The 285,370-nt window shown below is 39.9% G+C and overlaps 2 protein-coding genes across 13 annotated transcripts; one reads left to right on the top strand and one right to left on the bottom strand.

Moving 5' to 3' along the window:
* The first annotated feature begins 14,164 nt into the window (after positions 1-14,164).
* Positions 14,165-15,385, top strand: LOC124307283 (uncharacterized). Its single transcript, XM_046768803.1, has one exon. The coding sequence runs from the start codon at positions 14,165-14,167 to the stop codon at positions 15,383-15,385; it is 1,221 nt and encodes a 406-aa protein (XP_046624759.1).
* A 62,914-nt stretch (positions 15,386-78,299) lies between these two features.
* Positions 78,300-246,104, bottom strand: LOC124306819 (ephrin type-A receptor 4). 12 transcript variants are annotated; one of them, XM_046767856.1, is made up of 17 exons: positions 245,058-246,103; positions 191,689-192,408; positions 151,074-151,153; positions 117,043-117,328; positions 115,823-116,359; positions 113,879-114,039; positions 111,541-111,805; positions 106,955-107,143; positions 104,922-105,033; positions 103,903-103,973; positions 103,272-103,289; positions 102,641-102,703; positions 100,873-101,052; positions 97,563-98,032; positions 95,945-96,282; positions 89,857-89,919; positions 78,300-87,894 (listed from the first exon to the last, which is right to left on the bottom strand). In XM_046767856.1, exons 2-17 carry the CDS (start codon positions 191,780-191,782, stop codon positions 87,630-87,632), a joined length of 3,192 nt encoding a protein of 1,063 aa, XP_046623812.1. In that variant the 5' UTR covers positions 191,783-192,408; positions 245,058-246,103; the 3' UTR covers positions 78,300-87,629. The 12 variants fall into 12 exon arrangements, with proteins under 12 accessions (XP_046623812.1, XP_046623817.1, XP_046623813.1 ...); XM_046767861.1 differs by lacking the exon at positions 102,641-102,703; XM_046767857.1 differs by lacking the exon at positions 103,272-103,289.
* Between the last annotated feature and the right edge of the window lie 39,266 nt (positions 246,105-285,370).

The raw sequence follows: 285,370 nt of genomic DNA, 5'->3' as shown, positions 1-285,370 counted from the left end.
CGATAGATACTGAGACACTAGTAGACCTTATAGCGGTCGGCTTACCAAACCACGTGTCCGACAAAATTGACAGAGAAACTTTGCATGGAACGGAAGATCTCTACAACGAAATTGGTAAATTAGAACATCTTGTGGACAGAATTAAAATGGAAAAAAAAGAAAAATACGCTGATAGAAAATTCAAAAAAGTTGAAGAAAAGAAACCATGCCAAATCTGTGAAGATGAGAAAAGAGGTAAACGTTATCATCCTGAATCAACTTGCTAGTTTAGGGAAAAAAATGAAAAGAATAAAAGGACGGAACTAATAAAAAATGTCAATAATTCAGAGTTAGAAATAGAACTAAATGAAAAAAGTCCAAAAAACTCGAAGTAACACCATTAATAAAAATCGAGTTACTATTGAATGATTCTCTAGTAGTTTCTGGAATTTATGATTCAGGCTCAAATGTGTCATTAATTAATGCAAAATTATTGAAGATAAAACAAAAAAATTCAGAAAACATGGGAATGGTAAAATTGAAAACTATTAATGGTGTAAAGAAAACAAAAGGTATGGTAACTTTAAAAATAAAAATTTACAATATTGAAAAAACTATGGATATCTTTATTGTGGATAATGAAAATTTTAATTATGATTTTCTAATCGGTCTGGATTGCATCAAGAATTTCAATTTAATCCAAAATGAAGATCTAAGGATCATACAACGTAACAATAAAGAAATAAACAAAAATGCCTCGAATAAAGAAGATATAGAGAATAAAAATGTCGAGATTCCTGATGTACTAGGTGACAAACATGAAAAAAAAAAAAATATTTAGACTCGGAAGTATCAAAACAAGAAAACAAATACATGAACAAATGGGAAGTAAATTTCAACGAGCATATAAATACTAATGAATTTGAAATTTCAGTAAATCATTTAAGTTTACATCAACAACGAGAAATTGATAAATTGATAGATAAACACAGATCAGTATTTGCTAAAGACAAATATGACGTCGGCACTGTAAAGGATTATGAGGCCCATATCGACCTAATGGTAGATAAATATTGTTACAAACGCCCATACAGATGCACGATTGAAGATAGAAAAGAAATAAAGAATCAAATAGCAAAACTATTGGAAAAAAAACTGATCGAAGAATCATACAGCCCGTTTGCTGCCCCAGTTACTCTGGCATATAAAAAAGAAGATGAAAGAAAATCAAGATTATGTATAAACTTCAGAGAATTGAATAAAGTCGTTGTCCCTCAATCACAACCCTTCCCACTGATTGAAGATTTGATGGTGAAAACAGTAAACAGCAAATATTTCACAACGTTGGACATTAATTCTGCATTTTGGTCAATTCCTCTGAAAATTCAAGATAGACACAAAACTGCATTCATAACATAGGAGGGCCATTTCCAATGGACTTGCCTCCCATTTGGACTCAAAACAGCTCCAGCAATTTTTCAGAGAATATTGGGAAACATCATAAGAAAATACAAGCTCTCTGATTTTGCAGTAAATTTTATAGATGACATCATAGTCTTTTCAAGAACTTTTGAGGAACATATAACACACTTATCAAAATTGCTGGAGGCAATATTAACTGAAGGGTTCCGGCTAAAATTTTCAAAATGCACCTTTGCAAATAATCATGCGAATTATTTAGGTCACAGAATAGAAAATAATTCAGTAAAACCTCTGAAAGATTATTTAACGGCTGTCAAAAATTTTCCAGTCCCAGAAACAAGAAAAAATATACGTCAATTTCTGGGAAAAATAAATTTTCACCACAAGTTTATACCACATATTGCAATCATTCTGGACCCATTACACAACCTATTGAGAAAGGACGTACAGTTCAACTGGTCAGAAGAGTGTCAAGAATCGTTTGATAGAATAAAATCACTAATGTGCTCGGAACCAGTCTTGAAAATTTTTGATCCGGAGGTTCCAATTGATATTTACACAGATGCAAGCATCAAAGGAGTGGGAGCTGTGCTAAAACAAAGAGATGAAAATGGAGATAGTAAGCCAGTGGCTTATTTCTCAAGAAAATTAACTGAGGCCCAAAAGAAAAAGAAACCGATATACCTTGAATGCTTGGCAATAAAAGAAGCCGTAAAGTACTGGCAGCACTGGCTTATGGGAAAAACATTCATAATCTACACCGACCATAAACCCTTGGAACACATGAACATAAAGGCTAGAACGGATGAAGAACTAGGGGATTTGACATACTATTTATCCCAATATGATTTAAAAATAAAATATAACCCAGGAAAATCAAACCAAGAAGCAGACTGCTTAAGTAGGAATCCAGTTCTAGACCCTTATGAAGACACAGAAGATTTCCTGAAAGTGATAAATTTAATAAATCTAGAGGATATAAAAAGTGACCAAAATAAAAATCTAAATATACAACGTGATAAAAACAAACTGACAAAAAAAAATGAAATTTACTACAAAAAGACAAAAAAAAAGAGAAAAAATCGTATTATCAGAAGATTTAAGTAAAAACCTGACAGAAAATGTACACAAAACTTACTGCCATATTGGAAGAACTCAAATGCTGAATAAAATAACACCATTTTATACAGCGAAAAATCTCATTGAGAACATAAAAAAAATCTGTGATACTTGTGAAACTTGCAAAAAAAACAAATCAAGAAAAAAATCTAAATATGGTTTGATGTCACACTTGGGGCCAGCGTCATATCCTTTTGAAATTATATCTATCGACACCATTGGAGGTTTTGGTGGATCTCGTTCAACAAAAAAATACCTACATCTTCTCGTTGACCATTTTACGAGATACGCTTATATTCTAACATCAAGAAATCAAAACTCCAATTACTTTATAAAATTAACCAAGAATGTGACACAAAGTTACAACATCAACATGATATTAACAGATCAATATCCTGGCATAAATTCGAAAGAATTTAAGGAATTTCTAAAAGAGAAGAGCATCAAAATGGTCTTCACTGCTGTTGATGCACCATTTTCTAATGGTCTCAATGAAAGATTAAACCAAACCCTGATTAATAAAATACGATGCAAAATAAACGAAAGTGAGAAAAAATCGCGTGGACAACCATCGCACAAAAGTGTGTAGAGGCATATAACAAAACAGAACACACAATCACAAAATTCGCTCCAAAATACCTACTGGAAGGCGAAAATGTAAATATTCTACCACAGGAATTAAAATCAAAGTGTACAGATGATGATCTGAAAAGAGATAGAAAACTAGCCTTAAACAACACGATGAAGTCTCACAACTATAATAAAGAAAATTTTGATCTGCATCGAAAAGAATTGAAGTTAAACGTGGGAGACCGAGTTTACGTGGAAAATGGAAATCGACTAAATAGGAAGAAACTAGATGAATTGAGGATTGGACCATATAAAATACAAAAAAGGATTTCCAATTCAATTTATGAAGTCGACACCGGACACAGAAAAACAGAATCAAACCTCTTTCATGTTACAAAACTAATACCGGTGTTGGATGAGCACTGAACAATTACTTTAAGTATTACGCATAATTGTTCTTATCCCAGGGGGGGAGATGTAAAGAAAATCACGACACTCGTGTACTTGTGTCGTTGCTTCTCTCAAGTTTTGAATCTGCCGCGTTACCGACGAAGGCCACCGACCGATGGCGCGGTAGAGCACCGGCTTAGGGAGACGACGAGTAATTTTTGAGAGAGTAAAATTCAAAAAGAAAATATTCAACAACGTTGAACGAATAAGATCACGGTTATTACAAAACCTTTATGTAGAAATAAAATACTGGAATTAAAAGCTTTAAATGTTGTTTCTCTTACTTTTACAGGTAAGAACTGAGGTTATTAGTGAATTTTGTACATAGTGTAAATAAATCTCTTACTTTTACAGAAACGCAATTGAGTTTTTATTCTAACCTGAAACTGGATGCGGTAAGACTTATGACATATATTATTAATATATCGAGCAATTATTCATATTTATTAGTGTACCACGAGAAAAGTTCTCAGAGAATGAAAAAAAGTTTTCGGAAAATGAAAAAGAGTTTTCTGAAAACTTTTTTCCCATTTGATTGTTACGTCCTCCAGACTTCATATTCCTTTCCCACACTCTTAGTTACCTTACGCTCTGTAGTCTACTCTTATCGTTCGCGAGTCAGCAGATTCTTCCGTAACTCGCGGCTAGCTTGCCTCCTACATCCCGCAAAACTAGGCAGATCCATCCTAGCGCTTAAGCAAGACACCTATCCCTCTAAACCAAGACCATACCTTTTTCCCTCGACCGACTCCGTTGCATTGACTACTAATAAACAATCATATACTTTAAATCGATTACCTTCCCTTAATACCGATCCCTTTCTATTCCATTCACTTCCTGCATTGGGAGTAGTAGCACGCGAGTGCATAGTCGACGTGAACGGACCCTATTATAGCCAAATAACACCTTGGCTGGGCGTGGAGTAAGCTCCGATTGCCGCTCATCGGAGCCTACGCATTCTACCCCGTAACATTTTGGTGGCAGCGGACAGGATCGTCGACCTACCCCTCAGTGCAGTGCTGCATGATTTCTACGGAAGCGTTCAGTGCTCAAAATTTCTAACGCCGTACCAATCAGTGATAGCCGTGTTACGAACGAACTCCGGCCCACAAAGTACTTTGACAGGCATCCTGAATATATTCAACTCGCTACGGACATAGGCTCTGCAAAGAGTCCCCAATTTCAATAACTCCGTCATATTTTGGTACTATTGAAATTCATCGTTACGTACGACGTCGAATCACTGTGTAGCGAGTGGAAATTCAGTGCGATAGCCAAGTTAAGCTACACACCGCATCTGAACACATCACCATTCGAACCGACAAATATTGAATGGACCCTTCCCGCTCGTTCGGACTCCTGCAACCCTGTTGAGACGAGGATCTGGACCCGAGAGTGGCATCGCCCTAAGACCTGGATTACCACACTTATTTATCAACACGCCACGGAGTACCTTATCTATACCCTCCTCGTGCCGACGCATGACGTGTATCGCCTCCTCAAGTTTCACCTGCGTCCAGCTGCCTACAACCATGCTGCACTCTGTTTTTGCGTTTGCCTTCGCCCTGTAAGTCTACTCTATGTCTTAGTGTTGAGTTGATATTTTTATTCCTGTACTTGCAATACCCTGCTTGAATCGACATGGCACCAACTAACCAAACCGGTTCAAACTTTTGGTCAGTAAAAGATGTCTTGCCGACAATCCCCCCTTTCGACGGCCACAACATGCCCTTCGACTCATTTGTAGAACAATTACGTCACGTAGAGACTTTTATAAAAGCTTCGGATAAAATGACATTCGCCAAATTTGCGCAATCAAAGGTTACAGGCCCCGCTTCTCAATATTTAATAGACATTAACTCTAATGACGTCGAGGATCTCATAACTGCCCTTAGCAGAGCATACCGACCGGATATCCCCCTACGCCAGTTATCTGCTCAATTAGATAGAATGACACAACAACCATATGAGCGCATCATAGATTACTCGTGCAGAATAAGAGCAATATCAAAAGAAATAAGCACAGCGATCATAGCCAAGCACCCACCAGACTTAGCAACGCTTCTAATGAATGATCTAAAGAAGGATACCTCTAGACCGTTTGTTAGAGGGCTTCGTCCAGAATTGGAGTGGAGAATCGCTACTATCAGACCATTACCAACCTTCGAAACTGCCGTCAGCATCGCCGAAGGTGTAGAAGCCGAGCTAATTAACCGTCAGATGCAATTCTCTGCACAATATTTTACCCCCGCTACACCCATGTGCCTGCCGTTACCCCCCCCCCCCCCCCCATACTGCTCCTCCGTTTCAGGTGCCCACCACGACCTCCTTCACCCCCCCCCCCCCCCCCCTGATGTCATTGCCCACAGCTGGTTACGTTTATCAACCAGCGTCCCGTACCGAACCCGGAACCTACGCCCAAGCGCTCGATCCGAACACCAGTTCTGCTGACCACGTTAATGCTCTGCCCAGAACTTGTCAATTTTGTAACCACCAGGGTCACTCCATCACGGAATGTCACCGTTTGCAAAGTAAAAGATATTGTACTAAATGTCGCAGAATGGGCCACTTCCACAATGAATGCAACCGGACCAACAGAAACCAAGAACTATACTGCGACAATTGTAATCGCAGAGGCCACACAGTAGACCGATGTAGATCCTTTCCGCGTAATAACCAAGGCAATGCAGGTCCAAATGAACATTTAGACGGGAACATCGCCCGCGGGGAGAACGCGCCCGCGAGCAATGCAAACAACTAGCGTTCCGATCTTCACGTCATATCCTCATAACAACTTCAGCTGACCCTACACTAATTTCGATCGACACCCCCGAGCAAATAAAAATATCTACATTTGTTATTGACACCGGTGCAGACGTCAACTTGGTTGAAGAAAGTTCCGTTAGGCCCCTCGTACGACGAACAACCGACGAACGTTTGCCGCTAACTGGTATAACAGACAAAAAGACGCAAACTATCGCAAAAACTGAAATACGTTTTAATAATAAATCCCATACCTTTCACCTGGTCCCTGACTTGTTTTCGATTCCGCACGACGGTATCTTAGGCCAGCCCTTCTTACGAAAAGAGAAAGCAACTATTTCTTTCAACTCAAACTCGGTGATGCTTGGATCCTCATTGCCAATCCACTTTGATGAATTCGATGAACCCTCGTCCACGCTCGAAAAAACGCGCGTAATTACAATACAGGCCCGTACCGTGAAAGCCATCCCACTAATAGTTGCGAACCCAGACACTGAAGTAGGCTACCTAAAACGCGTCGATTTAGGCAACAATGTTCTATGTGGTGAAGCGTTAGTTGAAAACCAGAACGGCATCGCTTACTCGTACGCGTTCAATTGTAACGAATCTGCTGTAGAGATAAGACTCTCAACAGTAACCCTAGACGACTTCGACGAGCCACTGAGTACAGTCATGCCCAACGCTACCCCCACTGCACCGAGTAACCACCACAGCGAAGCCCGCGCCAAAACCCTCGTTTCGCACCCAAGCCCTCTCCTCAGTAATTCATTAATCCTTTCTACCGCCAAGCGTACATCGCGACCGACTACTAATCCCCCTCCCCCTGCCCCGTCCAGTCCACTGACCTCGCGCAACTGCAATCCGATCCTCCTATCGCCGACGACAGTACACCTTGTCCCTGTGCCGCAACAGTGCTCTTGACCGACGGTAGGTTAGAAAGATTGGATGTCCTAAGGAGCAGCTTACATCTTGATCATTTAAATGACACCGAAAAACAATCTATATTCAACCTCGTAACAGAATTTAACCATCTCTTTTATCTCCCAGGTGATAAATTAGGCCACACCAATTTATCTCATCACACTATCCCCACGACGGACAATACGCCTATTCGTACCAAACAATACCGTTTTCCCAAGATTCACAAAGACGAAATCGAATCCCAAGTTGATAAACTACTCAAGCAAAATCTTATTAAACATTCCTCATCTCCGTATAATTCCCCGGTGTGGATCGTTCCAAAAAAACCGGATAGTAACGGCAATAAACGATGGCGTATGGTAATCGACTGCAGAAAACTTAATGAAAAAACAGTCGGCGACGCATACACCATGCCCGATATCACGGAAATCCTTGACCAGCTTGGCTCAGCTAAATACTTTCCATATTCGACCTTGCTGCCGGGTTCCACTAAATTCCCATGCATCCGGATCACAGCACGAAAACCGCATTTTCGACACCTAGAGGCCATTATGAATTCTCTCGTATGCCCTTCGGACTAAAGAACGCCCCCGCCACGTTTCAAAGGCTCATGGACCAAGTCCTCCTAGGCCTACAAGGCAACGAGATGTTCGTATATTTAGATGACATAGTTATTTACGCTCGAAACTTGCAAGAACATAAAATTAAATTCCGGAAATTAATGAAGCGACTAACCGCTGCTGGTTTAACTCTACAGCCAGACAGGTGCGAATTCCTGCGCAAGGAAGTCGTTTACCTCGGACACCTTATAACTGAGTCAGGAGTAAAACCTGACCCTGGTGAACTAATAGCTGTAAAAGAGTATCCCGTCCCCAGTAGTCCCAAAAATGTTAGACAGTTCCTTGGCCTTTTAGATTACTACCGATGATTTGTTCCAAATTCTGGAAAAATTGCTAAATGCCTTAACAATTCAACGAAGAAGGATACCCCTTTCGTCTGGACGTCCGAACACCAGTCTGCCTTCGAAACCTTACGCGATTGTTTATGCAAAGAACCAATTCTACAACACCCGGACTTCAACAAACCATTTGCGCTCACTACAGACGCGTCAACATTCGCGATAGGTGCAGTTCTCGGCCAAGATAAAGACGGTGCCGACCTACCGGTAGCATACGCGTCCCGAGCCCTCAAGCCCGCTGAATTGAACTACTTACTACCTGGTAAAGAATTCTCAGCCGCCTACTGGAGTATGAAACACTTCCGCCCCTACATCTATGGTCAGAAGTTCACTTTAATAACAGACCACGAGCCACTCAAATGGGTAAAATGCGTCAAGAAGCCTAATTTCCGTTTATTACGGTTGAGCTTAGAACTAGCAGAGTACGACTTCGATACGAAATACAAGTCCGGAAAATCTAATACCAACGCTGATACTCTGTCCAGGAACGCACCGCCCGACACCGCTCAAATTCTTCCTATAGATACAAAACGCCCCCGTCCAACGACTGATGCCTCTAGCGATAAATCAAATGAACGCAGTAAAAAGACTCAGCAGTACGCCAGACGCCCTTGACATACCACAGACGAGTCCACGAACCCAACTCCGCTGAAACACCCTAAAATCTCACAACCCTGTTAAATGATATACTCCTCTGATTCCTCTGATTCCTCTGATCCCTCCGACGATGAGTTCAGCGATAAAGAAACCCCGTTGCTCCTCAAACCCTGCCGCTTTGCCCCGGCGCTGATCCCTGTAGATCGCTAACCTAAACGCCACCGCGAAACAAATTCTTCAACAAATCCTGGGCCTCATAAAAGACCATACCTGAGCTATTTTTCAGATTCTTCCCTTAGCTCGGATGACTTACAGACCCCAGAAACTGAATCAGGAACTGATGACTTTGGTCCATCCCCCGATTTACCAGGCCCTTCTTATAGCGATTTCCTCATAGGAAGCGAAACTTTTTTTTTTGTGCGTAATAGACGTATCAAGGAAATAAAAGCTGACCTATCACAGCAAAAGGATAACTTGGCTCATTGCATATACGCTGACTGCCAAATGTCAAAAAGAATTGCTTCAGAACTGACAGAACGTAAATTCATAAACCGCGAACAACTTAGAGAATTCGACCCGACTGTGACTGACGTTATTTCTGTAGTCCATGAAAACCGAGAAATTTATAACCTAGTTACAAAGCCCAAATACAGTGACAAACCTTTGCCACACGTTTTTTTTTTTGACACCTTGGTTAACTTTAGGAAAACCTTGCAAGAAGATGGACTAACATCTGTCTCGATACCATTGATAGGTTGCGGACTCGATGCTCAAAACCAACTATGCGCACTTCATATCGACAGACTGCGCTTGTATCAAGGGTATACTAGCCCAACTTGCTGACGAGAATGTGGGTATATTCGAGAACACGGAGAAGAGAGAGAAAGGACGACGAAGGATGAGAAAGAGAGAAGAGGAGGGAATAAGCGACGGATAGTCAGTCGGCCTAGAACACCTGGCCAGAGAGGATCGTATCTCACAATCGTCAACAATTACCCATCAGAAACACCTCAATAATTATTACGAATATTGTTATAACAATCAATCGGGCTATAGCCAACAGTGGAAAAAGGGATCAGAGGGGGACGCCTGGATAAGAACATTGGACAGAGCGTCCAATACCCACGACGCTGGAGCCGCGATTCGATCTGACCATTTCTCTTTCGTACCATCGATCTCACACGGAACTCGGCCTTATGTACGACACATCATCCCGGGGAATATCTCCAGGAACGAGGAAGACGCTAAGCCCACGGGAATTAGACGAACACCGAGTTACAAATTAAGAACAGTTTGTCGATTTATTGTTGAGGTCGTATGATAAAACAAGAATTGGTAACAACCCTTCAAGGTTTCGGTCACCCATCTCTTCATTTTGTGTTTTTTCTTCCCTAAATAGTTAATAAATAAAAGATATTCTTACAAGAATATCGTTGACCCAAGAATAGTAATGAGGCCTCGGCCGTGAAAATTTGATATCATTGAATCCAAGCACAATAGTCGACGTATTTTCACCCTAGTATTGAAAACAAAAGGCACAGATAAAAGCAACCTATACGATATCTTCAAGCTATTGTTCAAACTGACAACGGCTTCAGCTGATTCAAACCGAAAGTCTCTTGCCCTCCCGATAACCGATGACAGTTTAGACGCTCTACATCCTCGCATTATCCGAAAACTTCTATCCTATATTTTCGCAGACTTAGAAATTCAAATCATGCTTTGTCGCGAAACACGACTGTCATCCCAGACAAACGTTTACGAAAAGAAATAATCAGAGAATGCCACGAATCGTTGGTCGGCGGTTATCAAGGTGTCACTAAAATATATAACCGCATTAGACAAAAATATTTTTGGCCCCGTACGAAAGAACAAATCGAAGATTCCATAAGAATTTGCGAGAGTTGCCAAAGAAAAAAATTGGTCAGAGTAAAAACCAAATTGCCAATGATAACGGACACGCCTGCCGATGCATTCGACAAAGTGGCATTAGATATTGTTGGACCTCTACCCTTTACTAAATCAAACAAAAAATATCTCTTGACGATACAATGCAATTTGACAAAATTCCTGGACGCCATCCCTTTACCTGATGGCACCGCCAAAACGATAGGCGCAGCATTCGCAAAAGAATACATTACACGTTACGGTGCTCCTCGAGCAATACTTACAGACCAAGGATAGAATTTTATGAGCAAGATCATCAAACAATTTTGTAAACTTTTCAAAATCAAGCAAATACGAACCACAGCATACCGCCCACAGTCTAACGGATCTCTAGAACGCAGTCACCTTGTTCTCACTGAGCACATCAAACACTACACGGGTGCTGGTAAAGACTGGGACGATTACATCCGCTTTGCAATTTTCTGTTATAACACCGCAGAGCACGAAGGTACTAACTTCACACCCCAACAACTAATTTTTGGCTCTCAAGCCAGACTTCCGACAGACGCGAACCCTGCCAGCGCGTATACCCATTCCTACGATTCCTTCCTTCTAGATTTAATCGCTAATCTATCCAGCATACGAAAACACGCCGCGTCCAACCTACAACAAGCAAAGCATCGTTCCAAGACGTATTACGACCGTAATGTCAACAGCCGAAATTTCGAAGCAGCTCAAAAGGTCTATCTACTAAATGAAACCCGATCCAAATTCGACGACCATTATAAAGGAGTGTATACGATCAAGCATATTCTTACGAAGCGGAAAATTAAGAGAGGAAAAGGATTTATTTAGTGACGAAGCTCTCCTGTCAAAGTCTCGAGATAGACTGTTTTTACAATAATGTAGGTTGACGCAGCAACCTTATTCTTTTGGAAGATATAAGAGATTTATAAACGTCTTTTATCTATGATGACTACTAGATCATTTAAAAGGGGACAAAACGGGTGATTTCACCCTTTGTAACAATATAATTGACAATATCAACGCTGAAATTTGAATTACCCCCCGAAAAACTAAAATCGTCCATTTCAACAAATTGAAATTGGCACAAGAAGAAAGCAACTAAAATTAAGAAAAAAATCAACAGCCATATGCTATCAAACTGCCTGCGATCGCGTTACATTACGTCTCATACTCTTGCATATGGTTGCAGGTGCAGTGCTCTCGACAGCAAGACAGACGATTCGACTAGCGTCGCGATTAAGCAACTGAATCAGAACCCGGGAATTTTCTTCGAACAATTGCAAGATCTACGTACATATAACAAAGAATGGACTTTGCTGAACTACATAGACCTCCAATATTTATTCGACCGACTTGACCAAACATCAGAATTCTTAACCAACCGAAGGAAAATGCTCTGTCGCAAAAAACTACCGTTACACTGGCGACCATATTCAAATGTTGGCTGATAGAATAAAAACCATGAAACTATACCAAAACCGAATAGAATATTCAGTTGGCCATCGCACAGGTGTTACGCCCCGACGTACCGCCTTGGCGTACCTCTTTCAAAATTCCATTTCATTCCATTTCTTTAATTTCTTCAATGCACAGATATTATTTCATCAAAATCTCATATTCTAATAACGGCGAGTTCCACCCCTCCCGGCAAAAGTCACGTAGAGACCAACAATGATTCCTAGTATAAGGTTCAACTTTCTTCTATTCAACTGGTACCAAGAACGGAGATAAAAGACTGCTGAATTAGCATCAGTAGCGCTCAGTCTGGAAATATCCCTCTTTTCAAGTTAAAACTATAATCAATAACTAGGATAAACCACTACCTTTGGAACCACCAAATTAAAATAGATTACTTATTAGGATGTATGAATGAATGTGTGAACATTGCATGTAAATATCTTTTGTTCATATTTTCAATGTGTCACCGACGAGATTGAGAATCGTCGGAACACCGTCGAAGAGCGTGAACTAACGCTGACCATGTGGATTTGGGCACCAGGAGGTCGCCCTCACACCTCATTGGCTAATTACTGTTGTAACTTATTACAACTACAGCTCCTTGGACCCTCGGGCCCAAGAAGCCGCGTCTTTCGTCTGTCAAGTCGCGAGGTGCGTGGACGTCAACCCGTATTAGCCCTTCTTGAGCAATAGTAGCGTTCGGAAAATCTTAGTTGTGACCGGCCTAAAGTCTCGCGCTAATTCGTCAAATTCGAGCATTCAGTTATTCTGTTAGCTGCAAGAGACTCACTATCTTCTACGTTTCCATCTTTTCTGTGCTTTACTAAATCTCATCATTTCGAGAATAGACATTTTTATGCCTTCCATTTTCCATAATGAAATTGAGTTCGGCCCTGATTCAACCGAATCAGGTAATTTTAAGTGATAATAATAATAATTACACTATCATTTTTAATGAATAATCGTTGGAATCATTTTTAACATACATCAAAATCAGAAAATTGACACTTTCAACTATATCTTTCGATCGCAAGATATCATTCTAAATCTACAAAGACCAAGTGACCGACGTTCAACATCGTTCGATTGATCAACTCTTCCGAACTTGAGGTGAGGCCCTGGTCCAGAATTCTACTGACGCAGACCGACACGATCAGACGGCTCTCAATCTCGTCGACCGATTCACCTAAAGATAAGTCAATCCGAGTGTTAATCTTCGAAATTGAACGAATTCTTGTTTCACCTTTATAATCAAAATTTACTTCAGTAATAGCAAGTCAAGAATTGGTGGCTAGCTTCACTACCCCCAATTAAATCATACTTATTGTTTCCAAGAATTAACCAACAAGACTTAACAATAGGATATATAATTGATTTAAGATAATCTAACAAGAGAGATACAATATCGAATAATCACGACAAGCTAGTTATAACCATCGTTCAGAGTAGATGTTCCTGGTACCAAATAATAATATCCTTTAGAATAGAACAACACACGATTTGTATAAACTCGAACACTTTATAAATTGTTACTTTCGGCTCTTATGTCATTATCACCATTGATTGTTACCAGACATTTCAAATCAAAACAGAATATACTTCATCTTTTACCAGTTAAATCATATTAAACCATTTATTTTGAACGACCTTTTTCCCATTTTTATTATTATAAAATTGCCTCAACAATTCAAACAAACCTCACAGACCTGTACAGGACTATAGCAACACGATCCTACAAATTACCGGCTTATCGAAAGGTAGGTCTTTTCTTAGTTTTAATAATTATTCATTATCGTTACGTGGGAGCTTGATTATTCAATTAATCATTAACTACCACCGCTCAGTACACTCTCACCCCCACGTAACACCGGTCTCCGGAAGGGAGGCAAGAATCAACCCATCGCTCAGAAAACAATCTTCGGATGGATTCTATCAGGCACCACCAATGCGTCAAACGCATCCACCAACACCACAGTGAGTCACCACTGCTCAACAAGTGACTCACTATCATCCATGGTTCAACAGTTCTGGCAACAGGAGGATCTACCCAACGCTCCTCCTATCTTGACATCCGACGAGCAAATTTGTGAGAACACATACGCTACCGGACACTCACGAACGCCCGAAGGTCGCTACATCGTGCGACTACCAACGTCATCAAGAACAATGGACTTGTCGGACACCCGGAGAGCAGCCGAAAGAAGTCTCAATTACACCTTCAAACGCTTTAGACACAACAAGGGGCTTGAGCAACATTACCACGAGTTCATGTCCACCTACGAAGCCATGAAACACATGGAAGTGGCCGAACGACCCAAGCCAACTAGCAACGTCTGCTACCTTCCTCATCACGGAGTGTGGCGAGAGTCCAGCACCACTACACCACTTCGAGTAGTATTCAACGGATCCTGCCTCACTCACCAAGGAATCTCTCTCAACCATTTCCTGTTAAAGGGGGAGAATTTGCTGCCAGCTCTATCTGACGTCCTGCTCAGATGGAGAACCCATCGCTTCGTCATCGCTGCTGACATCGAGAAGATGTACAGGCAGATTCTCGTACATCTAGACGACAGAGACCTCCAAAGAATACTGTGGAAAACCGAGCAAGATCAAGACCCACGCGAATACCGACTCAACACCGTGACGTACGGTCTCGCTTGTGCTCCCTTCCTAGCCATCAGGACCATCCGACAGCTGGCTCATGATGAGCAGACAAATTTTCCACTTGGAGCATCTACTCTGCAACGAGACATCTACGTTGATGACATCCTCACTGGGGCAGACAATCAAACGCAACTCCTCAGTCTTCAAAAGGAACTTCGGGAGATATGCATGGCGGGCGGATTCCCACTTAAGAAATGGATGTCAAACAACTCCACTCTGCTCGCACACATTCCAGAGTCAGATCGTTTAGTAAAAGGCAACATGTCGTGGTCTCCAACAGAGGAAACTCACTCCACACTGGGGCTTCAATGGAGCCAGCTATCGGACACCTTCCTATTCACCGTTCGACCTACCACCACCAAAGCTAATACGAAGCGATCAATTCTGTCACAGGCAGCTCAACTCTTCGATCCATTAGGATGGCTCACACTCGTAACAACTCGAGCAAAGATCACCATCCAGTTAACACGGTTGATTAACGCCAAGTGGGACGATCCTCTTCCTCAACACATCTTACAAGACTGGAGGGAGTTTCACAGTCAATGGACAACTTCGGTCTCACCGGATTGACCCGTAATACGACCTGCACTGCTACGCTACGCTACGCCACGCTACGCTACAGTCACAGACCATCACGCAGACTTTTAGAGAACTGCATGACGGACTCTTTTCAACTGGCAACAGCCAGCCCAACAAAAAGGGCGAGTTTCCTCAACCCACCAAGGACCACACCGATTCGTCACCTAACCTCATCGCTGAAGCCTCCACCTCGGTGCAATACAACCCAGGCAATTCCTTCAATAGCGTGGCAACCGAAATACTAACTACCTTGTACATCAGTAAATAAAAACTATGAATAAATAAGGTGTAAATACAACATAAACAAATAACTCATCTTTGAAACTACAGCGATCTACTCCTTCCACGTGACTCGGTCGAACAGCTAACAACAAATAGCGAACACATTTATTCAATGTTACATGTCCGAGTCGTTTATCCAACTGTTGTGTGTATTGTCAAACCTAACCATTTAACATATATTTTTCTTCCACGCTACTTGAGCACCTTCTCCACCAGATAGATATCCGGATGTTCAACCTTGAGGAATTCTTGTTCGTAGAAACCACCAGCGATGGGTTGATCTCGGTAGTCACTGAGCTTGTACGTCACAGGATGAGTATTTTCCACTCGACTTATAGTGAATATCTCCGTCGTCCAATTAGGAGTGTAAACTTTCTCGAAGGCATTTTTGAATTTGCTGATTCGAACTTTGTCGCCGGATTTGAACTTTGCCGATTTGGTAGGTTTCGCTCGAAGCTCTCCGTACGCCTATATATCATACATATGATATATCGGCTATTTCGATGAAGAGCAAGTCTGGAGATGATGTTGCGAAGGCAATGGAGTCTGTGCTTGTCCAAGGACGGGTACCGAAAAAATTACACGTCGACAGAGGAACGGAATTTCACAACTCGAATTTTGAACCTTTTATGCACGCTATGGAATCAAACTTTTCAACACGTACAGTAATTTGAAGGCTTCGATCTGCGAACGCTTCAATCGCACGCTCAAAAGTCAAATGTGGAAACGGTTCAGCACGCAAGGAAGCTACAAGTGGCTCGATATCTTATCTGATTTGGTTTCGGCTTACAACAACACGAAACATCGAACCATACGAATGAAACCGTCGGATGTCACCGTTGCAAACGAAAGGCGGTTATTACGTCAGGCGTACGGAGAGCTTCGAGCGAAACCTACCAAATCGGCAAAGTTCAAATCCGGCGACAAAGTTCGAATCAGCAAATTCAAAAATGCCTTCGAGAAAGTTTACACTCCTAATTGGACGACGGAGATATTCACGATAAGTCGAGTGGAAAATACTCATCCTGTGACGTACAAGCTCAGTGACTACCGAGATCAACCCATCGCTGGTGGTTTCTACGAACAAGAATTCCTCAAGGTTGAACATCCGGATATCTATCTGGTGGAGAAGGTGCTCAAGTAGCGTGGAAGAAAAATATATGTTAAATGGTTAGGTTTGACAATACACACAACAGTTGGATAAACGAATCGGACATGTAACATTGAATAAATGAATTTTTGTAAAAACGTATGTGCCTCTTTATTTTATACCCGATACATAACAAGTATGCATCTTTATTTTTTAGACAATCGACAGACGTATGCATCGTTGTATAATTTTTATATTTCGAAGCGTTCTTATTCACTATCCTACATAATAATATTTTATACATCATGGCACAGGTATAAATTAAATCCTACATATATTACGATACGGTAATTACAAAGCTGAGGTACAGGCTTGTAGTCCCACGGAAGCGTGTCTGTTGTGTTTTGAAACACGATCCGCTTGTCGTCATTCCAGCTCAGTGCCACTTTCTGCTGTTCTACAGTGTATACCTCGTGTTTTCAATTTAATATCAAATGCTGATTTCTAGAGAAATTTTTACGTTTCAGAGCACATTCCAAATAATCGTTGAAAGTTATTTTTCTCAACGCTGATCCTTTGACACCTTTGGCACGTTTATAGTCTTTCTCGTCTCCCAAGACTCGGAATGCGTACAATTTTGCTCTTAATCCTACAAATTCCAACATTATTTTCCCGTTATTCTCATCTTCCATTAGGCCGAGAACTTTGTTGTTCGCTAGAGGCATTCCACAAGGGTTATCAAGCGGATAATTAGACGTATCGAATTTATGCAAGTCTTCCTTCATATGTTCGTATATGTTGGGGACGGTAAAGTTGTAAATCAAACTGTCGGTATCCGTATACATTAATTTTGCTCGGTTACCAAATTTCCGTTTAATATAATTATAATGAAAATCGTAGATATATGTTTTAGACAGATCCAGGATGGAGAAACCTGCATACAATGGTTTATTCATCTTGACTTTCGTTTTACTCATTTCGACGATAATTATATCTTTGTCGTAAACGGTGCAGCTGTGAAAATTAGGTTTGGCTATGGTAGCTCTAGCACCGTACCGTCCATCCCATTCGGTGACCAATCGAACATCTCTGTACTTTCGCACGTTTTCCATTGCTTTGCCAAAAACTGCGTTGTTCATCAGTTTGTGGAAATTTTTCTCGAATTCGTTGTGAGATTTTTTCCGCAAATCGGTATTCAAATCTATGTAATTTTTGAGCCACGGGGTTTGCCTGAATTTGAGAACTTTGTGAATTTTGAGTAATTCTAAGCCCAATTCCAAACATTGTTTCAAAACGCGATAGTGAACAACGTAGTTTTTCTTGGAAAGTAGCGTGGTCGTCAGTTTCGGCTGTTTATTGTTCGAAACCGAAGGTATATAGTGCTCCGGACACAACGGTAAATCTTTATGAGTTTCATGCAACTCCTCAGGATATTCCAAATCTACCTCCAGTATGTAACCAAACTCCGTTTCGTTCGGGATGGCAAGAACGTCGCACTCTCTGAAACCTGACACTCATTCGAAGGAATTACACAGCAGAGCAAAGCTCATAGCAGCACCGTACAAATTATCAACGTCAAAGTACATGAGATAAGATTCTTCGACCTCAGGATCGAATGCCTCCCCCATGTACCTGTTGTTAGCCTTTGCGTATCTGTTCGAGCACTGAGACACACCACCTCGAATACCTTTTTCGATAAACATAACCATATGTATGTCGGTGAGAAGCTCGAGCTCGGTGCCTGTACATTTTAACATTGCATCAAACGACAGACCGGGCGCTGTGTAGTAATGTAACGGGTCCAGTTTGTACGTCGTCCAACAATTCTGTCGAAAATTTTGAAAAACGTCAGCCAGTAAAAACACGTCCGTCTGTAAATACAAGTCCGAATACTCTCCCAAAGTTTGAACATTAAAAGTTTGCCAAACTTCACATGCATGTGCACAGTCGTCGTCTGATATATCCCGATCATTTAATTTTGAGTAAAATTGTTGTTTGGATGGTAGACGTCTGTCCTCGAGCTTCTCCCAATTATCTATATACTCGTACGGGAACACTCCTTTTCTGGTCAATAACTGAAATTTATCTGAGCTACGATAAAATTTTCGTGTGATTGATTTTTGATCATGACCGAGATACGTTGCTAATTTCTCAAGACTACTGGGCATAAAGCGGAACGAATCTATGAATCTAAACTTGATATCTGTCCCCTTGAGATATTTTGTAAAAGAAATGTACTTTTATTTGTTTACGGGTAGAAGCTCAATTGTACCCTCGAACGATGTAGCCAGTGCTTTGATCAGAAAATGTGAATCGTAACCCGACAAATTGTGGAATATCACTGGGATAGTGTGCGAAATTTGGTAATTTTGATTGCAACCTCGATCAGCAGCACCACGGTACTTTCCTGTGAAATGGCAATGATCACGATGCTTCACGTCTGTGAGTGTAAACGGTTTTTCACAAATGTGACACACTGTTGTTGAATGAAATTCGTAGATTTGATTGAAATTGAGCGGTTCCATCGGTACAACAGTTTTAAAATAAGCTTCTAACGAATGTGCCAAGTCCTCTAACTCATTCACAAACCATTGAATGCAAGTCTCTCCACGATTAATTTTGAATTTTGAAATTGAATCGTCGAACGCACAATGTAGATAGTAAGCTATACTATACGGAAGATGCTTCTGATAAATTGTTCTATTTTCCCCAAAACTTCTAAGAGTGGGCTGCAGCAAACATTCTAGACCTGCGTAAATGCAGAATGGAACGGTTTCTTTGTGCTTGAAATTTGAAAATTTGAAAATTCTGTCCTCTTCTGCTGGTAAGGCAACTTTGGTTTTATTCAAATTTGTGCAATCTACATTGTGCTTTGTTAAAAATCTTTCAGATTGAAAGTGAGTCAAACATCTATCACATAACCAAGTACGACATTTATGTTTAGAAAATTGAGAACTTGTTAGTCGAGACAGAATTCGAAAACAAGTAAAATGAAAGATTCTGTTTTTTTCATAATTTTCCATATCAACACCATCGTCATCGTCAGTGATTTCAGTTTTTGTCGCTAAAAGATGAATTACAGGTTTATCAGATGTTCAGTGCGTGAGCGTCGTTTGTGCCCGTGCCATTGCGATCTCCATGCGAGCCGCGCTCGAACGACTCGTCTCCGCAGGGATGCCAAATCTCGCGTAGACGAGGAGGCGAGCGCGCATTACGCATTTTTGAAAACAGTCGAGTTCAATCGTCCGTCTAGTGACGATCGTCAGTGATGTCGTGCGCGAGAGAGTCCGTGCGTTCTCTCGTACCACGACCATAAACGAGAGGCCCAAATATACTCTCGTATACGTTCGCTCTACGGAGTAAGGTAGATGAGTACGGCCCGAGTGTCTCTCATTCTACACGGGACCGAGTGCCCATACACACATACCAAGGGTCTTGCACCCTTTCATCATAAAACGAGCCCAAGCGCTCTTGGTATACTACCAACACGAGAGGACCAAATATACTCTCATATACGTTCGCTCCTCGGAGTAAGGCAAATGCAAATCATACGAAATTCGATCGAATCGAATAAAACAAAAATCGCAATACGAAACGCACTCGAGATCGCGGTGGCATTAGCCAAACGGGTTGTAACAGGCATATACACATTCATATACACAATCGACACATTCATGTGCGCGACACACCCTTTTATACGTTTACAAATAAACGTTCATACGTCGTGGGTTTTTATGCCGTAAGGCTTTTCCCACAAGAGCCAATAAACATTCATAATTCGATGGCTCAAACGCGAGAGTTTTTTATTCAAGAAAACCTCAACCTCTATCCTTCATACTAATAAAAAAGGTTCAATACAAAACTACGAGGCAACTTTGCCTATGAAGAAGCTTTGACAATACATCAGACTCATTCTGACTCAGGTGAATCGGTACTACTTCACTTTTCTTCCGACAACCGTGGTCTATACCACAAACGCTAATGGAAAGTCCATTAAGTTTCTCAAATTTTGGGATGGTGTTTTTGTTCAGAGACTGTAACGTGGCATTTTCGATGCGCGTCCCAAACGGCTCCCCGAACCCTAGATGGAGCTCGAAATTCGGGCACTTGCGGATCAGACCGCGAATCATTCCGAAAAGGAGCGCCAGAACAAAAGTCACGCATCCGATACTCCGAGGGGGGACAATTTTCGGTTTCGCAAAGACGATTTTTCAGGATTTTTCTTTGTTTTTTCTTTGGTTTTGAGTACATGCGGCATCATACACGGGATCGGCGGCAAATTCGGACGACGTTACAGAATTGCAGTCGCGACGGGTCGCGACGACAGGAGGGCCTCGCGCAAGGCTACGGAGAGAGCGACAACGTAGAGCTCTGACGCGAGGGAACCCAAGCGGGACGAGATTCCCGTTGGTGGCCGGCGAACCATAGCCTCCCCCTCGCCACGCTGACGTCAGGCAACCTCGCGAAGTCGTCACGACGCCACTGTCGAACTGAGGGATACCGGAGACTGGACAACCAATCAACACCCCGCGACAGCGGGAGTCAACGATAGCGATAAGTTAGGCTATAAGAATGTCGTAACGAAAACGCCAACGCGGGAGAATTTTGGACAACGGATAGCGCCTATGTTCGAGGCATGTTTGTGACGATTCTTCTTCGGCTTAAATTCCGTGATTCTCGCCACAATTTGTTAACATTTGAATAATTGAGATGAATGTGGATATTCGGATTGGGTGAGGAGGCCAAACAGAATATTCGCAAAATTATGACGAGAGGTATCTGATTTATGTTGAAATTACGGAATATGTATATAACTTTCGGAGTGCAACACGCACTGTGGGAGCTTACAATGGCTCGAGATAAAAAAAAAAAAAGCATTCACACCTCATTCATTCAAACACGTAAAATAAAAATGACCCTGCATGGAGGTTACGTTCTGGAGATGACTGAGAAACTGGTAATTGATTTTACTCAGATTCACTATCAAGAAACTCAAAACGAAAATCATGTGACATAAAAAGAAATTTTTGGTAAATCTATCAGGTGCTATTCAAGCTTCGCAGAAACATCGAATGTGGCACAGTACGCCTACGATTCGATGTCGGGTTAACTTAGCTCGCAGTCCTTTTGTTGATTGTGGGTGGCTCAGCGGCTCCGGAGATGATTTCCTGGATTTTGGCGGCGGGTCCCCGGCAATGAGTCGTCGCTGAATTTCACCGGGATGCAACTCCTGATTTTCAATGGCCCACAGGCTCCGAGATGAAGTTGGTGAAGTCGATGATTCGTAACAATCAACGAAGTTTTTTGAACGAAACGGATTTTGTCTGAGTTATGTGAAATTGGAAATTGAATCTGAGTTAGTATGTAAGTGTCCGAGACGACCTCACGTCGTGACGTCCTCTAGCAGAGAGAGATTCGTCCGTCGTTTGCCGGAACGTCTGGTCAATATCGTTCCATAAATACTGTTTACTTTTGCCTTTGTGATTTACGTATTCCTTCGCTAGGGCGCGTATTTTTGAATATATGTATGGACCCACGTATCGTTACATGTTCGAATTGCGGCTCCGACTTGTGGAGCTCGATACTTGAGTCCTGGCGACAGTTCGCGGTAATCAGAATTTGCCAAGAAAGAACAAGCTAATTAATTGTGTGTGTCATGGCCGAGATCAGGGTAGGCGATTTCTTAGTGTGGCTGCGAAGCGGTAAGCGCTATTAATTCTTTGCGAACGCATTTCGAGTGCAATTTAGATCAGCGCACCGGTAAACGGTTGGCCAATTCCTTGTCGAGTTAGAGTCGCACTCAAAATTTGTTTGCTGATCTCCTTGTTGATGGCCGTAGCCTGAGTTTTCGCGAGAACGCGTAGAGTCAATTTGATTCCTGTAAAGTCTCGCGTAGAGTCACGGTTTCGAGTGGAGTCAATTTCGGTTTGAAATTGAGTGTATCCAAATTCCGCTGCACAGGGTCTCGTTGAGTCTGCGTATGAAAAAAGTGTCACCTCTCGTGTAGGTCGCGCATCATCGTGCGTAGACGCTCGGTTTAGCGGGACGGTTTGCGAACTTTTTGGGAATGGCGACTACGACTGGAGCTCGGATGTGTAATACTACGCTATAAATAAGCACGAATAAAAAGCTTCCTAGATTTCTTAATTTGGTCGCGGTTAGCGCGTCGAGTCCATTCTTTTGTTCTAGTTTATGAATTATTGTTTATTAGTAAGGTGGCGATTAGCGCACGTAGGCTTAAGAAATTTTCTAGATTTATTAACGATCGCGGTTAGCGCGTCGATTAAGATTTCGGTTTAGTTTTTGTCTAGCGGTTTATTGTTAAGTGGCGATTAGCGCCGTAGTCAGTAGAGGACGGACGCGGTTAGCGCGTCGAGTAAAATTCTGTTTTTTTTTTTGGTTTTGAAGATAGTGTTTATTATTAAGGCAGCGACTAGCGCAAGTAGGACTAAGAAGTCGTCCAGATTTATTCAATTTTCTTTCTTCTTTTCTGTTATATATTTTTTTTTTTTTTGTTTGTTAAATCTAAGCATTTGAGTAGGAATCGTGAATAGCGAATTAAGAATTATTATTTCCCGTTTGTATTTGGAGTCGCGAGGAGCGACGTTTGAATTTTTAACTTTTTGTTATTAGATTTTTTTTTTGTATCATCGTTGGAAGAAAATATGTTAGTTGATTCTATCATTGCTCTGTAAAATAACGTGTTGGTGTTGCGTATCTCACTCTCTCCCGTTACCTAAAAATTACCCCTCCCCTCTCCGCGGTACTGAGCTACCGAGCATATCGTCGCGGCATAGCGCATAAACGATTTCGAGGCGTGTTCATCACGCCAGGCGTCCAACAAATCTTCGCGATATTGTTTTTAGATCGAGGGTACATCGTGGACGCCAAATTATTGTACACGCGGTAAGTTCTCGGTCATTTTCTCCGAGTGACCGAGAAACGGGAAAAATCCAAGTCACAAGACATAGGAAACTTTATACCATCATACCGTAGCACTGAGCTGAAATGCGGGTACGAGCTGGTCGCGTTGGGATGGTTGTTGTCGGCTGGGAACAGAGCTGCGGTGACCGACCAAGGAAAGCAGTAAGAGTCGTTGTTTCTGATGTTTACCACAGCCTTCTTATCACTGATATGCTTAGGTAACGGGGTGTGGGTATACAGACCACCTTGTAGTGGTGTATACTTGTTAATGTTGACGGCAAGATTTATAATTTCAAGTAACGACCAGCCTGAATCCTTTTCCTGGAAATCTTCCACCTTTTTCAACAAATGCTCTGTCGCGTTTTCGATAAACCATTCGTTAATATCCGTTGTTTGGAGGATGATTTCATTTCGCGTATTAAAAAATTTGATCTCTTCCACCGTGTGAATCATCTTTTCTAACTTCAAATTTACAAGCCAGGATAACGTTGGCTTTCAAGCTCCTGTCTTTCTTCAAAGCGTTTTTTAGTCTTGTCACAGCTAGTAACTTTGCGTCTTCTAGAAATGTTTCCACATCTTTATGCTTCAAATTGACGATGGATCCAGTTCGAATTCTCCCTTCGAAAGCTGATTCCAAATCTTCCCAGTGAACTCGATTGTTGCTTCTTTTTTTCCGCGTACCTCCACCCGTTTTCTGAAGACGGTTGAATTTTTCCGCGAGCGCTTTCAAGAGTCCGATCGTCGTGACAATTTTCATCTTTTCTCCAATCGATGAAGCCTTTCGCAAAATTTTGTTCAGAAGCCGAATATTTTGACTTCCGAATTTCATCCATTTCTGAATCTCTGCTGTTGATGATGATTTGTCCAAGACTTTGTATGCCGATTCCATAATATCGATCAATCTCAGACCCTTCTTGGATTCCATCTTGAGCTTTTTCCTCACGTATACTTGACAAGTTAAGACTGAATGATCGTTTGCAGCGATGAGCGTCCTTTTTATAGGGCAGCTGTACGTATGTTTGTGTGTGCGCGCGCTGTGTTTTGCATTCTTAGAGCGATAGTAACCCAACACCGCAGATCCTTGGCTCTGAATGTATACTACCGCAGCTATCGGTCGACCTTGCACTCTGGCCTTGACTGAACCCGTTCAAAATTCATCGTAAAGTTCACATGACAGTTACAAGCCAAAAAGAACGTCACGTTGATGATAAAGTATCGACATCCACGTTGGTAAAAAACAATTCTCAGAACCATTAATTTTGGAAGGTCGCGTGGTTGATAACGTGGGAAAAGAATGTTAGGTGGTCGACGTTACACATCAGCAGTCCTACCGTGGAAAAAGAATGCGGGAGGGTAACCGACATCCAGGTCGGTAAAAAAGTTCACGCCCGGGCTGGGCCCTCTAGCGTTGGCAGGCGAGCACTATATAGAGACTTTGACTTTCGTGAGGTAATATTGTCGGTAAGGCAGCACGATTTTGACCTTCAACCGATAAGAATTGTCGGTAAAGCAGTGCGATTTTTACCGGCGACCGATACAACTGTCGGTAAGGTTGTACGTTTTTTGACCTCAAGTCGGTACGGCAGACTGTGACGTCATCGCGGAAAAGGGTTTGAGTCTTGGGAGGATGTTGATAAGTGTCCGTAAGAGGAATCTGCGTGTAGAAACCCCCTTTTTATACTACTATTTGTAAAAAGAGTAGCGAAGACCACAGATATTCCTCTTATTTGGTGAAATTCGTATTGTGAATAATTGAAATAGGTATTGAAGTTAAGAGAAGACTGAAATTTTGACTGCTGCAGAGTATTTCATCGGAGGACTATTAAGGTTCGCTTATTTCCGCAGAGTCTCTCAAATACTCAGCCGTTTCACCCGCCTGACGCCGAAATCGTGATGGCTGTGCTAGATAAATTTTCGCGGGCACTTTTGAAATTAAAATATCGTCACATTTACCCCCCTTCCTTCATGAGATGGGATATTACTCGTGAAGAACACTCACTTTCGTCACAATAATTCTTACAAACTAGGCCATTCACACTGCATACAACATACCATAAAATTATTTACAAATTTCTTAATCTATATTCATCTTACATTTCGTCAGGTTCTCTTATATCTCAATCTTCTACAGCAATGAAGAAACAATCAAACAATACGTTGGCTCGCATCCACCCCATTGTAGAACAATTTGTCATTTGTTAGGTAGATTGATAATATCGACGTAACCCAGTTCGATTGTATTTACCCTTCACCTTATTTTCATCTTCAGTGTCGACTAGAATATATGCATTCACACCTATAATTTTTAATATTTTATAAGGACCTTGAAAAAGATGGAAAAACTTCTGCGTAACTTTATCGATTGCACTAGATTGCATCGGAACTCTAATAAGTACTAAATCATTTATGTTAAGTTCTACTTTCGATTTATTTTTCTGATGTGAACGACGTCTATGAAAATTCTTTACTAATCTTTCTTCAGCTATTTCTAATTGTAAATTTGCGTTAGTTGGTTGGGATTCGGGAAATTTAACCAATTGTTGGATTTTGTCAGTATGGCTTTTATTAAACTGGAGTTGATATGAGGTAAATCCAGTACTTTGGTGAATAGTTGTATTTAAAATTCTTTCAATCGTCAGTATATATGTAGGCCAATAATTATATTGTTAGGAAGGAATGAAGATTAGGGTGATAATCTACACATGTAAGATGCAGTTAACAACTGAAATATTAAAAATATGTACAAATTAGTGAAATACAGAGATATTACCATTTACTAATAATCTTATAGCTAACCTGAATCTATACAATTGCCGATAGCAAACCCTTGTATACATCAATATAATAACATTGATGCTAACAGCTCGGAGTCTTGTTACATACTGACTCTCACACGCGTGTCAATAAGCGACGCAGCCAAGCTTGATTACGCACAAGCTTACATCCCCCCTTTTTAAGACCGAGGGTATGTTCCGTCGGTGTAAGGAACCAACTTACTAGCATGAAAAATATTTGATTCCCTTTTTCTCAATCTACTGTCTAACAAGAACATTACATCAGAAATTTTCCCTTTAATTTTAAACGGACCTACTCTAATTGGATCTATTTTATTTTTATTTAATTTATTTACATTTTGTACATAAGCTAAGTCTCCTACATTGTAATTTATTTGCTTTACATTCTTATCATAGTATTCTTTATTTTTGTTGTGAATTTCTTTTGATTTCATAAAAGCTATTTCTCTATTGTTGACTAAGTTTGTTAAATTATTGTCGTTCACTTCTTTGGGTAAAAATGAATCGTTTAATCCTGTCAGCAAATAATTAGGAGTGAATCCGGTCGAACTGTGAATTGTGTTGTTGTAATCCTTTACACATTCTTCCGCCACCTGAGGCCATGATTTATTTTTATCATCATAAATTTTACATCTTATTCTGTTTACCAAAGTCTGATTTGTCCTTTCATTTAATCCATTAGAGAATGCGCAATCCACTGCTGTAAAAACTAATGTTATTTTCTGTTTATTTAAATACTGCTTAAACTGTGCTGAATTTATACCAGGATACTGATCTGATAAAACTAATTTAATGCTTCCATTTTTTTCTACTTTCTTGATTAGATTTATAAAATCTTTTGCAACTTGAGTCTTTGAGGTTATTATGTATGCAAATCTTGTGAAATGGTCCACCGCCAAATGTAAATATTTTTTTTTTTTTTTTATTGCCTTTGAAACCTCCTACTGTGTCTATAGACACTATTTCGAAAGGTTCTTTTGCTGGTCCAAGTTGAGATAAAGGGGCTTTAAAGATGCCTATTCTCGATTTGTTTTTAATACATGTTTCACAGGCTCTACAAGTTAATTTTATGTGTTTATACATATTTTTGAAATAAAACTTTTGGCCAAAAGTTAAAATTAACTGTTTTGTGCCTATATGACCTTGATCAACATGTACCTTGATGATAAGAGACTTTCCAAATTCTTCAGTGATCCATATTTTTTCTCTATTATTTAGAATTTTATAAATTATTCCCCTTTTAATAACACATTTATCATCAGTTTTTAACTTTTTTTGATTTTCTTTGATATCCTCCAATTTTAGTAAGTTTGTAGTTTTTATCACAGAATCACTTATTGTATCCTCGTGTGATTCCAAAACCGGATTTCTAGACAAGCAATCGGCTTCAATGTTTTCTTTACCTGGATTATACACAATTTCAAAATCAAAATGTGAAATGTAATTCAAAATCTGAACTAGTTCCATATCATTACTTTTTTTTATATTGAATTTTTCCAATGGTCTATGATCAGTAAATACAACGAACTTCTTGCCTATCAAATGAAATTGCCAGTATAAAATGGCTTCTTTAATAGCTAAACATTCTATAAAGATAGCTTTCTTCTTTTTCTGAGCTTCTGTCAACTTTCTAGAAAAGAAAAACACCGACTTTAACGAGTTATCTTCCTGAGGCTGCTTCAATATTGCCCCAACTCCTTCGATACTTGCATCAGTGAAAATAAAAATTGGAGCCTCTGGATCAAAAATTGCCAAAGCGGGAACTGTGCACAAATATTCTTTTGTTGAATTAAAACTGTTCCTACACTCTGCAGACCATTCTAAGGATACATTTTTCCTTAACAAGTTTCTTAAAGGATCTAGTAAGCCAACATGATTTGGTATAAACTCCAGATAAAAATTTATCTTGCCTAGAAACTGTCTAATTTGTTTTTTTGTCGTAGGAATTGGAAACTTCTTAATAGCCACTAATTTATGGTTTATTGGTTTAATCATATTCTTTCCAATTTCGTGTCCCAAATAAGTTATTTTTTCTTGGGCGAACTGACATTTATTTTTATTCAATTTGAAACCTTGTTCATACAATGCTTGCAGTACTCGCTCCACATGATATAAATGTTCTTCGGAGGTTTTGGAGAACACCAATATATCATCTATGTAGTTCACTGTGAAAGCATCTAATTTATTTTTCCTTATTACGCTTGCTAAGACTCTTTGAAATATAGCAGAAGCCGATTTCAGACCAAAAGGTAAACATCTCCATTGCCAGTGTCCATGATGGGTTACAAAAGCCAATTTATATCTATCTTTTGCACGCACCGGAATCGACCAAAACGCCGAGTTTACATCAAATTTTGAGAAAAATTTACAATTTCTGGCTCGTATTGTGAGATCATCTATCCTTGGAAAAGGTTGTCTTTCTGGCACTACAATTTTGTTTAGCTCTTTAAAATCGATACACAAGCGTGATCTTTTTCCTTCTTCTCTCTTAAAAACCATGGTTACAGGAGCTGCATAAGGACTGCTTGACTCCTCTATTAAACCTGCATTCAACAAATCCTCTATTTGTCTCTCAATCTCTAATTTATCTTGGAAAGAGCATCTGTAAGGTTTCTTTGAAATATATCTATTTTCTGTCAATTTCACTGTGGCTTTATAATCTTTTACTATTCCTATATCAAACTTTGATTTGGCAAATATTATTTCATGTTTCTTTATCATATCCTCTATTTTATTAGTACTTATTTCATTATTGTTACTTTTCTTATCTAAGTTTTTATTTTTCTGTTGTTTCTGTGATATACACAAATTTTCGCTCTGACAGAGTTTGAATTTTTTTATTGAATCCAATCCCAGTAGAAAATCACAATCAATACCTTCCTTAACTATGAAAAACGGAAAATCTTCTTCTAAGTTACCAATTTTAGTACGTATTATTGCAATCCCTTCTGTTTTCGCCGTTCCAGCTACACCTTTAATAGTATCTCTCCCACCTATTATTTGTTTAAAATTTCTTTTATCATTCAAAAAAAAACCGTTAACCATAGAAATGTTGGATCCAGAATCATATAAACCAATTGCTGGGCAACCATTTGCAAAAAGCTTAATTTTAATAAGTGGGAGAACTATTCGTTTTTTTGCTTCCTCATAACTTGCTACTACTTCCTGTAATTCATTATTATTTGTAACTTTTATATTTTCATTTTTAAAATTTTTAACTTGCCTATCTTTATTACGGCATATATTTTCTGGATGTAATCTATTTTTGAAACCTAACTTCTCACAAATAGTGCATGGTTTTTTTTCACTTTGCATTCTCTTGTTTATGTTATCATTTTTCGGATCGTTGATTTTACCTAGTTGTTTTAATTTTGACATTAAATTTTCTATATTTGCGATAGATTTCCTATCTAACTTATTTTGAATGAATTTTGGTAAACTGATTACAATCATATTAATTTGTGTGTTTGTAGATAAGCTATCATCCGCTTCCAACAACAATCTCCTTTTTTTTAACGCATATTCTAATAACGAGCCGTTATAGAATTTAAAATTATAGGCATACGCTATATCCGTCCAGGATTGTACAGAGAAGGTATCAATGAAGGCGTTATTCCATGCCTCCCAATTTAAGAAAGAGTTCTGCCTAAGAAATACATTATACCAATCTAAAGCGGATTTCTCTAAAAACAATCGTAATACTTCAGCGTATTTATTTTTTACAATCCCTACTCTGTCACATTCCTGCACAAATAAATTAATCCACACACTAGCATTTATATTTTCCGTGTCGAACTTTTCAATCACTATATCTTTTATCAAATCGCTAGTTTTTCTTTCAAATGTGATCGTTGACCGTTCGTTTACCTCTGACTCTTGCTCTGTTGTGATTTCTTCTAAGTATTCATCAAACAACACGACGTTTCCTTCTGTATCCAAGTAAATATTCTCAAGGTCTTCAGATAAGGTCAATACCACATTGCGAAATTTATTGCGGATCTTCAAACTTTTAACAACATTCTTCACTATTGGATTTTCAAAAAGCTCTTTATGTTGAGCACTAGTCTGCTTATCTGCCGGAAACGAAAAAATTTCCTCTTGGCCGAGCAGCTGTATTCTTTTCACTTTAACTACGGTGCTTTTTGAATCTACACCAGCCTCCGAGACAAAATAAAACTTTGTTTTACTCTCCATTGTATAGATTTGTAGGCCAATAATTATATTGTTAGGAAGGAATGAAGATTAGGGTGATAATCTACACATGTAAGATGCAGTTAACAACTGAAATATTAAAAATATGTACAAATTAGTGAAATACAGAGATATTACCATTTACTAATAATCTTATAGCTAACCTGAATCTATACAATTGCCGATAGCAAACCCTTGTATACATCAATATAATAACATTGATGCTAACAGCTCGGAGTCTTGTTACATACTGACTCTCACACGCGTGTCAATAAGCGACGCAGCCAAGCTTGATTAGGCACAAGCTTACATATATTTTGCCCATTTAGTGTGTTGTTCTGCACAATAAACTCTTAAAAACTTTCCAAGTTCACGCATAACTCGTTCGGTAGGATTCAACTGAGGATGTCGTATCGACGAATAACACGCTTTGATACTTAGTTGTTCCAATCCATTTTTCCACTTTCCAGATGTAAATTGTGTTCCGTTGTCCGAGACTATACGGTTTGGTTTTCCAAATTTCGGAATATCACAATCAATAATTTTCTTCAGGCTCATTTGTGCAGTGGCTTTTTTCATCGGATATAATATGACATATTTTGAAAAAGCATCAAGGGTGTAGAGTTTTGGAAGTTGTGGAGTGATTAGCGAAATGATTGATGCCGATAATTATGGTTAACGATAACAAGAAATTAATAGATGCTTTACTGAAACAGAGAACAAGCGAGGTACTGCATTTACACGATTGATTGATGAGGGTACAGAAAGCAAAAGAATGAAGCTAGCTACTTGATGCGTATGTTACGAGAGCGCAACGAAGACTAGGGTAAAGAAAGAGTGCAGGCTCGCCCCCGAGTCGAGGCCAAGGGTCGCGTCGCGCCAAAAATGCCACATGTAGGGAAATTTCCGGCGCGGTCAAACCCTTAGCCCTCGGCTAGCGAGGCGAGGCCTGGACACTCGAAGGCTAGTCGGACATGAAAATATTTCAACGGTTTTTCTCGCCAGTGGCGGGTGTCCGCCACATCACCCCCCTGCCAGTGATGGAGTCACGCAAAGCCGCCTTGCAGGCGATCGGGAAATCGGACGCGTCTGCCCGATCGCGTGGTGTTCCGTGGGTTGGGGTTGTCTCTGGCTGGCTCGTCCCGAGCCAGGTCGATGTCATCGTCCTCGGCTGTTCCCTCTGTTGGCCTCTCCTCCGGGGAGATCACGTACGCCGGTTTTACCCGGTCGATTGAAACCGTGACGTGCCTCCCCCGGACTTCAACCACGCAGGTCTTGTGTCCGGCGCCCCTGCTGACCACTCGGAAACGCCCCTCGTACGGTTGCTGCAGGGAACCTTTTTGCGTGTCCACTTGTACGAACACATGGCTGGCCGTCGCTAGGTCCTTCGAAACGAAGGTTCGCCTCTCGCCATGCCGTGTTCCCGGTATGGGGCGCAGCTCCGCGAAGTGTTGCCTGAGCTCCTTGATGTACTCGGCAGCGTCCTCGCAGCTCGAAGAACGACGTGATACGAGGAATTCGCCGGGTAAACGCAATGGTTCGCCGTACACCAATTCCGCTGCTGTTGCCCCAAGGTCCTCGCGCCATGCAGACCTGATTCCTAACAAGATCGTAGGCAAGATCTCCGTCCATCGCTCTGTCGTGTGGCATCGAATTGCTGCTTTCAGCTGGCGGTGGAAACGTTCCACGAGTCCATTGGCTGCTGGATGATACGCGGTTGTCCTCAGGTGGGTCGCGCCTGCCAAAACTGCTAGTTGTTTGAACAGCTGCGACTCGAATTGCCGTCCTTGATCAGTCGTCACCCTCAGCGGGGTGCCAAACCGCGCGATCCAACCCGCGAAAAGGGTACGAGCGACGGTGGCAGCATCGATGTCTTCGACCGGAAATACCTCAGGCCAGCGCGTAAAACGGTCCACGCAGGTGAGACAGTACCTGAACCCTTGCGACACCGGCAGAGGACCTACCAGATCGATGTGGATATGCTCGAATCTCGTAGATGGTGGAGAAAATTTCCCGATCGGAGCGGACGTGTGTCGCGAAACCTTTGCTCGTTGGCATTCTACGCAGCCGCGTGCCCAGTGCCGGCAATCCGCCTTAATCGACGGCCAGACGTAGCGTTGCGTCCCGAGCTTGACCGTCGCTTTGATTCCAGGGTGCGAGAGGTGATGTACGGCGTTGAAAGCTGCTCTTCGGAAGGGCGTTGTCACAAATGGACGCGCCGTTTGAGTGGAAACGTCACAGTAGACGGCTACGTCTGTTCCCGGAATCTGCACCTGCCTGAGCTGCAAGGCAGACTCTCCACGTAGGTACGTCCGCAGTTCGTCGTCTCCTTCCTGCGATCGCGCTAACGCGTTATAGTCGATCGGTGTTGTTACTTCGTCGATCCTCGACAAAGCGTCGGCTACAACGTTGTCCTGCCCCGAAATATGTCGGATGTCCGTGGTAAACTGCCCAATGAAATCCAGGTGTCTGAATTGGCGTGGTGAGCACTTGTCGGACTTTTGTCGGAACGCGAATGTAATCGGCTTATGGTCGGTGAAAATCACAAATTCTCTGCCTTCGACCATATGCCGGAAGTTCTTCACAGCTAAATAGATGGCTAATAACTCTCGGTCGTACGCTCCGTACTTCTGCTCGGCTGTGCTGAGCTTCTTCGAAAAGAAACCCAATGGTTGCCAATCTCCCTCGACGCGTTGCTGTAGTGCTGCTCCCACGGTGAAATCTGAAGCGTCGCAGACGATTGCAAGTTCGGCGTCGCTTGCGGGATGAGTTAGCAACGTGGCTAGCGCTAGGCTTTCCTTTGACGCTTCAAAAGCCTGTTCAGCCTCCGTGGTCCACTTTACCGGGGTTCGTCCCGTAGCGTTTCCCTGGAGAAGGTCGTTCAGGGGTGCCTGCAGGTATGCAGCCTTGGGTATGAAACGACGATAGAAGTTTACCATACCCAAGAATTGTCGTAGCTGTTTTGTAGTTACGGGCTTTGGGTAGGTGCGGATGGTTTCAACCTTTTCTGCCAGCGGCCGAGTGCCCTCGCCGGACACGCTATAGCCCAGGAATCTTACTTCTACTGCCCCGAAAATGCATTTTGCTGGATTTACCAGCACTCCGTAGCTTTTCAACCGCCTGAAGAGTTCCCCCAGATGTTGCAGATGCTCCTCTTCTGTCCGTGAGGCTACGAGGATATCGTCGATGTACACGTAGCAAAATTCCAAGCCGCGGAGTACCTCGTCCATGAAACGTTGAAACGTCTGTGCTGCGTAGCGTAGGCCGAAAGACATGAATGGGAATTCGTACAGGCCAAATGGAGTCGTGATAGCCGTTTTCGGAACGTCTTCTTGTGCTACGGGGATTTGGTTATACGCTCTCACCAGATCTATTGTGGAGAATATGTTGTTCCCCTGGAGGCTCTGGGAGAAATCCTCGATGTGCGGAACCGGGTAGCGATCCGGAACGGTCCGATCGTTGAGAGCACGGTAATCTCCGCAAGGTCGCCACTCGTCTCCTTTCTTGGATACCATGTGCAGCGGTGATGCCCAACTGCTCTCCGAAGGGCGAGCGACTCCCAGTTGCAGGAGATTTCTAAATTCTCTCTTCGCGAGCTGTAGTTTTTCGGGTGCCAAACGGCGTGGTCTACTGGTCACTGGAGGTCCGGGCGTCGTGCGGATGTGGTGGCAGGTTGAGTGCATAGGCTCAACGTGTGCCCCCGCTGGCCGCGTAATCTCCGGAAACGTAGCGAAGAGTGCATGGTATTGCGATTCTCCGGAAATGACTTTAATACTAGGGCCGTCCTCCGCGATCTTGCCGGGTGTCTTAAAAGAAGTGACCCCGTCTACGAGCCGTTGATTGCGGATGTCGACGAGTAGCCCGAAATGGCTGAGAAAATCCGCGCCGATAATCGGCTTCGTAACGTCAGCGACGACGAAACGCCAAGTGAGCTCCCGACGGAGTCCGAAGTTCAGGTTGAGCGTGACGAATCCGTATGTTGCGATCGTTGTATCGTTTGCCGCGTAAAGTTCGTAGGACGTTTTGGCGCGCGGGCCGCGTACCTGAGTTCGCGGAAACACGCACAAATCGGCCCCGGTATCTACAAGAAATCGCGTCTTCGTTGCCCGATCCAATACGTATAAGCGGCGCGATTTTGGGCAGGGGTTGTTTACCGCTTCTAACGCCCCCCCGTCGCGTTTTCCGACCGGTAGGTGCACGGTGTTGAGCACTTTGTAGCGTTGGCTCCGAATCGCGCGTGGTACCAACACTCACCGTTGCGGTTTCGGTCCCGCTGACGATCCCTGGTCTGCGAACGCTGCCGCGAACGTGTGCGTGATCGGCTCGGCTGGTCGTCCACCTTCCGCTGGATTGCCGCGATGTCCCGCTGGTGCTGTTCCTGCATGGCCACGACGGTAGCCAGGCTTGCCGTTAGTTGCTCGACCAAGGCTTCGAGCCTACTCGCACTCCCCGCGTACTCGGCGACCTGGTGGCGCGGAGTTGCGTCGGCGATGGCAACGGCTAACTCGGCAACCGTATCGAGGTTCGCGGTCGTTTGCGTAGCAAGGATAGCCTGCATCGACGAGGGTAGCCTGCCGAGCCACAACGAGCGCACGAGGCTCTCCGGTACAACGACGCCTGCTAGCGCCTGAAGATGCCGCAGAAATTGCGAGGGCTTGCGGTCACCCATCTCCTCGTGCTCGAGTAATCGCCGCGTCTTCTGTTCCTGCGACGCGCTGAGACGACGGATTAGTTCCGTTTTTAATTTCTCATACTTGCCGCTCGCGGGCGGCCGCGTAAGAATGTCCCGCACTTCCGCGGCGTATTTCGCGTCTAAATTGCATGCGACGTAGCTAAATTTTGTTTCGTCTGCGACCACCCCCGTTAAGGTGAACTGACTCTCGACTTGTGTGAACCACATCTCCGGGTCTGCGGGCCAAAACGGCGGAATACGCACAGCGACTCGGTCTAGCGCAGCTCGTACGTCGGTTACAGCGTCTGCCGGCATCTTACACGATCTGGGGTCTATATACGGTCACCAATACCACTCAAATTTCACAGCTAAAATATGAGTTCACTAACACTAGCACTCACAATAAAAATTTAACACAGCCTGACACGAGAAAGAGTACGGATCGCGCCAGATCACGTCGGGGTCACCAATTTGTAGAGTTTTGGAAGTTGTGGAGTGATTAGCGAAATGATTGATGCCGATAATTATGGTTAACGATAACAAGAAATTAATAGATGCTTTATTGAAACAGAGAACAAGCGAGGTACTGCATTTACACGATTGATTGATGAGGGTACAGAAAGCAAAAGAATGAAGCTAGCTTCTTGATGCGTATGTTACGAGAGCGCAACGAAGACTAGGGTAAAGAAAAAGTGCAGGCTCGCCCCCGAGTCGAGGCCAAGGGTCGCGTCGCGCCAAAAATGCCACATGTAGGGAAATTTCCGGCGCGGTCAAACCCTTAGCCCTCGGCTAGCGAGGCGAGGCCTGGACACTCGAAGGCTAGTCGGACATGAAAATATTTCAACGGTTTTTCTCGCCAGTGGCGGGTGTCCGCCACAAAGGGCAACTAAAATATATTGTACTCCACCAATTGATCGGGGTAAGGGAACATAAAAATCAACAGTAACTAAGTCTCCAGGTTTTTCGTTTTTTTTCAAATTGATATTCTCCTTCCATAGCAAAGTTTAAATGTTTTGTACGCTGACATAAATCACAAGTCATCACGAATTTTTTTTACCTCTTTTGACATCTTTTTCCAATAATCAAATTCTTTTAAATAATAAAGCGTCTCATATACACCAATTTGCCTAATTTATTAGTTACCAGACTAACCAATTCTTTGCTCAAAATATAAGGAATACAGATTCTCCATTTGGTATCATTCTTATTGTTAATAAACAACACTTCATTAAAAATTTCATAAGCAGTATTAGTGTTACTTTGATCGCTCGAGTTAAACTTATTTTTTAAAAATGGATCCTCCCGCTGTAATTTTCCAATTTGTCTAAACTGCTTTGGTAATCCAATATCTGTCGTTACTGATTGTATTAGTGGATTTAAAGACTGGTCATTATTTAAAAGTTCTGGGGATAAAAATAAAGTTGAAGCTGCGGTTATCTTGTCATTAGATGTCTCTTCATAAAATTTACAATCTGGGTTACGACTAAAGAAATCAGCGACTATATTGTGCTTTCCGTTGCAATATTTCACCTTAAAACAATATTGTTGAAGTAAGAGACTCCATCTAATCAATCTGGCATTTAGAAAAGGTGTTTGCTTCAAAAATGTGAGTCCTTTATAATGAGTCATTATTTCAAATTCTCCACCAATTAGATAATATCTAAATTTAATAACTGAATAAACGATAGCCTACAATTCTTTTTCGGTAGTAGTATAGTGGATTTCATAACTAGTTAAACATCTGCTAACCAAACCTATCAAATTTTGTTCATCGCGATCATTCGTTTGGTAAAGAATGCCTGAAATTCTTTTATCGCTAGCATCGGTTTCTAATATTATCGGATTATTAGGATTAAAACGTTTTAGGATAACGGTATTGATAAAGTTATTTTTAAGTTCGGTATAAGCTCGGGAATGTTCTTCAGTCCAATTCCATACGGTATCATCTCTCAATAAGTTTCTCAATATTTCCACATAAGTTGCATATCGAACAGCAAATTGTCAGTAGTAGTTGCATACGCCAAAAAATTTTTGCAGTTGTTTTTTGTTTTCAGGTTGTGCAAAGTCTCTAATAATTTTAAGTTTTTCGGGATCAGGAGTTACGCCTTCGGTTGATAAAATAAATCTAAGAAACGGTAGGGTTGTACTAAAGAATGTCGATTTTCGTAATCGAAGAGTGAAATTATATTGTTTGAGTCGAGTGAATATTAAATCTAAGTGTTTTAAATGTTGTTTGAAATTATTCGAAACTACCAGTAAATCATCTACGTATGATGTTAAAAATGTAGTAAAATCATTATTAAATGCTATATTCAACGTTCGAATAAAGCCTGAACCAGCAGTTTTTAAACCGAAAGGTATTCTACAGAATTGATAAAGAGTTGATTCATGCAAGAATGCGGTAAAAGGTCTTGATTCTCTTTCTAGTGGAATTTGCCAATATCCATGTGTTAAATCGACACTAGAGAAATATTCAACTGCAAAATATTTTTGGAAAATTTCTGCAATCAAAGGTGGTGATTCGTCGTGAGATTCTATTATATCATTTAAATAACGTGCATCTAAACAGATACGTACACGATTGTCTTTCTTCTGTACGATACGAAGGGGATTACAAAATGGGCTTATCGATCGCTCGATAATTCCAGATCTCAACATATCTCGTATTTCCAAATCAACGGCGAATTTTAATGCTACTGGTATGGGATATGACCTACGAATAAATGGCTTATCATTAATCAGTCTTATGTTATGCTCATATATGTATATTGGTGCATCATAGCTTTTCAGAAAAAAGTTCTCTATGGTGTAAAATTAAATTGATTACGGCTTCTTATTGACAATCATCTCGTAACGTTAGTTGTAACGCGATCACTCGTAAATCCTCATAGAAATTACGGTCTTCCGGACTTACAATTGTCACGAACGCCGCATGTATGCGGGTCATTCCATGCCAAATCGACCACTTTTCAACCCAACCCCTTTCGATATCGCTGAAAATTTTTCATCATTTTCTACCTCGCGAAAGACGTCTCTCAGAATTTTTTCAAATTTTTTTACCACAAAAAAAAATCATAAATTTTTGAAAAAAAATGTTTTTTTTTTTTAATCGCCATAACTTTTTCAAAAATTGACGTATCAGGACGTTTTTTTTTTTTTAATTTTTGTATTTTAATATACTTTTTAGAAAAAAATAGATTAGAATTATCAACATCCATCTTCGATGTTTATTTTTAGATTTTTGGAAAAAATTGCGAATTTTTTGATGATTGTCTTTTTTAATTTTTTTCATTCAATTTTTATAAAAAACTTCATCATTTTTTATGGATTCTCAAATTTTTTCAGAGTGTGATTCTTTAATTTTCTATTTTTTTTTTATTATTCCGAAAAAATTTTTTTTTTCAAATTTGGCTCATTCAAATAATCCCACCCTGAAATTTTTTACAAATGTTTGTGATGTTACGGGGTAGATTGCGTAGGCTCCGATGAGCGGTAATCGGAGCTTACTCCACGCACAGCCAAGGTGTTATTTGGCTATTGTAGGGTCCGTTCACGTCGACTATGCACTCGCGTGCTACTACTCCCAATGCAGGAAGTGAATGGAATAGAAAGGGATCGGTGTTAAGGGAAGGTAAACGATTTAAAGTATATGATTGTTGATTAGTGGTCAATGCAACGGAGTCGGTCAAGGGAAAAAGGTATGGTCTTGGTTTAGAGGGATAGGTGTCTTGCTTGAGCGCTGGGATAGATCTGCCTGGTTTTACGGGATGTAGCAGGCAAGCTAGCCACGAGTTACAGGAGAACCTGCTGACTCGCGAACGATAAGAGTAGATTACAGAGCGTAAGGTAACTAAGAGCGTGGGAAAGGAATATGAAGTCTGGAGGACGTAACACGCCCCCCCTTGGGAAAGAACATTCAGTGAGGGTACGAAATAGGATGTTCGGAAGGAAGCGGAATGCCATGAAACGTAGTGACTCACTCACAGAATATTACAAAGAAAGGTCTTAAAATCTAGCGCCTAGATGTTAGTGCGCGTTTAAGTGGGTTAGTATACATTTGAATAAAAAAAAAAATTTTATAAATGACATCTTATCGTACTGAATCACTTACAGAATATTACAAAGAGGAGTCTTAAAATATAGCGCTTAGATGTGAGTGCGCGTTTAAGTGGGTTGGTATACATTTGAACAAGATTTTCTAAATGGCATCTTATAAATGTGGTGGCATATACGATAGATATTGTATCTATGATAGATATTGTGTATATTATAAACGAAACTTATGCAACGTGCTGATGATTATATTATGGCTGCAGATTATTACGGGCAGAATAAGGCAATGAAAGAATATGATTGCTAATACCGGAGGGCTTAGTGCCAGACTTCGAGTGGTTCGGAGCTATCGTTAAGGCTTTGCTCGGGGAGCAATTTACGCGGCTTAGATATGCCTAGTTCCGTCATTTCAATTGCCGATTGGGTCCGGAGCAGCGACGAAGAGCGGGGAGGCAGGTCATCGGGAAATGGTATTATTTCTAGGTGCGGGTGGTGGATGGCATGGCGCGTAGGAATTTGGGGTTTTGTACGACGCGGGTGAGCGATATGTTTAAGGCTGGAAATAATTTGTTCTGGTGATAGAATTTTAGGCTGGACGATACCTTTTTGGGCGAAGGGGATAGCGTCTACTAAGTTAAACAGGTCAAGTTCGTATTCGTTCAAGCGTCGGTCCAGGTCAATCAGTCGGTTAAGTGTGCCAATTTCAATTTATTGAAATGGACGATTTTAGTTTTTCGGGGGGTAATCCAAATTTCAGCGTTAATATTGTCAATTATACGTTTAATCGTATACACTCCTTCATAGTGGTCGTCGAATTTGGATCGGGTTTCATTCAGTAGGTAGACCTTTTGACCTGCTTCGAAATTTTGGCTGTTGACATTACGGTCGTAATACGTTTTGGAACGATGCTTTGCTTGTTGTAGGTTGGACGCGGCGTGTTTTCGTATGCTGGATAGATTAGCGATTAAGTCTAGAAGGAAGGAATCGTAGGAACGAGTATACGCGCTGGCAGGGTTCGCGTCTGTTGGGAGTCTGGCTTGAGAGCCAAAAATTAGTTGGTGGGGGGTGAAGTTAGTACCTTCGTGCTTCGCGGTGTTATAACAAAAAATTGCAAAGCGGATGTAATCGTCCCAGTCTTTACCAGCATCCGTGTAGTGTTTGATGTGCTCAGTGAGAACAAGGTGACTGCGTTCTAGCGATCCGTTAGACCGTGGGCGGTAAGCTGTGGTTCGTATTTGCTTAATTTTGAAAAGTTTACAAAGTTGTTTGATGACTGTGCTCATAAAATTCTGTCCTTGGTCTGTAAGTATTGCTCGAGGAGCACCGTAACGTGTAATGTATTCTTTTGCGAATGCTGCGCCTATAGTTTTGGCGGTGGCATCAGGTAAAGGGATGGCGTCCAGGAATTTTGTCAAATTGCATTGTATCGTCAAGAGATATTTGTTGTTCGATTTAATAAGGGGTAGAGGTCAAACAATATCTAATGCCACTTCGTCGAATGCATCGGCAGGCGTGTCCGTTATCATCATTGGCAATTTGGTTTTTACTCTGACCAATTTTTTTCTTTGGCAACTCTCGCAAGTTCTTATGGAATCTTGGATTTGTTCTTTCATACGGGGCCAAAAATACTTTTGTCTAATGCGGTTATATATTTTAGTGACACCTTGATGACCGCCGATCAACGATTCGTGGCATTCTCTGATTATTTCTTTTCGTAAACATTCGTCTGGGATGACAGTCGTGTTTCGACAAAGCATGATTTGAATTTCTAAGTCTGCGAAAATGTAGGATAGAAGTTTTCGGATAACGCGAGGATCGAGAGCGTCTAACGACTGAAATACAGCCTGTTTAAAATCACCAAAAAATTTCGAAAATTTTGTTGTTCCCTTAATTTTTGCGAGAAGTGTATTTTTGGGTCAACGATATTCTCGCCGGCAAGTTGGGCTGGTATACCCTTGATCCAAGCGCAGTCTGTCGATATGAAGTGCGCATAGTTGGTTTTGAGCATCAAAAGTCCATCATTGGTATCTTTGACATTGTCCGATACTGGTATATCGTCCAAGTTGTCAATAAAATATGCGAAACCGTGAGGGTCATTAATTTGATTATCGTTAGTGTTGAGAGCATTGTCGTGGTTATGGTTAGTGATTTCTATATGGGAGTCGAATTGTTGAGTGCACGTATAGTATTCAGTGTCCGTGAGCAAGTCGGAACTGTCGTCGTTATCAGCGGTGGGCGGGAGAGGCGAGGGAGGAGGGGAACAGGAGTGTAAGGAAGGGTTCGTCGGCCTGGAAGTAGCGGGGGGGTATCTCCTAGCGGGACGCGGAGGCCCGACAGTGGGGGGCATGATGACGTCAGTGGGTGGGGGTGGAGGTGGAATCGGACGAGGTGCTGCAGGTTTAGTCGGACGTTCCGATTCCTTTCGCAGATGGCGGCGGGGGGTAATCCAGATGTGGAAGGGACAGGGTCAGGGGGGTTAGTATAAACGGGTGGGGGTGTCATGTAGGGGTGCGCAGTGGCAGGAAGCGGAGGGTCGAGGCGGCAAACGGTGATACTTATTTTCGAATTCTTAAAAACGTAATGGATCATTCTGTGTACCGCGGTCCATTCTAATTTGTCGAGTCCGCAATCTATCAATGGTATCGAGACGGATGTTACGCCATCTTCTTGCAAGGTTTTCCTAAAGTTAACCAAGGTGTCAAAAAAAACGTGGGGCAAAGGTTTGTCACTGTATTTGGGCTTTGTAACTAGGTTATAGATTTTCCGGTTTCCATGTACCACAGAAATAACGTCAGTCACAGTCGGGTCGAATTCTCTAAGTTGTTCGCGGTTTATGAATTTACGTTCTGTCAGTTCTGAAGCTATTCCTTTTGACATTTGGCAGTCAGCCGATATGCAATGAGCTTAGTTATCCTTTTGCTGTAAAAGGTCAGCTTTTATTTCTTTGATACGTCTATTACGCATGAGAGGAAAAGTTTCGCTTTCTATGAGGAAATCGCTATAAGAAGGTCCCGGTAAATCGGTGGCTGGACAAAAGTCATCGGTTCCTGATTCAGTTTCTGGGGTCTGTAAGTCATCCGAGCTAAGGGAAGAATCTGAAAAATAGCTCAGGTATGGTCTTTTATGAGGCCCAGAATTTGTCGAAAAATCTGTTTCGCGATGGCGTTTAGGTTGGCGATGTACTGGGATCGGTGCCGGGGTAACGAGGGGGGGTTTGAGCAACGGAGTTTCTGTATCGCTGAACTCATCGTCGGAGAGATCAGAGGAATCAGAGGAATCAGAGGAGTATATCATCTTACAGGGTTGTGAGATTTTAGGGTGTTTCAGCGGAGCTGGGTTGGTGGACTCGTCTGTGGTCTGTCAAGGGCGTCTGGGGTACTGATGAGTCTTTTTAGTGCGTTTTTTTGGTTTATCGCTAGAGGCTTCAGTCGTTGGACGGGGGCGTTTTGCATCTATAGGAAGAATTTGAGCGGTGTCGGGCGGTGCGTTCCTGGACAGAGTATCAGCGTTGGTATTAGATTTTCCGGACTTGTATTTCGTATCGAAGTCGTACTCTGCCAGTTCTAAGCTCCATCGTAATAAACGGGAATTAGGTTTCTTGACGCTTTTTACCCATTTGAGTGGCTCGTGGTCTGTTATTAAAGTGAATTTCTGACCATAGATGTAGGGGCGGAAGTGATTCATACTCCAGTGTGCGGCTAAGAATTCTTTATCAGGTACCGAGTAGTTCTTGGTTTATGTTGCATTCATTGTGGAAGTGGCCCATTCTGCGACATTTGGTACAATATCTTTTACTTTGCAAACGGTGACATTCCGTGATAGAGTGACCCTGGTGGTTACAAAATTGACAAGTTCTGGGCAGAGCATTAACGTGGTCAGCAGAACTGGTGTTCGGATCGAGCGCTTGGGCGTAGGTTCCGGGTTCGGTACGGGACGCTGGTTGATAAACGTAACCAGCTGTGGGCAATGACATCAGGGGGGGGGGGGGGGGGGGGGAATGAAGGAGGTCGTGGTGGGCACCTGAAACGGAGGAGCAGTATGGGGGGGGGGGGGGGGGTAACGGCAGGCACATGGGTGTAGCGGGGGTAAAATATTGTGCAGAGAATTGCATCTGACGGTTAATTAGCTCGGCTTCTACACCTTCGGCGATGCTGACGGCAGTTTCGAAGGTTGGTAATGGTCTGATAGTAGCGATTCTCCACTCCAATTCTGGACGAAGCCCTCTAACAAACGGTCTAGAGGTATCCTTCTTTAGATCATTCATTAGAAGCGTTGCTAAGTCTGGTGGGTGCTTGACTATGATCGCTGTGCTTATTTCTTTTGATATTGCTCTTATTCTGCACGAGTAATCTATGATGCGCTCATATGGTTGTTGTGTCATTCTATCTAATTGAGCAGATAACTGGCGTAGGGGGATATCCGGGCGGTATGCTCTGCTAAGGGCAGTTATGAGATCCTCGACGTCATTAGAGTTAATGTCTATTAAATATTGAGAAGCGGGGCCTGTAACCTTTGATTGCGCAAATTTGGCGAATGTCATTTTATCCGAAGCTTTTATAAAAGTCTCTACGTGACGTAATTGTTCTACAAATGAGTCGAAGGGCATGTTGTGGCCGTCGAAAGGGGGGATTGTCGGCAAGACATCTTTTACTGACCAAAAGTTTGAACCGGTTTGGTTAGTTGGTGCCATGTCGATTCAAGCAGGGTATTGCAAGTACAGGAATAAAAATATCAACTCAACACTAAGACATAGAGTAGACTTACAGGGCGAAGGCAAACGCAAAAACAGAGTGCAGCATGGTTGTAGGCAGCTGGACGCAGGTGAAACTTGAGGAGGCGATACACGTCATGCGTCGGCACGAGGAGGGTATAGATAAGGTACTCCGTGGCGTGTTGATAAATAAGTGTGGTAATCCAGGTCTTAGGGCGATGCCACTCTCGGGTCCAGATCCTCGTCTCAACAGGGTTGCAGGAGTCCGAACGAGCGGGAAGGGTCCATTCAATATTTGTCGGTTCGAATGGTGATGTGTTCAGATGCGGTGTGTAGCTTAACTTGGCTATCGCACTGAATTTCCACTCGCTACACAGTGATTCGACGTCGTACGTAACGATGAATTTCAATAGTACCAAAATATGACGGAGTTATTGAAATTGGGGACTCTTTGCAGAGCCTATGTCCGTAGCGAGTTGAATATATTCAGGATGCCTGTCAAAGTACTTTGTGGGCCGGAGTTCGTTCGTAACACGGCTATCACTGATTGGTACGGCGTTAGAAATTTTGAGCACTGAACGCTTCCGTAGAAATCATGCAGCACTGCACTGAGGGGTAGGTCGACGATCCTGTCCGCTGCCACCAAAATGTTACGGGGTAGAATGCGTAGGCTCCGATGAGCGGCAATCGGAGCTTACTCCACGCCCAGCCAAGGTGTTATTTGGCTATAATAGGGTCCGTTCACGTCGACTATGCACTCGCGTGCTACTACTCCCAATGCAGGAAGTGAATGGAATAGAAAGGGATCGGTATTAAGGGAAGGTAATCGATTTAAAGTATATGATTGTTTATTAGTAGTCAATGCAACGGAGTCGGTCGAGGGAAAAAGGTATGGTCTTGGTTTAGAGGGATAGGTGTCTTGCTTAAGCGCTAGGATGGATCTGCCTAGTTTTGCGGGATGTAGGAGGCAAGCTAGCCGCGAGTTACGGAAGAATCTGCTGACTCGCGAACGATAAGAGTAGACTACAGAGCGTAAGGTAACTAAGAGTGTGGGAAAGGAAGATGAAGTCTGGAGGACGTAATGAATTCATGATTTTTTTTTTGGTTGGTAAAAAAATTTGAAAAAATTCTAAGAGACGTCTTTCATGAGGTAGAAAATGATAAAAAAATTTGCAGCGAAATCGAAAGGGGTCGGGTTCAAAAGTGGTCGAGTTGGCATGGCATGACTCATGTGTACCAATGTCATTAATTATTAATATCGCTTTCAGAAGGGACAAGGAAGCGTAGTCTTAGATTCATTATTATATTCATATAATTTAACCATTATATAAAACAGTTCGTGGTACGACCAAAGCGCAACGGCGTAGTTGACCTTCAGCAACGTCAGCGTCTCCACGCCCGCCAGATCCCGGGTGTAATCAACATGAGGCGAGCTCGAGATCACGCGCTTCAGGAATGATTGTCGCGAAGCAAGCCTTTGTTCTAAATTATGAAATCAGCAAAAACCTTGCTCGCTGTCCGACGCTCCAAGGGGTGTCGGACGAGCGAGCGAAGTTAGTCTCGTTAGACAGCTGAGAACGACCTCAACGGAACCCGGCTCCTTCGAAGCAGCCGCGAATAGAGGTAGTAAGTCCTTTTCCGCCGCGGACGATTAGAGGATAACACTCCAATCTATACGCGGTCGGGAAGGCGTCTCGCGTCGCGGCGTCAGTCTCTCGAAGATCAGTAATAAGTGCTTGAAGTCCTGCCACGAACTTAATCAAGTTGTGTATTAATAAGAATAGTGATAATTGAGAGTGAGTGAGAATTCAGAAGCCACCAAAGAGTGAGTAGGGGTACATTAACATAAGAAAAACCATTGTGAGCTTCCTCGTCCTGCATTTCTCTCGATTACTATTTCATTGCATTCCCAGGCAGCACACTTGCTTCGTTTATGTAGCTGCTAGATCACAATGAAAACGTCAATGATATACCTGGTTAGGTACATAACTGATATGTTGTATGTGCCCTTTAAGGTACGTTGACGTTAGTGTAATGTGACCGATACATGAAAATGCTATGTTAAATTAACAGAACAGATGTAACGTAATATTTGTGTCTCAAAGCATTCGTCTTTGTGTGGTCCAAAGAATTGATATATCTGTTACATAATAACGTATACATAAATAAAATATATGGTCGTTAACGTCACAGATATGGGTCAAGGGATTCATTCTAGTGTGTTTCAAAGTATTTGTATCTTCGTTACATAATTATTTTTATGTAACGATTACAGACCATTGCTAACGTACTTCATATATTCGAAGGGTTCTTTTTTTGTGTGTTTCAAGGAATCGATAGTCTTATTACATAATTATGTTCACGTGAGAAAAATCTTCAACCTAACTGATACATATATGTATATACAAGAAAAAAAATATTAGTCTTTCAAACGAACTCTAAAAAAAGTTTTTTAAAGCTCAAATTTTTGTAGAGTTACTTTTTTGACAAGTACTTACAGCCATCAAACCCAATCGAAAAAAGAATTATCAATTTTATTTGCATCACCCGCTCAGGCTCCGCAACGTTGAGGGTTCGCGGCCGCGTGGCGGCGGTTGCTGTATTTAGTGGAGGTATAGCGTGAGTTAGTTAAGATCGAGCGCTCGGATAGGTAGGACGTGTTGTGAAGCTTTTCTTTCTGTTCGTGCGTCGCGATTGCATCATCTTATTCGTTCCGCGTAGTTTCAAGGTTCGCGCGTGCCTAGTTTTGGTTTGTGGGGACGCGGTCCATCCTCCGGTAATCGGAGGTGCCCGTTCCCGGGGCGAGCGTCGACGCGGCGACAGATCTGTTGCTCGAGCATCTCAACGTTGGATCCCCGAGACGTCGGGGCCGCTGTTTGCACGGCTGTGGGCCATTTTGGACGCTCCCCGTTACCCCGCTTCCACGTGACCGTCGGAAGTTGCGGCGTTTTATTTATTTAAATCCGTACTTGGTAAGCTAGTTTAATATTATTGAATGATCATTCAATTTAGTTAAGAAAAAACGTGTCAGCGAATTTATTGCCTTGTATTCTGTCAATTCGATTTGTGCTGAATAAATATTTGACTTGCTTCGGCTTTTCCCTCTGTCTCGTGAGGGAAATTATGCCGCAGCAAGCATCCTTTCCTTGTCTCGCAAATTAAGGTTTTATTCATTCGCCCTCTCACTCACTCATCCCATCCCGATTAGCGTTAGAAGAGAACTCTTGATAAGTGATTAAACACTCGAAGAACCATGTTAAGTAGCGTGTACTTATTTCTCGCTGTAACACGTTGAATTTTGATATGCTCTTACCTGTATATTAAGCAAAATGCGTGTAACGGCAATATATACCCGTTTCCCACATTGTTACTTGTATGACACTACATGTTGAATTTCTATATTCTAGTATCTTTGTTATGCTTTGACATTTCAAGCTGGTTTCGTTTATGACACATTCTATTTCAATGTTTTGGGTGGTAATAAACAATCCTTTCTATATATATATTCTGGTATTTGTGTACTTTTTTTAAGTAGCGTGCACATGTGCAAGTGCGCATAAAATGAATCGCAGGATGGTACGCGGGGTAGCAGATATGTATTAAGTACGTTATCTTCATGACTCTGATTTGGATATATTACGTAGCAGTTATAAATCTGATCTGTCACTATAAAATATTACTGAGTTGGATGCAACAAATAAGAACATAAATGATACATAACGGACTTGGAAGGATATGTATCTCATCTACATATCTGTGATATCATTGATACGTATCTCTGTTCTGTGCCTGTTACATAGCTGCCACAATGGTTTGTGGCAGACATAATAGAGTACATGTACGGTACATGTAGAGCACATGTGATGTAGCTGTGATTTAGGAAAGAACACGATTCAAGTATTTGTTACGTACTGGCCATATGATTGCGCTACCTGGGTTGAGTGAGTGAGTATGAGAGTGAATCAAAATACGATGTCGTTCAAGAATCTGTTCTATTTATTGTTCGTTGAGATTCTTGTGAATATAAAAATAGTAACACAAAAGGCGCCTGCAAAATTAAAGAAACATGAGATTATACACTCATGTTGCATGACAGTCGTTTACACGTGAAAGTACAAAATATCGGATCACAACGATGGATTGTATTCTATCGTGATTATTACGATAGATTATTTTACAGACTCCCTTGCTGACTGACAAATTTTTCTTTTCTTGTTCTGCGCATGTCGTTGCACGCTGCGTGGATACTCGTATGCTTAAGGCGCATTCACATCTGCACGTTTATAAATCCTTAAATCTAATTTACATGAATCGTTTTTAAAGTAATTAATCTTAACACTCCTCCTTAATTACTTTACCTTGCAATTGTTTAAAGATCGTACAAGACAAAGGTTTTGTTAAGATATCGGCTATCTGTTCAGCGTTTTAGAACGTAATATAGCACGATGCGCACAGTTTGAATTTTGAGATTACAGTTGTACATAGAATTCGTAATGCTGATATACGAGTGCAATTAAATATTTTTCACTCAACGGTATTGTGATCATGCTTCGAACAAGAGGAATGTAGAACTGTTCGATTAGACACCGATTAGCTTTTGTGTTTCAGCAGAAGATTTCGCAGTAACAATACGGTTTGAGCTGCACAATTTGGATGTAATATAGCACGATGCGCACAGTTTGAATTAGTATCTGACATTTTGTTCAATTTCCGCAACGATGGACAACCCAAATCCATCAAATCAACGACTTCAACTTTTTCACTCAGAATTTTCTTTTCCAAACTTTTTACGTTAACTGTTGAACCATCACGCAGCGACACACGTTCGATGGCGATTTTTTTTTTCAAAAACCCTGTTTATTCTACTACTATGAAATTATTCGTATATTACTATATGATACACTACTATTAATACTACCACTATTAAACTGTCTGCCTTTGGTTGACGATTAAAGAGATCTGAAACAAAGAAAACATATATATAATGTAATTTCTAAAAATTTAAGATACCTAAAATTATGAAGATTTACAAATTGCAGATTTACATGCTCTCATGGATGCGAGTTACGCAAGACGCCATCTTGGTAATAGCTGATCTCTTCCATATGGCAGTACAACACCAGAAGGCGTCTGCGGGAGCCACACCAATGTGATTGCAGTTCTCCTTGTACACGACGACATCGCACGCAGGACGGTAGACTATCGATGCGAGAGAACGGTGTTCTTTCATAACTCGAAAACATTGCTCTCTCATCGAGACCCTCCTCCCGCGCACAGTTTATGCAATACACACCCAGTGGCCCCCTCGAATACATGACCCTACGGCAGACAGTGGTGGTATAGAACTGCTGGTGAATATCGCGTTCTCGATCCACCCAGCGGATCCGTAGCGGAACAACCGATCCAGCAATCCGTATGATGTCAACAATTACTGGATCGGTGTTATTGAAGTAACAAGCCATGCGAGCTGAAAAAAAATAATTACTTTCTGAGCTATGTGATCTGATATACAGTTTTTTCATAAAATAATCAATCTTACTTTCGTCCAATTGTTCCGCCATTACGATGATAATGATGACTCTGTGTTTTGTAGTTTCTAGTTGGTTCTGCTGATGAAAAAACGAAAAACACACAGACACGCAGACAGGTTAGACAATTTTTCGAACCATGAAAATATAATTTATAAGTTGTGTGATAAAACTGAAGAACTTTTCAATTGCACTGATTTTTCATCACCCACCTGCACTCCTCGCTGGATTAAGAACAACTGATTTTTCTCGGTACCACTTTTCGATAAGCATCTTCCTATGTTTAGGCTACTTGAACTCAACACCGTAGGCAAAGTAAACCATCCCCCCTAACACTCTTAGAGACCGATATCCACTCCAGTTTTGTGTATCACTCTAGCGATTAGCTCACTACCGCAGTTCTATCGTACGTGAGACATGTGAAAATTCTTCTTCAAGAACTGTCTTACCGTCTTACATGCGCTGCACGTTCGTTCGTCGAATATCTAGAAATTTTCATCAAAGAATATTGCATACGGTTGTCCGCGAATTTTCGACAATCCGTGAGTCAGGCTGTTGTTGCTTGCCCATAAAGGGACCGTGCCAGCGTAGAGCAGTCCTTCTAAAGCAATTCTTGCAACGATAGCTTTGTCAAGTATATGCGATTGAAAGAAGAAAAAACAAACATGGATTCTGAAAAATGCTTGAAATTAATAAAAATCATGGAGACGGCGCCTAAGATTTTATCAAAGAAATCTTCACCGACAGAAATTCAAAAAAAAATTCGATTTGGAACCACTTTTGAATAAAATTTTCACGAAACAACGTCTCAACGATCGGACAGAAGACACGTATTTTGGCCAAAAAATTCAATTTTTTATTACCAACAATCAAGTCATCCTCCAACGGACATGCATGGGGTGGTTTAAAGAGAACGTGAAGCAAAAAGTGTTGACCAAAGTGGTGAATTTCCAAGAAAAAGACTCTGGCTGGCCGTTGATCGAAATAATCAATTTGACTGTGAATATTAACAAGTACATACCAGTATGAGGACGTGTGTTCACATACGTACCATTATCTAAGGATATTCAAGATAAAAAGGCTGTCGTCAACATTCGTAAAAGCGACTCATATTGCTTTCTTTGGTCGGTCACCGCAGCTCTGTTCCCAGCCAACAACAACAATCCCAACACGGCCAGCTCGTACCCGCATTTCAGCTCAGTGCTACGATATGATGGTATAAAGTTTCCTATGTCTTTAGATCAAAAACACGATTTCAAATTTTGAGAAACTTAACAAACTTTCGATTAACCTCGATGGTATAGACCGTACTGAAAGAAAACAAAAGCACAATAAAATTGTACTCGTTTACTTGAGCCGAAACAAGTCTGATAAACCTGTAATTCATCTATTAGTAGTAGAGACTGAGATTCTGAGAATGAAAATTATACGTTAAGGGCGTTGCCTATGCCTCGACGAGCGCGCGCGAACAGAGACTCACGATTTTCCTTCTCATTTCCTCATTTTTGAAGATAATTAGGTTCTGAGGGGGTCATTTTGAAGATAAAGAATAGATCTGTGTCGCCTTTTTTGCCGAATTTTCGATTTCGCTTTCAGATTTGCGAAAAACGTACTTGAAAGTACGTTATCTTTGAAGTGAAACACAGCGGACAGTGAATTTCTTTTAGAAATTCGGCGAAAGAGGCGACACAGATCCATTCTTTATCTTCAAAATGACTCCCTAAGAACCTAATTATCTTCAAAAATGAAGAAATGAGAAGGAAAATCACAAAGCATAAAACGGCAAATTTTTCGCGCCAAAGGCGGGCGGCTGCTAGCGCCACGACCGCGTTGGCCGGCGACCATGCGAATTACAGGCGAGGAGAGTAGACCCAAACCCCCCACTACAATTCCCCTCGTTCGAATCCTCGTCGCTCGGCACGTGGATAGTGTTCCGCGCTTTTATTTTTGCTTGTGTTTTTCTACCGTGTTTTTTATTATTTCGAGTCAGTATTTATTCCCGCGATGGCTAAGAAGAGAAGGTATCTGTCTTTGAAGAAGAAGAAAGCACCCGGCATAAAGATTTTGGTTAAATTTCGGAAAAAAATGAGGTAAATCGAATTATTTATATGATTGATGTCGCACCCTCTCTGACTTCGAGATTCAATCACATGAGTACGAACAATCGCAGGGCTTTGATCTAAGAAAGTACTTTCAAGAGCCGATATTGCTGTTCATAATAGCAGTACAAATTCATTCTCAAGTTTTTTTATACGTATGAAAATATAAACTAGAATGCGTTGTGACGTGTGGTACTAGCCCGGTTTGCATTAGTCGCTAAAATGTGTCATCAATTTGTTACGTGTTCAGGTTAAATGATCGAAATCACTATTCGGCTATTTGCATTAGTGTTTACACTTTGTCGATCATGAGGAATATTCTGATCACTTATTGTGACTACCCAAGTATCCAAGATAAAATTACAATAAATAGAAAGTTTTCGTCTCTTGAGCACCCGATGTAAGAATGTATGAAGATGAATGTTTACATGTTGGAATCTTACGCTTCCGATGGGAAGCACACGCAAGACGGTCAAAGCGGTTAAATAAATGATATGCGAATGTGCAGTATCATTAGTTACGAGAAAATGCATTGTTGGGAGATATGAATTTGAAAAACTGGTGATTTCGAAAAATTAACGACGGAGCCAGGAATCGAACCTGGTATCTAGAGATGTAAAATTACAATGTATCTGGCAGAATTTTCCATACAAAGTAAATACGGCGCGTACGTATTAGGCCACTAAAATACGCGCGTTTTGTTTTTAGAAATAAATTTGACGTACTTCTGGGGTAATCATACATGCATACATTACCTACAAAACGGCCACCCCACAAAACTGTTATCAAATCAGATACTACTGCCAAGTATAATTTATTTAGACACCAATGATGATTTTGATATACTATAACTAATGATGACAAAAAAAAAATTGAAATCAAAATTGAAATTGAGAAGAAAAAAAAATTGGAGTACGTGGTACTTGGCGGGCCCATTTCGATTTGCCATTACAACATTGATATAGCTCGACTTGTATTTTCTTGTGCTTGTTTTAAAAAGACCCGACAAGTGCCACTAAATGAAAAAAAAAAAAAAATGACAAGACGATAAGATTTACTATACATATATTATATAACAGTGATACTGTGAAAGTATTCCTGATCTGCTATTCCCTCATTATCGTTGCGCGGCAAATTTGGACATTCTTCGATCCGCCGTCTCCTGGGACCTGGTCATTTTGGTTACTGATTATATTTGTGGTCATTATAATTTATTGCTAAAATTTTTTTCTCGTGTCCATGCATTTCCAAATTTTTTTACGTGTAAAATTGCTGCGAGCCAACAAAACGACGGAGAAATGATTCGCGAAGTAATGACTTCGGCGGAAGATGTTGCTCCGTTTAACGAGGCCGTACTTGCCGACGAATTTCAGGATACCGATTTGTTTTGCTCGGAGACAATGCCTGAATCTCCAATACAGTACGCGAGAAACGACGACGAGACGACTGAATACAACACCGCGGAGGATTTCGTGAGTATCCAGCCTGCGACCGAAAGTAATGTTGTCGAAGACATGAATTCAAATTTTCTTGTAGTCGGTAATGCCCAAGGCCGAACCAAGTCCCCCATTGGAGTTGACTGGGAGAAGAATAGTAGACATTATGCATTTTTTAGATAGCATTACAAAAATTGGTCGTCACTCCCCTTTTGATTGTACTTTTGCAGACATGTGTCCAATATCCGAAAGCCGGACAGGATTCATTACCACCATCACCTTCAAATGTAGTATGTGTAATTTAGTCAAATCAATAACGTCAGAGAATTCTAGTTCAGGTTCCTCAAGCGTCAATGCAGCTATAGTATCCGGTGTAGTGTCCACAGGTGGTGGTTTTTCTCAACTCGCAGAGATTAGTGCATCGGTAGATATGCCATGTATGGCTAAAGAGACTTGGAAGAAATTTCATAGGATATTTAGCGATACGTATCACGACATTTCACGGGAGCAAATGCTAGAGGCAGGTAGGGAAGAAGCTACGTTGGCCCGTGAGGCGGGTGACGTTGACGAGGACGGGTACCCTTGCATAGCGGTTGTCGCCGATGGGTCTTGGGCAAAAAGATCGTATAGGACAAAATATGACTCTCTATCAGGTGTAGCAGTAATAGTGGGATTCAAAACCAGAAAAGTTTTATTCATTGGGGTAAGAAATAAATATTGTTCAACGTGTGATAGGAAGCGGGGTGACACCGAGGCATCTGTAGGCGAACATAAATGTGTGAAAAATTGGACGGGTTCTAGTACCGCGATGGAGTCAGACATTATCGTCGAGGGTTTTAAGTGTAGCGTAGAAATGCACGGTATTAAATACGATAAATTAATTGGGGATGGGGATAGTAGTGTTCACCGAAAACTTATCGATGTGCTTCCGTATGGACCGGAAGCACTTGTCAAAAAAATTGAATGCCGCAACCATGTTCTCCGCGTCTATGAAACTCGACTTCGGGATCTCTGTACCAACCGCAAGGTTGATACTGTGATCCTACGTAATGATTTGCGCAAAAACTTGAGGCGACTACGATATGCCGTAACTTCCGCAATTCGCTACAGGAAAAGACAAGTTGATCAGCCACTTTACGTTCGAGTCGAGGATTTGCGCAAAGATATTAAAAACGGTCCGAACCATGTTTTCGGGGAACATGGATCATGTGCGGAGAGAGGTTACTTCTGTGACGGTAACCCCAAACCAGGGGAAGTTAACCTGGTCGAGGACATGAAATTGACTGGTGTCTTCCAAGAGATTCAATCGGCAATGTATCGACTCATTGAGCATGCATCGAGCCTCATATGGGACGTGGATAACAACGTAGCTGAGTTATACAACTCACACGTTGCCAAGGCTATAGGTGGCAAAAGAGTCAACTTTGCCCTGCGCGATTTGTATGGAGCTCGGTGCGATTCTGCCGTAATGAGAATCAATGCCGGTGGACAATTTCATCTATTAGTACAGGAAAAATTGACAGGAAGGGTGGGTAAATTCACGAAAAAATATTGCGAAAATAAGACGGGGTCAACAAAAATTAGAAAAAAGGGTTTTAAGGGTAGCAAAAAAACTTTCGTGACCCAGATCGCTGACGCCGACTATGGCCCAGATGCTGCTTGTCCACGGCAATCAGACATGTCGGTGGATGAATTGGCGTCTGCTCAAAGGACATTCGTGCAGAGCTTGTATTCGGAGGACCTATTGGAAACCGAGCGACAAACAATGGGGCAGAGTTCGTCAATCGCATGGTACGAACAGAGAAGAAAGCGTTTGACTGCCTCAATTTTCGGTGAAATTTGTAAGCGAAGGCCACGAACATCTTGTGTTAAATTAGTAGAACGCATCCGCTACGGAGATTTCCATGGAGATTCAAATACAAGGTGGGGCACAGAAAAAGAGCCCATAGCAATAGGTCAGTTCGCTGCCGAACATTCTGTTACTGTTGATAGCAGTGGTCTAGTGGTGGACAAGGCGTTACCCTTCCTTGCGGCATCGCCGGATGGACTTGTAGGTAAAGACGCGGTCGTAGAAGTCAAGTGCCCAGCATCGGCAAAAGAGTTGACTCCAATGGAGGGCATAGAGTCAAAGAAAATTAAATTCATGAAAATAATCGATGGAAAAGCAAAGTTAGATCTTTCTCATAATTACATATATCAGGTCCAAGGTCTTCTACACATTACAAATAGGAAGTGGTGCTATTTTATAGTTTGGACGCCAAAGGGATTGATTTTTGATAAAATAAAACGTGATGATGAATTCTGGACCGAAAAAATGGAGAATAAATTAGCAGATTTCTTTCACTTTTGTTTGTTACCCGAGATCGTAGATTCTAGACACGCCCGACAACTCTCAATCCGCGAACCCCCTCAAATCATCGAAGCCCAGAAGGCCGCGCGTAAGAAAAAGTAAATTCACGACCGACAGACGACAAAAAACTGTGATATAAATATATGTACATATGTTCATAAATATAATAGCTTTGTATATACCTTACGTGCAATATTTCTGTGATTTATGTTTAGTTAGTTATGTGTATTACTGTGCCAAAAATTTGCTAGTCATATCGTTATAATTATATATCTGATTATTCATTCCAGGAATACTTTCTGCGGTCTGACCAAACTGCGTATATACCTATATATCATGTAAATATTCTGTAGCTTATTTTTTCATTACTATCTGTGACCTGCACTCGTGACGTACTACTTTCCATAGGTTGCGCTTTCTATAGAATTTATTTAGCCATATAATGTATACAATGCTCGATGCCTTGTGATGATATCAATTTTCTCTATCAAGATTACTGTCATGTTTCAGTTATACTGTTTCAATTTAATTTCTATGAGATACTTTTCATAAAGATTTCGTGATTATGTTCATTAAGTTTAAACGAGTTTAATTTCACTTTCATCATTTTATATTATTTTTTATCATTTTGTATTTGTTTGGTGCAAACCCGATCCTGGTTGGGAGGTAGGGACGGGTTAGGTGGGTCTCTGTTTGATAGCGACCATGAATTTGCTAACGGCTATTCGTTGCAATTTTCAATTTAAAATTACCTGTGACGACGTCTGGTCGGTATTCATAAATAGTTCCGTATTATTTTCGAAACTGTATTAGGAACAGCTCTCAGCCGATCAAGCTTATGCTTTGAGCTGACTCAAGACAGTCCGACAAATCGAACCTGACTATGAATACCGGCTATTAGATTATTACCAGTCCCGTGATCGCATTGCGTAGAAATACGGATGCCGATGAATATAATTTTTGTTGAAATATTAAGAATGTATATCTATATCATCATACGTACGGGGAATTCTACGTCACGTCAATCAAAAAATGACCTCGTATTTTTTCAATCTATTCATACTTCTTTTCACGTGAAATAAAGATGAAAAGAATCGATACGCATTTTGGTGTTCGTCCGAATTATGTTTGTTTTCGAAAGTTACCAGACAATCATTCAATTTTGATGCAAAACGAGCGCGCATATATCCGGTTCTATTCGACGTAAAGACATCATTTACAGTGCATTCGGAAGGTGAACGAATAAGCTTTCATAAAAAAAATGTAATGTTGAACATTATTGCAAATCCCAATTTTTATAAACAATTCAAATGTTCGACGATTTTTACCTCATTAATGACAAGTTTTTGAATTATAAAAAAATAGTTTTGGGTTCCTTATTAAATTCTGTATTACTAGTAAATTTTTCAAGTGGAATCTGAAAGGAGTCTCTTTTTTTTCTATTATTCATCAGGTACTGCGTCGTGCCGAGCGCGGCACACTGGGCTGTTTAAAAGTATTTGAATCCGAATGCCCGTGAGGGGTGGAAGAGGCTAGCCGCGTCACCCGCCCCACTCCGGCGACAGCTCGGTTGCTCCTTCTCACTTGTTTCTTACTCTCTCTCTCGCCACGGTTAACGCGGGAAACGGAGTAGCCCGCGCTTTCTAGCTAGGCAACGCCCAGTGGTTAGGTTTTGACAATACACACAACAGTGGGATAAATGAATCTGATATGTAACATTGAATAAACGAGATTATTTGTTGAATATGTGTCTTTATTTTTACACCTTAAAGATACTATTCACACCAATACGCAGTCTAACTGCAGGTCTTGTAGCCCCACGGCAGCGTATCGGTCGTGTTTGGAAATACGATCCGCTTATCGTCGTCAGTCCTACCTTCCTGTGTTCTATGGTATAGACCTGATGCTTCTGACTCTGTATCAGACTCTGATGACCGACTTAATTTTTTTGTTCTAAAGTACACTTCAAATAATCATGAAAGTTATAGTTTTTAATAGCGATCCTTTCACACCCTTAGCTCGTTGAAGGCATTCCGTAAACATCGTCAGGTGGATAATCGGAAGTATCAAATTTGTTCAAGTCCTGTTTCATGCTTTCGTAAATATCGCGGACGATGAAGTGGTATATTAAACTATCCATGTCGGTATAAATTAATTTTGCCTGATGTCCAAATTTCGTTTTAACATAATTATGATGGAAATCGTAAATAAAGGATTTTGAAAGATGTAAAATGGAGAAGCCTGCATACATTGTTTTTTTGAGTTTGATTCTCGTTTTACGCATTTCAACTGTTATCATATTTTCATAGAAGACGGTACAGCTGTGGAAATTTGGTTTGGCTATAGTGGCTCTGGCACCATACCTTTCACCCCATTTCGTAATCAATCTAACATTTCTGTATTTCCGAACGTTCTCCATTGTCTTACCGAAAACAGCGTTATTTATTAATTTATAAAAATGTTTCTCGAATTCATTCTTTGAATTTTTTCTCAAATCTGTATTTAAATCTATGTATTTTTTGAGCCACGCTGTTTTTCTGAACTTGAGAACTCGATGAATTTTGACTAATTTTAAAACGCGATGTGAAATATGCTTGTCAGGAATGTGCCAATTTCTCCAACTCATTCACAAACCGTTGGATGGTCTCTCCACGGTTAATTTTGAACGTTGAAATGGAATTGTCGAAGGCGCAATGGAGGTAATAGTCTAGGAGCCGACCGCACCATATCCTCCCTCATCGAACATACGGCCAAAATGCATATGAATCGATGGGGAATATAGTGATCAATAGGGTGCCAGACTTTATAGACAATGGATCCTGTCCGGAGTGTCACAAAAAAATGTCACTTCCGGTCAGTTTTTTCGAGGTTATCTTCCAGGGGGGCGGCTGCCACCCCTAAGTGTAGGCTTTTTTGGTCCTTAACTTCCCTCATCGAACATACATTTTTTTTTTTTTTTAATTGAAGGTTGAACCTCCCCGAACCTGAAAAAACCGGGGTGCCACCCCCCACCCTGTCCGGAAAGGCGGCAGCCACCCCCTAAAGTCGTTCGACTTTTGGGCCTCAATTTCGAAGGCAGCTGTACTTCCTTCATCGAACGTACAATTTTTATTTTTGTTTTATTTTTTTTATTGTAGCTTGAACCTTCCTGAGCATAAAAGAACATGGCTGCCACCCCTGGCCTTGGCTGGAAATTTTTCTGCCACCGAATAGACCAAGCAATTAGAGTAGATAATATGTGATTCTGTGACAAAAAAGTAACGGGATACTGACTGTGCCATCACATGAAAACCCGTCCGTAGTTATATTCTGTTATGTTTCCGACTCGCAAGTATTATTTATTAATTTTTTATAAACATTTAAAAGCAAGAACCCTGTTTTTTTCTTTCGTTTTTCACTTGTAAAATCAAAACTATCAATTCAAACTTAAATAATTTTGAGGGGAGACGAAGCAGTTTGCGGAAAAAAATGTAAAGAAACGCTGGTTCAGCGGTAAACTATAAAAAAGTATTTTGCAATAAACAACCTGCGAACAGCTGCCAGAGGCGTGGATTAAAAAAGGCGAGTTTGTATGGCATCGACGTTTGTGTAGCTTCATTATTTATTTATTTGCGATCTTAAAATTATGATACAGAATATAATAATATAACATTTTCGCAATAACTATTTCCGAAAAAAAAAACTTGGATGAAAATAAATGTTAAAAAAATGTAGCTTAAGGCTGGCGAATTGCCAAAAAACTAAGTTGCGAAGAAAAATAAGTTAAATTTCAGACAATATTCGCTGCTCTTGATGACCCTATAAAAATTTATGACGATGAGACTATAGAGGGTATTCAACACTTGTCTTATGTACGACGTTAAAAATTGCGTTAGTATCGACTCCGCGAGGTTTCAGATGTTCCAAAAGTTTTACCTGCGACATGTTGATAAAGAGCACTTTCTTACGAAAGTTAATGGTTTCGATTCAAAATTAACTCCTCCATGTTGGAAAACATTAAAACAAAAAATCATGACGACAAGTTTTGTTAACACGACATGGTTGAATGTCATAAATGAGAATTGTATCGAATTGAAACCAGAAGCGTGTGGGTGGATTCTTAATGGAACACTTGAGCCTCTGTGGTTTCAAGGAGATCCAACCCCATTAAGAGTGGAAGATATTCTGCACGCAGAGCAGACAAACAGCGGCGAAAATGAAGATTTCATTGTCGATAGTTCCGACTCCGAGACGGAGTAGAATAAGTTATTATTTTTTTTTGTATTATTTTTCTTCGAAACTTGGTTTTTTGGCAATTCGCCAACCTTAAGCTACATGTTATTAACATTTATTTTTATCCAAGTTTTTTTTTCGGAAATAGTTATTGCGGAAATGTTATATTATTACATTTTGTATCATAATTTTAAGATCGCAAATAAATAAATAATGAAGCTACACAAACGTCGATGCCATACAAACTCGCCTTTTTTAACTCACGCCTCTAGCAGCTGTTCGTAGCTTGTTTATTGCAAAATACTTTTTTATAGTTTACCGCTGAACCAGCGTTTTTTTTACATTTTTTTCCACAAACTGCTTCGTCTCCCCTCAAAATAATTTAAGTATGAATTGATAGTTTTGATTTTACAAGTGAAAAACTAAAGAAAAAAAACAGGGTTTTTGCTTTTAAATGTTTATAAAAAATTAATAAATAATACTTGCGAGTCGAAAACATAACAGAATATAACTACGGACGGGTTTTCGTGTGATGGCACAGTATCCTGTTACTGTTTTTGTCATAGAATTACATATTATCTACTCTAATTGCTTGGTCTATTCAGGGGCAGAAAAATTTCCAGCCAAGGCCAGGGGTGGCAGCCATGTTCTTCTATGCTCAGGAAGGTTCGAGCTACAATAAAAAAAATTTAAAAAAAAAATAAAAAATCGTACGTTTGATGAAGGAAGTACAGCTGCCTTCGAAATTGAGGCCCAAAAGCCGAACGACTTTAGGGGGTGGCTGCCGCCCTTCCGGACAGGGTGGGGGGTGGCACCCCAGTCTTTTCTTCAAGTACTCGATCGGTTGGTACTAGTTTCAATCGTATGTTCGATGAGGGAAGATAGACTCGAAAAAACTGACCTGAAGTGACATTTTTTTTGACACCCCGGACAGGATCCATTGTCTATAAAGTCTGGCACCCTACTGAACACTATATTCCCCATCGATTCATATGCATTTTGGCCGTATGTTTGATGAGGAAAGATATGGTGTGGTCGGCTCCCCGACTGTAATATGCTACGCTGTACGGAACATGGTTCTGGTAAATTGTTGTTTTCTGACACTTGAATATGAGTAGGTTGCAGCAAACATTCAAGATCCGCGTAAATGCAGAATGGAACGGTTTCGTTGTGCTTGAAATTTTTGAATTTCAGTATCTTTTCCTCCCCTGTGGGTAATTCAACTTTGGTCTCGTTCAAACTGTTGGTAACAATGTAATAGGTGTATGTTCTTTTCATTTTTATTTTTCTATGCTGGTAACCCTGCGAGTACTGCTCTTATAAAAGTGGTGTGCGTTGCCTGTGTAGGCCTATTAAAATACTTATCTTTAATAAAAGTCTTCGTGCAATTAACCATTGTTTTTACTTATAATCCAAAAGGTTATGGGCCCAGGCATATAAACCTAAGAAAAAGTAAAAAGCAACTGTTTCGTCAAGGAAATTTTTTTTCGCCGAGTGCGTGGCATTGAGGTTAGAAAACGAAAATACTTGCGAGCGAGTAAGCAACAAGCAAGGTCGGGACGAACAGGAAGATGGAAGACGACAATAGTTTTAGACTCCAGACGAACACAAGGCTCGAAGGAGCATCTAACTGGAATATTTGGAAGTTTCAAACCGTCGTTTTACTACGGGGTCAAGGTTTGCTAGAGGTCGCAGACGGGAGAAGTGTGAAACCAGCGGCGGCGGGTGAGAAAGCTGCATGGGAAAAGAAAGACGCGAAGGCTCAATCATGGCTTGTTACAAGGATGTCGGAAAGCGTGATGATGCATATCATAACTTGTACTACGTCAGCGGAAATGTGGCGAAAACTTGCGAGTGTGTATGAGCAAAAATCTGAAACAAGTATCCATATAGTTCAACAACGTTTCTTTCAATATAAGTACGAGGAGGGCACCGCGATGTCTACATTCTTATCTAAAATAGAAGAATTAAGAAACCAGCTCAAACAGATGGGAGAAGACATTTCAGAAAGGTTCGTCATAACAAAAGTGCTAATGTCACTTCCAGATGCGTATAAGCATTTTGTGTCGGCGTGGGAGTCCGCGCCGGACGAGAAACAAACGCTAGATAATCTCGTCGCGAGATTATTGATAGAAGAGGAACGAATAAACGAAAAGGAGCCTCAAAACTCATCAGCGTCGGCGTTTGTAGCGAAGAAAAACATTAAGTGTTATAAATGCAATAAGCTGGGACATTATCAAAGTGAGTGTAATCAAAACAAGGGTTCGGGACACGACAATAGACCGGTAAAAAGGTGTTATTACTGCAATAAAGTGGGACATACTAAAAGTGAGTGCTATTTCAAGAAGAATCGGGAAAAAGACAGTAAAAGTAACGCATTTATGGTGATGAATGTAAATAGACACGTCCAACAATCTCAGTGGTTAGTGGACTCGGGCGCTAGTCAACATATGTGCCGTGATCGCAACTTATTTACAATATATTCATCGTCGAACAATAAAACAGTGATCATTGGAAATGGCGAGGAAATTAGTGCACTCGGATTCGGACAGGTGGCGCTAGAGGTATTTAATGGCCGCGAATGGGTGAACACAACCATAGACAATGTACTCTTCGTTCCGGAATTAAAAACAAACCTGTTTTCTGTCAAATGCGCGACAGAAAGAGGTTATGTTGTGAAAGTGGACAATAACTTGTGTAAATTTTACAAGAAAAATACTGTGTGTGCCGTAGCGTGTCGTAACGGAGATATGTACTATATGGACGTGCGTTATAAGTGTGAGATAGCAAATGCGACTGAAGTGAAATCGGGACTTAAAGAGTGGCACGAAAAACTTGCTCATCAAAACCTGCAGTATGTGAGAACAGTGCTTAAAAACAACAACATTAAAGTAAAAGACGCGGACTTTAAGTGTGAAGATTGCTTGGAGGGCAAAATACATCGTTTGCCTTTCAGTGCCAGTGAAAATAAAACGAGTAAGCCATGTGAGTTGATACATGCAGACACTTGCGGACCCATGGAGGTACCATCCGTGGGAGGCTCCAGATATTTTGTTATCCTTAAAGATGACTACTCAAACTACAGATCAGTGTACTTTGTAAAAGGCAAAGATGAAGTGAGAAAGTGTATTGAGAATTTTTTGTACAAGGCCGAAAATGTAACCAAAAACAAAGTACTGTGCTTTAGAAGCGATAATGGATTAGAGTTTGTGAACAAAGAACTGCAAAACCTGTTCGAGAAACGCGGAATAACTCATCAAACCACAGTGCCATATACACCTGAACAAAATGGCAAGGCAGAGAGAGAGAATCGAACTCTAATAGAATCAGCACGTACAATGTTGTGTGCAGCAGGTTTGCCCAAGAAGCTGTGGGCAGAAGCTGTCCATACTGCAGCATATGTGATAAATAGAACAAGTAAAAGCAACGAAACAGGAAAAACCCCATATGAAACGTGGACAGGCAAACAATTTGATATAACGGGTCTTAAAATTTTCGGAAATCCTGTGTATGTCCATGTTCCAAAGGAGAAGAGGAGAAAATGGGACCCTAAAGGAGAGAAAGGAGTCATGGTTGGGTATGGCGAAGATGTCAAGGGCTACAGAATATTCTTCTCGGAAAAGAATAGCGTTGAAGTAAAAAGAGACATTGTATTTCTGGAAAAAGGGATGAAACAGAAGGAGCAATTAGTCATGCTGGATAATACTGTGGAGAAGAAGGAAGAGACAAGTCAAAGGCATACTAAAGAAAGAGAAGAGAAGAATGAAGATGAAGAAAAAAGGATGGAAAATGAGAATGAAGTACCGCCTGTACTGGAAGAGGAAACCTTCAACGTATCTAGTGAAGGTGACTGTGTCTATGTACCATGTTCCAGTGATGAAGAATCCAGCTATGATGATAATGAAGAAAGACCGACCCGTGAGAACAGTACTAGAATAAGGAAACAGACGTCATTTTACAAATGTCATCACGTCTATGTCGAAGGAAATGAACCAAAGACTTACCAAGATGCCATGCAACGAAGAGACGCAAATAAGTGGCAAGAAGCAGTTCAAAGAGAATTAAAAACTTTGAAAGAAAACAACACTTGGGCTGTTTGTGAAGAACCTGTTACTGAAAGGACAGTAGGTGGTAAGTGGGTATTTAAAATCAAAAACTCGAATAATAATGTAGAGTATAAAGCTAGATTAGTGGCGAGAGGTTTTGAGCAGTGTGATACAATGGACTTATGTGATATATATGCACCAGTAGCTAAATTGTCAACTTTCAGATTATTCGTTTGTATAGCAGCAAAGCTAAATTTACCGATTAGTCAAATGGATGTTACAGGAGCCTTCCTATATGGAGATATTGATGAAAAAGTGTATTTAGAATTACCAGAAGGTGCATATTGCGACAATAAAAGGATTGTTAAGTTAAATAAATCTCTGTATGGGTTAAAAAAATCACCAAAATACTGGAATGATAAATTTAATTCAGTAATTATGAAACAAGGTTTTATAAAATCAAAAAGTGATCCTTGTCTGTACACAAAATGTGAAGGTAATGCAAAAATATATGTTTTACTGTATGTAGATGATTTACTAATGTTTGGTAATAATGAAAAACAAATATGTAATCTTAAGTCACTATTGAATAATGAATTTAAAATGAAGGATTTAGGGTTAGTTTCAAACTTCTTAGGTATTCATGTAAAACAAGATTTAGATACAGGAATTACTGAATTAAATCAAAAGGAATATTTGGAAAATGTATTGCAAAAATTTGATATGCAAAATTGTAAAGAAATATGTACACCAATGGATTTGAACTTTAACACTAAAATATTAGAAGAAAGAAACGAGTCTGTAATTGATAAAAACATTGAAAAAAAATGTAGACAAATTATAGGTTGCTTGTCTTATGCAGTGTCAGGGACAAGGCCTGATTTGTGTGTTGTTATGTCAATGTTAAGCAGGTACCAAAATAATGCAAATAATGCATTATTAACTGCATTAAAGAGAGTATTAAGATATGTAAAATATACTACTAATTACAAACTTGTTTACCAATGTAATAGCGACTCATTAGTGGGATATTGTGATGCAAATTGGGGAGGAGATTTGAAGGATAGAAGGTCGACAACTGGCTATTGTTTCATGTTTGCAGATTGTCTAATTTCTTGGTCTTCAAAAAAACAGGCCAGTGTCAGTCTGTCTTCTACCGAGTCAGAATACATAGCCATCAGTATGGCTGCTAGTGAGGCGTGCTGGCTAATTAACTTGCTTAAAGATTTCAATATTGTAAAAGTGTGTCCTGTCACAATGTTTTGTGACAATCAGAGTGCGATAATGGTAGCGAACACTGAGAGTGTTAAAAGATTAAAACATATTGATATAAGATTTCATTTTGTAAAGGAGTTGATCAAAAGCGGAAAAATAATTTTAAAATATATTAAAACTGAAAATCAAACCGCAGATATGTTCACAAAAGCGTTAAATAAAAATTTACTAACAAGGTTTATTAAAAACTGTGGTCTGTATGAATAAGTTTATAAATAAATATCTATTGTAAGGGTATATTACATTGAGGGGGGGTGTTGGTAACAATGTAATAGGTGTATGTTCTTTTCATTTTTATTTTTCTATGCTGGTAACCCTGCGAGTACTGCTCTTATAAAAGTGGTGTGCGTTGCCTGTGTAGGCCTATTAAAATACTTATCTTTAATAAAAGTCTTCGTGCAATTAACCATTGTTTTTACTTATAATCCAAAACAAACTCATACAATAAACTTTGTGCTTTGTTAAACATCTTTCAGATTGAAAGTGAGTCAATCATCTATCACATAACCAAGTACGACCATTACGGAAAATTTTGTTGAGTAGCCGAATATTTTGACTTCCGACTTTTATCCATTTTTGAATTTCTGCTGTTCATGATGATTTGCGCAAGATTTTGTACGCCGATTCCATAATATCAATCAATCTCAAATACTTCATGGATTCCATCTTTAGCTTTTTTCTCACGTATACTTGTCAATTTGATACTGAATAATCATCTGCAGTGACGAGCGTCCTCTTTGTAGGGCAGCTGTACGCAGCGTTGCCAACCTATCAGACGAATATTTCTTTAGATGGCGCCACAATAATTCTTTAGATTTCTTATTAGATGGCACCACAATAATTCTTTAGATTTCTTAATGGCGCCACAATAATTCTTCAGATTTCTTATTTTCAGGAGTGATATTTGACAGTATTGAAACTCAATAAACATAGGAATACATAATATATTTTTTCGCTTTATAATATCAACATTTTTTTCTAGAAATATGTAATAATAATTATCGAACGAGGTAACACAGACAGATTTATATCCTACATTCTGAATTGTAGGTATAAAGATATTAGAAACTTCTACTTGTATATTTGCTATCTATCACATTTTGTAGCACAGTCTTAATTTCTTATCAATAACTTAATGTAAGTATCTCAATAGCTGACACTCCAACACCCAATAGCTGTTATTTATAGTTTCCAAAATTAAGATTACTGATCAAAATTGTCTACGCACCAAAGATGCAAATCAATAACTGAAAGCCTATGGAATGAAAACTAATTATTTATCAACTTTTACCTGAATAATTCAATGAGTATAGTCGAAATATGTCAGCTATCCAGACAGTAAACAGTTTCCTTAAATTTATGATGACTTAGGTTTTGTTATCTTAGTACAAATTATAAGTATTGATTTTTAGTTGTACATTTGCAATGAGTGCTTATCTATGACGTTTGGATTGACTACAAAATCGAAGCACTGATCATTGCCAATCAAAGTTTTAGTGTGCAGTATGCCGGACAAAGTTTCGGCTTCCAGACGATTTCTAACTTTGGTCTTATTAAGCTGGATTTGGGAAAATATTCGTTCCACCGCAGCACTAGAGTGTGGCAGGCAGTGCAAGTTCCTTACGAAGTCGGACAAGTGATGAAATTTAACTGATCCATCACCTAGTTTAAGTTTTGAGACTGTCTCCCAATAATCAATACTGGGTGCAAGTGGCACATTTATTTCCAGATTTTTTAACTCCCTCCACTCTGAGTCCAGATCATTTAAAGCATTCTCGTGGACCAGGTTTGGAAATTTTGATGCAAGAGGAGCGATGGAGTTGTGTGACCTCATTTGCGTCGGATCTAAGAAGCCTAATTCTTTGAACACTTGGAGATTAGGGTCTTGGAAATTGAACCGCTTGACCAGTTGTTTGCAGGCTTCAATGTAAAATTGGAGACATCTGAGACGGAAATCTGAAAGTTGTTCCAAACTTAGTCCATGAGAACCATTTGATATGGACGCAGTAACTTTTGCACCAAGGTAGACCTCTTCTATCACAACGAAATTATGCGGATTATCAAACACAATTCTTTCTACAGCAGTGTTTCTAACATAGTCACTCTTAAGGAAGCAGTTCAGCAGCGTCTTGTATACCGTAGACACACGTGAATAGAGTTGATGGATTTTTGTTTCCTCCGACTGCATTTCAAGATTTAGGTTGGTAAAATATGGCAGTACATATTCCAAGAATTGGAGGTAAATTTTAACATACTTTACTTTTAATCTGCTTAAAATCATGTCTGCTGCTAGAACTTTATCCTCATAAACTGCATCAGTAAAGAACAAAATGAGCGCATCGTACTGTTCGAGCAATCTTTTCACTACTTGTAGCAATGAAAGCCACCTGGTTTGTGAAGGGTGAAGAAGTTTGTGGGGCTTCAGGCCCAAGAACTCTTGGAATTGTTTAAGCACAGAGAGCCTCTTGTAACTATGTTGGATATAGTTGAATACATCTCTGGCGATATCTTCGATTACACGTGGTAATTTTTCACACGCATAATTAGCACATAATGCAAAAGAATGGCAGATGCATTTCATTAAAAACAAGTGCGGAATGTCTTTTTTCAACAAGACGGACAGAGAGTGATGAGTTCCGAACATATTACTTGCACCGTCACTTGCAAAACCAATCATATTCGATTTATATGGGATATTATGCTTTTTGAAAAAAGCGATAACGTGATCATACAGAGCTTGGGCAGTCACAATTGGTGTAGGAATCAGGGCAAGAAACACATCATTTATCCGACCATTGTTAAAAAATCTGACTACTAGTGCCAAGTGCTTTGTTGCGCTGACGTCTGTGGATTCATCAACAAGAAGTGAAAACTTGGTTGTTTGGAGACACTGCACAATTTGTTCAAACTGACTATAACCTGTGACATTTTGCACTATTTTAGTGCACTTTGTTCTGCTGCAACTGATACCCTTAGCTACCTCAGAATCAGGACTTATAGCTTTAATCAATTTTGTCAGGTGATCAGCTGTATTCAAGGCAATATTATGCTCTACCGCGAATGCTGCGATTCTGATTTCGGAATACTTTATCTGATGCGATACCTGTCTTTCTCTCTTGAAGCTCTGATTATTAATAACGGGTTGTTTCCTCAAAGTGGTGGCTCGCTGTACGTGTTTAGAAGACTTCCTGTGCTTGAGCAAATTTGATCTCCCACCAACAGTAGTGTAGTCAGCATTGCATACTTTACAGTGAAAGTGACGTTCATTTATCTTGCTTCTTGCCAGCAATTTTTCCATTAAGGGATCCTTTTCCCATGATGACATATACTTCTGGGCGTAAGGTTTTTTTGGGGTTTTTTTAAACGTTTTTCTTCATTAGAATCAGAATGAACGCTGTCACTGTCCGACGCCATGATCAAAGTCAAAAACCGTGACTTCAATTAAATCTGGATTCAGTTTCCAGGTGAATTCGTGTCTCCTATACTGTAGGATAAAAATAAAACAGCTTATCGGTAAATTCAAGACTTAGTTGAATATTAGGAAATACGTCACAATTAGGTGCTTTAAATAACAACAAAGCTACTCAACTGTTTTGGATAAATAAAATTTGAAATAATCAAATAAAACTGCCTATTAATCTCACCTTATTATTGTTAGCCACAAGTCACATCACTCACCTCACGCCCGCGTGGATGAAAAATTTGAGGTTACAACCCTATAATGAAAAATTACGAATAAATATTTAAAAATCATAGTGTTTCGAAAATTGGATAAAATTATGGAAATCATAAACAATAATTGCATGAAACTTTAAATGTCTTTCTACGCAAAAATATGTATTGAGATTAGTTGAATATACAAACCTCCAACACGGACTTCGTTGATCGTTCTACAGATTTTTCCCGCCACAGTGCTGCAACGGCTGCACCACTACGACACCGCCACTAGTACCATCAACTTGTTAAATAAGTGCGTTCGCAAATTGCAGACGCTATCTGATTGGTGCATATTTTCTCAGGAGCCTCGCAATTGGTTGATTTTTAGCTGTGTTTCGATTTCACAACCATTCTAAGAGATTTCGCCATAAGTCTTAAGATTTGGTCAGAAATCTTTAGATTTTCTTCAGATTCCGGTCTAAACGTCAATATTTCTTAATAAGAAAACAACTTTTCTTTTTTCTTTGAACGGGCTCTAATTTCTTTAGATCTAAAGAAATTTCTTTAGGGTTGGCAACGCTGGCTGTACGTGTGTTTGTGCGTGCGCGCGAAGCTGTCCGTGTACGTGGAGCGGTACGCACCAGAACAATTACATAAATCGAGATAACGACATTCGGTGAACATGGGGACCACCCTACGATATCACATGTTTACGTTTGCCAAACATAAACACAGGGGTTCATTATATAAGACTGCAAGTCCTGGACCAGCTCATTGGCAGTCAAACTCAAGTGATGTAAAGTGTCTTGTGCCTTCGGGTGTACTTTGTCAGAAAAGAAATGGTAAGTCCTTTTACTAATTGCTACCTGAAGTAAATTTTTCAATTCATCACACTCTTTAACTTCTTTTGTTCAAAAAAGAAAAAAAAATATATATTTCCAACTACTTAGGAAACTTCAAGTGATTTAAAACAACATTTACAACTACTCACAAATCTCCAAACTCAGCTTAATAGCTTTCGAATTCGTTTCTCACCTTACCATTTTTCAACTACTGAAACATCTTCAAATTTTCCGAATATACTTTTTTTTTATGAACGTCATGTTTTAACGAACTGATCTTTTAAATTCACTAAAATTTTTTTTCTACAGACCATGGTACCCAATTTTTTCAACCTACCGCCAAGACCAGAGCTGGAGCCACACGGTGTGATGTTTCCGGAACCTGATTTTCTAAATATACACCTCATGCATATACATCGCAACATTGAGAGGCGGCTCAACGATGAACATCTAACGGAGCTTATACACCTCGTTTCGCAACTTGATACGGTGGTTCATGGTGTAAAAACCTTTTTTGCCTTTATTGACACTTCAATACACTTAACTTATGATGAGTCAGGTGATATCTGGCTGGACGAAACCACTTTGTGAATTCTTTGAATAAATACATTTTTTAAACAAACATCAATGAAACTTACCTTATTCGTAACTTGTTAAAACGAAATCTCAATATTCAGCTCAACCTAGCATCTTATCCTTAACCAAATCGTACTCTGAAACCATGTTTTACATTCCAAGAGCGATAGTAACCCAACTCCGTAGGACCTGCGGCTTTAAACGTACGCTAACTCAGATGTTGGTCGACCTTGCACTCTATCCTTGACTGAGTCCGCTGAAACCTCATCGTGCGGTTCACGTTACAGTTACGAGGTTCAAACGTAGCTTAAAAACCTTCGTCTTTGCTCATTGGTGTTCAGAATAGCACTTTCTTAGATTGTACAAGTCGATTCGAATTACTGTTATAAAAATTTGTTGGGTTAAAAGTGGACAGAATGTTTTAGCGCTGAGTGACAAATACATATAATTTTTGATATTTTTTTATTTAATATTGAACGTCGTACTATTAAATGGTATAAAATATGTGTATGTGATACTTAGATTACACGTAAACAAATTCGAGTTGATTATACGGTCCACCCAGGTAGCGTAGACTCAACCGAGTGTCGTTACTTGCTGTCACCATCTTCTGGAATATATCTTCATCTTCTTGAAGAGCTTTGGCCAACCGGTTCGGTAGAAAAATCGTAAACGAGTCCTCCAAATCCAGAACAAATTTATCACCGAACTTCGTCTTTACTCGATGAACACCGCTGACTCGGTATTCGAAGTATACTTTGAGGTTCGAAAGCTTTTTCAAGGGCAGAAGTGTCTCGAGGCGAGCGACTTCGTTCAGTTTTGAGAAGTCCATCTTGGTCACTGTCGAGTTGCATGTGCTCAAATTTTTTTGTGAGTTGATTGAGGTCAGATCTGATTTTCAAGAGAAGTTTTACTTCTCCAATATTCTTGATGAGCAGTTCTAATCGTTTGTTTAATTCACGTTGTTGTTCCAGAGCACTTTTCATTTGCGAGAAGAACGGCGTCAGACTGATGCTGAAGTTTTCGGTTCTAAATTCTATAATACCGCTCCCCACTTGCATTCGAAATTTGGTGGGAGGTAAAGAATGTCACATAATTAATATCATGAAAGTGAACGTAACAATTCTCAGAACCATTAATTTTGGAATGCCACGTGGTTGGTATCGTGGGAGAAAAATTTGGCACGGTTAATATCACAGAAAAAGTTCTTCCCCAAAAAAGAATGTCACGTGGTTGATAACGTGGGAAAATAATATGAGGTGGTTGATGTTACACATCAGCAATCCTATCGTAGGAAAAGAATTTGAGGTGATTGATGTTATACATCAGCAGTCCTATCGTGGGAAAAGAATGCGGGACGGTAACCGACGTTCAGGTCGGTAAAAAAGTTCACGCCTCCCGCTGCACCCTTTACCGTTAGCAGGCCAGCACATTATAGATACTTTGACCTTCGGTCGGTAAGATTATCGGTAGAGCAGCCGGGTGCTAGAGCAGCCGGGCCACTCAATTCCGCTCACGGAATTCCCCGATATTTCCCGGTTTTCCCTGACTAAAATCATTATTTTTCTCCAACATTTTGATGCACAATTTGTGCAGAAATCACTAAAAACTATAGTAACCTAGGTAAAGTATGGCCAAATATATTAAAGTTATAAAAGTTTTTAAAAGTTGTTCATTCCGTTCATTATGATTTTTGAAAGTTGACACAAAATGAAAATTTCCATTTGCTTGGTCTTGTTACGTATATATTTAAGAAGGGGCTCCAAGAAGCGAAATATTTTTAGAGCTATTATTTAAACATTTATGCTGTTTGCAATGAAAATCGAGGTTCGAAGAATTATGACTAATTAACGAATGTGTAACTTTTTGAAAAATGAACTTAAAAATTTTTTTCCAACGGGGCATTTTTCTTTTAAGCGTTAAGAATACACCACAATTTATCCAAATATTTAAATTGATATTTAATATAGCAAAACAATGATTTTATGCGGTGTACTATCTAGACGCGGCGCGTCTATGCCGTAACAGTTGCGCAGAGCCCTATGTTCAGCGTTAAATTAAAATTACTAATACTGAAGATAGAATTCCGGGTGCGTGTACTTTTTTATTGGAAATTTCCTCCTCTTTAAGAATCTTTTTAAAATTTTCGCTAGCGCTTTTACTTTTTGAGTTATTGCCAAGAATCTGAGGCTTCGTTTTTTCTAGACTATTAGGCGTCGGTGAACTTGCATCTCCACACGCAGTGACGGCCATAGATAAATCAAACCGATATCTGCTCGTACTACTGAATTCATGTGACAATCAGCAACTAAGCTTATAATCGTCAATAAGAAGAAAAGAAAAATTGTGACGATGCGGTGATAGCATCTCAATTTTATGGACAAAGCTTTTGAAATCCGTGAGTTCTATAAAAAGTCCCTGACCAACCAAAAAATTCCCTGACATTTCCCTGACTTTTCCCTGATATACAAAATTCCCTGACATTTCCCGGTTTTCCCGGTTTTCCAGACGGGTGGCCACCCTGAGCAGCACGATTTCGACCTTTGGTCGGTAAGATTGTCGGTGAAACAACACGATTTTGATCTTCGACCGATAAGAATTGTCGGTAAGGCAGTGTGATTTTTGACCGTTGACCGATACAACTGTCGGTATGGTTGCACGTTTTTGGAACGAAGTTCCTTATCGCTCGTTCACCGTAGGGGCTAGGCGGAAAAAAACGACACCAAAAAACCGACACTTTTTGGCTATAGTGCTCGTTTGCTATAGTGCGCGCGATCTCCCTCTCTCTCTCTCTCTCTATTCCAGCGTGTGCGCGCGCTCTCTCTCTCTGTCTCAGCGCTTGGTTTTGACCTCAAGTCGGTCGGCAGACTGTGACGTCATCGCGGAAAAGGGTTTGAGTCTGGGGAGGATGTCGGTAAGTGTCGGTAACAGGAATCTACGTGTAGAACTCTTCATATATTGCTACTTATAATAACTCTTCAAATTCTGTCCATCGTCAAAATAATTAAAATTACAAATTCATTCAAACATTCACAAATCATTTAAAATAAAATACGCCGGAATTAACACACGGGGATATAAAATTGTCCACGATGATAATTAAAAAAAGTTGATGAGTCATAAATATGTTAAAAATGACTCATCCCTTAATTGAGTCCTCGGCAGCAGCTCCGTTGTGTGATGAATTAGATTATGTTGGGACTTCTTCGATGAGGTTCACGTCCACGGCTTTTTGAAAGTTTTCCCTCCTCATCTCAGTATTGAGAGACCGACAGGTTTCGTAGACTGCATACGTTAAATTTGTAATAACGGTAGCGAAGATCACACAGATTCCTCTTATTTGGTGAAATTTGTATTGTGAATAATTGAAATAGGTATTGAAGTGAAGACAAGACTGAAATTTTGATTGCTGCGCAGTATTCCATCGGAGGACTATTTAGGTTGGCGTCTTTCCGCAGAGTCTTTCACATACTCAGCCGTTTCGCCCACCTGACGCCGAAACCGTGATGGCTGTGCTAGGTAAAATTTCGCGGGCACTTTTGAAATTAAAATATCGTCACAATCAGTTTTTACAAACTAAGCTCGCTCGAGGTCGGATGCCTAGTGTAGCTGGTTTTTGTGCACGTGTGAGTTGTTCAATGGGTAAATAAATGTTAGTCCACTGGTCCGGGAAATCGAGTTTCACCAGGTAACGGACCTGGAGCGCAGAAACTACGAAGCGTTTGTCCTGGAAGTTGAGTTTCACCAAATAGCGGACCTGGAGCGCAGGAACTACAGAGCGCCCGTCCTGAAAGTCGGATTTCTTAGATAGCGGACCTGGAGCACAGGAACCACAGAGCACTTGTCCTGGAAGTCGGGTTTCACCAGGTAGCGTACCTGGTTCGCAGAATCCAGGAGGTAGAGGACCTAGTACTCAAAATCTCCGGACAGAGGAATGCGGCTAGCTGATTCTCGTCGTCGACGATTACTATAGATCAATGACATCAAGAGAGAAAAAATTTGAGTGACGTCACTTTCTGGACATCCGAGCATCCGAAAATCCAAAATTTGTTTCCGAACTTTATTATTACATATAATGTATAATATTAACTTGAATCTATTGGAAATTACTGTCCTCCCTCGAATCAGGCGGGCGTTTTACCTCGTCTGCTCCCTCGAAACGACTTGGCGAGACAGGCCAGCTCCTTACCTGATCACTGCTTATTATTGCTGCTCAGCGTAGTCCTTATATAGTTGGTTTAATCCCCCGGTGTTGTCGCCTCGTCGTGCGTAGAGATTATCCCGCTCACGATAGGTTGGCAATTCTTCAATGTTGCTCGATCATGCGTGTAATCGGTTACGTATATGCTCGGGTAAACGGTACGTTGCAATATATACATACATTGTAACGTTTGCTAGCTTTCCCGAGAGCTGTTTCGCTCATGGAAAGTGCGTCGGTTGTGAGTTCACTGCAGAAAGATGTTAGTAATGATTTTGTTTGTTAAATTCGGGCTATCTCAAGGGAATAGGATCAAGAAAGATAGGTGTTGCCTATTAAAAAAAACCTACGCTGCTTTAGTTTATCCTTGACGAGCTAAGGGATTACCTTCGCCGCCTTTTTGCACAACTAAGACTGGAATACAGCCGTCGTTCGTGTTTTGATTTATTCCAAGGTCCCGGGCGCTAATGCCGTCGCCGTGGTCCCTCCAACGATGCAGAGTTTGAAATTCCCGTGCTCGTTGTACCTGTTCTTTATTTCATCGGTAACCTCCACAGTCCAGGGTGGATTGCCATGGCTGTCAATTAGGCTCGGGATCCACAATTACAAGACTGGGTCATGGTTTTCATAACGATGCCAAGTGTGAGGTATATAGTATTACCGTCGCTTAATCCCTAAACTACACGAGGTTACTCCCTACTTATCGGATGAGGAAACAACCGTGGTTAGTTTGTACGCGCCGAATGTACAATGAATAATATATTTCACAAATTATTGGTTCGTTGACAACAAAATAACAGAAAAGTAAAGTGAATTTTGTTATAATTTAAACGTAATGCTATCTATATTCCTAAGCTACCGTCCTCCTTTTCCTAACCTATTGAATTTAATTTTTCTTTCGCTTTCGAAACCACGCTTGCTTTTTACTGTAATGAATTTGGTCGCTTTCACTTGAAATTATCTTGTATTGAAATTTCTAATTTTTATACTTAAATTTATATGAATCTGTTCTGTTCTCCTCCCCTTCAATCAGGCGGGTGTTTTACCAAGTCTGCGCCTAACACTGCTCCTCCAGCACTTCTAATCTCGAGTCAGGCGGGTGCTCTACAAAGATCCCCTGTTGAGCTATCTCTCTCTGCGAGCCCCCCACCATGAGGGTAAGCGTTCCAGTATCTCTATTTCATTGGTTGCGACCGCTGACAGGTGGGGGTTCTTGACATGGCCTATAAAGATAAGACCACGGTCTTAAGACTATACATAAATTAGAACATAAGACATGGGAATGAGCGGTGTGTGAGGCTAGAAAACAAAAGAGGGGATTAGAAGGAAATGGCTGCCGGTCCTTATAAATGGAGTCACCACCCATCATAACACGATCTGGGTTTTTGCCACCTGTAGACTCTTCCTCTATCTAATCTACGGTACCCAGCCATTTTGCATATTAAGCTACCTGCTCAAAATCCGTCAAAGAAATTCTGAACCAATATTCTCAACCTCGTAAATAAGACATTCCATTTTGAAATTACAATTAGTTCTGGCCGAACAACCAGCGCGTTTTCTCATTTTAACTCTTAATTAAATAATTATTATCCAATTCTTCAAATGGCTTATTGAGAGAATAAATAACTTAAAATATACTGAGACAGAAGCAACTCACTCCCTTCTATTTGTTTAATAATTTATCAAGATTATTGACAATTTATACTGAACTTTATTTTATTTTGAATTTCTTCTACTCGACGCTGCCTGGATCACGTGCTGTCGAGGCTCAGACAATTTTATTATATTGTTGGGCGCCAGTTAATTATCAAAATTAACAAAAATGAAATAACGGCTAAGCTCAGTTAGCTGACAGATAACAATAAATAGTTTTATTTATAGACTCTATTCGCAAGGGAGTTCATTTGGGGACCCGAGGAAGGGAGAATTCAAATTTCCAAGAGCATAGAAGAAAGAATTGGATAGAATATACAAGTTTATTTGTACTTACAAATTGTTGTCGAAATCCGACTCTCACAATTACGATGGAATTGATTCCACAGTCAAATTACAAGACAATACTACATACTAGTTGACGCAAGAGTCAAACTGTACGGAATTGACACAATGGTCAAATCACAAAATATACTGTACTAACAATAAGGTTAACACAAGAGTCAAACTATGCAACTGTCACGTACAAAGGTCGACACAAAAGTCGAATTACAAAATCGTGTAATAGGCACGGGGTTGGCACAAGAGTTAAACCACGCGATCGCTACCCACTGAGGTTGACATAAAAGCCAAATTATTATAACGAAATACCACGTGCGAAAGTTGACACAAGAGTCAAACTACAAAACTATGTACTATATACGGGGGTTGACACAAGAGTGGTTGTGCCGGCTCCTGCCGCACGTGGCTTGGATCGATAATTCGCTCGACAATTTGACGCCTGCGCGCTAGCCTGAATTTGAATGTCTGTACCCTATTCGTCTCGAGTCAATGTGGCGTAACGGCGCGTAATATTTAAATGATTTTAAGTGACTCGGAAGCTGTTTATTAATCGTGGATACCTTATAATTAGGGATTTCGACTCTTACGTTGAGTTGGATACGATTATCCTATATTCCTGTTACAATATTTCAAGAAATTCTAAATAAAATTAGTCGCATTCAAACTCCTATTTCCTCTCGTGTCCTCATCGCAACGGAGCAACACCTCAGCAGGGCAACACACCTGAGCAAGTTAACGCCTCAGCGGAGTTCTACATTTCAGTAGCAAATGCACACCATTAATAATCACTTATTAGGGATAAAATTTAGTTTATCTGAAGTGGGTGATTGAATCAGGTTGCCCATTGCATTTTAATGCTTAATCGGTATTTCGCTACCGAAAACTACTGATTGTGTGTCTAGCTGTATTTTCAACCAACGATTTCCAGTGACCAACTTCTGGAAATTTCGGAAATTGCCGCTCCGATGTCACACCGTCACATAAATATATCTCGTCCATTTCCGATTACAAGAAGCCCCATAAAGCTAGCAGTCTTTATATATCTTCAGTCAACACACGTTACAATATATCGACGGTTTCATTTTATACGCTCACGTCACGTCCCCGCCAATTTATTCCTCACTCAAAATTCAAATTAAATGGCACATGAAATTATTTTGCATTAAAAATTGAAATTTAATGGCAAGAGAAATATTTTACATTAAAAATTGAAATTTAATGGTTAAGAGAAATATTTTGCATTAAAAATTGAAATGTTATGGTTAATGAAATTACCTCTCCATACAAAAACAACTTTAACGGCTAATGTGTATATTTTGCATTAAAAATTAGAATTGAATCGCTAATGGAAACGCTGATGCATTAAAAATAGTGAAGCATTATTTATAGCCCTGGATCTCAAAACTATGGTAAGAGCGTATGAAGCTCTCTGATGGTAATTGTACGTCGGTAAGCTATGGTATGGTTATCACAATCAAAAATCGCTGGAATTGTGTTGTATTTCCTGAAAGGCAGGCTCTGCGATATTTTACTCGAGTCTTACGAGTTTCATTTTTTTGCCACCTTCAAGTACGAGTAATACTGTTTTCGTCTCTGAATCGATCTCAATTGGACATAAATGTGTATAAGACAAACAGGAAACAATCGGAACGTTCACTTAAGATCCTTAATTTTTATGCATAATTTTGTTGTTTTATGCGAAATTGCGTTGCATTTGTATCAATTATAATGGATAATTTACGATAAACATCTTGCGTTAAAATAGTATCATGTACGTACCTGGACGACCTGCAATAACCACGTTTAACAAACGAAGAATTTTGAATCCTGTACCAATGAAAACGTTTAAGTTATGTAGGTATATGAAACGAAATCGATACGATGTAATATGTACTGTATTTAGTGATAACAGAAGTGCGGGATTTAATTTGTTTCATTTATTTAATAATAATTGTTGCTTACCACGTCTCAAATTAATTTACATCATATAAGGTATGTTATTTATTATTTCTTATGTACATTCAACATCGTCTTGACAACACCATAGGAAAAAATGTTTTAGACACATTCCGAAGTTTGTTTGAAAACTTATCTTTATATATATATGTAAGTGTGTCTGTAATTTTTTTTTACAATAATAACCGAGACACAAGGAGATATTCCAGCTCAATCAACTCAACTTTGCTGACTAATAATTGAGTAGTTATGAGATTTTGAAGCTACTGAATACAGTGGGACGGTACCTGCAGTCATTGCAAATAATTTGACAGCTGAGGCCGGTTAAAAAAAATAACATAATAAATCAAAGAAAGAATAAGGTGGAAGAGCATATAAAATAATTATTATTTTTCGGTCACCAAAGAACTAAACATAATTTATACAAGAGTTACCGAACTTTTAATAATTAAAATTACACATAAAATGGGAGAAGATTGTTTCAACCAAATAAATATGTCTTTTCAGGGGATAAAAAAATATTTTTCTGTTGCAGCGAAATTTCCACTTATCTGAAAGTCAGTAATAACAACAAAATATTTTTTCCGCCACCCATAAAGAAATATTTTTGGTCTAATAATATTTTCTTTTTAACCGAGTTGTACATTGAATTCATATGATTTTTTTTCCGTCTCTTCTTGCCTCATGATCTTTAGGAATGATAAGGAGTTTTTGAAACTCGTTTTTGAAGGTAATAAAAAATAGCAAAATTTATTTTTCCACGCTGAGAAAAAAGATTATTCGATAAAAAGAGTGTATTTTGGCAGGTGCCGAAACAGAATATTTCGTTTCTGCAACAAAACTCTGAGTAAGTTTCCAAAAAAATTCTGCCCATTTACAGAAATTTACTTGCAACCAACACACTTTATTTTCTTTACCTGCAAAGAAATATTTCTATGGTTGAAACAATCTGTCCTTTCTGTGTAATCGATTATAATGCAAATAGAATTTTTAATTTAGTCAGATCTCTAAATAATAAATAAGTTTAATAAATAATAGTTCAGCACTTGATTGTGATAAATTCAATAAACATTAAAACAATAGTCAAGTAAAATACCAACAAATTTCAAACAATTTGATGCGTAAAAAACTTTTTAAGAAGGACACACTCATACTCAAGAATTTGGATTTCACTATTTCATTCTTGTTTTTTGTTACTTTGAATTTCACACATATACAATAACCAAAATATGCGACATCACTCGGAATATCGTTAAAAAGACTTCAAGTCCACATGTAGTGTATCTTTCGAAATATAGAAAAATTAGATTTTTACAACATTCATCCAAAATATTCGAGAATCGTATAAAAAATGCTGTTTATTATCACTTCTCATCTCTTCTCGTTTTTTACGTTGTTTCCAGTTCAATTCACGTTCATAAGTCTGTTCGACTTAAATTGAAAGGCATTTTTAACGATATTCGAACAATTTTCGCTAGACATATATAGGTACAGATGGTATAGCTGAATATTTGTTAAATTTGGATGAAAAATTTTATCCGGCATTAGTCTGTGCCGATTGTAATAATGATTCGCGGTCTGCGTACAAGACTACACTGCTGCGTTAGAATTACTGATTATTGCGGATAAAATTTTTGAACCATGTAGATATTACTATTCAATACGAACATTTAGGAAGATAGCGTTGTTAATAATTATTTTCTCAAATTTTAACATTTTCTATAAAAATCTGCATATGCATGTATTTATTTATTGCTTAATCTTTGCCCTCCTTAAATATGAGTATTACTTCTATAACTCTGTTTGTTATAAATTGCCGCTCAATATTGTACATACAATCAATTTTTTTATATTATATAATTAAGATGGATATCGCATACTCTTAACATATAACAAACGGGGCAAAACACTCCCCAATCAAGGACATCTATATAATATTACGTAGGTTCTTCAATAAAATTTTCATTATGCTATTACAGCGTATGTATGACGTATGTATATATTTAAGTTACGAGTAAAAAAAATTTTTTTTGGCAAACGGCATGTTTTACCGCAATTAATTACAAAAGGAATTTTTTTTTCTTGTTAATTACAATTATTGCAGTAATCTTTTTAAAAGTATAATTTTTACATACGTTAGAAATGATAATTATACATAAATTACCGTGGCAAAAAGCGTCGCGACGTGCCATGAGTAGTATTATTATAATATTTCGAAACAGTCTTTACAATAGCGATTCTGTACACAGAAATAAATATAGTGTGTAATGTCTTCACTTCTGATAAATGGTTGAATAACTACTGAGATTATCAATGAATATAGTTCAATCTATGTAATACGTGTATTCCTGTACTTTTTTGTGTACCTATTTGAGTTTCAAGTAATAATCGCGTTCGATGAAATATTTCTGTTCACTTTTGTACGGAATTAATGCTGTAGTGTAATAATATATGAATTGAAACGGAGAGTACACAATTTTTGTACACCGACATTATTCATGACGCAGCAGAATTGTTTCGACTAATGAAAAGTTTCGTTGCAGGTGATAATAATGATAATATAAAAAAAAAACTTTCGTAGTCACTTTCTATCAATTTTTTATTTTCCATTCCTTTCTTCGTTGTCCACCTTCTCTAAATTTAAATTTCATTTCGCATAGTTTTCCAATACTTTGATATGTTTGTGTTCAAAAACAGATTTTGGACATTATTTGCCTAGCTCTTCACCGTACATACGTCAATACGTGACAGGTACGTACATACAACTCGTGACGCGTATAGTGCGTGCATGCATTATATATAGGGAATGTTCAAAAAAATTTGTATCTGCGAGGTTTAGTGGGCGTTAGTGCTACTATCTGAGAAAAAATTCTCATCATCATACCATGCAATCGCAATGAATAGCACATCCCCGAAATCTGACTTGTTTCCATTTAGAGAAAGTGCAATCTGTCTAGATTACCTGGTATGATAATGTGAATGTTTTTCTCAGATAGTAACACTAATGCCCACTAAAACCTCGCAGTTATAGATTTGTTCGAACATTATTACTTTTACAGTAGGATATATACTGAGATTATATCCGAATCACGTGTATTTGAATGAGGAAATCCTCCCTTTTACAGGCACGGGTTAGAGTTGAGATAAAAATCTGAAAAAATTTGGTAATTGTTTTCGAATCATTTGAAGTTGATTTGACGGGCGGTCCGGAAGAAATTCGTCACCACCCTAAATAAGGACCACATTAATATAATATATATATATATATATATATATATATATATATATATATGTACATATACATATGAGTATGTCCAATACTTTTCGACCACAGCCTGCGGGCTTTGGTCAGCGATTCGGCTGCTGATTTTTTTCAAGAAAGTAGGTTATAAAAAAAGACGATTCTCCAAATTTGAGCTTAATATAAGAAAATCTGGTGGCTATAGAAATTTTTGAAGTTTTTAATAATTCAATTTTTTAGTTATTTTCACGATTTTTTCATGGGAGCTCTATGGGACTTAAAGACTCGAATCAAACGGCATTCCCCTTCTCTGACCTTTTATTTTGAGGAAAAAAATATTTTTTTACTCCAAAGCAAAATTCAGTTTAATTAGGACCCTTTTCATGAACTACTATTTTAGCAAAATTTCGCATAACTTTGAAACGCTGCCAAGTCAAGAATTTTCTAAGTAGACGGCCAATCGACGGCTAAAATTTTTCGTCTAGGTATACTTTATCACTACCTACACGAATTATTATTAATTACCACGTTTCTTTTTATATACGGCCTCGCAAAACCAACTGATTTCTGAAAAAACGCTGTTTTCAGATAGCTGTAACTTTTTTCTATCAACTCGAAATAGCTTGAAATTTTCAGGGAAAATACTCAATTCTATCCCCAAACAACACTGAAAATTTCCGGGTAGGAGCCGAAGTTGTTAACGAGCTGTGAATTTTCGAAATGTTCAAGTTTCCCACATAATATTTCGTATTTCATGGCATTATCAACGACTTCTTGAATTGCGCGTGGAAAATTTAAACTTGTCGATTATTAACCTAAATAAAAAAAAATGAAGAGCTTGCAAAACTACATACTGAAGTAATGTTATAAAAATATGGCTTACATCCCTATAATTTGTATCGCGTTAAGAAAAAAACTCATTGACTGCGAGAATAGGATATTTATAGCAGTATAAAATATTTTTATTTATCATTCGTATTGTAATTATTTATTTGAAATTAAATATTTGTTTCTTTGTGTCCCGTGAAGTCATACTCAATACTTGTTATATAGTTGATAATGCCGTGAAATACGAAATATTATGTGGGAAACTTGAACAGCTCGTTAACAACTTCGGCTCCTAGCTGGAAATTTTCAGTGTTGTTTGGGGATAGAATTGAGTATTTTCCCTGAAAATTTCAAGCTATTTCGAGTTGATAGAAAAAAGTTACAGCTATCTGAAAACCGCGTTTTTTCAGAAATCAGTTGGTTTTGCGAGGCCGTATATAAAAAGAAACGTGGTAATTAATAATAATTCGTGTAGGTAGTGATAAAGTATACCTAGACGAAAAATTTTAGCCGTCGATTGGCCGTCTACTTAGAAAATTCTTGACTTGGCAGCGTTTCAAAGTTATGCGAAATTTTGCTAAAATAGTAGTTCATGAAAAGGGTCCTAATTAAACTGAATTTTGCTTTGGAGTAAAAAACTATTTTTTTCCTTAAAATAGAAGGTCAGAGAAGGGGAATGCCGTTTGATTCGAGTCTTTAAGTCCCATAGAGCTCCCATGAAAAAATCGTGAAAATAACTAAAAAATTGAATTATTAAAAACTTCAAAAATTTCTATAGCCACCAGATTTTCTTATATTAAGCTCAAATTTGGAGAATCGTCTTTTTTTATAACCTACTTTCTTGAAAAAAATCAGCAGCCGAATCACTGACCAAAGCCCGCAGGCTGCGGTCGGAAAGTATTGGACGTACCCATATATATATATCAATTTTTTAGATTCATGCATATGGGGCTTTCCATATGAACTCAACCAATAATTTTCCCTTACCATTTTTGATTCGCTTCACGATTTTTCATACCATTCTTCCATCTCGAAGAAGCACTCCCGAATTTTTTCAGATACTTTCCTTCCATCCTTTAATTTTTTATGATTATTCTGACGCATCTCAAAATTGGCCTTTGTTGAAATTCTCAAAAAATTACCACAAAATTCTAAGTTCAGTTCTCAATCATTTGACGCGAGCACACCAAATTTTTAAAGAATTTGCGGAACTTCGAAAAATGGTTTTCCATTTGTTTAGTATTAAAAATGCAAAATAAAAAATATTCAAACAGTCATATTATCATGAAACGGGTGTTAAAATGATCGGAATGAAAATAAAACTTTAGAGAATTTCTCAAGAGTTAAAAAAAAAACCGGTTTTGAGACGAGTGGGAATAATTACAAAAAAGTTAAGGGTAAGGGGAAAAATATGAAAAAATTTAGAGATATTGTGAAGCGGAACGAAAATAGTGAGGTAAAATCATTGGTTGAGTTGACATGGAAAGCTCCATATATACATATAATATACATATCCATGTGTAAATAATAATTATCCTGGAGAATATGGACACTGCACTTACATGCAGATGTATACAGTATATATGGAGCAGGGCCGAATTTAGGGGAGGGCAACAGGGACTGAAGACCCAGGGACTCCACAAGAGAGGGAACGCCACAATATAAATTTTTAGGTCAAATATGCTAACACATGGTATGCAAAATATGAAAAAATTCACTTTTCTGAGAAAAAAAATTTCGCTCAGTTTCATGAGGCATTTTTTTTTTTTTTGCTCCCTCGTGGAAGAAGCTTTGTGACGGTAAACAAATTTTTTTGCCAGTTTTCGATGTCTGTGTGCTTAAAATTTTGCAAAATAACGAAAAATCATATTTAGAAAAAATGTCTAGATGTGTATGTGTGTATGTCTTGGCACTGTAAAATTGAAATGATTATAACTCGAGAACGATTTGCGCCACAGTGCTCCCATTTCGAAGATATTAATCTGTATAACCCCTACATTCACTCCAAATTTTGTCGAAATTGAAAATGAAGAATTTTACGACATTTTCAATCTTTGAAAAATCTCTGTGACCAAATTATTTTCTAAAAATTTTCAGACTTTGTAAAGAAAAATTAGTTTTTTTATAAATAAACTATCATGGAAGAACGGTCGGTATTCAATTTGGGAATGATCGGTCAAACGGTTCGGATTTTATGAATTTAAAATTTTTTTTGGAAAATCGTCGAATCGCTCTATCTTGCAAATTTCAAGATATCGTACAGATTTTTTTTTAAGAGTATTATAAAAGTAAAATTGGTATGAAATTTGAAGAAAATCGGTCAAACGGTTCGGATATTGAAAACTTTTTTTTACCAAAAATTAAAAAAAAATGATAAAGTTGCCATGATTTTTACGAATTGCGAAAAGTTAGGCAAAATTTTAGAATATGAATACACTGTTTGAAAAAGAATGTTGATATAAAATTTTGAGAAAATCGGTCGATGGATTCAAATTTTGTGAAATTTGGAAATTTTCGCAAGGAAAGTTGCAAGTTGAACCTTGCTTCCTCAAGACTTCTTTTGCACGACGCTTAAAGCTTCCTCTATGAGGAATCCAACATTAAGAAAAATAGTTCCCTATAGAGAGGACTTTGAGCATGGACGTTAAATGTTCATAAAATGACTAAATAAAGAATAACGCAATGTATCGCGAACTTCTCATATTTGCGGGGTGTCTATTAAGTAGTGCTGGCAGCGGGGATTCCCCGCTACAAGCACGCCACGCCACGACTGACCGCGCAGGCAAAGACGGGCAGCAGAGATAAGTTGATATCTGAATAAAAATGAAAATTGTTTATCTTGTTTGAAAAATAATTGGGAGCCTCCCAATTTTTTGTCGCCCTTGGTCCTCCACACCTTTAAATCCGGCCCTGATATTAGGCTTACCACGTGAACTCAGTAAGCGGTTGAACATGATGTTTTTTGATTTTGCAAATTTTTGGGGCAAGTTTGCAGAAGTCGAACGAACATAGGAAAAATCCTTGACGAAATCAAAAAATGTCATAGTCAACTGATTGCTGATTGTAAATTCACGCGAAAGCCCCATACGTATATATGAGTATTCGTTTATCACTTCCTTTCATTTTCGTTTTTTTCTCAATACTATATCTATTACAACAAATCTGTATTCGATATTTGTTACCAAATAATATTGATTCGACACATGTATAAATACATATGCAGCATAGAGCACGCACTTATGTAGCTGGAGCTGATGTATCATCAATATTATTTATTCATCTTTTTTTAATAACCATTACTTTTATAATAATCATTTATTCACTTTTTGCGTTGGCACATTTATCATTTCCGATAGAATTCACACGCACGCACGCAGGCACACACATACACACACGCGCGCAGCATACACACACAATATGTGTACATATACTTATGCATCTATGATCTATATAAAATATAAAACGCAAAACTTATGCATTTGTATGCGATTTAGCTGTCAAAGCAGAGCTGAACAAAAGCGTAATATTAAAAATATCGCTGCACGATATCATATTCCTATTTGTATGCAATACTTATACGATAATTTAATCGCAAAAGATATACGTATACATATATTACATATGTATATTTACAGTGTCTTGCTTTCTCTCATCTTTGCACACGGTCTTGAGCAAGTGCGTGATGAATTTGAATCACCACTATATTGATTATTTATATAATGGTTCGATTATCCAGGGTAGAGGATTTTAGAAGTTCGATCACGGTACGTTGTTTTTGCGCAGACATAATATGTATTATATACTGGGCTGGTACTATTTCCCTAAATTTTGCAGCTTCCGACAGAATTTCAAACATCAGTCATCTCCAATAGTCTAATCACATAGCACAGATGTTTAAAACCTATGGTTCACAAATACTCCAAGTTTGCAAAACTGTCGCAGTTAAATTATACAGCTCTAGAAGGGTTTCAGATGCATGTCACTAAATGTGTTTTATTTGTTTTTTACTGTTCAAGATATATTGTTTCTCTTCCAAATATTTTTCGTCCAAACTGTTTGAAAAAAATATGACAGCAAATATTACTTACTTATTTTAGAACCATTTCACATGGTATGTTCGAACAGAAATATTTCTGAAACATTGGGTGTTGCATGGCTCTAAATATTGTAACAAGGTTACCTTCTCACCCTGCATATTTAAAGAAGGGAATCTTACCCCTTCAAGATAAATACATGTTACAAATAGATGAATTGCTTGGTTGCTGCGCCAACCACTATTATTGTAAACAGTCTTTCTCTAGATGTTAACTCGGAAGGACGTATTTTCTTGAATATATGATTTTGGCCTGTATTTTCTGTGTTTCGCTACATTTGCCTTCTTAATCAGAGAACCTCTTATTTTTCAAGCAACACAAAAGTTACAATATTATATCGGTAATGCAGGGCTAGCAATTTCGAGAAAAGAAACAGAAAAGTGATTTACTATCAGTCTGAGCTGATCAGACTCCACTTAAAGAAGAACAATACATTGAAGCAAGATAAAAATGGAAAAATAGGATTTAAAATGGTATCACACTATTCTATATGTATGTGTATAATTACATAATATATATGTATATACACGAGTGCTGTCCATAATCATTGTTACGGAAAATAGTTGGAAGTAATGTTCCAAAGATTTTTCTGACGTAATTACTGTTAAGATAAGAGTGAGGCCATAAGAATTTCTCTTGTTTATTGAAATCTCATTCTCGAGGAGTAGGCGTAGTAGATTCCAAGTTCTGTTAGACCATTTGGAATATGCTATTAGACGTTTGATTTTTTTTACGTATCTATATATGTATATATGTTTATAACTTTATATACATACACAGACTTACAACAGAAAAAATGATTAGGCTTTTCTGTAAAAGTCACATGAATTTAACTCTTATTTATCTATTCCAGACGGTGCGATATCATGTACTTACAGTCTGGAACACTCAAATCGCTGTCGCGTCAAACTTCTATTACTGTATATACGTGTGTGTACATAGTGGAATGTCGCGTTCGGCCACTTTAGACCTGCAGTTTAATACTCCGGGCATAATTAATACAGAAAGACGTCCGTGTGTCTTTTCATTGGTCCGTTAACATCTCAAATGCGTACATAATATGTATGCATGTATGTGTATTGCTAATAAGTTTGCTTTTGCATACATGTACATACATATAGTGCAGTCCATTGGGGTTAACTATCATAATATCATGATTGGTATCTATTTTTTCAGATTTATTCCTAGACAAGGAAACCTTGCGACGTTGCTGACATTTGAGCCCTCAGAGCAGTTACACTGTTCATGATTTTCTTTTGATGACCGACTAACGTTATTCCTAGGGCAGTTAGCTCTTGGACGGTGACTCTTGCTGCAGCCTCCAACGTCGTTACCCCAGCTCTTTCAAAACTCTCCGCATATCTTGACATTTTTATTGATGCCAGCCAATCACCTACTGACGTCAGTTGCGTAAGATCCACTGCGTCCGGTGCTAGTGGATTTGTACCCCTGTGAAATAGTTTAGAAATCCATTAATTTGTACACTCGCATCAATTTACGAACTAGATCATAATGGTATTCCATGTATTACGCATTAACAATCAAACTGAGGAAAAAATCTGCGTTAGTTTATAAAATTTGCTTCAATGTTTTTCGGAAATTTTTTATTTTCCAATCGAGTTAATAATAGGGGAAACTTGATCAACTATTTTCTCTAAGTTTGAATATGCTCAACATTTTTCATTTGTTCTATTGTCATTTGATCATTGGATAAAATACATTTCACTTGGTCCATTAGTGCCAGAGTTGAATCTTGAAAAACTTTAACATTGTGACCAATGAAAATAATCTCTAAGCTGCGAATTGCTGTCAATAGAAATTATTATTTCCTTCAACTTTCGCTTGCACTGTTTATCATCTCTTTTTGAACTAGCAAAAATTAGATTTTGGGATTCATATCAAACAAACAATTAACCATAAAAGGTGATAAGACGTAAACGTCACTGTCTAGTGTGCCATATAGTCTAGAATATACAACATCTTAATAATGGAGTATGAGAGATAAAATACAAAGGGTAATTGATATATTTACAGAAGGGTATAACTGGTAAGTAAATTAACTGGTTTGACGAGGTTTTATTTTCAAATACTAAGCAAGACTTGATAATATTGAACTTTTACTTAATTTCGGATTGAATATGGGTTACTATAATACCTATTAATGGGGGGGGGGGGGGAGGGGCATTTTCATAAATTGAAGTGCAAAGTTTTGGATGAGTTAGCGTATGTAACTTTCATTCGGATCTCAACTTTCAATTTTCCATAGTACTTCGCAATTTATGACATATTTAAATTTGAAAATGTGTTCCCTCACTACTTCAATTTGTTTTCGAATAGAGAATTGTGAAACAAATTTACTTTGAACTTTTACATATACGTCAAATTCACTTCACAAGTTTATACTTGTAATTTTTCGAAAGCCTGTGTCTAATGCGAAAACAAATCGAGCTAAGAACCTGAAATCATGTAACGTCGACATTTTATTGACATATAATACAATGAAAAAAAATTGTACGAATCGAAAATTCTACTTTTAAAAGTCCTCTGCTTTCGCGAATAATTCTCTATACGTTTTGATATACGTTAAATTTTTTTTTTTTTTTACTTCATCATGTCAAAAAGATGTTAACTCGTGTATATTTTTACAATGAAAATGTATTTAGAGAAGTATACCTTTGCCTGAAGGAAGAGAAAAGTTTTTCACCAAGTTGAAACGATAAAAGATTTCGGTGCGATATCGTAAATTAACCAATAGAGCGTTCGCGGAGAAATTTCAGTAAACTGCTTATTGTACACACTGAACCATCTATCATATCATGTACATATTATCAAGTAGGTACTTATACAGCAAAGTTGGTAATAAAATAGGTTTTTATAATTGGTATGGTGAGTACCGAATGATATTAAACTTATGATCTATACATCTGTATAATATGTATAATATATCATGAATTTATTAAACAGATCATTATAAAGTCGTGGTATTATAAAAGTAATTAGTACTATAATTAGCATAAGGGTGACATTATTATATACAATATACATCTACGTTCACATGTAATTTTATGTACAGTGCAATATGCGATGAAGCAAGCAGTGCGATACAAACTAAAAAAGGCAAGCATTTTTTTTTATCTACATGATACTACGTAGTCAACGTCCTCGTACGAAAACGAAAACAAAAAACGCAGTGGTCCCCGATTCCGTTTATACCATCAAACATTTCCGTGAAATAATTGATGACGTCTTGTTTTTGTTTCGTTAGATGATTAGATACCAAAACACCAATATTACGATGACGGTAATGGAGACCGTTAGCACAATCGAAATATATTTGGCGAGGATTGCGTTTTTTTGTCTTCCTTTCAGCCAGTTGAGAATGTTTTTTTAAGTTTTCTTTAATTATTTTACCTTTTTCTTATATGCACGGTTGATGCGGGCGGTGGTGGGGGTGGAGCGCCCCGTTCCCTGATTCTGACAATTGTTAGCAATTGTTAGTGCAATGGAGGCCACCGTATGGAGTCTTTTTGCTACCAGTGAATGTATTACTTTTATACTTTTGTGTAAACTTGTGGTGTAGCTCGCCAAATTGATCGATAAAGATTCGCAAAAAAAAAAAAAAAAAAACTGCCCGAGCCTCAAATCATTAAACGTGTAATGGTCATCTAAATTAAAATAATCAACACAATTACAAATAATATGCCGAATTAAGTACTCCGCGATAATCCCGTGTGTATGTCAATATTTGTGCTATGCTGTTTTGACGAATGTATAGCTGTTTTATATTTTGTGTTCCTCTATTGTGGTTTATAGGGTACAGGTATGTTGGAATACAGACGTATTTTGAACGCTGCATCGGGGGTTATTAATTTGTATACTGGAAATACACCGCATCTTTTTTTAATACTCTCAGATTCCTATATAAGTAAATTTCAGTTTATCCGCATTGCATAAGCTAGTAAATTGTGCAACAAGGAGGCGAAGTAGGTCTTTTTACGTCGAGCGTCAGTTTGCAATATTAGTCGTAGGCGAGCGCGTGCGCGAGGCAAAAACGAATATTGCAAATACGCGAGGCAAAAAATACTTCGCCCCTACGTTGCACACGATATTTCATGTAACAAGAGTGCGGTTTACACGTTTTTATATAGCACTAGTGCAATTTACGTGTCCTTTTTACCTCGTGTCCTGTATGTAAAGTAATCTTTTTTATGACGTTACGAAAAAAAACAGCAGCTGAGTATGTAAATGTACACTTTTACGTCCTTGTGCGTAAATGTGCTTTTTTTGAACGCCGCTTCAAAAAAAAACTTGTAAAGCACACTTTTCCTACATAAAGTGTCGTGTGCGCCATGGAGGCAGACTTTTTCGCCACGCGTGTTTTCAATATCGCCTTCAGCTCACGCATGCGCGCGCCTACGACTCATACTGCAAACTTACGCTCGGCGTAAAAACATCTACTTTGCCTCCTTGGTGCACAATCTACTACTGTGTGACACAGTATGGTTTACGCGTCATTTTTTGCCTGCGTTTAGTAGATAAGGTAATCGTTTTAGAGTCAGTACAAAAAAAGAGCATCGGAGTACGTAGAAGTGCGCTTTTACGTCCTAGTACTTAGAAGTGCGTTTTTTTTTTTTTTTTTTACCCGTTATAAGAAGCACGCGCACGCGGTTGCCTATGACTAATATTGCAAACTACGCTCGGCGTAAAAAGATCTACTTTGCGTCCTTGGTACATAATCGGCTATTCTTTTTGCAGCAGGTACAAAAAGGACACTTTTAAATACCACGACGTGAAATTGCACTTATATGCACTTCGATGCTCTTTTTTGTACCACCACGAAAACGATTACTTTACATACGGAATGCAGGCACAAAAAGACGAGTAAACCATACTATAGTGATACCCAAATTATATCGAAAAAGGTTCATTATACGTTAATGTTATAAAATTATCTTTGCATTATTGACTATACAAAAATTTTGCAGTATTTTGTATAACGATACACGTATAACACTGTCAATAAATTTATTCGTTTTATTTAGTTCATTATGCACCTGCCCCGACAATCTGTCTCAATGGAGAACATTACGTTATTGTTTGTTTTATGTTTCGATTATTATCTGAGCAAACCATCTCCGTCAAGTTTTACTTTTCTACGCGCTTCATTTTCTCAGTTTTTGTAATGAGTATTTTTGGGTAGACCGTATACTAATAATAATTAATTTGCGGAACGTGTCTTATTTCATATTTTCCTTAATTAAACTACGCTCTCTCTAAACAGATTACAGTTGATGATAATGATAATAATAATAATAACAATAATAGTATTAATAATAAAAATACTAATATCGCGGATGATGTCAATAATATGATATCCGTAAATTGTAACACTACAGCTTACAATTAAATTACTTCCATATTTCTTGGACCTTGTATAATTTCGTTTTTTCAAGTATAAAAATACTAGTCTAACGACACGACATGTCTTTTGAATATTCATTACTTGGTATTTTTAATTTTCTTTTCATATAAGTGTAATGTCAATAAATAATTATTAAATATTTATATTAAATATCTGAAAGACTATTTTTCGCTAATGAACTATTATTAATGTTATAGGCTATTTTCTTTCGTTGGTCAAATCGTCCTCTACCTTAATATGGTTGAAAACCTGTATGTACTACATATTACCTACTATTCTACAATTCGCTGATGTATCCTATCATATTATATATTATTGTTATTATATGTGTCTCTACTCGACCGGTTTAATTTTATTTTACTACTTAAAAAAGATGTAACTCAATGTGTCATTAAAAACTCGGCAGTGTTGATGCAAAGTATTATATATCGACAAAGTGCAACATTTTTATATAGTATACGTATAAATGATTAATCACATTTTTAAACAAATTCTAATCTATTAGCATTTATAATATGCATCTCCGTTCAATAAAATTGTTTTCACTATTTATCGTAATTTCTTTCTTTTAAATATTATTAATGATCGTGATAATATCGTAAATTTTTTTTTGATTAATTAACGATGAGATTATATGTTTTTATAGCGATCTGTTTTTACTCTATTTTGTATTATTTCAATTTACTTTTTGTATCTTCTTTCATTTGTTTGTATTGCTATTTTCGATTCCTAGTATTGTCTAGTATGATATAATGAAACGTTTTATTTTTATTTATTTATTTAATTTTTCTTTCCTTAAAGAGTACATCAGTCATGTGGTGATCGTATTGTGAGTTATACGTTGTGCTCTCCTGTATTTTTGTTTTTTACCTATGAATTTATTTATTTATGTGCGGAAGGAACCTGCATTTATGTATGTATGTATAGAAGTTTCATTCAGCTGCGCAGTTGTGCGACAGCAATAACTATTTATGTATGTATGTATATCAGACTTTCAATATGTGGCATAAAACTGATAGTATTGTACATATGGCCTTTCCCTGCTCGCGAAAAAATCAGAATAAAATAATAAACCGTTGCATAATGTATTATAATATGCCTATATTTATAACACTGACGCGTGCCTATTGCGTTTGCGCCTATTATACACCTATGCGTTTAGATCTATACAAACACCGAACTAAACACCGAAAAATAAAAGGGGCTCCGTTTCCGTTTTTTTATTAAAATTCTTTGAATAGCGAAAACTGTTAACGTACGCCGACGATATGGCAGGGCTGGAAGCGAGTAATTCTTTTTGAAAAGTAGAATACAATTTCTAAAACGTGACTTATAACATTTGTCTCCGACTTCTATCAGTTTATAAGAATCATCGCAAACCGCGTGCGTGAGATTCCAAGGATTACTGGTAGCAAAATCATAGCGAACCTGTCAGACAACCAATGCATTTCTAATAATTCAACTTGAGTAACCTTGTAAGTCAGCCAAAGCTTTAAAGTGCGTTGTGAAATTATAGAATCAGAAGTGACTATACATTAACCATCTGACAATGAGTCGAATGTGGCAATAGGAAACGGTATCTCGCTACCAACTCTGACTGATCATTAGTATCACGTACTCGCGTAAGATGATGTTAAAAGAATTTAATTATTTGAAAAACAAAGCCCTCGACGTAAGGACTGATCGCATCGTGCTTCGAGTGTTTACTTATTCGACCGCCTGTTTTTGTTTTCAATTTTAATTTTAATTTAATCTCGATGTGGATGCTAGTTTTTAATGTAATCTATTAAAAACGAGACATTATGATATATTCGCGATTGCGGTAGCATTAAACGAAATTATGGTCTAACAAGATGTAGAAGGGTTAGGGAGCTAGATCGGTTAACCAAAGTGGGTGAACGGGACCCAGTTGGGGTAGGTAAGGGGCGGTTGTTGGGGCAGAGCGTGTGTCGCAGCGTGTGTGTGGAAGTGTAGGGTTCTGCCGGCTCCTGGTGGCATTACTGGAACGGCTAGCGGTGGTTGGCCTTGGCCCTGACCTTGGCCTTGACCTTGGCTCGGACCTTGGCCTTGGCCTTGGCTTTGTCGGCCCAAAACGTCTACGAACGGACCCGCAGGGCCCCCCTGACTGCCGTGGCCAGTGACATAGTACGGATTGTGTGCTGGTGGCCGCACGCTGTTGTACCAAAAGACACCAACCAAAACCACATAGAATTAGCCCAAAAAGAAAACTCAAAAAAAAAAAAAAATTTGATTTTTTTTTTTCACAGAAAGAGAGAAAGTTTCACTATCCTCGTATGTTGTTCATAAGTACTCATAAATGCAAATATATATACATGTATATATACAATACATATATACATGTATAAGTATGAAATTAGCAAGTAAGTAAAGAAGTAAATTATCGGTATGAAAGGAACGTATATGATGAAAAAAAAAAAAATATTATTCAAACTTTTTCAATACTCCGATAAGTCGTAATCAAAAATAATCTGTATTAAGATGATATATCTATTTTATGCAAGTTATTTAGAAAGTTTTCTGTCTTTCACTTATTTGTTTTTGCCCGTTTCCTTTTTTCTTTCTTCATTTACGAAAATTGCGATTATAGATAGATATCAATGAAACAACACAGCTGCTGCTGCTACATTAAACACAAGAGTATGTCGAGTGAAGCTATGAAGCAAAACTTTCGAAGTCTAAACATCTTACTATTATTCCATTTTGTTTTTTTTTTTTTTTTTTTTCCCAATAACAAGTTTATTAATGCTTGTAGCGTACACTATGAAGAAAAAATTCACTTGGGAATATAGCGTAGACTTTCGTCCATAAATTAATTTTTCTCGGTTTTAGAATGCCGCAAGTATGAAGTTAAAAATTGTACACATATGGCTACTGTTGAAGTTGAGGATGGAATAGTATCTTCGCGAACATTGAAAGGGATAAAAAACTTAAAAAAAAAAAACAAAAAAAACACATGTATATTAAGACAGCAATCATCTTAGGCCTTACTTTTTGACTGGTGGCATATAACAAAATTTGTCTACTTTTCTGTTTGGAAATTTAACCCCTTAAAATATGATATTTTTTAAACCTCCTTCTTATCCAAACTAATTAGATACAAAAAAATCTCTGATGTAGTTTAGGATTTCAAATGTTCAAGTATTATTTCAGAGTTACAGATTTATAAATCCTTTGTATTTAGTTAAATTATAATTTTGAGGACATTTTACTGATCCTTGAGATAAAAATAAAAAAATAACAGAGTTTCAAAATACCATATTTAAAATAGAAAAACAAGTAAATACGACCTAAAATATTGCTAAGCTGCAATAACGTGAAGATGTGGAATTCAAACTAAATTTGGAAGAAAAATACGAAATGAAGCAAATGTATAACTGAAAAATGACCAGCAGTAATGAACATAATAATGCTAACAGTGATAATAATTTATGGGTAAAAAACATGTCAGAGCACGTTTTATTTATACAGTGATCGGTGCCTTCACGACGTTGGGCACAAATTTTCCACCAATTTCCAGTAATGCCAATCAGGTGTTGTCAAATCATTCAATCGACACTTACGATAATAATAATAATCATAATAACAATAACAATAATGATATTCAACTGATGAACGACAACATCAAAGCACAATAAAACAGCAAAAATAGAGCAGATCGTGAGTTCGGTTTCGATAAAAAAAAAAAAAAACAATGTCGAGAAAATTAATTTATGGATACGAAAAACTCACGGCATGCGGCATGATGTATATTATTTCATAATATGTATTATACACATGTTAAATGATCAGCGATTACATTAGAAGCTAAGCTTGTTCAATTAGTCAGATTAATACAAGAATAATATTAATAATTATAATAATAGTAACGATAATATAGTAACGGTGTCAACGATAATGAGAATAATAATAAGAATAGTAATAATTAGATTGCCAAAGAACATGACGCCCCGGCAATTAATTATATCCACACAAATATTATAACTGTGTGTGTGTATATATATATATATATATATATATATATATATATATAAATGAATGAAGTAAGCAGATTCTTACCTGTTCTGGGCAATTTTTCGAAGGGTGTCTGGACTCCGTATGAGTTTATCGAGGGTCTGGGTGAGGTTGGCGAACGTAGGCCGGTGGGTGCGTTCTTTTTGCCAGCAGTCGAGCATCAGCTGATAAATGGCTTCGGGACAATCCATTGGGGCTGGCAGTCTGTAGCCCTTTTCGATTGACTTAATTACATCCTGATTCGACCAATTCCAGTACGGTCGCTCTCCATAGGACATTACTTCCCAGCAAACTATACCCATGCTCCAAACATCGGAGGCGCTTGTAAATTTTCTAAATGCAATCGCCTCTGGCGCTGTCCATCGGACAGGGATTTTACCGCCCTGAAAAAATATTAGCAAATCCATTTATAGAACCTATTCTTCCTGGGAGGCACACTTGCCAGAGACTTAATTATATTCGACATGGTTCTTCACGCTTTTGGGACATTACAAACCATGCTACATGGTGAAAATCTAGAAGCCGAACAGTTGTTACTCATCATTACTCCCCGACTTTGATCTGAGCTGCTACAGAAAAAATGTAAAAAAAAAAACACATATTTTCGGTCATATTTCGGTTATACGGTTTTTCGTTACTAGACTGTCAACTTGAAAGAATAATGGAGCATTTTGTTTTCAGGAACTTTGTACGACTTGATTCGCATATGTCATCAAAATTAGTTTTGTGCCGAATGAACTGTACAAGTCAAATATTACTGACCGGTTGATAGTACAATTTTGTCTTGTTGCCGAAAAATTTATCCAATACCGAAAGGCTTGGTAAAAAACATACAATTGATATTTTCTATGATAATCAGAAAATTTGACACTGAGATTTGATAAAAGTGTGTGACAAGAATGAAGTCAATTGAATAAACAGATTTATTTTACCTCGTTGTTTTGGAATTTTGAAATCAGTAATGACTCATAAGTACTATCATTTGGCAATGTGACTTTTGTATCTATGAGAAAACCAATGTCAGACTCAGAATTCTTTGATTGAACAAATAATCAATTTGAATCTCCAAATTTCATTTAAACCATGGACTTGACCGTGATCCAAAACAATCTCACATTTTGCATGTTTGTCAGTTTCATGGTTGAAAAGACTAATCATGTTGTTCCATTGTTTTGTGAGGACGTAACGAAACAAAACTCGTCGCGCGTGCAATTGTTTGATCTAGATTGATGCATTCCGGAAGCTTTACAGCTGAGTAATCTTGAACGCTCTTTTGATATTAACCCTTAGCGGCCACATGGGGTAACTCATTACCCCACCCTGAAAAACCTAATTTTACAAGACATATGGGTGTTTTAAGACTTCTGACCGATTGTTTCATGTTTGTCGAAGAGTTCTTCGACATTTGTAATGATTTTTATCACACCTGTCTACCACCAGCAGATGTCGTAAACTTGTATCAATTTCAAAGCCTTTTAGACCTCTAATTTCACTTTTTCTGAGCCTGGGTTAACTGGTTACCCCGTGTGGCCGCTAAGGGTTAATTAATATCCGTGACGCGTGTAGAATAGCTATTTTTCAAACGGAGCATATCGAATGGGTGACCATCCCATGATTTTGCAGGAATGCGTCATAATAATGTGTAAAGACACGATGAACTCACCCTAGTCGTGTAAGCACCTTCGGTGGCACTTTCGATTTCACGACTCAATCCGAAGTCTGCGATTTTGCAAACGAGAGCCGCGTTGACGAGGACGTTCCTAGCTGCAAGGTCTCGATGGACGTAATTCATTTCTGCAAGATACTGCATGCCGCTCGCAATGCCGCGAAGCATACCGACTAGCTGAAGAACTTGAAACTTTCCGTCGTTCGCCCTCAGGAATGTATCTAGACTTCCGTTTTCCATGAATTCAGTGATTATCATAACTGGATTACTCTTCGTGACTACACCCTGGAGGAATATCACATTTGGATGCTCGAACTGTCCCATTATCGAAGCTTCTGTCAGGAAATCATTTCTCGCTTTGTCCGCCGATCCTGGCTTAAGCGTCTTTATGGCTACGTCGATCTCCGATCGACCGTCGGGCGGCAATTTCAACTTGCCTCGGCAAACGTCTCCGAATTCTCCCCCACCTTGACAAGCGAAAATCATTAAATTGCGAATGCTAATTATCTGAACGAACTGGAAAAATACAATATCTAGGTCTAACAAGACAAAATGTAATATTGAATTATTAAGGGCGATCAGTGAGACATGAGTTTACTCTAGAAACGATTCAGCATTCACATATCTGTCTTTTAAACAATTATCTATTGACGGATTTTCAAACATTTAGGTCATTTTTCAACCGACTAGCGTGAAAGCCTTGAATACCTAGCAAACAAAAGTACGATTTGGAAGAACCAAAATTCAATACTTCCGAAACAACCACGAATATTTAAACTAATCGAAGTAATCAAACAAAATATTCTTTTTCAATTTCAAACGTTGCATGCTAGGTCGTCGTGACCTGCGGGAGACTATTTTCTGTTCAAATTATACGAAATCTCATTAAAATTGTTCTTTGTAATCGTTTTACCCTATACGATTAAATGATTATAGTGTACTTCAGATTTCAACAATGTACTGCGAAGTTCAGAATATTTCGTAAGAATAAAGTATCGTCTTACAACGAGTGAGTAGTAAACAATATTGCGGATTTTATTCTGACCCGAATATTTCCGCGTCTTGTGCGCAACTCTTCTTGAGCAAAGTAATGAAGACAGCGGAGAAGAAGGCAAGTCGTAAAGTACGTACAATAAACTCGTTTTAAAAACTCATTATAAAATAACTTGCAAACTTTTATATACCTATTGGTATTTGTTACATAAAAACTTCACCAACTTGAATACCAAGGCACGACAAAAGTTGGAGTGGAAAAGGGGAAGTGAGGTTAAAATAAATATTAACTTTGTATAAACTATAAGCCTGTAGGCTAGCATGCTACAGACGGGTTTTTTGTATCGTACATTATTCGTTATATTGTTGGAAATATTTTTCTCAAGCTTCAAAGTTTTAATTTCCAAATAAACACACGTTTATACTTGTGACGTAATAATATAAAGGCCATAGGGGGATAAGCAGGGTAAAAATGCCTTTTGTGAATATCTTGATGATATTCCATGCATACGTAGGTACTATCGAAATTTCAGACTTTTATCTAATTGTAAGTGAGTTTTAGGAAAAAATTAAAATGAGTAAAAATTGGAAAATAACTTTTTTTACAGAATTGAATGGACTGATTTGTTTGAAAATTAATTATGTTATAAAGGCTATTGAGAGCTTTCATAGACACCATGGACCGATTTTTAGCTTAATAAATTCATGATCATAAAAATCATTTTCTCTTAATTTTTCAATTTTTACTATGATACCTTACGAGCGAAATTATGAATCCATCATTTCTGCATTTTTCATAAGTTCTGTAATGATTCAGATTTTTATCAAAATTTACGTAACGGTACGCCACAGTTAAAAAAAAAATAAAAACCATTTGTCTTCTCGAAAAACCGAGTTTCCCAACAAGTTCTAATCAAATTACTGCAAATTATATTCTTATTATTATATAAATAATACACTTGAATAAGAGGTAATAAACAAAAAAAATGTCTACCCACAACAAAATATGATCCTCGTTAAAAATTAATAGCAATATGATTTTTCTTATAATAGTTTTCGTCATTTATTTTGAAACAAATGGCGCATTAAAATGGGTATTTCGTAATATAGCTTATAGATGGCACTTCGAAAATCACTAAAAATCTCTAAGCTTCATAATTTTGAGATTATTGTATTTTATATCAAAATATTAAGTTTTCAATTTGTGACCAATTCACAAAAAAATACAAAAGAGATTTTTATTGGTGATATCATATGTGGATTCCGTCGTATTTTAAAATATGAAAAAAGAAAAATTGATCAACAGAATAGTAATAAATGCGAAGGCGAACCACCAGAATAACTTCTTGAAGACGATTTAGAAAAATCCGACTCAACTTTATCACAGTTATCTTTATTGCAGTCAAGTAGGGGCGATCCATTATTTGTTTCAAACATTAAGCACGATGACGTAGAATACATCAATGTTCCGATACAAAAAACTGTTTGTGGATAGAACATTTTTTTGTTTATTGACTCCAATTTAAATGATTTATTTCAGTGTATTATTTATATAATAATAAGAGTATAATTTGCAATAATTCGGTTAGAACTTATGGGGAAGTTCGGTTTTCCGAGAAGAGAAATGATTTTTATTTATTTATTTTTTCAACTATGGCGTATCGTTACGTAAATTTTGAAAAAAATGTAAATTATTACAGAACTTATAAAAAATGTAGAAATGATAGATTCCTAATTTTGCACTAAGGGTAACACAGTAAGAATTGAATAATTAAGAGAAATTAATATTCTTGATCATGAATTTATTAAGCTAACATTCGGTCCACGGTGTCTATGAAAGCTCTGAATCACCTTTATAGCATATTAAATTATTAAACAAATCGGTCCACTCAATCCTGAAAAAAAACTATTCTCCATTCTTGACTTATTTTAATCTTTCTCAAAAACTGACTCAGATTAAAGTCTGAAATTTTCAGGATCTTAATATTTCGATAGTGCCTGAGTGTCCCTAGAATATCATGAAAATATTCACAAAAGGCATTTTCACCCTGCTTGGTATCGTTCGCTAGGGCTGAGCGAAGAATTTGAATTTATGAAAAACATCGAGTAACTCGAGAACTACAATGTTAATTGAACTAATCTAATAATTCTGCGAACCATAGTTCGTAATATTCAAAGTATTCAAATGCTCGACTATTAGACTCGATTCAAACGCCTCTGATGTAAACGTATTTTACTCTACTGAATAGCATGCGCGCAAAAATAACGCCGGTGGGTTTCTGTAAGGAAAATCTCATATTTGAATATAACTCACCAATTATAGCCTCAATGGTGATGTACCCGGCGTCAATTTCACGGGCGAATTCCCTGACAGCCTGATTCGGGTCCTCGTAGGTATGAGGGTCGACGTAGCTCCGGGCCCCGCCACCACCCCCGGTACCGCCGCCGGCTGCAGTTGCGACTCCCACTGCAGGCGTGAACAGCGGGGTGGTCACTGTAACGTCACGAAAACAGAGTTCATTATATTAACAAATGGGCCGGTGAGAAAATTTTGACGCATTTTCGATTATCGCGCGAAATAATTACGTACGTGAGAAATAACTGTTAACCGATATCGTATACGTATGTTACACTCTTCCGTACAGTACGAGCACAATGCCCACGTTTGTAAAAAATTAAATGAATTTCAAATGATCCCGAGGTAGAAATGATTTGCGAAAAAAATAATTAAAAAATAATAATAATTACCGCGAATAACATTCTAAATATAATACAATAAATAGCAATAATAATAACTACAATAACAACTGCAGCCAAAAGCCAAACACCTTTGATTTTTTCCATTACGGCATATACGTTCGACCCAAATACAATTTGATATAGTTGAACACAAGGTTCATGTCGCTTCCAGAGTCAAAATATATGTATAAGATATGTACAGTCAATTCATGCCAACATAGTTAAACCTGGTTTCAAATAGGTACACTTTTCTTACAACTCCGTATAATTTTTGCCGTTACAAATAGACATTATTTCCCTTTATGGTATCTTGCCAATTATTATTATTATCATTATTATTATCACTACTACTACTACTGTCATTATTATTATTATTATCATACTATCCAGTTTGCGATAAAAATGCATTTCATTACCCGATAATTATCTCCTGTTTCATGTAATACGTTTAAATGCAAATTCCAAATCTACATCAGTTGCATTTATTTCGCTAGTGAAATATTTCCGATTATTTGTATAGTCTGCTATTTTTTCCAACACAAAAAAGCTAATCTATAGATCGTACAAAATCGCAACGACGCGCGACGGCGGAGTTGTAACCGAAATAAATATTCATCTTGAAGAGTAAAACTAGGATACACATGTAGACACGTACGAGTAAATTTATAGATTCTATATTTTCGTTATAGGTGAAATCATAGTTAAACTATTTTTATTTTCTGCCGACGTTTTGTTGGCTGTGAGAAAATTGTTTCGTAACTCGTAACTTTTGGACATTGTACCAAGTAGAGCCAGAATAAGATTACAAGTGCGTCAATGGCGGCCATACCGGTTTTGTTCTAGCAAATTATTGTCTCCGGTGGCCACATATCATACAATATTTTCTTCATAACTCGATCCAAGTTATACGGTATTTGACACCAAGCTATCTATACGAAATTGAGAATCGCGTTTATGTCACAAGGAAGAAAATCCTTTGTTAATTCAATTTCGATTAATCATATTGTTTGATTCATTCGTATGTGTATACTTGTGTTGTGCCAAGATCTGTATAACGGCTTAACCGTACTTAATATATATGTATAGATAGAATACGAGTCATGCGTATGCTAATAATACAGAAAATTCTACAAAATTATAGTGTTCTACTAGGTGAATCGAGAGTAACTACATGTCTACAAGCGTAACGGATCGTTTCGATTAAACATGTATGTAACGTCTATCATCATATTTGAACCAAAGAATCAGTAGGTTGAAATTCGTTAACTCTAAAAAAAAAAGAAGAAAGAAGAAGCAAAAGAACCAGTGTCAATCATCCGATCTCAAATTTTGACTAAACTTACGCGAAGACTTGCTCTTGTTGGTGTGGGTTGTCACAATCGGTGAACTGTCCATTTTGCAGTGCACTGTGAACAACACAACAACCAACAAAAATTGACGAACGAAAAACAGTAAAAAAAAAAAAGTGTGTGAAAAGAATACATTTACATTGCATTGTAAAAATTTTTTTATTTTAATTTTTTTTTTCTAATAAGAGCGACATAAATGACGTGAATTTGTTACAGAATGAATCATGTTTAGATTTTGTGAGTAAAAATTAAAATATCATAGTGTGTTTGAGGAAAAATGCGAATGTCTGTGAGAAAATTAACTGTTCCGAAAGTGCAGGAATGAATGAATAAAAAAAACGATAGAAAAAAACATCGATCCCAACAAACTTTCGCAAGGCAATAAATACATTATGATAATATATATGCATGATAGTAGGCGTAAGTTGCATGCGCGTGTGCATCATTAGTAACGAAACCAGAAACATTCAAGAATAGTTTGTGCAAAACAGGCGATGCGTAATAGAGTTGCATTATAGAAACGTTCCACACACATTTCATCACAAATATGTATATACGAAAAAACCGAATACAGACTTTCAAGAAAAGAAAATTTAAAAAAATTTAGTTAGGTGTAGAGACTTACTGTAGGTCACAACTAGTCCTGGTGATTGTGTTTTGTTTCAAGGTTTTCAGGGTTTCAGAGCAGGTTCAAGTATTAGGGGGACACATGAAAAGAAAGAATCGAAGTATCTGGTTAGAAACGATATGGCCAAATTGGTGAATTTTGATGATCGATTGTGAAAAACAGATGATAATTGAAAACAGAAAAACGGTCCGTTAAAACATAATAAAATGAGCAAACAAATTACGAAAACCATAAAAACGCGTTAATAAAACATAAGATGTAAATAAATAAACCAGTTGTATACATATATATATTTATGGGTATAAATATACATAAATAATCAGAACAACGACTTGATGAAATCCTAATCGAAAATTTTGCCGATGATATGCAGAAGAACTTCAAATAATTTACTTTCCTGTTCTGCTTGGTACTATAAAGGGTATATTTTGTAAAGCGTGAGAGGGTGGGTGGGGGGTTACGGGGTCCGGTACAACAACACGGGGTATAATTGAATATTAGTCACAAGACATGACAGGGCGCAGTGAAACAGGTATGAAGATACAAGGGTAATAAATAATCAGCGTAAAAGTGATAATATTTAGATAATATGCTAAAAAAAGCTGAAATATTTTCGTGGATTACGTACCTTCTCCGTTTCTGTATTCGAGGGTGTCGCAATCGCTCGGCTGCTTTTTGTTACACTCATCAGAGGCCCTGCTGCAGCAAAATTGCACTGAATTAATTATTTTCCTGTGTAATATCGCTTAAATAATAAGTAACAGGGAATTCACAGGCCCTCAGGCGGTTGGGTACTTAAGTTCGTTTAAAAAAAAAATGCGATCCGCAGAGATCAATTACTTCCCGGGAGAGAGAATCCGGACGAGAAATTTGTACTCAGCGTTGATTCAGCTCGAACGAATTTAACCAGACTTAAACGTCTATTGATTTAATCAGAGAAGGGCTACCAATCCCGGTTACCCTTCCTCAATGCTACCGGTTTTCGGTAACGAGAACAATTTCATTCCCCCCTCTTTAATTAATCCAACTTTATACCGAGTGCAGCATATAATGCGGATATTTTAATGATGACTCGGTAATTGTGCGATATGGTATTCAACTCAGCTCTTACCGTAAGCCAGACATCAAACTAGTCTGAAAAGTACATTAATTGATCAAAGCGAATCAGAAGGAAGCCACGAATGCGAACGATGCGAAGAAAATTGAAAAACGTTCCAATGATAAAAATAAGCCCTGTCGTAGGTAATTTGAGAAAATGAATTCAGGTTATATTCGATTACTGTTGCAAAAATAGGATACAATTTTTAATAGTCATTATATATTAGCCGAGACGTTTTGTTTCGAGTAGTGAAGAGCTGCAGCGCAGGAGAAAATGAAGAGATATCGTTACTAATTATTTTCCAGTGAATCAGTTCTTTAAGAGCAAGTTTCGAAATTCGATACAAGTTCAACTAATATCGGGTGAAAATTTAAAAATTTACAAAACAGTAATTAGAAAGCGACGAAGTTTCTTGCTAATCCCCAGCAACGAACTTTAATTCCATTTGTTTCGAATCGTGCTGAAGTTTCTTCCATCTGTTCAACACGTCGCACACGTCACGCGCAATTACTAAGATAAAAGCGTGAAGAAATTTGATTGATGATTACCTTCGCAAGAACAGCACCGTCATAATGATAATGATGACGAGGAGAACGACGACGGCGACGATCGCGCCAGCGATGATCCTGACCTGCATGTTGTCGTCGTCACCGACGTAATCTGTGAAAAATAAGGGGCGTAAAGGAGTGACGAGGCAGAAAACTAGGCCGGGAACACCTCTCGGCATTAGCAAATCGCTTCAGAGTTCATGTATCCGGTATATCTCATCCCCGACGAAACTAACGCAAGTAGATGTTCTTCCCCCGTTTACCCAATGCCTATACGCTCCCCCTCGACCGACTCAAATAAATCACCCTGATTACCGTTTCTCAAGTTTAGAGACTCGTGAACGGAGACGTGAAATCGATTTTATTCCAAGCGGTAGATTGTTTCTGAAGAGTTATCACAATTCCAGCAAGTAGAGATATACGGTTTAATCAAAAGGGAAGTCGTAGAGGGTGTTTGAGATAATCGTAATTTGTTCGGTGAATGGAGTTCTCTTAATTTCTATCTGTTGTTCGTAACTTTAAAGCTTTATTTGCCGAATTATCAGCGACCAGTATTTTTTCTCAATCATTTAAAAAAATTCTCGGTTGATAAAATCGATCTTTAGAAATATAATAATTGACCTTGGGAGTCCGTGGCAAAACTAGAGTTACAAAATTTCTCTGTGAAGACAAATTTCCATTCGCCGACCATAAAAAAAAAATATTATCACCGAAATATCTGTACTTCTTTTATGCACAAACATGACAACTGAATACTCGGCGCACGGCATGAAATAGGCTGATTGTACTTAGGTTCAATGATACAGTCAAGTACAGTATAGTTATGCGATCAACCGAGCGAAACGGCGAGCGAACGTTTTCGCATTCTTATAATTAAAGTCTGCGAGCCTATCTGGTTACACGGATTTACGATTTATTATACATCGAGTATTCTGTAATACTTTGTGGTCAGCCGAAGAAAATTCCAACGAAAGTATAATGATAATACATTGTTGCAGAATCGGAAAAACATTTCGGTGAAACTAATTAAATAAAAGACATTGTGAAATGTATTAAACGATTAAACGTCCAGCGATAAGGTATTTTTCAAGAAAATTTTACACCGGAATAATTTTTCTTCGTGTGTAGTTTGTAACTCGAAATTTATGGCACGTAATACTTATATAACATAGCCTATATGTTATACTATCCGTTCTAATCTAAATAGTGTCACGTTGAACGTTTCCGATGTATTTAATTGTTTCAATTTTATTGAGGATACCTATTTCCAAGTGTAACAGGAATTAGAAAAAAATAAATACAACTGTAAATCGATAACAATTGATTTCGCGGAGTCAACTACCACCTAAATTTGAAACGACATAAATTTTTAGCTATACCGGTGTAAAGTTACATAAAAACTATACTAGGCCGTAAAAATCATTGACAATAAAAGGAGTTTTACGCGTGACGCACCGTGTTTTCCTAATTATTCGGGGAAATTCTGGCGTGTATACGTACGGTAAGTTTTACGGAGATGAGCGAGGTATTGAATATAAACATTTCCACTAGACAACGTTCTTTAATAAATACAACTACCTATTGCAACACAGTATTTCGACGAGTTATTCCTAAGTAGGAAAACAGTTTTACACAGAAAAAAAAGAAATGAAATTGCTTCAAAATACTTGGCTATGTTTGAAGGGCGCAAACATGGGATAACAAACTTGTTTTAGTAAAACTTTGCATAAAAACAAAAATTAGGGCGTGACTGTGAATTTTTAAATTCCTGTGAAGACGATTGCTATTGTGATATCCGTATATGCAGAAAAATACTGCGATAATTTTTGAAATATTAAATTGAATAATAAATATGGATATTTAAAGTTAAACACGCTTTTCATTTTTTAAGAATGTATATATTTTGGTCTCGTTTCTATGTGTACCATGATAATCGTGTGGATGCAACACAGCGAGAGAAATTATTCGTGTTGTAGGTATGATTTCATTAACATTATAGTTTGACAATAAATTTGAGCGTGATCGAAACTTACCGAGCCCCAGCGCGTGAGGTGTTTTTTTAAAGACAACCGGAGTGTATTCGCCCCATCCTCTGGTAGTCTTGGCTCGCACCTGAATCGCGTAATCCGTAGCCGGCTTCAGACCTTTGAACGTTGCCGCCAGATCCGAAGTTTGTACGATGGTGGCGTTTGTGGCTTCATCAAAACGTGGATAGCAACGTACTGCAAAATCGATTAATCGTATTTCTTGGGTAGGGGTTGTTCCACACCAAATCGACAATTCTTTTCAACTACCCATAACTTTTTCAAAAATGGACTGAACACCACGTTTTTTTTTTTTTTTTTTTAAATTTTTTGTTTTCAAATGCAATTTTCAGAACAAGAATACAAAAAAAAAATTTCATAGTCAAGCCCTATGAAATTTTTCAGTTTTTGAGAAAAACCATCAATTTTTTAAAGTACGCCATTGTTAATTTTTTTTTCGACTAATTCGATAATTTTTTCCCAATTAATCGAGTATGATCGATTATTATTCAAACTCGATTAATCGACCATCTAGATTATTTTTCGTCACAATCGGTTTTTGTTTTTTACTACCACGAACGACGCGATACAATATCAATTTATGTGACTCAAGTTTCAATTATGGGTGCGGGTCAAAACTCAGAAGGGTCAATATTTCGAATGGCTGATATATCGAAATTTCAAACATGTGAAAATAAAAGAACGAAAAATGAATTGTTCGGAAATCAAGATTATTTTATTTTCACATGTTTGAAATTTCGATATATCGGTCAGTCGAAATATTTACCCGTCCAAGCTTTGACCCCCAAGCTCTATTATTATCATTGTCTTACTTACTGAATACCTATTTGATATAATGAGTAAAAGATAAATGAATAGTTTCATCTGATATTGAAATATATTATAAATAAAGCTATAAAGTATCAAAAAAAAAAATTCCGTTATTTAGATTACATAATGAAATTTAGAAAATTTTGGTGTCATACGCACCGTTTCAAAAAAATTCAAAATAATCGACGAATCGATTAATTTTTACCGATTAATCGAGTCGTGTTCGATTATTTTTTTGAACTCGATTAATCGATACATCGATTATTTTTAGCTTAATAGCCATCGCTGGCTGCCCCATCAGTCAGCCAATGATTTTGATCCGATGCGCCGATGTATGCTGGTTTTTAAACGCTAGATCGATTATGTACGAGATAAATGCGAGTGTCAGTTTAGTCTGCTGTAAGTATTCCCGCTGAACGCGGTAAATCAAGGTCAGATTTTGCAACAATTATGAACTCTGATAACGACATTTCGCAATCTGCGGGTAATAACAATCGAAAACGTAAAGTTTATTAAATTCGTAAATCGATCAGTGTTATCGTTAGGGTCAAATTATCGTTACGTCTGCATGGGATGAAGAAACACTTTAATTTTTGAATTGTTGATTTCACTGTGTTTCATCGTCATAGATATATGTACATGCACACTGCTTGTTTGTTGATAAATGTTAAAAATATTTTATGTTAAGTTTATCTTAAATTTGGTTCGTCTTTATGTGGGTTCTGCTACCAGTATAAAGTATAAATATATCTGAATCCTGGTTACTAATAAATGCAATGTAATCCAACATAATGTTTATTCTATAACCTTGTAAATACGATTTTCAATGGTTCCAATCGTTACACCCTGCGTAATATCTGTAGATTTTTAAATTCTACATCTAGAATGTCGCAATTTTTTCGACGAATTCGGTAAAAAATATTTGTAATCATTTTCAAACCCCGAACTAAAGAAGTTGCAGATTCGTTTTCAATCGGACGTAATTTCAACAGCTGCTCAGCAATGTATTAAGAAATTTGTCTCTTCAGAGCACAGTTATAGAATATTTGTTTACATTTTATATTCTAACTTTTAATGAAAAGCCGCGTAAGACGGACAAGGCCGACGGCTGCTAAGCAATATTTGCTTTGTATTGGCACTTGCCTTGGGCTTCCGGGAAATCTTTTTCCAGTGCGTAATCATATTGAGAACTTTTCTGAAAGCTACTTATTTTTCATCTCGATCGCGGATAAATCTAACTTGAATTACTGAAGACGTTCATCGTCGTCTGCTCATCGAGTAAGAAACACGGCGGATGGAAATCGATACCTCGTCGTTTCAACAAGACAAATGCAGACAGCAAACGTTCATAATGGCCAATAAAATAACAATGGATTTACGAAGGGTGTTTCGCTTCATTTCATTTTTGCAATTTGTTGTATAGTGTACGGTATATATATTGTATATGTAAAAAAATTAATATCTCCGTTAAATTGTCACCTACAGTGTGGCGGAAACATTTAAAAAAAGACACAAACCAAAAGCTATTTGTGAGCTAATTCTTCATGTAACAAATCGCAGCTCCTCGGTAAATCGTTTTAGTGAACTTCCCAATGTGCATTATGGGACAATATTTATGCGCTGGAATAACATAGTGCGAGATACGATTTGTTTAACGGTATTACATCTTCAACGGGGTGATAAATCACTAGATGCGTCGTGGAGTTCAAGCATGCGTAGAACGGTTGTGTTTAATAAAATCATCAACAGTAAGAAACAAAAAAAAATAAAATACAAAAAATAAAAGAAAACTTATCGTACCGTTCTCGGAAGTGTCCATCAATTTAGACGGGTAGGGAGAGTTAGAAAAGAATCGAGGATGCACGTACACGAATCTAATAAGTTTCCAGTCTCACCTTTGACTTCGTGATACTAGCTCTATCCTACGCATATTCGTGCAGCCCGATGTGATACCTAGCGAAAGGTGTTCGGTGTAATGTACGTATAGAAAGATACGAATACCCTGTGGTCTAACTAACACAACAGAGAGAGGAAGTGTGAGAAAAATTATGCTTGATTATCGGCAACTATTTGCCGATCCCTTTTCTCGTCCTTCTTGACTTTCTCTTATTTTTCTATTTTCTTTTCCTGTATTGTTCGCGAACGCCTGATAAGTATATTGTCCGTGCGCGTCAATCTTATAAGGACAGACTTCTTTCTTTCAAATCGCTTCAAATCATGCCTAATTGTAAGTGAGCTTTAATACTGTATCGCGTGACAAGAAAGAAAACTCGGGCTTTTCGAGCCGAGCGTAAATTTGCAATGTGATTTGTTGTGCGTCAGCACACGATTTAGATACCAACGTGCATTCAAACTTTTTATGACCCTAGCCAAGTCTAGCGACAGTACCGCACTGTCCGGCAACTGTGACCAGCACCCATCTGGCAAGCCAATATATTCAGTCGGGACTCACCAGTGTAACGATAATAGTACATTACGATACGAGTGCGCTAAGTACAAAAATCGAGTGCGAGGATCACATACGCGCACGCGTATCGAATACTATTTATTGCAACACCTGTAACGGGAAATTCGACTCGATAAAATTGAAACCGCGATAGTCTAACCTGAACGAAGGTCGTTGCTGCAACACAGCGGACGCGATCGTAATCACGACTCATCATATCCGATAGCGTTGGTTTATCTCCGACAGCTGTATCGTAATGCACATTACCTAACTGTTTTGAACATTACCTAACGCTTCTTGGAGTGTAGGGGAATCGGGCGCTTCGCGCATACTTTTCGGTGCGCAAAGTCTAACTTCCTATGTAGATGTTACAAAAATACCTTTATATGACGCGAGTATGTTTTACACGTTTTATCACGCGGGTTTTCCGTAAACGAAATGCCCGTCTCCATGACCGCAGAGTGAGTCTGCGAATGCGCATGCGCGGAGTAAAGACCACTTTTAACTGCAATAGTTGTTAGTCGTAGGTTAGCACACACTGGAGGTGAAGGCGAATATGCTTGTGCGAGCCGAAGACGAATACGGAATATTGCAAATATGCGTTGCGAAAAGACCGTTGCCTCCTTGTTGCACACGATTCTTTATATAACAAAAGTGTGTCACGAGAAGACCACTTTTAATTCTTAGTAGTTAAAAGTGATCTTTTCCGTACTCCGCGTATACGCATTTGCAGACTCACTTTACCGTCATCGAAACGGGTACTTTGTGTACAGAAAACACGCATGAAAAATCGCGTAAAACTTGCTCGCGTTGTATAAATCACTCTGCTCTCTTTACAATTTAGTCATCTGTTGTTTTCTTGTCTGTTTTTCGTATCGAATACAGGTAGGACGGGTACTGTATATTATGCTTCTCTAGCACGTGAATATAATATTTCCCGTAAAAGTCATCAATCCTGCAGCGCTTGCTAGTCCAAGGATGAAATTGATCAGAGGTTGTTTCTAATAATAGATTTTAATTAATAATAAATTATCCACTTGGCAACTCTCCTTGAAGAATGTCTACACTCCATATATAAACTACACCATCAAGTTCAATTTAAAAAAACACGTGTCATACTCCATGGTTATCGATTTTTCGACTAACGGTTAATCACTCGAAGAAGTAATTTGGTTCGATTGACCGCGCTTTGGCAACTTGGAAACATTATTACGTGTGTTTATTTTCTTATTTTTTTTTATCATTGGATTTATTTGTTGATTTTGAATGTGAAAATCGGACGAAGAGAAGTGTAAAGTAAAAATTGAATGTAACTCACCTTCGTATCGTTCCACCAAATCACTGTCACCACCGATCTCGGTGATAGGAGCGTCCCAGCTTATGCTCAGCTCGGTACTTTTTACGCTGGTGAACCTTACGTTGCTGACTAGGCTCGGGACGCTCGCCTCCGTAGTAACGGTTATGTCGACGTAGTCCGGCGTGCCGGCCAAGGGGGAAACACCGTTCTCGGCGAATACTTGAAACCGGTAGGTTGTCACTGCGTTCAATCCAGTGATCGTCACTTTCGTGTCGTTGAATATCTCCTGTGACAATAAGCACGGTGTGCGATTATTCTCCCCATTCGACCAACTATTTTAATTTATTCTTATCTTATCGTAATCATAAACATGGTTTTCTCCCATTATGCATTCGTTTATTCAAAAAGTTTAACACTCATTGGCGTTCGAAAAAAGAGTGGAGGCGGTGCGATTGGTGAAGAAGACAAAAACTCTTTATTTGCATGAATAAATAGCGTATTACTTGAAGAACATATTCACAAAGTTCACATTTCTGAATTCGCGAAATTGACGACATCAGAGCCGGTTCGGTAGGACAAAGTTTTGCCAAACGAGTAAGGTCATTTTTTGAATTTTGCTTCATTATTTTGAACAAGTAAAACTCACTATTCGGAGTTTTGGAGATGTGATATTAAATTCGGTTTCAGCCAACTAAGAAGCTTTTTGTAGACTAAAATGAAGGAATTAAAATTGTTCATAATTAACCATAATTTTCTAGATCACCAATTGCCTTACCCGGACAGATAATTTGCATATTCTCGTCAAGGATAGAGTACACAGAGTGCGTCGCTCAATTTTCGAGAATCGTTGAAACAACCCTTCGAGTATTCTAAATTACTCTGATTCTTTCAATTTGAAACTACAGACGGGAGAAAATTTGTTAGTTTTGGAATTTGAATTTCATAAAATTAGTATTTCGGGGAGATCATGTTATGTTCCCTTTAATTATTACGAAAGCTGATTGGATATTCATGAATGCAATGGTGGGACTGTAACGTTTAGAGGACAGGAAAATTTCTTTGAAATAAACGGTCGGTTGAATGTTTTGAAATAGGAGATGTCGCCGGTATTCAGCTTTGTTGCTACGAAGAGTGCTAAAAAAAAACCAATATTTGGAAATTCACCGGATCCGGTCGTCGACTGAACGCGGGGACTGAAATTGCGAGGTAGACCACTAATCGACCAATGGCGGCCATTAGCCCCCGCTACACTTTCCCCTCGTCATTACGATGGATTTGTTTTCCGAGTATAACAGCGTGATAATAAACTTTTATACCTTTTTACTGCCGAGAAGGGTAAAAGGTACTAGTATTTCCAATTTTGAAATAGCTGCAAGACTATTATTGAAAGAAAGAATTTTTATATAATACGCCGGCCGTACACACCTGTGTTGACGCCGAGAATACCATGATAAAATTAATACCGAGAGAGATGAATCTGTTTCTACAATATCTAGTTGATATGTTCGTTTGTTTGGGTTTTTTTTTATATTTTTTTTTTTTTGGAAGTTGCTATATTTTAGGTAACTCGACATTAAAACAAATTTTGTACTTCACTAGGGATTTTATTAAGTACATGTTAGCAGTACTGATTTGTCTTAAAACAATATTATACATGTATAGTTAGTAAATATTGTTTTAATGACATCTTTAATGTACTACATTATTCAAATAATCATTGAAATGGCGGATTGGAGTATACAATTCAATAGTAAAATCACAAGAACTGATTGCTGAAACTAGAAAAGGCCTTTTTTTTATATCCAACGTACAATTTTTTACAATATTATACAAATGTTGAAAAAATCTCGACTAAGTCTAAAAAAATATGCAGCATAAAAAGTATTGATTATTTAAATATTCCTTCTTTGAATAATCTGACAATAAGACCTCGAAATCGGAAAGTCGTGTCTTTCACGGAAAAACAGCCGAGATATGAAAGGGTTAAAAGATGTTCAACAACACGGCTATTACGAATTTTGAAAAGTCCCTATCATGCGGCATAAAAGTTTTTTCACATTGGCCTATATTGGTGCATGCGATTTTTTTTTTTAATTCGTCAGGCACTCTGTTGAATTAATTCAATGGATGAAGAAAAGGTCGTTTCCAACTTTTCTGGTAGTAAGGCAAGGTAGGTATAACATAATATACCTGTCAGTGTGGGTTCAATGGTTTTTTTTCAACAGTAGTGGTCTGGATATGTTTTATATATAGACATAAAAATGTACATTGGAATATTGTGGGTGAGATGACACACAAAAACAGATTCAACAGCTTTTTCCACTTCCACGATAAGTACTTGAAAGTTTCCGATACTCACGGTGTTTGGAATGTACTTGACCCCGTTGCTGCAGGCGTCACAAACCACTCTATAAGTTGTGTCGGACCTTTCACCCTGCACGTGTGGGGAGTTCCACGAGAGGATTACCGTAGATTGATCCACAAAATTGACTGTCAGATTTTGCGGCGCTGACGGGGGTTCTGTCAAATAAGGATAAACGAAAATTATTAAACACTGATTCGGAACGGCGTTTTCATTCTCTTCGCCTGGATGTCGACGTGACAACATATATGTATACGCAGGTGCCTTTAGCACCGCGGATTAGGGATATAAACTCTCGTATACGCGCAATTTCACGCCGTGATATCCCTGGCAATCTTTATCCGTCTCATACTTTTAAACTGACAAATGAACCGGAAATTTGGAATAAGGAGTTTACTGACAACCAAGTACCAACGTAAGGCTTAGTCAAGAATCATTTCAATGTTGTTGGATGCTCATGTACAAACTTTTTCGCAACTAGTTTTAATTATCGCTGAAAATTAAGGGGTTGATCAAACTTGAAGTTAGATGTACACTTGGAATTCACTTGAAGGAACGTGAACTCAAATGACCTCGTTGGAAATACTTGACTCATTCGGATTCAATTAGTCTTTGGATTCGTGAAGTGACTCGAAGGTAGGACACTACTTCGTACCTCGATGGTTAAACCCATGGTCAAATTATTCTACTGGAACAAAGTTCATAAAAGAACCTGCAGCTTCGTAGTTCCGTGAAAAATTCAGCAAGTTATAACACATTCCGTATAAAAGGTGATGGTAGGATAAATGTAAGCGGAAACTTGAATCGATTGTGCTGTTGAAATACTCGGTTGTCGGCAAAATTCAAGATCAAACGAACTTCTCACTTGACTACCTTGCCTACGGCAGCCGTAAGCTCAGGTTAGACTATGTACCTAGCGAAGTAGCGCCGCCGTAGGTTAGGAAAAACGCTCATAGTGCAGGATCTCATTCTAAAAGCCTTGGTTCTAATGACCTGAGCTACGGTGAAAAACTTGGCACGTAAAGCAAACCGATAATTATTAATGGTAAACGTTGTCAACGAGTTTCAGAGAATATTTCCAAGAAATATTCAAAGACCACTTATACATTTATCCAGTGATGTTGACTTGCACAGAGTTGAATACACCGTTTTTTACAATAGATGAAAAAAAAAAATCTTTCTCGACGAAACAAATATGTCACAAGTGTTATATATTATACAAGGCTTGACGATTTTGTAGCGAAAATACTAGTACAATTTTATTTTCAACGATACAATATTGCCCAATAACGTTATTACCGTCGCTTCGTTGAGCAGATGAAACTCTATTGTACAGATCAGATAGAGTAGCTTCGTCGAATTTGCGAATTAGCCTCTACTAATTGGATCAGCAATATCCATCATCGATTAGTTTGCGATATGTATACAGTTTGCTAGCTAGTACCTTCCGTGTCAAAGTTCATTGGCTCGGAAAGTGCATGGGAGGAGCTGATGAAGATGTACGTACAATATCAACTATAATTTCGTCAAATTTTGAAACTTGACAAATGAACGCAAAACTTGAACGTTGAAGGTTACAATTATATTTTGCACTCGCGGTTATCACCCGATTGATCGGTTGTAATTTTCCAATAGAAATATGCCAACGAAGGGGGCTGGAAATTCGAAGGACTTCGGAAACACTCGAATGATTTTTAGGGATTTAACGTGAATTTGAATGACAGTGGAAAAGAATGTTGCAACTTAAGGAAAACGATCGTGTACAAACAATGAGAACCGAACATAGGTAGGTTCAAAACACGCGTATTAATTGTGTTTTGATTGCTTTCGAGTGATTTGAAACTCCGTTCTTGGCAAACATACATTTTTTTGCACGTTTCATCGAAGTGACCAGGATTCCCTTTCACCTTTAAATCTAATTGTGTCGAGAGATATACTTACGAGTGCACGGCATGTTCTTGGGGTCCTTTCCAGCCCTGAAGTAGCCGGCGTCACATCGACACTCTGTGAATCCGTAATCCGGAGCTTTGCTGTGAGCCGGGCACGGTTCGCAGCTCTGAGAACCAGCCTCGAACTTGAATTTCCCAATAGGGCACTCGCTGCACTGTTGTTTCTCAACGTCGGCCTGATAACCGGGTTTGCAATGACAGGCACCCGCTGAGAGATACCATTTCCCATCTCCTTTGCAGAGGAAAGTTGGCTGATCGATTTTCACCGCGTTAGCAACGCAGGTACCGACCGACTGCTCGATCTGACTGACTTCTCTTCCAGTCGGCGTTGCCGGGAAGTGAGCAAAGTTGACGCTCACTTCCGGGCAGCTAATGTAGTAGACTTTTATTGCCAGTATAGATATACAGGCGCCCTGATCCCGGAACGCGAAGTATACACCCTTCTTCGTTACCGGTATCGACTTCACTTCTGTGTTTATTATCTCCTGGGTGTTTGTGTTGAATCTACCCTCTCCAGCGGCGATTCGACCTGAGGAGGAGGAAATTACAGGTTGCCTTTTAAAACAGGCTCGTAAGAGCTTAACGATGGATCACGGTGAAATAGGTTAATTAACATTCATTCGTACAAAATCGATTTTTAAACACTCAAGACCTCTGGATAAAACACAGGCCTGCACCAGCTTGATTTAATCGTTACATTACACAATTGCAGTTTATTGGTTGATGGATTGTCCAACAGGCAGGCAAGTAATACATGAACTTTTATCGGAATTCCGCACAACTGCAGTTGGTTCTTGTGCATAAGGGTTAGGTCTGCTGAATAGGTAAGCAGTTTTTCGAAGGATCATGCGCCATTTGAAAAAAGGCCAATATTTTTTTACAACCACAATAGAGATGCGAAGATCAACTTTCTACAGTGTTATAACAAATTATTGTCCCTATCACGCTTTCATAAAACCACAAATTAATATGGCCAGCTAGTTTTCAGGGAAATAGAATAGCGCTCGTTTTTCTTAATCTTATTTTTCCCATTTGATATTTCATACGGCTCCAAGGCGTGATTTCGAAACATTAAGAGTACAAGGCAATTTCTGAATTGAAACAGTACGAATAGCGGAAAACTGCTTGTTCAGTTGATTGGACGAAATTGTAGACGCCTTTACAAGGAATCGGTGGTGAAAATGATTAGAGGAATGACTTGCGTATAGTTACCAATGAGTTTGTAGCTGTCCGGTTCCCATGGCGGTGGCTCTTTGGTAGCTGCGTCAAATTCGTAATAGAGAAGACTGAAGGTTTCCTTGCAGCTGAGAGCGTTACCAGGAAAAAGCGAGCAGTCTCGAATAGTGAATTTCACTTCTATGTACATCCGGTTCGCTGGTCCCCTCTCTATGAACGGTGTCCATAGCCAGTTGTTAACGTTGTTGTAGGCCACGTCGCAGACTACGTAGCTTCTCCAATTTATACCCTTTTCGAAATTCGTGAACGACTCTTCGACCCACTGTAACAAGAAACGACCAGCGTTACCGTACCCATACTCACACTGCAGGGACACGCGACACGTCGCTTATCCGAAGCGTGTACACACGTCGAGTAACACGTGGCCAATAAATAAGGGCAGCTCCTTGCTCGAAAACCCACAAACTTCGGTTACAATTAGACTGGTATTTCAGAAAGGTGTGCATGTATGCGTAAATATACTTATACGATAAATGCCTGCCTGTGGACTTTAAGGATATATTTATAGGCTTAAACGACGCCTTTTCTCAAATTTATGCTCTGGAAAAAGTGGCCCCGATTTCTTATATCCGTTTCTTACTTTTGTTTCTTTTCATCTCTACTCAAGACAACACGCTATTGATGTTTTATAACACCGTGCATGCAGGGAAAGAAAACAAAATTTTCTCCGTTCGCATTCCCACGACACTTTAAGGGTGGGAAGATCGGTTGTAAATTTTAATCGAGGCGTGTTCAAAGTAAAATGTTGAGCGTAAAGATGAGGATATTAAAAAGGTAAAAACTCCAAACTCGTGGTTCACAGTTTTGTTTAAATGCCATTAAGGCGAGAGCTGAGGATTGCAAAGTGTTTCGATTTTGAAATAAATCAAAGCACGTTAATGACGGGTATGATTAAATAGCGGGCTTAGTTTTCGAGCCGACGTTTATTACAGCGACAAGTGCAAAAATTCGCGGGCGGGGGCTTTTTCCACTTTTGTAAGTTCCGTTGTAGGTAGCAAAAATTTCTCGATAGAAAGCAGAAATGGAAACAAAATAACAGAGAAGAAAATAATTGTTTTTTTACGACCGATATAAAATTTGCCGCAATAAAGTTAAATTAGTTTTTCATCCCCGTAACATAGATATGGTGTACGTATATAATATATGTGATCCATGGGGCTGCACATCAGGTTAGGCATTAGAGGTATGTACTACGTATACATATATATATATATATATATATATATATTAAGCCTCCCCGCATTTTATTGTGATCCGAAATAACTCGGCTTTAAATTTACGCCCTTAACTTGCGGCACTAAAAATACGTTAAAGGAATTTGAAATATTTCTCTCTTGCAGAAAAAAAAGAAGTGAATAAAGTAAGTAAATTCCATCTTATCTTCTTCTCCTTCTTCCTCTAGTTATTCGCTTTCGCGGATACCTCGAGGCGTGCACATATATACACGCTAGCCTGAACTGCGTCCAGTATACATCTACATATAGCTAGAAGTGAGTGTGAATGCGAATAACCAGGGATCGGTGTGTCGAGGGACTAAAACGATAAGGTAATTTTTTTCCTCACCCTGTCATAACACGGTTGCAGTCAGGCAGGTCGTCCGTTTTCGAAATAACTTTTGCGTGCGCTTCGTTAAAATTGAGAGGGAATCGCGTGTCGTGTGTGCGTTATAAGAAAGGCGTGAAGAAATGTTACATCACGAAGAAGAAAAAAGGAACCATTTCTCACAGCCCGCGAATATTTTTACCCCATTAGTTGAAATTTCGCAAGCTTAGCAAAACGGTTGTTTTTTTCTTTCTATTGCTCGTTCTGTTCATCCTGAAAAACAGCATCTTTCCTAATCCCAATATTTGTAATTGTTCATACGTCAAAGAACTGAAAATTTTTTTCCCCCTCAGACCATTTCAAATCAAGGACCAAGAGGTGCCTCATTCCATGTGTCTCTTTTCCATTCTAACAACGGGTAAAAGGTACGCTTATTTCAGTTCCTTCGCATAATTTTCCAAAATAGCCGTGTAGTAACGTTTCACAGTTGACACATTCATTTTAATGTCCGTAATCACACATAATTGCTTGCGTACACCTGGAAAATTTGGCTTCGACCGCCATTTGAAGCAAAAGGTATAAAAGGTAACGATTTTTTCTAATGCGTGGTAAAAAAATCCATCTTCATTTTTCAAGATAATTGAATTACCTTCACGATTACATCCATGTGAGACTATATCTATTATTATTTTGGAAAATACTGCGCAGAAACTAGAATACGTGATAAGCTTTTTGACATTTTATTTAAATGGAGAAAAGTTACCAGTTGCGAGAAATCTCTTAAGAGTCAAGCTAAGAATCCTATAATTTAATGGAGGACTTTTTCTAGAGAAAACAATGATATTAGACTTTGTCCCAGCAAACAAATATGTTGCCCTAATTTCCAATTCCATTTTCCCTGCATCCAAGGAGTTATTCACATGAATGGTGACATCAAAGATGGACGCATGTAAGATTTTCCATCCCCGCACTGTCAACACGAACTAAGCCGTGCATATTTTATTCTTCTTTGTTCATTTTCACCCAGAATATGTACATATAACTACAATCATTTCGCGCTAGAGAGCGAGTCAATTTCCTCCTGTACCCCGACACTGTAAATGCAAATTTTCACCGCAAATGCAGCAGCAGAACCAGCAACAGCACTGGCAGCAGCTGGCATATTTGCCGCGTTAGTGAACACGACGTGGTACGGTTTATATAGCTACACGTATACAGTCTAAAAGCGAAAACGATCTCAGGGACACCCCGAATCGCTCATATAATAACACGCGGATACGTAAAACGATATAGGTTTTTGACTACTACTTACGAATGATGCGGCAAATGCGTAAAAACCTACAAATGATTTGCGTTATCCCTTGAATCAGGTATGAGCTTGCCAAATACCGAACATTAAACATGTGCAGGCAGAATCTGAAACTATTGTACAAGAGGGATAAATATTTCATCGAGACGTATAAAGCTGTCTGTTTGGAGTAGAAAATAAACTTTATTTCCGGTGTTGGTACGACAACGCTCGATACTGGAGGTACATTGTATTGAATGGTGAAGATAATACTTATTATGATAATAGCAAGATAGGCTTTAGTGTAAGTAATAACACGCATCAAGAGCACTGGTCTCTTGACACTCACAGAGAGCACAGATCTCTCAATGAAAGCACCGGGCTCTCAAATCCACAGAGAGAACTGGTCTCTCAATGAGAGCACTGGCCTTTCAAACTAAATGAAAGTGGACAGAATAAGGTAGCTAAATGGAAATAAGATAAATTATCCGGGTTGAACTCACAGTCGAAAGGGAAAGAAAACCTCGTAATTGAAAACAAGGGTAATCAAAAAAGATAGCCGGGATTGAATAGAATGGTAAACGCCGATAGCAAATCTAGTGTAGCTCCAGATCGTACAACCGCACTCGCTCACCACCGAACACAGAATGTGATCTGATTGTGAGCTGTGTTTCGTCGTTCAAAATCGGATTACCGATTGTTGTCGTGCGATCGATGTTGGTGATCGTTAGAGAGTTGTTATGATCGGGCGGTCGGCTGGTCTCCAATACATGGATTCAGAAACAAAGGCCTTGACGTGGACTGAGGTTGCTTCCAAATCCAAACAAAAACCGTTTTATCTAATTCGGGCAATTTTCTATACACGTATATTTGAAAGAAGTAGAAAAGCAATTGATCGATTTCTATGCCAATTTTTCAAATAGTCGCGTTGAGTTGAAAACGTAACTTCTTACGAGAATCTATACTGTTCAATTAGAGATTGGTGTTTTCCTGTGCATTATTGTGGTTGCGGAAAGAAACTTGTAAGAATGTATAAAAATAATAATAATAATTTTTTTTTTATTCAAGTGAGATATAACAGTATCAGGGTTATTTGAGGGAGATTATCATCTTGTTGGATGTGTGAGTTGTCATATTTTATTTTTGTATTGTGTGCGAGGTTGCGATATGAGGCGATTCCTATCTGTATAATTGTCGCGTTTATTTGTGTGTTCTACGCTATGTTTTATTGTTTTCATTTTTTATTCCTCGTCTTTTTCCGCGTATTGTCTTCGTAGTTTCGTATTCAGTGCGTTGTAGCTGACGACGTCTCCTAGATTTACCGACATGCTGTTCATTGCCGTTGGAACGTAGAAGTTTTTCGTTGCATTGCCGTATGTGTTGTTGAATCTTCTGATCGTATAATGTTGTACGTGCGGTCTTACTTCACGACTTTTGATACCGGGTAACGAGTATTTGTCACGTTTATAAAATTGAATGTTGTATTATATTAAATTGTATAATTAGAATACTTGTCACTCTTGATATTTTCTACAAAATAAAAGAGATTATGTCTCGCAATGTGTTCCTTTCTCGTAGTTTGGAAATTTGATTTTCTAACAATCAAGCACCCCAAGTATTCTGAAACTTCAACAGTAACCCCTTTTTGTCTAATTCCTATAGAATGAATCGACCAGCAACGTGTTCATTTCATGTTAAGCTGTTCCGTCTTGTATACCAATCTGCATCGCAGCCGTTTTTCAATAAAAGTACTAAAATCACGTCCCTCAGAGTTCTCGGCAACAGCCTCGATGAAATCGATGTAATTAAAAAGAAAAACGTCCTGTATAAAAACAGAAAAAACTTCGCGACATTGTGCAGTTTTCTTCATAGGTATTCCCCGCGACAATTACGGGACTGCAACGGAGGGGGCTCCAGCAGTTGGTCAATATTTCCTATTTTGGCGAGCCAGTCAGCAATAATAGGTGCGGACTGCCGTTAGAAATAAAGCTAATAAAGTCTCCTCCACCCCTGATGGTTGAGTAGATGTACGAAGATCGTGTGCCGGGTTCTCCACAAGCTGACTGCCAGGCGAGCCTGTCTGCAGCAACAGGGATGAAACGACGGGCCGGTTGTAAGGCGGGCAGCAATATCTCCCATCGTGCCATCATTGCAATTCCAGCGGCGTGCCGGCGGAAAACGCGCCGCACCCCGAACAGAAAGTTGTCCGGGGTGCAAGGCGAGTGTCGGGTCTTGGGGGGCAAGGACGAAGGCGAGGGCGAGGGCGGGGGTGGAGGCCCTCAGCCCTCGGGGGCGTCGGCGAGATGGGGTGGCGCGAATCTTAATATATATTGACTTGGACCCTTGTGCTCTTATGTACCCACCGCAGCGAAGCTACATAACTTTCCTCACGCCTGCAGAGCTGCGCGATCCGCACACGCACGCAGTTTCACGCATCAATGAGTCCCGGTGCGAGTCTACGGAATGCGTTCGTTCCATGTGTCGACTCAACCTGCCGCCTTCGACTAGGCTTGTAATTAAAATTCTCCCTCAAACACATCCGGGACATGACGCGTGAAAGTTGTTACAGTTTTTGGAAACACTTCTGTTTGTTAAAAAAATCAACCCTTCAATGGAGCGGCGCAATCACACGAATGAACTGTGAAGTCGCCGAGTATTATACACCCAGATAAAAGTTTTATCTGAATATTGAACCTATTAAAAAATCCACCCGCTCGAAACAAAAATTTATCGCGTTGAAATAAATTTGGATGGAATCAAATAAAATGTTCTCGCTTACTCCGAGTGAATTATTCGACAGGTTCATGTTAAAGTGAAACCTTTTTGTCTCACAATCAAACAAAACCAGAAGTATTTCTTTGCTGAGTGTAGGATCTGAGTAAATCGCGTTCTATCGTAGTATGTGTACGGTATTTTTTGCGGAAGTTACGTAAACAAATCTTGTAACTTCTGGAGCTGTTTTATTGACGAGAAGATGTTTGAGCTGTACGCAAAATTTACAAGAAATACAGAATTCCGAGCTGCCCCTGTAATTCAGCTAAGAAGCTTTTACTTGGGGAGGCTTCTTAGTCCGCGAAACAAAAAAAAAAAAAAAAAAAAAAAAAACTGCCGTTCCGGTGGAAAAAAAAAATATTAAAAAAAATTTCCCCGGATAGGAAACGGTCCAACGCCCCATATTGACGCATGCGAAAGTTGACGTAATCGTAATACAAGTATTTACCCCAGGTCTAACAAACACGTGCACTGTGTGCCTGCAGGGATACAGCTATAGGCGGCTGTATATATTAATGTGCAGCAGTGAAGCATCAGGGGCGGGAGCAAACAGAGCGATATTTAAGACCCATTTGACGGGTTCGCGGTTTTAAGCGAGATTTGGATAAACAGGGCAGGGGTCGATAGAATGGGATGACACAGGCAGCCTGGGGAAGGAATGTTATTTATTTGAGGATTTCTGCCCCTGGAATTGAGACATTCTTTCATGGGAAATCGCAGTGACTGGCATTTTTAGTGCGAGCGAGCTGATATCCTGCAGCAGGGAAAGGTGCATCCGCTTTACGTAATAAATGCGTGATGATCTTTGGCTTCTTTCTCACCAGAATTAAATTTGCAATCCTAGAAATTTCAAACAATTCAAGCCTCAATATCCAGTTTCATGACATTTCTGCAGGTTTTTCCAGGCAGCCTACTACGATGACAAACCATACGATAATATTATAATAATAATTCTTTGATTTTAGAATTGCTGTAATGACTATAATCTCTGATAGAAATGATGTTTTGCAGAATGGAGTTTTTGTTTTTTAATACAAAATTTGTGCGGCACAATCTTTGAGGCTATCATTCACAGATATGCAACTAGAGCCTCACTGCAGTTCTTACCCCGGGATAACCCAGCCGGAATTATTACGTGAAGCCGAATGAAACGATACTGTTTCAACGCACGAAAACTTTTTTACCCACACATGAATCCTTCGTGTATGCGCCTCGTCCGCTGACTTCTCGTTTTATGGCTTTTTACGGAGGTCGTCCGAGGGAGGGCTGGAAGACCTTTTGACTTATCCGTTTCTCAATGTGGTACAACTTACTGTACCTGCGTGGTGTGCATGTGTGTGCACGTGTGTACGGCCAGTTTCGGTTGCTGCCGTCGCGACGCAGGATTAACCAGGGACAGAGAGGATAATGGGGGCGTGGACCGTCGAGTTTTCACGCAATAAGCGAAGCTGGTCGCGGAGATCAAGCTCCTCTCCTCTCCTCTCCTCTCCTCACCGAGTTCGGTGAGCTGATGCGGTGGCCCATTGTTGGTTAGCTTTTTCTAGGCCATAACCGGCAGGAACGAACCCAGCCGGACGGCAATTGTTGTCGCCGAATGATGAATCGTGGATAAATTAGAAGATAGCGTCATTTCAGTAGAGTTGGCCGATTGTGGACTCTTGACCATCCGTTCGTTCGTCCTCGGTGAAACCGGCCGCATTTTTTACCACGGGTACACAACGTTAACCAACGATTTATTAGGTAACTCTCAGCTGCTGCTGACTCCGGGGATGAACGCCCTGATCCTCCTCACCCACGCGCTCCGCGTTTCTCCGCGCTTCCTACGGGATTATTATCCGCGCCATGGTTCATGCATGTGCGCCGTATAGACGCATCTTTATGTAACTGCAAAGGCAAGGCTGTAAAGTGTCGAGAAACAGCTATGCGAGTTTATTCATGACTCTGTAATTATATTGTTTTCTAGCTACAACAATAATTTGCATTTCTCGCCAGCGCACCTTTATATAAGCCGTGCGATGAATATCATTGGACATTAAAGCGGTAATCACGGCCAAGGAGTATACCTGCGGCTTCGAAAGTGACCGATTCAATGATACAAATGTTTTCAGTAACAAGAAATACTAGCTGTTCGTAATGTTTTGCTTAGCCAAGGACTTCAATAAACTTCTTTACGCCGAGTATGAAGAAAGCCTTACACTTCACTGCAAGAGGAATGAACGCATTGAAAAACCACAGCAGTTATTGCTCAGGTATGCGAAGAGTTGAAATGGTTTACATTTTTAAATGGAAACTTGCAGAGACCTTGAAAGTTTCTTAATAGATGCATTTTCACTCTTTATGCCTAGAATTTTTTCGTCCATATGACACTTGTTTGCTATAATGATAACGGAAAAGCAGAAGACAAAATGCGGGGCTGATGAATGCGCGAAGTGCGGTTTTAAGAATGTAACACAGATCACACATTCATTTCTATATTATACCGAGAAGTTGTCTTAAAAGGACTTGCTTGAAAACTGCAAATCGTCTAGTTTATAAGTGTAGCCAACTTCATAAAAATGTTACCAACATGACAGGCGGAATGATCAATGCCTAGTGGATAAGGACGCGCTGTGACCCGGCGATTCTTAGTAGGTGAAAGGTTAGGGTTGGCTATCGCTTGTCAAACGAGCGATTCTAGGGAGTTTGTTCTTGTCGGCGAAGTTTTGCTTCAGGCTGGGAGAACGGATGTCATCCAATCAAAATTAAGGAAGTCGAATCGCGCGCGTTTCCAACAAGTACTTTGAAGAAAACCTGCCGGTATAATTCTGCGGAATTCTGTGATGTAAACGATATTTATATATAGTTTGATGAGATTTCTATGAACTTGACGCAGAATTTCGGATGTGAAGGTAGGTATAAGGCATCTACGCAACACACACCATTACATAACGTCTGTCGCGTGACGTCCCTTCGTGTCATCCGGAATTGGATGCGTTCGTGCAATTGCATTTTCCGGGCTACTGAGCAATTTCGAAAAAGAAGCTAAAGGAGAAGGGAGATAGAGAAGAAAAAAGGAATAAAGATGAAATCTGAAGGGTTTCCAGCACCGCGCGAAAAGTGCACCGCCGTCGCGCCGCCATCGCTGAGAACACGGTAGTATTCTTACAAGATGAAAGTCAATATCTTGGCGAGATTGGGGTGGACAGTACAGCTCGGGGATCGGTTGAAAAGCAATTTGAGCGCGAAATTACTTCGGACGAAGAGCCGCGAAGGGCGAGGGGGGGGGGAGTCTCGACCCTATTGTTCCCGTTGCCGAAGAGGTGCCGTAAGAGTCTCCGACAGCTGAGAGCCCGAAAAGAATTCGAAGACACGAAAGATGGGAGAAAGTCGATGAGAAGCCCACGAAAGAGAACCGGCGACTGCTAAGCGCTCTGAAGGGAGAAAACGCGAAAGAGGAAGAATATCGTGGAGTGCGAATTACACGCTCGTGGAAGCGTCCTGCTCGATGCTCCTAATAATCGAGGGATCGTACAATGTTTTTGCTATTTTTTGACGAGCTACGAACTGCATGAGACAAATAAAAAATAATCGTTTTGTGTAAAATTGTTGCTTGCAATTGTTTCGATGCCGATCCAGTAAGAACCCCGGTTGGCTGTAATCCGTTATTTTTAGTGCTTAAACCATCATTTCTCGCACATAAAAATTCATGGAAATAGTTGACAAGAAATGTTTAGACACGTATACCTTGCTCATATGATTCTCAGGATCAAACGGATAACTGGTAACCGTATCGAAAACAAAATATGGCATCTTACTTAAAACGTTGGTATGGCAATGCACGCCACATTGCTATAATTATTCTGATTCGAGAACAGTATCCCATGGCATGAGAAATGTAATTTTTTACATGGCTTTCTACAGGCGTTAATTGGAGTGGATTATCGAAATGCTAATTCGAAATTCCAAATGACGCAAAAGTCGGCTCCCTCCCTCTCGGATGCGGGAGCCTTCCGTAAGCCACCCCTGATCACGTGTAGTACGAGCGGAGGGAAAGAAGGGCTGTTTCCCATTTGTAAAATCATCACGAATTAGTCGCGAGCTCGCATTGTACGTACGGCAGAGGATCTATGTACGGGATTTAATATAGAGGACGCGGAGCACGATGGTGCGGACCGATCGCCCCCACGCGACGCGTCACTTTGACGTATTGCACTCTTTGGAATCCATTATATAGTCAATTACTTGACTTGATGTGTAGGGGAGCTCGATCCCATTTCTCGCCCCAAAATATGCCCCCGGCTCCGTCGTCGATCGACGGAAACTGCAGTTTATCCCTGACCAAGAACGGCGCCTTTATTATAATTGGTCCCCAATCGGGCTCTTTTTCAGAATTTCGAAGAATAATACAGACTGGGAAGATATTTCTTGACAGCTGATGCGGACTCTACAGCCACACAGGGATATCTTGTCAGAAATGGCAGTACAGACGTCAAGTGTCACATAATACAAATTAACCAACGACGTGATTTTCTTTTGTTTGTTAACGTCTGTAGCCCAGGCAATACACTCTTCGGAATGTTGGCATTCAAGTGCCCAAAAACCAGTCATGGCAAATCAGAAAATTTGTTCCAGAACTTGACGAAAAGGCTCAGCTACTACCCCAACCATTTGGTCAATGATTCGAAATTTGAGTTCACGTGTATAGTGTACGACGTATCAACTCTTGATCGGTACACGAATTTTCCCTTACCAATACTTACGCTGTTTTATTTGCAGGAAATCTCAGTTGATGATGGAAAAGTCATATCACGGTACACTGTACTTTTGACGTTGGGAGTGCTGTTTCTGAGACCTTAGATTATTCTTTGTCGAATAAAAACTGTGTGCCAGTATGAATTATCATGTCTCATAGCCTCACTTATCATGATTCAGATAAGTATCATTGTGTAATGTTTGAGTACACTTGTGGTAAAGTTCATTTTAATGTTTAATCCCTATCAGGTACAAAAACAATCGAACTCCGCCATTTATTCGTAGATACTTGCATACGTTCTTAATCACAGTACCGTGTTTACACCGCTGCACCGGTACATCATTTTGAAAAACTGTGCGCAGGTTTTTATAATGGTTGAGCTGGTTGGGATGGATCTAATAGGTTCGTACTACCATTCAGATACTCCCACATTTCGTTTATTTTCGTCCGATGTCGTTCGGAGCAACTGCTGCATTATTCAAAAAAAAAAAATGTTCATCCATTAGTGGAAACTCGGTACTCTAAATTTTCAAAACTACGAAACTGTAGATTAAAAATTTGAGTACATGTCCAACTATGCAGTAGTGATACAAACAAATTGATTATAGACTACGAGTTATCCCAATCAAGATAAGAAAAACCATCAATCCGCTGATGAAGTGGCTGCAAATGATACTCTGAGTAAAGGTAGCATTCTGAATGTTTTACAAAATTGACATAATTATTGTGCATCAGAAATATTCACTATTCTCAAATATGCAATCTATCAAGCACTCTACAACTTGGCGCAGCTTTGCACAGAAACAACTCTGCGAAGCGATACTGTATTAAACATTTCTCCGGTAAAGTTCGTACTCGCATCCATCCGTAAACTGCTACACCTGCGGCTCTATTTTTGATTTTCCTCAGCAGTGTGCCAAATATATTTCGCTGCACAGCAGTCGCGCGTAAATTCAACAGCATTGAATTATGGCTGAAATTGGACAGTAACCTCCATCGTACCCACGCGAGAGTATACAGTATAACGAAACAGCTCGATCCGAAGGTCTGATACTGTAGGTATAGTACCTACAGGAAACCGAGAGGATCGATGAAAAAGGAGAAGGGTCAAAGCAGCGGTAAAGGGTTTGTCTAAAGTTGAAGAATCTGTAAGACAGCCGCATTTCGAGATATCGTCTGATGAACGAGAGAAAGGAACAAAATGTTGAAAAAAATTGGGACATCCAGGTGCGTAATTAAGCTGATTGTGTATGCGGAGGAGCGTTGGTACCCGGGCGGCATTGATTGTACCGAACGGGGCGGAGAAATGATAATCAAAGGCGTCTACCCTCTGGGGGTCCAGAAGAAGGAGTAGGTATATGGCTGCAGGGCGTTGGGCTTCGGGACGACAGACTGCTCTGGCATGTACCAGCGATGATTCATCCTCCCGGACGGTGTTGTCCGGCTATTGTTGTCCCGAAATGACGGATCCAGCTTCAATTTCAGGAGGTGTCCAATCCCAGGGACGAAGGTCAGAGCCTCCGGAGAGTCGACCTTTCCTCCTCTCACTTTTGGGGGAGACGAAGTTAATTCGGGTGCGACGAACGTGATCGGGAAAACTAATCGCAAGCGCCCCGCGCACAACAGCGCAGAGCACACCGTGCGCAAATATCGCGGGTCGGTTGGTTGTGTAGACTTATATAACAGTTGGCGCCGCGTACGTGTCGACGCGAAGCACTCGGGAGATATTGGGTTTAGTGTTTATAGTTGACGCTCTAAATTATTGACCCTCGAGGGTTTACATTGGGTGGTAGCTTGTTCACGTACGCATATGACCAAAACGCACGCACCTCTGTCGTGTTTCCCGTGCACAGGATAAACGCTCCGTCTGACTTTGACGGGTCACTGTGTAATCCCAAAAATTTTCGATCCGGTTATTCTACGTTTATTTATGCACATCGCTACACGAATCGGTCCCGGAGTCCATAGGTGCAACACGACCTATTCATGTCTATCTATTTATGATGTCCTGAAGTATGCTACTAGAACCGTTTCCCGTGGCTATTTGATGTCCATGTTTAACCCAACATGGCATTGTCATTTTCTGATGACCAAAATCCGTTGCAAGATTTGAAAAACTACAACTGCAAAAATATTTAAACATTTATTGCATATTAATGGTTATTTCCTAAAACTTTATATTTTTATAAAATCACTATTGCAGCAGAAATTAGATTTGGGAATTTTTACGTAAGTGTGTATGTCTAGGTTTTTGTGGAAAACAAGAAGAATCAACTGGGCTAACAGGACCAGTCCTAGAACTTGCAATTATTTGCGATAGTAAAAATCTTAGACAAAAAGATTTCGATTTTTGCAACTAATTCGATGATAAATCGACCGATTTTAATGAAAATCCAATCAGTTATAGATTAGGAAACATCGCATTGATGATTCAGGTGAAAGGCATAAAAATCGGCTTATTCGTTCGCGAGACATCGTCGAACAAAAAATTGATTAAACACAGTAACAAATGTTTATCGGAAACTTGTGAATAATGATTCTCTATAAATTCCGCTGACAATGAACGTTTGGCATTCCAGCATCTTCGGTCCTCAACATTTTTCTGGACTTCATTCGGTACCTGTTTGCTATAGAGCACTTCGTCGTATCTTTACTGCCGTGGGATGAATTGAACTAAACGCTAGCGATAAGGATGTTTCACACGTTCGAGATTTTAAGCACCAATAATTCAAAAACATCGCTTTATCTGTCAAATTATTATTTTACTATTAGCCGTATTCCCAAACCATGTTTGTGTTGGTCTATTTTTTGCTCTGTCATCAATTTTACTCTCTACTTTTCGGACTATGCTTGTTTTACCTTATCAACATGATAAGATGTTTGAACGACTGGAACAGTTTTTTTCCCCCGGGCCAGACCAAAAATAATATACCAGTCTCGTATCGTTGGCAAGTTTTCAAGCCTTATTAAGGAGGGCGGTGGCGCGAGCCTTTGTCTCATTTTAACGAAGGTAATGAAGCAAAGATATTGAAAGATGGGTTAGGGGTGGTGAGATAATATATACATTATATACACATTATAAATACAATATACATGTTACATACATTACATATTACATTATATTATATGTACATGTACATATACGCGTAGATAAAAACAGGCATACGCAACCGTATGAATCTAGCTGTACAGGTAAACGGGCCTTGTTTTCCCCTGGGTAAAAAAAAAACCGGAATCGAAAAATAAGAAAAAATATGTGGAAAAGAAGGGTTCGCACATCGTTGGAATTATCTTCAGTCGGCTCGCGTCGTGGACAAAATTACAGTTAATAAGTTATTTGATAAGCCTCCGACCCCCTCGACGTCACTCGACGTCACCCGTCCTCAACCCTCCGCTACACACAGGCTAGCAACGTTAACGCAACCTTGGTTATGACCTCGAATGAGTCCATAACTGCTGTCGCCGGTAATGCAGGCGCAGGGGCGATGCGAAGAGCCGCGTTCCCTCCTCCTTGCAGCGGCAACCGGACGCCGAATTAACTCCTCTACGTATTTTCGTCTTCGCTCGTTTTGTCATTGTCTCGCCGATAAGGATCTCACCTACACCCTACACGCACACATGTGTACTTCTGGCCCCTAATAGTAGGCGAGAGGCCCGTATACGGGCGGTGCACTCTAGGCATAACTGCTCATCCAGAGCGCACGAGCGCACGAGCATACATGCGGCCCAAGTGGTCGTATAAAATATGAGAGGCATTAATATTCTCTTTTCGGAGGTGGAAGAGGAGAAGGAGAAGGAGGAGGCCTGGCGGAGGAGTTTCGGTCGCGCAGGAGACATACACACGACCGAATGATATACATTTTTACGCATCTTATACGTACGCTATTAGAGACCCTGAAAGATATCGAGTACTCTCGGAAAATGATAAAACTATATTTTCACGTGATTGGGATCTTTTTATAGTGACCGGACCAGTGGCGATAACTCATTTTTTATACCAAGAGGAAATGATGAAACTTACCAGGTTGAGCGTCCGAGTGCGGGAACTTTGTCGGAGTTTCATACAGGCTAGCCATCTGAAGCTTCGAGTTACAAACGTCGCTTGTAAAGGTTATGTGGGTGATGCGAATTTTTTTTTTTAGGTTAAAGAGATGTAAAATCGTTGACTTAGTGATTCGAGAAAGCTTAGCGAAATTTTGTTATTAATTCGCTGATTACCAACGACTGCTACTTACTGGTTATCATAAAAATATAATTTCAATCCGCCAATTGTCGCAGAAGAGTTTAGCACCTCGAGCCTCGTTTCGAGTAGGTTGGCTCCCCTGCCTTACGGACGAAACTAACGCTTCGGTACGTCTTGCCGACCAATAGAGTTCAATTATTGTGTGCATGCGCAGTCGGTCACAGAGCCTGTCAAGTTTAACCGTTTTCCCTCGGTTTACCGAATTCGCACCGAGAACTGGTTAACCTGCAATATTTAGCGTTATGCATACGGGCTTGCAATGAATCCATAGAACTTCGAAAAAAACTCGACAAGTTTCTTCGCAGATTTTCAAAGACGAGAATTATATCGTTTAGCCTGATAGTTTGTTGAATCTTAAACGTAATTTACTAAATTTCTGGATCATTTACGGAGTGAATAAATTCGTCCGTTCAACATTATCCACGTACAATTATCGCCTGGATCTTAACTTGACTAGAGATTTGAATTGAAGTTTAGTAATTCGAGTAAATATTCTTTCAACGTCAGCGTCCGCTTCTCTGTGTCCTGCAGCACCGTATTATAGCTGGGAGGCTGAATCGAGGGGAATGACTACGAGGGAAGAAGGGCTGCTCGCCATTCCACGGGATCCCTGAAACGTTCAGCGCGGGCGTTGGATACACTGAAATTGGACCGTCAAAGGACGAATTCACGTGGAATAATGGTCCATCGTCGTGATGCCGGGCGGGAGGAACGGCTCAGCGCGTCTTCCCGCAGCCGCACCAGATAATATTACTTACAATCGTTTTCCCTTCTGTCTACGCATTGCCCCCTCAGCTGCCGTTGCCGTTCGTGTGCCGTGGCAGACGGGGCAAGGCGTAGCGCTTCTCTATACACTGTACAAAAGATTATATAAGTAATAAGAAGGCTTTGTGCAATTACAGCAATTTTCTCAAGCGTTAAACTTGCCGCGCAGTCTTTAAATTGTGCGTGTAGCTGCTTCGACTGAAAATTTAAGTATCTGCTGGATAGAAGTAAGTATCTATAATCTCAAGTAAATGTTTCCTACAACAAATTTGACGATCCATCTGAACTTGGCCAGGTTTAATAAAGGTTAGGCACGTTTCACTTGGCATTCTTCGGGCGATGGTAGTTAAGGTAGTTTTCACGTTCGCAGTCAGGTTTGAACGGGGTTTGATCAATGCACAGTTATTATACTGCCGGGGTGCTGAACGTGATGGTTATTGTTGAATCGATCGTACATTTTCGCAGAGTAACGAAATATTTCGATGACTTTGAGAACCTGTCGGCCCGTACGTAAAGATACTACATTTTGGAAGCACGTTTCGGAGCGCCGAGTTTCACATACGTATAGATCGATAGATGAGGGTGTGGGAACAGCAAGCTGCGCTGTATACACACACATAACTGTGATAGTAAGTATGTGTATAAACTTGTCGTCGTTCTCGTTGAAGCTGTCGTTCGTCAGTAGTTTAAATTTATCTTCTCCTAAAGCGATAACCGTCGATCTGACGCTTGACGGTCGTTCGAAAGAATTAGGGGCAGCCCCCTAACCCTTTCAGTCCTAATTTATGTGGCATGGAAATAGTTGAGACTCCGTACCGTGGGGGCCAAGCGGACTTCCTTTGCCGTGATGCTGCACGATAATTGGTGCAGACTTTTATAGAAGCGCGTAGGTATCAGGTGCGGATGCGAGGAACCATTCGCGTGACGCTTGATCACCGTTCACCTAATCGTCCGGCGGATAAGTTATCCTGGATTTCGGCTGACAATGCCGTAATTACAGTAGATGCATGCTCCAAATTTCATTTACGTCGCCTCGGCAAGGTACAATAATAAAATTAAACTGTGGCCGTCAATTCGACAGTCGGGACGGGTCGCGTCAATTATTAGATCTCAATTCGCCAGACTCTCAACGTGCGCGTGCAGCTTGTCCCCTTCGGTTTGTGTAGCTAATGAAGCGCGAATTGTGAAGCCGCCACGTACATCGTAAGAAAAAAACGTTTCTAAATTTATAAACACTTGTAGCGATTTCTCGCGTTTTCAGAATAGTACATTTTTCACTTATGAAACGAATATCATTTCAGATAATTTTTCAACTTCTGAGTTGTGGCTTGCGTTTTAATTTCCCTTTGCGCAAATTAATCGCGTGACGCGTAGGTGTAGAATTTCAAAATGAAAGCAGATTCCAGTGAAAGTTCTTCATCACATACTAGGACATTCTTCGTATCGTGAGTCTTTCGTAATAAAGATGTTTAAATGTAGGAATCACTCAGAACCGTATAAAAGGCCGCCAAGAACTAGGTAGTAGCTAAAAATTAAAGCATCCAACAGCTTTCCGTTTATCGCAAGTAAAAATCGTCGGAATCCATCGTCACCGATGATTAAAAATTATTTGCACGCGGCAAGATTTTTAGGATAAATTTAATTTGGATCGATCAAAAGTTCTTATCGTACCGATCACAGAATCCAAACCGTCCTTTAATAAATGAAACTACGAAAATACTCCCTTGCCAAAAGCTGACGGTAATATAGGTTTACAGAACGTACGCATCATTAATCGTCTGGTATTCTATCGATAAGAAAAAAAAAATATTGCCACGTTTCGGCTGAAAGCATAGAAACTTAGCCTTCAACGCGGCGGAAATGGCAGAGAACGACTCTAAACTTAGAAGCAAATCCACTCCAGGCATGGAAAGGGTGACCGCTTTGGAGTGAAAAAAGAATTCTTGAGACGGGAAATAGATGAGAAAAATATGGTGAGTGAGGGGAGACGAAGTACCGAACGTAGCGTAGGTAGTTGGTAGGTGTACGATAGAGCGCGGTGATGGAGAAGCCGAAAGAATCGATGGCTTCCCGAAGAGTACCCGGCTGCTGCGAAATTTTATTGTGCCTTAGGATATACCCATCCACTAGAGAATGGAGAGTAAATATGTTCGGAGTTTGGATCCATCCTCTATACGGCTGGTGAGAATTCGTACGTGTTAGGTGTTGCGTTGCGAGTGTGCTCCAAGCGGACGTGCAACCGAGACTTCGTTCCAACTCTCCTTACAGCACCTAGGTACCATCTTTTCCGCGCTTCTAATAAATTTCGAGCGTGACTTTTCTCCTCAGTTGTTTCGTGGATAACTCGCCCTGCCTTCCCCACGGACACAGAATGCTTTTTCTCTCCACTGCATCACGCTACACCGGTGCTGCATGGAGTTGGTATGGCGTGCGAAGAGGCTCCTACCTATACGACTGAACACACCCGTATGCACGTACGTCGGGTTCATAAATCTATCAGCCATTGCCTCGCCTCGCCTGCCCGTCTGCCACAGTACAGGGAAAGACCAGGGCTGTATTTATTGACACAAGGTGTCAAGTATGTGGCGGCGGCGGCAACTCGAGTGTGTTTTCCCCGTTGATGTGTTTGCTCCGCGGCTTCAAGTGTCTCTAGGAGTGGATTAGGCCCTCTATACGTATTCCTTCCCGCGTTAACTTTGAATAATTATACCTGCGGTGGATGCGGGGAAACGTTACGGGCAGCCTTTCTCCTCTAATTTTCTCTAATTTCACCCAGTCACATCGAGTTATAACTTCTTCTACCCTGCAAGACGTGGATCGGAATACCTTTCGACGCAAACTTCTTACTCGAGGATTGCTTGAGCTGATCTTCTCGGTTTGACTTGGAGGCGTGAGGTTTCATTCCGTGAGTCGTAGGTATATAATATACTACCTACATACATAGGTATATACGTTGATTCGCTGGTGAAATTGGAAAGGCACATACCAACCCGGCAGAAAATAAAACTTGTACGAGCATGTGATAAAAGTTGGAGGTTGGCTGATGAAGGTTCGAAAAGGTTCGAGGGTATTATTTACTGCTGGTGAAGGATCTCGCATTGTTCGAACGTCGGAGATTAAAGGATTAGGGAGAGCGAAAATAATATCATTGGAATAATGTTTGCTAGAGGTTTAAGGTGCGCATTAAGTGAACAAAGATTTTGCACGCTAGCGCTCCTCGTGCACCTGGAAAACCGGTTATGTCCCTTGTGTTTCTGGAATTATCTAATTTCACGAAACTCTGCTAGTATGGTGTATCCGAACATCAACCTCGCGGGCTGAGAGACAACAGCGTTTAATTCAAACCAAAGGCTTTGCTACGAGAGTGTCGAGCCCAAAATCATTACGAAGGCAGCAGTAGGTGTATATTTCTACGGCACGTTATACCTACGTCGACTCCCCACGCGAAATACATAATTACATCCCGCGAAGTGGGCATACATCAGGAACGTCATTTCGGGACAACTTTCTTTAACCCAACCTCAACTCTGCTGAGCTAGGTATTGTTAAAGAAAAGTGTTCATCCATTCGTGCACGAATAAATAAGAATTCAAGCTACAGACTAATTTTAAGCACTACATCTATCTGAAATGCTTACTTCGCTTGGACATATGAAGTGTGGTCAGAAATTCCCGCATTCTCAGCTCAGGTTTGAGGCGAAAGCGATAATCAAATACCCTAAAAGTTTGAACTGGATCACTCGAGGGGTTCTCGAGATATCGAATCTCGAGTTTGAAGTTGTAGAACCAACTCCGAACGCCTACCCCTATCCGATAACGTCGGGGGCGAAGATTTTGATCAATTTTCATTTTTTCATAACTTGGAGCATGTGGCAGCTGTCGAGCTGGCTACATTACGCCATCGGAAATCAATATGCCACAGTGTTTTCTCGTTCAGAATAAGCAGCGTTTGATCAAAAGCTCCTCCTCACTTTCTACATCGCCCATAGTTCGCGATCCTTTACGCATCAGGAAGTTTCACAGGGTTTTAAGTTATTACTGACTAACTGTAAGCATCCGAGTTATAATTTTCTTTCTTTCTTATATCTTCTTTGTCTTCTTCCTTTTACTTGTATATTTTTTTATTTTTTTAGGATGTAATTATGATATAGCAGCTCTCGCTGCAAGCGGGGTCAAAACAGAAGAAGGGAAGGAGGAGTAGCGAGATAGCGCGATGTAGCGAGAGAGAAAAGGCAAGGAGGAGGGCGAGCGGGAGGGAGGGAGGGAGTTAACCAACCAACCAACCCTCTGTAAAGTTCCTCCTCGTAAAATTCCTAATTAAGATTTAGGGCGAAATATGACGGAGCTGGTTCTCTCATTGGCCAAGGCAGAGGTCCCTACCCCGCAACACGTATACAGTTTGTACCACCGTGCGCGCACATATACACGTAATGCCTGTGTACTCGGTATATAAGTAGAAGTTACACTTGCCTAATAATACCATGAGAGCGAGAGAGGGGAAAGAAAAGGTAGGGGGTGAGAGAGCGAGAGAGAGAAAAAGCTAGCTACATTATCCCGGAAAATTAACATGCAGAGAAACCGTAGACGTTGCATTAGCCGAGTAAGATGAAGGTCCATAGGTTTGTCGCCCTGCGGAGAATTACTACCGGGATAAAGAACTGATTAGCACAAGTGCAGAGAAGAGAGGGCATTTCTCTATGCAAATATAGCCAAGTTTCACAGTTGTGTATGTACGGCATGCATATGCTGGACCATTTACTTGTACATGGGCAGCTCGGTGCAGGAGAGTTCGGTGACTGATTCAGAGGGCCTCTTCCACTATTTGCAGAGCAAAATCCTCGCCGGAAAAACCCCCGAATTACTCAACCCTCGCTCGCTCGCAGCTTTGCCTTGCAGGCCGGGTCATTCGTGTCAAGTGCCGCGGAATATTGTCTCTTGTACCTTACATTCAATGCTACAGTTTGATTCTGAATTCATACACGCTGACTGAACAGACTTATTGTTAGTGCGCACGACAACGATACTTGTTTATGGAAGCATTTGGTAACAGTGTTGTTGGAAAACTCTATTTATTGCGTTTTTCCACAATTTTTATACCAAGCGTGTTCTTTTTTTCCTCATGTAATAGCTACGCGACATATATCCTTCACGATGATCTGACACAAACAAACAACAAACCACGTTTCTTATTTGTTCGTTACTCGCCAAAGTGATATTGTAACTTATGCATTGGCGAGTGTTCTGTCTTTGCTGTTCTTGACAAAATAACAAAAGAATTCTGAGTAGATTATCAAGTAATAACCAAAAACTTCAAAATCTCGTTGAGTCTATACGTACAGTATAACGTTATGCAGATACGGCACTAAGGCACGAGGAGGTGAGATGAACTTCTACAAGACAGTTTGTCCATTTTGTTCTCGCAGAAGTTCGCGTATTTCGAATATCTCGTCTTGTCTGAAAAGGTTTCCATCAAATATCTTTGTTAATAACTCTAGGTATTTTCCGACCTGCAGCTCACTTCACCTGAGAGGAAATGAACAATTACGATTAGTTAATTGGGTAGAAACCCTAGCGGTCCGCAACACCGTTATACCTATATACATATAGACATGCATGTAGACATATACATTAGGGTGTCCGTTATTTCCCAAATCGATTTTTTTGTAGCTATCGCCCACTGAAGTTTTAGTTTCTGACCTAAAAAAAATTATCCACCCGAAATCAGCTCTTAAATTTCAAATTAAACCGTGCCGAAATCATGTTACTTTTCCCATTTAAATAACATGGGATTTTTAGACTTTTTATTTTTAATTTTTTTTCTCAGAAACAACTGAAAATAAAAACCTAACCAAAGCATATTCCGGTGTAAAATTGAACGCTCTACAAAAAGTATCTCTTATGAATTTTTGATTAAATCACTCCTTCAGAAGTTATTTAAGGTTAAACTGGTGTTTAATTTTAATTTTTAATTTTTTTCAATTTTGTTTTCATTTTTTCCTTTTTTGACTCCGAAATCTTTAAAATAAAAAATAAAAATTGTGCTAAGTAGAGCGCTGATGTTTATTCATGTCGATTTTATGGCTTAAACTGAAAATTTTAAACAAAAAAAAATTGTTTTTTGAGAAATGAATGAAACAACATACTTTTCCTTCCACAGACGGACTTTGAAATGGATAAATGGACATTGGTGAGATAAAAACGTCGAAAATTTCTTTGTTAATCATGTGATAATGAGGTTTATTATAGTTTTTGCTGTTTTTACAATTTTTTCGTTAAGCAAGCTTTGGTCGCATTAGGATATTTTGATTTATACTCACTCACAACTTGTATCAAATACTGTTTTTGGTCTTCTCGTGTTGTTAAAATGTTAATATACTCTTAGAGTATATAGTCTTAGAGTATATTAACATTTTATATTATATAATATTTAACATATTAAAATGTTAATATACTCTTAGAGTATATAGTCTTAGAGTATATTAACATTTTATATTATATAATATTTAACATATTAAAATGTTAATATACTCTTAGAGTATATAGTCTTAGAGTATATTAACATTTTATATTATATAATATTTAACATATTAAAATGTTAATATACTCTTAGAGTATATAGTCTTAGAGTATATTAACATTTTATATTATATAATATTTAACATATTAAAATGTTAATATACTCTTAGAGTATATAGTCTTAGAGTATATTAACATTTTATATTATATAATATTTAACATATTAAAATGTTAATATACTCTTAGAGTATATAGTCTTAGAGTATATTAACATTTTATATTATATAATATTTAACATATTAAAATGTTAATATACTCTTAGAGTATATAGTCTTAGAGTATATTAACATTTTATATTATATAATATTTAACATATTAAAATGTTAATATACTCTTAGAGTATATAGTCTTAGAGTATATTAACATTTTATATTATATAATATTTAACATATTAAAATGTTAATATACTCTTAGAGTATATAGTCTTAGAGTATATTAACATTTTATATTATATAATATTTAACATATTAAAATGTTAATATACTCTTAGAGTATATAGTCTTAGAGTATATTAACATTTTATATTATATAATATTTAACATATTAAAATGTTAATATACTCTTAGAGTATATAGTCTTAGAGTATATAGTCTTAGAGTATATTAACATTTTAACAACACGAGAAGACCAAAAACAGTATTTGATACAAGTTGTGAGTGAGTATAAATCAAAATATCCTAATGCGACCAAAGCTTGCTTAACGAAAAAATTGTAAAAACAGCAAAAACTATAATAAACCTCATTATCACATGATTAACAAAGAAATTTTCGACGTTTTTATCTCACCAATGTCCATTTATCCATTTCAAAGTCCGTCTGTGGAAGGAAAAGTATGTTGTTTCATTCATTTCTCAAAAAACAATTTTTTTTTGTTTAAAATTTTCAGTTTAAGCCATAAAATCGACATGAATAAACATCAGCGCTCTACTTAGCACAATTTTTATTTTTTATTTTAAAGATTTCGGAGTCAAAAAAGGAAAAAATGAAAACAAAATTGAAAAAAATTAAAAATTAAAATTAAACACCAGTTTAACCTTAAATAACTTCTGAAGGAGTGATTTAATCAAAAATTCATAAGAGATACTTTTTGTAGAGCGTTCAATTTTACACCGGAATATGCTTTGGTTAGGTTTTTATTTTCAGTTGTTTCTGAGAAAAAAAATTAAAAATAAAAAGTCTAAAAATCCCATGTTATTTAAATGGGAAAAGTAACATGATTTCGGCACGGTTTAATTTGAAATTTAAGAGCTGATTTCGGGTGGATAATTTTTTTTAGGTCAGAAACTAAAACTTCAGTGGGCGATAGCTACAAAAAAATCGATTTGGGAAATAACGGACACCCTAATATACATATATGTGTATCAAAGAATCGACTTTTTTTTTTTAAATTAAAGTTGAAAATGTTGTTCAAAGTGACGAAAAAATGATGCTGTCCAAGTTTCAACTCTTAACATTAATATTTAGAGGTGCCTCACTGCAATGTTCCTTACATAACATTGGAAATTTTTTTTTTAACTTTGGAATTTCATAACTCGTCAACGCAATATCGTTATGATAAGACCAGAACATATTTTTGTAGGGAATTGAACACCCTACGAAAAAAGTCTACAATCATTTTATGATACATCTGTCTCTTTCAAAAGTTATCCAAGGACCTTGAAAAACTTTTGAAACAGTAGATTTATCGTAAAATGATAGGAGACCGTTTTTGTTGAGCGTTCAATTCCCTATAAAAATACATTCTTGTCTTATCAGTACACTAACGCGTTGACGAGTTATAAAATACCAAATAAAAAAACAAAAACTTCCCGAATTATCTAATTGGGAAATAGAAAATAATCGCGATGAGCCACCTTTAAATATTTGTATTAAGAGCTGAAACTTGGACAGAATCTTTTTTTCGTCATTTCGAACAATATATTCGACTTGAATTTTGAAAACAAATCATCGATATTTTTATACAGTCTATTATATATATACGTATATATATATAAATATATATAATATTCTTTATTATACATTCTAAGAAGAATTGAGAAGACAGATACTTGTAACAAGTTTAAATGAGAAAAGTTGATGGTGATTTTAGAGAAGCTCGCCACGCCTCTCACATCCTTTCTCTGTCTCTCTCTCTCCCTCTCTCTCTCTCTGCCAACTGTTCGTGCTTTACTTTAGAGCAACAATCGGATCTTTTATTTGTTGCTATGTCAAAACCAGCTCTACCTCAGTGAAGATTTACTCAAACTGAACCTTGTATCCCACTTTTTTGGAGAAAAGAAAGATTCGTGGGACGAGAAGAAAGAAAAAGATTTCCAGCCAGTCATAACTGCACATTGTATTTTTCGTTAAAGACAATAGGCTGGTGTTTTCCTTTTTTTTATTGTACGTTTCGAAAGATAGTATTCAAGTTCAATTCTTAACTGTTTTTCAATTTTTAAAATTTCAAAATTCATCAGTTATTTCCAATTTTAGACTACCGACTAGTAACGTCACAATACCGTAACCTTACAATGAAGCTTGAGCCTCTGCAACATGTTCATTTTAGAATGTGTGATCAGAAGGTATAAAAATACAATGATAGTTACGTGTGTCCTATCAATTTCGATGATAAATTAGACAAAAAAATTTTTGTGGACGATGCCATTTTTACCCGCTTAGCATAATTGTAATGATGAAATTTTAGAAAATGTCTACCATCTAGAGACGCTGTTAAGAATTAATATTTATCTTTTAAAAATACAATAAGGACAGAGAAAAGAGAAAACTGTGTCCTGTAAAATTGGAATTACAAGAAACAATTAATGTTGTTTTGTTTCTTTCTTTGTTCCAAGTCACTCCGGAACGAACTTTTAGAAACACATCAACGTTATTCAAGAGTCTCTTATTATCCCTCTTTCGCTTTCTCGGCCAGATAATAAGGCAGATAAGACGTTAGGCCGGAGAGTGAATTGATTGCGTCTTCTTTTGAATACTTTATTTCCTCGTTAAGACGAATAAATAATTAGGCAAGTGTTGGCCTCCACCTCTCCTGCCTCCTCCTCCTTGTCCTCCTGACCGTCGCTCCGTGGAGCACCCCCTACTCCGAAAGAGCAAAGCAAAGCGATGCACTAATTTAACAAATAAATTCATGAAGCCTGTACACATATAACGCGCGAGGAGCTCTGATTTCAAAATTAAATCTTAAACAGATGGAATTCGGCCCACACGCAGACACGCGCTTCTCCTCCTTCTTGAGCTCGAGCGGCGAGTCGTCCAACCGCCAACTAAAATATATCCCTCAGTTAAAACGCTATCAGTTCTAATAAGCGATAATTTATATCGCCTGTGAAACGAGACGAAACAAATAACTGACTTGCCGAGTGCGGCGGGCGGCTTGTTCGCTGTCACGTAGACGCGGAATGCACGCCACATATTCACATACGGGATATAGGATGAGATGATCTGTGCGCGCTGCGATAGAAAAAAGATATCTTTGGCTCGATAATTCATAATCGTTATTCTTTTCTGGCATGCTTATATGGTATATGTAGGTACCTATAAGATTGCGTTATTGACTCGTCTTCGAGCTGGTCTGGTACAGAATCCAGACCGTTCGTATCAACTCCGGCACTCTGCATCCCCCCGGAGCCGACATAGCTCCATGAATTTGCTCCGTCATAAATTATCACCGTTCCGCCGTTTTTTCCCCATATCCTTTTACCCTCGCTCGCCGTTTTTCATTTATATTACAAACTGATATCGCGTCTGACCCATACTCATATAACGTGAAATCCCCCTCAGACGCTTGAAAAATATAACACTTGTCAACGTTGTTCCAGTTGGCGTGTGATCCCTGGAACGCAGGAGGGGTTCACCAACAGTTTTCAACTCGGCCAGATATCTGTAAACATCTCGGTCAGAAATCTCTTGAATTCACTCAATGCCCCTGTGAAGTCGCTTGATCCGCGGGAAATCATGTGAGGTATTGCCAAGTCGTGCAGCATAGAATACCACGGGGAATCGTTCGAAGACGTGTATTTGAGACTATTTGGTTCGTATGAAATATTGTAGCGTCATGCCTACTCACGTGGGATTATGTGCGGTAATGCGAATTGTTTCAAATCGTGTATAAAAGTCACTTCGACTCGAGTGTTTTCCACTATTGAACCGTATCTCTGAAGTTTATTCAAGTTCTATAATCCAGTCGTAATATGACATGCTCATTAGATACGGGAAAGACTTGCGAACGTAATCGTAGTGATGAGAGTTACTATCGTAGGACTCATGAGTCGACATTCGAATCAAAAACTTTTCCATAAAAATTGAGGACAACTTTTATACGGTCGATTTGTGAATGGTTTTATATGCACTGTTGAATACAAAGATGAGTGATTCTTTTCGTAATTCCACAATAGACAATGCCGAAAACGTGTGACAAAACGTAGACAGTCGTTATTGTTTGAAGCATAAAATCCTTTCAGCAAGCAGTACCTACTTAAGTTTCTACACAAAAGTATTATAAATTTTCGCATATAAACACCCGATTACACGTAGGAGATGTGGAATAAAGATTGAGACATGTTCAAAAACATGACGGGCGCTATGAAAAGCCTTCGTCACTATCCAGTGACAGGATCGTTGAATGACCTAACATTATCAAATCTGCCTTATTATTCGAATGCGGGAAAAATCTTCGGAGTAGAGCGAGGGAGGGAGTCAATTTCAAAGAGACGCAAGAAGACTCTTTGTCACTAAATTGAGTCAGAGTGAACAAATGAAGACTAAAACGAAGAGGAAACTAATGAGGATTGACGGAATTTCTGCACATTTCTTCGTTTTCACTTTATTGACTATATATAAAACACCATCGTTTTATGCGTGTAAAATAACATTGAAGTTCAATCATATCGATCAAAATACTTCAACGCCATTTCTGGTATCCGGAAAGAGTTTCAGAACACTTAATCGCGACGTAGAACGATTTAAAACAGTGTAAACAACAGGTACGTATGAAAAATGCGATATACTTCAAGTCGATGAATGACACGTCCTACTTGTGCAAATATAACCCGCGTTTAGATGGTAAAATTATTTGTTCTACCCTTTCATAACGGAATATACTCCCATACATACATATAACAATCACGTACGTAACAATGTGTTGATTTATCCTGGAAACGGTGGTTCCGTGGATGAAAGAAGGGATGAGAATGCAGATGAAAAATGGATGGTGATATATGTACATAAGCGCACTGACGAGGCGGTGGGAGGTACGGCGAATAAGAAGTCTGCGCATCTGTACGATTCCCATTAGAATTCGGTACGCGGGCGGTTTAAGCTAACGAGAGGGAATGGGAATGCATCTCGCGGTAGTCATGGTAACCGGAACGTGACCGCATTGCCCATGGGATAAAGGGAGGCAGACGGGGGACGGGCTCACGTTCCGTCTGTACACAGCGAGGGGGGGAAGGGAGGCCAAAGGCAACCTGGGAGCAGAGTGCGAGGGGCAATCCAGGGGTCCTGAGGCTGAGGCCGCGGGGGGTACCGGACAGAGAAGGACGACGCGATAAGAGAACTCCCAGATAACTGGATAGAAGAGAAGCCCGGTTGTGCAGGTGGAACCGGAGGGTGGTTAAACCAACCGTGGTGGCCGCCGGGGGAATACCCGGGGCACAAACTCCCTCTTCCTTAACCATATAATACCGTCTTACATCGACGGAACGGATCCCGGTAGATCGAGGAGCTGACGCTAAGTTAACTTGCGAGAAAAGTTTCGCATCAATTGGCGGCGATGCCGCCAAACCGTCATGCGGAATTCGTTGCGAGGCAGCTACTCGCCAAGACCAGACGAAAAACAAGACCAATAAGGGGCAGGGAGGAAGTGTATTTTCTTCAAAGAGAAAATTGCAGGATGCGCGGAGGCCGGGGCTCACTCTTCTTATCGCGCCGTGACGAACATTTCTATTTCTCAAAGGGGAAGATAATATAATATTATATATATTACTCCTGCATTTCTCCAGAGTGTACGTATATATGTAGAGTGCGTGAGAGAGAGAGACTTGAACCTTATCAAACCAAGCGCGTCAAGACGTGCCTCGACCCAATACGTACGACAGGGTTGGTAACGACTTTGGACCTCCTCGGAAATTAAAAACGTCGCACGTAAGCTGCGGGGGGAGAGATAAATATCATTGGGCGAAGAAGAACATTCAAATAAAAAAGAAAAACGCCGTGCAAGGGGTGATAAAAACGAAAGAGGAAAAACACGGGCGTGTGTATACGACTGTAGAGAGTAGGAAGAAAACAGAAAGAAAAGGAAGCAAAGGAGGTAAGAAATAAAAAGAGAAGAGTAAAAAAGTAAAAACTGACGTGGAAGAAAAGAGGGCCATTTGCCAGGTCATTTTAAATCAATCGTCAACAGACCCCCACCCCCCTGCCCGAAGCTCCATGGTCGTAGGAATGACGCACAAAAACGGGCGGACGTAAAAAATGTCCCATAAAAAATAAAGCGTAAAATATTACCGGGAAAGGATTATGGCGGCTTCAGCTGCCACCAAAGACACCGTCGCAAGGATAGACACGGAATCCTCGGGGATCAGACATCAATCCTTGTGGCTCGAAGGCGGATTTGTTGCGAATGAACGTTACGGGGATGGTGGATGTGGCCTTTTATGCCCAAGAGAAATAGCCAAGGAAATAACACTCGACCTGCAGACGTCGTTCCTCAATCGCGAACTTTGTGTTCAAAGCTATCGACGCGACGGTCGGAGGTCAATTTCTTTTTGCTTCTCCCTGTTTCGCTTTCTTCCTTTTTATCTTTTCTTTGGCTGTCAATGTTTACCTCGTAAGCAGAAGTATATTTTAAATTTCGAAGCAGATATTGCAATTCGATTTACGCACAGTAAACCACTGTTATTAGTTTATGCATTATTATATTCATGCATGATATCAAACCTACGATAAGTCAATTCGATGGCTTGACCGTCGGGACACCGAAGATGTCGACGTCGTAACCAAAGCGGATTCCACTGGACATCTGCGTAAAACTCAAATAAAATGCTTCCCATTTTTTCGATCTTCTGTTTTGATACACCATTTTTTCACGGGAAAAAAAACTGACGCCGAGAATTCAACGCTTTCGCTATACCGTTAACGATGCGAAACGAGGCGCAAGTCTTCTGGACGCAACATGCATAATAAATAGGCGAGGAAAATGTTTTTTCGTTGAAAATAAAGTTGCAAAAAAAGAGAGAGAATATAAAAAATTTCGAACCGCTGTATACTAACATTTGTACGACAGAGGTACGCAATTTTATAATGCATGGACCGCGAAAAACAAATTCAGACAAGCCAAGAGATGGAGTAATAAAATGAAAATTCGAAACCCTGACTAAGATAATCCGTTCGTCGAAAAATTTCGTCCTGAAAAATACCCACCGAGGTGTGTGTAGGTAAAAGCTTTTCGAAAAAGATCGAAACACGTCTTGAATATGTGTCGATCAATATCGAGGGAGACAACGAAAAAAGGGCCAAAGGATTATAAATAAATCCTAACCTAACTCAACCTGAACACGTTCGGGTCAGATTTATTTTGACACGATCGACAATAGTGCTAGGGGAGCCACGCCGAGCGCCATTGTCCAAGTGTTTGCAGTGTAACTCATCTATTTCCCGGGGATTAATAAAGCTTTGCACAGCCGTTCACCACAGCGGCAACACCAGCTGGAACAGAAACAGGAGCTTCGGCTTGCTGCAGCATCAAACAACCAACTATCGCTAGGACGAAAATTCTTCTTACAGCGTAGGTAAAGAGAAAATGCGCAAAAATTGGAATGCCAAAGTCAATTTTACGGGTATTCAGGTTGAAAAATGCTAATCTTTAAGGGGATTAAAGAACCTCTGATCATGTCCTTATAAGTTCGACACAGAGGTCCTGAATATGTACATTGAAGTGCAACAGCAATGGCTGAAGAATAAAAGCCCATCGTTTCTACGAATTGAATCATAAACCGTTGCTCACGTTTTCAAATTCCATAGGTATACACACAAGCGAGTATGCCTATATATCGGGGGAGACGATCTTTCCCACAGAGAAGACTGTGACTGTAAGTTGGTAAAAAATTCTTGGCCAGTCCTCCCCGAGAAGGCATGCATTCTCGTACCTACACGCGGAATTAATCTTTTGTTTTTAAGAACTTTCGGGAATTAATAATGCCCGGTATGTGATCTGGTTGGCGAGCGTCCGTCCCGTCCCGTTTCGTCGTATCGTGAAAACGTATGGCAGTAGAGCCAGGAACTGAAGAAGAACTGTCGGTTTGCGTGCGCGTACCAAACAAACTATCGTGCTCACATAATTCCATGTGCGTACACACGTCTATGCCTACACACATGCGAGGATAGTACGTATTCTCTCTGCATGCCGGTCACATATTACAAATGTTTCTAGTTTTAGACTCGCGTAGTAATTTCAAGACCAGATCCAAGAAGATGTATACCCCGATTCTATGCAGCGACGTAGATCGGAATTGGGGAAGGACTCTTCTTCTTCACGGGAGATGAAACTTGCAGATAAGATCTGTGCCACGCGTGTCTTCTTGGGGTTCCCAACTTCAAAGGTCCATCTTCTGGGTAAAACTAATGCCTACTCACTATGTACTCCTCATCTGTACCGACCCCGTGTTACTTTACCCCTCCTCGTCCATGCGATTCCTTCCATCATACTTGATACGCTTATTTTATTCAGATCATTCACGCACAGAATCATTCTCCGACTCAAATAAGAGTGTGAAGATTTTGCAATTTACATGATGTTGCAGAGCTCATGATTTTGCATAATGATTTCACTACACCTGTGATCGCTTCGTTCATCACGGCATGGGCTCAAGTCTGGTTACTTAATTGTTTGTTTTATTCAAGAAATGGCGGAACATTTTTAATGATGATGAGTGAAACTTGAGAATGATGACGAAGATTATAAGAGTCTGAAACGTCACGCTCGAAGATCGGAGAGAAGGAGTATTAATGGGCCGAATCCGCGTCTGTGTAGCGGCAGACCCCACATTTCTATTTAAAAAGATCAGCTTTAATTCCGCACGACGAGATCTCTACTTTCAGATAGATAACGCGTTGCCAGCAGTTCCCAAATATAGCTAGGGTCCCACCACCATCATACCCCGCTGATCCCTAATCGTGACCGACGTTCCGGGAATACCAGCAAAAGCAAATAATGGGTTAATTGTTTGGAGAACGCGTTTCAAAGTAGTTTGTTTGAAATTAGACTGATCGTCCAGCTGTTGAAAAAGAATTTTCAGGTACCATTTCAGCGCGGAGTGTTCAACAGATTTATCATCTGAGCCATGCGAAGATGGAACACGAGACTTGTGAGACGTCCAACACTTCCGAGGTAATTTTTATATAATTATTTCAATTACGAAAGAACCGACAATTTCCAAAACTCTTGACACGATTGTGCAATACTAAATATAAAAAAAAAGGGCACGAAAAACAGTTTGTATGTGAGTATCAGAACAAGCGGTAGACATTTATTGGTGTAGAAGTATACAATGGGTGTATTTATAATGTAGAACGCCCAAAGACTTTGGGATGAGAAGTTGGTCCAAAGGGGAAGTTTCGGTGATTAGTTGATCCCCCTTTGTGTGAGTTCTGACCCCATCTTCCTACTACGGGCTTCTCTGGTGGTAGGACCTCTGCACCAACCTTCATCGGTTTGTTCAAATACTCCAGAGTAATTCTGTTTGGCTTGTTTGCCCTGACGCAGTTCCGCCCTTGGGCACTGTATATTAATAACTTTGTATCTTGACGGAGAAATTTATTGCATTAGGTACGTTAGATTAATCCGAAGAAAAGCTCGAGTTACCTCTCTGCCGGTAGTCGACTCGTTTTCACTACTTCCCGATATTATCCTTAAAAGATGATTTTAAGCGAAAGATACAGATACTTTCCCGGCTATTTAAACTTTAAACCTCGAATCTGATTCCTCTCTGAATACATAAGGCCTATGGCGGATTAAAATTATTTTTAAGTCATGCTTGACGATATGAACGGTATGGAATCAAACACGGAACAGGAATTAAAATAGAAATAAAATTCGATACATTTTATTAAGGAAAAAGTTATGACTTTGTTTTAATAATATTACCTCAATAACGCTAGCTTACAAGGTTGCAGTGAAGAATAATATTCCCTCTATATATTTTTGTCCAGTCTTCGACGCAAGTTTCCAAGTAATGCAATCCACTGGCAGCTCATGTACATACATTAAAATCGGTATGCTATCACGACGAGTCTTCTTTGTTAACTTTGTTGAACAAAAATGTCATCACATGGAATAAATGTTCTCTTCAATTGTTAGTCAAGACAAAACACACTGTAGATCTTGGAATACTCTTTACTTCGCAGAATTAATTCAGACTAAAATAGCATGCTCCACACACAGGAATGAGAAACGTGACCCTGTAAATTTGTGTGACTTCTCGGAATCATCAAGCTTGTGAGGATTTTTAAAAATCCTTGCCATACGGGAAACGTAGCGACGAGACAGGATGAATAATGCGAAGGACCGTAGGGTCTAAAACACAGAGGATTCTTCGGACACTCCGACACAATGCAATTTCCCGGGGCCACAGTGTATATTAACTGTCAAAACGAACAAGTGGTACCACCGACAAATTCCCTCCGCGCGAAGAGCTCAAAACCATCAGAGAAGAGGAAGAGGATGAGAATGAGGAAAGGTACGCGTCGTATATATCGGTATATATCGGGCAGAGGTCCGAAGCATACGTGAGCCCCCGCTGGTCAGGGCGAAGCGAGCATTGGGCGCCATGTTTGTTTTTCAATTGTTGAGCGCACAGCGGGTTGCCAGACAGGTTTAAATCAGCCTTGTGCCCAGTTCACGGACGCGAGACTGCCGTTGCTCTTTTGCTGCTGCCGTCGTTCCTGCTGCATCTACCCCGTTGATGATGATGATGGCGATGGTGATGCGGATGCGGATGACGGTGTCGATGAGTCTGAACGACGGATCCTCGTTCTCGCTCTCGTCCTGATACTCTTTCCTTCAGCGAAGTCGACTAACAAATTGCTTTTTGTTTGAACGAACAAATTAGAGAGCAGTCGGCACAGGAACAGCGCTGCCGGTGTTGCTGGTGAAGCATCAATGGCTATGTCCCGACGAAACGGCCTTCGTCCGCGTTAGGGTAGATTTTTCAAATATGTAGGTCGTTAGTGTGGTAGCGCTAATCGAAAATGGTGACGGCGTTTGAAAAGCGCTTTAAACTTGTGTTGATTTTCGTTGCTACCTAAGGTATACAATGTACCATGTTTAATGTTGTAACGCCGGATGCTACCACCGCAGCACCGCATAGTTATACACGCCAACGATACACGACCACTGTACAATACATGGTGCTGGGTACCTGCGTATGTATAAGAAAATTGTAACGCACGAATCTGGCAGTAGCTCTACACCACCGGCGCACGAGATGAGCAAATAGAGAAAACAGTCTACTATGCAGGGATCGAGGAATTCGTGGTCATAATTTAACCAGCAAATATACCGTCTGTTCCCCCCGGTACGAGATAAGTCACCGTGCGGTTGAAATCTCGTAAGAAACATATTGTTGCAAATGCCGAGGAAGCAACGAGATTGGGTATGGCCTTCACAGTAAAATGAACCTCACACTGTCCTCCAGGATCACATCAGGTGTCAATTGTATTCAAATAGAGAACGGATTAGGCCTTTATCGGCCTTTTCTCAGCCAGCACAATCATTCGAATATCGATGTGAAAATCCGGACACCGACACCAATGGTTATTTAAAACACTATCCAAACCCACAATCAGATGTATTGCTATTATACGAATGCAATACGGGTGATTTTATGTTGTAACGTTCATTCTCAGTTCTACTAAACCCAACGCCGAGAGTCAATTTCAGCTCCGTGATCAAATCATGTCGTGTGAAATCCGGAAATTTCAGTCTAGGGCCTCCGTACAACTGCGGCAACCTGTGTCGACGCGAATGTCTGTTGAATTTGAAGGGTAATGCATAAGCGAGGATCATGCAGTTACTAGTTGTATCCTAAATGTACTTACACCCGGAGTGCTGGCCTGAGCGCCGTAAGGATACCGGGTCCAATCGAGACGTCCTTCTGTCGTAGTGTCCAGCAAGACAACTGCAATCACAAAACAGAAAGATATGAGTGAAATTGGTCTTTATCTCGCCGTGATGAATTGCTTTCGACGGTTGTGTCCCAAGTAAAACGTTAATAATATTAAGGTTATTATAACGCTATTGCAATTATTGTTGCTGTTATCATACATAATAACTGTTGTTCACATTACGCTCCGAGATTCCCAGAGTACCATGTCCTGATCCGACTTCATCCTACGGAGCGTTACGTACCTTTTTACGTGTATATTATACGTACGCCTTACCTGCTTCAGGACTACGTAAGTATCTGCGCACCCAACTTGACCTCACCTAACCTAATCTGACCTTTCATATATGTAACCCTTGCTTGAACCGCTACTTCCTATACATTGATACATGTACTTGTCATACTTGTGCGCTTAGATATTTAGAATTTCAAATTTGGGCGTCTTTCGCAAATAAAAGAATGTACTCGTATTAAAACCGGTACCATAGTGCTACACAAAACTAGTTCTGGTCATTTTGGAGATCATTTCATCAACGGGGTACAGATTGATGCACATATGCAAGTCCTACCTTTATTCGGTTGATTCGTACAATTCATCGTGGATTTCAAATACTGGAAATAGAACAATTTAAGTGACCAAGAAATTGATGTTGACGCTTGGAAATAAAACATTTTCCATATAGTTTTCCTAATATCCCGAGCTCCTTGTTAAATATGGATATGGAATATTCATAAGTAAATAAAATTAGAAAAGCTCAACTTTTTGTGGGAGAACTGTGCAGGGATTTATAGAATAAAATGATTTTTTCATGCCCACAGAACATATCCTTTTTCAGCTATGGGCACAAGCTGGATTATAAGTTACGCCGAAGCAGAACCCTTCTCAGAATCTGTCTCAGAACTTTTTACATCGCATATCAAACCTTAGGAAAAGAACTCTTCAGAAAATAAATTTACAAGCCAGTTGTCTTGACATACTTTGTATGTACCAACGAGTATTAAGACGAGAGCATAAATCCTCGTTTACGAAAGAATGATCACATCAAGTTACCAATTCTTCTTCAGTACCAAAAATCACATACGTCATCTCATTTTTTTCTATTTCTCCATCACATCAAAATGGTTTCAGCATGTTTCTTTTTCTACGTATTCTTTTATTGCGACTCTTAAAGTTCACTACACACAGGACAATAAAGTACACCAGTCCTTCCATCTGATACTGGAAAACAAGACAAGACAAATAAAATTAATATAAGAGGATGAGAGTTGTTATTTTCACTGGGACTCTGGATAATAATTTCGAAACGCCAGGTGTCCCACCTGCCCCCGCTGCCCCAAGTCGTACCGTGCCTAATTGCCCCATAGACTTTGGGTAATATCCCCCCCCATCTCCAGCAAGTATGCCTACACATACAGATAACGATTTCTCCGTAGCCGATCCGCACCTGTACCTAATACATAGGTATTATACACATAATAAAGCAGTAAGTTACACGCCATTCGTTCAGGGAAATGTTCACAGCTATGTTCAGTGCGTAGGTGTGCTCGAAAGTTTCTCACCCCACAGATGGTGACAGCCTGCAGTACCGTGCCGAGTGGAACCCATATATATATATATGTGTGTATATGTATATATGTATGTATATATATATATATAAATGTGTGTGTGTGGGAGAAACAGAGAGAGAGAGAGAGCGAGAGAGAGGAGCGGGGGGGAAGGAGGGAGGTAGAGCGGGTCGAGGGTCGGTCTATAGGTAGGAAAAACCACGTGACGCCCTCGGAGAACTGGTCTCCCTTTTACGACGTTTAAACAATGCCTAGGTAGGGTAAAAGCTGCCTATTATCAATTCCGAGAAATTTTTGTATATTGATTTCGCATGTGAGTGATCCCGCATCGTGGACCCCGGACAAAACTCGCCGGGTGCTTTCAAGAATGATGGGAAGCTTTTGAGCTGAAAATAGAAGAAACCGACACATAATGACCGACCTCATCACGCCCGACAACTTCACTATAAAAACGTAGTTACATTGACGCAATGTTAAATTGATCATTCGTCACAACGTGTGCACAGTTGAGGTAATTGCTTCATGTGTTTATATATCACTGGCGTGGACAAGCTGGCTGAAATAGCATTTGCTCCCGCTTGTCGTACACAAATTCAGTTACAAAATTTAAGATCCTCTCAGACTAAATTCTAATATTCGAGCAGTTCTTTGTGACGGTACATACGTCTACGAGACAAGCTACCTTTTATTTTTTCAATGAGATCAACGGAATTCTATCACACTTTTACGACGTAAAGTATGCAGAAATATTTAGAATTTTTAAAATGTTAATGGAATGCTTAAGCTCGATATTGATATAGATGTCTCTAAAGATGACATGACCACTTCAGTACAGTCGATTAAAATCAATATAGAGATTTCGTACTCTTTTGTTGCTAATTTGCTGCCGAAATCCCGATTTTGTTACCCCAGCCGTTTCGGCAGAATTAAGGGCGATGCCTAGGTTGAAAACCATTGTCATCGCCACGAGTAACAAATAAAGAAAAATATAAAAACAGTATTTTGATTGCCATTTAGCTGCTTGAATTTCACGTCAGAATACATTTCAAATTACCAACCTCAGCTTTGAAAACTACCGCCGGTGTAGTAGAAATACAAAATTACGCGAGATATCCCTTATTTCAGATACTGAGGGTGGTTTTCAGCATTGGTTAGCATCGCCCTTGAATCCACCGAAACGGCTGTTGTAACAAAATTGGGACTTCAGCAACAAATTAGCAACAAGAGAATTCTTTTCGAATTTCACGTTATCTTCTTCGGTTAGTAGTTTTCATTCCATATTACCGGCTACTTGTAATTAGTTGATTTTACCGTAGGTAAGCCGGTGGCTTAATGCTTCTAATTGGGACAACTATTAATTCGACAAAATTACCTACGTGCATAGTCGAATTGATAAAATTCTACCTTAATAAAACTTTGAACCACTTTCCGATTTCGTTTCATTTATCGATCCTGTGCAACGTATAAAATACATGCTACAAAAAAGACCGACATTTAGAATTGCATTGTACACATTGAATAAAACGCGATGCCTTTTAGTTGGAAATGCCGGTATACATGATGGCTGGAACCTGTGGGATAACATTTGGTGCTGCCTAAAGAAAGACAAACATTTTCAACTCATGAGTAGACTAAGTCCATCAATTTCAAAGCCTCTAAATAAATATTTTGTTACTAAAAATCTTGTTTCTTGTAATTTGATATCTGCGGCGCGGCGTATAGAGTGTTACATCAGACAATATTGGGTTTTAACATTCTTGAATATAATATTTTAATTTCCCAGATAACATCGTGTAATCTCTACCAAGTGGTGCGACGGACCCTAATGCGAAGAAAAAAGCCAAGTCTGAAGTCAAGTCGTGATGAGATTCTCTAGCAAATTTATTACGTTTCTGATTAACAAAAAGTAAGACCAACTAAACCTTTAGTCTTAGCAAATTTGATCAAATTCACTCGAAGGTCTCAGTGAGCGTATACTATTTTATCAATTTTTTTCTTCCTCTCATAACTTTGTACAAGTATAGATACAGAGATCACGATACCATCTTCCGGAGCGATTGTGAAGGAAAAAATAAAAATCTAATACCTAATATTTCCCGACATAATATTGTATGCCTATATATACGAGCTATCAAATGACAAGTATAAAAGAGTAGAAAAGGAATTAGTAAGAAAATACTTACTTACTCGTAGGTATATGGAATTAACGTTTTTAGTCCACTCCCAGCGAGTTAAAAGTGTTTGTCTTTCTTAAGGCAGTACTAAATGTCATCCTATAGACCGTAGTACTCGAACCCTCGCCTAGGGACGTTTTTAACTAAAAGGCATCAATCACGGAGTTAATGTACGCCATCAGCGACATTTTCAAAACTCTGTCCCGAGTCTGTTCCTTCGGAGCCAACCGATACAGCGCACAGAAAAAAAATGTTGCCTCATACGGAGAGATTCATAAGCCGTGGACATGCGGTGAATGTATACATACCGTGTATCGAAGATATCGCGCCAAATACAGTACGAGTTGAGCATTTTTGATTCACGCACGACAAAAGATCCGTTTACTGCTTTCAAAATTTTGGAAACGGAAGAGGTTACGATTCAGTATAACGTCCTATAAACCAAGAGAATATAACAATCGTACACTCAATTTTTGTTCATTTGTAAGTACCTAATCCTACCTTCCATCCAAGCCGTGTCTTGTCCACATATTTTTGCAGCGTTAAAATAAAAAATTCCTCGTATTATGCTGGCTTGTTCTACCGTGTACACGCGTACCTGCATTACACTTACGCACGGAGTCACAGGTACCCGGAGGACGTACGAAGCAGCAAGAGCGTGCGAGACATTGCAGGGAGGGTATAGGATAAGAGGTATAGATCGAAACCCCTTCCGGCTCTACGTGCGCGAAAGAGTTTCGAGGGTGCGAGTAGGTGCAGGGTTGCTCTGCGCCGCCCCTTCTACACGCGTACGCGCTCCTCTATTACACTTGTGGATCCCCGGCTCACGTGTGCGTACATTAGCGTGATCTGAAAAATCCACACACAGGGTGATTCAGGTGTTACTCGAAACTATTCGAGGGTAGATGGCATTCGCCAGAGTTTGTGCAAAGTGCGATGAACTTTTGGACGACGATCGTTTCGAGGGAATCATAGATTTCAAGACTCAGTACCTTCAATTTAGCTTTGATCACAGAAAATTTAGGCCTAATCGTCGGGGAAGTGGTTTACGGTGTTGAACTGTTCTACAAGTTTCAGCTACTTTTATCTTCGTCACATCAGGCACTCAGCTTGGCTGTAGGCACATTCAATCATCATGAAACGTTGCAAGCTGAAACGTACTTCTGTAAAACAATTTTTACGGTCAATTCGAAAATTCGGCGTCATCAGATCAATATCACGAAATTCTCAGATGGACACAAAATTTTGGTCTATATATACCTAAGAGTCGACAATCCATAATTTTTCCACACAGTGTAACCGAATCTTCTTTTTCGTCACATCCGAGTCCAGAATTTACCCTGTTTTCGCAATATCAGTCGAGTCATACCTGAACCACCTTGTATATTTCACATGCACGGAACGTAAAGAGAACGGGGAGGTTCGAGCAGGTGTGACGTCACGGACATCCATGCGGCAACTCGTTCCTCCCCCCTCCTCTTCGCTTCGTCTGGTCTAGTCTCCTCTCTTACTCTCTTGGCCATTGTTGGGCTGGCGGGGGCGTCGCGACGTTACGCGCGGCGCCAAAATACAGCTGCGATTCCGGCACGAGAGGAGCGTCGTCGTCGTCGTCGTCTGCCGCTGCTGCGACGACGACGAGCCTAGAGAGTGTCTCGATGTTCAGAGGCGTGCGAGCGTTGAGCGCTCCTAGTAGATATCGACCGCTCACCGAGCATGTGGGGTAGGTGCGCCTATGTGTACCGGGTGCCTAGCCGTGCCCCGTGTGTAACGTCGGTCTCGCACGACTTCGCCACCCTTATCCGACCCGCCCCGCACCCTCCATCCCTCCCTCGTCGACGCCGCCGTCGTCTCTTTCCTTTCCCTGACAAACTATACGCGACGCTCTCGTGGATCCGCGGCTCCCTTCGCAATTCCCAGGCTCGTAATCAAACCGAGAGTTGACGGTATAGACGTATAAATTACAATGCGCTAGGCGTAGGTATTGATGGATCCGCGTTAACTTATCTATCCGATCGAGAAGTGATAACCGTGCGCCGCACAATCTGATACATTTTCAAACGCGTTGATTCCCTTTCTATAACTCGTCGGTCCGATATATCGAACGAAATATTTCGCAACGGTTCATCCGAATTCATTTACGCCGTGATTTCACTCAATTTTCATACGGATATTCGGACTTCCTACGTGCATCTACTTTATACACCTTAAATTTCGCCAGTCAGCGCTGGTGTCAACTGGTTTCTCATGGTTGGATTGGATTAGGTTCTCAGTTCAAGTGCAAGCCCGATACATTTATCGGAATTCAAAATTAAAACTGTCGAATAAGCTTTGTTCTAAGTACACGACGTTCGGGAAGTAGGAATGCGTTTTTCACTTTTTAACGGCAATTATAACTTTTACGTCATCCGTGAACTGTATAATAATACTATATCTTTCCGCCATGTTCAAATGAGAGAGTAAACATTATGCTGTACAAATGAAAATTGAGAGCCAATGATTAAATGTAAATATTGTAAATAATATTCTTCATATATTAACAAATAAGCATTCAAATCTATGAAACAATCACCAGACGGCGTTTTTGTATTTCAGTTTTTTCCAACTATCATTCAAATTTCGTTTTATCTACTTCTCTTTTTGACGAAATTTTCCAAAGACAGATAATGATAATTCGCTAAGTGCAAAGTTTATTATACGAGTTGATAAATTGGATAAAATCGTTTTTTTTTTTTTTTTTTTGGGCGATAGAACTGCTGAATGGTTCCTATTCACGACCCCTTTTTGTTTTATTATTTCTCTAATAAATACCCTGGTATATCGAAAGTGATCGAAGGGTTCCAATTTTGTAGAGATTTTTCTCGTTGTTCAAATACAAGACGCAAAAGACCATCCAAATTGTCATGGTCATTTTCATTCACAGGATGTTTTGTTTCAATGCTGCTTCCTTTTTAGTATGTTATATATTGTTTAAAACACTTTTCTTTGTGGCAGATGCTACTCGTTGAAAAAAAAAAAAAAAATTACTGCGCTTTGCCGAACTGCAAGGCATTCGACGTCGCTCGCATCCTACCACAAGGGGCCTGGCAAAGTCTGATTTCTTGAAAATTAGCGATGTTCGAATGGTATCAAGGTCAATGACACGTCGCCTTCGGGGTCGCGGGACATGAGGTGTACGACGCGTTTTGTTGCCCACCTGACAAATTGAAAGACACAACCGGTTGAGCGGCGGCCGCGGCGGCGGCAGTACAGCAACAGCGAGGGTTTTCGAGTAGGTAGGTAGGTAGGCACCTCAGCGCGAGAGGACATGTGTACATAGGAGAAATACGTGTGCGATGCACGTGTGCAGACGAAGTGGATGTAGAATTGTCTTCTCAACGCCGCATCATATGTGCAGAGGTGGAGGAGAAGAGACACATATTTACGTAGATCCATAAGTGGGGTTGCATCATGTACCCTGCGAGTCGTCCGAACGCCCCTCTCAAAAGGGATATAAGAACCCCGAGGACCGGGGGTCAAATTTGTCGCGCGTTCCGACGATCAACGCCGCATACTTGCACCGGGTGTAAAATATATATTATACACACGGCGCTGCAGGAACAGTTTTAGGGCCAAAATAAAATTGAGTATGTACGTATGTATATACATATATACGCTTTATAGGTATTCACGCGTCGTACATGTGGGCCCGAGCTGATGTTTGCGGGTCTTCGATACGAGGTGATGGTGCAGCCTGCAGGTTCCTTGGTGGTCCCGGAGGCGACGGGACAGGACAACCGTCACCGGTCTGTGTCGGACACGCGTGTCCCTCGGAAACGCAGCTTCGTGCGACTGCTCACGCCCTTTTCTCTCGACTTCGCCGGAGAAGAGAGAGAATGAAATAAAATAAGTCTCCTCCATCTATGTGTGAAAGAAAGAAAGAAAGAAAGACGAGAGAACGAGAGGCGCGAGGGAAGCGTGGAAGGGAGAAGGACGACGCGGGTTGGAAGGTGTTGGTGCGCTTACCCACACCGTCACACCCCTCGCGACACGCTCCAAATTTGAAATTTAAATTTCGAACGACGTACGTCCCACGGGCCGCGGCGCAGCTTCGCCGTCGTGCGTTACCGTTGCTGCAGGCGTGCCGACGGAGGGAGAGGAGCTGGATGTTTTATACGTGCGGTGGGAGAAGAGGAGCTGATGCTGCATGGAATAGGAGGAAATTGTTTCCGCCGGGTTTCAGGAACAGTAAATATATATTATAACCGTGGAACCGGCGCTTGCTTGCCGTTCGAGGAGAGGAAGAGGAAGAGGAAAAGGAAAAACAAGAAGAAGAAGAAGAAGAAAAAACCGATGTAATTTCAAACAGTTTGTTCAGAATTCTCAAAACGTTTTTATATACGTTACATGCCTGTGTGTCTCGTGCACACCGCGGGATTCAGGTGCATGGCGGGGTGGGGATGGAAGTACATGTGTCCAAATACACGAATGCACACACGTATAAATATGTACTTTATACATGAAAGCGACTCGACTCGCGCGTCGTAGATACATCGGGTTGTACAAGATTGTAAAGATGGAATCACTATTCCGTGTTCGAACGAGGATCTTCCTTAATTGTAGGTAGGTATACTTCTATCGTGAAACGCAGCGATCAACGAATATCGCCGCATGGAGTTTCCGTCGCACGAGGTGTTTACTCAACGGACAACGCCCCAGTCTTTCACTGTACTTCAGGTATCAGGGATTACTGGAAAGAGACAATTTCTCTTGTGGGGCTCGGATTTTTGGTGCTTCGGTTATACTTGCTATTATTTTCGCTCCCTTTTTCTTCCTCTCTCCGCTGCTACCTTCCTCTTTATCCCTCGCGAGGGTAACGATGAAACAAAAATTGGAGACCTTTGGGTAAAATGGGACTAAGGAGTGCTGAAAAGTTGCAGCAACGATTCGAAATTGCTTTCGTTCATTCCCAAGAATTTTAGCAACAAAATATCTGATCCCACTTTTGTCTCGCTCTCTTGTAGGGGAATTTCGAAAATTAGTAACGAATCGTCGACATTAAAGATCAATTATTCCATAACCATAAGCCTCTAGCACTAAGAAAAATCCAATTCAATAATACTTTATCATTCGCATCGCGGTACAATCCCAAAGTAACTATATTACAACTTCTTTGATTGATTTTCTTCCAACATTTTCGGAACTTTCAAGGTTTCCCTTGCCTACAGCAGATAACCTGTCGAAAATATTTCCTTCAAGATCTCCGAAACGTAAACAATTGGAATAAAATAGGTTATTTCTAACTCTTTTGCTCATAACGATTCGGCAGATCCAACTAAACATTTATATGATTCATTTCGCGATTTCGAGAATGAACGAGTCAAAGATATTGAAAAATGTTAAACGCTTTATTTTTAGTATAGAAATGAAATGTGTCGAGAAGTTTCTTCGAATCTTCGACAGTTACGAACGAAAGAAAACGGTTATAGCATCTACGTATGGAACCATGTTTCCTTATATCCGAACAATTATGCGCAAGCGAAAAAATCTCGACGCATGCTTTCCATAACTTCAAACTTTCCGAAAAGGTGTCAATTACGTCTGCGCACGTTATGTGCGCAATACTTATGGGATTGAGGCATGTGCGTTCGGATTTACGAAGGTACGAGCAAGAATAAAGGAAACTGTGGGTACAGCGCACACACAAAGTACTCGTTGAATTCACACGTACGCTCGCGTGTACGCGGTGGCGAATATCGCGTTTCATTATCCATCGAATGCACAGACGGTATAGAACCGTAGACCATGGATTACGGTGAATCCGTGGAAAGGGAGACGCGGTGGCAAAAATATTCAACGAAACTTTGCATCATGCAGGGAATTGAAACGTCGTACAGAGTTTCGCGTGCATACGCTATTGAAAGTACCTCACGCCTAGGTATCGCCACCCCCGAGTACTCGAGACAGAAGTTTACCCGATAAGAAAGATTTAAAAAATGGAACCAGGGGGGGAAAAAAAACTGTAAGCGAAGACTGAATACTTAAATACTCGAGTCCCGAATGGTCCTTGCAGCGCGTGCATGCATGACGGGTTGTGTGTATCCGACGTGCGTGCACGCAATGCAATATACACCCATCCATACGTACGGGGGCCATTCGAGCTGATAATTTTTTCTCTCGCCTCGTATAATCACAGGCTGCCTTCACTCAAAGGTCGGCATGTTTATTTCTGCTTTAATTTTCCATAAAGATTAAAGACCCCGGTCTCGAGTACGGCGTTTAGCACTTTGTGTTGTGTAAGTTCGTTGACGTGCGTGTACGTATCGCACACGCATCACGGACGTGCGCGTATATCCACAACCGAGGAGAAAAAAATTCTTACGGCGGGTTATTATGTGGGGTGCGAAGCTTGGAACGAGACGAGCCCCGGAGGAATGGGAAGGGAAGAGATGAGAAGAGAAGCGAAGGAAAGGGAAACGAAGCGTCGTGACGTGAAGAGACGAGATATGCAGAAAAGGAAACCCGACTGACGGACGTATAAATAAACTTTTGCTTGGAGAAAAATTGACCGAGTATCATTTACACGTTTCTTTTTTCGTGCTCCTGTGCAAGATTAATTATTTACATCTTTCTTTTTTTTTATTATTATTAATAATATTATTATTCACGGGGGTCGCTTTTTCCAATACGAAACAGAAATTCTTCTACGGGGCTCTTAAAGTTTCAAAGCAGCTAGAAGACTACCCGATTTCATGTGAGATTTGGATTTTCATAGCCAACCGTTTCGAAGATAAGCGCGCCCCTTTCTACTCCTGAATTGCATATAAAAAGATACCGTGTGTTTCGGTGAACATTTCAGAGAGCATTATCCCGGAATTATAAGTTTATTCACGATAAGTGAGTCGGTGTTTTTTTTTTCCAATGTTCGAAAACAATTCTTTTTTTTCAATATCAAGTGCAATGCCTTTAATTTTGTCGTGTTACTGTGAAAATGTGCAGTACTAAATGAGTCATTTATTAATCGAAGTCCTGATTGTTCCGATTCAGTAAAAACAATTAAATAAAATCAAGACTTGTACTAGAAATGCCTGTAGTTGGCGAGAAATATAAATGGTTTTAGCAACATTTCAAAGAAAAATTAAAAAAAATGACTCTTTTTTGATTTCTGAGAGAAAGAACCACGCTTAATTCTAAACGTCTTTGAAAAATTATTTTTAGTCAAGTTATCCAGAAAATTTTACGTTCGTCCAATTTTTTTACTTCAAGACTGTCGAGAACTGCGACAACTTTAATTTTTTATACCGATTGGATGCAGGTTTTCGACTGTTAAATGAATTTCTAATGAATTCGCGACTCTCGAGAAAAGGATATCGTACTAAACGAGAAAAAAAAAAATGTTTTCTCGAGCATTTATAACAAAAAAAAGTAAATTTACAAGTAAATGTTACTTTCTCGTTACACAAATGATAGACTTTCTGGTTTTCTTCTGAAAAAACAATTCTCTACCTTGCTTGAAGAGATACGAGAAAATTTCTGAAGCCATCTTCTCCGCATCAAGACGGGAATCCGGCGAATTGCTTAACGAAAAAAAGAGTTCAAAAAAAAAACATCCATGATGTTGAACAAAATTGCCGGGTTGACAAAGAAGGCACTACGTATATATAATATGTATAAGGCATATAAAAGGCGCGGTATAAATTAAATCCAACGAAAAGGTCCAGCAGCTCGTTAAAAAACACATATAGCTTGACTTATTTTACCGGCACGGTGCAGCAGCGAGAGCTAAGCGAGATCCCTTAATTACACGTTAACGTTACACGATCACTCAGGAATTGCAACAGATTCATTACCTTCGTGTGCAGGACATAAAAATTCTGTCTCTCCCGACGTCGCATCATCCGATACGTGTGTAGGTACACGTATGATAATACATATGTGCGTGATAAAATCCCGGCAAATTTGTATCCCAGGCCCACCGACCGACCGACCGACCGACGAGGAACGAACTTGTTATGAATTTATGATAATTAGCCGGAGATGTAGGTACAGCCGGCGTCATGATGTAATTTAACCCGAAATCGTGTTCGTGTAGTTGCACGCATGAGTGCAGGATACACGCAGCACCGCGAGGGAATTCGCTAATCAGATTACATTGACAGTTTGATTTATCATACGGGCGAGATTTCGACTATGAGTGAAAATTGAACGGCTCCTTAATTGGCGTGTTTTATTTTTTCTTTTTTTTTTTTTCATTTTCAGAGATATCGATCCAGCGCAACGTTTTCCTTGATTTTCTGAATTACTTGCAGTATAACGTATTTTGACATAATTATACGCGTACATGCCATACGTAAGGTTTTTTTTTTTTTTGTTTGTACAACTGGCACGACATTTACCCGAACGTTGACGTTTCGTTATATCGTGTAAAAGATGGGAACACAAATTATTTCCAAAATCCTGTCCTACTCGAGGCTGTTCGGCTGTTCTTTTTTACAACTAAAATATTATCTACACTCAATCTGAATACACTTGATATAGCAATGCCTGAAGTAGAAGCTGATTATTCATTCTTATCATGTTTGTCCAACCAAGCATACCGAGTTTAGAAATTACCTTTCGTGGAGTGGACACGAAGACATCCGGTAAAATTTTTTATATCATAATTTCTTTGCGATTATAACATTAATGTCAGCGAACCGAAACGGATATTTCTCTGAATATGTTCATTGTTTTAAATAAAGGAATTCAGTATGGAAAATATTGACAAGCTTTCGGGAATTCCGAAGAAGTTTTTGAAACTAGAAATTCGTTAAAAGCTTTATTCATTTACCTGAGAAAATTGAATATATTTACAGCAGTAATGAATTTATATCCTCTTACTGAAATCCCAAAAAACGCGTTACATAATTATCATACGAGCGATTCCGTACTTTGTTACATATTAATACCTGCAGAAGAAAACAGATTCGGCTTTACGAAAGCCATACAAACTTCAAATAAATAGCAATATATGCGTACTATGTACGTACATATACGTGTATGTATTTTCAAACTCCACCGCAGAAAATGAGAGAAAAAACCTGCAAATGTGAGAATACCTTCCAGACCGCAAAACACGCTTGTAGGTACGAGAAGATAATATGCCTGCGTGTACGCACGTACTATAAACGTAATTCATTCGGTTTGACGTGCAGGTAGAGAGACATATGATGTGAACGGCTCTATTTTTACGGAGAAAAAAATTATATGTATAACGCAAACGAATCACGTATAAGTATAATATACATATGGGTCATTCCATGTCAAATCGACCAATGGTTGTACTCGACCCCTTTTGTTTTGGATGAAATTTGGTCAGAAGTTTTCATTCATCATATAAAGAAGTTCTGCCACAGGAAAAAAATTATAAATTTTTTTTTCAAAAGTTATGCAACTTTTAAAATTCCACTATTTTTCCTGTTTTTTAAACTTATGCTTCAAAGACCTCGAAAACTATTATAATTAGTCCAACGAACTCAGCTAGATTTTCAAGGGGATACTCGAAGCTACCAAAAGATTTTTTTGAAAAATTTTTTCAAAATTTGGCCAGAATTTTGAAACTTACAACATTATAAAAATCGATGACCGCCATTAAATTTTTCGCTCCAATTTTTTTCGGGAGTACCTCTAACTGATCTCAAAAGATCCTGAAATTTCTGAGATGGAATTTTTTTTCTTTCAAAAGATACAAATTTTTGAATTTTGAAAAAAAAAATTTTTTTCTTTGGCACTGACTGAATAAAACAATAGTAAATTCACTTGTAATTTTCAATTTCAAGACACAAAAATTTATTTCAAGGCAATAGAGTAAAACTATTAAAAATTTTAGTAGCAAACATGTAGATGGCAGAGTGTGTCACTTCTTAACTGATACGAATGAACATTTAATTACCAAATGAATTTAAACGACGTATTAATTATTTTTTCATATGAAAAAAGTATATACTCTATTGCCTTGAAATAAATTTTTGTGTCTTGAAATTGGAAATTACAAGTGAATTTATCATTGTTTTATTCAGTCTGTGCCGAAAAAAAATAAATTTTTTTTTCAAAATTCAAAAATTTGTATCTTTTGAAAGAAAAAAACCCCATCTCAAAATGTTCAGGATGTTTTGAAATCAGTTAGAGGTACTCCCGAAAAAAATTGGAGCAAAAAATTTAATGGCGGTCATCGATTTTTACAATGTTGTAAGTTTCAAAATTCTGCAAAAAAACGATATTTTGAAAAATTTTTCCAAAAAAAATTTTTTTTTGTAGCTTCGAGTATCCCCTTGAAAATCTAGCTGAGATCGTTGGAGTAATTATGATAGTTTTCGAGATCTTTGAAGCATAAGTTTAAAAATCAGACAAAATAGTGGAATTTTAAAAGTTGCATAACTTTTGAAAAAAAAATTTATAATTTTTTTCCTGTGGCAGAACTTCTTTATATGATGAATGAAAACTTCTGACCAAATTTCATCCAAAACAAAAGGGGTCGAGTACAACCATTGGTCGATTTGAGATGGAACGACCCATATGTATGATCAAAAAGAAACTGCCGGGTTTCAGGAAAGATACAACGATCCTGTAAAAACTCTCGTTTCTTTTTTTCTTCCGTTTTTGTCTGGGTCGCAGATTTATAATCTGCACGGAATTACAGTCTTCGTGTTATTGCCGAGGCTTTTATACAAGCAGGAAGGTACGTTGCGATAACCTTCAATATTTCAGTAATTGTTCTGCTCAATATTTCATTCTTTTTTGTGCTCGCGATTCGCACGAAAAAAAAAATATATATCTGTCACGCAGAATGAATGACATGCCTGTAAGGAAGGAAAGAAGACTTGTGCGTCTTTCTTACAAACTTGCACAATCTCTCAAATAAACCGCCACATGTACACGTTGATGTGCTATTTGAGAAGAGGTGCCCTTGAGGCGGTGCTGTTGGAGTCCTTCTTGACGGAGCCAAATTACCTTAATTACCGGTTTTCGTACCTGTCACGGCATTCTACGTTTACGCACTGGAAAAAGTACCTACTGGAATATCAATTTTATACTCCGATTTACGAAGAGATACGTTCAAACAATTATACCGCAAATCTCAAAAATTTTTTACCTTTTTGCTCCTTTTTCACAGCATCTTTATTCGGGACGCAGCATTCTTCTCCATGCAAATAGTGAAATACAATTTGTCATTTACTTGTCCAATTGATCCGCAAAATTGTACATAATCCCTCAACGCTTGCAACGTTTTCTTGAGGAGGTACAGCTTGGACGGTCTGAGATCCTACTGAGATACCTGATTTTGGGAGTTTTTTTAACATTAAATGAAAACGCTTGCAGCAATTTAAATTTGAGGGCTACATTATTTATAGTTTGAAGAACATTTTAGAATTTCCCATTGAAATTAGTAATAAAATAACGACATGGCGCATATGAGCATCGAACGATCACTTTTTCAATCCGGTAGCGCAGATTCCTCGGTCAATTTTCATCCGATCGACTTAAAATTTCACACAATCTTTAAAGCTAGTTTAACTGATTCGACCTCGTGGCTAGATTTTTGAATTTCAATCTCTACATTTTTTTATAAAATTTTTTTCAACAATTTCATGGTTGAAAAATGAACATTTTTGTTCATAACCGTACATGTTCGGAAAAAAGTGTCTTTTTAACATTGGTGTTACGAAGTTGAACCTTAAAAGATGTTCTTACCTGAAAAAAATAAGTTATACTTATATGTGTCGTGTCGCCGCGGAAAAATTCTAAAATGTTCATAAAACTATAAATAACAAAAGCCCTCAAATTCAAATTGCTCCAAGTGTTTTCATTTTATATAACAAAAGCTCCTAAAAATAGATGTGATTTTAGACCGTCCAAGTTGTACCCCCCCCCCCCCCCCCCCTAAACTCTCTTGATAATTTGTAGAGTTGCAAAGGCATCGTATTATCCCAGTTAATTGGACAGTTTCACGCAGAGGTCATATTTCCGAAATGTATACATACCAGTCTTTGAGTCGAACAAAGCATTTTTGCGTTTGTCAAACTACAATGCCCTCATAAATTGATTATGCCGATCGATTTCAACTTATCTAATCCGTTGTCCGTACAGTTGCACGAAAATAATAACGTGAGAAATTGATGATATATTTAATTTTTTTCATCTTAATTAAACGATTTGGGAATACACGTGAGATAAAAAAAATTACGGTTTTTTTAACAACCAACTAATATACACTGTGATTTATGAAGATGGAACAAAACTAATCCAACTACATTTTACAGTACAAACACGTCTTTTTTCTTTTTTCAATCAAATATATAATTGTGTTTGTTTTATCATTCAACTATTCTAAAAGCATAGGTATTGTGTTTTACTAAATTGTGATGTTATAAATTCTTAGAATTCACTTATATGCGTGCATTCGTTAGTACAATAGTTTAAATTTTTCCCCTACTTGACATCACAACTACATTAAGTGTATATATATGTACTTCATTGAGACAACATTTTTTTGCTCACAAGATCAGCACTGACACCACTCCAACTCCCCCCTAATTACCTTATTGTTACCTAATTTGGAATCGGAAATTTCCAGACTTTCGTTTCTCTGACAAAAATTCCGATTTTCTCGTTACTTCTTGCATGAAAAATTTCGCATTTTGCAATACTTTTCCTATGCTTTTCGAAAAATCGGAATTAATCGAAATAGTTAATTAGTAGATAGTTGAAGGTCGTACTTGTTGACATGCTGTTTCTAGCATATGCACTGACAATGTTATTAATATCTTAAATTTTCATCTACAACTGCATCCTCACAATCGAGCAGGCACATCGAGTAAGGAAGAAGAAAAAAAAAAAGATTCCGAATGTAGGTATTTGGTGATATTCCCTGACCATCACAGAGTTCCTTGACATTTCTCTGACTTTCCCGTACCAAATTATATTCCGTGACATTTCCTGGTTTTCCAGCCGAGTGGCCACCGCGTCGATATAGTTAGTTTTCAGATCTGGGAATAAATCAAGTGACATAAGCCGGTGCGTTCGGTTTATAATTGAACTTTAGATCGAAACAAGCGTTGACAAAGAGCGTGATAAGTGAATAAAAATTTGTAAATTTTCACGACATCTCGGAAAGAGTTCGCTTCGGTCATACGCACAATTTTACATAATGCGATCATTCCACAACCAGATACGTCGCGTCTACCCGCGGCGATAGTCAAAGTGAACCCGACGGTTGGTGTTCCTGTTTAAAATGTAGGAATTGTCGCATGTTTTACTGTGCTACGCGATGGAATAGCTGTACAGGGTGCGTCACATGGCGGTCGGGTGATCCCCGGATCCCAGGATGGTAGGAAGGAGCGAGTCACGCGAGCCCAGCGCGAATCTTAATATTGCGCGACCCGGAAACGGTTCCCGCTCCTTCGATTCCTCCACAAGCGAACCCCGCGCCACGTTGTATCCGAAGAACGAAATTCCCCGGAGGGGTGGCGGAAGGGCGGTTAGCCGGTATTCCTCGTCCCACGGGACGTCGAGTGGTAACTCAAGTCCGCCGCTGCGGGAAACCCGCGACGAAACAACCCCTTACGCCCTTCCGTTCTTCCGCCCTTGCAAAACCCTCCTTCCATCGGTCGTCCCAGCGGAACGAGCAGCCCGAATGACGGCGACGATGACGAGGACGATGATGCGATTAGGCACCGGTATCGTACGTGCGCCTCCGGTAGTCGCGGCTTTTACTTTGATTCGCGCAAGTCCCCGTGGGCCAAAAATTAGGTGCGAGGTATTCCGTTGCCATACCGGCAGCGGTGAAATCTCATCGAAATAGCGTGACTAAGAAGTGACTCACGAGACTCACCGTACGTTCCTTTGAATGCAAAGGAGTCCGACGTACTTTCTGCAGTTCGTGATTCCCGACTATGCAGGTATGTACAGGAATTCTTGATGTCCGTTATCGATTTGTTCGTTCATAAGGTCGTGTTTCGCTGAACTCTGTTCTAAGGGCGCAACGCGGTCAGTTGAAAATATACCTTGACTCGGGTCTTCGTCGATCTAACGAATTTTACCACACAATTGTTGATTTAGGTATCGGTTAATTTAGATATCGACAAAATCGTAAGATTTCCAAAAATTCGCAATATCACGTATATTGAGATTGGATCTTAAATACAACACTGAAAGTTTCTTCCAAGGAGATAGAACATAAAAAAACCTGACGCCAAAGTCCGAGATAGTCATCTCAAGTTTGGTTGACTGATATTATTTTCACTTACGATACCGATTACTTCGCAATCAGTGCAACGACATAAAAATATCGATGGTAGCAACGATAACGACAAAACGAAGAAGAACGATAATCATAACAAGTGAGATTCAGTTCGACACCGTATTCACAATATACCGCATACATGTATGCGATAGAATTACCATTTGCATGGCATTGTTACGACGCTGCTGCGGCGGCGGTGCATAATGTATGGACACATATGTTAAATCAATTATTTAAACAATATACATACAGTCGGGCCAGCAAAAAGGAGAAAGAGGAGAAGGAGGAGGGTCGAGATGGGAGATTGACCGGCATCACGGTTAGCGGCATGTGTCCTGTCACTTGGTTCACGCCGTGTGGGTTTATCATTTGCATACCTATTTCGAATTTCGATTGTATTTTTTAGAGACTTTTTCTATTCGGTTGTACACCGCGACGTGCGTGTGCCGCTCGGCACTGCGTGCATTATGCATATTTTCGTGGGCACGTAAGTTATGGAGGTGAAAAACACTGCGTACGCCCAACATGTGTGCACACGGCTCGCACACGGTTTTCGGTAAGCTCGGGTAAGTCGAGATTCTACGTCTACTGGATAATCCGAATAAATCTTGGTTCGTACTCACAGACGCTGTAATAACTTGTCTTTGATTAATGATAATGTAAAAGGGAAAAAATTTATTCAAGTATTATACCAAGCATATCATTTATATTAATACATAATATGGAAAATAAATCCACTCGGAATCTCGATCATAATCCAGGTAAAAGTTGCCAAGACATAGATTGAAAAAAATCTTCTTCCCTTTTCCACGCGCTGCGTTGTTGAGAAAACGAAAAAGAAAAAAATCAATTTGATACAGAACCCATTTACCGATGTATATATACGTATAGTTCAATACGGTGAAATTATTTCGAACAATCAATTTTAAACTGCATCAATCGGATCAGTAGACCAATTACGACTATTGAAATTTATTTTCTATCAAAAATGAGAAAATAGACGAAATATATCATACACTTTGTCGACTCAAAAAGCTGGTCAAAATATAATCAGTTTTATGGTGTACCTACGAGAGTTTCCATGTTTGACGAATTGAATGAATCCACTTTTATAATCAATTTTACTTACTCATGAACAAATTATCAGATCAGTAATTAGAGATGAGTAATTGGATTTTGAGATGGTCCAAGGAAATGGCTAAATTGATCATGTAGGTATCGAGATGATTTCAGCTCGAAAAAGAAAGCCTAATCATTCGCAAAGGGGCCTCGCTACCGCAGCATCTTTGTGCGTTTTAATCGTAGAACCTTCCTCCTCCGCCGATCGTCCTCCGTTACTACTAAAAATGTTCCACCAGGCAAGACCGAGTCGAATCCAAGAGGCGGTTCGATCAAGTCTCACTTCGATGACCAGCCGTGAGTCGGCGGCTTCCGAACACTCCTGGCCGCGTTACGTGAGTACCAAGAGAAAATTCACCGCACGGAGTGACTGCTCGACGTCCCACTGAAAGGCTACGACGAGTCAAACCCGCGGATTTCACTCCCGTAATTTGAAAGCCGATGTAACTCATCCCATCCCATCCCATCCCATCCCATCCCATTCTACTTCATCCCGTTCCCCATCCGATCGCTCGAATTGAGCGGTTCATCGAGCACCGCGGTGTTCGACTGCTGAAATTCGATATCTCTATTGCCCTCGTTCGTTATATCCTACGTCACATCGCACAGAGCGAGCTTTCAACCTTTTCATCCTTTTTTACGATGAGATATCAAGGCCCGATGTGTACATACATATAAGTACTTCTTAAGAGGTTCGGCCACCGTGAAGGTTTCCGAAAAAAAACTAATTCACATTTTTTTCTTCGCCGCATATTACCTATAACTTTTATACCGCAGCTTCGCAATTTCAGATCACCAACAATGGAGGCGACGACGTTACTTGGATGTTTTTGTACACCATTCGTATACCTTTGATTGTTTGCCTACACCTGGAATACTCGTATTATATAACCGGCAAAATTGTGTGTGGTGATATAATCCTGCCAAACGGTGTATGGTATTTACTTTTTAATAGTTTTCTGACGTACCCCATATTTCGAAGATTATAGTTCTCGGCATAAACAATATTTTCAAATTTGTCTCGAGGATCGAGGAGTTCTCACTTTTGTGCAATAGTCGCCTTAACTCCGAGCTTGAGTCTCTTGGGAATGTGACGTGAAAATCCCATACCTACATTTCAATCCTCTTCCTACGTACTCAATGCTTTTTTTTCAAAGAGAAGATCGTACTTCATACATCCCGACTGGACCGACAGCGGTAGAATTTACAGGAACTTGTTATATCGACATTTAAAGCTGCTTTTCTTAAGATATCGTCTCTGAAAGCGATAAATGAACAGATTTTCGTGGACTTTAGCTCGACGATAATAAGCTGCTCGTACTCCTACCCATGACTACGTACGCGTACTTTAACGTGTAGTTTTCAGTGGAAATGAGAAGGAGGTTTTTCGACCTTTTGAACTCTTGAAAATGAATTTTGAGTTACTCCCGTAGTGTCAACGACAGTATTTTTCACAAGGATATATATCATATACGTACAGCCGCGTATCTTTCATCTCCTTTTTCCCCTATCTCCAGCTCCCCCGAACCTGGAATTCGAATGAATAAAAAAGTTATAGTCGAAAACGCGCGGGAGAACATCGCGGGGGAATTCAAACAGCACCCATCAACTTTCAAACTCGTTTTCTCCAAAATCACTTTTGCGAATTCTGTATAAGATTGCATCGAGCTGGAAGAGAGTGGAGAAAAATACAATAGAAAAACAAGCACATGAAAAAAAACTTTCGATTGTCCGTTAAGGTGAATGAATATTTATAGCAAAAATACAGAAGTTGCCTAATCGCTTCTTAACATATCATTAACGTACATATGCAAGCTTATATATCAATGAATTTCGATAATGCGATTGTTTCATTTGTTCGAAACATCTTTCACTAGCACCGGAAAAATCTGATTGTGAATATGATAGTTTCAAATATTTCATGACCAACTTTCATTTCAAATTTTCGATTTTACTCGATAGGGAATTGTGTTGTTATATCGATTGAGCAAGTGTTTCATTAGTTTCAGTAAGACAACTACAAAGGCGGACTTTATGGCTATATTAAAATTAGGGACTAGGTTGTAAATTAGATAAATGATGTTACAGTAGCTGCTTGTATTTGTAAAGATTGGTTCGAGCAAATTAACATGAATGCGAAATGTTGACTTGACTTACAAAACTTGGGTTAGTGTTGTGGCAAAAAATTTCAATTCTATCGAGCTTGCTTGCAGTCTCGTAATCACCGAAATTCCGACGTACTGCATGGTTGTAATACCTACCATGAGCCAACGCAAAAGAACAAAGAAAAAAAAAATATAGCAATCTCAAGAAAATCACATCAACTCTCGAATGTATCGGGAAAATTTGATTTTGCGCCAGGAAACGGCTTCGCGGGGCGGTGAGAAAGAGAAAGGTAATCACATACACAAATATGTGTATATGTGTATATGTGAATACATACATATGTCATCCAAATCCCCGTCGGGACATTGAGAAGGTTTCCTTGTTAGCGATTTTAGTCAGACTTACCCATACCAAATATACCTAACCTATACAAATGTAACAGAAAACTATTGAAAAATCAATATTCTGCATCGCACATGTAAAACTACATGTATAATACGATACATGTCATATGTATATTTGCCCCTCCGATATTTTCCTTTTCCTCGTCCTCGTTTTTCCCCCATACCATTCCCTTCTCTCAATCACTCGCGAGGAGATCGAGACGCATCCAACAATAAGTATAGGTATTTTCTGTCATTCGGATGAAAACGTCGGTAGTAAGTACGTATATACGTATAGTTAGGTACAGGTAGACGAAGGCAGTTCATTGGTCAAGATGGACAGGTCAATTAGACCGGCGTGCAGCGGCGTACTTGCCTTTACGATGCCATAGTTATAGTTTGACTATAACTATATCCCGTGCCGTAGAATGCTGTTGGTGGCGAGATGAGGTAAGGGGGGAGGATTATATTGCAGGCCCAAGGGCCGTGCATACGCTGCCTCAAGTATGTATGGACACACGCACAGCTGGCGTAAGAGAGTAAGTAAGTAGATAACAAAAGTAAGCGACGCCTGCCGTGCTCGTGAGAGGCAAGAAATGTATAAATTATATATAATATCGTCATTGAGTTGAAGTAAAATGAAGTAATAAGCATAGCGGCGGTAGAATGATAATCATATACGCATACAACTTGGGAAATTCTCAATACTCAATGCTCAATTAACCCCGAATCTATAGCTTTACAATGACAGAATCGTATAATATCTCGCCAAACTGACGTTGTTTGAACATTTTTAAATTATAACTGTGCCGATTATTTGCTGAACGACGATGAATCACGCTTGTGCTAAAACGAGTGTTTCGAACCAATAATAAGCACTTTGAACAGATTAATTTTGTCAACTTTTAACCAGTATAATCGACAACAAGACGCTTAGTCTCTGGCTTACAGCCAGACAAAAGTACACTGTAAGAAAGTGGCCGAAGTGAACTGCTGTAAGACAATTTTGGTGGTCAATTCAGAACTTGAACGTCAGATATTGTTAGATTGACACCAATCAAATATTTTATAGAAGTCGCACCGCTTTTCTTTTACAGTGTTTTGCTGAAATAAGTATATTTTTATGATTTAACGCGCTTTCAAATAAAAATGAATTATGCGCGAACCGGGCATAAATTATATTCTCCAGACAAGAATAACGATACTTGTGGGTAAAAGGAAACATTAATACAACGCAAACGTGTACAGCTTGCATAATAACTTTTATTGGTATGAAAATAAACTTGAAGTAATCATTTCATGCGATAATTGATGCGCACAATTGTTTTGTTAATCAAGTTTCAGAGAGTTTTTAATCAACCACACCAGACGTGTTATACGATAATTAAATTGGACGAGATTTGGCGAAACGTTCGTCTTACACTCGACAAACAAGATAGAAATTTATAAAGCCAATTCAAAAATTGCAAATACACTTACTCTCGCAGTTGCTTTAACTCGATACCACGCATCGAGAATAAACTCGAAAAAGCTTTTTGTAAATTTGCAACGGGAAGCACGAGAGATAAATAACAGAAAACCTCGGAATACTGCTGGTACTTAGGATTTATTGTAAATAAATTGTAAAACGATTACGTTCGCTGTTTTCAGGTGTAATGTGCGAAGTAGTAAAATAAATTAGCCAGCCAGATAACGGCGATTCTCAAGTTGCGCATGCAGGGGTAGGGAATGAATCTGGAAGAGGAATGATGACCGGCACCGCCCGTTTCGAGATAATATTCCAATAAATACGTCCGAGGATCGCGCGAGAATCTGGATGCGCGGATGCGTTGGGATGGTTTTTTTTCTCTCTTTTTTTCTTCATTATTATTTCTCGTATTTCACACTTCAGGGCAGGCATATAGAGGCGAAATGCGCCGCTCCGTTTCGTCGATCGCTGAGGAGACGCGTAAGAGTGCGTCGAAAATGACGGCCGGTAGTCGTCGGGACGCGGACAAGGTAAACCGTACAAGAGCGAGGAGCGAGGAGCGAGGAGTCTTCGAACGAAATTTATGTTTCGCCCAACGATTTCGTGGGGTCGTCAAAATGTTTTTATTGGCTAAGCTCTTTGACGTCCGCGCGCTAAGGCTTCTGCTCGCTCGCAAAGCCGTTAAAACAATATACCTACGTCGAGCCTACCCGTCGACGTCGACGTCGACGGCGTCGCTCCAGGGGCGGCGGGGGCGTTGATTTTGGTCAGGTTCAAAGTCCGGCGCGCGGAAGTATTCGGTGTGGATACACACCTACAAGGGAATCCTCTCAAACGGCTTATGTAAAAGCAACTCTTTCTACGTCAAGCTATTAATGCAGCTGCATCACTGTTGGGATACGAAGAGGTTCGTTCGCCAAACATTGAAAACTCTTTATTTCTTTCACGACGGAATATTCTTACCTCGAGTATTTATCCATCTGTCGTTTTATTTTTTATTATTTATCGGCTGCGAAGATTTTCTCGGAAAATGGAGAAATAAGATATACCGAAGGAAAATTGCAAAGAAAAGCTTAGATAATGATTATTTATTTCAAATCGCTTCGGGATATCTAGAAATCTAGTAGATTCGTTAGATTTCACTCTACGACGATTTATTTCATTTCGAAGACAATTTTTTACAAATTAACTTCAAACATATCTACCGGATTTTCAATCATTTTCAAGCGATTTGAGATAAAGCATCGATATCCAACGATAATTGTTCGTTTGAAATTGCAATATGTTCTATTTTTTTTTTTGTTTTTTTATTTTTCAAAAGATTTTCGTAGTTGCGTTTTGGCCAACCAACCCCGTTAACTGTGCGATCGTGAATGGAATCGGCATTTTATTATGACAAAGGGAATGAACGCTTCACACCCTTCGTAGCAAAATATCTATTCAAGATATTCAAACATAAGGGTTTCTTCCCACTGTAAGTATTCAATTCTTTGAGCATCAAATTTGTGAATGGTACCTTAAAAGACGATTTACTATTTATCTACGTTTTCGTAAAATTTTCCAACCATTTTTGAAATTCTCCAACGTTGGCAGGTACCTCATAATTCCCGTATTCGCAGCCACCCTGACAAAGAGAAATTCATATGCACACGGAAAAAATAGTACGTCGGACCAGTAAATTTTGGTGATAGAGACAGCAGGAATATTGCAAACGGAAGAAGAATTTTCACTGCGCTAGCGAAAAGATTTGCAAAAATAGTACAATGAGCAGCATCGCAATTTAGCAAGCCCATTAGTTAAATTTACGAAGTTCTAACTGTTGTGAACAATTTTTTTAAACTGTCTCTACATCAACACTGAATAATGCTGGTCCAACGGATTATTTCTCTCTTCTATGTCGTCCGAATTCTCTTCTTCAAGAAATGCCCCATAAAATGATAAATACACTCTCGCCGGATGAACCGTTACATGTATAAAATGTTAGATCACCCTGTACAATCAAATATGAGTATACGCGCAAACTAAAAAGAAAAAATTTATCGTATAGAATATAAATGCCTACCTGTGCATAAACATTCATATTTAAATACATATGTAGACAGCAACGCGCGTGCAGTATACGCGTACATCGCACGAAAGCCAAGAGAACCAGGGCAGAAAGTTTGATGGCCGAGAGAGCCTGGAAACGGGCCCAAAACGAGCCCAATTTACCGGCGTAAGGCCCCCCGCTGGGACCGCACCCCGAGCGCATATATATGTAAGCATCAGTCGTGCGTACCTGAGCCATATCCTCGTGTCGCGTGTAGATGTCGGAGTGTATCGTAACGCGAGTATGGCAGAGGCTGCGTCGCCTGCGTCGATCCTCGAGAAGCCGAAACTCTCTTGGTAAACCGCTGCATACGGCAAGGTAAGCGTTTTCACGGTAGGTTCAAAGTTATTGGTATACCACGTGATGGAAAATGAATTTTCATCACAGCTGGATGGAAAGTAGGGCTTTACGTAGCAGTTTAGCGGAACGAAAGTGACAAATTACATGTCAGTGTGGCAAAGACCGGTTCGCGCATGCGCAGTCCACATTCGGTTCACTTTCGTCCCTGGAAAGAAAACATTGACAACTCGCGTCCCGCAAAACTACCACGAAAAGTCCCACCACATTTCATTGGCTTGTTATAAAAACTACCGTGTGTGACTTGATCTAAAGCTAGCGATCGGAACTCGTATGATGGCCAACTCTTGTCCCTTCTCACACAACGTACTATTTTTCAGTCAATGTCCGACTCTCCGTGTACCGTTCTAATTTTGCCAGTGTTTAAATCAGTCTGATCCTTTATTTCAACTGTGCGCACCATGCGCCGTGGATTTGACCATTCTACAGGGTGTCCTAAACAGAGTTCAGATAATGACAGGGGTAAAAACATGTGGTCTCCGAAGTCGCATTTTTATTACAAAACGACTTTTCAACCTGTCCACTGTGACTTTGAAGACCACGTGCTAGCTCGACCCCTTTATTACCCCAATCATGTTTGTGTGTACTTAGTTCTGGGACACCCTGTACATAGGAACGTATAATTTTGATCCTGAAATCTTCAATTTACTAGCTCTAATGATAAGATCTAACGGAGTGAATAAAACTTGGTAATTACGGAAAAGCACTGATTTACATTCGCCTATTATCACAGCCCAGAATCAGTAAAAGGTTGATTTTTCGACCACGCTTAACCGATCGAAACTTCAGATACGTGACTTAACGCGATTCGATGTGACTATGAGACGTCCTGCAAGCTGACTCATCGTCAAACATTTTCAACACGACTATCAACGAACTGACACGAACTGACACGATCTGAACAAATTTCACGTATCTGAAAGTATAAATTCAGGTGAATTCAAAGTACTCCTCATCAGCCGGTACGAATGTGAATTCGAGTACGATTCGCGTATATGCGTTACACCATGAACGATGTGAAAGGAATTTTGAAACGACTGGTATAACATTCTAGGCAAACGGAATAGAAGAAGCAACATGAAACGGAATTTGGAAAAAATCAGCTATCTACAAGTGTACGCGCCACCAGCAGGGGACGTTTCGATATGAGAGAAACAGACATGCAGCTACTCCTTAGACTAGATATTTCGTTATCCAGTATCAGCCGTCCGGTCGGCTGCCTGCCTCAGCCCGGTAGGTTATTTTCGAGAATCCATGGGACAAATTGCCGCCTCTAAATGTCTCGTACGGTTAGTTATACGGCCATACACATGGTAGATATTATACGCGCACCATTCCCCCCGCACCTTGTATAACTGCAGCCGTATATTCTCTCGTGTGTAGGCCCGCGTGCCCGCAAACGGCGTGTGAGAGTGTGTAAACAATATGGGTACGATATACGAGGAAGGTCCGTAGCGCCGTGTAGAAAAGAAAATAATAATAAATAAAAAACCATAAAGAAAAAAAAAAAACGACAAACGTAAAAGAGAGGACACGCATAAATGACCGCTCTTTGAAGGAATGAAAAGAAAAAAAACAACGGACCGACTGCGCCTGCGTCAAAAGGTATATTATTAATGATACGGGAAGAAAAATTGATATTTGATTCCCGATTTGAGGGTATAAAAAAAAAAAAAAAAAAAAAGAAAGAAAGCAGGAGCGAGCACATTCTTGAACTTTTAACCCGGGCTGTCAATGTAGATAAATTTTGCATCGGAAATAAAAATCACGCGAGCGTAACGCATCGCATGCAAATAAATCCCAAATGACTGGCGATGTGTCACGTTTCAAGTCTCTGAGGCAGAGGTGAAAAACAGTACTACCGCACGTGGGTAATATGTTTGACCGGATACCACATTAAGAGCTAAGCATGCACCCCGAGAGAGGCACCTTCCAAGCGCATTGGACGTATATCAGGTTTCACGGGGTGGATCACAGTGTCGTAACCGAGTCAAAAATTTCATCATATTGTATAAAAGTGAATGGCGTTATTATATAATTGATCCGAATTGTGTGACCGGTAGTTAAACATCGGTACGCCAATATTTATGGAAATTATGATACTTGCACGGTACATTAGCGGTGGCCAATAAAACCGTTCAATACAGAACTAACGGTGTGAGTTAATATTTACACAAAATGATAAAAAAAAAAATATGTTTACACGTCGTATCTGAATAACGTGCAATCTCAGTTTTTATACAACGAATAAAATAAAACTTCCTGCTATGATATTGTAATCATAATCTGCTACTTTGTGCTTCTGACAGTTTTGATGATACGTTCGACAAATTATTGACGATCGGATTGAATTGAATTTGACATATTTACATAACATGTAAGCCATAAGGAAAACGTTTTCGAAAAAAATGAGGAAATTTACAAGTCGACTGCTCTTCAATAAAAATTGCGAAGACGTTGAACAAAAAAAAAAAAAATCCCTTTCGAATTGGACAAATCTGCAGCATCGAACTTGCACAACGCAAGTATATACTTGAACGTCTATATGTATAATGAGCGTTCAGAAACACTTAAGCGTATTATTATTATTATTAATTATTAATTAATTATAGAAATTAATCGTGCCCGATGCACATGTTGTACCGTATTAACACGGTGCAGCTGGTACGCTAGTCAAGTGCCGAGATATAGGGAATGAAATAAAACGGTCATTTAAATCGATTAAGTACACAGACTCGCGTACTCGCGCCGCATTAGTTACGAAGGTGGTGTTCGAATCGCGAATCGAAAGATACACGGCAAGATAGGATGGCAGGGTATCGGTTTCGCAAGCAATTGATAACCGTTTCCGGCATTGAAATCGATACGGCATCGTGTAATCTTTAGATAAACCTGCATTGCTTCGCGATTGTAACGCCAACGCGTCGACTCGACTAACAGTCCTGATTCGTGGGACAAACTGAGACGTTATACCTGCCCGCTAGCTCGTGGATGCGATGTCGGGAGTGTATCGCTGTATAATCGCCTGAGTAATTGCAAACGCCCATCGAGAAAAGGACACGAGCGTCCGTACATTCCATCGACGTCGCGAATTAAAGTAGAGTTCCTGAGCGACGAATGACAAAGGATCGGAACCGTGCGAAAAAACGACGCAAAGAAGTTTGCAGGTCAAATACATCCATAAGCAGGAGTGAAAGTTTTCGCCACAGTGTTTCGAGACTTTCGTATAAATCGGTTTATTATTGTTGTCGTCATTATCATCATTATGATATCCCTCCAAAACTCAAGTCAGTCGTTTCTATACTGACAATGAGGTGGAACCTTTCAAGATCTGAATTGCGGCAAAAAAATTTCTAAGAGTTCCCTCAATTGGTTGGGACAAAAAGTTGTGTAAGGGCGCTGGAGATGGAGGAAATCTGTGTAAAACTTGAATTCCCTCCTCTAAGAGGTTTTTTTTATTCCTTCGTTTTTTTCTTTCAAGAGAGTGCGAAGTGTACTGAAAAAAAAAAAATAAATAAAAAAAATACACTGACAATAATGATCATACAGTAATACGCACAGTGGAATAAAGAGCGCAAGGTGTAGCCTCAATATGCTCGCGATAAAATCGTTTACTCATTACGAAACCGGGCTTTCGAGGTCATGGAAAGTTATCTGTAAAATTGATCGCGATAATTAATGACTGTGTTCTGAGACTCATAGTGTTTTCGTGTTTTCCGTATACTCTCGTGGAAAACGACTCGTTTGAAAATGCATATTTTGAACTCGGAGAAGGGAAACGAGTTGGCAAGTAGCCCGTCAGATTGACCGTAACGATAAATTGAATATTGTGTTAAAATGCGTACGACATTCAATGAATCTAGTTCGCGTGACACAATCCGTGGCCATTGTGAGCTTGGCTCCCGATATTTTTTTTCACGGACGTCTCACGGCTGCCAGGTGTTAAAACTCTAATATATGCCTTGCTCAACGAACATTTCGTAGGCAATTGGCTGAGTTTTCATGACTAGGATTTTTCTATACCGGCTAGTGAAAGCATAATGTGTACTGACAAATCGTACAATGTACTTTTTAACGGATTATATTTCATTGTCGATTAGTTTGATGAACGCTAAAGCTTTTCAGTCATAGTGATAGCAGCAGTGACCGTATCATATTGTTCTTCAACTTGTAACTCTAAATGAGAGAAACTTGTAACTTGAGAGATACGAAACAGTGCATAAACGTATCAGTACGGCAATAACGTCAAGCATATTAGGGATTCAACAACTCGATCACGAGACGTTGAGCTTCGAATGAAGCTGTGCGAAGATGCAAGATACGTTGAATCAGCCGAAAACAATACCGGCCCCGTGTCCGTGTAATTTTTGATAGCCATACATGCTTTTGAATTGTAATAAAAAAAAAACGTTACCACGTTGCAGTAGTAAAGTACGGGTTAAAAAAAATATCTTATCATAGCTATACAATATTTAAATATCTAACGGAGATGGGAAAATGAACGGAAAAGGTAATTACGCAGGGGGATAAACTGGATTGAATATTTTTGGTTTTCCAAATATTGAAGCTGTAGGTTGAAACGGCGAAAATGAAGTACCTATTCGACCATTAGCGAGTCAAGATTCCTTACAACTCAAGCCCCATTCGACGTCCCTCGCATAGTTACGCCAGTGCAGCGTAGTATAAGAGATAAGATAGGATCATAAACGTCAGAGACGCATAGAAATACAAATCCCATGCGGTATGGCAGTTTGATTTGCCGGTAGGTGGGTATCGCACTGACACGGCGAGTCGGTTTGTTGTCCGGTATGTTTGCCGCCGCGTTTGCTTCACGCTGTTATTCCGTATAGTATCATATTATAAGAGACAGCCGGTAATATCGCATGTCCTAGATAAAGTGCACCTGAGTATAACGGCGTTACGTACCTATCCACGCATACATGGACAAGCCATGCCGATTGCGCCGCGATACTTTGAATCTTTTTTTTTATGCCCCCCGTGCAACCCGAGTAACTAGCTCTCCTCCGTTCCCTCTTTCCTTCTCTTTCTCTGTTCGACAATTGGAGGGTATACGTAATACGGTATAAGTGTGCTTCGTACGAAGGTATACCGACGTGCTGCGTGTAAGTTTGTACAGAGACGGGTATAAGTTATCTCTTGAGGCGATGAGCGAACCATCTGCGTGACCAGTCGGAGGATATTCCTTCGTGGGTACAGAAAGCGTGTTGTAATCCGAACACCGCCAATTGGACAACTCTCGAATATTGTCAGCAAAAAGAATGGCTTTAGCGCCAATTAGCTCCGTGATTGACGAGTGAACGTTCACCCGGATTCAGGATCGTAACGATTCGAGGGAGTCAATGAATTTGGAAGACTGCGCGAAATTGTCTCAAATTAAGTTTATACGACATCGCGTCAAATTCGAATGATTTCAAGTTGCTTTACAATGAATTCCATTCGTTTCACATCGTTTCGAATCATCGAGTTCTACTACGCGACATCAAGTCCATTGAAATGACTTTGATTAAATATTTCAGACAAAGTGAAACTCGGGAATAGTAAGCGAAACTCTTGGAATCCAATGAAGTTTCATTTTTGACTTGGACCGTTCCTGAGAGGGCGAATACCGAGCTCCAAGTTGAAAACCGAGAGCGTTAAAGCATGTAGTATGTGAAAAGTCGTTTTTGGAGATATTCGAATGAGTTTCATTAATTCTGAATGTATTCGACACCGAACCTTTTCGCGTTCCAGCCTCGACGAAGATGGTTGAACAACATTCGGAGGGTTCGGATTCCAACGGACTGGGTGTACAATCCGCACTCTTTCGCGGGGTGGAAACGCGGAGAAGAGGAGAAGCGAGCGACGGCGATAGATCCCTGCCCAGGAAAAGTAAGAGTCTATATTCTTGAGCCGGGAAGGCCGTCATGAACGCAGACAGAGGCAAGAGCGTGGCTTTTTCCTTTTCTCGGTCCTGCGGCATCTCGGATTTTTCGCTTCGTCGTCGTCGTCTCTTACGCCTCGTTAATGAGTGTTTCGACGTACGTAGAATATAGGGATACCAGATCTGGACGCGACAGCGCGAAGCGTACCGAAGACGAAGAGGAGGATGCGAGAAGGTGCGCGTACCTAATACTGGAGTTTCGAGAAGAGACTACAACGAGACAAGATCACGATGGAAAAAATCGAGATGATACTAAGATTTTGCCTTCAAATGGCGGCAAGAGTCTCGCCAACATTAGTCAATGTTCAAAGGTGAACCGTAATGAATAAAACTCGATATTAAATTTTTTTCGAAATTTCATTAATTTCTTAAGGTTACACTGCTACGCAAAGCCCCACTTTTCTTGCATCGTATCGAGAATTCGATATTTATACCAAGTAATCATCCAACAAGATCGAGACGAAGACAAGACCAAGACGAGACGCGAGAATAGTTTTTTTTTTTCGAGACAAAGACAAAGCGTGGAAATTGAAGTTTTTTCGAGACCAAGACAAGACTCTGCAAAGTCTCGCCTGGTCTCGTCTTGTGTCCAGCGCTACGCGTACCTTCACACTCCGCCGACCGGAGGCCATTTTTCTCAGCCAATTAAAATTTATGTGCTTTCATCTTCGTGCGAGACGCATACCGCTCGCCCGGTTGTGCGCAAGATGAGACTGCGTTGCGTATCGTATCGGCCGCTAGAAGTTGGACGAATAGGAAAAATTCCCGTCGTTAAACAGGTATACAATTTTTTATCACAATTCCATAATGAACCGAAGCCTATTTCAGTGTAAAAACCGTATAAATTGATACCAGGATCTTACGGATTACGGGTATGCAGTTTGATTTTTAACAGATGATCTACTGCATTGCATTGAATCTTGCATTCTGCAAGATTTACAAGTTATCTCAGGGGCAATGAAGTGATCCACTTTTTTAACTCAAATCATGTCAGTCATACATACCTACTGGTAAATTCATTACCCTAAGAATGAATATACGCGGACAGTTGAAAAAAATGACTAGATATTTTCTACAGAGAAGAAATCATACGAACTTTGTACTCGGCGAATATTATTGTAAAGACGATAACAAATTGGTAGCAATAAGCATGTCCTTTCATTTGCGATTCTATTATTAACATTACGTGCGTTCTGGGGATTGTTATTCAGATAATTTCACGGAAAACAGATCTAAATTCTATTTGTTAATTTGCGACGCCCGTATACGTGCTATTGATTTTTCATAGGCACGAAACTGGAACGTAAATCGTCGAGCTAAAACGGTATCTCAGTGAATCGTTTGACGTTGGTTATACCCGTATATCCGAAGTTATCACCGTTGAGAATCTAGTCGCCATGCGATGTGTGATGGGTACCTAGATATGCATGAGTGCATTACGACGTCTAAGCTATCCAGCCGTGTGTTCATTTACTGCAAAAATATCATCACCCCGGCGTGTCGAGAAGACGACGCGGGTAGCTATTTTGGACTTCGGTACTGCCTATACGGCGATAATTAACCGACTTGCTAATTCCTCTTCCGACCTGCTATTTTTGAGCTTGAATGAAGTCGCGCGCGCCGCCACGCCGCACACATTACAGATGCCGAAGTGTGCGATCCCCACTTTTCAGCTTTGAATGTGCGAATTCTTACCGCATCAACGCCGACTTTTCCCTCGCTTGCGCTGCCGCTGCCGCTGCTGCCTGCTGCCGAGGAGTGCTAGGTATGCGGTCTGAGTGAAGATTGAGAGTGGAGATATACCTGTACGATACACGCACGTATGCATGACGTACGTTGGACGTGTGTATCCGATGTGCGGTATGAAAAGGTTCACGCGCATCGGAGCTTCAGAGATGTGCATGGTAGGTATGCGTATGTGTACATATTGTAGGCATACCGTGCAGTATGCAGCGATTATATGGCAAGTGAATGCCTCGCGTGCGAATTTCTTCGTCTTTTTTTCTTTTCGCACTACTTACGGAGCGAGTCTGCAGGATTGACAACGGTTTCTTACCTAGGCGGTGTAATGCGTATGGTTGATACGGATTTGAATCGACGTGATTACCGGAAAATTTCAATCATTCGTGCAGGAAATAGTTTCTTCTTTTCGATAAATACTTGAAGATGGCGTGTGACGTGCACGATAGTGATTAAAACGTTCTTCGCATATGCGTGTCTACGTACCGCCCCTGTTGACCGGAGTCTAATTTCGTCGACCTATCGGAAGTTTATAATTCCAACTTCAAGCTCAAACGGTTTATCCACTCGACGTCGTTCATTTTCAAACCCTTCGTATTCATCAAACTCCAAAGTTGGACGTCCCGGGAATTAGCGATAACGTCAAGGGTCGAGCTTCCGGAAAATGGCATCGCTCGCGTCACCGTCGATTCGCGATAATGTCGATAAAACGAACCCGCGACGTATCAAAAATGATATCCTTTATAAAACGTCCAATGATAACGCGCTGAGAATTGTCATATATATCAAGTTCGCATTCTTTTCTTCGGAAAAATTTCTGACTCACCGCTGGCAAAACGAGTAAAGTTACCAAAGTATTGCCGAACGCTTAGCAGCAGCATTCTCGTGGAGAAACGATTTAAGAACTGTAATAGCAGCTCGAGCGAATCAGGTTCTCAACATAACTCTGAACTTCGTGCGACACCTGCTTGGCATTTAGTGCCTACTTTGTCGTATTTTTACCGCCAGATTAGTATATGAATTATACGACGTGTATTCCACCTAATAAGCGGTAAATTCGATCCAAGTTCGATACGATGACGTTAACCACGTATAAATTGTCATTTCAATTGTGCTGCACGGATGAAGTTTCACGTCCTGACGGTCGATCACCGCTTAATTCGACTCATCGTCACGCGTAAGATTATCAAGCCGACTATTTTTCGGCAGTCGCACTATCAAAATGTAAGAACAATTCGCAAAACGTCGAATTATGCAAATTTCGTGATAGTGAAATTAAACGAACCTATACTGCCGCAAACATAGTCGGATAACGATACCAGCAGCCCAATATCGTATCACAAACAAATTCCCGAAGAATGGTAAAGCGATCCACTTCTGTCTCCGTCCTTCTCGACGTCGGCGATCGGGAGGTTTTCCATCCCGAGCATTCTCTCTCGGACCGGGATCTTTCTGGGCAAGCAAGCCGCCGTCCTCGTGTCCCGGCAACGGGCCGATGGGCACTTGGGCTCTTGGCTCTTTGGCTCCTTGGCTCTTTGGCTCTTTGGCTCTTTGGCTCTTTGGCTATTCGGCTCTTGGGCTCCGAGGCCGATCTGCAGGCTTATACTCGCGGGATGCTGCCCGCAGCGCGCCGCTGAACCATCGAGTGTGTGGGTATGATGGCCGTGTGCACGAGGTGCGGCAAGTGGTCTGTCTCTCTGCACTGTGTGGATGTTATGTCCGAGGTATAGGTATGCGGTGGGACGGGCTCCTCTTCTTCTTTTCCTCCTCCTTGTCCTTCTTCGTCGTCGTCGTCGTCGTCTTCTTCTCTTCTTCTTCTTCTTCCTCTTCCTCTTCTCGTCCGCGCGCCGAGGCAGCGTTGCCAAGTAAGTATTATTTTTCAAGACGGAAGACAACTTGCTCGCGTGTATCTCAGCGTCTCCAGTCCACCGTAAGTAACTAACTATACCTGCTGCTGCTGCTGCTGCTGCTGCCGCTACAGGCCTAGGATAACCGTACGAGAAAACGAGAAAAATCCGGGTATTCCGGATTTCGACGAGACTCGTGCAGTTTGCGGCGAAAAATTTACCACTTCCTCTTCCCGTGCGGTGGCAGTCACCGCGATCACGCGAGAACGGTTTTTTATTCATTTCTTATCCGATTTTCGGGTCAGTTGGTTTATAATGCAAACGCCATTTATGCTTTCAGGGCTCAATCCGGGTTCTCCGTGCCTTTTCATTTTCATTTAATTTCGTTTCGTTTCATTCTTTTTTATTTGTGCGATCTTTAAATTAGTGCAACTGTGGAATTGATTCCCTATTTTTATCCTCACTTTTTTGATTTGCAATTGCTGGTTTTGTCGTTCGATTCTTTGGTTTACTTCTCTGCTTGGCAAAAAAAGATGAGTTGGTAACGTCAACGTAACGATACGTGTTTAGAAAGAATCATTTTTTCGCAACTTTAGGTTTGTCTGAAATTTAGTAAACCATAGTAAAGCAGAATATGCTCATATTTTGAAAACTCACCTACTTCAAAGTAGTTTTCTAACTGCAAAGTCAAGATTTTTCTCATGATGTTTCGTTACGTTAATTTTACTAACCTCAGCCTCATAATAAAAAAGGACACGTCTACATATGTAACGCTATAACCGGGGTTTCAAAGGTTTCGTTCGTGTCATCAGCGTTAGGAGCCTCAATAAATGCTTGCAGACTATTTCGGGTTTTATGTACAAATTTGATATACAACTTTCGTAATGTTTTTTTTTTTTTTTGTGTTTATAGCCTTGAATCGTTACAGTGTTCAAGAAAGCGTAGAATATGTAAGTAGGTTGTACATAGGAAATTAAACCAATGAATTCAAAACAGTCATAAAACTGAAATGGCTAGCTACCAACCGATTCAGGTCGATTTTTCTTTGGAACTTCTTTGGAATAGATAATCGGGTGATAAATAAAGTTCACCAATATTCGAAACTAAACGAAAGGTAAGAAGTCGTGAATGGTTTCGTAAGTAAATAAATAAATAAAGGGGCGAAAGAACAACGACACCTCGGCGATTAAACTTTCTTCCGATTAATACCAGTTTGTACAGGTCAGTGTCGCTTGAAAACACAATAAAAGTCAAACCTGCTCAAATTAACGTCGAGTTTGACGTACGACATGATCATCAAGATACATCGACCAATTTTACCCTGACTTCGCTGCAGGCTTCGAGCATCCACTATGCCACGTTAGATCAACGTCGTACCTTGATCATTTCCATTTCTAAAGAATGTACCCTGCGTCCACAATTTCGTGGAATTCGGGGCGATCGTCGACTTCCGGAATGCTGAGCCGTTCGAGTGAATTCAAAAGAGGCATTATAAGTTATCTTTTACCCAAATGAGGGTAAAATACAGGTCAAACTTTTTTTTATTTTTCATCCAAAGGAGTAAAATATGTATTATATGTAAATAGTACTTTTACCTGATCGATCATTTGTAACGGTAACTAATGACGATTACATTAAAATAAAGAATTCATAATTTTCCAACATAACGATTAGATTTTATAAGCATCATTTGAGTCCGAATATTGGTCAGATAAAAAGTTATGAAAATCAAATCTATTCGTACTCTACAAGCTTTTATTTTGGAGAGCTGATGAGCCTAAAAAAAAATTGACACCGAATAATTCTCTCACTTTAAAACCTTGATCACCTTGATCATAAGACTGATTTAAAAACATGTCAAATTGTTTATGTCGTCGTAACTCTTCTCAATCATTAACGATCGATAACCTGGTATCAACTTTCGAAAGTGTAAACAATCATTGTAATATCACCGATTTGTCTATCCTTACTCCTTTATCACTAATTTGTCAGAAAATAAAATAATTACAACATGACTGAATCTGGATTTAGCCCCAATTTGTGAAAGTAAACCAAGTCTACGTGTTCCCTGGCATGTAATATCAAAGTGAATACTAACTTCCCCTTTCTTGTATAAAATCGTAAATAAAACATGACGTATACGCGAGAGTATGGGAGCAGCGTTTATGTACTTTCGGCATCCGTCTAATGATTGTAATTTCGAAAATTGACGAATTATGAAATTAGGAGGGAGTACGAGGAGGGGCTGGAATTTTTACACACGTATGAGCCCAAACGCGTGTCCGAGACCGAGTAGTGGAGCAAGAGAGAGGGAGCGAGAGAGGGGGGGTGAGGAAGAGGGAGTGGTGGCTGGCCGCGCGATTTCGGGATAAAATATGGAAAACGATGGAACAACGGGACAGTAATCGAAGCGGGTAAGATCGGATGCTGCCCCGAGGCAACTAATACCTGCAGGTTGGATCGCAGCCAGCGGTAGGTGGGTTATACCTGGCTGGGCCAGGGCGCGTAGACGACGGAAGAAGAAAGGAAGAAAGGAAGAAGGAAAGAAGGAAAGAAGGAAAAGAAGAAGACCAGCGCACTCTACTTTGCCCCACACACTCGCACAGAGCGGCAGCAGCGCCACGCGATCCATACAAAGTAGCATGAGCGCCGAGAATGAGCAGGGCAATCCGCTCTTGGTGGCGGGGCACCGGGAATCGAGGATGAAATTAAAGCGGGAAAAAAGTGAAATTGCCGACGAAAACCGAGCGGAGCAGCCCGGCCAAACGGGAAGAAGCTAATGCTCGGAATTGGTCGAAAATTGAGTTTCGAACCTCCGAAGCTCCGCTTCTGCATTCCGGACGTATGTTACCCGTATGCACGCTGTACTGCACGCAGCACTTCGGCCCCAGCTGCTCGACACATCTCCTACCTTGTATCCGCTTAATTATTTCCCGCTATTCCGCTATTCCGTTAATTCCCGTACGTGGCTATACACCTAAGTCGACGATTGGTCCCAAGTCGATATTTTGGAACTCGTTTGAACCTCTTTACCCTTTGTATCACCTTCGTAGTTTATAATGTGCCGAATCGAATTTAGGTCTCATTAACACCCTACGTATGGTCCCTCACGCCTCACACAAGTTTGGCTCAATCGTGTCTCAAGGTTCTGGAAAAATTCTAGATTAAAATCGAACCGCGAAATCCTCGCATCGCACTATCGGTAACGCTCTGTAGAACCTCGGATCTGAGAAACTCGGTGAAAGAAAACCTCAAGGATTGATTGAGGTCCAAACCAGGAATATTATAAACGAAATCCCTGAAGGTCGAATGAGAACCGTAATCTTGATTCTCATAGTAACCTCAAACATTTGAATCGAATGAGTTCTTTACACAGGATTTCCCTATCCAAGAAGGTCTCGCGTAAGCCTGAAATACCTAGAAACTTTCTTGAGTATCAAATCAATTCTCTTTTTTAAGAAAAGACCGTTGCCTCCTTGTTGCACACGATTCTTTATATAACGAGAGTATGTTGGGCGTTTTTTCACGGAGCACGAAATTGAGGTTAGGGTCGCGTAATGTAGGATTTGTTCGCGATAGCGCATGCGCAAACCACAGAAAAGACCACTTCAACTCCTAGAATTTAAAAGTAATCTTTTCAGTACTCCGCGCATGCGCATTCCCAGACTTACTCTGTCGTCATTGAAACGGGTACTTTGCGTGCGGAAAACACGCATGGAAAAACGCGTAAAACGTGCTCGCGTTATATAAATATTATGCTTGCCGAAGGTAAACCGTGTTTACCATACAGAGAACTCGGTCTCCGAGGAAATTCTCAGAGATTTTCGTCTCACAATCAAACATAAATCTCTGGGGATTCCAGGTCTTTCAGGACCCACTGATGTATGGGAACATTTCGCGTTGTCTCGACCTACCTCTAATCCTGACTGTCTTGAATTTCTCATTCCGATCTGTGTGTTACATAGTGCCTACAGGAAAACAATTTATACATGCACCTAAATCAAGTTTCGCAGATTTCTTTCTCCACCTGTAGTTGTTATGACTAATTGAACTGCCAATTCGGAATTCTGTTTACTTTGCAGCAATAAAGCACGGTTTAAAATTCCGCAGTGCCGGTACAAAAGACGTTTTGTTTGAGAAAAAAAAAAGTTTTTATTTGAAGAAATATTTTAGTAGAAGAGTTAGCTACAGAATAACTAAACTATTCAAAGATATATTGGATCTCATTCTAAATTGCTTTCCGTGATAATACATTTGCAGTTCAATCGCTAGATTATTTTTTGCTTCTATCGTACGATTAACTATAACCACGTTAAATTAAAAGATAAAAAAAAAATTCATTCAAAGTTACCACGATAAATACTGTAAACGAACTGTCCGCATAATTTGAACATTTTCACCTGCTGACTAGACTTGTGGGATATTGTATCTAACACGCAGCTAATTGGAACATGAAATCGAAGATGTGTAAGGTCGGAGGCATGAGATCGACTTGCCACGAAATACCCCGTAAACATTAAGTAAGTTTAGATATATCTGGCTGGATATTTACTGCGCTCGAAGAGCTGGAGGTAATACCGATTGAGCAGATGGTCCCATTAAACGGGGTGGCTACAGGATCGAGACCGTCAAGTAGAGCGGACAGCGATGAAGGTAACGTTCTCCAGGAATCGCGCAGTTAATTCAGTTAACAGCCAGACTGATTATGACCGTTAAGAAACCACCGGCAACAACTTTTATCTTATTTTGAACAAAAATCCGGTCCCGAAACACTTACCGGACAAAATTAGTGTGTGCGCGACTGCTGAAGAATACGCTCAAGATCCGAAGAAATCCTGAATCGTAAACGTGTAACTTGCCACATCAAAAATAAATATCATGTGGAATTTGAAAATTCAAGTACAATTGAAGTCAAAATTTAACTCAGTAACACTTCTTCGTCTACTCGTAGGAGTTATTTAAATTCTTAAAGTTTAAATTTGAAGAAATCAATTCGGAGCTCGAAATAAACTGAAAACATAAACGACGTTGAGGTGACAAAGTTTCCTGCTGTTAAGAATGAATTCAAGATGTAAATAAATTTGACCTGAAAGTAAATTAAAAACAATCAATTGCTATTCACTGCCAATATATATTAGAGATGCAGTGTATAAATATGGTCTTTGAGTTGATGGTAAAATTCACAAACAAGATCTCAGTGTTAGTAACGGTTTGACTAAAACAAAAGTTCAATACGCTTGCCGGTCAAACGAAGAAAGCAAAAAAGAAACTTCCGTTGGACAATTATTGATTTAGGAAAGAAAGAAAAAAAAGTGTCTCGGAACATAAATTGATGACCATTTCAAGGGTTTCTAATCCACTCGGTGAGTCTATCCTCGGAACGAAACCTCCATAGGAATCGATACCCGAGTGGCTATAGCAATTGACGGTGTACCTATTAGAGGGAAAGAGAGAAGGCAGTGTGGAAAAAAGTTAATGGTATATAATCGATTACGGCTCTTACCTTGTTCGCCGCGCGTAGTTCTTAGGTATAACACGATCGGGCATATGACTAAGAAAAGCATCTTGTCCGCCATTTTAACGGTGGCCATGATCATAATTGCCCCGTCAACGAAATCCTGGGGTGTCGAAGGGGGCGGATGGCGAAGGCGAGAGCGTCACTGCAGGTTCTTCATGCTTATGTCATCGAGTAGTCCTCGTCGTACGATCTCCTCCAAGATGGCCAACGCTGAGCGAGTGGCAACGAGAAGGACGCGAGGAAGAGGCGCGACTTTGTCCAAGAGATGAGATTAAAAAAAAAAATAATAAAAAATAATATTCCCTGTCCCATCTACCAACCGTCCCGAAGTATGGGCGAATCAAGGCTCGCTCGTCGACCGCCCAACTTTTAGCTTCGAGGGATTCCAGGTTGCGGATTGGATCGCATTACAACCGGGTAACACACGCCAACGGGGCTTCGTCGAGCAGCCAGCAGCTTCGTTTCTTCTCTCTCCTTCTCTCTCTCCTTCTCTCTCTCTCTCTCTGTCACTCTCTCTCACTCTTCTGCTGTACGGTCGATTCTATTTCGTCCCCATTTATTGCTAGTACTTTTTACCCCTCCAAGGCCCAGCCAGCCAGGCTCAGGATCCCCTTGAAGGCGCTAGTAGTCGATCCTTGAGAGATATACAGACTCAGCTCCAACCGATCTTATTCTTGCTCGTGGACTCCAGGAGTGAACGATCTTCTGAAAGAAGCAAATTACCGAGTTCGTTAATTAAAATCCTCGACATTATAGGTATGAATACATTATATTTCGAGTCTCGTTCTTCGAGATTACAACGATATATGCGCGTGTGTGTTTGTGTGCAGGATAATGGGGAAATGTTATTATACGCTTTATTGTTGTGTCCAAGAGGTTTCTTACACTTTTACTCATCATATATGAAGCATTACACTGCCTAACCGAATTACACGTTCGACTCTAGCTATTTCCTAGTTCCTGTAAATTTTTCACCACTCAACTAATCTTTACAATACATATTCCCGAAAGCAAATCAGTGACCAGTGAAAAAATTGCACTGTCAAATTTCAGCAATCAATTTTTAAGCTTCAGGCTTCAATTCTTGTTTCGGAAAAACTTCATTGTTTTGGTCTCAAAAAATCGTCGATAAAATTAATTTTAAGGCAAAAAGCGAGAAAGCGTTTCAGACTCGTTAAGACGTGGCAGTAAAAAAATAAAAATCAGATCTGAGACGGCCAAGGTCAGCCGACACAAGTTTAGAATACTCCATAGATTGCACACATTTTTTCATTTAAACCATTTCAATGCGATATGGTTTTGTCTCCTCGTTTCTAAATAGCACCCGGAAAGCTGTTAGTTTCTAATGACGCATACCTACACCTATACCTATCTATACTGAGATAATAAATGTGTACTGGTTAAGTATTATGAGACACAACCTCGATTATCACACCTCTCCATCAACAACGGTAACAGCCTGACTAATTACGTTGCGTCTGCAAACGCGACCACGCTTTCTTTCCTTCGGTTTTTCTTATATTATCCTTTTTGTCGCGATTGGCGAATGGATCGGCGACTCGCGTACATTTAACCCACGTCAGTTTACTTCAACACTTTCGAACACGGATTCTTTATTTTGGTGTATAACATTTGACGTAGGCGTTAAACTTGGACATAATTCGTTTCGCGAATTATTATATTTCAGAATTATAATTGCCAATTATACTTTTTTCACTTGACATACTGAGTAAAAGTACCACATGACGGCAGTTTGCATGTTTTATTATTTATGAATTTGGTTGAACACGGACACTTTTGGAAGCCTCCATATACGTACCTCCTAAATCCGTATGACAGGATTTTTGAAATGTTGTGAAAATATCTAGAATTCATTGCGAATGCAATGTGATTAAGATTCAAATAGAAATAAAAAAAGAAATATAATCGCCAACGACCGTAAAAGATTACTGAAAATACTTCCCTCGTAGGCATAATGAATATGAACGTTTCTTGTCTTTATTATTTAGCCGAAAATTGCTATCATTTGATAATCTATATAACTCGATCTTGATTCTAACGTCTGGTTTAACCAAAGCAAAGTCGAATAAATAAATATCTCGAACGCGTGAATAAATTTCAGATGAATGGACGATGTTCGTTTATCGTGTTTCTTTCTTTTTTTATTTCTTCCCCCTCGCCACAACAGTTTACGTAAGATCATTAAAAATGAGTCAGCCCCAATCACCTCGTGCGTCAATCATGTGAAAGTGGCAGATTTCAAAGTGAAATTCCAACTGCAGTACGACACTGCCCAATAGATCAAAATAATATACGATTAAAAAAAAGAAATAAATAAATTAAAAAAAAAAAAAACATCTAGATGACGCAATTGCTACTCGTATAATACACCGCAGGTGAGATCGTGTGTTCAAAAATGCCGAGAGTTATTACAGGCACGAACCTCGATCGCCCCGATGCACGACAATAGCTTCCCGATTAGGATGCTCAATCAATCGATCGATAATTAGTCGAGCTGCAGCGGTAGACGCACGTATATATAGGATATATACGCCTATGTTTATATATTGCAGGCACAAGTATACCACGTACATAAAGGGCAAGAGTAGAAAACAGCGCCGCCGCCGTCGCTGGAAACTTATCCGGTCGAAAATTGAGTGAAAATCTCTGGCAATTTTCCCTGGAGTAAACAAAAGTCTGCTGCTGCCGCACGCCCGCGCACACACACACGCGTGCACACAACGTCGAGAGCTCGGTTCATTAGACCCGGGTCAACGATCAATCCGGTCGCGTCGACCCTTTTGTAGACGTTTCGGAGTGCCTGCAGCAGCGGCGGCAGGGATCACCCTCGCATTTGGCACGCTTCGATATTTATTGCCGAATGGCTCCTAAGCGCGATCGCTTTTCTACACCTACATATGCATACAATATCATATCCATAGGTGTGCGAGCGATGGGACGAGAAGCGCGGGAACCGGAGGCGCCGGCGCAGTTATGCTTGGGTAAAAGGAAAACACCATCGACCTGCGAAATCAAGGAGTGAAATTAAAAAACTTACAGTTAGTAAGCGATATTCGCGAGTCATTCAAGTTTCAGACACCCTGAACGGGTTACAATTCATTGCGCTATTGTATGGTTGAAGCTACGACGGGTCCCGGTGTCATTTTAGCACCTTTCTAGGCTCCGATAGGACTGTTTCCTAAAATTCGGTGAGTAAACCTGGTTTCAAATCGGATATCAGAGAGGCTTCATCGAGTTCTCCACACTTTGGGATTTTTGTTCCCGAAGGCTTTCCGAGGGCAATGAACTCGTGTCATCGTGCAACACCGCACACACACACGCACGCATGCGGCGATTTCGATCATACAACCCGGCATGTCTTCGAATGATCAATTCGATGTTTTATGATTTATCGAACGCCGGCCATACCACGCAGGCGCACAATCAAGACCTTGTGCACTTCGTAAAATCGAACAGCCTGCCTATAGCCGTTTTCAAATTGGCTCTAAAACGTCTCGATTTATGGTTACGAACAACGACGAAGTTCGACCCGCTCGTCGCACGGAAAGGTCTGGATTTCGGCACGTTGCACAGCATCTGAAAATGCGGTCGAATTCGAATTTTATCGTAATACCTAAATATCGAGTCTGGTGTAAATACGTAACTGCTGCCATGTGTTGAATTTGGAATTGAACGATTAATGTGCTTCAACGTTGTAGAAAGCAACAGACGAGCGTCTGTCGTCTTGTTCCAATGAATCAGGGTTCGTACGCTTTTTGGAACCCGAAATTCCCTGACTATTCCAGGTGTTCCAGCCTGAAAATAGAATTTTTTTCAGTAACCTTCCAAGAAATATGCCACTGACTAATAACAATTTTTTTGCATATTAATACTAATACCTTCAATATTACCTAGTAATTAATTTACTGTCCGAATACTAATTTACAAACAGCCAGCGATTTTCAGTAAGAAAAAAACGAAAGGAGGTTTGATACCAAGTAATGTACGTATAAGAACGAGTTTATTTCTTCAAGAAACTTAATTTTCCAGTCTTATTTTCGAAATTTCCTGACTTTTCCCTGCTGTAAGAAACTCCCTGAGTTTTCCCGGTTTTCCAGGTTTTCCCTGTGCGTACGAACCCTGTGGATGTGTGGAAGAAATTTTAACAAACTGAAGCGATACATCGGCATCTTTATTAACGCGCCATTTTGAGTAATATAGTAAAACGGCTGCCAGCGATCCGAGGTAAAGATTAGCCCAATCCGTTGAGGAGAGCGGATGAATGGGATCGTTTAGAAATTTATTAGTATATCCATTACAACCGAGGAGAAGCATCTCGAGCACCGTTATTCTATACTGTAAACTTCGAACTATAAACGCTACAAATTTTAAAAACACGCGTTCCACTGGGATCCATTAAACTGCAACTGACAAGTCTCGTCGTTGTGATCGCTTATGTGACGTATAATATATCTACGTAAGAAAAAAAATATATATACATATTGTAAAAATGTAAGTGAATGTATTATATGCTGTGAAGTGTGCCACTAGATACGCTTTCGCTAATTAATTATTTAATTTATTATATATCTGACACATTCTCGGGGACTATAATTATTATACGGATTATGGGTGTACAAATTTCAGTCGAAATTCCTGACGTATCATTAGCATCGTCGCGTGGTAAGAATAATCATGAGATATATTTTTCAAATACTCAAATTATAATACGGTTCGAGAAATTTCGATTACCGAGAATCTGTATCGAACGTTTTCGAAAATCTGTCGAAATATCAGGACGAAGTCAAAACATTATTGTAAGGTTCTACACTGTACAATCACTCGCGATTAAAAATAACACTATTCATCGACTGGTTTTCAAAAGATTTCGGTTGCCGGTCGCAGGTACTTCAATAGGAATAACGACTGTCATACTGTAATCTTTCCACTCGATGATCAAGATTTTCTCTTCCAAGGCTAATTGCGAAAACAATCAGTGTTGAAAAACGGTCTCCGCCTACAGGCGTAACGGGTCGCGGTGTACATAAGTTTCATAAAATCCGTGTGCAATCGCCGCGTCAAATCTCCTCGCAACGGCGCGATGTAAGCTCCTCGGATATCGTCGCAAGTGACGGTTAGGCGTAAGTTTAATCCTCGAGTTGCGTACAACGATCGTTTCTATTGGCAAAAAAAAAGAAAAAAAAAAAAAGAATAAAAATGATTTTCGAAGCTGGGTGTTGCACGCAGGGCTCCGACGTCCGCAGGGACAACGGGAGGATCGCCTCCTATTCTCACCCCCTCGCCTCGTCGCGACGATACCCACTCTCGAAGAGCTGGAAGCCAGGGGCGCCTCTCGCGAAATCGCCAAAGTGTGCGGAGGTGGTGGGTATACATAGCTGCGCCTTGTACCTCCGTCCGCCTATCTAACCCTGGCGGAAGGGAAAGAGAGACAAAACGGAAGAGGGCGAGGGAGAGGGAGAAAGTTATAAAAAAGGTTCGCCTAGCTGCGACGACGCCAGCGACGCCAACGAGCGCGCGCTATGTGGAGAGGGACTCCTGGAGGATCAATACGACGCGCGTGCTCCCTCCCCCTCCCCCACCCCCCCACCTTCTCACTCTCCCTCTTTATCTCTCCGTCGCTCTCTCGCTCGAACCCAAGGTCTGGTCGACGTCTCGCCCGCCGTACGTACACCGGAGCCGCCATTCTTTGCCTCGAAAGGAAAGGAAAGAAGAGAAGAGAAGAGGAGAGGAGAGGAGAGGAGAGAATAGGAGAGAAGAGGAGAGGGGAGAAGATACCGCCCGAGGGGTGAGAGGAAAGACGGAAGGAGGGAGGGGAGGGCAAGACAGGGTGAAAGAGAGGGAGAGCGAAGGGACCGAGCGCGAAATTTTAGAGTGCCAAAATATAGGAGAGACGACGATGACGACGACGACGACGACGAGTTCTTCTTAAGCGGGCAAAGACCTCTTCTTCTCTCGCGGATGGAGAGAGAGAGAAAGAGAGCGCGAGGAGTTGGGGCCGCGCTAAGATGCAACCTCGAAATTGCAGACTTCAGTGAAATACAGGAGTGCCTCGGCTTGCACGGGGCTTGGTGAAAAATTTAAGATGTCCTCCGCCCCGCTCTGAGCGTCGGGCGCTAGGCGGCAGCCTCGCGTTTCGCCAAGTGGGCCGACGACGAAGGAGCTTCTCTTTCAGTCCAGACTTTTAGCCTTTCAGAGTTTCGATGAAAGAATTGGCTAAAACTAAAACTCGGAAATGGTTTTCTCCCGTCTCGTCGCGGTTGCGCAGAGTTTAGGTCTCCCTCTCTCTCTGTGTGTGTTCCTCGTGCTTCGGCTTATCATCGTCGAGAGTTTACCAAATCGGACGTTTCGCCCGGTTTTTTACACGGCATTCATTCTCGTACTCATATCCCGCAATCGCCGCACCGCCACCTGTAAAGATAAACGACGACGACGAAAACACAAGATTTACTCCTCGTGTATGAATTAATAATGAACACGCGAAAATATGCTTCTCCTTCATAGACAAAGTTCCGACCCAACTTTACGCGGAATTATGCAATATATCACAGAGTTCCCAACTCAAGCCGCGCTGCGTTATGCCAAGTTTTTTCGAAATCGACTCTCCGTCCGCAGATATTGAGGGACCATCTGACAACAGGTTTTACACATGATTGACCTAGGTCATGATGCCTTCTACTGGCCCACATCAAGAATTAACGCAATGTTCAACGTTTGTTACATTTGGTTTAATTGTTCGGCCGACTGTGACAATTCAGCCACATTGTGAGAAAAAAAAATCATTACTCTAATCGACTCACAATCAGTGTAGTTGTGCGTCGACTTACATACTGAACGTTCGTTCGACACTAGAACAACCATACCAGTCAAAATGACCGGTTATACAATTTCATTTAAAAATTCCTATTTCACGTTACATTTTATCTTGGTAGTTCTAGTCTTAATTCGACCAAATATAAGATAATTCAAGTAAGGTGAACACAAATTAGTCTTACTCAAAACTTAGAAATTGAGCAATTCTTTCTTCGGATCGAATCAATTTTTATTAGATCACACAACAACTACCGATTTACTTACAACAATGAATTTATTTCGTCAACGTACAATTATCTGTCAGTTTTCGCGATTATTATACTCATAATCCCATTAAAATTCTGTATAATGGGGTAGTGTAGAATTTCATGAAAAATCAATTTTAAGCCAACACTTATACGATATTTCACAAAGTGAAATAAGGATTAGGTATTCGCCACGGAAATTACCGGAGAACGTAATTCATAAGTTTTAGAAAGTTTCCCTCAGCGTCTAGTTTTTCATTCGAGACTAATTATTTTTCTGCAGCTGAGAGAAAGAAAGCAGTAAGCTTTTGCCTCCTCCATTCCAGACAGTCTTATATGATATATAAAATACTAATACTCGTGCATTACCAGACACTCGATGTTTCCAGCATTTACGATCTTTCGCAGTTAATGAGATTATTCATAAACTTTTTATATTCAAATAACTGAACTGAAATACCTGCAACAAGACGTGGACGTAAAGTACGCGGCCGCTGCGCCGACGCATTCCTTGAGCATGAAAAAATGGCGAGAATAATACGAATCTCGAGCGACGAAACACAGGAATCGAAGTTTACGAAAGGTGAATCCTAAAATTATTCGATCAACACCTTACGCCCTTCTTTCGCAGCAGAGTATTTACGACTAATGTCAAAATTGAATCCCCTGTAACTTTTTCCGAGTCTTAACCAGTACCGGTATAGTATACTTCCCGACTGTAATTCCCAATTATTCAGAATCATCAGGATCACCTTGTTCTTATTATTTTTCGAAAACGATAACGCAGCTACAGCGATCGATTACCGATACGATTGTTCATTGTCTCAGTATTCCAACGTCCTCGGTTGCATACGTAGACAGAAATCAGAATGAATCATACCGTACCGTATAGGAAGTTGCGTGCATGAACGGCACGCGTGTTCGTGTGCGTTTAATGTAAGCCACGGTCCGGAGTATAATATAACAGGTATAACACGCGTGTGGGAAAAAGGAGCGAGAGGGTCTGATCGGAAATTCTATGGAGCCATGGCGAAGAGTCGTAAAGTAGGCGGTTGTTCCCCCGTAACCTACCAGCTCGTCCGCATTACAGCCGAGACGAAGCATCTTTATTTTAGTTGGCTCATGTCGCTTTTGGCGCTAAACGTATACATGCGTACACCCATGCGTACGTGATCAATATATATGCGTGTGTGTGTGCGGTCAATTTTTTACGATGCACAGGAATTCTCCACATTTTTCTCGCTCGGCCATGCGTCCGTACATACCTATACCAACGCGGGAAAGATCGACGAGGAGTTTAGTCATAGTCAGCCAACGAATTAACAGACGATCTGTAGAACCCCGGAGTCCTTCGAGAATACCATATATTGACGGATAGAGATAGATTGTTCGATCCTTTGGCCAAAAATGGCTACATAGATTCGAAGGGGTAAATTTATCGCGGGTATAAGCATTTTATTGCATTGTACGTGGTAAAAAAATTACAGAATCGCGCTCTCAGGTTCGTTTGGCTTCCTCAAAGTTCTTCACTGCGTCTTATCTCCGAAATATTTTTAACATCAACCCGTCGTTGGATACTTGTTTGTAATATTGTATCAAGTTTCTTCGTATCGATCCGAAAATTACCTTAAAAACAGTTTTTGGTCAAAATTTTGGAAACAGATTCTTCGGGAGAAATGTTACACCTAATAATCGCTCAAAGCCATTCATAGTCAAGTTGAAAATCCGTACAATTCTGACTGACTCGAAACAAGAACTACGGTTGAAAATAGTATCGTCTTTGTGGTCCGTGCAATTTTTAGTTTTTTTTTTTTCGTGACCCGTGTTACACAAAAGACACACTGGTAAAAATACTAATCGTTTTGCTTTCAATTTAGACCGGAAACATGTAATAATTAATATCAGAATTTAAATAATCATTGAATACTAAGTATCCGACTGGAATTATCTCTACGAATGTATTACCAGAAAAATGGCGCTACCACCCACGAAGACAACCCTGTATAATTTACAAGAATATAAAACGAGTATTACAGGTAAGCCTAAAAAAGCGGCGATTAAAAAAAACAAGTAAAAGTGTCTAAAAATCAACGACTATATTTTTTCGTCTATAGGACCGACTCTAGGCTCGTATACAAAGCGCGATACGAAGCTCAGACGGCGTTTCAAGTTCAGGGGCCATCGAGACGGTCGGAGCGTCGCTTTTCCTCTAATTCTCATCTCGTGCGGCTCGTGTCGCGCTGTCGCCCGGGAGACAAATTTTATTTCCGATTAATTTAGGGCTTTCTTCTCGTTGGCCGAGGCTTGTTCAGGATTTATCTGACGTCCGTATAGACCGGTACAACTGAAAAACGTCGCGTTCTTCGTCTTCGTCGTTGTTCCTGCAGTGGCAACGATCCGGACCTTGCAGGGTACGAATTTAAAAATAGCCTTTTGAAATTCGAACAACCCGAAACCGCTCGCAGTTAATGTGGACTGCGCGAAGCCGATTTCGCTCTTCTCTGCGAGGGCGAACGCGGGTAAGAATACACCTACTCTACATATAGATATATATATATATATATATATATATATATATATATATATATATATATATATATATATATATATATGTATGGTGCAAGGCTCGCTCCTTGAATAATAGACATTTTTTCGACGTCTCGCAGCGCAGGGCTAGTTATTACAATCGACCCCCATTTTTTGTTTCCTTTCATATCGTTCCAAACCTTATTATGTATAGTTATATCATTGCGTTTTGATTATAACTATTATTAGTTTTACTATTATTACCATTATTGCATTACTCGCATAGCTTTCGCAGGCGGCAAATTACAGACGCGAAAATTGCTGAGGAAAAGTTCGATTTTCTCAACATTTTTGTAGAGGCGAAACTGCGCATAGATTTGCCTACAGATTATCTTAATCTAGACGCACCTAATATTGTGCCCGCTTTTCAAAATCAGCAATTTTAACTATAGTGGGTATTGCGGGCTATGGTAATCAAGATTACACCGTGTAACGACTTCTATACGATCAATGAAATACGCAATAAGCGCATCATGACTTTTTTCTTCATCGCAATGAACCTCGATCAACCCCGCGAACGACCGAATCAAATATCCGGATTTTAATTTTGTCGACACATTGCAACGAGTTTGTAATGACCGCATAATTTCCTACGAAGCTTCGAAAATTTAGTTTCATGTTATGAAGATCGCTGACAATAAAAGTGACACTACAGTCACCAGAATATTACATTCCTCTTTACAAACAATCTCTTCACAAAACACCAACCTCTTACAAACAAGTCGGACCCTTTTTGACACCTTCATCATTATAAGCAACAACTCTGCATACTCTGCATACTCCCTCAATAACGTTTCGGGATTATCAGTGTAGTGTCGGTTGTAATTAACCTCTCAGCAAAGATAAATGAAGAATAACAACACAGGTACTGACTTTGTACCGTGTCTTTCAGATTAGCAGGAAACTATTTTTTTCCATCAAACAAATTGTATCTACAAGCCGGAAAAAGACTGTATGAAATAGTAAAGGGAAAAGAAAGTTTGTTGCCCTTAATTCGGAATAATAAGCCAACAAATTTACACCAACAAATATAAAGGATTTGAAAAAGATTAATATCAAGTTTTTACGTAGGTATTTAGCAAAAACTGTTTCGTGTTATTCGAGAAAATTGACGGATAAGTAAGATCGTGATTTCTTTAAAGGTATATGTCACATCAAACTGTCTCTTCAATTCATATTTATATTTTCATACAAGACTTTGATTCTTGGTTTAGTCGTGACTTTTATCAATCATGGTTATATATGTCAACCATACTTACTAATTATTCGTTTAATATAAATATATGATATTCGACTTTACATGCGACTGGGAAAATAAGAATGGGTGTTTGTATAAAAATCCGATTCACAATACAAAAACACACTGCACGTATGCAAGTCAACGTAATTTTGTCTCGTCGGTATTTCCCCATAACACGTTGATACCGGTACAAGAACGTATAGTACCTGTACACGTATAGTATACATATACACTATACATATATACATATAGATTTATATCCGTATCCATGTTCACACGACCTTTCGGAGTGTGATTGACGTCCTGAAACCCGGTGTCGCCCAGAGCTCGTGCACGCATTACCCGTTATACGGCAGTACGATGATACAACAACCATAAGCGAAGACGGTGTATACAAGTATTGCACAAATACAGTGAATCCGGTGCGTCCGTGCGATTGAAGGTGGTTTGGTAGCTATCGTGTATAGCTCATATGGAGAGGAGGGGGAGATAAAGGAAAGGATACTTTCACATGTAACACGGAGAAAGAATGATCGCGCGGCTACCTGTACCGGTGGTAAGGCCTGGCTGCTGGGTATGACTGGCTGGTCATGGGAGTGTGATACACGCATGTGTGTAGGCTTAATGCACCTAGGAACGAACATGCGGGGTGGAAGAGTGAGTGCGAGAGCGGCGGGTTTCGTAATAATCATTCCTCGCGGTGAAAGTCAACCAAGTCGGACCTTGCAGCAACAGCAGCAACAGCAGCAGCAGCAGCAGCGGCAAGTCTATGTTGCGGACGAATAAACGGACGAACGAACAGACGGACTAGACGGTCGGTCAGACCGCCGCTGCATGCTTCGAGTCCTGCAGTGCGCTGCGTGGTTTAATTGGCCGTTTTTCAATATCGCCCTGGCGTTCAGAGAAATTTATCGATTTCGAAAATTGAAATACGCTCGACGGCGAGCATCGAGCAGGCAAGATCACGTAACTGCATGCACCAACGCCGCCGAGCTGAGATTAAAACCAGACATTATGGGGACAGCCTCGGGTACGAGGAGTACGATAATGATAATAACGTATCAAAGTGTGCGTGTTTATATGCACACACGGTGCGATTACGCGAAATAAATAAATTATAGCCATCGCTGCGATTAACAATTATTTCCATGCGAGGAGATGAATAAAATGGAAGGGTTCAAGAATCTCTGGTTATTAACGCAAAGGAAATTTCATTACATCGCGATGACCAAAATCATTTGCCATATTTTACACGTATGAAACGGAAACTTTTTCTGTCCAACTAGGTAATGCGATTCATATGAAGAAATGACCGATGAAAAGTATGATAATTCGAGTATCCTGGAATAACAAAAAGGGCGGTATATGTTACTTTTCTCTTCCCAACCGAAAGACTCTTCGTCTCGGACTAAGATTCTTGGTATCGGAAAATCTCTGGAGCAAAAATTCTCGAGCTGTGTCTGAGCTGACTCGTATCGCGTTTTTTCGGATCTGAATAATGCGCGCCGAAGGACGCGCGCTCGGTTTTTATCCGGCATTCGTACAAACTTGCGACAGAAAATCTAAGTGGATCTAAAATTGGAGTTGGAAAGCCTGAGGCGTGAGACGCCATCGCTTTGCGTATCTTTTCCTCGAGATTGGCCGTGATGCTTCTAAATTCCAAGTGTAGTGTACCAGCTTCGAGTAAGAAGTTGGCAAAATTCTGAACATCGCAAAACAAGCTACAGCATCATATTGAAGTTAGTAACGTTATCGTAACGATTCATGCTGGGAAAAAACAGTTATTTCATAATTTTGGAACTGTCTGAGATTTATTAAACCGTAATAAAACAAAGCACACTCATATTTTGATATCTCGGTTCCTTAAAAATCACTATAAATTAAGAAAATATCAAATTTTTCCCCAATGTTTCGTTACTAACTTCAACCTCGTGCTATATTTGGGTGAAGAAGAATGCCTTTAATTCTTGAAAATTCCATCAAGTCGCGAAAGTTTGTACCAAACCTATACAAAAGTTCCGACTATACAGAAACAATGACACGAATGACGAAGGACGACTTCCAACGAAAGCAGGAAAAAGAATACCAGCAAGTTAGAAAGAAAGAAAGACAACTCCTGTGTCGGCCACGTTTTTCGCGATGACGAATCTACAAGGGGTTCGAAAGTGCGGTCGTGCCTAATGATCATCCTCAACTCCGGATGATGCGATTACAGATATGCCTCCTTTCACACACCTTTGCAGGTACAAATCGGTCAAATGCATGCGTCCTCGCGTCTCAACCTGATCTCTCAACAATGTGTCGGTGAGTATGCAGGTACACGAACGTCATCTGGCAGCTAGAACAGGGTGCACCGAAGCCGATGCTACCGACGTCGAAAGGTGGTGGCAGGGTCAGTCCTTGCACCGTGTATCGGTGCGTTGGGGTTTCAAAGGGAGAGCATCGTTCGTTTTTCCTAACTCAGTTACTCCGAAGTCGATAGCTGACAGATGGGTTCCCCGTCACAAAACCCAAGGACCCAGATACCTGTCGTCACGGTTAATCACCCATTATCTCATGCCTAACCTCTGGACCGTGATCTCGATTACGGGGGAATCTGGATACTATTATTCAATACCGAATGGTTCGCTTTGTCAATGGTAGCCATTGAACAACACTGAAGTTATACTCGCTAAAAGTGTTCTACTTACGTCTTCATTGTTAGACAGCGTAAGTTTCTACGGTCGGAACTAGTCGATGTGAAAATAGTCGCGGATAAAGAAGCGCAATTGACGCGAACTCCACACCGATTGCATCCGAACTTGTTTCTATTGAGCGGAGAGTGGATCCCCAGCGTCGAAAAGTCCAAGGTCCGAGATGAGTCGGGTTACACTATGGTGCATAAGTATACATTATACCCACGTACCAATCCGCCTTCCTGCCAGACTGCCAGCCTACCTGATGCAGGAGACCCCGATGGTCGGAACTCGTTTGAGCCCGAGCACCGGGTGCCATGTTCCCGCTCTCCGGGCACTTACGCATCGGAATTGTTTGTCGCGGTTATCTTAAACGTCCGGCGCTCCACTCCGCTCCACCTCTGCACCCCACGAGCGTGCAATCGCAACGCGAGAGTCAGAGTCACCCCAGGAAGAGGGTAATTTTCGCCACCAGGTGACCGCCGCATGTGCCAGTTGACTGGGCGCCGCGCCGCGATTAAGATAAAAATAATGGTCGTTTTTATCCCGAAGATACTCAGCCGCCGCTACCCTGCCAGCAACGGTATGCGCCTACCTACAGCGGACTCAACCTCGTCGACGATTTGTGCGTGTGGGAAAGGCGAGGATGAGTGAGTGAGAATGCGTGGCACACGTGAGGAGCGTGCAGATAGTTTGACGATTGGAGAGCTGCGTTTATCAGCAGGGCTACGGGTAGCGGGTAATTCGCACATTACCGACTTTGTTTATTTTTTTATTTTTTTATTTTTTTTTTTTTTTTTTTACTTTTTTAAAAATTTTAAACGAAAACCGGATTGTTATCTTACCGTCGTTTTTTTTCCGTTGGAAATCTAATATTTCCCATTGTAATTGCAGCTGTATGACATGGGCGTAGCAAAAAAAAAATACCGGGGCAGAAATTCAGCGATAAAGTAGAAAAAAACGTCGCGGTTACGTTTTAGAAACGGAAAAAAGTTTTAGGGAATCTGAACACAAATGAAAGATATCGTTTTTCCGTTTTGCTGTAATTTATAATCTGTTTTTCGAGATATTGTTTCAACGCCGTCGTTTTCGAGTGTTTTATAATACGTAATCCTGATATCGTACGATCTAATCGCGATTCCAAACAACCTTTCGAAATTTAATTTCCTGCAAAATCAAATACTTTTAAAATCTCATCTACAGCCACATTTCATCTGCAAGTCGGACCTGCTATTTTTCACCAAAGATCCAGCAGTTCCTGCAAAAAATCGAAAACTAATTTCAAATTTAGATTGTATTTGTAATCTACATCTTTCCAAAAGAATAGTAATTTTCAGAACCTCTCGATATCAGAGTCCATGTAGACATTGAAAAAATAGTTTCCAAAATAAAGAAACGAGGATCATAAATCGACGAACTTTCGATCAGGATGACCTTCTAAATCGGAATTATTCATCTTTGACGGTTCAGACATTAATGCCATGTCATCGTCACTTTCGAATAAACTCCTAAGTATATAATACGTGGCAACGAATCTGAAATTTCAAACGTATACCGTATTACTATATAAATAAAAGACTTTCTTACAATATATTTCGAGCTAAATTGTATTCATAAACCGACAGGGCGTAGACAAAAAAAAAAAAAAAAAATGATGAAAACGAATTTTTATCACGAAATGTACAACATACTCGTAAACCATCGAGTACTTGTAACTTGGACAAAACTCGAGGGCGTATTACGCTGTGCTGTAAAGAAAAAAAGTTGACTCGAGTGACCATGTTGTGAAAAAAAGTGACAAAAGTGGCTTGCTACTAGCGTGTATGGACATATTTCAGAACAGCACGTTTGAGTGTCGGTGATAATTTACATCTCGGCCTAATCTACGCCGCTGTGAACTTCTACCACGGTTTTACAGAACCAAGCCGAGAGAGATGGGGTTCCACTCCATGTGTAACGGGTGTGTTAGGGTGAATAATGGGAAGTCGCACTTGATAAATCCAGAGTTATGTCGCCGCGTGAGACATTTCGAATATAATCGTAGAACTCTGGATTTCTTCTCCTCGCCCACTTTTCTTCCTTCTCCTAATCTTCTTCTTTTTCATTCATTTCTTAACGTATTTTTCTCCCTCAGTTTCCCCCGCAGCCACTTGAGCTTCAATATTTATCGAGAAGCGGATGGCGCTGATTGTCTGAAGAAATTTAGAGGGTGGGCGGTAGCAGCGGGGGTGAAAATAGGCCCTCTTTCTTCCTTCCATGCCCCCGGGCCAGTCAGCTTCCGCAGGGCCATATGGTATTCGTTCAATTTTATCTCCCTCCGGAGACCCGGACGTTGTTTCTGGTTTTGGTCCAGGTCGGTTCGACGCTATCATTTTCTATACTTGGAAAATACTTTGCTGCTTGCCTTTCAGCGATACCTTATACGACGCTGGTCTTTGACAGCTTTTCAACCGACAGTCTGCGCATGCAGGATCGTAAAACAAAGTTTTTTGTTTATTTTAAGCAGAATTCGATCATTTTTTTTTTTTTTCACGACTCGAAAAATAACAATCGGTTTGAACAAAAAAAAATCGAAAACTGCGGAATAAAACATTTTTCATTTCTACGTCCGGCAGACCTTTCGACCTATCATGATATTGATTTGCGAAGACCGGTAATTTCCAAACACCAACTGTCGACGGTCGAAAGTCTGGTACCTTTCCACAAGAATTCTGAAAACGGGTTGAACACGTTGAACAGTATCGATAAGTATTCGAAAGTAAAAATTTCATTACACATATTTGAGCAAAACAAAAAAAAAAAAAAAAAACCAACGTCCAACAGATCCGAAAGCACAACGTGCCAATTGAATTTGAATTGCTGTTAAGCCCTGCGATACTTCCGAAGGCTTTGATCAAAGCAGTATCGCTGTGCTCGAAAATGACCTAGAGGGCAGAACCCCATGTTGGCGTACGGAGTGTGCTAGCCCACGGGGCATCGCAAGGTTGATCAATACAAGCGTTGGGTCATTTTAGTGGGGCGTAATTTCGATCCCGAGTAGAGAGAGAGAGGGAGAGAGATAGAGGTCGGCTACTCAATTTGTGTTGTTGATAAACGAGGTGAGGACCTCTTTCCGTGATGTTTGTTCATTCCTGGCGTTCCTCCTCGCGTAGGTCAGGTGCTCGAGTCGCTTAGCGCGCGTCCTGCTGGTAAATAACTAATTAACCGTCGGTGTTGTGTTCATGGCAAAGCGCGCGTCGTTGGAATTACACCGGGGGTCTGGAGTAGCGGCGAGTGCGCCTACGGAAAACCCCATGCTGCCATCGCTTCCTCTGGGACTACGGACCGTTGAGAGTCGCGCACCACTCACCCGGGTGTAATTTAGGGACGCCCGGCCCGTGTGCCGGTTCTTCCCGGGGGAATTCCTTGCCGGGAACTGGTAACCGGGAATCGGTAACTGGGAACTACAGGTCAAATTTCGTCTTGGGACTACCCGTATGCCTGGGCGTCTCTCGGGGGTTCAAGCGCAAACCGTTGGCACAATGCCCTCCAAATTTTTACGACCGGCACAACAGCGTAGGCGACACAAGCATCCTGGGATCTCTGCTTCCCTCCCCGATCGAGATCACGCTTCGCCGACTTTTCGAGCCGCGCGGTGCGCTCGCGGTATTGGAACGGAATACTTTTCAATCTAAGAGAGACGGACGGTGCATGCATATACCTGACATGAAAAATAAACATGGGAAAACATCATCCCCGAGCGTAGAGCACGATGTTTTATATTTATTGTACGACATCGTTAGTCGGGTAGGTACTACTGTATTCGCGATTTAGTTTTACGGTTGATCGATAAACGGAACGGTCTCTTTCTTTTGCTAATGGGTACGGACGTTATTGTATCTCTACTTTATCGTTTCTTCGATGTTTCATTCAAAATCTACCTCGGTTAAGTGGTCTTTTTCAACTAGTAATTTCAACCGTGAAACCGATAGGATAATATTATTGAATATAATTGACTTACTCAGACTGTAGGGAAATTCTGTGTTTCATTTTTCTCTCTGTAATTTCAAGGATTCCTAAACTTCGTAACAATGCCTCAACAAGTTGATTTGCGTGAGGGGATGTCACAAAAATACTGCAAGCTCTGCAATACGACCGATATCGTATCATCCGGTATGTGATAATACTAGTAGGTACTTCACGCCGTCGCACAATGCCGGAACGTTTAGTTTCCGTTTTCTTTTGCAATGAACACCATCTATCAAGTCTTTTAGTTCAGGGTATCCGGTCAAATTGACATCCGGTCTCGGATTTCATCCTAGGCTTCTTCAAGTACCGCACTGACTGTTGGAGTCAAACTAAGATCAAATACTATTCATTTCGTGACGTACGAATAATATCGTCGTTTTTTCCAGAAATTGGTTGAAATCGAATTATACCTTGTTTTTAGAAATCGATCATAAAATTCCATTTTCTAGCCTGAAGCACGGCACGAAATGATCGAACGAACACGAAAGGAACTAATTTGTAATTACTTTACATCAAAACCGGTAAATTTCCATGGATCGCCATGAGAATTCCACGACAAGATGACACTGAAATTATCATTTACTGATTTATGGCAACTCGCCGGTTACATTTACTCCAGAAAATCGTCAGACATCAGAACTTTCCAGATCGCCCACCTGATTTGCGTGTTCGTCTAAAAACTATAGTTTCACTCACAGCCTTCCGTCTTTCGCACTCTGAATTTTCAACAAGATTATGATTCTAATTTTTATTCGGTCGAACGATTGCAGGCAAATATTTTTTTTTCTCATCCAACATCAAAGCGAACCCGTCCCGTCCGACGCCCCTTGCGCGACAATTACGAAGATAGATTCCGATCACGCTAGGATATTAGAAAAAAATCGCCTGTGCACTATACACACAATGCTGCGTTGTAAAAACACGATATGAGTTTGTCGTAACGTAATGAATAAATAATGAAGATGGCGTAGAGGGTGTCTATCTGTAATGAAAAGCATTAAGGCAAACGGTAGGTCTATCCCGTCGCATACAGAGCGAGTGCGTATCGTGCCCAGCGAAGCCGCACGTTCGTTCGACGCACATGGAATCGGTAAGGTGCGAGCACATACCTTAACAACCTGGTTATACACGTACGTGTAACGAATTCACTGCGGGCGGGTATCCATCTACACAGAGGCAAACGGGTTCGTCCGAATCGGATAATTGAATCCGTCACATCGAGGATCTGTCGGCTACCACGAGTGTATGCGTCGTCTAGCCAGCTCCGGGCTCTACGAGTGGTACGTGCTCGGCGTTTAAGACACGTGACTAGGCAGCCTGCGTATGCATATTGCGAGTAGAGGCGCCGAGGATACACATGTGCGGATGTACGAGTACGTGTAAACAAGAGGCACGCACACTTCTTTCATTTTCCACGCACCTTACGGGGATTATATTTTTAGCGGTAGGTAATTACTGGACGATGTGAATTAGCATAGGTCACATCCTCGCGAGTTTCACGATCAGGTGAGACGGGATCTCTCGATATGTACGCGTCGCGGTGCTACGTGTGCGTGTGTGTACACCGAAAAATAAACAATCCTTCATCTTTCTCGATTGACGAACGGAAGACGGTTAATCAAAGGCCGCGAGCTAGTCTGAGGACCTAACTCGTTACTTCTTGACGATGATAACGAGAAGAGGAAGAGGAAGAGGAAGAGGAGGAAGACAAAGAAGAAGAAGAAGAAGAAGATGAAAACGAAAAAGAAGCAATAAGTAACGCGTTATGAGAAGAACAAGGGGAATAAAAATACACGCGCGCTATCATATGCGCACAGAGAATAATACCAATCTCTTTGGCTGACGATGAACCGAAACGTCAAAGTTACGAGTTGTTAAGACGTATCCTGTACTTCTTGTCGGTACAATAGCTGTGGGCATGTATCGTTGGTTACAAGTCGACTTTTAATCAATTACACGATGCATTGTGCGAATGAATATCGGATCGGAAGAAGAGAAAAAGAATAATCATACCTATTTACCCCACGTAAATGCAGATGTGAGGAAATTTCAATGTTTCTGATCGCACAACCGAGGATTTGAGAATAATTACCGTATGCCTACAGCAGACTTTTAAGATTTGTCAAAGTCGTAAAAATTCATATTACATTCGTTGGCAAGAGTGTAACTATTGTTCGGGTAACGGGTAAACAAATGATAGTAATAATAATAAGCCAAGTGTTTGATTATACGCACAAATTACTAAATTCGTATTATCATTCAAGATACGCAATTTGAGTTATTCAATTCATAATGTCGTTGCGAAAAACGAAAATCAACAATAATTCAATTACAAATCAATCATACAATTTGCTGCAACGAAAGGAAAACGTAACCTTCGACTCGTTAATTGCGATTTTGCATCCGATCACTGATCGAGGTTACGAATGATACTTTTTCAAGCTACTCCAAGCCGACCTGACTTACGAACACTTTGAACTGCTTCTCGTATGTGAGGATAAAAACCGGCGTTGAAGGGTTAAGACGCTCGCTTATCTCAATAGTCTACCCTCTTCCGTATTATTATACGCGCCTCCGTCGTCGTCGGCTGAAAAAAGTGATTCTCAAGCGTTGGAATAAATTTCTTCGTCTTTCGTTTTCACCGCACTCGCGACAGACGCGTATTTTAGTTAGTTCCTGAGATGGTGTCAAAAACTATAAGGATCACTCGATGCAACCCGGGCAGACGAGTACGACGTGTAGGTCGAAGAGAAAACGGCGACGGAAAGGCAGACGGAGCGAGAAGAAAAAGAGGCGAATAACGAATGAGAAAAGAAAACTGCAACCTGGCAAGCTGCCGATCTGCTTGATATCTGGACGAGGTGAGTTATATTTCAATGCCAGCCAGCCGGGCTTCGCACTTTGACACAATGAGAAATGTCGGAATAACATGAGAACGAAGAGATTAGATCGGATAAATCAGCTGTTACAGTCTTATCCGAGATAGGGGAGTCGGATCCACTCACTCGGAGTCCTCGGAGAGTACGACTTCGCGACTCGAGTCATTAAGAATCCATTAAGAGTTTTCTAAACCAGGGAAACTAAATATAAACTTGGTCCGTCTGCGCGCGGCGATGCGAAGAAGACGCGGATAGACGGAGGAGGAGGAGGAGGATCGTCAGCAGCGTGAGCAGCGTGAGCAGAAGAGGAACAGCAGGGAAAAGAAGAACAGCGCCGTATAAGCGAAAGCAGAAGCAGCAGCAGCAGGTGCCTCGGAGGTATCCCGGTTAAACGCCGCGGGATAAAGTCGAGGCACGGAGACGGGGAGATATCGAGGAGGGGGGGAAGCGAGCCGATGGAGGGGAAAGAAAAAAACGAATCGAAAGAATAGACCAAATCGAGTAGCGGACGAGAAACCATCAACGGTGACGGAGCTTACGGACGGAAATGAAGCATAAGAAGATAATCTAAGGAATGGACCAACGCGGGTACCCACCGTTTCTTCGCCAGGGTACGGAGCACAAAAAAAGTCCTCGGAAAGTTTCACAGGAGCAGCGGCAGATCGGCCTGTCGCTGGCTACACGTATACCTATACCTATGCACACACCATCTTGTAACTTCTACGTCTCCTCCACCCTCCTAATTACACTCCACAGTGATTTCGAAGCGCGTTGATGCCACGGCTTGACCGGTCGAGATTCCGAGAACACAACGTTTAAATCGCGCGGCGATAAGGCCCGTGGTATGTCTTCCATCTCTTATTATCATTATTCTCTTTCTTATTCTTATTCTTATTCTTATTCTAATTCAATATTCACATCTTTCTCGATATCTCTTTACCCGCATTTCACTTGCTGTTTAAAGAAAAGTGAAATTCCCGGCGGCAATTTCAATCGTAAACGTGCGTAATTATTGCGATTTTCAATGGAATTTTGTACCTTTGATTCTGTACGTAGATGTTGCATATTAGGTACAACAACGCGGGGCGGTTCTATTTCTTTCGGTAGAAGCGTCTCGTAAAAATATAATCGCGAAACTATGTCCCTCGGTGGGAGAAGGGAAAGGCCGGAGGTGGAGAATGCATTATTACGGTTTATTACTCGTCAAAAATTTCATAATGACAACATTTTCCTGGTGCTCCCCTCGGACTTTATACCGAAACCATGTGCGAGGCACTGCCGATGGAGACCTTTATTTAAGCCGAATTCCTGGCCACCGTAAATGCTGAAATGAAATTTCAAACCTCTGAAGGTATGTATACCCAAGCTACATTTTCGTTCCAATTTGACCCACGGTTGGGTAACAAGAAAAAGTTGTACGCCGTGAGAAGCAATGTCTATGAAATGAATGTAAAAAAAAAAAAATTGTGCCGCTGCTGGTCGCGCAGAAGCGGTCAACTAGATAATGATACTTCTTCAACAACGCCTGTTCCAGTCTTCAAACTCCAAGCCTCTCAATCTATTTCAGTCGGATGACCGTTCTTCTCTTCTCCGCATCTTCTTTCCTTTCAAAATCGTGAAATCATGTGTACGAAAATATAAAGTATAATCGAGGGGAGTCCGGCCATTTTTTGGTTAGAAGCCAGTATATATCTTTTTGTGTATTTCAACATTTATTGAAATGTAACGATCGAGTTTCTTTACTTTCGGTTTGATCGACACTCTGCTACGTACTGCCATCACTGAAGTGAGGGAAGAAACAAAAATTCCAAATGATGTCATTTGTGATCCGAACAGATTTGTATTGCAGCTATTACCAAGCGTTGAAATGGCGCGTCATCAATTCGCTACGCTTCTTAGCGTCGACAATTTCAGCGATCGTTTCTAAAGCTATCGCTATTCGTACAGAGCAGACGCCGCGTCAGAAATAGTGAAATACGCAGGGTAAAAAGAAGCACATGGCGTGAGAGAAAGCACCAGAAGTTGCCACGGAATATTCTCATTATACGGCAATTGGAATTATCGTTCTTAGGTATCTTAAGCGCGCAAACGCGGTTGTTCGCTTCCCGAGTTTTATGATGAACATTTCACCGTCCTGATCGAACTGGAACGGATAGCAACGCGGCGGTAGTTCAAAGTCGACTTCGCACCATTCGCGTGAACGAAAACGTCGACTACGCCAGTTACGAGTACATCAAGTGCGATAATTGCGTGGAAACAATAGTTGCGAGCTAACGTGCAATTACTGTTCCGCAATTACTAGTTCGGAAACAGCATGGATAACGTGAACTTTACAATTTGTTAAGCAGCGTATGAGTTTGTAAGTAAGTATATTCTGTGAATGAATAATTGCGAGCAAAGCTTGCGCCGTCTGACGTACGTAACCATAGTCCCATTATCAGACTGCGAGCAATTACGACTGCGCGAGAAACAACCCGCTGAGTAAGTATTGCTACGGCAAATCCTGTACCACCGAAGTGGAAACGTCAATTTTTTTCTTGCTACCTTTTCTTCTTATCAGCGATATTTCCAAACTTGCGTAATTGCAATACCCTCGTAAACAAGTTTCATTACTCTGCAAATTGACGCGCATCGATACTGCGGCTCAATGCACAAAGTTATAGACGGACTTGAGAAGAACAGGAAGAAGAAGAAGTCACTGACCAGTTAGGAACATCATTTCTAGTTTCTTCTGTGTTCTTACTGCAGTCGTGGCTACTCGCTTTTTAGCGTTTCTAGAATGCCCGTTCACTTTATACGCTGCGCGGAATGGATATGCATTGTTTTCAAGTCACTCTATTTGATTTTCATGCTACCTATTGCAAGAACCTCGTACTACGCAACGTTCTTTTTTCGTTTGAATACACGATGAGGTGTTTTGAAAAAATACACAGAAGAAAATAAGATACAAGATGAAATTTTCCTCGGTATACATATACTTATGTAACATATACAACGTAGAAAAAGGAAATTTAATATCATTTTATTCTCATCACGAGCAAGCCTTTGTTTTCACTTAAATTCGAAATTGGCAATTTTTTTAAACGCATATTTACGAGTGCATGATCAAATAGCTTTGACGAAACTCTGCCGTTACTTTTCACTTGCTTTTTCTATAACCAGCTGAAACTCCAAAAACATATTACCAGATTCTTTCATTGCCATCAAGCTGAGCAATAGCAGAGAATAAATGAAAAACATGAACCGGCTTTCGTTTCCGCACTCGCCAGTTTTAATCGCGAATTCCATCTTTTCACTGATAAAATATTCAAAGTATGGATTTAAAATTCATTTCACGCATGCATAAATATCTTCGCTAAATCGTACTTGGTATGAATAAATTATCGTTCACGAATAAAAGAAAAAGATTACACCAACGGGCTTTTTAGTTTAAAAAAATGTAAAACTAGAGCTATTAGGCGCAGGTGTGCTCATGCAATATGAGTTTCCAACAATAAGTGCAGGGGCAATGACGCTATGGTCAGTTTTTGACCAAAAATGACACCAAAAAATATCAGTTTTCAGTGTTTCATCTCAAGTTACAGTTTAGCCTGTATTCCAATACTTATAAGGTATACTTTGCTAGGTTTATAAGCATCAACGCCAGGAGTGTTCGAAAGATGGGCTGGGAGAGAAATTATCACGAAGTGCTGCGTCCATTTCAGTCATTTCAAGCCATAAAAGTGTTTGGAAAAATTTAGCCTATCGCACAGGCAAAAAAATTTAAATTGAAAACTGCAAAAATTACTCCAGTTACGCATCTTCCTGTACAAAATGTTTATTTTGAACATCACAGCAATTCATCCTTAATTTTCACTTTTATACGTATACCACAAGATCCTAGGGCACTCGTAGTTCTCAAGAAATCTAACAATAACTCGCATCTGTTGATCCAAAGTGACCCTGAAGTTAGATACGAGTAAGTTTATTAGGCGTCTAACTTTTTTTTCGTATTCACAGAACAAGATACAGCTAATGACTTAATACGTACTGAAAAGCGTGACTGATAGTAATGAAGTTAATTTTGATAAGAGCAGCATGTCTTGACGTTTGTAATTAGATGTACATAAAAAAAAATTTCTTTCTTTTGTACGGATCTCAGCATTGTGACGCCAAAAATCCTCAATTTTCAAGACATTCGAAGGTGCGCACATTATTTCACAACTTCCGGTGTAAAGTGAGAATAAGGCGTTGCCTGTTCAATTCTCACCTCCCAGTTAGCTGATCCTGTTTAAACATTTTTCCAGCGACGACACATTCGGGTATCAAGAGATTCGACAGAACCTTGCGTCAAGTACATACCTGTATCTATGACAAACCAGCAGTTTTATACATTGTGTGAACAAGCCCCCAAAACGTGGCAATTTATCTATAAAGATTTTACAACCTGTTCGACTACGGTATTATTTCATGGTGTTAACTGTCAATATTTGTTGAAACCGATACGTTCCACTTCATAACAGATATACAAAGTGTATTTACTCTCATGGTTTGTTTGATCGTCAAAAAACATTTTTTTGCACAAATTCACAAGGCAATAAAACCTTATTTGACGGACGGCTTGCCTCCTTTGTCCCAACCAATGGCGCCAGCGGCATTATATTACGGGATAGATTAAAATTCGGAAATACCTCCCTGAAGACCAAAATCAGTTGGCTAAAACCCATAATGAAAATATCGCCGGACGAACTTCACGTCTACTCAACACACTTACGTGGACTTGCACAAGTTCCGTCGATCTCTGCTGCGCAGTGGTCCGTTTTATCTATAACGTAAACTCGAAAATACAGACTCTTTGCGACATCACCTATACTCTATGCAATTTGTATTTGAATTTCGGATCAACGCCGATGGTAGATACACACAAGTTGAAGTACTTGGCAGAAAATGTGATTGTATTTCGATGGAATGACGAGCACGGTGAAAGCGTGTTTGCCGATTCGACAACGATTACATCTCGACCGGGCACACGATCATAGCATAGCTGTGCGAAAGGTACACATTCATACATGGAAGGTGTATCCACACACGCGGATGGCTTCTCATTTCCCATCCGTATCATCGCCGATCGAAATATCGATAAAGGAGCCACGGGGCCGGTGTCTCCGGTAATATCGCTTGACCCGTGTCCGGCCGTTCTCACGTACCTTCCTGCAACCAACCGTGCCTCGGCAAAGTACACGCGCAGCACGTGTACCGATGCATAGTTAATACGCGATGACGTCCGCGTGGCCACGCGTATATCTGTTCGTACAGTCAGCCCGAGGGGGTGCGGTAGGTGGTTTCGTATCGGAGCAAACGTCCCCTGCGGCACCGCGGCGCAACGATACCTGCATCGGTGCAACACCTCGGGAATTCGCATGCCGACACTCTCCGGGGAAATGTCGATAGCGCGTACACGCGAGGCGTTAAATAACACCCCGGAGATGAGGAGGAGTCCGTTCGACTCGGACCGACGAGGCGCAGAGGGGTGGTGGAGAGAGATCCCGTGCACCGGATGAGCCATCGCCCCGATATTTCCTCGCGAAAACAAATGAAGATCGATGCCGTAATTATCGCAAATCGTGCCCACCACCGCTCGGACGGTCGAACCGCGCACCTACGCCTCGATGCATACGCGGCTGCTGGCTACCGCGATGCGGCCTTCCCGATGCTGCTGCTATCCTCTTCGCTCTTCACTTAGGGGCACACCGGCCGATCAGCCAGCCGATGGCCGGGTACCGTCGTCGTCGTCGTCGTTTCTACCTCGGCCAGTTCCTGGGCCGCCGCTCTCAGCGTCCGCGAAGCCAGCGTGGAGCATGTCACGCCAATTACGAGCGGCAGGGCGACCGAGAGAGCGGGAGAGAAAAGGAGCGAGTCGAGGTGCAGGGGCAGGGGAGGACGCGGCGGAGAAGGTGAAAAAAGATGAAGGCGGAAAAAAAAGACACGACAGGATCGGACTGCTCCCGACCGAGCCAGTGGTTCTCAGGAGGCTTGCCGGGCGACGAGGCTCGCAGAGGCTGCTTAGCGACAATGGAGCGCACTGGTATGGCTGGTAGCCCGCATACCGAGCCGGTTACTAACGCCCTTTAGGTTTCTAGAAGAGAGAAGAGAGAAGAGAGAAGAGAGAAGAGAGAAGAGAGTAGAGAGCAGAGAGCTCCCATTCCTCCTCCGGGAGCCTCGTATCTTCGGACTGGCGCTCGGTGCTCGATGTACGCCGCGCATAGTTATGATGTATGGATGTCTACAATTGCGAGTAGTTGCACCTACCGGGTGTTTGTAAATAAACGTCAAAAATTGCATTATTCTAAAAATAACAACGACCGTCATTCGACACCAATCTTACGCTAAGATGATTTTTCAATCAAGTATACCGGATGTATTTCGTCAGGTGTGTATATCGACTGCAAAAATGAATAAGCTTTCCAAGATACCGCCGATATGTTTATTCTACGATCGTTGTGATTTTGAAACTTATGTTCTACGTGAGAAAATTTTCAACTTTTTGCTTTCTGGCTCCGATAATTCTTAATTAGGCAGTTTCACCTGCGCGGAATCTTCTTACGGAGAAAATAAAATCATTCGTCAGAAAGACACGATATTACTATGTTTGATCAAACTGATTTAAAAAACGAAAAAAAAAAAAAAAAACAACCAAATGCTAAAATCTGTACGGCGTTCATTTTGTACTGCAGAATAAATCATTTCACATTTTTTAAATGATTAGCAGATGGATGATTCTGGATTCAAAACTATTAACCTAATATTGAATCGACTCGATGGTTGAACAAAAATTAGTACCTCTTCGTATATGAAATCAAATTCAAGGTAAATATTGAATAAAACTTTTTTTGAACACCCTGTATGTGCATAGTATATGTCTAAGTTTTGTACAGATTTCTTTCCAACATATTTGCGGACAAAGAAGAGAGGCGGCTGGCTAGCAGCTAGCTTCTTCGTCGCTCGGTCAAAGACGCCATGACAATAATATCTGAAACGTCTGTCGGTAGAAAGTAGAAGAACTATAACTGTATACTCATCGTCGAAATGGGGGAATAAATGCTACGTACAGCATCATTGAAGTCCATATATGCTGCATAAGTCCATTTGAATTTGAGCATCCTTTCAAAACTCGATTTTGGGAATGTTTTAAATTTAAAGATTTCTGCAGCGAACGGTTACGTTACACCTCCAGAATTATAAGGATCAAAGACGTCAGAAATGTAACATCGAAAGTCAAAACAATAAACGCAATATTCCATCTAAAAGATACCAACGACATTGAGCGTAGATATCCATACGTTTCATCGAATAAAGCGGTCCGTCCAAATTATCAGACACATCCGTCGAAACAATCTTTCGGGCTAAACGTTCGATTCGAGGATTAAAAAAAAGAAGAAGCCATTACCAATTATAGCGAAGTAATATCAAACTTGTTTGTTTGGCACGCAATAAAAATGTACAAGTCTATACTATCCGATGTAATACCTCGTCTTGTACCATGACCGGCGGCAGTTGAGTTCGCCCGCACGTAATTCAAGTGAAACTAACTCCATAAAACTATTTCCTTATACCGAATTCCTCTCAACATTGAAATAATTTTCAAACATTTACAATTAGGTACGAAGCTTACTCGAAGCTGCGTACGCGGGCATACGTATAGTTAACAATTTTATAGAATGAAACTTTGACTAATTTCAGGCTTTCATCCAAGGCATGACCGTATAATCATTAACAGATTATATAGACGTGATCACTGTGAACGCTAATCACCGTGGCGGACGTTGGATGTGAGTAACACACATGGAGGTATATAAACATGTGGGTACTCTGAAATGAAGTGATTAACTGTAACCCCGCGGAATATTACTTGAACCAACCGTGCTCCACCACGTGCATAATATATTATCCGTTACGGTCACCATCAATCGTCGTTGCCGTTGCGGTATGCCCGGTTAACATATTTTCGGTGTTTACTTTCTCATTCTACCATATATTATTTTACATGGAAAATCCCGCGATTTGGGCTACGAGCAAAGAAATTGGTACGTGCAATCCAGGATGATTAGGAAAAAGAACACACACACACGCGCGCACACATTTCTTGATACGCAATTAGCAGGCAGCGTTCCAAAAATTGTATTATTTTGATTCACGTAAAAACCTTGTAAAATTTTCGGTTTCGTATTGGTATTCAGAAATTGATAAGGACATTCTTTTCGGCATTATTTTATTTTTACATTCCAATCTGATCGAATTCACTTTTAAGTCGACATTTTTCACTTTCTGTTTAATAACGACGATCTGCTTCTACAACCCATAACTTCGGATCGGATTCACTTCATCGAAGATACAAAGTAAGAAATAAAACAAACATTTTTGTTCGTCCACGCAAGATTTGCGAATCGGAAAGAGTTTCTTATTACGCACTGCGCTGCTACACATCCACCTCCGCGACAAGCATCAAGAGAGAAAGCGACAGCGCGATGAACAAAAGATCAGTGGACAAGTCGGGACAATTAAAATCTCCGGAGATAATTGATTAAAGAAATTTGTACCCCGATCACCGCTGTCGGCTTTCGTTTGTTCGCAGATCGTCTTCGGGAGCAAAAAAATAATAACGAAATGTAATGAAATGGAAGGAAAGAAAAGGAATAAATTAAAACCAAATAAATAAGAGGGAATAGAATAAAAGGGCAAAACGGAGGGACGAGTCCTGGATGTTTTGCAATTCCATAGCGAGGACAACTCGTCCGGAGCTGCAGAGGAGGACAAGACAAGTCGCAGGAAGGCGGTAACGGGGTGGGTATAAGGTAAAAGGCGAGTGGCTACAGCGCAGCCCACTTAAAACCGAGAGATAGCGATCTTAGACGTAGCTCTAAAATTTCGCCGGAATTAAAGGAATATTCTTAAATATTCCCCCCGTGACTACGCAAAGTGCCCTTTCGTGTCCCCGTGCAACTCGGTACTGGCTAATCCATTATGCCCGCGTGTACAGTCCCGTGTGCATGTACGAAGGTGACAAGGAGTGGAATTTATATCATTCTAACTCGAGTTTCGTTTCCCCTGCGTTCGTTCGTTCGTTCTCGTTAATTCCGCGGTAGCGGCGGAAGCTGCGACGTCGCGGTGGGCATTCTGTGGAATTTTAAAAAGCTCGAATTTGTCATTAATTTGGTCCGATTGAAACATTCCGTCCTTGCGTGCGTCGAGATGCGAGAAGGAGGAAGAGGCTTTGTCGAATAAAGGAAGCCACGCACCACCTACGGAGTTGGTTCGCTCGCCACCCGAATATCTGGCCTATTCCCAAGCAACTTCTGTACCTGTGTTCGTATAACTGGGGCCGTGGCATAACCACTCGGGAGCAGAAGAGAGAGGAAGAGAAAGAGAACGACGAACCCGCGCCGTTAATTAGGGAAGGATCGAGCGGGGTGTTTATTTTTCAGCAATTAAAAAATCGAACGTTTCTCTCCTTTCCTTCTCCTTCTTTTCCTCGTCTCATCTCGTCTCATCGCGTCGCGTCTCGTCTCGTCGACTCGTCTGGCCTCCTCCTCGTCGTCGTCGTCGTCGTCGTCGTCTCATTGAGTCGAGTGGATGCCGCGACCCCGGCTGATCATCAAAAAGAAGCATAATGCAGCTTCGGGAAATAAAAGGAATGAAGAAAAGAAGAAAGAAGGGAATAAAAGGAATGTATATTTTATGTATTCATGGAGCGCGGTATAATATCATCATCATCGTCGTCATCATCATTATCATTATCATCGTCCGCCGTTGCGGGGTTACACACCTGACTTAATTAGTCCCACTATATATATCGAGAGGCGACATCATAGAGTCGCGTTCTCCGACGATTCTGTCACTTTAACGCTCCGCAACCCGCGCGGTCGAATGATCTTTTGAAAATTTAAAACCTTCCGACTAATGAGCCGGGAACGATGAAACCGACCAGCCAACCGACTGACCGACTGGACCTGCTCAGGCACACCGGACTGAGGAAAAACGAAAGATAAGTTTGGTTAAGTTATGTCAGGTTAGTTACACTCCTGATCCACCCTGCATCCAGGACAAGTAACCTTGCGTATATACGCCTCTCTGTTTTTTATAAGAGAGAGCTAGACGGACTTTCCACTGTGGTGAAAATTGTTCGCAATCGGAATGAAAGTTGGATTCGTTATAGGGTATCCCATGCGAATAAGAGCTTTCGGATTTTGTTTTCTAGTTCTAGCCTCCCGGCAACGAATTCATTCAAATATCGGCAATATCTGATGATCGATGAACCGTAAAATAAATTACATCAAGTTTGAAGAATATTCCTAATGTCACTTATATTCTTTGTCAAGCTGAAAAATTAAGTCGTCGGAAGAAAATTAGGCTTAAGCTAGCAGCCAGAGTTAGCAGCCAAACGTGTTAAACTTTTCGGAGATATAAAATATTCAGTTCAATTTTATCCACATAATTCTATTTATTTAACAAAATTTTGATTTTTTTACTTCGTTACCTTATGCGAATGAATATTAGAAAGTTTGGCTGTTACTTCTGGCTGCCAGGTTCAGCCTCCGAGAAAAAAAAGGGTAAATATGAAATGTTGCACATTTTGTCTATACATCAAAGTTGATTTATCTTGGGAATCCGTTGAACTGCCAAACAGCGATCTTGACGAATAATTTGTATCTCTGTTTTTAGTACAGATTACGGTTCCCATATTTGAGTTCGCGCGTTCGCTGCCACATCGTTCGGCCTCATAAGGAAGGTCTCTTCACCTCCCAAAGTCCTTATGACCGTGCGTAAGCGAGGGTCTGCGAAGCGAGAATGGTATAAAATTGTTGCGCTGACAGACCGTAGCTGCCTACGGTAATAACACTGCGTGGTGTCGTTGAGGAAAAATAAACGGGAAATTTTTACGAGGGCATCAGAGAGTAAATGACTCGCCCCTTTTAATATTTTGATCACCGGCGCCAGCTGGAGGGATCGGAGCGTAAAAGGTGCAGGAAGAGTGGGAGACACGACGAACAGGGTTCGAGGATACGGACACAAAGTTTGTTGCCGTTCGACAGTATCCAGTTAGCTGTCGAGAGTCTGGAGCCGCGCGTTCTTCTTTTAATCATTGCCCAAACTTTCGTAAAAACAAACCATATTCACCCGGCTGTAGGCGGTTTGTTTTCACGACCATTTCCCTCCCCGCCTCGGTCGTCTAGATACGGTTTACTACGTACGACGGTACGTGGAGTCAGTCAACGTTAAAAAACTCCAGGGCAACGTGTCTGCTGCTCTCCGCGCGTTGTGCCGTATAACCGTAACCCCGTCCCATGTATACACGGATGCAAGGAAACGCCGGGCAGTAAGCATCATCCGACTTCCGCACCTGCTATGCGCGCTCCTACGATATAATGTATTTTTAATTTAGACTGCGGAAAAGCGTGCACCTACACCACGTGAATGAAACTACAGCGACGTACGTTCGATGCCAACCGTCGCATGCGTGGTGAAAGAAATTTCTGTGTTGATCTGATTACCCCGAATCCTATAGCGATCGATACTCTCTTTGATATCAAACTCGACGTTGGTCGGTGCTAATTGATGGAAACCGAGCAACGCCGGGAAGGGTGTTACTATCCTGGAATATCGCGATTTTCTATCCCAGAAAGTGTTGTACCACGATAGTTCGTAAGGGAAGATTTCAAAACCATCACAGTAATTTGTTCTGTTGCGAATTCACACATTTGTTCGGTGCTGATTGACTGAGCAAAGCATTTTACTAGTCGGAGAAACCAAGGTTTTGGAAAAAGATAACAAGTTTTCAAGTGTTATTCTGTGTCAATTAACTCCGAAGAACGTTGGATCTGTGAGTACGGAATTCGGAAAATTTTGAATTCAAAACAGCCTCTCTCACGGTTAAATTTTCATCCCATAGATGATTCGAGTACAAAGAAGTCACTTTTTTTGCGGGATGCTAGCGTAAGAGATCTGAAATGTAGTCAGCGGTTAGTCCCATTTCTCCCAACAACAGTATTTTTATTTACACTTTATCTTGTAACTCTGTATGGAGTGGCATCTTACAATTACCACGAAGGACTAATCATCAGTCGTGATAAAAATTCGTTATCGTAAAACTTGTCAGTTGGTTAAAAGTGCCTCTCTCCCTTTCAAGCGCATACATCTAGACAAGTACCGTTATGACAGCATCATCATCGGCGAGCAATGTGAAACTGGCGAAATAAACGAATAAAAAAAAGGCAAGTCTCTTAAACATGTCAACCGTAACATCGCCGAGTCAACGGGTCTAGTTAACGATTCCTGACAGCGACTGTCAGTACAGAATTAAAAGCGAAGTTGTAACAGCTACCGATCTATCTATCACCCGACTTATCTATTGTTGAGCAATTTCATTGTGTGAATCCTGTTCACAAAAATCACTACTAAAGAGAACAAAGGATGGTACTTTGAGTGAAGCGTGACTTGGCGATAATAGCGATTGATATTTCTGCCGCTGACAAAGAAAAACGGTTTTCATAATTGATTCGATGCAAACGATAGATTTTCGCGACACTCCGAATGGTGTGACTACGGAAGGCCAGCCAGGTGGAGTTCGGCACGAACTCCAAACGGATGTCAGATTTCATTCAGTCGTACGGTTTTCTTCGCGCTGCATGTTGTACTTTCTTATACACCGATTGGCTGATAATTTTGGTCTTCAAATCGAATCCTAAACTTTCTATACATAGGTATACCGAACAAGCTGTAACGGAGAATCGAGCCCAGGTTTTCCCTTCGGCAGCATCGATCAAACGTTCCTTAGCGAGCTAATGGGATTCCAATAGACATAACATAAATATACTCGGTCGTTAAAATCGTGTGCCAATTACGCCGAAAATATTCATCGTTATACTATCTATACGTTGACGGGATAGACGGCGGTTTTACTTTCGATCCCCGATGGATTATTCGCGAGAGGGGACCAGCGCCGTAGCGACGTGCGTGACCAAATGGGCTAAGCCCAAATATGGAGATAACTTTTATAATAATACCGGCAACTAAACTGGCGCCGTACCAGACGCCTTTATGCTCACTCCGGCCGATTGACTCGGCTTTGATGTGGCGTATATATCCTCGCCTCTTGTGCCGGACCTGAACCTGGATCTGGACCTGGAGCCAGGCTCGTCCCATGTCGACCGGCACTTGCTCGGAGATTATCGACGAGCACTTAGCCCTATCTACAAAGGCTAATGTAGCCGACGTATATAAAAATATATTCAGTATCACCGACCCGGCTGCTTCGCTAGTTGGTTAGCTGGTCGGTTCGTTGGTCGGTTGGTAGTAGGTAGGTAAGTAGACCCTTTAGGCGTTTGTGACTTCTTAATCTTCAGCAGTTGCTTCCGTGCCAAGTGATTGTGCCCCCAGATATAGAGAGAGAAATTCTTTTTACCGTGAAATAAGCGTGTGTTTCCAAACGGGATCCCAGCTCGTTTTCATTCCTTACATTTTGAGGTCGCGGCGATGGAGCACGGAAGAGTTTCGGTAATGATTTCTATTTAGGTTTCGAAGGATTTTTCAAGAGTCGTTACGAATCCTTGGTGGTAATTAAGAAAATAACGTTAGCTTCGAACTGCTGCGTAAAGGTGCGATGCTAATTGATTAAAAAAGTTGGCCGCGGCGACGTGAACAGATCGTTAAAGGAAATGCTCAGCAAAAGTGGTATCTTTGGAAAACAACGAAACCCGATACTGATATACTCGACGGTAAGAAATTATCTGAAATGTTTTGAAAACCAAAATATCTATTTCTCAATGTTCCAGTGTGTGTCAATTTTGTGATCTCACTCAGGTTTTGTTTTAAAACGTTTTAAGCGATTCTCCATTCTTTAATCGCACGTGAATTGTGTAACAATAATTACCAAGCACCGCTGAAATTAATTTCTCAATCTCAAAAAATGGAACGTTAAGATGAGAATACTTCCGACGTTTCGGCAAATTGCTGTTTAATTTTTGTAATTTTTTTCTTCCCTAGAAGTGACGACTACCGACTTCAGGGAACTTAACTGAGCCCATTCGTTCCCAACGAGTGATGCAGAGAGGCTGTGAAGAGTCACACATACCGCATTCTTACATTTCAGCTTCCAAAGGTCAAAAACCGACTTTATTATCCCGATTGGACGTTGAAACAATGTCAAGTTCCTCAACGATGACGCCGTGCAGCGGCGTTAGTTTCATTCCTGATTGCCCGATAGAATAGGGAGCTGGATCAGCGTTCCCCAGGAACAAATACTGGGTGGGTAACAACCCACGCTATACGGAGGATGATGGTTACTAATACTTGAAACTGTAACCCGAACTGATGGCTTACGAGTGAGGGAGCACCGTTAATTGACTTTTTAAATTGCTTCTGTTCGAGGATATACGGGGCGGAAGGGGGACGACTGACTTAACCTACATTAGTATTTATAGAAAAATGAACGTAAGGTTGGGATACCATGGATAAGATTCTATTTGAGAAGAATCTTTCCTAGACTATTAATCATTCCCATGGCTTTGCATTTGTCTCTCGCTCCCCTCTCTCGCTTTGCATTTCTCTCGCTCCGCGTGCCCGTCACTTTTTCTAATCTAGAACGTTTCACAGCCCGTTCAACTCTCCGACTCCTGTCTCCGGATTTATAGTTCCTTCGACAAATTGACCGGAGGGTAAACCATACGTCAAGCCATTCGCAAGGTTAGTTCCGCTTCCATTCTACCCTCGGGCATGACATTCTCTACGCTGGTTGGGGTTTGCCAGGTGTCTCGACGACGACAAAAGACGTTCGGCTATTTGACGTTGGTACCGCACTGCCGTAACTTAGGAGAGAAATGGGTGTAATGTACACGTATTGTCAGTGCCGATATTTAGGCCAGGACCTTGAAGGCTCGGAAGAAAAAACAGCTAGGGAAATTTTTCATCGTTAGATACATAAACTGAAAATTACCCCTAAATTGACCTTCGTACTTGAAGCGATCCCTCGATCGGATGAAATTTTCTGAAATCTTCCCATCTGTTTCGGATACCCTTATTTCCGACCCTTCTGGAGAAGCCTTCAAAAATACACAATTCGGAGATGAAAAATTCATACTGACAAAACGCATCGAGAAAGTTACCAATGATATTGAACAAAAGTTGATTTTACCAAATTTTCTCTTCGTCTAAACACATGTATGCTTTAATTTTTGTCACGGTTCAGAGACAGATTCGAAACAATGAAATTAAACGCAGAGTGGTTTGACTTACATGGCCTCGTTATGGCACGCCGTCGTTCGACTGTAACAGCGTTACTTTTTTGAACTTTTTATCACCCGTGTCCTTGGCTTTGTTATACTTTCATGCCACCTGAAGGAGAAAGTGCAGATACCTGACTGTGGCAATTATGTAATTGTCTTCGGCATGTCGTGCTGAGCCTGCCAATTATCGTTGAAAAAAAAATCACTTACCGAGCACAGAATTGACAAAAAACAAAAGAGTAAAGCCACATACACGCCTGGTATTGAATAATACCCATAAAATCTTGACTCTTTAGATTTCGATGTTCGAGCGCGCGCGCACAATTTAAAATTTGAAACTTTACTCACAATTAGTACCGATGGTAAATTCATTTCGACTTTTTAACCTTCAGCACGTTGCACACCGCGGCTGGAATCCTGGTGAATGAATAGAACGAGCCCAGTTTGGTCAGGAATTTCTGCCCATTCGATTCAAGTTTCAACCGACTACTCTACTTTGGGACCTATTTAAGGTCTAAGAATCCGCCGTTCGGATGCGTAGGTATGTATAATACAAAGGCGCGCGCCTGTGTGCGTATATTTATATACAAAGAGATGAAACTCGCTGTGAGCAAAGAACCAGTCCCTGGCTGTCAAAGAATTTTCTCGCACCTTTTCACTGTATTCCGAATCACGGTTTGCCATTCGCCAGGGTGTCGAGGTGTCACGGAGATACGGAAAATAACGTCCCTAAACGACGCGACCCGGCTGTACGAAAGGTCGGGAGTTTGACGCGGTTGGGGAGAAGGGAAAAGGGCGGACAACGCCGCCGACAAAGAAGGAGCGGGCACCGGAATCAGCGACAAAGCCAGTTATTCTCGTTCTCTCTTCTAGCATCGGACAATCTCTAAATGGCGTAAAATTTGGGTAAACACGTCCGGCCTCCGCAATGGTTGTCCTGGACGATTGCGCAATTTTCACAAGCACGATTGCACGCGGAGCATAACGTGGTAGGCACAGGTATAGCCGCGGTTCCACAAACACGCAAGAATTCCAAATTTTCTCACCACGTTCTTCGTGTTTCAAACGCAACGTCGTAGAAATTTCAACAACTAGGTTTCTGAGATCAATTCATATTTTAGTTTTCATTTTCATTTTTTTCCTCGCATTGGAAGCAATTTTTTCTAAAAACCGAACTTGGTTGACGTTCCTTAGATTTTTCCTTTTCAAGTCGTTCGTTTACGTCAGGCTGAACACGTTTTCAGCGATAGCAAAATGCAGCAGCATTTCACCGCTCGATTCAAAGTTTCAGGTTTTGCTTTTTAACGTATACACGCCGAAAAGTTCAAAGGAACCTGCACCACCGAATCCGATCCTTACTCCGGAAGATTACTATCTTCGTCTAAAGATCTCTCGGTGGTCAGGCGTTATATAACTATACCGAAGGTCTGGACGCCGCACAGACTAGGTAGATACGTACTTTTGTATCCACTTCCAGGTTGCGGAGTCAGCTTTCCTCTCGCATTGTGAGGTTTTCTTTATTTTTTTTTTCTTACCTCATGAACCTGAAACTCGCGGTCTCGATTACGTTCGGGGAAAACGTGTCGATTCATTCATTACATATCCTGGAATTAAAAAACAACCGAATTATACTTTTCTGCTCAAAACTTTCTTCGACCATTTTTATTTTTTTATTTCTTTTTTTGTCATTGTGTAGGATCAGGAGATGATAAAAGAATTTGTGGATTGACACGATATCACTCTTTTCAGCTAAATTTCCCTTTTCAAAGCTAAACTGATAACTGTGAAAACGGTTACATGAACGAGAGTATTTCGAACGAGATATGATGTCCCCGAAGTTTTAAAGCGATCGTTGACTCCGTCTTCGCGTTTGTTAATACAACAAACATTCGATCATCATCGTTGGATTATTTTTTTGCTAATATACGATTACGGGCAAATTTGTTGTGCAGAACGGATGCATACAGTAACCACGTTGTCTGTTGTTATAATTGAGAGGGTGTCAGCTATTTACGTAGCTGCAGCAGCGCAACGCTAGTAGAGTAACGAGAGACAATGGCGAACGAAATTAGTTAATTAATTGTAATTACGAAGCTGGGGCGGCGAACAGCGAAGCATCGCAAGATAGTTCAGACAGAGTTTTACGCGGGGTTCTCCGATCGATGAGATAGGTACTCAACTGTACAGAAGGGATGGTTCGTCGTCTGCGCTACACACACCTTGGCGGAATTGAATTCACCAGTCCCAATTTATCCCGAGATAAAAGCGAGCCGTGAGTGTTTCTTAGGAGACTTCGGGCGCCGAAAACGATCTACGGATAACTGGCTAGCTATCTTTTGTTTCGTATAATCTCTATCCGGGTTCACATCTCGACGAACTGACGTTAGTCTATTCACGGCGAATGAAGAACTGTGTTTCCTCAAAGGGAGCTTCGCTGGGGACCTATAACAGTTCGTTTTCATCTTCGGTACAAATTCAATGTGCAAAGAGATTACGAAGATCGTTTACTGCAGCGAAACAAGATTATCCGGACAAGATACAGGAGAATTTGAAAAGTTGAACAGTCAGTTATCATCGCGTTACGGTGTTTCCTCGTACTAAACACGAGCGAGTGAGCCTGATATACGTTTTTGACCATTGCTGATGGTTCCGTAAATACTGTATGAGAAAACCCCCGAAATTTCAATCAGAGGTTTAGAGATTTATAGATAATTTTCAGTGCCCACTCAAAGAGCCCCTCTTTACGTACAGGGTAAGCTTCATTAAATTAAGTGGATTAGGGGAGAAAGTGCTTTTTCATTATTCTTGACGCTCCGCCTACTGCGGTCACCGTTGCTGTTGCTGGGAGAGCAAAATGATCACGCGCCATGGGCTAGGCATAGAATTAGGAAGGAAATTTGTGATTCCCGACTGAAACCAACATTGTTCTACCTTTGGATATCGAAAAATATAAATATTAGCAGAACTACACGAAGAAACCGCGTAAATGACGATATTTTTGTGGATAAAATCTCAAAATGAAGATGATGATTGATAGACATCAACTTCGGTCTAAAATTTTGCACCTGGTGCACGACACGATCCTTTTTCAGGACAGCATCGCAACACCTGTATAACCAACTGCGCCGAGAGGGGTCGTGAAATAATAATGTAAAAGCACTCGCTTCTAATTCAACTTGCCTGTTCGAGGCCTCGCCCTGACGATGAAAAACGTGGCTTTGAATGATCACTGGAACGCATTTGCTGTTCCGTATCGGTATCGGCTCATGTGGTCTGAAAGTAACCTAAAAATTACGCTCGAATTCGCAATTAAACACAGGTATCGAGGAGCATGAATTTCGAATTTCACATTGCGATAAAGTCGGAAAAAATGTAAGAGGAATGAAAAACATCGCCAACGTTAACAATAACAATAACGACGAAAAGCCGTTTGATCGATGCCCTCGTCGCTGAGAAGAACGTGATGATCGTTAAACTTTACGACGAGCAACGACAGTCGATTGTTTGTCCGCGTTTTCCCCTTCTTCTCCTTTCTCCTCCTCCACCTCTTTCGCCACTTCTTATTCGCCTCTTTTTTCGTTTCCTCTCCTCTCATTTCACTCATTTCTCTTTCTGGTTGTGTTTTAAATTCAGCGTCCCAGGCACCAGCCAGCGATGGAAGGTTGGTTGGTATAAAGTTATAGGTAGGACGGTAAAGCCTGTGCGCGTATAAAACCGTTGGCGTAAAATTCGTTGAATAGAAAGCTTGAAGCTCGAAGAGGTTGGTGGTTTGCCTTGCCTTGCGGCTCGGAACTCGGAGTTGGTTAGGTGGTGCCCGCCTGCCCACCTCGGCGTGCGTCGTTACGTTCGCAATTCAAAGACCTAGGTATGCGATGCAATGCAGCAGCAGGAGCAGCAGCAGCGAGACGGTGCGCCAATCGGCATATCGTCGCGTTCGCTCACTCGCTCGTTCGCCAAAGCGAACGAACGAAGGACGACGACGACGACGACGACATGCATTTTGTACAGGGACCCACAAGACCCCTACCATCCGTGCTGGATGTTTGCAAAGGATCTTCTTCTTCGGATAGGTATATCCGCGGCGCGTGTTTGCGTTTGATTCGTGCCTTCATCGTCCTCGGCGCATACACGCTTTACGTTGCCTTCGTTGTGCCTACGTCGCCGTCTATAACATCATCTCCCCGAGGAGCGGCAAGCTCAACGATCGGGCTCGTCGTCGGTTGCTTGCATCGGTGTATATAAGGAAACCTCAAGATTCAAAAGAGATTTCTCTCTCAGCTCCCCTCATCCTCATCCTCATCCTTACCCTCATCCGCTTCTGCCACGGTATTCACCCGGTTCTCTATTTGAATTTCGTGTATACCCCGGGTGTAGGTACGGAGCTTGCTATAACCTACCTTTGCACTTTCGAGAAAGTCAAATATTTGATATCCGAAACTGTGCAGTACAGAAGAGCCCGTCTCCATTCCGTTTTAAGGAACGGCAATTGGCCCGATAGAATTCGCCGGCAAGGAAAATCACGCCCCACTCTTAGGGCCCGATTAGACGTATAATGAATACGGCGCAGCTTTTCGAATGCTCGGCCGACCGTGGATCGACGGTTCAGGTGAGGCTGGTTTGGATCGTCGGCATGTTTTTAGGGTTGGGGTTAGGGTTACGTTAAGTTTTTGACGACGGATCCCGACCAACTTTGAATCCCCGAATATCCCGGGGATTGGCCGACGGCGACGCGCGGGTCAAATTTCGTGGGAAGAGGACGAGCGTCGCTCTTCCTCCTCTTCGACATCGATGCTGCCTCGTTCGGAGCTTTATGGCGACATTCGTTGCATAAGAGCGAGCACGACGCATCGCCCTCTTCCTCTCCGTTGCTTCTTGATCCGCCCAAGGAACAAGAGTTGTCTACTTGTTCCGGGCGTGTCACTTCTTTCTTCTTTTTCTTCCTTTCTTTCCCTTGTCACTTGTTTTTTCCTTCTCCTGGACACGCGGACAACCATTTTCGGGAAGTGGGCGTAACTTCCCGGTTTTTTTTCCACGGTATTGTTCTCTATTTCCAACCATTTCTCTCTCTCTCTCTCTCTGCTTATGCGTATAAGGTACTCACATGTGCATACATGTTCACACAGTATACCCACTACGTTGCGATATTATATCTATACGGCTGAAGTGGATTACGAGGTGTACCTAGGTAAGTTTGTAGGTTACGTAATACGGGTGTGCTGTGCGTGTGCAACGGCAATGTGAACGTATATCCTACAAGTGAATCTCCTTTAAGTAACGCCCATAACTAGCCATAGCCGAGAGGCTTCGGGGTTACGTTACCGGCGGCATACATCCTGGACATTGTTGCTCGCGCTCGGAGCCCCTTTTGATTGTCAGAAATTTACGACCTCTACACAATATTTTCTCTTTCTTCCTCCTCTTATTTATTTCTTTCTTTTTTCCTCATTCCTCTTCTTTTTCTTTCTTGTCTCTCATTTTTTATTATCCCCCAAAGGAACGGGAACCGATTCCTCCTACGTTCACCGTCTGGGGAATCTTCCCGTACACAAGTAAAATTCAATGGGATCCCCCCCCCCAACACTTGCACTTCCTATTGTACTTTACACATACGATCTCAGCGTCGGCGAGGACTTGATAACAGTTTACGGAGACTCGGTGCAACCCGAGGCACAATGCACGCCGCGAAAGACGCCATTTTACGAACGATCGGATTGAGAATCAGTGCGAATGCATCCTACTGCTCGAACACCCACGCTTCGTACTTTTTTTCAACTTCGTTAGAGAGAGAGAGAGAGAGAGAAAGAGAAGAAAGAAGGAAACGTTACGACTTTTTTCAATGATCGTCGTGTAAATCAAACGCAATCAGGGTACACGTACTCAGCAATGTACGGATATAATCCGCGTCCTTATATGTATATACGCTTTTGATGATAACGAATAAAATTGTAATGTGAGAAAATATTGGAGAGATGTTAATCCGGAAATATCGCGAATATGCGGTCGTTACTTTTTACCAATCACCGCACCGAAATAATACATGTGTCCACATACGTTTCGGCCACCCACTTGATCGACCCGTTCCTGGATACCTATAATCGTTCGCCGAATTATTTTGATCGGCTTTACGCAAAGGTCACGTTGAAAATTCGAGGGAAATATCTAGGAAATAATTGAATTTTATTTGGCATCTTAAATTACCTCAAGTGTACCTACCTATCTTCTATTGATTCTCAAAAGTTCGACAAATGAGTGCAGTCATCGGTTGACGACCGGAAATGGCACAAATGCTTGATATTGTACGAAGAACACCTTCGGCGAACCTGTACGGTTTCTCATAATGGTCTCGATTCAATTCGTCTAAATCAGTCAAGTAATTTGTCCTGAGTCGGTTCGGGCTTCGAAATGACAAAACGTCGGTACTTCCCAACCGTACAAAGAAGAAGATTAATTTTTCTTATAACTTCTCTCCAACGTGTTCAGCGACCACAGGCTTAGATGTATTCAGATAAAATATTAAAAAATAGTAATGGATGTACGAGTAATCTTTGTATAAATCCGTTCTGATTGTTGTTTCAGCAATATTTAATCAATTCGTTTCGTCATCTTTATTCGCGATCTTATCCACAACGAGCAAAAATATAAATAAAAAAATTAATTGGGTAATGCATGATTAATGCCAAGTGTCGCTCGACGCGGATGTCTTACGGAAATTTTTAAACTTCCAGGAAACCAATCGACTCAAAGTGCCCGAGCCGCGCCGCGCCTTTCGCAAATTCGGCAAAGTTATATGTACAACATTCCGCGAGTCTATTATATTTATGCGAAGGGGCAAGCAGCAGCAGCAGCAGCAGTGGTGATATATGGTGTACGATCATCTCAGCCGACGTCGTCTCTATTTAATATTTGATACCTCTCAAGCGGCTGTGAAAGGCATTACCTAGAATTCATTAATATTCGGAACGTATATTCAGACATCATGAAAATATTACGTGTAATCGTTATGCATAAAAACAAACATATCGTGTCCGAATCTTTGATCGTTTCCAAGATTCGTGTATTTTCTTGGAGAAACTGACGGAACAGAGTTAAAGTTTATACAAACATCATCGTGGGAACACGTATATTTCCGAAAAACAGTTTGCTTATGTTAATTGTGCCGTTTATTCACGAGTCGAAGTCTCTTTGTACAACTTTGTAATATGAAAAAAAAAAGTACCTCCTCGATGAATATTCTTGCACGTGAAAGAAAATATCATTGTTGAAAAATCCCGGTCTCGAAATAGAATTTTCTGGTACTCCGGAGTATTTGAGACATTGTAGAATAATATATGATAATTTCCGCACTGATCACGTATGAAAAATCTCAAGTAAACTATTGTTCTATAAGTAATCTACATAGTTCGCCCCCTTTCACTCCAATTCAAATGAATATTGAATTCTCGTATACATTAAACAGAATAATCGCGAGCAATCAGACTCTTGATGGACGAATAAATAATTTGTTTTCATTAAATCGACGTATTTTCCCCCTCTTACCAAAGAGTTAACCCACGGATTAATAATCCCACCGCCATTCATTTCTATTACACACTGTGCGCAACGAAGCGTACACGGCTAAACTCTTCTTGAATAAAAATCCGCTACCTACGCAAACTTCTTCGGCATCAAAGGAAAGCTAAGAACCGCTGATTCGAACTTTATTTGTTTATTTTTTTTTTCTGGTTTTTTTTTGTTTTTTGTTTTCTCCTCCCATACGTTCTAACGTTTTCTTCTTTTACTCCGGCACTGTGTTATACAATGTGCGGACTCTGTTTATGATCCGCATCGCTATGCATGACTCAAAATCCTGTTCTCCGGTGCTCGCCAGTTTCACGGGCATGCCCCCCTCCCCTTATATTATTATATACGTGCGGAGCATAAATACACGAATCAGCCGACATAGCAACGCTGGTTGATAAGAAATATATTTGATCCGGCTGAGGCTGTAGGTTATTTTCGAGGCTACGGCATCAGCATCAGCAGCGAACGAAATTGATCAAAGGGTACCTTTGAACTTGGCCTGTGTCTGTGTGTGTATATGTACATACGCATACGCTGTTTTCGCTCACCTTCTTTTCACCGTTTTCCCCCAGATTTTTTTTCTTCCTTATTATTTATCTATTTATTTTCTTACGCGCGGTACATCTTCACTTTCACTCTGTACGCAATGATACGTTGCATGTATTCCTGTATATGTATACATATACATTCAAGGTTCGTCTCTCGGATCACCGACGAAGGTTGGTTCCAACTCCGCTTATGCAGTGCGACAAGAGTTAGTCGGGAAACCTACGTACTTTTCGGATGCTACACATACTTCGCGCTTTCACTTTGTCGTCCGAGATGCTGCTGCTGCCGCTTGCTGGATTGACATTCTGGCATCTGGCTTAGCGCCGAGTACTGCAGTTATTTTTCAAAGCTAATTAGTTTCTCTGTTTCCCTTTCCCCTCTGTTTCGTCGCCCGTTTGCGGCGCTGCTTTGTAGTTTCCTTCTCTCTTTCCTCCTCTCGTTTTGATCCCTGTCTCTTTCGCATATTCGCCGCATAGCTTTGCCCACCCCCCCACCCCCCCCCCCCCCCCCCCCTCTGCATTGCAGTGCGGATCCTTCACGTTTCGCAAACGTCACATGTCGGATCGCCCGTGGGTTGGATATTTACACGCGATGCCTTGTGTACGCAACGTTGTTGACCAAAGAAATCAAACGCTTCGAAACCATAAACTAATTAAACACGTAACGATAGAACGGAATCGGAGTGAAAATTTTCTCCTCTAGGCGGCTGCGGGATATTTTATTTACCACTTACACGCGTACCTTTCGGACGATTAGTTTTTTTTACACATATTACGAGGGATTGGACCGAGAGATGAAACGATGGATTTTATACGCATGGCGAGACCAGCGAACCTGACATGCTAATAATTTTAATATATAACCGCAAACAAGCTGCCTGCGCGCAGTCGGGCGGCGTAATTTAACAAAACTAGCGTTAATTCCAGTAACCGTGAATATACATTACCCACATATCCAGTATTCGTTGAACGAAATTCACGCGCGTATATGAATATAAACCGCATCGCGTTCGCCGCAGCCACGGTCTTCTTTCTATCTATAAATTCTTGCTTGCATCACGGCTACGCTACAGCTGACCGGGCAGGCAGCGGCATCGTCCGTCTACATCTACACTCCGCATACGTGGGTATAACCCACCTGATGACCACCGCAAATCATCAACGCCGTTGACGGACACCCGCGAGCGAATTGTGCGGACCCGTTAACCGCCAAGTTAAAACAAACATTTCAAACGTGATGTAGGTACACCATGCGTATTACACAGTTATAACAGTTTCACGTTTTCTACAGGATATGTAATACATTCAAAGACTTTGCCCTGTACAACGAGCGAGTTGACGACAGCGAGATCGAGCCGCGATGCGACGAGAAAGGTTGAATCGATGAGGTTTACTCGTAACGTTTAGATTTCTGTATGCGACACAAAGACGTTCAATGCATGCGATGCGTTGTAAAACGGAAGAATATGAATAGATGAAAACCACGCGGTTGTGTACACAAATATTACCGAGACTTGTTATGCGTCATTCGTTAGAGGCAAAGAGATACGCCTGCATATACACGCATAATAGTATAATATTACCGATGGTCCGCCTCGGTACCGATTTCAAGCAAACTTGTCAGATATTGTAACGTGATTTGACACATGGACAGGCATGCGGCGTCCGTACCTACCTGCCTTTATACGGGCATATAAATACACGCCCTGGGTAGAAACGTACCTATACGTAGCCGGCTTATACACGGGGTGTCACATTTCGATCTGTCGATGGGCGAGTGCTGCCTTTCAAAAACGACTCACAATCAGCCAAATATCAATGTCAGACTGTCAAACGCGAGTGCCAATTTTCCCGACTTTTATACGGTCACCTGTTCACATGACAAAACTATTTATAAACTCAAAGCCGAAAATGGAAACGAGTGACCAAAGAACTTCTTGGAATTGGATTCGACGGGTATCTGCGTTTAATCATCCGTCGTTTTGTTTTCTTTTCATGTGTTTGTTTTTTTTTTCTTTTATCTTTATCGATTTTCATTTACCTCGTATTTTCTCTCGAGGCCATAAAATCTCGAGTGGATGTCTAGAGCGAAGCCGAACCCGTTGATGTCCCACGAAGAGCGGCGTCCTACCGATGAGGAAACCATATTGCGACGTCTTTCCAGGCGCATGTACAACGCAGGAGTAAAATCGCAACTTTATTAGCTAGTCGTCGCCGTGCGGAAAGAGGCGAGCATGCATCCCTCCTTACCCGCCGAATGTCGTGAATCTTGTGTCAATGTGTACCTACGCATGGTGGTATGCGTGAAACTTACTCCTTGGCACTCTCGCATGACAGAAGACGACAACTCATGCTCGCTACGATCGGAATGACGAGACTTTACTGCCGCACACGTGGAAACGCGCAAACTTCAACCTCGCACGATTCGCGGATCTTCTCCTATTCGCCGTTGGTTTTTCACTCTTGCGATACGGCAGTGAACTACAAAGTACTTTGGGCATCGTTCGATCAAAAAAAATTTCAACAAAGACTAGATTCGTTGGACGTACGGATGAGGAACTTAACGACCGCAAATTTCACCTATTTTAAGAAATCCCGATTGTCGTCGCAGTTTTATTGGATCGTCTACAGCTAACTTGATCGATAAATGATTTTCTAAGAAATATCATAAAACTCATTTCCGGAGACAATTATACGAGAAATATTCCAACGAAGCATGTAAATTTATGCAATCGTTTTACATGCCGAGTTTTGTTTTTCTCCGAAGCGATTCGTTGAGGTTGGACAAACAATATGCTTTAAAAATGCTGTTAAAAATAATCGTAATCTCCTTCAAAGTCGTTAACATTTTTTCCTATTTTTATGGGGTATTGTCGTTATAATCAAAGTCCGATCTGTCAATATCAGTGCGATTTTCAATTTCACGATTCATTTTTTCTCTCCGGGTTTATAGGTTTGTTAAAACCTGGCCATACCAGACGTACCAGCCTACGATAGCCACGTTCGTTCTCTATCGATTCAATCAAATATCTCGTTAAATATTCATTACGCTATTAAAATCTCTTCATTCAACATCTGCGACGACGTTGCCCGCGAGTTTCCAGATTTCCCTAACAATCACGACGAGCGCCTTGCTCAAGATCCAGGTTACGTTACATTATAGTCAGTCAGTTGTCGAGTCAGGTACGCGTTATTGTCATCCGCATTGGCGAAGAGGAAGAAGAAGCCGGGACAAGAAACTGCACGGTGTCGTTATTGTGCCAGGGCTGACAATGAGTAAAACAGTCGCAGCAGGGACTAATTGCGCATATCCAATACTCGTACATTGATATATGCTTTGACGTGCACGCGAATGGTAGTTTACCGTGTACGGAGTAGAAGAGGATGAGGACGAAGAGGACACGGGGATCCTATAGTGGTGATCGTTGTAACTCTCACTCCAAGGAATGTTTTATAAATTATCGCATTTTTTTCGTTTCATTTAGTCTTCTTTGTTTTTATGTACCCATCTTCCCCTTCTTCATTTTTTTACAGCCCTCCTCGAGAACTTTGTTCTTTATACCTGTCGAGTATGATGGTTCTTTTTTTCTTCTCATTGCGTTCGTGTATTCTTGTTTTCGATTTTTCCTCTTTATTTATTCCTCGCTGCTTCTCCACTCTCTCAGGAGCCTCTTCGAATCGAGGTAATTGTCAATGCCTGTGTAGTTTGTATCACGCGTGTGCGTGCGCGCGCACCCAACGACGACCGCGTTGTAAATCTTGAGCGCGTTTTGAGTAGACTTCCAGGAATCCCCGTGTGTTACACACTGACGGTGATCTTGCACGCGCGACACGCGTGTATGCTTACACGTGTGCCCACACATATCTCTATGGACAAACTCTTTTATTATACATATTATACATACTTGAAAGAAATCCCCCGTGGGTTTTTTCAACACACTTACCTCAAGTCCAGTTTCTGTACAATCAGGACTGTTGCAAACATTCATTCTTTACACTCCCTCAATTTTTTCTAGCACAGTAAAAAAAATCAATTTTTTATTTCTCTATAGGTTTTTTTCTATGCCTGTTTTTCAAATGTATCCCGGAGTGTTTTTCCAATCCCTTGGCCGAGAGAGGTTAGAGAAGTGAGAAAGAAAGAAATGATTTTGTTACAGTTGCTAGAAAATCCTACAGTAAAATCGCTGTTTAAATGTTGTTGGTGGTGTAAGAAAATCCGGTACAATAAACCATTTGATTTGATTACAGTTGCCGATACACCATTTTACAGTTATTGCATCGTCAAGTCTGTACGATTAATCAACTACATTTTTTCAGCTCAAGCAGACCTCAACGTGAATTTTTTATAGCACCAATATAAAATTATTGCAATAGTTATAGCAAAATATAGTACTAGATTATCTGTTTACCGCTAGAAGACTCATCCTTTATTAATACCCAAAAGTATATTACGCGTTCACGATAAAAATCGATAGTATACAAAGACTGTACAGTAATGACGTATCTACGGTGAACTTCTGTCGGGGCGCGCATTAAAAAACACGCACACAATTTTATTACACGTGGTTATTTATACACATTCAGAGTTACAATACACAAATAATGCGTATAATAACGATGACGACGGATGCAGACAAAGCGCGATGTAGGGCTCGGGGCGCAAATTAAAAACCCGCCCTCTTCTCCAAATTCACTTCTCAGCTGCTCTCTCTTCCGCCTCTCACGCAGGAGCGAATCAACCTCCAGAAAAGCCCGCGCATTGTTCTCAACTCCAGCGATACAATTGTCATCGTCTCGTATCGCGCTCTCAGTCTCTCCTCCGTGAAAGGGCGCAACGCGTATAGATCATTAAGGGAAAACCCCTCGGCGGCCGCCGGCCGACTATCGCCTCGTATCTCGGGTCAAAATATGGCCTTGCGAATAATACTCTGTCAAGATCGTCGTGCGATACGTTCGGTGCCACTGTCCACCGCTGTCCCGGTTCCTCCTCGTGTGCGCGCACACACACGCAAAAACGGGGAAAGAGAGCGAGATAGCGACAGATAGACCTGCACGGAGACAGTATACTACCCAAGTGAATACGCCTCGTAGATCCTAGATTCCAGATAGACGACGCATCCCCTCAAACCCTGTGACCGGAATGATTTACAACGACTATCGCGTGTCGAGACGTCGGTGTGGATGCGATACCCGGGCGTCCAGACTAGTGTGGAAGCCCAGAGCTACGGTAAAAAGCCTGCAGATTTCAATCTATTTCAGTTTTGCCCAGAAGAAGAGATGGAAATGTTTTTCAACCATCCCGCTGCAATGTGGTTCTTGTTTTCGCCCGCGTCTTTTCGCTGATCCATCTCCGTATATCACACGTCTGTGCGTTTGCCCCCTTCTCTCTCGCTCTCTCTCTCTGTCTCTACCTTCTCTGCAAGAAATAACGCGCGTGTAAATTGTCCATTTCATACCTACTGCGATATTTTCACAGAATTTTGAACATCGCCGCATGCTTTTCCCGTAGTTATAATCGTGCAACGTATAGTCGTAACAACTTTCCGTCGGTGTATGACTAATTGTAAGTACACCTTTCCAAAAGTAGCTATGCACGTATGTACATCGTATACCTTCTAATGCATCGATGCTTAGACATTGAGTCACTGTGCCCCTTGGAATTTCACATTCCCTAAAAGGCTAAGGACGAGCTCCGATTAGCAAGTTACCCGAATGTGGGCGGAAACACGATTCATACTTGAGCAATGACTCGATAATTCTATTCGCGAAAATACAATGGAAACCACGAGTGCAACGTCGATCTTTATTCAGTGGTCGGGTTGTAAAATGAAATAGTTCGCAGTAATCGGCAAGGAGACACACAAGTTTAATACATTAGCCTACTGCTGACAAACTATAAAATTTCGTTGCATTCCAATCACGGTTCGTTCGTTGTTCATTCGAGTCCGAGGAAGTGAGAAGTGGGTTATACCCGTAACGTCGTCGTCAGCGTCTCTGTGTATTCACGGTTTTACGAATCGACGGTAAGTAAATACTTAGGAATAATAATAGCCCGCATCGCCACACCACCAGCGGTGAAATAATCACCCCCGGAAAAGTTAATCAGACATTACGAAGAATTCTCCTTTCATGAGAGCTGCGTGTCCGGAATGAAGATTGACAAAAGTTATTCACACACAATTTTTGTCTCTTACGGTGGTTCTTGACTTGACGCGATCATGAGAGGCCTGGATCTGCCTTGCGCATGTTATTCCCGTCACGTATTACACCAGTGTGGAAAATGATATTTTAACGTTTCCCAGAGTTAAAATGTATTTCCCCGCGGTATTACTCTTTCACTACTTTTTTTTCCTCGCCTTTTTCTTCTTCAAACTACCGACTTAAGCCTCAAAATTTCCTCGAGACGTTTTCAAGTTTCAACAGCGACTAACACATATCTAAAACGAGATTCTAGATTCAGACACTCAACGTCAATCAAGATGATCCCATAAGCAACGAAATTTCAGTTTATTTATTTTACTCAAGTAAAAATATTTTTTCCTCGAGCTTTTATAACTCATACGTACTTTCCGCAGTGATGATTTTATCTTAAAAATTTTTATGGGTAACTTGGTAAAACCTACCCTTCATTTAATTCCATTCAATAACATTGAACGAAAACATTGTATGTACGTTACAAGGAAACTTTCGCTGATTCGACACTTCTTTATTTCAAAATCAAACGAACAATGATTAGTACAAAACGGTAACCAAAAACAGTAGTTTAAATAGTAGAATACTTTTCAAGTGCACAAACAACGAGCAGGGTAATTAACTATTAGATGTTGAGTCAGTGTGACTGTTGTACATTTTTACACCGTTACGGGTTATTGAATAACAAATTAGCTTCACGTGGTATTCAAGAGCCGCCTGGTTTTCGGACCCTCTTAATGCTTTCTCGGATTTCTAATTCTAATACTCTGATCGCGCGAGCTAACTTTTAAAAATATAATAAATGAGGTTGAAGTTCACAAGGTTATTATAACGATGCATTTTTAGGAAAACCCGTTATTTCGTTACTATCATAGAATGATAATCTGGATCTCCTTAATACTGTAATACAACATTACATTACTCATTTTTCGCAAACTCAACTCTCTGTTAAAGTTATTCTAAAGTTCTAAAATAGTAACTCTTTAATTTTAAAAAAGTTTTGTAATTACAACGGATATCAACTGCCACTTTACTTTAAGAAACACTGTCGAAATTGGAGATAAATGTACCCACTATACATATACATTTCTGCAATATTGGAATAGTTCTAAGTGATTGAATTTCGTCTCCTAGTATTCGAAATCGTATATCGTAGTGTATACCAATTAATCACGGGTGTCACGTACACAATGCGACATAAATACTTTTTTCACCCCATGTTAAATTGCCGCGAACAACGTTAATCGTGCATCATCATATTTCCTCCATGTTCCGTCCCCGTCGCACATTCTCGAAATCCACATAACGATTTCAAACGTTCGGCATTATATAATCAACTTGAAAGAATGACCGAATCTCGACATCGTGGATCTTACGGTAAATTAACTTTTCTCAAGTACTCATCGTTGAAAAAAATCATTCCCCCAACACTGGACAGCTTCGCTGCAGAAAGAAGTTTCGGAATAATTTCTACCGATCGAATATGAAGTGGTTTCGGGAAATACATGTTTCCGTTTTCGGCACGTGAGCCGGTCAAGAATCCGAGAATGTAGAGAGGGTTGGGGGGCAGAGGTAGAAGGTTTCGGTATGCTAAATAGCGAGTTACGGTACCTACAACACACAATACAAGGCACTGCAATGTTTTCCGAATGAACCGGGGGGTAAACAGGCGAGTTGCAAAACACACATGACGTACCGTACGCACGCAAGCAGAGGTGTGTGGAGTTTTGAATGAGTGAGCTTACAGGGTGTAGATACATGTACACAGATGCACACAATGCGTGGTAGAGAACTTATCGCATCGCGAGTGTTTGAGGACGAAAAATATTTGTCTAAAAACTTAAGATCAAACATTTTAAGCGGCGTAAGTATAGTGTGAATAGGCTTCAAACTCTTCCTCCTTCTTCTTCTTCTCCTCCTCCTCCTCCTCTTCTTTTACTTCTTATTTCTTTCCCGGGTGTCATCTCTACACGCCGCGGTTCAAACTGTACGAAACCGGGCAAAACGTAAGTTCAACTATAGGCGAGTACCTAAGTCTTGTTTACGTACGCTCTGCGGCTAAAAGCCGGGCGCAGGTACCAAACTCTTCTCAGTTCTCTCTCTGCGACGGCCGGCGGAAAGGTTAATTAACCTCAGGTATATTTGGCCGAGTCGGGTACCAGCCTCGCATCTCCTCTCCTCTCTTCTCCTGTTCTCTTCTCCCGCCGATCGCGTTGCCCGCACTGCCTTTCTCGGGCGCTTCGACGAAAAACCGAAAATTTACCGTACCCACACTTTAATTCCCCGAAAGAATTCACGCCGCGTACTCCAATGTTTTTCAATAACATCCCAACGACCGGCGCCGCATCCTGCGCCTACAATTAGAGAATTCTCGACTATGTACGGTACAACAACTCGAATGGTTGCACCGTGAAGATGATTTATATACGCCGATACGATGAACGTATTATTCGTAAGAATGTTCTGAATACCCTAGTTTTTTGTCGGCTTGCCGAATTTAGAATTTATCGAATTTATAACGCGGTTTGCGTTTTTCTGAGAAGAGAAGAAGGCGGGATAGAAGATAAACTGCGACGTGTAGCGACTTTCTATTAGCTTTGTGAAATGTGTAAACTGTAGATGGGTCATGAATTGAATAACGTTATCGTTTCACGATGTAACTCGATTCCAACGGAGGACGAAACTTATGAATTTGAACAAGAATTGATTCGATTATCACTTGTTCGGACAGGAGAGATACGACCGTTCGTCAAGACGTCGCGATCACACCGATACTCCGTCCGAGTTCCAGGTTTTAAAATTCGAACGACGATTTTTTACCAACGACGACGGAACTTCCGATCCAATCTGGTACCGAAAAAGCGCTTAATTCTCCAAACAAACGTTGCGACGAGAGAGAGAAGGAGGGATAGAAGAGCAACTGCACCAACGGTGTTTGTTTATCCGTTTCATTCATTCGTGCATTTTCACCTAATTTGTATACAGATTAGAATAACCTAGTTGATTTTTCGGTTTTCGAACCGAAGCCGGAAGTGGCTGAGGCATTAATGAACATCACAGCCGACCGAATGCTTTAATCTTTTTCCCTACTCTCTCGGCTCCTCGATTGGGTGGCCGTTTTAAACCACAATAAACAGACAGGGAAGAAACTCTCTTTGTTTATACGCCTCGTCGTCTCCTCTTCACCGGGTTGGTTGAGCAACATCTCTGAACTCGGCCGAAAGGCCCGCCGCCCGCGAGTCGACGATCTTTACACAAGTAAGTGTAAGTACAGGGCGGTATGCATTACAATAGGTATCCGAGGATCGGGAGGATCCAGAGGCTCTCGCTTACCTGCGGTGCGTGATCCTTCCGGTCCGACGTTCTCAATTATCGATCAAAATCCTCTCGGTTGTTTCACGCAACTAGTCACTCTTGCATAGGTACGAATCTCTCGACACCGGCTCGGTATTGAAACACACTCGTTATTAAACAGTTCCACAATTTATCCGCAGCGTTGTTCTATCGTTCATCGATAAGAGACAAAGAAAAGAGATAACGGAGCGCGGATTGTTTTGTTAAATTATTTCTCCTCGCGGTCGATAAGGGTGCTCGCGACTTAATCCAACCGCCATTTTAGCATCTCTGTATTCAAAGAAAACAAGACGGCATCCGGTGGAAGAAAAGCCGCGCGATTTAAGTTAGTCAAGTAAGTTAGCAACAATCGACGGCGAGTCCCGAAGAACCGAGCAGGAAAGTACAAAGCCGGCCCGAAGTTCGCCGGTCACATCCGACGTATCGCAACTACACACACAGATACTCCGGTTTGACGTGATTTTAAATTTTTACGCGATAAAAACCAATTGGAAACACACACCCACGAAACACACTCCCGGTCTCACCTCCTTCGGTCACTGTTGATCCGTCGTTCGATTACTCGTTATCCGTTTGATCCGCTTTCCTCGATTTCTTCGACGCGAACAGGTACGTACTTCCGCTTGTTCCCACGGTTTGACGATTCGACATTCACGTCGCACAACCACAGAGAACAGTTTGTTCGTATCGCGAGGATGTACGTTTTTATCCTATCTTCCGTTTCTCGCTGCGGCAACGATAGTTACTATTCGTAAAAGGCTTCGGTCTGAACCGGGGCGGGTACTTGCGACTGTGCCGCGAATGTGACACTGCAGATTCGAACGAACGATTCTGCGACTCGTTTATTTCTACGGCAAGGAAAGGGTTCCGTTGTTCTCGAACTCCTTTTATCGGGCATCTAGTTCGATTTCGGTGGTTCCGGATAATCGAATCGCCTAGTGCCGACCTGCACTGCTCAACGACGAGCTTCCAACTGAAGTGAAGTGAACAGGCGCTGAATCCGAAGCCGACCCCAGACCTGCCAGGCGGGTTTCTACGGACGGAAACCTCACGTACCGCTACACGGCGGCGTTACACTAGCGCCACCATTGGCGGACGGTTAGAATTGACCCGTACCTCTTCGGTTCGTTCATCCTGCGGGGTGAATTCCGTACCGCCGAGGTTAAGCCTTCGTTTCAGCTCGGAGCAGATCAGCTGCGTCCTTGTTGCAAATGCCCCGTGTTTTTCGAAAACGGTGTGCGGCGCTGGTTTTCGAACCACAGGCCGGATTCTTTGAAACGTCATTGATTTCTTTCGTCCACTCAAGTGTAATGCGCGCGCATGCGCAACGAACCCCGTTGACTTTAGCCGTTTTGACGTAGTACGCAGCCTCTGCTCATCCAGAGTATAGGTTGTACCTGCCTACCTACGAGGGCCCGCAGGAATTCTAGCGACTTCTCGGTCGACGCGAATTGCTTCTCAAATTGTTTTTCCTTTTATCTTTATTTTAACCAACCAACGCTTCAATTGCAACGGTTTTTAACCGGAACAATGGTACATCAAAATAACGGAGATTACGTTTAACCTCTTTTTCCATTTATCAATTATGACTATAGATATAGACTCGTTCATCTTGCAGCGCGTATTATCGGTTTGTTATGGATACCGATATACTTTTGCGAAATGGCGAACGAGCGTATCGTAAATACGAATACAAAGAGATTGTACGCTGTCTTATCTCGCGCTGAGTTATGCGCCACTGGTTGTCTCTGGAACAGAAGTAAACACGTACGGAAAAGTTACACGATTAGTTTCAATACCAAAATAGGAAAAGTCACGGATCTCCGGGAGGGCGATGAATCTTACCTGATCCCACACTGAATCGAATCTTTCCTTTCCGGAACTCGCAGCCTCGTAGCAACGTGCACAGACGCACGACGTACATAATATAATATGCTTCCTACGTCACACGTCACCGCAAATGACTTTGTCTGGTCCGCAGGTGTACGATACAATATACTGCGTGGACATGGGGCATTCCAATTAGTATGTTCGCACTGTAATTAGTAAATAAGTCGAGGTGATCTTTGTTCTCCCAGGTATATTAACGCAGTTTTCTGCGAAACGCATTGCACTGAATATTAGGGTTTGTTTATAAAAGATTTTTGAATAACTCGTCATTCATTGGACACTTCTTATAGATCCCATTTTTTTTTCCCCTGGTACAGATCGAAAGTTTTCGGACGGCGGTTTACGTGGGAGAACAAAGTGAATATCACGGAAATCTGTGCACGAAATTAGAAAAACTTCTTTGGGAATCCTGCGGTTATTTGATTTTTTATTTCCAAACGAATGATGTGTTTGTGAATCAAAGAAAATGGTATGGGTTTTATGATGCTCTTGATATCTGTATTTCGATCTATCTTCGTATTGTTTTGGAATTTTTTTTAACTGACACAGAGTTGTGGGTGAAAAATTAAAAAAGAATCAAAATTACATTTCACTCGTATGTTTAAATATTGTAAATCGTCATATACCTATAATGTAAAATATTTAACAATAAGTAAATATCCTAGTATTTAAGAAAACGTTTCCCAATTTCTTTTCATGATTATGAAATTTTTTTTTTATCACATGTATTAAACCGTATGGAAAAACATGATTCTTGTTCGCAAACTCCTCTAACGATCATCGATTGACAGTCCAGTTCAAGTTGACAGGGAATAGCCTATATAACGTGTGTGGAATATGGACAGTTTGAAATGCAACATCTGAAAATTTATCAATATTGTAACGTACGTGCGAGTCGTTGACGTTATATTTCCGAGAAATGACTCGACGATTATTCATATAATATATATAGATGAGTTGAGGTTCATACTACACATGAAATCGACTTTTCATCAAACGGATAAAATATTTACTAATTAGTAAAGTAACGTGGTTCACATTTCTCTACATCACGCGTACCAACCTAGATATGTTTGATTTTTAATATGTACTCTGGGTTAAGGGTCATGCATATTTTATTTCCACGTTTAAAACCGTACAGGTATCATAAAAGTTGCAAGGGGCTCTGAACTCTGAACGTCGCGAGATCATTATAATCATAGAGGAAATAAATTAATTGGCGAAAATCGTGTTTCCCATTCTGGTTCGACCTCCCTTCGTAAATTGATTTATTAGATTGAAATACATCGATATCGCGGTGCATGCAGCAGACTCGTTGCTCCAGATTCTCTATAATCTCGGTATTGGCGATTATATGCACGTATATATACACACGTGTGTAATAAATATATATGTATAATTCCCCCGACGATCTATGCATTACCCTGCACCAGCCGCATACGTGTATCACAGTTTACACGCATATACCTTACACGGGGTAAGCGTTAAATGCGGCAATTGGAATTAATTAAAATTTTTAATACATATCATTCGAATTATTTGAAACGCCTGCGGCAGGCGTTACGTACAACGTGTTCGTACATACCTACGTATACGTATATGTATAATACCTCTAAAGGCCCGGGCTGCAGTCGTCATGCAGAGTCGCGGTATGGCCTCTATACACTCGAGCCGAGGCAATGAAGATAAATTAGAAAAAAGCAACAAGCAAAAAAATAAACAAAAGACATACTATGCATAGCGCGACGTGCCCACACAAACGAGGTGCGCGGCGCAGGGTTCAACTGTAAGTCCCGCGACGTATAGTTTGACTGGCCCCACTCGATGGACGGGGCCGGTTCGTTGTAGATAGTGAGGGGGGGGGGGGGAGAGGCCGGAAACCGCAGCGACAATGGAAAATAATTTAAACCGAAAAATGGACCGCGGCGAAGATGAACGAAGTGAAAAAACTAGAGATTTGAGGGGTGGGAGCGAAGGCGACGGTCGCGACGTTGGTGGGGGGGGGGGGGGGGGGGGGGGGGGGCAAAATACTGTGCGGCGAAGAGAAAATAGAATAAAAACGTTGAGGAAAGGGGGAAAAAAAATAAAAGAAATGTGGAAAAATAAAAGAGAAAAACGGTCGGTGGCTGAGAACAGTGCAGTGAGGTGAGACCGTACTTAACAGCAGGAGAGTCTGATGCACTTTAAATTCACCTAGTAGAACATTTCTTCCTTATACATATATATATATATATATATACGTGTGATATTTCTTCCTATATATTTATATAATATATAATATAGATATGAGTGTACGTTACATAGCCATCCGCCGAGGTTTGCAAGTGAAAAAGGACCATTTCTCGGGCAGCACTCACTGCAGCGAACAACGACCGCCTTGCGGATATTATATGGTTTGAAATGACTCGCAGCTTGCGGTCACTTTCTGTTTGTATGTATACATGTACCCATCTGAGGTGTCGAAGCTACGCGTGTTACGGAGGGACTTTTGCACCTATTATAACGTTACGAGTGTGGTTGGTAATTACGACGACCTTATTACAGTACGTGTCTGAAAACTGGAAGCTGGAGATTAAAATTTGAAACGTACCGTGTACGGGAGCAATTCGGTGAAAAGTACAGAAATAGGACACGAAAAGCACGTCAAGTTTTGTGTACAGGTAAATGGTGTACATATGTATATACATAATGTTATACGGCCGGACGAAAAGCTAACAGATTGAAACGTGCGGGGCCCGGCCCGAAATGGGCAAACTGGAATTCCAGCAAAACGACGAACGACGCGAACCACGGGGGCTCCGTGAGATAGCAAAACGTTTGACCGCCGCACTCCCGTGCACGTACCGGGTGATCCGGAATTCCTCATGCCCGGCACTAAACGGGGGGCTAAGATTTTGCCGGAAATTAATCCTCGAACCGCACCGTTCCTCACGTGCGTGACCAACATTTTCTACGTGTCACAGCAGATTCACTCCCCCGCCCCCTCAGGCTTTTGTGCATAATCCTCGAAAGAAAAAAAAAAAATGAACTTACTCGAAGTCCTCGATACACGGGCTTCTCGTTCCGAGATTTTTCCTTTCAAGTTGCCCGGGTAACTCTTCAGTTTTTGTGAATCGACGGCGTAATGACAGCGCTTCTTCTGCAATTTTCTCCATCAACTCTGACATAAGTTTCTTTTCTGCTTCTATTATTGAATCTATGTTGTTTACACATTCTTATGAATCTTTTATAGGCTCAATTCATGTTGTACTCTTGACACGATTGAGAAAATCACAATTTTTTTAAACTACATAAATGAAATTCATAAATCCGACCTAAAAATTTAGAAATTTCTCCAATTTGGCGTAATCATTTGAAACTAGCAATATTGAGATTCTAAAAAATGAAGACGAATGAATAAATGAATAAATTTAAAATCCGTCAGAACAACGTAGAAATTAACAAAGAATATTTCTGAACATCCCCGTGTCTTATCTATTCAGAGTGCAGTCGATTCTGCACAGAAATCCACGCAGCACTATTTTTCGTATTCCTTACCGAGCTAAGACGTAAAAGCAAGAAAAATTGCTGAGAACAGTTTCATAGGCGGTCGAAAAAACACAGTCATCGTTAAAAGATCGCCTAGAATTTTATACGTATAGTCAAAAACTATTTTGGCACGAACCGAACAATAGTTTCATTTGTACTCCGAAAATTTATAGTCATAATCCGATAACAAAAAAATATGTCTTGCAACATTATTTTAATCCAAGTAAAGCATAGAAGAGATGCAACTTCAATGCGGATGTAATACAAAGAATGACTCTTGCGTCGATTTATCGCGCAATTTCTTGCAGTCCAAAAGCCACGTACGCTGCATTCACTTTGAAATTATAAACATCCGTTTGCTGTGAATCACAGATTCCTAAACCCGCCATTTATTTGTTTAAACGATTTTTACCAATATTACTAAAATCGCTGGCATTCTTATCACGAATGTCATCTCTTTATTATTAACAAGCTCTTTCGATCATTTTCTCGTGTTTAAGCAATCAACAGTTGAAATGAACTCAAGAAATTAAAATTAAAGGTTAAATGTTCTACTTGCCCTACAGTAATAGAGAACGAATAAAAAGATTTTCTTGTCCTAAAATTTCCTCCTTATTGTTAACGTTGCATGTATTTTTTACCGAAAAACATGTTAAAAATGTGATTGAAACCGAAGGAATTAGCTGTAAAAAATATTTCCGAGAACCCACGGTATTTCTTCATTCATATCGTAGGAAACAAATGACTTCCCAAGTTCTCAAATTTCCAGAAATAAAAAATAAATGATGAAAAATTACACCGCACGTTCAAATAATTATCAGAAAACTCGTCAATTAACGTGCTATTTCAACGACAATCATTCGGCACGGATTAATTTCCAATAAAACATATATTTCTGATTGCGAGATCAGAAATCAGCGTACCGAGTTTTTCCAAGACAATCTATTCTTCGACCAAAATGATCGCGAACGATTTTTTTTTGTTTTTGGCATCAGTCATCAACTTCTATAATATTTTTAACATCGCGAATGCGGTGATAACGATGAATACACGTTCAATTCCCAAAAATTTTAGGTATTCCAAATCTAGGGTCACACAAGTGGTGAAATGGATATCGAATGGCGCGAGTGTCCGCCTTATAGGTACTTGCATGAATCACAGCGCGATGGAAAGGAAATGGTTCAACTCGAGAACGTGTCATCGAATTCCTCGAGATGGATCGTCGCGCGAGTTTACTGTCGTACGTTGTTGGACAGATACGACGAGTGCCAGAAAATTACCTTGAAACTGTAGGGCCATTTGCGTTGGCTACCCTGCATCAAATTGAGACAGAAGCGCTGCCAACCTACGTAACAGTATTTAATGTCCTAGGCTGCCAATGCAAATATCCCTTTTCTCTCAAAACGATTCAACCCGTGTATTGAGATCGGTTGAGGCAATATGGCGTCAGGCGTGGATAATCGGTAAAATCGGTTGGTCATTTTAGATAAATTTTACAAATGTCAAGACCCAGAAGACATCAGGCAGCTTGTTAGGTTATTATTTTGTCACATTAGGCCAATTTGTGTACAAGCATAATGAATTATAATAATTTGCAGTAAAAAAATCGTGTTTACAGTTAAGTAAGATCCAATTAATGCGGTGTACTTACTGACACCAAAAATGACGTATCCTGAACGTCAAGATCCAAATATCTGATAATATTCGTTATTTTGCACAAGTATAACAATGAAAAGAATTTGTCGACTGTGGATCCTTATCATAACTTGACGATCTTTTACAGTTACAGTATTTTACAGCATGGAAAGTGTACATTGAAAATTATGATTCTGTGCGTAACAATACGGGTGTAACGATATATATATATATATACGTATATTGCGTATAGAAAAGGAGGCTACTAGAAAATTATTGGCCAGGTACATGATGCCCCGGTGTATCTGTATATATATATATATATATATATATCGGCATGTGTTTGGATAGAGCTAAACCGCAGAGTGCCGATTTCCGGTATAGACTGATTGCGGCGGCGTTGATCTTTGATGAGGCTCTGCGTCTCCATTTTCGACGTGGATCGAACCCGATTCACCTGATCTTATTTCACCTGATCGACCTCCAGGATCGTTCAAGCAAGACCGCTCGTTCACCTGCAGTCAAGAACCATTCCCTCTCTTCCCCCGGTCCCCCTGGCCACCGATTAATCCCACCACCGCGCTTATATATATATATATATATACTATATACGAGTATATATATACTGTATATATATATATATATATATATATATATATATATATATATATACCCTTCGTAGCGAAAGGGCATCAAACAAGACGAAACAAAACATGCAGCGGTTAAAAATGAAAAAGAAACGAGGGGACAGAAAGAGAGAAAAACAATGGATAGGAATAAAAAAAAAAAATGAAAAATAAAACAAATTGAGAAGAAAAAAATAACAATAAATTGTAAGCCAAGGGAATAAAGCGCAAAAGGAAAAAGTGTCATAGGAAGCGAGACGCCGTTATATATACATATATATATATATATATATATATATATATACATGTATACACGTACAATCTAAGTACTATACAAGAAACGCCATGGAGAAGAGAGAGAAAAAAGTTTCGACGGATGGTGCAACGGGGGATCGAGGGGTGCTGCCGTGCAGCAGGTAATGCGCGACGCGTTACAAGTTTGAAATTAATTAAACTCCCTCCTTTTTGGTGACGGGGCAAAACTATACCTATATACTCCATTTAGAATTACGGTTATATACCGCGTTTTCAGGGAGGTCCGAGGCGTGAATCGTGATTGTCGTAGAGCTTTTAAGCCTGATGTTGGACCAAATGGCTCCGTGGAACGGAGGAGGGATGGAGGAGGGGCGGAGGAGGAGGAAGGAGATGGGCACAGGTCTGCATCGCGGGTCTACCGTAGGATTTTACGACTAGACGCAGCCACGGAGCCGAGAGACCGTTCCGCAAACTCGTGATCAAAAACAAAGACGCGTCGTCGCACGACCTTCGCGACGTTTTTCGATATTATTTTCTTAATATCTGCCACTCTTGCTTTCCGTATTTTCGTCATTTTTATCCCGATCATTTTGTTGGCTGATGTTGATTCTTTTCTTTTGCCATTTACGCTTCCTTTATCGCGACTCTCATCCACCTGTATTTCTCGTGTCCGTTACAACGTTTCGCCATTTTTTCCTTTTCTAATTTCTTTTTCTCCAAGTTTTTGTTCGCCGCTCATTTGCTGTTTTTTGTTCGTTGATTGTAACCCTACATGCTGCAGCCTTTTGCAGTTCGCAACGCCAATCAAGGCGGCGGCACTCGTCTCGCGAACGCTACGCGGTATTACTTTTTTCTTTTTTTTTTCCTTACTACTCGTATATTTTAATTTTTCTCTTCGTTATATCGTTCGTTCCCTTGTATCCTAAGTAATTAATTAGCGTAATGTATTACACCTAACGAACCGACCGAATTTAAATAATTTTTAATCCTTCATTCTTTTTATCCAAACATGAAAACAGCTCGTACTGTTTGGATGATTGTTTGCTCCCGAATAAACTCAGATACACTTTGGCGGATGCAATTTTCTTCTTTGCGCGTTTTGCTTCAGAATCCGTCGTCCCCATTGAGTCAATCAATCTTGTTCCGTCGACTTATACATGTCGAATCCAATGTATATTCAGAGCAAGGTTCGACATCGGAACTATTTACTCCTCTGACCTAAAGCTTTTTACCAACCGCTTGAAAGTTCTCTTATTATTGAGTATTATCAAAACCGAAGCATCACTGATGTGAAAATGATTCTACATGCAATTCCGGATAACAATACCCCCAAAAAACTTATTTCCACGCAACGATGATGCGAAGAAAAGTATTCCTTTAATTGCATTACCACTTATTATAGGAATACATTTCCTGGCCTTATTCTCGCATGAAATACATTTTTTTTGTTCATATTTACGTTCGGCATTGCAGGCATAATTGCACCGAATGCGGCAATTTTACAACTATGCTACGTAGGCTTGGATAACAGTCGAAAATGACATTTTGCTCTACCGGTAAAGACTCACTGCAGCATCTTCTTAATAGTGGAATAGAAGGTGCATTTTCTACGCTCGTCGCTACATGTAAGTACGGTCTCATTCAATCCAAGCCTGCATTTTCGTGAGACTAGCAATAAATTGAATACGACGTTGAAATATATAAATATACTGAACGAAGGCGTCTTATTGAGATAAAATTTGGTTGAATCAATTAGGTATTTCACGTTCTTTCTCTTTAATGCTACAGTCGCAGGCACGATAATCTAGTTATAAAATTATGATTCAGAAATGCCCGCAAGAGGAGAAAGAACAATCCGACCATTCATTTAACCAACTCTCGACGTGTTTTCCTGTTCGGATTAAACGCTTTGGTCGTATATGAAAGGGAATATTTTTCCGTTGTAGTTTGAAAACCCAGCGAACAGGATATATAATACGGTATATAGTTAAATGGTTTGGTCGAGTTTGGCACTCTGGTCATGCTGGAACACTGTCTGGTCGTCCGTCATTGTCAACCTGGAGAAGTTTGGCCCTGCAGGCAGCGGGGTGCTTGATATAGTTCAAGATTCACCGATATCGTCAGAACGTGACGTGCCTGCGCGAAGACATATTTTTTTTCTTTCGTTTCCAGGTTTTTGATTTTTTCTCTTCTTCTTCTTCTGAATAACCTTATCCATCCGGCTTCTTGTAATGCTGCACCATCTCTGTCGTACTTAACTTCCTAGCCTGTAGCTAAGGTAATGTAAACTGCATGTTTATTTATCGATAAATCTGCATGATATAAACTTTCATTGCGGAGTTTCAAAAAGAAATTTTCGAACATGCGATGATAATATACCGTTTATGCACATACGCGTTAATTTCACGAGATCAATACGGTACTAATTGCCTAAGCCCGGCTTTGACAAATCGATCTCGTCAACTGAGTCACCTTTCTCCTCGATAATTACAAATTTTCATGCAAATTAACATCCTTTTCATACAGCAGCACAGCGCTTTGTATCCGAAATAAAAAATCATGTATTATTTGGGTACTTGTGCGAGGTACGGAGAATTTGGAAACAGACGTGAGACAATATTTTTGTTGGCGATTTTTAATCACATTATGAAAATGAAATATGGAATCCGAATAGATGAAAAATTAATTTTTGTTGTTTGTGTGTTTCTCGCATGAGCCTTGGTGAACGGATATTACGAAAAAGGCAATTGCATATTTTTCAAGGTTGACAATGAAAGTTTGTTCCTTTATTCCCAAATCAGGTCACATCGAACGTTGGCAGACAAATGCTATGAAATACAATACGATCGAATCGTTGAGTTTGAATACTTGAACTTGGAATTTCAGTGCCGTGCATTATGATGTATGTATATGTCTTTAAAAAGAAAGTAATATTATTCCATTTTTTAGAATTTAAATTTCTTTTGTAACGTGTTTCCGTTTATTGATTACATATCTCCGCATCAGCGCTCGCCACGGCAGGCTCCGCGCAGGACACTTCGTCGAGAAAGAAATAGGTACAAGGGGGTTGTTCGCTGATGAGGGGGCCTCGGGCGCAGTCGCGAGGTGTACGAGACCTACCTGGAAACGAAATAATGAGAAAGAGAAAGGTTAGGAAGAAAAAAGCACAAATACGGGAAGGAGAAGAAAAAAGGCGAAAGAAGAAGAAGAAGAAGGGACGACGGAAAGAGGAAAAAACAATCGGGTCTCCCGGAACAACGCGTCACGTCACGGGCGTCACCATCGGTCCCTTGATGATGGGTCGGCGGTACGGGGGAAAAGGAAGTCGGTAGTTTTCTATCTTCACGCCGGCGTGCGATGGAAGCTTCCAGCGGACTGCAGTGCCTTTGGAGAATTCATTCCAAGTCCATTACAAAGCAGCTTTATATACATAATATATTAATTTCAAATTGTCCACAAAACTTCCTCAATTAGCTGCGCCACGCACCTTACATGCACGCGTGTGTTGGCGTAGGTGCCTTTGACAGCCAGGCGCGACTCCGGACCGCTTCGTCGTTCCTTAATCGAGAAATAATTGTTCGAATTTTGAAAATAGAACGCGCGCAACCCGTCCGTCGCCACCGGTTCTCCCCCTCTCTATACTTCTCCCGTCCCCGCCGCTCTGCGTCTCGCTCCCTCGGATCGGCTCGGCGAAGCTCACAACCAGCGTTGCAGGCCACTCGGAACACGTTCGGAACCCGCCGAAAAGGACGCGCGCAACCGACGAACGGAGGAACGATCGAACAATGGAATGGCGAAACAAAAGAAGATTGCCCGTGACTACGGTGGCGTCGCTGGTTTCGTTCTCATGCTAAGAGCGTTAGGAGTTGATTAGCAGTATTAGACGACGCCGCTCGCTCTCGCTCGGCGAGTCCGTACGGTAAGGCCACTTTGACCGGTACCAGCGTCGTGGTAATGTTATACATACATATACGCAGATATGGATTACGGGACCGGGTATGCGTGCAAAGGCCGACGTCGATGCGCCGCGTGCGGCACACACGCCGAGATACGTGTAGCGGCGCTGTTGAAGCGTGGAAACCGTTCTCGAACCGGACGGGAGATCCTCGATCAATTAAATTCGCTATTTGGAAACGTCGCTTAATTAACTCGATATAACGTACGGTTATGTACCGGGCAGTCTTTGCCGCAGCGTGTTGCTTGCCCTTCGCGAGAATAACAAGGCTTTGCTTGTCGGTGCGCGTGGATTGTTGCATCGTAATATTATATGCCCACTCTGCGACCGCAGAGGCGGCGTGCATTTTTGTATTCCCCCTCCTTTGTTGACAGCTAATTGTAAGCCGCATTGCCCGCGATGTATTATCGTATTTTCCGAATAATTCCCCAGATTTTATTATACGGCCTGTGATTTATTACACCTCCGGCGATTTTCTGATTCGAGCTTTCAAACCTTGACGGCATTTCGGAATCACCGCGGTCTGTTTAATATCTCCGTAAATCACGCTGTATCGTAAAAATCCAGTATTGGACAAAATAAAAACAATCAACGTAACACACGCTTGTACAGTTGGTAATTTTGTTTTGACTCCGTGGCTTATTTTATCAACAATTTAAATACCATAAGCGTTTTTTTTTCTTTTTTATACATAGTCAATTTTGACGAATTTTCAGAATACTCTGCAGAATCTATAGAAAATATTCTACCTCAGAGTCGTATCTTCGTTAATAAGTTATAAAAAATCTAGTTCCTCGTTATCTTGCGTTTACTCAATTTTTCGGTATGAAATTATTTACAGTAAAAATTTTTCTTCAGTTTCAACGCATTTACCGAGAAATCAGTTGCATCGACAATCCAATCAGCGGTGTCAAAGATGGAAAAAAATCTACATCTTTCAAGCTTATTTGACTGAAGAGTTAACCTGACATGACCTAACCGGCCGATGGTAAAATAATAGCTAGAGCTACTTCAAACATACCATAAAAATAGTACTTCACATACATGATTAACCAAATACACTTTTTGATCGCGATCCATCACGGTTTTCAGAACGGATTCCCTACTAATCGATCACGAAAAAACAAACATCGAGCTACCATCAAAGTTCGCCTGGTTCAAAGGTTTGGAAGTAACGGCGTGGATTGTTTTGATGTTTTACACTATTACCCTGCAGCTTACAACAGAGCAGCGGAAAGAGTTATAAGTAAATATTGTGCCGAGTAGCGACTGGTAGGTAGACCTGCGTTCGCATCAGCTGCGGCTACGAAGCATTCGCGTGCAAAAACCGTGAAATTATAAGAAACGAGCATTTCTAAGATAAAGCGTATCGGCTAGGCGAACCGATATTGGCCCGGATCGAACGGCGTGCGCCAGGCAATCAGCTCTGACCCGTTCTCCGGTAGACTTGAACAGGAATTCCTCGGTTCCCGTATCCCCGGTCATCCGGGGAATGTCGCGTAATCTCTCAATTCTTCAACGCACGCGCATCTGCACGTGCACAAGCATACAGGCATCTCGGCCTTTCACGATCGAGTCGTGTGTGTGTGCGGACCGTGTAAATGTACATGGTATACCTATATGAAACGTACGGTCTGAGCATGGGTAAAAGGTATAAGGTGCGTACGAAACGGCGGTAAGGATCCGCAGACGTTTACTTGTGTTTTCTCTTCCCCTCGTCTACCCGCCTTTCGGTCTTCTTTTCGTTTCTTTTCGACTCCTCTCCTCTCATCCGCCTCTTAACTCCCGTCACTTTTTTCTCTTTAGGTTATTCTTTAATTTGCGGCAGATACAATATACGGAAGATTGGGCAACCAGTTTTGTCAATTAGTAGAGCTATTATGGATTTATGCGTCAAGATGAAGATTGGAAGAGAGTTGAGTATAAGGTGTATATGTACATAAGGCATGATACGCTGTTCATGTGTTATACCTGCGTGAACCACATACGCTGCCGTATTATACCCGACCGTGCATGCTACGTCTTAGGTACCTACGTGAGCAAACGCCTCCGAGATGTAGTTGCGTGAGTAGAGTTGATAAGGTACGGATATACAGATATCTGTTTCACGACGCTAATGTAATTTATATATTAATAGAACTAACGGGGGATGCAGGCAGGAAAGGAGCGGCCAAACGAATCACGGAACTCTGCGGTAACGAACCAAGGAAGAATCAATCACGCGGAAGTTGGAAATACGAAAACCCGTGTCTATGAATATGTGAATGCGCGTGCCTTGAAATTTCATCTAGGTACTATATGTGTATATTATACCCCGATTTACAAATCAAATTTAATAAGGTCTTGACCTTTCAACTTCTGATCACAGATGTTATGATAATCCGTTTATAAATACGGACTCTAAAATTGAGAATACTTTGGCTAATTCTCAAGAAATCTTTTTCTCTCATACCCATTAATTACATAATACACGAATAGGTTAAAATTTATCCTCGAGATAAGGATAGCAGCTTTATAGGTACCGACATTATAGTAATTTCATGTTTGTCGGGATACTATCTTGTTTTCAATATTTATTGTTTCTGATTAGATTATTATTTGGTGAATGAATCACCTAAATTGCTCGTATACGCGGTCTTTGCGAATTAGTTGAAAAACGCGCTTCTACAGATGCTTTTAGCTCACACTTATTGGCTGATAGAGAATGGTGTGTTTGAAATCAAGAAACGATTATTTTTACGGGTTCACATACCCCTGTGCGCGCTGAAACCGGAGTAAATTTGAAAAATAATGACAAGAGTTGCATGGTGAAAAAAAAATTAAATTGTTGATTTCACATTTCTTATTAACTCTTCAACTGTAAAAATTGTTTTTTTTTTTTAATATCAACATTATTTTTTACTGGTATAAATGGACCAATGCTGAAAATCACGGCGCCTCCTTGTTGACATTATAACTTCACCAAAAATTGTCCAATGAGCAAAAATGAAAAAGCGTCTTGTAAAATAATGTAGTAGTAATAGTCTGACCGAGGGGATAGTTATTTCAAAAATAAAGAAATTACAGTATTTTTGACTTTGGATGCAATTAAAAAAAAAAGTTAGCGTTTAAAACCTCTCTTCAAATTATAGAGAAAATAGTTATTAAGATTGAAAAAAAAAATAATTAAAAAATCTTAGAAATTTATTGAGTTGTCGTGCTGACACTGTCTAAAAAAATACGTTTCGAGAAAAACGCGTTAAACTAATTGTAAGACTTTCTCTGATTCACTGATGTTCGAATTCATTACAGTATTAACAATCAAAAAGGGTGAAGTGTGGAGCCTCTATCTGTTTATCCGATCAGTTTTATAGACAATTGTACCTATTGTATCTAATTTGGAATTCATCCCTTCCCTGAAATTGTTGTTTTCTGATAAAAATTAACATTGTGTGTGAAGCGATTTCACGGTAATAACCAACGTGCGTACCGTTTCCGCCCTCACCTGTCACAGGCAAGTATTTAATCGCGCGTAGATAAAGATGTGTGACAAAAAAAAACAGCAGTGATATTAATTCTGAAGTTAACGATAATGAAGATCACTATCAATAATTGCCCAAGTTTACAGACCACATGGTAACGAAGAGGAAGACATGGAAAAGTTTTTTTTTTATAAACGAAAAAAAACCTGTACCTACGCCAATATCTTTTCTTTCCTTGAACTTGTCTGTGGTTTGCTTTCATCGCACGTGAAGGACGGTTCATTTTCAGGGAATCAAAACACTTTCTATAAAAGTATTTCAAAGTCTCGGTTCGATTACGGTATGCACGATGTAGGTGTATTATACAGGCACTAAAAGCTACATTATATCTTGTGGCTAAGTTTAAAAACGAGAAAAGCCAGAACGAAGAGGATATTTTTTATACCGAAGAATGGATCTTCGCACCCGCAGTTCCGTAAAAGAAATAAAACGAGAATAAAGCCATGTAACACAGTTTTGGGGACATGAAAAATACATGTATTTGTAGTTGGACAAAAATCGATAGTAACATTGAAGGTACCTTACAGGTCCTATATCGACAGCGGTACTTTGCATACCAAAACGCGTGAGAGTTGCCGAGCAGTGAGGAAGGTACTCTGTCGTGAGGATAAGCAAAACCTCGACAAGTATTTGTACACAAATAAAGAAAACGTTGCGCACTGTAATTTTTTACCATGATTAAACAATTTCAAGATAATATGATTTTAAAATGGGTTTCAGGAATACTGTTAAAAGTTGGAAAAAGTCGTCGCAATGAGGAGGGTATAATATACCTACTTGTTAACTACGTTTGTAGTAGATGTATAATACCTGCGAATAACTCAGGCCGCTTCAGCTCGACGTTGAAAAAGTGGAGGAAAACGCACGTTGTACGTACCCCTTGGTCTGTACATGTGGCTCATGTTGTATACCCGCGGTGCATATAGCTCGAGCAAATTGTAAGAACTTCAGCTACGAACCGTAGAAAATGAAACATCTCTCCGCAGACCGAACGCTACGCCAAAGTCGTAAAATTCGAGACGTCGCGTCGTTACACCGAGATGCATACATTCAATGCCTAAGCCACAGAAGTGGTTGCGTCTGCTTTCAGTGCCGTACGTGTGTGCGTCTCGAAAAGAGAGAGAGAGAGAGAGAGAGAGAGAGAAAGAAAGAGATCCTAATCTGGCAACGTGGGTATGAGACTTGGGAGCGGGGAAGATCCTCGCTGATACAGAAACGAACCTTAAAATAAAAAACAAAAAAAAAAAAATAAGAAGAAATGCGGCACGCACCTAAATTGCCGCGTTGTTTGAATTTATTCAAAAAATCGCCCGTGCGTTGTTCTGACTTTTATATACAGGGTGGTTTTTTTTTAATCGCCCCGGACTGATGTCTCATAAGTAGCGCGAGGTACGAAAAAACATCGAATACAAAATCTTTTGGATTTAGAGGGGGGGGGGGGAAGAATTTGGCCGTATCGCTTTTATTGCAAGTGAATCAATAAAAAAAAAAAAGGCAAGAGTCAACTCGGTTTATTCAAATGGAATGGTATATATGTTTTTTTCTCCCAGAATCCGTAAGTTCGCATGGCTTGTATAAACTTATCCGGTTATTATAGATATGAGCTGGCCAAAGGGGTACAGAGAGGGACTTTTAATGTACCGGTAACTCATCGGACCTGTAAATAAAACTCGATTACCCAAGTATACGAATACCGAAAGAAATCAAAATTACTTTTTCACATGAAGTCGCAGTGATAAGACGTACGGCAACTAGTTTGTCTAATCGCGTATCTAATAGTTCATCGAATATAGGTCATACCAACATTTCGATTGCCGAAAGAAACGTATCGTTCCATTAAAAATAAAAAAATAAAAAAGACAACAAGTCGACGCTCACCTGTCGTCAACAGCTCTACTTGCAATGAATGTGATACCGCCAAATTCTCTCCCCCTTCAAATCCTGAAGGTTTCGTATTTGCCGTTTCTTTGTACATCGCTTAATTGCTTTTACGGCATCGGCCCGGGGCGATTTGAAAAAATCACCCTGTATACACATGCAAAGTACACTCGGTGAAGGAGGAACGGTTCTCAGAAGTCGGAACTTTTCCCAAAATAAAGAAAGGACACGGCATAAAACACGATGTAGGGGTTACACATGCTTCTTTTTCCTTGCTGGTTTGAATTCACCGTGGGAAAACATCCCTCGCGATCGGTGCAGGCGCAATATGTAGCTCGATATCATATGTAGGTGTATCGCATTGGGTCTGCGGGAGATATTGGGTATACGTCTACGCATCTTTGAGTGTAACGAAGAAACAAAAGAATCCCTTGATTTTTTTTTCAAATATGGAAGCGAGACTCTTTACTTCGATGGCTTCGACGTTAGTGTTGTCGTTCATTCAAATTTTTTTGGAAACCCAGCAGCTTCCAAAAGTTTTCCAGGTAAATGAATTTCATACGCGAACTTTTCTTATCAATTATAGACGTGCTTTTCAAATTATTGCACTACATTGCTACAATTTTCCATAGCCAAACTTCGAATTTAATTAGCGAAATGACGTTACCATCGCTCCGTAGTTACGTACGTTATTAGTATGAGCTTATGAAGCAAATTCCTATGATGCTCTCTATTTTCGCCACATACACAACTTTCTGGAGGATTTTTGATACATTCTATAATTGTCAACCGCAACTTGTGGTCCAAACAAAACGCATCATTTTTGGTTCATCCCGTTGGTGCATATTATTTCTATACAATTTAACTACCCTGAGAGAATGAATTTTATGCAGCTTAATCATGTAACGATATTACATGCGAGTCACATAGAATATAAAGTAATTCGTATGTACGCGCCTTAAGCACATACAACGTTTCAAAATAAAGGGCAAACGCTTAACTCTAGGTGTCACGTCGGTCAAGATCACCTATCCGGTGAAATAAGTGTAACTCTCTCTCTCTGCGAGCCGGGGTCGAAGCGAACGGCCGATATAAAGTCTAGTCCTGTCATATTCACATTCTTATAATTTCGTTAACATTTGGGAGAACAAAACAAGTAAAAAAAAAAAAAAAAGGGGAAACAAAAAAAAAAAAAAATTGAGACGACGATTCATACAAGAAGTGTAACCCAACGCAATCCCAATCTTTCGGAGCCTGTGAGCCTAAAGAACAAATCCAAATATCTGATCGACGAACGACCACGCAGTATAATCGGTGAAGACCGATTCTATAAAAGGAATATCAAAGAACTTCAACATCCATGATCATCTACGGAGCCGTTAGGCCACCTCTCTTCATCAGAGATATTCCGAGCTAAGTCATCTTTTCATTACTGATTTGTAGGTGGATTGTGCCACAAATCTGTAATAGCCTTCTTAAGTCAGTATTTTATATCTTCGTCTGTTAACTTTATTGTAATCTCACCATAATTTAGAGTCCTTTGTCAGTAGATTCATTCTTTCACTAGAATCATTTTTAAATTTGAAGCATAAAGGAAAAGAGAGCCAGTCTTTCGTTAATATGGTACAAAAATTTTACCAGAATAATTATATACAAAACGTCGGTAATCGCATTGAGTAATTTTAACGTGTGAATGAAAGAGTGAATGAGATTTTCTATGATTGCCTGTTCTTTTAAAAGGTTATACCAAAACTCAATAAATCTGTGTTCTACATTGTTTCCTCCTGATTTAATGTATTTTGTTTATTGAATATATCTAGATTTCTAATATAACATAAAATCAAAACGTATCGGTTGAACCTCAAAAAAAAAAAAACCGTTACAAAATGGCGCCCGAACATAAAGTTTAGACATAAAGAAAGTAAACATAGGATTAAATTTGAAACTTCGTCGTTGAATGTTTGTATGATTGACCTTAGGTAGTAATTGTAAGAAACATATATTACGCGATAAATAGAAATATAAGAATTTCAAAAGTACATGGCACCAACGATTAAAAGAACACCTGTTAAAACTAGGTCAAGGATCACAAATAAACCAAGGAGGTCAGAACCTGACATATCAAAAGCAGGCAATAGTCAAATACGAAATAATACAGGCGAGATGGAGGGAGAACTGGAGCGTTTGAAGGAGGAAATGGCGAGTTTCGCGGGTTTACGAAATACGATTGAACAGCTACAGGCACAACAAGCAACTAACGCACAGCTGGCAAACGAAGTCGCATTGTTGAAGCTCCAGAACGAACAACAAAGACAGGCTCTTCAACAGATACAGAATCCAGTTCAACAACCAGTTACCAATAACGATCAAATATCGGTGAGTGAGTTAATAGTAAGTTTGCAACGAAGTCACATTGATGCCAAAGCTCCCGAGTTTACAGATGAAGAAGTTATAAATCCTATTGAATATTTGGAAAATTTGGAAAATTATTTCAGGTTAAAATGTGTGAAGGAAGAGTGTAAATTGTCGATAGTCGAAAGTAAATTATCAGGTAGAGCAAAAATATGGTGGGAAGCGAGTAAAGAAACTATCAACACGTATAATGATTTTAAAGAAGCCTTTAAAAATAAATTTTATTCCATTCCAATCCAAGTTAAAGTCAAAACAAAGTGGAGTTCAAGACGGTATAATCAACAGGATGGTTCACTTCAAACATATTTTTTTAAACAGCTTAAGGAAGCAAAATACCTATTACCGAAACTAGACCAGTTCGAAATAAACTATACCATTATCCAACAATTACCATATAAAATTCGTGATACTCTAGCAACTGTGAATATGGCGGATACAAAAATAATAGAACAAGCTTTATCGCAATTAGATGTAAATTATGAAGAAAGAAACAATAATAAACACAAATATCAAAATCAAAGTAACAACAATCAAGTGAATAATGTAAACAACATGCAAATTCAACATAAACAACAGCAACAGATAAATAATACAAGTAGGCAACAAAATTATCCAAATGCTGCAAACAACTTTTATCAAAATCCTCAATTTGGTACAAACTTATCACCATGGCAATATCAACCGCAAGTTCAAGCATCAACAAGCAACCAAATGAATTTACCAAACGTCAATTATCCACCACCTTATTTCTCAGGAACCAATAATCAGATACAGTCATTACAAACTCAAATGCAAACTAACACCAATAATTTACAAACCAGTCCAAATAGAAATTTAAACTAATAAACAGCTCGATGTGTATAAGTCCGACATCGAGTTGGGATTATGCAAATTTAGTTGAGGACTTAATGCACGAAATTGGTAATGCTGAAGAAAAAATTGAAAGAGTAAAACAAAACTTATCGAATGGTCCAAATGTAGTAATAAATGTGTTAAATTATCGAATGGTAGCTTTATTTGATTCAGGAAGCCAAGTAACATGTATGTCTGAAAAAGTATATAAATCTCTCAAAGGTAATCATAATTTAAATGAACTACCAGTTACAAATGTAGTAGTTTTACCAGCAATTGGGAAAAAGCCCACAGCGGTTAAGCGACAAATTTTGGTTGATGTTCATATGGGATCGCAGAAAATCACAACAGCTTTTTTAATTATACCGCATCTGTCTAGTAGTGTGATTTTTGGTAACGATTGGCTTGATATTAATAAAGTAGTTTTAGATTACGGTCAGAAAACAATTAGTATTAAAGGTAAAGTAATAGCTCCACCACTTTTCTCATACGACCGGGAACCTGCGGAAAGGTTGAGCTCATTTGCACAAAACGCGAAAATATATATCAAAATTTTAAGAACTGAAGATTCAGAAAAAGAACATGAAAAAATAGGTAAAGAAATATTTAAAAAGAATTCAAAGAAAGAGAATAATAATGAAGAAAATAAAAATGATGATGAAGATATAAAAACAGTTTTTGAAAATATCACAACTAAAGATCCTGAATGTGATAATGATGATAAAATGTCAGAAACACATGAAAATGTGATGCAAATTGACAATGAATCTGATTGTGTAGAAGAGAATAAAATTGATGAAGAAACAGAAATAAATTTAAAATATATCTTTGTAGAAAATGATGAAATTGATAAAAATATTTTAGTAGATAAGGAAAATATATGTGTAGCAATAAGTGAATTTGATAAAATTGCATCGGTAGATCAAAGAGATAATCCGAGAAATAATGAATTAGGAAATCTAAATTTGATGTGTGTAAAAAATAATATAAAATGTAATGAATCTGTATTTCAAAATGTAAACGAACATGAACAAAATAACGCAGAAACAATAGAATCACAAGACCATAATTTTTACAAAAAGAATTTAGTTTGCCAGAAAACAGTAGAATCGGAAGATCACAATTTTTTCAAAGATAAATTGGATGAAAATATCGAATCAATTTTAATAGAACAAATTCAAGTAACAAGATCTCAAACAAATGATCAAAACTTTTTCGAATCTGTCCGGTCGATCGCGAATAATCTTATGGGTACAAGTGAAGAGCAAAAAGCTGAGCTGGAAAAATTGCTAATTAAATATGAAAAACTATTTTCAGAGAAAGCCGGATGTACAAACATTTATGAACACTCTATCAAATTACTAAAAGACAAGCCAATCGTTAAAAAATCATACCCGGTACCATTTAAACTTAGAGAAGCAGTAGATGCAGAGATAAAGAAAATGCTTCAAGCAGGAATTATAGAAAGATCAAATAGTCAATACTGCAATCCATTGCGAATAGTACAAAAGAGGGAGAATGGAGTGAGGTTATGTTTAGATGCCAGATATATAAATGACATAATTGAGTCTGATAACGAATGTCCACCACCAATAAATGAATTATTAAGAAAATATCATGGTGTAAAATACATGACATCTACTGATCTAACACATGGATATTGGCAAATCCCGCTAGAGAGAAATTCACGTCAATATACAGCTTTTTTACACGGTGGCACTTTATACCACTTTTGCAGAATTCCATTTGGTCTCAAGACGGCAGGAAGTGGATTCATACGTGCCCTAAATATGGCATTAGGTAATGAATTTACCTCCTTTCTGACTTGTTATATAGATGATCTTTTAATAACCTCAACTGATTTTGATTCTCATATGAAACACCTAAGCCTAATATTTGATCGTTTAATGAAACACAATTTTACACTTCGTCTAAATAAGTCACTTTTTTGTAAGAAGTCAATCGCATTTCTCGGATACGTTATAACACCTGAGGGAGTTAGTCCCAACCCAGACAAAATCAAGGTGATTAGAGAATTTCCAGTACCAACAAGTAAATTGATTTTACAACGATTTTTAGGAGCGTGTAACTTTTACCGGCAGTTTAGCATAAAATATTCGAACTATGTCACGCCCTTGAGAGATTTATTAACAGACAATACACCGTTTAGATGGACAGAGAAACATACGAAAGCATTTAAAAAGATAAAGGAAAGTTTTATAAACTGTGTAACCCTTAATCACTATTTACCTGGCGTCATATGTAGAGTACAAACAGACGCAAGCGATCTTGGAATAAGTGCGATTTTGTACCAAATTGATGAGGAAGATAACCATAAAATTATTTCACTTATAAGTAAATGTTTGTCGAAAGCAGAATTAAATTACACAACTACGGAAAAGGAATTACTGGCAATAATGTATGCATTAGATAAATTTAGAATTTGGTTAATTGGAAGTCCATTTGAAATAATAACAGATCATAAAGCATTAACTTTTATAAATACAGCACCGTTTTTAAGTCCACGATTATCACGATGGGTTGTAATCTTACAACAGTACACATTCACAGTCAAGCATTGCAAAGGAAAAGATAATGTGGTGGCAGATTTTTTCAGCCGAAATATCAACGGGAAACAAAGTACAAACGAACGTAACAAGTTACTAATAGCAAAAATAAACCAACTGCTAGTAGATAATGTAGAACTCGAACTAAACAAAATCGCATCTCAAACTATTAAAATGAATCCAACGTTGATAAGAAACCTGAAAAATTTAAAACAATTGCAAATAAAAGATGAGGAATTGAAAAATATCATAAATAAATGCAATACAGATTCATCTGATGGTTGTTACAAAGTACATGAAGACTTGTTGTTTTATAAAAGTAAATTCGATCAAAATTGGCGAGTAGTAATCCCACAAAGTATAGTAGATTTACTCGTAATTTCTGTACATGAAAAAATAGGTCATATGGGTGTATATAAAACATACCAATATATTAACAGATATTATTACTGGCGAAAAATGAGAGAAGGTATCAAAAAACGTATTCAAGCATGTGACACATGTCAAAGAACAAAGGCATTATCCTACAGCATGCAAGGAAAGTACAAGCAGGTAACAGCTGATCACCCGAACGAATTGACTACAATTGACTTCTATGGCCCTCTGCCGAGATCTATTGGGGGAGTCCAATATTTGTTAGTTGCAATAGATGCATTTTCAAAACTAGTTACGTTATACCCCATAAAACGAGCTACTACAACAATAGCATTAAATAAAATAATCAACGAGTACTTTAAAAACGTAGGAAAACCAAAAAGATTGCTATCCGACAATGGAACTCAATTCACAGCTGCTAGATGGAAAGTCGAATTAGAAAAACAAGGAGTAGAAGTTTGCTATTCATCAATTAGACACCCACAATCCAATCCTACTGAACGAGTGATGAGAGAACTGGGGAGATTTTTCCGTACCTTCTGCAATGATAAGCATACTAGATGGGCAAAATATGTCAAAGAAATCGAAAAATTATTAAATTTAACAACACACCATAGCACCGGTTTTATTCCATACGAACTTCATTTTAATAAAACAGCGCATGATGAATTAACAAAAATTGTAAAATTTCCAGACAGAATTGAAAATAGTCACGATATTAAAATATTGTTAGCCAAAGAAAACTTGAAGAAAAATTTTGAATATAGAAGCCGGAATCAAAAATCAATTTCAACTGTAATTTTAAATGAAGGAGATCTAGTTTTACTACGTGTACCATATCCATCCTCCGCTATCGATAAATTAACACACAAATTCTTCCATTTGTTTAAAGGTCCGTACAAAATAAACAAAAAAGTTAATGAAAATGCATATAATTTAATAGATACAAAAAATAAAAACAAAAACTTGGGAACTTTCAATCGTGTGAGTTTACGCAAATATTATCAGCCCACAAATCCAAGTGCTAAATAACAGATAATTTTTTGTAATGAAAATTCACGAAAAACTCGTCATGAATCCTTCAAATGTTCTAATAAATCCAACATGCATAGATTATAGAATTTTTTTAGATGTAAGTCCAGTTAAACAAAATGTTTGCTAAAAGAAAATGTGATTAGATTTTAAAATGATAATTTTAATGATGAATGATGAAGGATGAATGGATTGAATGATTGATAAGTAAGAAGTAATTTAAAGAGAGGTTTTTAGATTTTACTGCAAATATAGGATAACGAGTAATTTTCGATATTTTCGTTCTCACAACAATCTCGAAAATGGGGGGGGTGATGTAACGATATTACATGCGAGTCACATAGAATATAAAGTAATTCGTATGTACGCGCCTTAAGCACATACAACGTTTCAAAATAAAGGGCAAACGCTTAACTCTAGGTGTCACGTCGGTCAAGATCACCTATCCGGTGAAATAAGTGTAACTCTCTCTCTCTGCGAGCCGGGGTCGAAGCGAACGGCCGATATAAAGTCTAGTCCTGTCATATTCACATTCTTATAATTTCGTTAACATTTGGGAGAACAAAACAAGTAAAAAAAAAAAAAAAAGGGGAAACAAAAAAAAAAAAAAATTGAGACGACGATTCATACAAGAAGTGTAACCCAACGCAATCCCAATCTTTCGGAGCCTGTGAGCCTAAAGAACAAATCCAAATATCTGATCGACGAACGACCACGCAGTATAATCGGTGAAGACCGATTCTATAAAAGGAATATCAAAGAACTTCAACATCCATGATCATCTACGGAGCCGTTAGGCCACCTCTCTTCATCAGAGATATTCCGAGCTAAGTCATCTTTTCATTACTGATTTGTAGGTGGATTGTGCCACAAATCTGTAATAGCCTTCTTAAGTCAGTATTTTATATCTTCGTCTGTTAACTTTATTGTAATCTCACCATAATTTAGAGTCCTTTGTCAGTAGATTCATTCTTTCACTAGAATCATTTTTAAATTTGAAGCATAAAGGAAAAGAGAGCCAGTCTTTCGTTAATATGGTACAAAAATTTTACCAGAATAATTATATACAAAACGTCGGTAATCGCATTGAGTAATTTTAACGTGTGAATGAAAGAGTGAATGAGATTTTCTATGATTGCCTGTTCTTTTAAAAGGTTATACCAAAACTCAATAAATCTGTGTTCTACATTGTTTCCTCCTGATTTAATGTATTTTGTTTATTGAATATATCTAGATTTCTAATATAACATAAAATCAAAACGTATCGGTTGAACCTCAAAAAAAAAAAAACCGTTACAATCATGCTACGAATTATTGTTCACCGAGAGAAAAGTACGGGTTTATACATATAGTAACTAAAAGTTAAGTTATCAGATTACATCGCATTCAACTAGATCAAGTACGTAAGTTTACTAATTAATTTACTAAAGTTGGACGGTTGATATTATAATACAGAGATTGTTACGTACATCATACGTACATATATTCATACATATAATATATTTTAACGTTTTAGGACGTTACGGAATAAATATGGGTTCGTGAGCTAATTTAGAGAATCAATTAAAGGCGAAAATAAAATGTTGAGGAAATACTTTAATGGCAGAGTACGTGTTTTCGAAGACATAAGATGTTTATAAATTTCTATTATCTATGACTACTAGATCATTAAAAAGGGGGTAAGACGGGTGATTTCACCCTTTGTAACACTACTCCCCCCCCCCGAAGAAAAGAGTCGCCCCGACTCGGGAAAGATAAAACAATTGTAGAAGTGATCTAGCAGTCTTAAATTGCAGCAGCATTAAATTGAATTCCAGAAATTTGCGTGTGCCGTGTTTTATAAAGGTAAGTGTTGTTAGTGTTATGTAAGTGTAAATATCTTCATGAATGTGAAGAAATCAGACGATCCGGATCGACGTCGGAAAGAAATTCAATCCTCTTCAGGGAAGATAGACCGGGCGAAACAAACACGGACGAGTACGAAGAGGCGGGGAACCGTAACCGGGAAAACTCTGGGACCAGCCAAGGTAAACCAGACGGGAAAGGTTGCTTCCTTCTGAGAATTGGCATCAGGAAACAGGAAAAAGAATGGGTGACTGGATCCGGGATTTCTTCCAGAAAAAGCACACCCTAGAGTTTGGGAGAACAAATGTGAGTGGTGGCAGATTAATCCAAATTTGCTAAGCGTATTCGGAAAAAGCATGGATTAGTCGGCTTAAATATTCATTTAAGAAAGAAAAGAAACGATCTTGTCTAAATTATTTCCATGTAGTTCTTCAAAACCAGGGACACCAGTCATCCTCAGGAATCGGGAAAGGTCGGAAGGAAAAGGCTGTGTGTCAAGCAACCTGAAAAGTGCTCAAAGAAAGAGGTTTATTATTTAAGGTTAGCGAATTCCTTTTTGTTAAAATGACACAGTTATGCGCTACGTGGAACTCCATTCCTAGAATAAGAAATGAGTGTTTGACAGGCTTTCGCTAACTACAGGTTGAAATGATTTCCGCCCTGTAAAATCACCCGGAGCTAGTCCTTTGTGTCAGCTCCAGTAGAGGTGCTCGCCTGATGATTTTCCTCCTTGCTAATTACTTCCTTATTCCGCCAATTGGAAGTATCTGACCGCGAACTTTGAAGATTTTCGCCGCATATCTTTTTAAGTGTAAAACAGTGTTCCAAATCATGTCCTGACCTTTTACAAAATTTACAAGACAGGCCTGACACGGTTGTCCTCTTCGAGTGTCTCACTATCCTTGTCTCAGTTTCGCGGAGAGCCTCGATTGTTCCAAATTTATAATTTTTATGGTTTCTATAATTTTCAGGTTTGGACTTTCCCGAGCGCTCATTCTCTCGCCCTTTTGAGGTGTCTTTGGTCACCTCAATCTGTCAAAAACAGGCGGCCTTCAAAGAACAAATAGGTTTCTCGAATTTTTGAGAGGAAACTCCAGGAAAACTCGAATTATTTAATTGATTTAAGCGAGAAAAACGTGATTGAACGTGAGACGGAGGCTCGGAAAAGCCAACCTCATTTTCTAGCCTAGATCTAAAAATTGGAGAATCATCTATTTCCCTAATAAAAGGAACAGACCTTGAGGTGTTAGCAACTTGGGGAAGACCTGGGTATTGGGCCTCTTGGACAGCAGGAGAAGGAACAGGAGAGGGAACTGGAGTTGAAGCTAAGGAAACTCGAGGAACGACGGCCGGTTCTCCAGAGCCGCTCGCCTGATGAACCGATCGAATTGCTGTTACCGTCGTCCGGAACAGTTCGTGAATACTGGTCTCCGAACGTTTCTGAGCCTCTAGATCTAGTCTCCGCTGTTCTTGTTGTGCTGCAAGTTCTGTTTTCCGCTGTTCCCGTTGGTCCTGGAGTAGCTGGAGAAGTTCTTGCTGTTGTTGATGACGCTCGGCGGCTTCGTGCTGTTGACCGATGATCTTCAGCGGATCAATCTGAATGACAGGGACCGCCGAAGGTACAGGAACAGGGGCCACTGAAGGTGTAGAAGGGATCATCTCCGCAACTTTCCCTTCGGCGAGAACGTGTCGAACGACTAGTGCTCATAATTAGATCGCGCACTGAGTTGACTCGCGTAAGAAAAGCTCAAAATCACGCTTCTGACACCAGTGTAACGTTTTACGACGTTACGGAATAAATATGGGTTCGCGAGCTAATTTAGCGACTCAATTAAAGGCGAAAATAAAATGTTGAGGAAATGCTTTAATGGCAGAGTACGTGTTTTCGGTTTAAAGTCTGATACATGACTGTTTTTGACAATAATGCTGGTTGACGTAGCAACCTTATTCATTTTAAGACATGAGACGTTTATAAACTTCTTTTATCTATCATGACTACTAGATCATTAAAAATGGGGTAAGACGGGTGATTTAACCCTTTTTAACAATATGTATAAATGTATATATATCCTATTGTCTTTACTTATAAAATATTATGTAAATCAAAATCTGTATGTAGAATAAACTTCTGTCTTCCTAGACTGAGCTATAGCGATATGTTAAATAATACCCGTCAAACACATGGAAGGGAGATTACTCTAGGCACTGATTTTTCGAAAGGTAAATACTACGTTTTACAAGATTTTGAATATCTCGAAATGATAATCTACATTCAAATCGTCAGAATTGGAGTTCTTACATGTCAATCAAGTAGCCAATGGAGAAAGAAGATAAATTTTTTCTCGACGCACCCTGATACTTATACAAAAATAAACGTATATGAAGGGTTCAGTGTAACTGTGTAAGGGTTCATTTTAAATGGCTTAGGATAGTTAAAGTGAGCCTTATCGACAATGTGGGTTAGACTACTCTGGTATCGAATCCTTCACGTGCAAGTATTTTGTTAGCAAAAAGGCGTCGATGCGAAAAATACTTTCAAGCTAGTTTGACTCTTCCATTGCCCAAAGCCTGAACGTAACATCTAGCTTTTGAAACCTGCTTTCGAATATTTCAAACGGTTTTATGGGACATCGGAGAAGACACACGACTCGGTGAAACCGACTAGGCAAAAGAAGAAAACTGTAAGAGAATAACTGAGCATCTAGAATCGAGATCGATGTGTAGGACTTGATCTTTGCATTTCACAACGGATGAATGAAGAAAGTTGAACGTGTTTTCGAGACGACAGCAACCCTGGCTTCGGCTTGAAGAGACTAATGATTTTGTAATTGAATAAATGTAGCTGGTTAGACTTCTAGTTAAGACGGAGTCAGTTAACTCACTTAATGTACACGTATATACCTATATAGATGCACAATATATATACCCACTTACTTAACGGCTAAATTTCAGCCTAATTTAGTACAAATTCAATCGAGGTTTAATCTGAACGTAATTTTAACAACGTCTGATCGTAAATTAATACATTTATTATATATTATATCCACGTAGGTACGTATACATATCTATATCTACCTGTACATCTTATACGTATTATATATACCCATCAAAGATCCCCCGCCAGTTTGCCTAATTATTCTTAAAATTGACGATCTGTGTATTAGAATTCACGTTAATATGGCTTCATCCTCAATTTTCCTATTGCGATTTCTCAATTTACTGAAGAGCCGAATGAAAATATTTTAATATCAGCTGCGCGCACAACTATTTGGACGATCGTTCGAGTCGAATTTTTTCAATAGTTACAGGCTACAAAGCGATTAAAAGTAGTTTAAATCGCAACTCCTTGAACAATACAGTGCATATTTAGAATTACTGATACAACTAAACGGCGTCTGTATTTTCATACGAATTGTAAACAAAGAGTAATAGCGCAATCGTCATCAATTCAGTAGTGAAAGCAATTCATTTTGTCAGAATCTCATCATCGTTACAGGTCGTCCATATTATTTGAAATTCAGGAATACTTTTTAAAGAATCGTTCAGAAGATTAAAGACAATAATCGATACTTTTTGATGATTTTTTTACGAGGTGTAGTCGCACATTGAAGAGTTATCAAATTCAAGTATTATATATTTGTAAGCTGCGAAGATTTTCTGGAAAATGCGAGCAGAAAAAATACAACAAGTATAAATTATACAACCTACCCTCACGGAAAAAAACCCTCGACTCGAGTGTAAATTCGTACCCTCATCTTTTTTTTTTACGAGGATTTAGCATTATCTATGAGTTGAGGGTACGAATTTACACCAAAGTTGAGGGTTTTTTCCGTGAGGGTAGATATCAACTTTTCATTTCAAATCACTTGAAAATGGTTAAAAATTTATTAGATTCGTTCGAATTCATTACACGACGGCTTATTTTGTCGGAAAGATTATTCTCTACAATCCCAAGATACTTTTTATATCGTCGTTAGTAACGGTAAATAATCAGTTTTTCAAGATTGCAATGATATTAATTTTGATTGGCACACAGTAGCTAATGTTGAATTTAATGTTGACACAGAAATCTGCTTAAGCGAATTTGTGAACAGCAGTTTCCTTAACAAAATTAGCAACCATGGATTAAAATCGAACGAGTCCACTAGATTTTCAAAATAACAAATTTACTCAAGCGCTTGCTTACAATTTTGATATTTATTTTTCTTCAATTTCCAGGAAAATCATTGCAGCTAAGTATAGCATAATTTTGATAAATTCTCGATGTTCGACTATCTCGAAATCAAATTAATAAGAAGTTAAGTTTTGGCTCGCCAATCTCCTTAACCCGAGTATACAGTTACCGGCTATTAAGAGTATACATTGCCTCGATTTTCATCTCTGCTTCTAGGACGTCGCAGTTTTAGTATATTTATACTGCTTACAATTAGTGACAGACAGACACGGTGGCAGTAACGTAATAAAATAAACTGAGAATCGATGATTTGAATGCCTGAAATAAATTCCAACTCGTCAATTGAAAATACTAATTTTCCTTCCATAACGCCGTTCGAAGAATAACATAAAAATTCAGTCCCAGTCGAGATCCACGACTTGCATAAGCATAAGTTACGCGTATCCGGATACATGGTACGTATATCCTCTCGTGAATCTATCACGTGGACGGGTTGTTGCGGAATGGATGTTCTTTTATCGAAAGGAGTGGGTGTGTGTAGGAATCCAGCCTAAACGTACAAAAGCCGGGTCTATCTATGCGGGTTTATCTTCACCGGAGGCATTTTCAAAGGATCGGCATCGCCTTGTGTGCAGCGATAACGCGGACCCCGGATCCAGAAAAGGATGAGGGAAACCACGCAGCGCTGCTTCTCTGCATCGCCGAGTGAAGAGTCGTTCCGCGCCTGCTGCAGCCGCTGCATCATCGGCGTCCCGCATGGTCCATGGACGGCACGTGGTGTTAATCATATCGACACGTGGACGGGCCGAGGCTTATTGTCTTCGATTGCAAAATTATTGTCGAGACGGTAGCTCCTGAGTAAGATAGAAACGTCTAGATCGCTGGTCGGATTTCCCGCAATTAATTATTGGATCTAGAGCGCATGCGTACAAGCAAAGTGGCGCATAAACGGCCGGCTTGAATTCTTCAGCCCAAGAAACACGCGGCGCGTATCGCTTGCTGGTCAAAACTTTTCACGGTGAGCGAATACGCGAGTCGCCGACTAGTTGGGCAGCCTCAATAAGGCCAAAGCTTTCAGATCTAGCGGGGGGACAATAGTTCATCTTACACTCTTAACCGTTTCGCGTACGTGTATATACGAAAACAATTGTCGATCTCGCTCCCCTGTGCGCAACGGAAGGATTTATACGCGATTTGATCTCTATTTGCAGCAGGGTAAACGCTGCCCGGACCTTCTTGCAATATTTTCATTCGCAATATGTGGCTCAAGTGTGCGTACATTTATCTATACATGCCACGGGAGGGTGAAATCTTCCCCAATTATATATATATATGGGGCATTCCATGGCATCTCGATCTACGTCGATGTCTCTGATCGGCTTTAAAATTTTTTGTACGAAATTACGTGACGAAAAACGCGATCGTGATTTTTTCAGAATTTTTTGACCCAGCGTATCCCAAGTATGATTTAAGAACTTGAAAAAGAAACGTCCACTTTCTAAGATCTGAAAAAAATCAGAAAAATCTTATAAAATATATAAAAATCTTGACACCTATTGGAAGATGGAGATTTCATACCTTCAAAGGATAAATAAGAAGAATTTAAAAAAAAAGTTGTTATTATTCGATTGCATTTTGGATATAAGAATGAACATAAAAACTGGTTATAATATGGGCCGAAAAATGTGTATTCAGAAAGATATTGTAATGAAGTTTTATGTTCATTCTTATGTCAAAAATGCATTCCAGTAATAATAATTTAATTATTTTTTTATTTTTCTTATTTATCTGTTGAAGTTATCAAATCGCCATCTTTTAATAGGTTTCACAAACTTTGTTATATTTTACAAGATTTTTATGATTTCTTTTAGGTTTTAGAAAGTGGGTTTTTTCAACTTTTTAAATCATACTTCAGATACGCTGCGTAGAAAAATTCTGAAAAAATTACGATTGCGTTTATCGTCATCTATTTTGATACAAAAAATTTTAAGGCTAACCTGAGATATAGACGTAGAATCTCGATCGAGATACCATGGAATGCCCCATATATTTGTGGGTGTGTGTGTGTGTGTGACGCGTTACACAGCATACCGTGAAAATTCGAGAACAGTTACTCTCCGATATTGGCTACGTGATTAAGATATTTAATCGCCGTTGCGTGGGACAGGGACATCAAAAAAACGAGCGTCGCATATTGTGTATCGATTGAAAGGGGGGCCCGGTATTTGAGTGACTCCGAACAATAGCCTTGTTTTTATTGACAATGAGACGCGTTTCGTCCAATTCACTTTGGTAATTTAGAAATTCTATTTTCTCACTGTAATTTAATTTTTCGTTAATTATAATTACCTACACTAGTTAGAATATGTAATAATACTGCGGTATACAATAAAAATTATTTTCACAAAACCTTGTGGAATTTTTTTTCTTTTAAATTCTATAATTGTGCTAAAAAATCTTGTCGACTTTTGTCTCGAGAACCTCGGAAGTTTTTTGCGACTTTGCAAAAACCTGATAGACAAAATTAGAATTTGATCAAACGAAAAGCAGTAAAGAAAAAATTAATGAAACCCGCAAATTTCCTCATTCGCATAATTCAACTACAACTTACTTAGCGTAATTGCATCTAGTAAACTCTCTAGGATGAATAAATGTGGAATAGACTCGATTAAATGCGTTTTCTCGTCGACAAGAATAACTTGAAATTCATACGTCAAGTATTAGAATGCTTTTAACGAACAAAATCTAAACAAATCCTTCGTATAAATCGTAGTACGCAGGATTTTTGAATGGTATATGAAAATTTGATATTGTAGGAAATGAGAAAAAAGAAGTAAATAAGATAAAGATAATATATTTTAGACTAAAAATAGATGACTCTGAGAAACGTAATAAAGTGAATAAAAATCAATAATCTCGAATCGATGCTCATCTAAATGAAGTCGCAGATACTAAAACAAGCAATGAACAGAAGTTATTGAATATTGAAATTTGTATAAACGAAATGAAATTATTATACCTCCCAGTTCCCTGTACTTGAAGAATTTACGTTATTGGTTTACATTCAATTATCCTGAATAAATTTCATTTAGCCTGAACTTTTATGCATGCGCATGGCTGGTTTTTTCGTGAATACATCAAGGTGTATTTTTTAGAAAGATATACGGATACGTAACTGGGTATCTGTCCCCTGACGCGAAATGGTGATATAGTTAACTCCTGTAGTACTTATATCAGGCCATCTGGACGCTAACAGATGCACATGTACAAAGGAGTATATTTTTCCCCCAAATACTCAATGCTTCGTGTTCGGCAGCCGTGAAATCATATTAACTCTGTAATATTTTGGCATCATAAGAATGGTGCGTGGCAGAAGTTTCGTTGCACGTGACGTCATTGCTTGCGTCGCAGTTCGTCTCGCAGTTTTTAGCGCAATATTTGTAAAACATTTCTTTTCGTAATTCCGGCCTACGATTAGGAATTGAATATCGAAATTATTTCATCCGCATTGACATTTAAATCTGGAGCTTTACTGCTACGCCAGTAGGTACAGTTTCCAAAGATATCTTTTCAGTGCCTGTGTCAAGATACTCGTTGTCGGAGCAAACTCTCGTACGCTTCAGGATTACAGGCCATAACAACTGCGCGTTTTCCTCTGCATTTTGTTGCTATCGGTTACGAAAGTAGACAACGGAATTACCGTGATGATGACATTGATTGGACGAGTTAGCGTTAATTTAAGGTGTATAAACCAAGCCGATATTTAAATTGAGTGGAGGCATTATACATGTTTCAGCATCGTACGTATATAGCACAGCCTTTCCTGAACTCACTCCTTTATTATTGTACTCGTAGCGGGCGAGAAAAGCTCGCTGCCGCTTTATTTAATTGAAGAACTTCTCAGAAGCGTTGGATTAAACGCGAACCGGCTAACTCTGAATAAAATATTGGAGAAAAAAATTAACATTCCTTTCAACGCCCCATTCCGCTCAATATTTCAAGTACCTACTCGTTTGCCAATTTTGACACACCCCTGCCGGCTAAATTACACCCGTATTTTTACCTCTTTTGCGGGTTTTATATTACAATATGCATATAATATCGTTGATACCATTAATTAATGTATTATGGCGAGGTCACACGAAAGTATATTATCTACTGTCCACTGAAAATTATATATATATATTATTGAAAATAATACGCTCAAGAGCTTCGTGACTACTTTGTTGTCCACGGTTGCCTACGGGATTAATTGAATAAGACGTGTTTCATATCAAGTAATACAGCGTTCAAATTCCATTTGAAAAAATTCTACGGAATTAAAAGCAAAAACTAGAAAAACCCTGACAGACATCAATTTTTATTCAACCGGAATAGATGTTGAAATATCACTACTGGAATTTTGAGTCCCATATTTTTAATTTCTCAAATTTTAACCTCTGGTTTTGATTCAGTAACCCCAAAAATCTCACGACACTAATTTTCGCATACCATCCAGCTCGATTTTTCAAAAAATTCACCGGCGTTTTGAATTTCAGGATTTATAATTTAGATTTGGAATAAGAATCGGGCCCTAAGATCGTATAGGTATCAACGTCAAATTCAACCAACTTTAGCTCGATGTTTTTCAGATGTTTACGACAAGTGCTAATCAAGATAATGTGTGGCCCTTGAGCGTTGAATCAATCCTGTCAAGGAGGTATTCTGCAGATATAAGATAATACACATCGAGTATTTGCACCTTGTTCAAAAGCGTGGAACGTTTGGTCAAGGTCGGGGATGGAGACCGAACGAGGTTCTCTTACGAAACATGTGAATATAATCCAATCAGATCGAGTGTTTCTCTATTTCACTGACACGTCTGAATAAGTTTGATTGTATAATTTAAGATTTCGCCTGGTAACAAAATACTTTACATGTAAGAAAAACCATTGCTTTTAAATGTACTACAGGGTTCTTACTACTTTTAATTGGCAAAATTCTCCGATTTTTACAACTTCTCCACATTCAGGATTATAATTTTGCGATACTTTTTGCCTCTTTTAAGATTAAATTGATGGACGGCGAAATATGATCAATCGTTACGTATTATTTTCTATTTGTTTCAAAGACTTCGCATTTCATTTACACTTAAATTTTTCATTCGAACCTGAATCACGCACGAAATTCCTAAACTTTACCATGATTCAACCAGGTAAGAAAAAATCGTTGTCTATTCTCAGGTTTTTCAGATAAAGTGGCAGCCTTGCAGTTCAGTGATATAGTAAAACAATTCTCATCACCCTATTTATATGCCATTATACAGTCCAATAATTTGGTTTCTATTATTCAGGCATAGAGAATGTTATATTTCTTTGTATATTTTTATAACAATACATAGTGAAAAGGGTAATTAACAACCACGAATACGGGGTCAAAGCAAACAAGGAAAACCTCTTCCCGGAAAAATTCATTTCACTGGTTATGTCCAGTAAAAGTTTCCTACTGACGCTGTAGAGCTGAATCAATTTGTTTCATCATTTCAAGTGTCCTATTTTACGAATAATAATTGACAGAAATTTAATCGGACGGAATTTCAATTGTCCAATGTAATCTGACAGCATTGGTAGTAGTCAAGTCGTTTCAAAAAAGTGAGAAACGTGACAGATCAGAATTAATAATTGCACAGTAATTAAACGAAAAGTGTTACTACAGCGTTATTAATCTCGTAAAAATAGCCCTGTTTTCAGTTATGTCCCTGTATATGTACGGGTTTTTCTTGTTTTTCACATTTTCTTACTACACGTAATTCATTTTTCAGTAAAAATATTTTGGAAAACCAATAAACGTCACGTTATAAGGATTTTCCTAAAGTCTTGAGAAAAAAAATAATAATTTGATGAGGCACTGCTTCATATTCGCTCACATTCCTCGGGTTTCGCGCGAGCTCTTATTCACTGTAAAGCAACAAGAGAAATAAAGAACAGGGAAATGTTTTATTATTTGAAAGTCGAAAATATTAATTTTTACAAATTTCAACGTAGATTTTTCGATACTAAAGAAAAATTCCACGCATCTAAGGTTTTACAAAAACTTTTGTTTCGTCATTCAAAATATAGCCAACGGAGGATTTAAGATATTTTCATTTTGAAATTCCCGAAAATAGCCTCTTTTCGAAATGTCAACGTCGTTGAGGCATTAATAAAAAATTTACTTCAGCCCAGCCCTTTTACGTGAGCTATTTTTTGGTGAAAACGAGCAAAAATCTCGGTAAAGAGCGAAATCTAAAAAAGGCCCTTTTCTGAACCGCCCTGCTGTATACGATAAACGCTGTGAATGAGTTACAAGTGAATAATAATTCTGATTTACGAACTTCTTATCCTTTCGAGCAAAATATTTCGATACAGAAATAATGAACCATTTGGCCATAGTTGATTTTCCGAAAATAAACTGAAGCTAAGTTTTCTGCTGAAAATACTATAATACTTAACAAACAGGATCTTGTCTAGTGGAAAAAAAATTGTGCAGCCAAATTTTTTCTGCACGAAACTCAATTACGACCGAAAAAGTATCGTTAAAGAGTATTTCTTGGAAAAAGTAACAAAGAGTGACTGCGTTAAGAAAAAAGTGACCAAAAGTGAGAAAAGTGACTGACTACCAGTTCAGTTAATTCGCGTTCACCTGGATCATTTTCTTCATTACGTAATTTGTTACAATTTCAGATGTATATACCTTTGAAAGACAGAAACGAAGGTTTCGTATTGTCTTTTTGTTCGAAATTCCGTTGCAAATTGAAAAGTTTTCAATGAAAGCACTGCATACACAGGAAAGACGGTAGGTTTATGAATTTATGTTATTTGTCACATGGATATGAGTAAAGCAATCATCGGTGGTTGATTACCACAGTTTTGTACTCCGACAAGTATATTGTCACGGTTATTTTCACGCATGAAACAAATCGATCGCTCTTCAATGTCAAAGGCGCAAACACCAGTTCCTTCCTTGGGCGTCGGAGGTGAAAGAATTTGAATTACTATAGTCCCAATTTTTACTTCGTTCTGATCAACTTGTAACGGCAAAGTTCAAAGTTGCTCCCAATAGAATTTATACCCAACGATAATATTCTATCAAGTGCTAATTTTATTGACATTGCACGATTATATTCTGGACTATCAACGGTAGATTAATTTAAGTTATAATTTTGAACTGTACTCCAGGACAAGCTTGTCTATTCAAAATATGCATTTCTGAGAGAAACTGTGAACTACTGATGGGTAGATTGATTAAACTCAAAATTCCACGAAAGTGAAGGTTCCAACTAATCGTATGGAAAAAATTATTGCTCCGGCTGGTCATTGGAGGTAGCGTAATCTATTGGCGATTGAACGAAGTGAATACGCACAAACGGCGACGTTTTTTCCGCCTTTGGATAACGTTGAAATTGAAATCGTGCTCTGTCGATAAATAATCAGTAATAACAACAACAACAACAATAATAATAATAATAATAATAAACATAATTTCGAACGCTCCTCAATCCAATAACAGTATAATATTGTGAACAATTCGGATGCCGCACCGGTATTTTGATATGGGATTTAACATAACTTGATTTGTATACAGTTTTGAATGTAGAGCGCGTGACAAAAAGCATGCACTAGGATGTGAATGTGGCATGAAAAAGAAAATTAACTTTGAAAAGAGCATCGACTTGACCCATACATTCGAAAAACAAAAATTGAAAATAGAAAAGGAAGCTGCTGATTATTTTTTTCAAACTGTTTTTTTATTTAGTGAGAAATTTGATGGTGAAACAGACCTGAAATTTCTGTTAGATTTAAATACACGTTTGAGAAATACAGTTACGGTATTAAAATTTATCTCAACCTCTGTGCAAATATTGAGAATTTAAATGATATCTAGATAAAATTTATTATTGAAAACACGGGATTCTTTTATTGTACAGTAGTGATTTTCGAGTCTTACTACACGTATATAGCTATAAGCAATTCAGATCCTCGAAGTGAAGGTCTAGGTAGGCTATAAACTGTTTTTAAGACTTACACTAGTAAATTTTGTTAAATTATAAATAACACAAGTAACTTAGTATGTATCATACTTTCTCATGAGATTGAAAAATAATTAGCTATTATATTACATCACCGTTGCAACGGCTTCAACGATTTTTTTCAACTTTTTATTGAACACTTATTCATTAACTTTTATCGTTCTCGTTTCATCACCATTGATAGTTGTCGTTTGTTTCTACTACTTGTAGATAATAAACCGCAACGATCCAATCCGCATGAAAGCTATTGCACAGGTGTTTACAATGTGAGTGGTAACTCAGCTTGCCGACTAATTACAATAGATCTCAACTAATCATAAATATAAGCCAACCGCATAATATATGAGTAACGTAATAGTTTTTCATAAAAATAGTTAGAGATACGAGTGACGTCCAAACAAAATGCGCAGCATTCATGACTGAAAAAATATATCTTTTGAAAACTATATTTTGTTGAACGAGTAGTTACAACGGTATGAAATACATCAATTGATTATTAGTTACGCTAATTCGGAGTGACTACCGAGAAAATATCGGAAGCTATAGTTGCCATAATCAACGAGTGACGAAAAGTCAATTGAAATTAAGGTCCCCGACATTTCCCCAACTTTGTAGGTAAAAAAATTCAGCTTTTCCATGAAAATGAAGGTAACAGCTTCACGCTTAACAGCCAAACATGCAATATTGATTAAAATAGGACAGTGAAGCTTATATTTACGCTACTGTATTTACACGTTTATATGACATTAGAGTGTTTCAAAAAAACCGACTTTTTTTTTTTCGAAGAACATTGAAAAATCTTCCGAGTGTCCCTCAAAAATGACCTCGGTAAAATATGAGCTCTTAATATTGATATTTAGAGGTGGCGATTCTCAATTTACTATTTCCCATTTAAATAACATGGGAAAATTTTTTTAAAAAATTTAGAATTTTATTGCTCGAAAACGAATCAGTGTGAAGATATAAACAAAACATATTCTTGTAGGAAATTTTACGCTCTACAAAAAAGATCAGAATAAAGATTTGCGTAAGGTAAGTCGTTTCGGAGTTATCAGGCCTCAAACATCGAACCGTTTGAAATAATGATGTTATTAATTTACAAATGCTACAAAACTGACTCATATCACTTAAATACACAATACTATTGATTTTAAAATTAAAACTATAGACTTCGAATGAAATGTTAATTAATAAATTTCATTAATCAACGATATGAGTCAGTTTTGTAGCATTTGTAAATTAATAACATCATTATTTCAAACGGTTCGATGTTTGAGGCCTGATAACTCCGAAACGACTTACCTTACGCAAATCTTTATTCTGATCTTTTTTGTAGAGCGTAAAATTTCCTACAAGAATATGTTTTGTTTATATCTTCACACTGATTCGTTTTCGAGCAATAAAATTCTAAATTTTTTAAAAATTTTTTCCCATGTTATTTAAATGGGAAATAGAAAATTGAAAATCGCCACCTCTAAATATCAATATTAAGAGGTCATATTTTACCGAGGTCATTTTTCAGGGACACTCGGAAGATTTTTGAATGTTCTTCGAACAAAAAAAAAAAATAGTCGTTTTTTTTGTAACACTCTAATATGTCGTACGTCAATAAAGACGCACTCCATCTTATTTAAAAGTAACTCGGCATCTTTAGCTAGCTTCAGCTTAGTTCTCCCTTGGTAGCTTTTCTACCCGTTCCA

The sequence above is a fragment of the Neodiprion virginianus genome, chromosome 6 (genome assembly GCF_021901495.1).
Source record: "Neodiprion virginianus isolate iyNeoVirg1 chromosome 6, iyNeoVirg1.1, whole genome shotgun sequence".
Classification (NCBI taxonomy): Eukaryota; Metazoa; Arthropoda; class Insecta; order Hymenoptera; family Diprionidae; genus Neodiprion; species Neodiprion virginianus.
The sequence above is the reverse complement of the archived record's forward strand: the minus strand, read 5'-3'. Positions and strand labels throughout refer to the sequence as shown.

Excerpts from the sequence above, each read along its gene's own strand:
- LOC124307283 (XM_046768803.1), top strand. The coding sequence starts at position 14,165 with ATGGTTCAACAGTTCTGGCAACAGGAGGATCTACCCAACGCTCCTCCT.
- LOC124306819 (XM_046767856.1), bottom strand. The coding sequence starts at position 191,782 with ATGATCATGGCCACCGTTAAAATGGCGGACAAGATGCTTTTCTTAGTC. Across the intron at positions 114,040-115,822 it reads CAAGAACATGCCGTGCACTC|AACCCCCGTCAGCGCCGCAA; the intron begins GTAAGTATATCT and ends CTTATTTGACAG. Across the intron at positions 87,895-89,856 it reads ACCGTGCATATAAGAAAAAG|GGGTACAAATCCACTAGCAC; the intron begins GTAAAATAATTA and ends ACTATTTCACAG.